This window comes from Streptopelia decaocto, assembly GCF_964273445.1.
Source record: "Streptopelia decaocto genome assembly, chromosome: 7".
Classification (NCBI taxonomy): Eukaryota; Metazoa; Chordata; class Aves; order Columbiformes; family Columbidae; genus Streptopelia; species Streptopelia decaocto.
Genome location: NC_138661.1, coordinates 62,448,381 through 62,736,738, shown reverse-complemented (window position 1 = coordinate 62,736,738; position 288,358 = coordinate 62,448,381). Strand labels below are relative to the sequence as shown.

The following is a 288,358-nucleotide window of genomic DNA, read 5'->3' as shown; positions in this document are numbered from 1 at the left end:
TTATCCTACCCTCCAGTAGGTCAACAATTCCACCCAACTTGGTGTTGTCTGCAAACTTACTGAGGGTGCACTTGATCCCCTCATCCAGATCACAGATAAAGAGATTAAACAGAACTGGCCCCAATACCGAGTCCTGGGGAACACCACTTGTGACTGGCTGCAAACTGGATTAATTCCATTCACCACAACTCTTTGGGCACAGCCATCCAGCCATTTTTTTTACCCAGTGAAGAGTGTGTCCATCCAAGCCATGAGCAGCCAGTCTATCCAGAATGCTGTGGGAAACAGTGCCAAAGGCTTTACTCAAGTCGAGGTAGACAACAGCCAGAGTCTTTCCCTCATCCACTAAGTGGGTCATCTTGTCATAGAGGGGGATCGGGTTAGTTAAATGCTCTGGGAGCCTGCCTGTGCACCTCCTATCTGGTGCCTGCTCTGCATCCATGGCCAGGTACCCCTCTGAGCCCTACTTTGCCTCAGAGCTAGAGGAACTGGGTAGCAAGAGGAGTACATGGGTCATCCCGAGCCCCACCATGCCAGGGTGTGCTGAACCAGGGCGGCTGGAAGGACGCGTGCCTTGGCAGGCAATGGGCCAAACCTGCGCACCCCACAATGCTGGGGGCCCTCCGTGCCATGGCAGCCATCCCGTGCCGCCAGCCTTCCCTCCTTAATCAGGCTTTTAATCAATCAGCACTTGTGACAAAATGCAGGCCTGCCAATATTTTCTGATCTTTTACTGGTGACTCATTTTTTTGTGCAGCCTATTTTCCATGAGGAGGAGAAGGCACCCCAGATACTACCAGGGAAGGAAGGTGTGAAGATTCAGATAACCACAATAAAGATAATTCCAACTTATTTGTCAGGAAAACTCAAGATGACTATCATTATTAATAATTTCAGTCTCTGAGGTCTGTGCAGTTACATGAGACTGAAATGAAATTTGGCCTAAGGTTTCCCTGCCTTTCAGTGGCTTTAATTGTTGGCTTAAAGATGCAGTTGCTTTGAAGATGCTGTTTCTCATAATCTCACATTTATCTTATTCTCAAGCTTCTCACAAATCTTTAGACATTCCTTGCCTAGGAGTAATCCCCACTAAATATAAAGTACATGTCAGTACTCTGAAGGAAAAATCTGGGAGTAAAATCTAGAAGGAAAACCATAGGCTGAAAAAAAAAAAAAAAAGATAATTGCATGGAAGTAGGTAAGAAGTCATAGAATACCAGTACTTCTCAATTATTTAAACTTAATCAGCAGCATATAAATCACTGTATCTTAACATGACACCTTCCTGTACCACTAAGCCTCTCTCAAAAAATGTATTTTGGATATTAGCCTGAAGAGTGTTCTCAGAGAGCAGAGCAACACAAGCAAAAATGATGGTAAGATGAAATGACTGAAATAAAAGTTGTATAGTTGACTAACAATATAAAGCTACCTAAAAATCCTTGAATGTGATTCTAAAAAGTGCAGGCTGGATTCTTAACTTCTTAAATTGACACAGCTCCATGGTTTTGTGGAGCTGAGCCACCTTGCGACAGACCAGGATTTGTCTCCCGTGCCTTAGGGCTCTTACAGAAACAGTAAGGAAGAAAACCAACCAAAAACTGTACAAATCACTCTAATGATTGCTTGTCTATATTGATAACTAAATAAAGCTAGTTTAATTTTTTTCCCACCTAATTATTTATTATGATAAAGGTTTTTGTTGTGCAAACTCATTAGTAGAGCGTATTCCCCATCATTTACATTTGCTGATACAAATAGCCAAAAAGTGCTGATGAATAACCCACTGGCTCTGAAATCCAGCAGTGCAGAGAGGTCTGCGCTTGTATCGTGTGCAGCAAATAACTATGATATTCTAACCTCCATCGCTAACACTCACCATCGTTACGTGCGCTATTTTGTATGTGATGTCTTCAGTGATTCTTCCCATTGCAGCTACGTAGGCACCATCAAAAGCAAGAGGCACCTGAAATAATTGTGCCCTGATGTCAGGGTGCACGCTGAGCTCTGGGAGGTGGTGCTGTGTTTTACCAAGGGTGGAAGGAAACCTGCTGTTCTTGGGGAGCTAGAGGAGCTGGCAGGAGCACGTGGGCTCTCTGTAGCAGCTTCTCCAGGGAAACAGAGTAGGGTTGAGGCTCATGGAGCCACAAGAGTTTAGATGCAGGCAACACTGGCTCTGTGAGTTTCTAGCTGGAAGGCAGGAATTGCTAACAGGTCTGGAGGTGTTTGGTGGGCTTCAGGAGCAGAGAGGGCAGTGATGGGGTGAAACGATAGTGATAAGGCCCCATTGAGGAGGCTGTAGCAGTTCAGTGCAGCAGCACCTGGGGAGATGCTAGTGCCACAAAGGCACCACAGCTCAGGTATCTCAGGAACATCTGGATCGCAGGCAGGAGGAGTCATCTCCAGGTGTTGCCTCCAGTGCAGACTGAAATTCTTAGGAAGAGATTAAAATCAGGGCCTCTTGTTTGGATCTGAGCCCTTGCAGCTTGCTTCTCCTCCCAGAGCAGTCAAGGTTGGGCTTCAGACAAGACTTTCCAAGTTTACCTTACCGAGACATGGCTGGTGGTCACACACCGTGCTCTGGCGAGTCCTACAGCCTGCTTGTGGCAGGGGAGACAGGCAGGGCATGGTCAGCCTTCACCACCATGCATTCCCATCAATGCTGGGGATGGCAGGCAGAGGTGAGGATGGGCTAATATCTGCAGAGATGTCAAAGAGTTCTAGCAAGTAAATAGGCTTTTATTGATCTGAGGACTGCAGCTACATAAAGCAAGGCTGTCACGTCGCAGAGTGAAAGGTTGGGCATCATACCGGTCTACTGCTTCCCAACCTTTCCATACACATATGTATATAGGAGTAACACATATTTACATGCACCTGTACGCATTTACATTCACAGAGAGACTGAGTATAAACCAGTATGGAAATATGGTGATTTATAGAATAAAAAACTGGAGATCAGAGAATGACTGAGAGCAACAGCACAAGAAATGATCTTCCTCAGCTCCTGTGGCCCTTTAAGTTGGAAGGATCTGTCTGAAGCTTTTTCCGTGGAGGTACACTGGAGAAGGGGTGCCAGAAGGAATGCTGCCATGAGACTATTGCTAGGAAGATTATTTGTATGAGATAAGGTGAAAAAAGTCAGGAGGACTTCACGTCTGTGCCATGTTCCTCTGTGGATGTGACCCTTTAGCATGCATGGCTCTCCTTGGTTTACAGGAGTAAGGGAAACTGTGAAAGCAGACTCTGAAATGCATGGGCAGTATTTTTCCTCAGTCTTATTAAAAGCAAAGCAACATGCACTATTTACGGTTAGATGGGAAAAAGCGTTCTTACTTGGCCACTCTCACAGGCAACATGCAGTTCAATGACCAAGCACAAAGAAGTTACAAGGCTTCTCTCAAGAAACTTAGAGCGATGGAGGGTGTAAAAGCCATCGTAGCTGTGAAAATCTCAGACTCTCTCACCTTTACCTCCTACACACGCACAGTCTTTGGAGAACACAGGTATTGGTGAGATAGGTGGGAGCATGAACTGCAAACCCGGACACCCTGGGAAAACTCTTATCTAAACCAAACCTATTTCACAGTTCCCCATGCCCTCCCAGCCAAGCCACCCACCACCCAGTCCTACCTCTGAGAATACATGAAGAGCCTCATGAGCTCCTTACCTCCTGGAGATGTTGGGAAGATGCTGTCCTCTGTCCACAGGGCATGCGGGTCCTGCTGCCCTGGGGATTCACCAGGCAGAGTCACCAGAGCAAACACTGGTGTGAGTGAACCAACCAACAAATTTGTACATATGTAAGGTAGTGGTTGTGTAATAGCCCCAAATGTGATTTACATTTGCTATCTGCAGATAGGGATGAAACGCGGGTTGCCTGCAGTGTGCTTGCACGCTCGTACACGCACAGCCCGGAGGGAGAGTAAAGCGGAGCCCTTGGATCTCAGTCAAGGCGGTGATTCAGAGGCAGAGCAGCACGCGCGGGATGGGTAGCTGCTAGCCAGCTACTTGTTGGGTGGGCCTGGGCTAATTAAGCTGTCTGATTGGAGAAAGGAATCAAAGATTGAGAGAAGAGGACAAAAGTGCAAGTTGAACTTCACTGTCCGTTAGCTTGACATGTAATTTCATGACAGTTTACAGACCTGTGCAAGAGAACAAAGCAGAAAACATCTATTTTTATGTTGTGGAGGGATGCTGAGCTGAAGACAAGATTTAGTTTGTGAAACCCAGTTTGGGCTTCTTTTTAGTCTTAATCCACCTCCTGCTACACGCTCCTCTGTTCAAAACAGCACACATCTTCATAACATCACTTGCATGCGAGGTAGCCTTGTTTTGTTACAGGACCAGGTTCAGGGAGGAAATTGGTTTCTGATGCTCTGAATGGCTTTGTAAATGAATGATGAATGAAGACGCAGGCAAACCAGGAGATACAGGGAAGAAATTGATAAATAGAAGAGAACGCTGTGGAAAAAAACCAAGGGGATCTAAATTACTTACACAAAATTCAGTAGTAATTTGCGTACTTGGTATTAGGTATTAATGGCATCTCTTTCCCTGCTGTACCAAAACATATTTTATATGCATAAATAAAGGAGACTGCCAACCACCCTAGTGTTTGTGTTAGTTTTAGAGAACCTCCACATTTAATTTCCAAGCTTAAAAGGAAATAAGAAACCTGGAGCTCTGGAGATCATTGCTGTTTCCTTCCAGAGCAATTGTGCATGTTTGACATCTTATCTATTGTTTATGTCAGGCAAACAGTGCCTGGACAACACACAGAGTGGGCTGCAGCAGTAACGCGCCAAGCGAATACCTATGAGTCTCGGTGATTCATCTCCCCAAGGAGCTCTTGCTTTAATCATGGAGGACTGGAATATGAGGAAGACCACGAGGATTTATGACTTTGGGGCAGAGTGACAGCTGTCCCAGGTATTCCAACCCGAATCTACAAATCAATGCTTTTATTAGAAAGTGACAGCACTGACGGTGAAGGGTCAAGCAACCAACTGGCCCCCACAACAAAACTGCCACGTGAGAGAGCAACCCTGCTTCACCCAGCAAAAAATCAATTGGAAATGAAGGCTTTCTGATGGCCAAGCAATCCATTTGTAAGATCATCTCTAGCTAAGGTAATCTCACCTTTTGGAGTGTGGGCCTGCCTGTTTTATCACAGACATGAAGAAGTGGAGAGTTTAGTGCCAGTACCTTGAAAGCAGCGATGAACTGTGGAGCATCCCCCAGCCCTGCCGGCATCCCGGCGTGGCTGCTGCCTTTCACTGCTCTGCCTTCACAGAAGCCTCTTTACACCCACTCTGCTCTTTTAGACAAACAGCCCGGTGTCCACATTGTGTTTTGCGCAACAGAGCGATGTTCCCTCCACAGCTGCACTTTTCCCCTACCCCAGACAGCTGGGTCCTGTCTGAAAGCAGCAATCCCTACAGGCCATGGAAAAAAATGAAAGCTTCCCTTCAGAACTCATGGCTGCAGCAGATAACTAGAAATTAAGAGTCCAGGGCTCTATTTTCCCTTACAAAGCTCAGAGATGCAGGTGAATAGTCTCCTTATCTGTGTTACTCAGTTTCTCCATCTCTGAGATGGAAAAGCTGCCTCTCTGGAGTGCTTATTCACAAAAAAGGATTTGAGGCTTTCAGCTGGGTGGAGGCATAAAAGTGCAAAGCACTAGTATGGGCAGCAGCTGTGGCCTGCTTACACCCACAAATAAAGAGAAAAAACTAAAAGAGGGACATACCACATGCTTTTATGTCACCTACCACACAACCTTCTGTAAAAGCCAAGAAATGCACTTTATTTTAGAGAAGGAACCTGCCCTGCAGCTGCTGCTGCCTGGTGGGGAGGTACAAGGAGCTCACTCTTGGACAGAACCACTCCAACAAAGGCGATCCCTGCCTTCTAATCTCAAAGAGATTGCCACAGAAACCATGCCCCTTTTCCAGCCTTATTTGAATCACTTAAAGCTGCAAACCTTTCCAGCTCACAGGCACTCGATTAATCAAGCTGTGTCAGCCTGTACCTGCTGTGAGGACTGAGCCACATGGCTGCCAAGGTGGCCATTGCAGTGTCCCATGCTGTAGTTTAGTGATGGTTCATTTGTCTGTTTGATTTCAGTTTTCAGTAGCTGTAAAAACAGCACAAATAATCAAAGAAAAAAAAAAAAAAAAGAGAGCTCAAATACTTGCTTTCTGACTTCACGTCCTGCAGTTCTTTGCAGAAAGCAAAGTCAAAAGGAAGGCTGCGTTCACAATCCAATGCCCGTTTTGTCATCGCAAACCATATGGACAACACATTTAATTTGGAGAAACTATTTGTGGAGCTGAGTGCTGATGCAGAATAAGGTCCACCTAATGCTGCAAAAGCAACGTCAAGAAGTTTTTCTTCATGAGGAGAGAACACAAAATCCTACAGGAAGCCCATTATGCTACTGCAGTTGCTGTCTCTGAGGAGCACTTGGGATGAGGAGGGTCACCGCTCCCCCAGCTGCTGGAGGCTGCCACTTCTCACTCACTGATAATTGACAGGGCTATTGTTACTTGGCAGGAGATCAAGCGACAACAAGCCCGTCTCCTTCTGAGAAAGGGCAACCAGTTCAGAGCTTTAGGGTCATTTCTACTAACACCCTCCCACTAGTCTCCATTTGCTTTTAAGGGTGATCAGAAGTGCAGCATCTTGAGGGGCAGACGGGGAAGAGAGATTTTCAAGGAGTTGATCAGCCACTTGAGATTTTGTTGAACCTTATGACATACTTTTAATATTTCATTAGGAAATATTGCTATTTTTTTTTGTTGATGTCTAATCTTTTGTGAGGTGGTGTCAGTAGCCAGAACCACTATAGAAATTTCCGTATGGGAACATCCTCACAAAGCCCCAGACATGAACATTACTGAAACTTAAGGTATGGGCATAACATTTTCCTACTTCTACTTTTGCAGTAGGTCACTTCTACCCACCACATAAGCAGTGTCGAGTGTTATTTCTGAGGATGTTACCCAAGGGATGTGATTTCTTTTTCCCTCATCATTTCTTTTTCACTCATCACAAGACACAAGAACTGTCTTCCAAGTCATTACTGTGGCTCTAGTCAGTTACAAGAGAAAAACATAAAAAAAAAAAAATATATATATATATAGTTTGACACTTACATAAAGTGGAACAGTATCAGACAAATGCTTAGAAATTAGGAGAAAGTAAAAATAACAAGCCAAAAGTATCTTTGAAGTTCCTGCAGTAATGTGAAACATTTTATGTTTTTATTTGGAAAAGGATTTCCTGTGGTGTTGTCTCTATATGTGCAAGATGACTGTTTACGCAGCTAGTTCTTAAGCTTTTTACATTTCCAGCTGAAAGATCAGAAAAAATGGACAAGTTAGACATTGTCATCTCAGCTGGGATTTTTGATCACAGGAGACTCTTAGTAATGACAATGGTTCCTGGGATAAGATGACTGTTTGAAAGAGGGAAGAAAAGTGATGTTGTCGAGCTATTGCCTGGTGACATTGTGGCTTGAGGAGAGTTTGCAAAGATCCAAGGAAGCTGATGGTACTGTGGGCTGTGATGCTCCAAACCATCTACTGGATTAGCCCTTCCCTTCTGGAGTAACTCTGAATTTCACTTAATTCCCAGCTCTCCAGAAGAGGAAGAATAAGCAGCTTTGGAAAACAACAGATTCCAAGATCTGCCGTAAGACTCTTTCTAACATTTTAATGCCCTGGAAGCCAGACATTTTTTTGATTTTAGTCATATTACAGTCACATGCCTCGGATGTTTTGCTTCACTTCTTAACCTCAGAGGCGGTGCAGCATAGCCAGACGCTTGCAATATTCAGCATCATGGACAGGCACCAGAAGAGTGCTGCATATACAATGGAAAAAATGTAGTAGTGACACATATGCATCTATAGCCTTATATATACACATATTGATGTTTGGGTAAGCACACACAGCCTGGATTTTCCAGACTGACACGTTATTTACTCCCCTCTGAGGCTTCGAAGATTTCCCCTGGAGCTCACAACCTGCCCTGCCCGGGCTTGGTCTCGGAACTCACCCACGGAGAGTCTAATCCGACAGCCGCCAGATCACCTCCCTTCCCAGCTGATGTTAAGTAAACATCAGCTTTTAACCCCTAGGATATTACACTTGACCTTTGCACCCGCTGCAAATATCATCATAAATAAATAAATGCTCAAGTAACAAGGAAGGCGGAGATGGAAGGATTCAGGTGAAAAATAGCACATGCAAAACTTGATTAGAGCTGCCTGGTCTCTACATCCTGATACAAAGGTGACTGGGGAGGTTTTGTGATGGATGAAATGTCATTCACAAGAGCTCTGTCTGTAGTTGCCAGCACAGAAACAGGTCCTTAAAATTCCAACAGCTGAAGCCCTGCCATCCGTCAGGCAGAGGAACACAGCCATCCACCCACCCGCTTGGCCAGCGCGGAAGCCCAAATGATGAGCATAAGTCACAATCATTTTGTTTGTGCAAAACTCTTGGCCACGAAGAAGCAGCCGCCGCCTGTCTAACTGTGTGTGGCTCTCCTATTTGTACATACAAATACCTCTGTATACAGAGGCTCCCAAACTCCTCTGTGCAGGGCTTTTCCTACCTGGCAGCAAACTGGGGGGAGGTGCGGCTTCTCATGGCAGGATTATTTGGTCATGGGAGTACAGCACATTTCTACCTGCAAGAATTATTTATTTCATAAAACAGCTTGGAAATGAGGTCAGTGTTGTTTAGGCTTCCATTTGTAGGCATTCAAATACTATTGTAATCCACTTAATATTTTTTTTTTTCCCCTTTTGACTGTCACCCATCACATAGGTTGCAAAGTGGAAATCATTCTCATCTGCCTTTGTTTGAATCTTGGCAGCATTCATTTTTAATTGAAAGCCACGCTCTTGCACCAAGAAGCCGGATGGTTTTGATTCAAACTTCACTCAAGCATCCTTTGACTGAGCTTCAAGTACTTTATATTAGTCTGGACTACAATTAAAAAGCAATCTATGCAATGCACTCCCCCAACCAGAATGCCTGGGGAACTTTGCCGATAAGACCCACCTTTTTCCCCTGCAGCTCTTGGCTACTTGGTCTGGTTCCCATACTGCTAGTGCTGGCTAAACACAGACCAATTCCTAGCAGAATATATAGCTTTTCTTAGTCAGTACAAAAGCGTGTGGCTTCTTTGCCCAAATTATAAATTCTCCACAAGTTACACCTGTGGCCAGTAGGGCCTGAGGGATAAAGCAATATGAAAACAGGTCATTATTTGAGTAAACGTGAGATGATGCCGTGAGGAAGTATTTAGCTCACCAGGCAGCAGAGAGAAACAGCAGTGTGATTCTGTTTTTCTCTGTTTTTTTGTCAAGGCGGGCACCACCAGCCATTTTTCACATCACACAGCTGTCCTCCCCCATCCCCTATGGGTGAAGTGATGGTTTAGGGAATGACGTAACCAGAGCAGGAATTTGGGCTCGGCAGCTTTTTCCCCCGCTGGTTTGAGGCACCAGCTGGGGAACACCTGCAATTAACGGAACCAGCATTTTGGCATAGGGAATACGGGGCAGTTTGCAGAGGACGGTGAATCTCATCATCCTTGATTTACACAGGGGAAACTGAGGTATCGGTTTGCAAGTCAAGGCACACGTATTGCCACAGCTCAGAGTTACTATTGGAATCATAGAATCATTTTAGCAGGAAGAGACCCTTAAGATCATCAAGTCCATTGTTTAATCTTGAATTTCTGGGCTGGAGGGGATCTCCCCACCAAAGGCAGAGGCCATGGGGGCTGATCCCCAGTTCTCCTCTGGCAGCCAGGGTGGTAGGATCCGCTCACTGACCTTTCCAGGAACGGGGCTGCGTGTCTGAGCGAAGACTCACTCAGGATCAACCCCCGTGACTCGGGGATAAATGAAACACTTCGCCGTCTGGCATATCACTCCGTTTCCCACGAACGGCACAAATAGTCACCGCGGCATGTACAAACACAAGGAATCTATTATTGGCACCTCTCCTTGGCTCGCCGTTGTGACGTCCAACCTGGAGGCAAGTGTTAATGCCCTTATAAGGCTCCTCGCACACATTTAAATGTGTTATCCTTTGGCCGATGATACAAACTGCTATCTCAGTAGCATACGGCATGGGGAGGTGGGAGATTTTCTTGGCTCTGTGGTGAGAGAGAGAAATTAAAAAGGAGCCTACAATGCTGAGTCACTGTGACAAATAACTTACTATGGAATACATTCAGGCTTTAGCAAGGAGGCAGCTGATAGTGAGTCAGTGACTGACTAGTGCCTCCTAGATTTTCCTCCTTGGGAAAGATTCAGTTTAATGGCATGAAGTGCCAGCAAAAAGTCATTCTTGGTGTTACCGAGTCAATATCTCTAATTATACACATAGTTAAAACTGTCAAGTTACATTATACATCGCATAATATGCACATTTTTTTTGGCATATAGCATACCCCTGTTATGAAGCGATTCAGTACGTCCCATTAAAAACACTGGTTTTCAGATGCTGGAAATTTTGCCAAACTTCAACTGTTTGGCCGTGTTAATTCAAGCATCTCCCCTCTTTTGGTTGCTCAGCTTTGCAGGCTTATGAATGTCCTATTTAGCATTCTGGCTTAGCACTCCATAGCACAGTTTAAACCAAAATAGATAATTTTCTGTTTAAAAAAACCCCAGACCTTCCAAGTGCAAAATGGGTACTGTTTTGAGGCAGAAGGTACAAGAAAGTCACAATTCAACCAAACATTTAGTACCAGTGAAGTCAAATTTGCATGTGCTCACTCATGGCCTTTTTATTTGGAAGGGGGCAGGGAATGGTGTCTTACTTTCTCTCTCTAGTCTGACAGACCCATACTCAGGCAGGGAAACAAGATCTCACCTCAAGAAATAGCCTGCTCAGAACCATGGATGCAGAGGAGGGCATCAGAAAGCAAGCCTGAGCTACTTTGCTCTGGTCCTCAGGTTGCATACCTGCCATTGAAACAGCAGAAACACCAAGACACAAAATCCTTCAATGGCTGAAAAGCTGCATCTTAACCCATTTTCGATTCCCACAACCCCCTTTCTGTTTACACTGCCCGGCACAGCTGCCAATTAAATTCTCAAATATTGATGCTATCTCCTACCACCACATGACTGACACTGCTTCCTTTAGGAGACAATTTGCTGTCTTGCTGAACATAAATAATATGGAAAAGTTAAAAGGCAATTCTGTTACCTTTTCAGCCAGCCCATCCTTGGCCATGGCAGCAGGGGATCAAGGGGCCTGAGCAACATGATACGTCCTGTGTTCCCAGCAGGCTGCTCACCCAGCTGATGTCCCTTTCATCTCTTGCCTCCAGAGACACCCAACAGCATCAACCCTGAAATTCCTAAGATACCATGCTAACTAATACATTATGGGGAAGATTATAACTGTTCCTGAGCAGACCACAACCAGGTGGAAGCTATTTCCTATCGTCCTCTTCCACCTGCACTCTGGGAGGAGACATGAGGTTCAGCTTGTCAAGAGGAACATTTCCCCCTCAAGTAATTCCAGCTGGGGCACTGCAGTCAGGCTGCCTTTTCTAAGCACAAGTATCATAGAGGCATAGAACAATACATTATTCACTTGAACCATTAATTAAAGAATTATACTAATGCTGTTCCTGTCTAAAGACAGGCTGCTAAGGAAATATAATAAGTTATTCACATCTGCTGTCCAACTTATATGAACTACAGTGATCCAGTTGCTAGTGAATGAGGTCCATAAAACTGATCAAATATTTTTACACGGTGCTTTTGTTTGTTTCTTGAACAAGTGTCTTTTTTTCCCCCTAAACCAAAGGTTTTTCTTGAGAAGTAGTGATATAATAAAAAATTGCACTGTCTTTTTTTAGCATCCCTCTCCAAGCCTGTGAGACAAAGGGCTTCCTTATTTCCACCATGGCACTAATACATCACATTACAAACCCCACTATTAAAGCAATTGGTGTACTCAGTAGGGGCAACTGAGGGCTTTTCCAGGCCATGGAAAAGGCAAATCCACAGAGCCGCGGGGAACTACATGTTCCACCGATGCCAGTGTTAGCTTGTCTGTGGTTGCTGAAGGACTTTTGAGCCAGGCTCTCATTGGCCCTGAGGCAATGAAGTGGTCTTAAAGTGAATGTAAGCATGTATTTATGATTAAAAGAGTCTTCCTTTAAGGACAAATTGTCTTCTATCTCTAAAAAAAATAATTTACCCCCCCCCCGCCCAGATACTTCTTTTAAGAGCAGCAAATTAACATATTTTTAAAGAATAAAAATACTTGTCTTTTTCTTTGCGCACTTGTGAAGAGAGGCTCTCAGATATGACCTTTCCAAAATGCCTGTCAATGATCAGCTATAAAACAAGAAATCTCAGTAATATTTTTCTAATGCAGAGTGAAGAGCAGCCAACTTCCCATAGAAAAGGAGGAGGATTTTCTCAAACTAATTTTATTTCCTTATCTTTAGTCATCTGCTGAAAAGAAAACACTAAATATATTCCTCAGTCTACTCCTTCCAGTGATAGCTCGAAGGAGTAAAGAACCATATGCTCTTTCAGCTGATCTATACTGTCTCCATGACAATGCACATTTACAAAGTTTGCTTCCAACGACTTTGTAGTATGAGCTCCAAATGCTTGTAATTAAGGGTACGAGGAGGGAAGGGCTGCTCATTGCTGCAGCTACATCAGTCAGGCTCCCCTTCCCAATTCTGCTGGAGAGGGCTGCCCTCTGCACAGGGCTCTAGGTGAGACCATTACACTCATGCACAGAAACTGCCTGGACCTCCAGCTGGTAAAAATCAGTTTGTCATCAGCCGTATCAGTACAGCTCAGCCATCTAGCACTAGCCAAGAAGCTAATACACTTAGTCCTTTCACATTCCGTGTAAGTTTTAACACACAAGACTCTTTAAAAGGGTTTTCATCAATCAGAAAAATCTTAGATTTACACAGAGTCTCCTCCTTGTTAAAGGGTGTTGTGTTCACACAATGTTTTAATTCAGTGAAAACAGATTCCAAAAGGTTCCTCTCTCTGGAGCAGAGCAGGGTCTCAAAGCTGTGACCTCTTTGAGCAGGACAGACATTGACAACCAATGGTAGGACAAGGGGTAATGGGTTCAAACTGGAATACAAGAGGTTCCACTTAAATTTGAGAAGAAACTTCTTCTCAGTGAGGGTGGCAGAGCCTGAAACAGGCTGCCCAGGGGGGTTGTGGAGTCTCCTACTCTGGACACATTCAAATCCACCTCAACACCTTCCTGTGTAGCCTCATCAGGGGGATTGGACTAGATGATATTTGAGGTCCCTTTGAATCCCTGACATTCTGTGATTCTGTGACAGAAGGGCAGAGGAGCAGCAGCTGGGCATGGGCCCCTGTGCAAGGGCACCCACCACAGCTGGAACACAGGCATGGGCAGAGGGGCTAGCTGGCTGGCAGGGAAAAAATATGCCAGCAAATGAAGAGGCATAATTGACAAACAAAGAGGCTTAAGTGTCCGCAGTAAAAGCAAAAAGTACTAACTCTAAGATCATAGAATCATTTTCATTGGAAGAGACCCTCAGGATCATTTAGTCCAATCTTAATGTAGCCTGACTCTAGCAGTAAACCATGTCCTCAGAACTTTGTCTAAATGCCTTGTAAACCCCTCCAGGAATGGTGACTCCACCACTGCCCTGGGCAGCCTGTTCCAATGCCTGACAACCCTTTCTGTGAATAATTTTTTCCTAATATCCAACCTAAACCTCCCCTGGTGCATCTTGAGCAGCTGCACTTCTAAATTGAATGCCCATCCTAGATCCAAAATGAAAATAATTGCTCCATTTGCAATATAATAAAGCCTTACACCAGTCCTATGTAAGAGTGCGATGTTAGCTATCATTGCGGACTTGGTCTTCTGCTGGCTTGTGAAGAAAGGTACCAAGGCCACCGAGCAAGTGTCAATCTAAGTCATACCCCAACATTTCTTAGAAAGTCCAGTACTACAAAGCCTAACACTAAAAATAGCCACAAAAAGCTGTCTGAAAATGTTATGAATGACCGAATCTTAAAAGTTGGAGAACTCAGGACAGTGTCAGTGCGATAAATGTGTAGCCAAAGCAAGTGCCTTAAAAACAAGAAGAAGCTAAACATGGAAGACTGTGCCAATGAAAACACTGCAACCATATTTCAAGTGTTTTCATGACTGAAGGTGAAAGGTCCTTTCCTGTCTCTGAGCAGTATCTGGGTGGGCCCCAGAGTCTGAGTCCGTTCCAGAGGCTGGTTTTGAGGGCTCTAGAGCACATTCTAGGCTGTGTTCCAGGTCACATGAACCGTCTAGATCACATTCTAGGTGATGCAAAAAGTTCTAGAGCATGTTCTAGGTTGCTTGCCCGGTCCAGATCAGGTTTTAACTCACTTGACAGTCCACTAGACAGTTACTTGATGGTGTATGTTTGGCCTACTCCATGGTTCTACAGTATGTTTTAGGTCACTCGATGGGTCCCAGTTGGGTTCTAGATAAAGTGAAGGTACTAGAGTGTGTTCTAGATGGGGTTATAGCTCTCCTGAAAGTTCCAGAGTGTGGTCTAGAATTTGGGTTCTAGCTCACTTGAAGGTTCTAGATTGGGTTCCAGAGTAGACATCCCTAGAGAGGAATTGTGTTCTCAGAGGGGGTGGTCCTAGAATCTAGTAATGGGCAAAATTCAAGCTCCATTGATATCAATTGTCAGTCAAGAATTGTGTCTTGATTACTTGTTATTTATTATTTCTTCCCAGTGTACTTAGAATTGCATTCAAAACGAATAATAAGAGAATCATCCTGCAAAATACCTTTTGGGCTCTGCCAGGCTCTTTTGGACCCTGTTGGGCTCTGTCTGTCTCTGTCAAGCTCTATAGAGCTCTGTTGGTTCCAGTTGGGCTCTGTCAGGCTTTGTTGGGGTCTGTCGTGCTCTATCAGACCCTGTCGAGTTTCTTTATATGAAAACTATAATTTATGAAATATATAATTTTATTTAAAAAATATAATTTTAAAGAATAAAAATATTTGTCTTTTTCTTTGTGTTAATAAAAAACTTCAGCTGGCCAAGGTGCGATTGTCTTTAGGATTCTAAAAGAACAAAGATACATTTATTTTAAAATAAACCTGACACATCTATTTTCGATTGTCAGAAATCAACATGTAGAGATTTGTTTCATTCTCTAGTTCACAACCAGTAAACTGATCTAGGCAGGAAAATCCCTATGAATTTATCAGGTATTTTGATTTTTGCTAGACTGGCACTTTTCACTAAGAAACGTCTATCATTAAAATTTTAACCCGTCTGTAATCCTCACTGTTTGTGTATCCTGAGAGGGATCATTTAAACCAAATGGGACTCCCAAGAGCTGGCAGAGTCCTGTTGAGCAGCTTTCCGTGGCTCTGCTCCTCCCGTTGCTTGCCCTCCCAGTAGCCAGGCCCAGGACACTGCTCACAAGCTGTCTCCACTTCCATTTGATGCCTACAAATATACGCCAAGTTCTAATTATGCTTGACAGTCCTCTAGAAATTCAGATTTCTTTCCCTCTCCCCGCCTTGAAAATGCCAGATTCCTCCTAAAGTCTATTTAGAGGGAACGAAGCTAAGGCTTATCTAATTAGAGCTGAGTTTCCAGTTATCCCTTCACTCCATATACCATGAACTAAAGCAAATTCTGCCAGAGAGGAGTCACATCTAGACTAGTCTACCAGGATTATGCAATGCAAGGAGGTGTGCTGTGCATGAAGGAGTTTCTGCTGGGAAGAGAGACAGCTCAGAGTCACAGCTTCCTCTTCGAGCCCCTGAAACTCAAGGATTCTGAAAGGTTTGTTTTTTCCCCAGTGCAAAACACCCTTCCTTTGGGGAGTAAGAGCCAGCCCTGCTCGGGCTTTGCTAATCTCTCCCTTTAGCGAGGAGGCACACGAGCCCTGGCATGCCAGGAGCTTAGGAGGCACCGCTCATAGTCATTTGGTGTCTCTGAGAGCTCCCTGGTGAATGGCAATGTAAAGGATTCAATGTGTGTGCCCAAGTGTCGAGCAAACACTGCCTGTTGAAGAGTTTAAGAGGAGGAAATGCTTTCCAGACACACAAGCCTTTTCTAAAGGAATTGCTGCTCCGTAGGATGTCAGATGCATAATGCCAATGCCATAAATGTCACCATACAGCAGTTTTCATTCACAAAATTATGATTGATGTCAAGAAAACCCAAAGAAATATATATCCCTTTTAATTCATCTTATCCCTGCTCCTTTCTTTGGGGCTCTGGGAAACAGGCTTCATGAGAAGCTTTGAACAGTCATGCAAAATCAATCACGTTCAGCTTTCAGAGGGTGGGGAAAAAAGCTAAAAAATAAAAAAAAAAAATTGCCACATCTTTTGGGAGGTCGAGAAAGGCATGCAGCCCTGGCAGATAACTCCTGCACAAGTCCAGCGCCTTCACAGCCTGACTCCCCAACCCACTGCACCCCATGGTGCTGCCAGCACAGCCCACCCTTGGGGACCAGTGGCTGGTGTGTCCCAGGGACCATTTTTGCTAGGAAGGATGCCGGGCCAGAAGCTGGGTGGAAAACAAACACCAGTGCAGGTAGAAGAGATCATAGAATCATTTTTGTTGGAAGAGAGCCTCAAGATCATCAAGTCCAACCATAACCTAAATCTAGCACTAAACCATGTCCCTAAGTACCTCACCTACACATCTTTTAAACTCCTCCAGGGATGGTGACTCCACCACTTTCCTGGGCAGCCTGTTCCAGTGCCTGACAGCCCCTTCTGTGAAGAATTTTTTCCTAATATCCAATCTAAACCTCACCTGGCACAACTTGAGGCCATTTCCTCTCATTCTGTCACGTGCTACTTGGAAGAGACCAACACCCTCCATGCTACAAACTCCTTTCAGGTAGTCGTAAACAGCAATAAGAGCAGCCTCCTTTTCTCCAGGCTAAACAGCCCCAGATCCCTCAGCCACTCCTCATAAGTTGCTTGCTTTCTCCAAAATTATTGTACCCTGATTAAAAAGTACTTTTTTTTTTTTTTTTTTCTAACTTGTTTGGGGCACGCACACACAACGAAGAGCAGATGGAGCCAGAGTCACCTTACAAGAGTGTGGTCAAACGAACCCAGGTGAACAGGTACATGTGCATGGCAGCAAGCCCTGAGCTCATGTGGTCAGCAGCGTCTCTTTGCTCCCATAACACCAAGCTCAGGCTGGGACTGGGCTGTGTCTCCTCACCTACTCTGGCTCCAGGAACCCTGGAAGGGGTCTTCTCCATGCCTAGGGAAACTAACCTGTTTTTTTCTTATGCCTTTTGTCCTGTTTATTTTATTTTACATTTCCCTAAGCCCAAAGCTCTGCTATATTTATGAATTTTGACCCTAGAGGAGTTTGGAGGCTCAGGCTAAGTGGCTGTAGTCATGCTACCATGGCACTGAGACCCATTGGCTTTCTGGGGGCTGCATTGTGTTAGATCCCCACAAGCACATAGTGAGGGACAACAACCACCCAAAGAACTCATAGCCTGGGGAGACAAGCCAGGAAAAATAAATACTAGTGTACTAATTATGTAGAGAGATTAAGAACCTGGTTAATTTTATTTAATTGCCTCCAGCTTCTTTTGGTCAATAGGGAAAAACAGACACTTGCAGGGGTGATCCATACCAAATGGACTAAGTGCCCTGAAGATAAGCCTATGTAACTCCTTATAGCAATGGGCCTCCTGGTTTAGATGTATTAGGTAGCTGGGGTTGATCCAGGCTTGAGTTACTGGCTTAGGACTGCATCCAGGCTTGGGTTCAAGTTGGAAGCCTGCAGCTGGGAGAGGATTTTTGCCCATGTCCTTGGAAACCCAGACTGGGACTGGACAGCCACTCAGTCCCCCCATTTTTGGCTGTATTACTGTTGTGTTTGATGGTCACCAAAGCATTTTTCTTCCCTTCCCCCCCTTGATATGTGACTCCCCAGAGTGGGCTGTTTGTCCCCCCAGCAGAAAATAAAGAGTCACACCAGCAGCAGAGGGTGTGGAGGCAGACGCTTTTTGGGCATCAGAACTGGCAGTTTTTAGAGCCTCCGAATGAGTAGGCGACTGTGCTGAGGCTCTTTCTCCCACCACAAATCACGAAGCCAAATATCTCAGCTGCACTGCGTGTCTGCAGGAGCTCCTCCTCTGGTGTTGGCTGGTGTGGGAAGGGCTCTGCTGGCACGCAGCTCACCCAGGAGCTTGTGTGCCTGTGGTCAAAATTAAGCAAGCCCCTGTACATGAGTTTGAGATGCACATGTGGGCAAAGACCTTCTTGCCCCATACAACCTGCTTGACTTCACAAGAGCAACCTGGAGCACACCAAACATCAGGACTATGTACAACCAGCCAAACCCTCTGGGGATGTTGGCACTTGGATGGATCTGTGCAGAAAGATATGGGCATAAGGGCACCAGAGAGCAGAGGTCTTCTCTGCTTCTTCTTAGAGGAGGGATGAGAACAAATGAGCTAAAGGCAGTGGAAACAGATGTACTCATGTATCTTGTACCCTATAACAGAAAGGCCCTTCCAGTGAAACAGATGGGCTTAAGTGCCATTTAAAGCAACTCCTGCTTTACCCAAGAAAGCCTCACACAATCTTTGCGTTTGGATTACGCAAGCAGTTTATACAAGAAAGAATCTGGCCACACATCCTTAACATCATGGGAAACCTTCTTAATCAAAGCTGAACCAGAGGAGCCAAGAAAAACAGCTCCTACGCCCTTGAACCTCAAGCAACACTATTGACTTAAACTACCTGTGGCTGGGTACTGAGCTTTATTTCTGTAACTGCTGCTTCTCTTTCCCTTTTCTGCATGCATCCTTTGATAGTCCTGTCTCAGGGAGACTTTTTTTAGCGATAAGTAACAGCATGGCTTCATGGCATCTTGCGAGTTGTAAAGACCATCACAAAAGTGCATAGGCAAAAAGCAAATAGACTTCACAAAAGCAATCACACCAACAGAAGTTCTCATTATAGGCATCATGACTCTAAACTCTTCAGAGCTAAGCCATCGATTTAGCACACACTGTCTCAGCCACTTTGCACCTCCTCATACATTAATTTTCTTCAGGGACCATAACAATGAGAGCTAAGCATTGCACCCCAGAGATTTCCTTCTTCTGTCTCCTCTCTTTTGTAATCCTATACTGCAGACATATTGGTCATAACCAATATGTACTTTAGACCTATGAATGGAGAAGAATGTGGAAGACAGGTAACTCCTTAATTTCTCATTGTGTTCAATGAAAAGGCACTAAACACAGAAAAAGGTGGAGTTGTTTGTTCCCTTCCAGTGAAAACACTACTTAAGAACTAAAACCTCAAAAAACAAAGGAGCAAAACCAATAGGACAGTCAGACTTTGTCAGAATAATCAGTATGGGTAAAGGAAAGATTAGCTTGAATGAAATTTAGAGCAAAAAATATCTTCTTGTGCTTCCTCCATACAGGCTAGTCCAACCACCCAGCTCATGCTGCTGCTGCCATTTCAGAAGTGACAGTTTTCAAAAGAGCCAGGACTGGTTTGCAATGCTAAGCTGAGGGAAGCACACGCAAGCAACAGTGAACATGGAAACACAGAGTTTCTAAAGTGGTTTTAAAAGAAAAAACCCAAATCCTAAGGATATAATATGGAGTCATGACAAAAGGCTCCCAGCAGTGAAAGTTGCAGTTTTGGCTCATTGCTTAAACTAATGCTTAAGTAACAAAGTCAAGCACTGGCAAAGATGAGGAGGTAAGGAAGTACTCAGCATACCTGCTGGTGGCTATGCAAAAAGCCTGAAGGTTCTTCTCCTGCAGAAAAGAGCATTCCTGGTAGGCTATTGCTCCATCTGCTTATACTGACGATTGCTCCCACCACCAGCACTCACTTACTCTTGTCAACGGGGAACACTTGAGCCTTTTCCCTGTGAGCAATTACACCTGTTTCCTGTAAAGCTGGTGGTTGTGCTCATGCACTTCTCCTGTTGTCAAGTAGGTTAGAGATCAGCTGGTCCTATATGAGCCGTATGGAGGAATAGTCCTTGTGTCCTCAGTGCCTCACCTGTTATGCTTCAGACATCACTCTGACATCACTCTGAGCCAGTGATCATCTAACAGTGTGGGAAGGAGATGAGTAGCACGTTAACACTGTCACCTCACTCTTATTTCCACCTCTTCAGGGTCAGCTGCCCACTCCAGGCTACAGCCCCTTAGTTGCTAACAGGGCTGGAGTCACACAACCCATTCTATTCATTGTAAAAATAAATAAATAAAGCAATGCAATGTGTTTTGCTGAGAGGGGAGAGAAGAAAATTGATTGTAACTATGAGTCCAAATAAACCCATCTGCTCTTTGCTAGATACTACAGGAGATGCAGTGGCAGATGAGCACAAAGCTCGGGAATAAGCATGGACAAGTTGACAAAAATAACGAAGCAAGATTTTCTCATACATTTGAAAGCAAAGTGGCTAAAATGTAGCTACTGTGATGGTAGGATGGGACAACACTTTAAGGTACTTTTACAGAGAACAAATTTGTCCCCATTTTCAGTCTTCATATTATCGCGTATGTTTCTCAGGCCAGATTTTGCTGGCTTTTTCTTGAATAGAGCACTTCTAGAGCTGCTCTTGGCCTATGTAGTGAGTCGTTCTGTGTGGTGGGTTGACCCAGGCTGGATGCCAGGTGCCCACCAATCTTCTCTGTCGCTCCCCTCCTCAGCTGGACAGGGAAGAGAAAATATAACAAAAGGCTCATGGGTTGAGATAAGGTCAGGGGGAGATCACTCATCAATTACTGTCATGGGCAAAACAGACTCAACTTGGTGAAATTAATTTATTGCCAATCAAATCAGAGTAGGGTAATGAAAATAAAAATGAAATCTTAAAACACCTTCCCCCTACACCTCTCTTCTTCCTGTGCTTATCTTTACTCCTGAATTTTCTACCTCCTGCCCACCAGCAGCACAGGAGGACAGGGAATGGGGGTTGTGGTCAGTCCATGACACGTTGTCTGGGCCGTTCCTTCCTCCTCAGGGGAGGTCTCCTCATCCTCTTCCTCTGCTCCAGTGTGGGGTACTTCCCATGGGAGACGGTCTTCCATGAACTTCTCCAACGTGGTTGATGTTGTTCTGTTTCTGGAGGCATTCCTCATAAGACGTAGAGGGATGGAACCGGCAGCCTTTGACAAGGAAGACAAACAGAACTGAATCTATAACAAGAGGAGGAAACCCTTGTAGTTTTGTTTTGGTTTTGTTTTTTTTTGTTTTATTTCAGATGTTCATTCAAACATTTGAGTTAGCATTAAAAAAAAAGCAGAGCTTAAAACAGTCTAACCAAAATCACTCTTAATCAGGTTTTGTTTCCATGGCACCTTTGATGTCATAAGCTTAATAGCTCTCTAGTGATCCATAGAGTCTTGCAGGAAAAAAAAAAAGGCTAGACAACCCGAATGCCAAATGTTGAATACACCCTTAAAAATATCTTTTCTGAAAAGTTTTCAGGCCTCCTTCTCTTTTAAGAATCAAGGGAAACCTGAAATCAAACCAGGAATTTCCCCCTCCCACTCATCCCCACCCCGCGTATCACCGGAAATCTTGCACAGCAGTTGGAATATATGGAGATCTACAAATATATTATTAAACTGCAAAGGAAATGCATTAAAAAAAATGTTATAAAAATAGCTGTAAAACACTTTTTTTTTCATTCTCCAGATGCAAACTCTCAAGAAACATCTTTCTGTCAAAACTGAAACAGATTGTCGTGCTCAGCAGCACATTTCTTCACTAGGGAAACATTCTTGGTACAGTATTTTTGCTCTTCGTCTGATGTTTTTTCCAAGGATTTTCTAATTAATCATGGTGCTGGTGGATGACAGCAGCCATGCTATGGCTGCTACTAACACACACAAGTCTCACCAGAGGTGAAGTGATGGTATGATTTGCTTTTAGTTAAAAGCTTTTGCTCAGTAATATTTTGATGGCCTGATCTGGCACTTGTGGTCAAGCAATGTTCCCAGTCCCAATCAGCCTTCAGGACCCTTATCTGATTTTATGTGAAGAAAAAGGGGCAGATCTTTGGTTTGCTGATTTTTCTGGTTATCACTGGCTGCTGTCAGTGTTTGAGGAGAGGTGCATCACTGCCTGAGGGGTTTAGTATCTGTAGGAGAGGGACTGAAGCTTCAGATGACATGACTTACAGAAAATCACTATTGGAGAAATTAAATGTCATGAACTGTATTTAAAAAAGCAAACTCCTAATCCTGATCAGGATTTCTTTGAAAATAGAGTGTAAAGATTTTGCTCTGGGTATAGTAAAATGCATAGCAATGGTCTTCTAACTTTGATGGAAGGAATTCAACGTCTTTTAAAATAAAAGTTGATAAAACTCTGTTTAAAAGATGCAAAACACGCATATCAAACAAGATACATATAAAACATGGTAAGAACAAAATGAAATAGTTCTTAAAAATAAAGGTCATTAATCAAATTACTTTAGTCTTTATTGTTGCTAGAATAGAAACATGAATCAATGTTGTGTGCTTCACACGTCCAGGCTTGAACTCTCCAATACATATAGAGTGAATCTGGATGTGGTCAAACAAGCCAATGTACGAGCTAGCCATAATTTATAACCTTTTTAGCAAAATAGATAAGCTTACCATATTGAAATAATTATCATATTTTTAAAGGGTAATATCTAATAGAATTCTAAGCATAACTTAAAAAGGGGATGTTGCCTCTATATGTGAAAGAGTTTGAACAAAAATGTCTATACTGGTGAATTACTCCAGGCATTTGCTGATCTAACAGAGAGTGTAATAGAGTTTATTGTGCCTTAAATCACCTGTGTACGTGTCAGAATTTGGTCGTCACACTTTCTCTGATATGAGATATAGTGGCTGGTCTATTTTGATCTAGAATGGGAAGACAATAAAAAACCCCACAGATTTAGCAAACAAACAAGCCCATATACATCCAGATACAATAAATACATATTTGTTTTCTTGTTTGAGCTACTGGCTTGTTTGTCTGTCTAACCTTGTGTCATTATGGAAAGGATAAAGTATGTTAATATAGTGTATTAAAAAACAGAAAACATACTTCTCATGTTTTGATAATATTTTTTTCCTAGTTATGTGGTTTGTATTTTGTGCAACAGGACAGATTTATTTAGATATACATTTATATATTCATATATTTATACGCTATTGTTCCAAATTGTGTTCCATAACAAACATCAGCAATTTTATCACTGGGAATTTTTATGGGTAAAGTTTTCAATTAACCACCCAGCCATTCCTATATAGTCCCATGTTCAGGTTTTAATGTGTTTCTATTTATTCTGCTTAAAAACAAGCATCTCCAGACAGAAGAGACTGACAGGCACATGAAAGACCACTTTAATCTCCTCCCCCAATCAGTACAGATATATGAAGTGTGGTATAAACTGAAGCACGCTTAACTCACATTGTGGGAAACCTTTGAAAGATTCTTTCCAGAATAGTGCTATGTATGCAAACATTCCTTATAAATGACTTTAGAAGAGAAGGATGATGAATATTAATCTCTGTAGCTGGTATTGGGAACTATAGGATAGTTGAGCTTGGTGGGAGCTGTTTGCTGGTATGACTACAAGCAATGTTAGGTATAGCACTTACAAGGCAAAACCAAGCAAAACACACCTGCCTATTAAATTACTATGAAATGCATATACTATAAATCTCGTGAAGTTATACATATCTGTCTTCTGTTTGGAAAGTGAGTTACTGATTAAAGAGAAGGGCCAGGACCTGTAGGGATCCAGATCCAGGACTGGAGCAGGTGGAAACCACAAATAATTCAGAATTTTTAAGAGCATGATGTTATCATCACTATACACACCCACATATGCACACAATGACTTATACTACCTTTTTTTTTTTTTTTTTCTATTTTGGTAATTGGAAATCAAACAGAATCTTTTAAAAGAAAATAAATCTCTTACTGAAAGCTGTTAACTTTTCCATCTTGAAAATATTCTCCTCCTTTTTTCTTCTTAGTCATAATTTCTCCTTCCTCAGACTTGTCTTAGCCACTCTCTCCCTCCCGCTTTCTTTCTCTCTTGGTGACTAACAGGTTTCAGGAATGAACTTCAGAGGAGTCTGAAAGCAAAATAAAATCTCTTCCAGATTGGCTACTTTTTGATTAACCCCTACAAATACATATTGCAGGCAGTTCAGAAGACCGGCCGTAAAATACACACTCTTTCATCTCCGTGTTGCCCTTTCAGCTGCAGTTCCAGGTAGTAATTGGCAGAAGCTGTCAGTGAACTTTAGTCAGCAACATTTTCTTGAGGATCCATACTCAGGACTGATTTTTGCACACAAGTTCTCCCATGTCGAAAGGAGATGTTCTTAACAAACATGCCACTTTATTCCATTCTTCCATATTTTTTTTCTTCTTCAAAAGCACATTGGTTTCCTTGTTGATTCAAATCCTCTCTTGAACTGTCCCAAGCCACCCAGCCTTGTAGTCAGTGGTGGGATTCCAGCATCTTTTCTCCATGCGACATCCATGTAACAGCTCTTTTTTTCTCCCATAGCATGTTCCTTTTGAGGAGCCCAACTCGGTCTGCAGCAATAGGTTACCTTAGAAAATGCCTCTTTTTCTCCTTTTGTCCATTCTCCACCCCTTCCTCTTCTCCATCCAATCAGCAGAGTAATTCCAGTATTAAAGATAAGCATTTTTTTCAAACTCACTCAGCATTTCTGTCCCAGTCATATAAAGAATCTAGGTTTCCTATTCCTATTTTAAAGCTTTAACTTTAAACTGTTATTTCAGCACATTTTTACTTTACCTCTTCCGGGGACCTGATTTCTCTCATGTTTAACATTCTGTCTTAAAGTTTAGTAAGAGATCAAAATACTCAAAGGTACCAAGTAATTTCTATTTATTCCAGATTTACATCACAGTGTTAGAGAAAAATCTGGACTTGAAGCCCCAGAGTGATGTCTGTGCAACTGATTTTATTGTTATTTGCATGTACTATAGTGTCTCCGACAAAAACCACATGTTTCTGATTTACACAATGGCCTCTAACCTCAGAGTTAGCTTTTTCTTCCACAGACCCGTAAAATGCACATAAGGAGAAAATAAGGAGCACGGCTAACATAAAAGTGAGCTGAACTGCAGCAGCTTTAGACCCAGCAGTTTCTGATTGTTCCACTTTTGCAAATCAGTGGCCAAGTGAGAGGCAGGAGCCTCCCATGGCACCGCAGCCCAGCCAGGGGCTCAGGAGTCACGGAGCATCACACGCTTGAGGGAACTCAAAGCACATCCACAGGTTTAGTGTTCGGGTTTTTAATTATTATTTTGAAATTAAACCCAACAGAGCAGAAAATACTCAGCTTGACACACCTCAGATCAAATACTTCTTTATCATCCTGCATATATACCGTGTAAAGGACTGATCCCACCGCAACTCTTCACCTTCAGAAGAACTTGTTTAATGATTACAGCAGGGAATGAGGAGCTGTGATCCCTGGTTTATGGTCCTAGTTCTGTTTGAAATGCCTCCACAAAAAAAATTTAAACAGAAAATCAGAAGTTTGGAGAAGTTGCCAGCAGGGCACTCCACCGCCTCCCAGGCCCCGGTGTGATTTACACCAGCTAGCGCTCTGGCCAAGGCTCCACTTCTCCTGTTTCACAAGCCCTGTTTGATTTACTTTCTTAGTAAGAAGAATCTCTGTCCTTCTTTTAAACTTGCTCGTTTGAGCAAAACGACCAGCCGGCCACTGTCCTGGGGGAGCAAGACCACAAACTTCTGGGGGTGCGAGGGGCTAGCCCAAGTTTCTGGTTCACAGCATTTAGCAAGATGGAGAACTGGATGCTACATCCCGCAGGGAGATTCCTTTAATTGTGCAGCCTGAGCCCGGTGACAGAAATGCTCTTGAGTGAGAGACCTTTACACAGGTATTCAAAACTAATCATAAATAATGAACTCAATTCAATTGAAACATGGGCTGTTTTACTGCTACTAGTTTCACACTCCAAGCAATTTAGAAAAGCTGGAATTTAAATAAATACTCTTTATCTGACTCACGATGGCTTCAGATCAATCACAACAATGTAAGAGCCATTGTAATATTTGAATGTGCTGTAATTTCATTAATGTGTTTCTTTTCAGAGATGTTTAATATGAAGGATTTTTTGCTGTGTTCTGATGACAATAGAGTAAATTGTGCAGGATTGTACTGGCTTCTTGGTGATGACCATCCAGCAGGAAAGGAAAGGAAAGGAAAGGAAAGGAAAGGAAAGGAAAGGAAAGGAAAGGAAAGGAAAGGAAAGGAAAGGGAAAGAAAGAGAGAAAGAAAGAGAAAGAAGGAACGAACACAAGGTAATACGCTGTGGTTGATGCTTTTAAAAGTTTTTCTATATGCAGGATTTCAGCCACATAACTTCTACCCATTTTAATGGCCTTACATAACCAAAAACCCTTTTCACATGTTTGGGCTAGTACTTAAAGCACTGTCATGTATTTGTGGCCTTATTTGTCCATGCAACAAATCTTCCCTAAAATACGCTTAGGGGTCTGAATGGCAGTGAATGATTTATCTTGTGATGCCTTTTGTGGCTGCTGCCTCCAGTTGTCCTTCAAGTACCTCTCTGCAGAAATGCCTCAGCTATTCACAACCTAACTGCTGAGTTGCCAGTTTGCAATTCAGTGTATGTAAGAAAACTACACTTGATCCTGGTTTACCTCAACATAAATTCCAGACTGTCCATAGCTGCCACATGGAGAGAAGAAACATCGCCTTGGGTGGGAAGAAGGGCAGCATGGACCTGAGAAGTCACCATTTATTGTAGATTAAGTTATCCCTGCTTATCAGTCAAAACTCTTGGGGTCTTTGGTGTCATTTAAACTAACAGCCTTTTACACAACCCCAGCCATATCTTGAGGTCTTCAAGTAGATATAAATAGAAATTATGGCTATTGTAAAGTCCTTTTAATTTCTAAAAGAGGTGAAATGAGGTTTACTGTGAGTAAACAATCAGGTGAAAGCTTTCCAAAAGGCACAGTCTTTGGGATTTTTGACAACAGATACCATTTAAAAGTAGTTTGGTTTTGTGATTGTGGGTGGGGTTTGTTTGGTTTGTTCGTTTTAAATCTCATTGTTTTCTTCTTTGTGTAAGTGGCATGCTAAACATGCGTAGGTCAGTGAATAATGGTAGCTTGGGTGGTATTTGCTTCTTTGGATTGATGCCTAAGTAGTCTAAATCACGTATATGCATGCTGGCATCACTGGATGTGAGATTACAGAAATGGAGAATTACATATGCCTTTTTAGTAATTAAAATTTCTATTGTATTTGATGTCTTTATCAGGAGTCCCTGAGCCCTCTTAATTCCCAGTGTTAGAATCCCTGTTGCCTATTTTTAATATTCTTGCAACGTAAATACATTTTTCACGTAGCTTTAAGGACCTTGTGTGAATAACACCCAAATAAACACAAAACAATGAATCATATAATTTCTGGATACTTCACATGCAAGTAGTATGAATTCAGGTCATGAAGCGCAGTGAATTTATGAGGATGCTATACTGGCTTGTAAGACCAATTAAACACAAAAGATTGCTTTAGCTGTTTTGCAAAAGAACTTTGAGTTTGAATATTTAATTTGCATTTTGTTTACCAAAAGCTCCCAGCGAGTTTCAGTCAGATGCGTGTTCTCATGAGCTCGTCCCCCATTTGCATTTTAGCACTGCCATATTGCATGGCTCTGAAAAGCAAAAGGAAGAGGATATTCATTTTAAAAGGGCAAAATTTGGTATTGCCAAAGAGATGGCAGCAGGTTGACCCTGTCACCTGCTCTGCTGTGATGTGGTACCCTCAAGCGGCGACTAACACAACCTCTGAAAGCTGGATAAGGTCATAAGGGAAATGAGTAATTGAAGAGGTGAATAATGCAAATACCAGTGTATTTGGTATACGGTTCTTACACCCTCTTACCTTGCTAAACTGTCTATGAACCAAAGTGTCCATGCAATCTGAGAGTGAGGCTGTGGTGCAGTTTTACTCCTAATTCTCTTGTGATCAAACGACACTCTGGGTAAGAGCCCAGATGTTCATGGCTTAGTGGTAACTACACTGGATGGTATATTTAATATAACTTCCTGATTTCAAACCAACATAGCAACAAAATCTCATAAGGTTACTGAAAGTAGGATATCTGAATAGGCAAGACAGGAGGAGGAGCGAAAACTTGGTATATACTGGTGTTACATACCCAGCTATACTTAACACTGAGTTGGTCTCTTCTCCCAAGTAGCAAGTGATAAGACAAGAGGAAATGGCCTCAAGTTGCACCAGGGGAGGTTTAGATTGGATATTAGGAAACATTTCTTCCCAGAAAGGGTTGTCAGGCATTGGAACAGGCTGCCCAGGGCAGTGGTGGAGTCACCATCCCTGGAGGGGTTTCAAAGGTATTTAGACAATGTTCTTAGGGACACGGTTTAGTGCCAGAGTTAGGTTATGGTTGGACTAAATGATCCTGAGGGCCTCTTCCAACCAAAACGATCCAATGATTCTAAATTAGACATCATTGTTCATTAGCACAAGTGGAAGAGTTTTACTGATTTTTAGTGTTTAACTTCCATTCCCCTCACATTTTGCTTGGCAGGTGCCTGAAATGTCTATCAGACTAACTTCTGTGTTTTGCTCTGGATCCCTCATACATTACTGTGTTTTCACCGAAAAAGGACCAGTAGTTGCCATAAAAAATCAATGTGAATCTACCTCCGGAAAAGGTCAGTCCCAGTCATCAATCATTGACCTGTTTATATTTTACCATCCAAAACTGAGAAGTGTCATGTGAGGTGAGGTGGGCCCTGAAACCTTTTGCCTTGTGGTTTTAGGAGTGGATGCTCTGCTACATCTTTCTCTGCAATTTCCCATAAGATGGGGCAGACTCAAAACTTTTTCTCAGCCTCAACAGATTGCAAAAATTTTGTCACAATGAGTAGGACCTATCTGCAAACAAAGATGTAACAGCCTCATAGTTTCTACTTTCAGAAAGTTTCAATTCTCTATGTTCAACAATAATTCCTGTGAAAAAAAACCAGTCTTCCCTGGTTTATAGACTCTCCAAATGTGCTGGATATCTGCCTCAACAATGGGTATAAAACTTCCATTATCTGGAGAATGGATCAGAAAACTGGATGAAAACAGAGACACTGAGATATGCTGAAGAAATGATCCTGTGATATTTTCTTGGTTTGATCAAAATCAAAGTATTTTGATGAACAGTGTTTTAAATAACATGGGGATTTTAGTAAGTAACTTTGCCCCCAACATGCAAAACCTTTTTCTACCCCAAACAGTTGCATTTCTTTTGGCTCTGGCTTATGTTCCCAAAGAGCTGGAAGTGATACCAAATTGCATGAGTGCGTGTTGAACACATTTTTCTCGGTGCCTACAGGCACAGCATCATCTTTAGAGGAGTTTTGCTGGGGTGTTTTCAACACTGTGTGTTTCTGCAACATTTTCAATGACAGCATCTGGATATGGACCACATGGCCACCTACCACACCCTCCTGAGAAAGGCTGGGTGACATTTCTGGTTAAAACTTCCATCAGTGAAAACTGCAGAGCTGTGCTCCCAAAATGCTCACAGATGACTCTCACTTTTGCCAGATTTTTCATCCAAGTTCAAAAGAAAATATTTCAGGGTCAGAGAATTTTATTTGTAGAGGCTTTAAAAAGCTCAACATCAAAATGAATTTTCTTGTTAAGAGAAATATTTTTGTCCAGTATGAAACATATTAACTTTGCAGTCCTTCAATTTTTAATATATGTATATATTTTTAGGGAGCCAGCAACTCCAGAATCAACGTCCTCAAGGTAAAACTTTTCCAAGAGGGCAAACAAGGCAGAGAAGATGTGAAGCAAGAGTTACTAGATTTTTTTAAGTGACCTGAAAGCAATATATTTTTCCTTACCTCAGGCAAAAATACACACCAGAACACCTGCATATGTGCCTTTGCATACCATGCAAATGCTTTGGGGTCAGGTGAGGGAAGGGAAGAAAGAGAGGAGAGGGAGAGGGAGAAGGAAGGAGAAGGCGGAGAAGGAGGAGAAGGAGGAGGAGAAGGAGAAGGAGGAGAAGCCACGCTGTCCCGTGTCATTAGATTACCAGGTCATTAAGATGAACATAAATAATCCTATTTCTTACACAAATTGCTTCGCCACCTTCTTACCGAGGTTCAGCAGTAGCTTCCCATGTTGTAACCAAACGGGAAGTGTCAGAGCTCAAAGGAGCATCTCTCAAACCATGGTGAAGGAGAAAAAACATCCTTCTCTCCACTGCAGTTTCAAAGCAACAACACATTTGCCTCCCTCCGTCTACTTTTCTCTCTTCAGCTTCTGTATTAATTTTCTTGCAAATGTTGTGGAAGTGAGGCTGTGCATTAAGCAAATATTAAGCAAATACATTTCTCCTTGGATGCTGGGTCCACTGGACTTCCACTTCTTCAGAATTTACACTGAAGTATTTCCATTATTTTCGGATTTTTATCCCTTACCTATCACCATGGCATCTGATGAGATACTCTATTGGACAAACCTGAGCAAAGCACAGGTTTCTCCCTTCCCCCAACATGAGGGCACAAGCACATATAACTGCATTCCAGCTAATTTAACAACATAAAAGTGAAATATTTTACATGTAGGATCCGGAGCCATCATTTTCTAATGTCAAAGGTCACATGAAATACCTCTTATGTTGTCTCAGCCTATTTCCTGGCATAGAGTTGTAATCTCCGAGAACACATAAATGTTTCAGTATTAGTACTAAGAAGCCACATGAGGGAGCATTTGGAGAATTGAAATGCTTTCCTTGTATCATTGTAAATAAGGGAGAAAATAAAACTTGATCCCTCTAGGATATATAGAATTCAGACAAATCTAGATGTTATTATCCATTTCTCCACTCATACAGGGGTGCAGAATTTGTGATTCCCACCGAAGACAGAGTTTCTAAAAAATATCCCATTAGTGCTCTGAAACAGACAATTTCTTACTCTTGCCAAGGTATACTGTGACTGGTATACCTGAAAGGGAGTGCAGATAAATGGTTTTATATTTCAGCTAAATGAAAATATAAGACAATCTAAGAGGTTATTCCAGACTAAGCGTGGCAGCAGTGCCAGCTTTCCCAGATTATCGGCACCCTCGGATGCCAGTGGCAGGGACTGGTCCTGCAATCTTCTGACTAGGCAAAGAGCTCAGCCTACATGCTTCCAAATAACTTTTACATCTTATGCTTTTATATCTAAAGAAAATAAACCCCACAGATACATAAAGTGAAACCAATCTCAATAGTTTTATAAGCTGACTCACAGTTTTTTGAATATTTGAGGTTGGCAATACTGAAGCTAACTAAAATGGGGAATATAAAAAATGTCAGCATAAACTGTAATGGGAAATGGGTATACATTTCTGCTATCTCAGCAAAAAAAAACCCAGCTGCATCTTGGGCCATCCCCATTGACAGAGTCATCTCAGTCAAAGAACAACATCAAATGACTGTACTGAAAACATTTTTGCTATTACTGTTAAACAGGTGAATAAAAAAAATAGTATTCTACCTCCAAAAGTCAACATCCATAGTAATTGTTGTCAATCCAAGAAGCTCATATTAAAGGTCATTTTGAAATAAGTAGACAAGTACTCCACCAAGATCCCACTTTTTCCTCATCGTTTACAACTAAAATTGACTAAAGAGCAAGTAACTGATAAACTGCATGAAAATCAAGTTGCAGCTATGATGTTATGAGCGCAGACTGCTGCGAATGTTTGACTAAGAAATTTGCAACCATTTTTAATGAGCAGAAGTTACAGAAGCCCCTTCTTTCCTTCTGCCTTATCCACCTCACCAATTCCAGCCATGGCAGAAAGGTGGAAGGGAAAGACAGAAAAGAAAGATAAACCCAAGCTTATAAATGGAGTATGTTTGCTCGGACTCCGCAGAGGAGGTCTGGGATGCTCCCCATGGCAGTACTCGTGGTAGGAGCAGTGAAGACCTGTTGAACCCCACCAGGTCCAGGGTGCCTGGTGGCCACCTCCATCTGCAGCAGGAATTGGCCGGCTGCTTGCGGAGCAGCCCTGCAAATCACAGCATGCAACTTATCTGCCTTTCAAATAATCCCTGTTTTCCTAAGGATTAAATTTAACCCAGATCACTCCAGCGAGCGGTTTATGGCTCAGTCCCCCATGCCATTGTGTCACTATGGCAAAGCGGGGAGCAAACTGGTACAGGAGCACGTGTCTGATGGTGGGACTTCCGTGACCTCCTCTGCAACTGAAAACAACAACCTGGACATGCACAGCCTCATGGCGAAGGAGAGGCTGGCACTAGCCATCCCTAATTTTTACCGTTCTCACATCTTACTAGCTTTCTTTGCATGAAGTTGTCTGACTGTTTTTATGAAACCAAAGAAGGTCTGAAAGTCTGGTGTTTGCCGTTATCCTCATCTCCAGAGAACAACTCTTTGCAGCTCCCGTAAATAGGACTTAAAAGGTAAATGGTATTATAGTGTTAATTTCAGAGTGAATTATTCAAAAAGTGCTCCATATGTCAGCAAGCATCATTTTGTGGAACTATATTAATGTCTTCCTTAAATACAGTTCTCCCTTTCTAAAAGCTGTTTTATAGATCCAGGAAATATGTCTGGTAAGAAGAAGCGCTTATTGTAAAGGATGTTTTAGCAGTTGTGTTCAATTAATGAGGAAGGCAGGATGTAGCCCTATATAAGAAATAGCATAATAGCAATAATTCCTTGGGGCTTGGGAATCTTCACACTTTCAGGTACTGCGCAGTTATCCATTCGTTCAAGATACCAGGTCAGTTTTCTTTCATGTTCTGTATTTTACATTAAAAAAAACAGTAATACTTCCTTGTGACAGGACTCTCTGTAAAGAATTGAAAAGCTAAAAATAAAAAGAAACTGTTGCTTTTCAGCAGAGATGCCTGAAAGTAAATCACTCAGAAAGGACCCCAAATCTTCCAGGATCAGCTGAAACAAATAGAAAACTCCTCATGCTGACAGCAGCAACCATTTGATAAGGAAAGAACCAGACCACAAAATTCTGGTTTATCCCCGACTCAACCATCAGCTCCCTTTCTGCCATTTCTCAAAAGCAAAGGATGGCAAGAAGATATGTGAGCAGCAGAAGACCTCCCTAGATTTCTCCATATTGACATGTTATTGGACACTGCTCAGCAAACAAATGATAGCCTTGATTTAAGAGAGAACGTATGTGCTTCGAAATTGTAAAGGAATAGGGTAGAGCTGAGGAATACGAGTGGTAAACCTGGTTTTCTGGATTTCTCCCATTCATTTGAAAGGACTGAAACTCCCCATCTTTTATGTTCCACATCCGTTTCATGAACTCTATTACGCTGAGGATTAAAAACAAATAAATGCAAATATTAAGAGGATTTAGAATGTCTGTGAGGTGGCTGTGTCCCTGTCATCTTTAGTAAATAATGGCTGTATCTATGTTTATTTGTGTTACCAAATTGCTTAGAAGCTCAGCCCAGCTTGGGATCCTACGGCGAGGGCTGGTACAGATAGAGACAGGGAGGTGACAGCAGGCAAGGATTGTCCTCATCCCTATTGTACCAGGGATAATTGCAGCCTGGGGAGATTACACCCAACCGAGCACCAGTCGCAGTCGGTACCGGTGAAAATACTAGTGCGAGGGACGTGACAGAAAGCTGTCACCTCTGCGTCTAAGTGGCATCATAATTAGAACTGTAAAAATCAATGACTGCCCCTCAAAAAACAGTGTGCTTGGTTTAACTCATGATTACGCTCCCTGAGCCTATTCAGTGCACTTGATTGTAGCCACAAAAATGATACTTACTGGTAACTGGGATGTCAGTGGTTTAACTCAGGCTTACTTGGGAGGCTGGATCTAAGCTTAGTCCAGAGCTTGGTCTTTGCTCTCCGTCTCTTACTATGCAGGCAAAAAATCTAGCCAGACTTTATTTATATTTTATATATGACTATATTACTGTCAAATACTTTGTGTATTATTGCATCATATTACAGAATTAATGCTATTATTCTGGTCTGTTTCTGGTACTCCCTTTCAAATTTTCCTTTCCTGAAGCTGTGTGCTGATCTACACTGTTCATACGTAAAATATAGAGAACATTTGTGGTGACACTTTTCAGGTCAATTAGAGGCCCTGTAATACTCATCTATTTTGCAAACAGCGCAGCCTGCACATCCCTGTAACCGCAAACTCCTGCAAATTGCACTAGCGGTTAGTGATGGAAAACAAAAGAATAAGATCTCTTTTATTCAGTGATTTTCAGACTTTTCTATAGTGAGTGTGAATTTTTATGCATTTGAAGTGATCACAGTGTTGACTTTCAGGTTGACAGTTAATACAAATAAGATGTTAGTGCAATATTTAGTTATTGGTGATGACTTTTGACTTTAATTCCTCAGGTCTTAAAAAATAAACCTAAATAAAAAATTACAGTATAAGCAATAAATCTTAAACTGCTCTTCTCTGTGAAAAAATCCATTGCCATAGTCAACTACCTTACAAAAATCACCTGCGTGGTAAGCAGCCAGAAATAAAGAAAAGTTTAGGACATTTTCTTATCAACAGTTAGAGGATGAGAGCTCAAAATCCAAAACTCATCTCATTCTACCTGTAGCAAGTCAAACTGGCTCAGACAAGGACTTGTAGCACACATTCACCACAGACTTATGATAGCTGTGGTCTCCTGATGATGTTCTAACAGTCATACTGTCAAAGCCTAGCTCAAAAGTAATAACAATAACAAGAATAATAATAACAACCATTATTATTAATAATATTAATATTATTATTATATAGCAACCCACAACCTTTCATCAGGCTCAGACGTGGCTGTGGGAAGTGCAGTACAGGATGCATAAAAGGTGACCATGACTCCCTCATTCTGAACCTACAAGAGGAGAAGCACCTGGAGGAGAACCTGCTAGTGGTATATTGCCCAGCAGTCAGAAGGGACAACTAGAGAAGCCACCCAACCCCTCCTGCCTGGCACTGACAGGTGCTGGGGAGAATTTGCCGCTGCTTGTATACACTGCTGAGTGCAAGCAAACAGATGATTTTTTTCTGTGATTTCCAAGTTGGCCAAGTTTCAGCAGATTTTCATGAGGATGGCTAAAAGCACACAGCTAACGTCAGGCCGATAGACCTGCTTACTTCACCCAAATAACGCTTAGCCAGTTTTTGAATTCCTGTTCTCAAGCATGAAGACACTATAAATGAAACAAGTTTCCCTAGAACAAAAATAAAGTACTAAAATAATGTATTTCCCGCTAGCTTTACTCCCCAGGTTACCCTGTGTTTCTTTCACACATGTACACAAATAAGCTTGATGTCATCTTCAGCAGGGACAGTGTCATTCCCAGTAATGAAACTCTACCAAAGTTCTCTACTGGGCCATGCCAGGCAGCTTTCATGGTGGTGCTCCAAGCTGACGCCAAAATATTTGTACATTTAAACAGTGTAAGAGAGAAAACTAGCAGGAGACAAATCTGAATAAGAAAGGATTGCATAGAGCTTTGGCTACGACAAGTAAGTGTGGGATGAATGATGCTTGGTACAATCATACCTTTTTTTTAAAAAAAAAGAAATAAAATAATAATCCACATATGCTTCTTCTTATGAGTTAACTTCCCTGGAGTGAACACAGTTTAAAGTGTCACTCTCAGAGTCTTTTGTGATAGAGGTGTTTGCAAATGGTCACCTACTGTGCCCGTGCTGCCCATGTCATTTAACTGATAACAGGTGGCTGCTTTGTGCACAAACTATCTATGTAGCTAACCAAGATCCACTGAAGTGCCATACACAGTAATTTCAGCTGATTTGTACAAAGTCAGTAACAAAGCCAAGGTCTGGTGGATTATTACATAAGAAAAATACAATTTCAAAAGTCCAGTCTAAGTGCTATGAATGCTTGGTTCAGGAGCAGCAGAAACCCATGGACTCTGATGACAGATTCAGCATCAGTGCCCACACCACAGCAAAGCACAATGGTAAGGAACTGGCCCATAAAAACAAATTTCATTGAAAAAAACAAACCATGTGACATTCTCTTGCAGTTAAACCACAAAGGCACATCTTTCCTCCGGCTGCACAGGCTGAACATGACAAGATGTTTACCCTCATCGCAATCTCACACTTGAAGTCAGCAGTGATGTGCTCCCTGATCGGTCACTGGAGCAGCACCTACGTTCAACAATAAAAGAGGCCATTTAGGGATGCTGAGAGAAAATGGCAGGGTATAGTTTGCACCCATATGCTAAGCTGCCAAGGTACACCCCAGAAATGAGGACCTGACCATACCAGCAGTCAGAGGTGGCCTCTGGCTCTCATTGTTCCTCCAACTGTGGCACATTTGGGAAGGGCACCATAGGGATGCTAGAAAATGGGATTAGGAGCACTAGTGTCTATCCCTGTGCCTACCTCCATCTGGTTTGATGGTGTAGTGGTGGTCCACAGCCCATGATGACGTGCAAAATGCAGGAGAATGAGCTTGTGTGGGACTTGGCCACAGGCTTTCACAAGTGCATCCAGTTCACTCAAGAGTGAGCAATTAGTCACTCTCTGTGCAACCCAATTGCATAGACTGGCTTTGAAATTCAATAAAGAGTCTATTTGTTTTTCTTCTCTCTCCATGCCTCCTTTCATGGGAGGATTAGAGAGTCTATGAAGAGAGATTTACTCAATCCTTTTCTTCAGCTTCCTTGGCCCCTCCTGAAATCAGAGATGTTTGGAGTCTGCTTTATATCTGCTGAGCACCATCTCTGAGGGTGTTTGCTCCCACACATGCTTTTATTCTCCCAGCTCTCCACCCATAGCCCGTGGCCAGGAGTGACTGGCACAGCAGCCAGCCTGGGCTTTTTGGCAGCTCCTCCCCAGGCAGCTCTTGGCTGGTGAGTTATAGCAGCAACCTGGCCCCATCACACTGCCTATGAAGGGTCCAACCCAATAACCTCACTCCCCATTAAATGCATCAGTTCCCATTAAACTTGTTCTATAAGGAAAACATTTTTTTTTCCCCTCAGTATTATTTGCATTCTCTCCATCAAAATGGTGGTACATAAGTTTAGTGTCATCCCCTCCATCATCCCTGAATAAAAGCTGTACTGGCTCTGTTAATCTGTGTCAGAAACTATATCAATTACTCTCATGACAAACTCCTTTGCATTACAGAAGAGAACGGATAAAAGCAAAGCGAAGGAAAACATGTGCTGCAGTCTTTAGCTTCCATGATCTCTCTCCTCCTCCCTAGCGAAATAAATGAGTTGCTGTGTGGTCTGTTTGGCAGGTGGGTCAGAATAGGCACTTTCTGCCATGGACATTCTGCATAAAATGGGGCATGAGTTTACATTTACCGCACATGGATGTGAATCTACATTTTTAAGTAAATTCACAAAGTAATGCACTTACAGTACTAAAACTAGCAGCAGTAGGTAAAGTTCTGTCACAGTGAACTGAATACCAGTGTCAAAGCCATCACTACGCTTATATTTTCAGTTGCCAGTAGCCAGCAGATTGAGAGTTTTGTAGATCCTGCAAGTGTCATTCACATACAAAGCCAAGATCAGGTCTTCAATGATTTTCGAAGTATCACAGGTAGCTTGCTCGCAGGCTGCCGTGTTTAACTGGAATTTGTCTATAGCTGCCTAAAGGATGTAACAAAGTGGCCAAAGAGCGCAATGGCAGCTGATCGAAAAACTGCCAGCTGATGACATTGTTCTGCACTTTATTACAAATATATAAACCTGGATGGGCTGACTAGGATTACAATCTAAAAACCCATACACTACTTTTCACAGATAGTGCAGATGGAATGTATTTTGTTTGTCTGTGTTCTGCTTATCTGTCAATGTGTATGCTCTGGAAGGGCATCTTTCCCTCACTTCATTTTTTCCTCCAGTTTTTTCTGCTTCTAATTCATGGAAAGCTGGTAAGAAATTTGTTACACCCTTATTTGTTAGTTACCTCCTCTTCCAGCTTCAGAATTGCATACCACCAAGATAGCCCAGTGCTGCATCAATTGCCTTTCTAAATGCATTATAAAGTATTCAAAATTGTTTTTCTGTCAGTTCTAGATGAATTTGTTTCTTTGTAGAAGTCCATCATTTTCCTCCTTCATCCCTAAATCACTTCTACCTCAGCTGTCTCCTTTCATGTTTGGTGACAAGGAATAAAAATGGCACTTTCAATAAAAGGGAATGACTAATTTCTGAAATAGAATCATATATTTGTATTTTTCCTTCACATGATTTATATCCCCTATTTTTCTCATCCCTTTTGGTTGCTATTCAATACCAAACAGAATTTCACTGAACTGAGACTATGTTGATCTGTGAATTGATACTACACTGATGCTCAAGTCTTCCTTTGGAGTCCTCATTTATTAAAAAGCCACCTCCTGTGCACAGTGATGTGCATTTACCAACGACACCTTCCCAGCACTATTTTTGACCCATTCTTTTGTCTTGTGGAGTTTCTGCACTTTTCCTCTACCTTCTCTAGCCTGCTAGGGAGCCAGGTGTCTGACACAGAGTTTCCATAGATCTTTATGAGCAAGCTGATTGCCCCTGGTTTTCTACAATCCTATAAGAAAACTAAGAAAATGCTTCATGAAGAAGCATGGCAGCCACCTGGGAAAGGAGCACCTGAGTTAACACAGAGGAAATCTAAGCACCAAACACCAGCTCCTGGCACCTACAGGTAACTATAGGCCTGAATCTGAGATCAGTGCCGTAAAACTGACTGCAGCTTAGCAAAAGAGAAAGTGTAGGAGTCTTGCTAACACCAGAAACTGAAGCTCATTGGGCACTTACACTGGAATTTGTTGCTTCTGTGCAAAGTCTGGCTTGGCCACATGAACCATAGGCCCTTGCATGATATGGAAAACAAGCCTTTCCATGGAAATAAAGTCCTCCTTGTGAGTGCAGCTAGCTGGAAGGGTCAATGGGGAAGGTAGTCCAGGAGTTGAAGACACCACACAGCCTGTCCTGCCAGGGAAGTGCAGGGGGCCCGTGCTGGCTCTCTGGCTTGCTCAGAAAGGCTGGACACAGCCAGGAGCTCCCACACATCTCCCCGTCAATCACTTCAAGGCTCATTCCACTGCTGCTGCCTTGCCATGTTTAGATTTAAAGCGGCTCCTATTTTCTGGCCACTAACCTCTTTAAACCCAATAGCATTTTACCTTTCATTTCATGTTTTCTACTTCCTTGACAGTCATTTGTGGATACAAAACCATCAAGAGATTAAAGAAGTACATCTTTCCTACAGAGAAGCTGGTTTTCTCCTTTCGGTTCATGTCCATTGCCAAGAGTTTTGGACATTCACTTATAATGATAGTTTTTACAGGTTTTCCTAGAATTAGTCAACACTAACTTGTAATTCATCAGGGTCATGATTCCTTTTAGAGGATACTGAAAACCATGACTTTAATTTCCATTAGAAATATATTTACTATGGGCACTGTGTCTAGTACGTATTGGCTACTTACATGGGAATGTTTTAAAGCTTTATACCTAAGCTCCTCTAGAGTTGAAACCCAAGCTGTCAGCTTTTTCATCGTCTAGCTTTGGTGTCCTGTAATCCCTCAGCTTTCTTGTGAAATGTATTAAAGCAGCTCCTCAGCCCCAGACCATGTCATCTTTGTTGCCTGAGGAAAATCGGTGACTCCCAGCAGCCTCTCCAGAGAAGACTGACAGAAATACGTCTTCCAGCTCCTCAGCAGCGTTCCTTAATTATAATACCTCTTGCCCTTATTTTCTGGTAACTCACTTGTCACAATATAACCTTTACTTTTCTCCTTCTAGATGCTTAGGTAGTTCCTTGTTTGTTTTCAGACCTTGGCCTCCTACTTTCCACAAATACGTTTGAGGGTCAACTAGTGGGCAAACCTTTGTGTTGGTCACTCTGCTTTAGTCTCCCACCTTTTCTGGGTATTCTTCATCTTTGCCATTTTTCATGTCTCTATTTCTGACCTCTTCAACTTATTCCTGGACCAGAATTCTTGGGTTATACACCAAAATAGAAAATCTGACCTGTTTTTACCTGCGCCAATACTCTGTTTCTTCTTACACTGATAGTCCAAACCCTTCCCCATCTCTGTCTCAGAGAGTCGAGTTTCACATTCAGAGATAAAAATCTTCAAAGCGGGATTAACCCCAAATTACAAACTCTCAGGAACTGACCAGTCTCAGTGTTTCATCCCTCCACCCTCCATAGTAATGAAATCTTTAAAGTGCTGCTAACCTTACACATTAGGAGCTAAAAATGAGGTAAAGATAATGTTGTGCATGGCTTAGTTGAGTATATTTTTGAACAAAGAGTAGACATATGGGGTATATTACAGCAAAATCAAAATCACTAAGGTTTGCCCATTCATCTTCGCAAAAAACATATGCAAAAACTAAGCTCTTCCAGGGTTCCCTCAAGGTGAAACAAAAGTTTCTCTGCTTCTGAACACAAAGAGCTAATCAAGATTTATATGATTTCCAAAGAATTAGGAAGTTCTCAGAATATATTCCAGGCATAATGGATATCAAATTTTATTCTATCTACATCATAAACAAAAGAAATGAGTGTCTCAAGTTATGGACAGACAGGAATGCTGTTGGTTTCCTAAATGTTTTTACCACACAAGATTTAAAGAAAGTGTCCATATTAGACCCAGTAAGAGAGGCCCCAGAATTTAAGATGTATTGCTAGGGTGAAAGACAGTCCAAAACCTGAAAGTTTGTTTTGTCATCAGGCCAACCAAAAAACGGTGGAATAGTTCTAATGCTTTGATGGTTTCCCCTGACATAATTTGATCCATAGGAACCTTCACAGAGTAAATTGCATGGGAAGAAGAGTAAATGATCATGCTAATTAAGAGAGACAGGGACATGAATTGCTTTGGCTGTTGTGTATATCATCGTGCCGTGTACAGCACCTAAAGCACCTACAGCTTCCAATAGGTGGCAGAATATTAAAAAAGAACAAAAAATTGAACCCACCTTTTAGCAGAGATTCAAACTTGAGCATCTTTGCTGCATCTCTCCCACATCTGCATGAAATTAGATGCAAAGAGAAAAATATTTGTGAAGGTGACGGATTACTTGCAAGGATTTCCCATGTTTTTTAATAATTTCAGCAATTTCCCTAGAGCGTGTGAAAGCCCACAGTGCAAATTATTTGATCCTTGTCACTGTTTATATAATAAGCCATAAATGCCTCTGACCTATTGGAGGATTTGGTTTACTCCAGGCTTTGAGGACCCTGTTCTTTTAATGTGTGCTCCCAAAAAACACCCTTTCATACTTCCAGAAGTGAGCAGGGTCTGTGGGCTGCTAACTAACCAGAATTCCTGTGAAACAGGATGATCAGCAGATCAGTTGAGTTCTTGAGGAAATAGATTCTTAATGTTTCTGAAGAAAGAAAACTTAAAGAATTTTAAATTTAGCAGGCTTTAACTTTATGCCTAAAGTAAAACATTGGAAGCACTAACAAAAATAAAAGGATTATTTTTTTCTTGTCATGGTAGCCTACTATGAACTTTAAAATGCTGATTATACCGTAGATTAGTACAACTTAAGAGGGGATACCTGTTTTAGACAGCATGTCAGTACAGCGGCTGTACAGACTCCTACTTCCTTAGGTTAGCCAAGAGATCAATAATTTTTTTTAAAGGAAGTGTGTTAATAAAATGTAGATCAACCTGTATTTACTATTTATTTGTTTCTAAAAAAGTAATTACAATCGCCACATTCTTCATTTCATTAGCAGTATGTCAAAGAAACCTACTGAAGCTCATATGTCGCTGTTAGATTTGCACAAAAGAAGCAGAGGCAGATGTGCTGGTGAGACAGGTCTGGGATATCTGGTTGCAGGCAAAATGGCTAATGCAACATTTTTAGCTGTAAAATGGATTTATGAAAGTTCTTTGCATATCTATCTGTTCCCATCTCAGTCAAATGGGCAAACTTTAGAAAACAAAGAGATGGGCTAATAGAGTTAAGCATTCAAATTGTCAGTAAGATTAGCATCACTTAAGTGAAAATATTTACACTCACAAATGTAGGCTATGCTTTTTTTCAAAGTAAACAAGTCTATTCTGAAATTTCCAGTACCTTTCATTTCTGGGCAGAAATCAACTATGTATCTGTGTCAGCCAATGGAAATCAGAATATAGATTTATAAACTAACACTGGAATGAGAATTGGTCTGGCCAAAGTACTTAATACCTTATGCACTTAGTGTCCAGGATATGAGCGAGACTTTATATGCACTTGGGGCTAATTTGGGGACCTTCTACACTAAGGGCCAACTGGAAGTTCCCCAGGAGAGCCCAGACTCAAGTATTTCAAGCCTTTGTAATGTGCATATCCAGTAATATCCATGGAAAACTTACCATTGAAACAGCTCAAAACCCACTGTCTTCGTTACAGACCCCCTGTAACATAGCAGGTCCAGGAATAACTGTGTGTTGCATCATTGTAGTAAATTCTTATAATCCTTGTGGATTAGCTGCAAATAGAAAAACATGACACACCCAGCCAGCTGAGAGGAAGTAAAAGAAAAACTAACGTTACAGAATTTAAAATATTATTTATTTTCATTCTCAAAATGGTGAAAGACCCTTGTGGTTTTTCTAGGTATTTCCATTCCTGAGGAGCTGGCTATTTCTACTTGGTTAGCAGCTGACGTAGGAGACATGACAGGTGGTAAATGAAGAACATTTTCAACCCTGCTCCTAAAATTGTTGAGCTTCTTCAGTGGTGGTTCATTTTGTTTTGTTTTATTTTAAAATTTATTTAACACGAAGAGAGTTTTCCTCCCAGGACTGTTTTTCTAAACTCTTGCTGCTCTATTACTCACATGAAAAAGAAAATAAATAGGATAATCTATAACATCACCACGTCTATGATGAAATCATGCCAGAGGATTTTTCCCTGCCTGGCTTCATGTTCATTCAAAGACCCAAAGCCAAGTAAATGTCAGGCAGTTAGGACTAAATAACCCCTTAGGAGCAGAGGGGATGAAAGATATGCAAACACCATCCAAAAGCCTTCAGTAAGTACGGAAAGAAGGAAGCTAAGAAGGAGAGAACTTTTCAGTTCCAAATATCTTCTTGTAAGCCACAGCACGGAGGAGCTTAGTGATTTTGAAGCAGAGCATAATCATCCCCAACACATAGGTACATACATTCAGCCACTGGCCACCTCTTCTCCTTCCTTGTCTCACCAAAGCCATGGGCTGCCACAGGAGACACCCAAGCCCACGACAGTATGTTGGGGCTCAGACTTGCATTTGTGAGGCTTGGGTACAAACCTGAGCCAAAAATTGATGGCGATCCTCTGTCAGTGCCCTGTTCCCAGGTCCTTTTTTCCTCTGAGCTGGTTCTATCTATTCAGAACACCAAGCAAGCTTTTAGAAACAGTGTGGGGTGGGGATAAACATCTTGGGAACAGCTGGAGGTGACCGATGTCAGCACAGACAACACTCACTAAAAGGCAGAGGTGGATGAAGCTCCATTAGTCAGATTCCAACATGTTTCTTAAAATACCTCTTAAGGTCAGCAGGTTAAGGTAATATTCATTTATGCATTAATATATAAAGGTTTTACCCTAGGACCTATACTTTTCCCACTCCACAGTTTCACAAGCCATTCAGTGTTATTGGGCTACATTTAATTTCTTTGGATATGCTCAGTTGTTTAATCTAATGTACCAGATTGGGGCATTAGGCATTTATTCTTCATTATTGTCTGGTTAGAGCGGTCTGGAGGATGCTCCCGACTGGGGGGCGAAACAGCAGCTGCAGTCTGCTGCTCTAGTAATAATAATATTCCCAGGCAGACACCAAGGGAAAGTGCAGATGGAAAACAGTTCTGACGGGAATGAGAGATGAAGGATGCCACGAGTCAGCCACTAATGGCTCTCCACACGCTTACAATATTAAATTTCAAGAACCAAATACTATCTTTTTGAGACATTGTTTTAACTGACAAATCTTTAAACGTAACCAAATTGGATAGAAACAACACAGTGTAGGTTTTTAGCCTCATCAATAGGCAGTTTGATTTTAGTGCATGATCATTTTAGAGAATAAGGTTAAAGCTCCCAAAGATGACAACAAGAGGCTGGAAACAGCTAATAGGTGTGCTTGATAAAACAACAGTGTACCTTGAGGAAGGGACATTAATATACTGCTAGTAACTTTTATTCCAAGTGTCTAAAGTTCTCCTCCCAGCTCCTGATGTTCTCATCTAATTTCCACGTTCTGCTCCTGAGGCCTTGACACCCTTTTGCAAATGACAATGTGAGATCTGTCTGCAGAGGAGAAAGGCACTGGAACTCCTTTTACTCATACATGCATATAGTTTCCTACATCTGCTTGGGAATTTGAAGATAATGTGTTGCATTTGGATGGTATCATTACAGTATAGACTTATTATAGGAAATGTTAATTTATGGTATCTATAGCACCAAATCTCCAAGTATACATGCAGCTTATAGTGCCAAAGGGAGGCTTTGCATTTTCTCAGTATAGCTTATACAAATGCCAAGGCATAGTAAGGTATGAAGGCAGGAGTTCTCAAAACAGGATTTTTTTATAGTATTCGTTATAATCACCATTATTATGTGGGTTTGTCATATGAAGCTGCTTGTCTATACAAAAAAGTTCCAAGATTCTTACCCCTTAAATTACTGTGCCAAGAGAAGTTTCTATCTCACATGTAGCTACTAAGACACTTGTGGCATGTAGCTAGTTACTGCAGAAATACAACGTGCATCCTACCTCTTTATCTAATCACATTAAACATCCAAGTCTGCTCAGAGAATACTTTTCCCTATATTAATCAAAAGCAACAAACAGTAATGAGCATTTTCTTTACAAGGCATAGGCAGCTCTTAGAGTCAGACTCTGTATCCGTTTCTGCACACTTACACAACAGTGTCCCAGCTAGATAATAAAAATAAACATTTTAGGAATACATTTCTGCAGGCTAATTAATTTCCTTATAAACTAAAGAAAGTATACCCAAACATTACCTCACTTTATAACCTACCACAAGACGATGCTCCCCGCAATGCCTCCTTCAGTTTTGGCTACTTGAATTCCAAATGATGATTTTACTGTCTTGAAATGTGGGGCTCTTCTCTTGTCGTCCTTCACCTCCATCTGACTTAGCACCGAGTATTTAAATCTTAAGGGAAAAAATGTTAAGCGATCTAGAATTGAACATGCTGGACTTGTGCCTTTGAATATAGCTTGTCTGGACTGGAGAAAGAAAGAAATAGCCAAACCCCACATGTTGGGGTTTCTGTTCCATTGATGGGTCAGAAGGTTGAGAGATAAGAATAAACCATTTCACCGCCTCCTTTGGCCAGGTTATCATGTTTTCTACAGACTATTTATTTTATCTGCATCTTCTTGGAAAGATGAATAGCGACACATCTACAGGAGCAAGGCGCAAACCCAAACAAATGCCATAGCAACATTTTCAGGAAAAAACAATTTGGAATGTTAAAGTCCTTTTTTTTTTTTCTCTCTGATCAGTTAAATTTATAACATCCAAAACAAAACAGTTTTTGCTTAGCTCTTGTAAGGTCCTTGAGCAATCAAGAAAATTAGTCATGTTGTGTGCTAAACTGTCAATTTAATCTGCAAGCAGGCTAAACAAAATGAACAGGAAAGTAATTAAATAATATTTTTTTCATACTGTATAAATCTCCTTTCCACATGATCACAACCCCCTATACAAAGTTGTTTAGCAGGTATCATTTATTATTTGTATTATGTTACCAGCTCATTGGCTCACTTCAACCAAGCCCAACCTTTACTGTGCAGGGCACTGCACAAATATATATAAATGACATTTCCTGGAGCTACATGTGGCAGAGACCATCAGTCACAGTGTACACATGGATGTGAAATTACAGCCCCACTGAAAGCACAGGGGCTTCGCCATTGATTTCAATAGAGGTGGAATTTTACTCATATAAATTAAGGTAAAAAAATCAGTTGACTTGTTTCTTGAGGTCAGATAGGAAGAGTCTTTCAATGTGCAGTGCGGATCATTTAATTTTCATTCCTTAAGTGGAATTCAATGAACCATGGATCAGACTAAGCATTTAGTTCTATATATTTCCATTTTGTTGTTCAAAGCTTACGATTTTTACACAGGATAATTTTCCACTCAGAAATACAGGACTCCCTTACGTCAACCCAGGCAATTGGAAACATTTTGTTTGTTCACCTTTATTCCACACATATAAACAAATATATACAAAATGTAGTTTATAAATGAAAAAAAATGGTGATGAGTATATTTATTATGTATTTGATGGCTGCTAATGAATATATTCATGTTGCCCCTTTGGGATAGCTTTGAAACTTCAACCATTTGTTAACTGCATGAAATGTGTGTCACATGTTATACATTGCATAGCAGTCCAACAAGCCACATAGTCCAATACTACAGGAGACTAATAAATAACTTTTGAACATTCAGAATTTAATGCAACTCTTTTTGCTAATGGGTCTGTTTTTCAACCCTCCAGCTTTATTTCAGTATCTCTCAATTGGAGAAAATTAGATTAAGGCAAATCTTACAAAATTGTAGACTTACCTTCTGCTCTGCTGGGCTGTAGCACCTAGAATACTTGCTGTGTGGGATGTCCATGCACCCTTCATATTGATTATATGAGCTTAATAAGACGATTAATGCATGTGACAGAGAAATTCATGCTTAAAAAAAAACCCAAAACACACAAACCCAAACAAAAACAAAAAAAACACACACCAAAACTATAACTGAAAATGTTCTATAAGCTTTTCATTGTGCCATAATGGTGTGAAGAGGTGAGATCCATTTTTTATTGTTTTGTGCTGGCATTGGTTCAAAAGAAAAGTTGTTTTTCTCTCCAAGTTGCCTTTACAAAGCAAAGCGAAAACGAACAAACAAATCGAAAAATAAATGAACAAAAAGCCACTTAGACCTTCTAGTCATCTACCTTTGCAGAGATTGTCTTTTAAATCAGGTCTCACAGAGCGACTATAAATATAGAGCAAGAACAGTGCTTTGCACATCGTTCTGGGAGATGATCAGAGAAGCTCAGCCCCAACCCTCAGTGGTGCGAAGGCACGAATGGGCTAAAAAGCTGAGACTGGGATCTCTTCCAGGGGATGTTCCTAGACAATTAAGCCTGTAGCAGAAGGATCTTAGCATGTCGATCCAAGTCATGAAATAAAGAAAGTGAACATGTAAGAGTTTGTCCTCACGCAGCTGGTTGAGCACATTTTGCATCCCGTGCGGCGAGGTGGATACGCCTGACAGGAGGGATATCGCCAAGGTCCCATTTCCAGAGATCACAAAAGTTCATTCCAGGATTCACCTGTGATTGTCACAGGGCAAGGAAAGTGGTATGCTATGAATATTTCATTAGGAAAGTGAGAAAACGCTCTCCCCTCCAGCAGATTTTGTTAGTTAGCACTTTTCATCTCCAGCTTTCGCAGCAAAATCCCAGGTTGAATTTCGTGCTCCCTGAAATATGTTCAAGGAATTCCCCTCTGATCACCACAAAGGCACTTTCTGTGGCATAGCATGGAAGGAAAGACGGGAAAAGAAAAATCAAAGATAATTAGGAGGAGAAAAATGAATAAAATATCACTATGAAAAGTCCTGCTGTGGTGCGACAGGGAAATCAAGGAGAATATCAGTACCTCAAAGACCTCTTTTTCAGCCTAGATTTTTCCTTATGCAGCAAATATGTATCCAGTAATCCATTGATTAGAAGTAAATTACTTTTAGTATAAAATGTAAATATAAAAATAATATTTATTTATCCCAAGATTAATATCTGGAGACTTCAAAACACTTTCTTACATTTTTTTCTCTCTTCCACCTTCATGAATGCAATATGTAATATTAACAATGTTCTTGCACCATTGCCAGCAGATTGACTGAAGAGAATATTTGGACAGTTGTACATTTGCCTGCCTATTTTAACACAGAATTATCTGACCTGTACGAGCATTACTAGAGCATATATGTCCCAGAACATTTTATAATGTTCAGTGTGCAGAATTTTAAAAGGAATTTCTTGAATGGACCAGACTTAAATTTTCTGTATAGTTTACTTGTTGAAACAGTCTTAGATACAGTAGATTTTCTCTGATAGCTAAAGGGTACAACAATTTGTTCATCTGAGATACATAAAACATTAATTTCTCATATAATTTCTTTTTTTTTCTCCACTGAAGAGAGGCTTTTTCAATAATCATAAGCTAATAATTTTTTGATTTCTCATTTGGTTTCTTATAAGCAGACCTAAGAAATTTCTTATATGAGTTTGAAACTTAAAGTTACTGTATCAGATGTGGAGGGAACAATCCTGAAAGGATCATCCAATGAAAGGAAGTTCAAGGATCTTTTATCTAGAAGACACATACACTCTGAGTTAAATCTAACAGTGTATAGATAACGTAATCATCTATTGTTTGCATTTCATAGTTCAGTGCCCACCATTTGGATCCTTTTTTTAAGTCTTTAGACTTTAAGTCTTTTTAAGTCTTGTAAGTCTTAAAATTAAACATTAACAATCAATAAAGTCAAACTGAACAGATAAGGTACATTTGAAAAGAATAAAAATGAAGACAGCTATTACCATGGACAAAATTTCAAGGAAAAAAACATCCAGAAAGAAGGTGTGGCCTCCTCTGGAAATGTCCCTATTTAGCTTTTTGTGTGCACGGGAGAAATGGGAACTCAGAGCTCTTCCTCTTCTAATTTGCAGGTGATTACAAGGCTACAGGGAGCTGTCAATTGTTGGAACATCCCTAGTATAATTACATTAACCTCATCTGGTGAAATCTGAGTGTAAATTACTTCTTCACTTAATAAGAAGATTTAATTGAAGTTGTTCTCAGTCGTTGTGTGACAGATTTCTTAGGGAAGGGTTTATATTATATATATATATTAATGGTGCTTGGGTTTAAAAAGAAATCTATTGAAAAGGAATTTTACAACTCACTGATTTTTAAGAATGGACTTCAAAGAAAGCAGAAAAAATAAGTATTCTTGTCCTCACTGCCGGCTATAAATGGCTAGGAACTTTAGCCATGGTAAATGAGAACAGGCGCATGGATTTATGAATTAAGGTATCAGCCAGCCAATTAGCTGTAGAAATAACATCCTTCCCCTCAGGATGGAGTCATCTCTTCCCAGTTATAGCAGCTCAAATGTCAAATATGTAGTAAATGTTGTGAATGAGAAAGAATCAACACCTCTTTGCCTTATTTTAAACAAAAACAGTTCGTATTTTTTTTAGAGTAATTATGTTACTTGATCACCCGGTACAATTTCCTGCCTCTTCCAGCATTGACAGAGGTGGCAACAGGGGACAGGGGTAAAGTACTTGGCTAGAGAACGCTATAATGGTTGACTACTATTTTTTTCCCCATCTTTGAATTTTCATATGACTTTACATAATACTTTATTGCTGAATGCATTTAGTGGTATTTATTTCTTTTAATAAACATCAAGGTGATGAAAGGCAAGGGAGACAACTATAAAAGAAGCTTCTCTATCTCAACACTTTTAGCCTGACAGAAAATATATTGCCTTTTTGATTTATTTTTGAGTGGAACAACACTGTTCGTAATTTTTGTGCAGATTAGTTTTCTTCAAAAAACTTTCTTTTTGCTCGAAGACACTCAAATGTTCTTTATATAACATTTATGCCCCTGTTTTGTGAAATATGGCAAATATGAGAGACTTATAAGGAGAAGTAATATCTCTCATTAAACTGACTGATAGACAAGTTGTTGGCCACAAACACCTCTTGGCATTTCAGGGAATGCTTATGCATCCAGTTTTTGTTTGTTTGTTTGTTTTTCCCTCCCAGTCTTTATCATTTAGTCTAATAGAACTTATACCCTGCAAACCTTGTCTTCCTTATAGCTTTGAAACATCAAAGCTAAAGCATTACCACTATTTTAAAAAGTATTATAATGTAAACATGCTTTAACAACTCCAAATGCTTCCTTACTGTAAAAAATAACATGCTGAATGGGCAAAAATGTTCTGATGAAAAGGTTGGTGATGTAATCATTAAAATCTTATGGAAAAAATGAAAGCTTGTTTAATTTCGAAACCTCTAAAGTAAAAGCAGCTTTTTGAAAAAGCAACACAAGGATAATAAGCTATAACTGGAATCTGACGCTAGACACTTCTCAGCTAGAAATAAGATGCAAATGTTTAACAGTAAGAGTAATTAACCATTGGAGTAAGTGACATTAAGATGAAGACAGGATGTTTCCTAATAGGTATCTTTTAGTTCAGCCATATTTATGGAACTGGAAGCAGGAATTAATTCAGGGAAGTGCATCCATTAGATGCCATGGATGAGTCAGCAGCAGCTCCGAGACAGCAGCATCAATCTTCCCATGAAACTATCATGTAGCACTTTGTCTATTACAAGGAAATCATTGACCACAGGCATTAATATCTACCTTGTTCTGTATTGTAAAATGTCTGAAACTAAGCTGATAATGACCTAAGAAATTCAGCGAGGTCTGAATCATGACACCTTTGCCATCATTTTTCCTAGCTGGGAACACTTATGAAAAACAGGTTCCTTTCAGGCTTGTTAGCATCAGATGATGGCTGGATTAACAAATCTCTCTTATTTAAGGGTAGTTGGCTGCTCCTCCTCCCAGGGTGAGGCATGAGTAATACTGTAGGAAAAAACAAACAAAACAAAACAAAAGCAAAAGGAAGAAAACAAAACCCAAACAAAAAAAAAAGAGGAAAAAGGGAAAAAAGCAATCCTCCCCATCCTATATTATGCTGTCACAAGTGCCGGCCAAAAGTTTGTGCCTGTACTGTGTAACACTAAAATTTTGGGAACCATTAATGTGAGTTTTATTTACCCTTTGTGTACCAGAGCAGAGGCAGTTACATCTTGAGTGCAGCAACACGGAGTTTTCCAGGTGGTCAGCAGTGGGACGTGCCCTTATTCCCCCTCCTGAGCTCCCTCTTGGCTGAGGTCAACTTACCAGCTCTTTGTGGCCAACTCAAAATACTGTGAATAAAACAAAAACTGATCCACAGTGGCAGCCAACCGATATTTAAAAGCAACAAATACATACAGTATCACAGATGCAAGTGATACGAGTTGAACTCAGGGACCCATCTGGCTTGTCCTCACTGTCGCTGCTGGAGGCTTCCCATGACATACTGCATTGCCACGCTTACTGTAAAGAAATCACAAACATCTTCAAACTAGGGACATTCAGTGCATGACATAATAAATTAGTCTGCTAGTCTCAATCTACTCAGATTCCTTTAAAATAATGCTTTAGTTCAGATTAAGACCCTCCTAGCTCAATCACAGAAACCTTGATCTGTGGAAGAGCTTAAATAAATCATTCTTCCATAAATCAGGACTGGGATGTTTTGTTAAAATGTAGCTTAAGCCACTAGTAAGCAAAATCTTGCAAAGCAAAACTTATTATTAATTACTTTAAATTTTTACCCCCCAACATAAACTTCTACATTTTGATGCAGAAACACAGGATGAAACACAAAGGCCAGAGTTTGCCCCCTTTTCCACACATCTCTGTTCAAGACCAGCAGCTCCCCTCGAAAGTTAGAGGTTAACGTGCTGACGAAAACATGACGCAGGTTTGTATTCTCAACCCTGCACCAGAGAGTTCAGCTGAGTCAGGAGCCGCCTGTTCATTTACGGTGAGTGGGAGTCACTGGGCAGCACATGCAACTGCTTCTACTGGCCACTGGCAGGGAAGTCTGAAAAGCAACGCTCCCTTTTTCAGACCCAAATGAGAAACAGTGAAACCATCAGTCTCATAAGAGTTGTTTGTTTTTGTTTGTTTTTGTTTTTTTAAATTACGTTTAAGCAATGTAAAAGTGATTCGGGAACAAAAAGTCTGAGGCATCACCTTCAAATTCCTTCTGTTCATTGCAGAGGAATTATTTTGGTAAAGGAAATGTACATTCAACATATGCAGGTATATCAGCAACGCTGTTAATTTGGGAATAAAGTGACTTTCAGACTTCAGTAGAAATATTGATGCTTCCTTTTCTTTCTTGTAATCAGACAACTGAGTTCCGACTGCAGCAATATGTGCAAGTAAATAAGATTATGTTTGTCATTTCTGATATTATTGATGAGTGTCTGAGTTCCCTTTAGAATGATACTTATAATTTTTATTCATATCATTTCATTACCTGTAATGGAGGACAATCAGAAACAGGATCGAATACTAGATTTTTTTTTATTATTATTATTTTTAAGACTTTATCATGACAGTCGCTTTATTTTAACATCGTCTTTTGACATGAGATCATTGTGCTGAACGTTACTGAGAAGTGCCTTGTGAAGGAGCAATTACCCAGACTAAATGGATTTCTAAGCAGATTCAAAGGGAAAGATAACAACAAGCAGCGAAATGTACATTAGTGAAATAAAGCTAAATCAAATAAGGATTAGAAGAAGCTGAATGATCCTCAAATAATGCAGTATTCTAACTGCTTAATTAAAAAATGGTTCTCATGCCCAAGAGATTGCGTTGCGTTGCAGCTCAGCCACAGGAAGCGCAAGGTTGGCTAATGGGGCCCCTCTATGCCTGATTCCTCTAGGTGCTACTGTAACACAAATAATCAAAGGAGAGGGTTGTTGTAACAGCAAAAGAAATTGAGTTATGCCCCATGTGCCATCACCCTGATGATGGAAAGAGAAGACGAGACCCTCTTCTCACAGCAGCGCCTGGAGGGACGTGCCCGATGGCAGCAGGTTGGGTGTTTGCAGCATCAGGATGGAGCACCAGGGACCAAACCTTGGTGCACACCACCATGGGAGGTCTGTGCCATTATAGAAAATCTACTGAGTTGGATGCATAGGTTTTTCTCCTGATGAAATGAAATGCCCAACGTTATTAACTTCAAGGTACTGCAAAAGTTTCAAAGCCTTGAAACTTGATTGCATGACCTATAGTGTTTAACAAATATTTATTTGTTAATTTGAAAAGGCTGGAAAGTTTCTTTCTGGCAGTCTAGGATCCAAGCCATTTCACTTGTTTCCCTAGAAATTTGTCCTATTACTGATGGACAAAACCTTACTTTTGACACTATCCCACTTATCAGTATATGTATTATCAAAATATTCATTTCTTTCAAGTGGTAAATGAAAAAAGTGCTTAGTATATAGTAGGAGCTTCTATATCTTTTTTATGAGTTTTCATCAAACTAGTCCAAGGTACATAATCCATTTATAATGATCATAAATTCAACTTCCAAATCCCACTTCCCTGTATCATCTGAGAAGCCCCACTGTCTGAAACGAGGGGAACTTGGGCACTACACACACCAACTTAACTTGATGAGGGAAAGATGCTTTTGCAGGTTAGTGGCTGAAATGCAGAGAAGATAAAATACTGATATAAAAGCTCATTAAATGAGTCTTTTCCCTCTCTGCTTCCCTCATGTCTGCCCTTCCCCAAGGCAGAAAGGGAGAGACATTGCTTCCGTTTGCTCTTTCACAAAAGGGAGGGGTGAGTGCCTGGCCTGAGAAAGATTTGCATAGAAAACGGGTCTTATAGCATATAGTACATCAATACTTTACAGAGCAAAGGAAGCAGAGTTTGGGACAACAGCCTGCTCTTCCTCAGTTTTATAATTTCTTTGACTGTGAGACTTTTGACTGTGTAGCACATACGGGGTTCGGTCACATTAGCCTTGTACCTAGAGAAGCTAAGCCCCCTGAAGCAAAACATCTGGGTGATGAGCAGGCAGTTGTGAATTTAAGCTCCAAGACCAGGTAATGAATAATGCTACAACTTCTCTGATCTTGTTTTGACTCACCAGCTACTGTAAAAGAGGAAGGCTACCGGCTCCACAGCCAACTCTGTCATGAGCCTTTTTGAGAAGATTTTTCTTGAAAGACTGCTGGGTGTCGTGGACGTTGCAAGAAATTGGCAGATCACGTAACGTCTGTGTGACCTCGGCCCAAGTTTAGTGAAGAAGAAAATGTCAAGAGGCCCCGCGTAGCCACCGACCTCACTGCAAGTTTAACACCTAATTTGTTATTGGAATCGATGGGAAAGAAAGTCATGCTGCATCCTGAAGGAGAGGCAAGAAATTCCCAAACCAAAGAAACTCAAGAGATTTCTGCAGCTGACTTAAACCAGGGCTAGGCTTTTACACTTACTGTGAATTTACACAAAACAGCTGTTCTATAGTCATAATCAGGAAGTGTTAGAACGTATTTGTAAAATTAGGCTTTGGAATACACTGCAAAACCTCAGACGTGAACACTCAAAACACTAATTATTCAATCACTATGAAATCATGTTCACTTCCAACAGAGAACATTTTGTTTGACATGCCAGCTCAAGGCTTCTGTGTACTTGGCTACGTTGATCCTTGTGAAATTACATACATTGGAGGTTTGAAAAACATACCACAGATTAGCTAGGAATTGGAAAGCATTGTTTGACAATGAATTTCTGACTACAAAAGGCTGAGCTGCGTTGGCAGCCATCCTTGAATTTGACAACTGATGCACAGCGGGCAGACACAAAAAACTGCCTCTGTTTTTTACATAGGGGAAATTCTCTAAGGGAGTTCTCTAAGTGTTACGAAAAGTACAATAGCGACAAAGTAGTAACTACATCTCCTTATCAGTGTGAACACAAGAAAAGAATTAATTAGAGTCTGTTCTCATTGCTGTTTATGCTACAGGGGCTTGTAGACTCCCTTATCAATGCACACACAGTGCAGATACAACATTTTGTGTGGCTGCGGGGAGGAAAAGAAGAAGAGAGTTTTTTTCTCAGAACTTCCTCAGTAGCACTCAGGTTCTTGCAAGATCGACTCAAGTTATTTACCTGAAAATTCCATACTTAAAATAGTGTGATGCTGTTTGCTTATCTAAACATTAATACCAAAATCAGGTTGTAAAATATTTTCATTTCACTAATCAAAGTGAATTTTGCATATTGAAGTCACATTTCTACAGGAGTCATGTGCTAAAGGGGGTGGGTGGGAAGGAGGAAAGGATCATAGGGAAAAAGGATCATTTTTGTTTACTGTTTTCCAGGGTTGTCACAAAATTCTCTGCAAACCTTATTCCTTCACTGAACCCTCCCCATTTTATCAGTCTAAGCAACCATTCCCCTGAGACAGGAGGATGACTCATTTCCTTCTGTAACTTATTTTAAGGAAAATCTTTGAAACCTACAGAACCTTTTAATGTCCAAAATTCCATGAAAGACCACTGATCTCCTGAAAGATATTTTCCTCCCTTACCGGCCTTCTCAGGTTTTAGTGGAATCATAGAATGAATACTAGTTTAAACTCTACTTTACATTTAGCAAATTGTTGAGTCTACAAAGGTAATGTTCTAAATGTTTAGCTACTTAAACTCCATATCTAAAATTGTTTTTTTCCCCACCCAGTTCCAGGGGACCTTCCTAAATTAACCCCTACGTATTGCTTGACATCTCTCCATTCAACTTCTCTGGTGAAGTGTCACCTCCTCATCATGTGGCACTCACATGCATGGGCAGTAAATCATCTTCTTCACACTTCATTCCACTACAAAAGTTATCCAACCACTATATAATAATTCTTAAACAGATTAATTCAATACATTACTTCTAATAAGCCATATGAAAAGATATTAATTCATTGGAGCAAAAATCTTATCTGAAGATGAGAGGATGAAATAAATTAATATTTTATCATTAATAAGAAGGCTTTGTTAGATGTTTGCTATTTTGAAATATTTTACTTATGTATGTAGATTAGAAGAGCTGGTAATCTACTCTCTTTAATGAACTTTGGTACCCCAGAAAAAATAGTTGCTTAGGATAACACATTTCTGTATGCATAACCCATACACAAAAAGTTCAGTAATAAAGGCAAGGGGTGAAAATTAAAACAAAAAAGATCTTGACTTGGACATCTTAGTCCTATTGTTGCACTTGCTAAATCTAAGATGTCAATTCTCAAAAGTCTCACTTTACCCTGTCAATCCTTGCCCATTGAGCTTTTATCCTTTCAACTCACTTGTGACCCACAGCTTCACTTCTGCCCTTCCCCAGACCCTCTTCTGTCTGGAGCTGAGGAGATGGGTAGAGGACCTGCCATCCTTTCCTATGAATCCCAGTGTCCAGAGAAGTCATTGAATGGAGTGGAACGTGTGTAGAAGATTTCAACTTATGAATTCCATCCTGTAGGCACCGTGCATTAGCCTACAGCCTCCTCCTGAAGGAGACATCCACCCTCCAGCCCTTTTACTGAATGGTGAAGATTACCTGGGAAACAAGGGATGCAGGAACAACATGGAACAAAAGCCTACCTTGTATCATAAGTCCAGCCACGTCAGATGGAGAAGTTCATGGCTTTCTTTCCAAACATGTTTTTTTCCAGTCAAGGGTTGTCTCCTGTGAAACAGAGGTGGGCTGCTGGGACCCTCAGGTACACCCTGGGCTCCCTGTGCCCAGACACACACCCACAGTGCTGAACTCCACACGTCATTTTTCTCAAAGCTCAAATTCTCGAGGACACCACAATAGATCTGATGTGGGCATTTTTCATAATGCAAATCATCAACCGCAGTATTTCTTTTCAAGTATCCAGTCGTTGTCATTCTTTTGGAAGTGGTGACTAATAGGCAGTAGCCATCAACACGAATTAACTTGATATTAAAGCAGCATTCAAGTGGGATTCCAGAAGCATTTGTTACAGACACAGCAATATCAAGACATTAAGGCAAGTCATCTACTGTTTTAAAGCAATATGACATCCTACTCAGTCTACTTATTACTTCACCTTGTGTTGATTCAACATATAACTCTAAATAAAGCTTAAAAGAAAAAGGAAAAAATGTTATTTTTTACTGTAATTTCTCTGTGCTTCAGAATTTATCTTGGAGACCTTTCTCACATAATGAGAAATTAGATTCACTGCATCAAGATCAGTTGTGCAGCCAGACAGAAAACTTGGGACAAGATCTTTTTCTCTTACTAAACACCATTGTGGCAACTTGGATTGTAGGTATTACATCTCCAAGGTTCTCTGTATGTTCTCCTATTACACTTTGTCACTTTTTACAGGGATACTGGGATGGGTCTTATAACCTTTTTTGGTGAAATATAATTTGTTTAAGTCTTTCCAAAACATAAATAGAACTGCTTCAGAGAACTTTACATTCACATGGTATATCACAACTAAGGAATAAGGTCTTGTGATACTATGATATTTTATATCATACACAAACAGGGTTATATTGCTAAGAGCCAGCATCTACAGTTGGGGTTGAATTCTCAAAATAATTAAGTTCTCCCTTTGGATACACAGATTACTCTTTCTGTTTTATCCCCCCCTCCTTTTTCAGACAGGTTTTTAAATCCTGGCCCTTGGTCCCCGGGTTTTGGTATGTATTTGTGATTCTGAATGCTCAAGAACATAATGCCCAGTGACAAATACTTTTGGACCTGAGTATTGTGAAAAAAGATAATGTTAGGGCATCAGCAGAGTTTAATAAAACTGTGTTTAGCTAATTATTTACAAGTAGGAAATAATACACATTTTAAGACTAAGGTTGAAGATGTAAAAATGAAGCAAGAGACAAAATGAAGTCTGAGACCTACAAGCACAGGGATTTTTATGGCATAGAAAATATAAAATTATAGCTTTTTAGAGAATTGAAAAACATAAGAGATAATACAGAATGAGTCAAGATATACAAAGATAATTATTTTTCTAGAAAAAATGACATTTCAAAATCAGATATGTGCCTAAATGACATCATCTATTTCATATGAAGTGACCAAAGGATATAAATGAGAGCGGTCAGAAAAACTTCTCTGTAATTATCTTGGAAAGATATAGCCTGTATATTTGCATTAAAAGGCAAAAAAAAATTGCATAGCTGATAAATTAGCTTCATGGTCAAATGCAGCTTTGAGGGGCTTCCTTTTTTTCCCCTTTATATTTTAGATTACTATAGGTTGCATTTCAGTGTTCAATGGATCTCTTTGCACCTACTTTTTGACTTGGAAAATGACCATTTGAAATCAGAGGAGCTGGAAAAAGATTGACATCCATTCACAGGCAGGTTCAATCTTCTAGAAATACAAAAGTTTAGAAATCAGATCAAAACACAAAATGTCAATGTTTCCCATGTGATGAGTTTCAAACATAAAATACTTTTAAATTATCCTAAAAATACAAAGATATCCAAACTAAACGATTAGAGATACACAAAAATGTGATATTAAAATTATTTTAAAAATCATGCTTGTCATGCTGGAATTAATAAACAAGATTACCTTAAAGTCTGTTATCAGTTTTATAAACTCTTTATTTTTCTACTCTAGTTCTATGACATAATTATGAAAAATAAGTTTTGTTTTGTTTTCTCAATGAAAAGGACGCACTGTGAGTCAGAAGATCTGGCTCAAGCCCCAGATACATCCTGTGATTAATTGTCCTGGATGTATTCTCCGTGCATCCAGGTTCTTTTTCTCTAAAACAGGAATATTTACCTAACTGAAGAGTTTAGACTTTAGACAGCAGTTCAGGTTCTTACTGTATAGCAGCTGAGACAATACCTGTACACATTCACTGAGCATTGCTTGGGGTGCACAGCGATAAATCTAAATTAATGCATTTTTAAATAGCGCGAGATGATTGTTTTTAAAGCAGTTGTCTCATTCAGATTTACTCTTTGGGCATTTTAGTATACATTAGGAGAGGGAGGAGGGAGAAAAAAAGGAGTTTCAGTTTCCTGCAAACAGAGATGTTAATTTAATTTCCTGAACATGCCTGGCAAGCACATCTATTTTACATTCAGGTCACGGTTTGGAGCACACCTTTCTGAAAGCTTTTCCTTAATAGCTTTTCATCTGGCTCAAGCTGTCACTGCCTGACAGCCACTCCTGGACCTTCACCCTCGCACATGTACCCTCGGGTGAAGGGTTCTAGTCCCATGGAGGGCTGCAAACTATAACCCCAACCGAATACACAATGCTGCCCCAAAATGTGGAGCCATAGCAAATGCCACCAGTGAAACCTCCAACTGCTAGAACTTATGAAGTAAAGCAATCTTAAATGCCAAAGTAAAACCCTATGCAGCCTCAGGGGGGCTGTATGCAAGGAGAAGGACCCTGTGGAAGAGCAAAAGGGAAATCACAACTCTTTCTGAGCTTTTCCTGAAGAACAAAAAAAGAGAAGTGCTGCATCTGCATGCTGTCCCATCAGCTTTATGGGAGTGCTGCACACGATGGATGCTTTTCACACATCCACATTAGTGTTGCAGCCATGGCGTTAGTGTCACAGGGCATGGGGACATACACATTTTAATCACATCTTAAACACTGAGACATAAACTGATGACTTCTGGAGTGGTGTATTTCTGCTCATGTCCAACGTTAGCTCACTGGCAGTAAAGAATACAAGAACTGATATTAGCTATTATTTGAAGACAAGATTCTTTTTTGGTGGGTGTTGAATTAAGTTTCAACAGGAAATCAGAGCTTTTTGTAACTAGGAGAGAGTTTGATTTAAAGTACAGGATATGTATAAAGGTCATAAGAGAAAAATGAGGCAACTGTAGATTATGTATGATTTATAGATATGGAAAGGAATAAATATTCATAATCCAAGGAAAACAGATAACATGGGGCTAAGTTATTGAGTGTTGTCTACTAAAAAAAAAAAAAAAAAAAAAAAAGTCCTTTTAAATGAAGAGAGATTATTCCTTCCCGTATGTGTAAAGACAAGTTAGAAAAGTGTGATTTGTTTGACTGTGACTCATCCCTTCAACATTTGACGGATATGAATCAGATGACCTTCCCCTGGGAGCATATGCTGAAAACAAACTGAAGTTTCTGATTGTTTAGAAGTCTTCAAAGATAGTTCTTGCAGTCAACAGGATCATCTTCATTTAGTGCTCATTTTTTGTTGCTTTTTCCTTTCCCTATCAACCATGGTCAAAAAATATTATTCCCCAATAATGACTTATCTCTGAAGTCTGGAGCGAGCAAGATACTTAACAGATAAAGTACTGGACCAGAGGATGGAAAGCCAAGGAAGGAGAAGAACTCCAGCTGAGTGTGTTGATGGTTGACTTGACACCACTGTGCTGGAAGAACAACATCTGAGGGCACCAAGACTGTGTGAGAACACTTGAGCAAAACAGTAAATTGCCCTATGAAAAGGTCTTATCATCAGTTCATACACGAGTCAGTTACTGAGAAGGTCTCCCTGGAAACCTTTTATTTTATTTTGATGAAATGTTCTCCATCCACCTAATGGACGATTACAAAGCTGATTTGTAATCACTCCAGTTCCTCTGAGGCATTTAATTGACCTTGGGATGAGGTCAAAAAGTCAGAGCAAACTTCCTTGCCAGTAATGTTGGCAGCCAGGAAGTTTCCAGTAATGACAAAAAATGTTCTTTTTTTTTATTCCCACAGTTGCTGTTTTGTCTTTTACACTCTCTGAAAGTCAGTCTACCCTGGTCAATAAATCTGATTGCAAGTCAGCCACAGAAAATTTGGGACCTAGCTTGGGATCTCCCACAGCAGTGAAGAATGCAGCTGTGGGCCTGAAGAATGCAGCTGTGGGCCTGAAGAATGCAGCTGTGGGCCTGAAGAAGACCATGAGAAGAACAATTTCCATTTAATAGGTAGCCACTCCTCAACACTTCCATATGACTTCTCACATCTATGTGGCTCTAAATATGCATCTTGTACAGGAGGAACTAAATCCCAACTGTACTAAGAACTGCAAAAGCCTTTCCTGCTGTATCAATGACATTTTATATCCTCTTGGTCATAAAAGACAAAATGTTTTTCTGTCTTAGCTATCTCAGTTCAAAAATGAAGATATCCAGAAACTAAAGGAGAACCTAAGTAGATTTAATGACTATGAATGGGTCCAAAACAGTGAAGTGCTGACATTTTTCTCAGTATGATGGGGGAAAACTAGAAAACAGTAACACTGAAACAAACCTAAGAGAAACATGGAGAGCTAATGAAATGGGAGTTTATGATGATACGAGAATGGAGAAGCCATGCCTGTACTCACCGCTGCCGAGCCATACTGCAGGAGACCATGGGCTCCACACAGCATTTGGGGACACCACAGTTCCCATGAAGGTTTGCTCAGCCTGTGCTCGCTGATGATGATGCTGGACAACCTCATCTTGGCCACAGTTTGGCAAAACTACAGGTGCAAAATAACGGCCTCTAGGTGCCTGAAAGGAGAAATACAGTGCAGAGGGAAGAATTAAGATGTACACAAACCTAGCAGCAGTAAGATGCAAAGAAGAGAAGACTATTTGGGCTAATTTCACAGGGAAAAAAATACCTGACAGTGAAATGTCCTGGACTGTATCCTCATCTCTAAAGGATACAGAAGTATCTTACTTGAGATATTTTAAATTGAATGGAACAAAATACCAGCAAAGGTGCTCTGGGAAATAACGTTCTTTGAGCAGGAAGATATACAAATGCTAGGGTTCTTCCCTAAGATTGATGAAAACAAGAAAGATAGATAAGATTTAACAATGAAGGGTAAAAATGCTGGTTAATGAATTATTCTAACGAAATTACTAGGGATTTCCCACAGCTTTTAAGAAATGGGAAAACACACCATTAGTTATTCATCTTTGACAATTCATGCTAGTACAAATCCCAGAGCATCACTTTGTTAGCCACATCTCCCCTCCTTTTTGACGGATTACAGCAGTGCCTCAGCATGTTGCTAGAGCTGATGAGGTCTCGCAGGAAGCCCAGAAACAGAGTACCATAAAAGATGGGGAAACACATAAATAATTTACAGCCAAAATAATATGAAGAGACTCCTTAAATTAAGATTCAGGAAACTCAGAAGCAACAAACCAAAACATAAAGATAATATATTAAATTGCTGGTTTCCTTTGACTTTGAGATCCTTGTGTCCACTTTTGACATGGTTCACATTGTGCTCCTTCCCACTGCATGGCTGAACCACAGAGCAAGACCAAAATTTTTCATAATAACAAAATATCTTGTAGAAACCTCCCAGGAAGAGCCCTTGATTTTATAGATAGCAAGATCTTTGTCAGAGAGAATGTATGTTTATATTGGAAGGTTACATTTGTTTTAATGCAAAACCAACCCAAATATTAAATATTGCTTTGCAGTGTTATGTGTGGTAGGGCAGTTGTACAAACAATTACGTTTCTGAACCTGAAAAAACTCTACAAGATACGTTCAGCTTCTTCCATCTTTGTTTACCATTTCTAACACAACTATTTTGGATACAGTAGCACTTATAGAAGTGATGCTTCCCCTCCCTGACGGGGTATGAATCTCATCAAAGGCTCCTGTTACCCCATGAAACAGGGACTTCTACTAGTAGCTGTTCATGTAACTGAAGCTTGGGAGCTCATTCTCCTCATTTCACCAACAGGTTACTGCTCAATGACACTCAACACAAAGGGATTAAAAAAAGACATCTACGTCTATGCAAACAGCTTTCTTTTACTGCCTACATGCTCAAAAGAAAACAGCAGGTTTTTATGACCACAGGCTGATCCTCTCTCTCTCTTGTGGAGAAAAGTGTAACCGTTACTGACCCACAAGGATAAGACAGGTGAACAAGCTCCAAATTTTGTCATTTTTCTCCTTCAATTCCTCTTCTCTTGCTCACCTACACTCAGTCCAGCTCCTTCATCATGTAAGCACCCAGTAAAGTTTGAATCTGTATAAGAGCTCCTGGATCAAACCAACAAACTAGGTTACAAACGCACATGCTCACCTCCAGCACCCACAAAGAGGGACAGTCTTCATAAGAATCACTTCCCAGACACATCAGCACAGATTGCTGGACTTCATCCTCTTGCAAAGTCCTGCCTAGGTGGCTTGGGAGTAACGAGAAATATCAGTCTCCCATTATTGGCAAGCACTGGTAGCCTAGTCAGAACATTCAGAAGGACTGTGCTGGAGCACCTTCCAAAAAAAGTGTAGTGAAAGAATTACTGGTTCAGTTTCTCCTTGGTGACAGACATTATTTCTTGCCCAGGCTGGATTTGCCCCACTCCCAGTGTTAGCAGGGCACTGAAGTTCATTTCTAGTCCTCAGGCATCAGAGTTCAGCCCATTACGGACCTGTGTGTCACCTCTTAACCGGCTCACTCTGTCAGCCACCTGAAGCAGGATGAGGGAATCAGGCTTATTTCTGCTTTATTAATAAGAAACTTAGCAACCTCTCATTTTAATTGTTGTAAAACTTGGCATCTCTACTGCTGAGTGGTGCTAGACAAGCAGAGCAGCTTCATGGGTTACATGTTAAACAAGGCGCAGCACACAGGCATTCGCTGTTGGTGTTAGTGCCAAATGCTAAATTTGGTTCCATTAGTTCAAGAGATAAATCATCATTGTTTACATGCAACAACTCTCTGAACTAAACTAACCACTCTTCCATAGTCTGTCTCTTATACATCTGGGGTGTCAAACTCATTTTCACCCGGAGCTGCATCAGCCTTGAGGTTGCCTTCAAAGGGCCAAATGTAATTTCAGGACTGTATAAATGTAACTACTCCTACATCCCCCTCATACATAGTAAATTTTCTTACTTGGTGTCGGATTATAGGAGCACAAATAATTAAATAAGAGCACGGCTGATGAAAACTGGAGGAAGCCCAATGAAAAAGAGGAGGAAACCTACCTTGTTCCTATTCAGTCCTGTCGGAAAGTCATAGGATTCCTGTAGCTCTGCTACCCTTTTGTTTGCTAACCAAGCCAAGTGAAATGGTCTCTACAGAGTATTTCTCAAGGCGAAAGGTAGGTTTGCTGCAGAGTGGAAGTTCACATTCACACAGCTTTTGACAGATTGCACAGACAGTGCAGCAGGAGGACCCGTATGATTACTGGCACTTTGGAACTTCAGACACCATGACTGTAGTGGTGAAGTTGTTCAATAACGCAATTTAAAACCTATACCAAGAGGCTGCAATTTGGGCCCACGTCATGAGAGGTTAAGGAAGCAAATGCTGAAGGCAGAGTCTGATAGAAATGGTACTGGATTAAGATTGTATTAAATTTGTTTAGGAGGAGGTTAGAGCAAGAGATGTGAAGTGTATAAAAGTGGTTAATGTTTAATAAAGTAAACCTGTAACATTTGAAGACATGAAACAATCACAAGCAGCTTCCAGAGGTCACGAAGTTAGCTTACAGAGCTCAGGCTATGTCTGCACTGTCCAACAAAGGTGAATTCTTAACTGGAATTAGTTGAGTAAATATCCTTGCAAAGACAAGGCAGTCCATAGTTTCCCTGTGAATCATCAGGCTGAAGTGAAGTTTCCTGTGCTTTGAGGTTTTGACTTGACCTGTTAAATCCCACAAAAAATTACATCATGCTTCATTGTCAGTACATTGTCTACCTGAAGCTAAAAGCCACAGCTTTTCTCAAAGTGAAGGCAATACTCCACGTGGAAGACAAGGAAGTAGCTTCTGCAGAGATATGGATGAGTATTAATTGTCCTCATTTTTAAATTCTGGAGGCTGAATCAGAAATTCTTAACAAGTTGCAAGTGCCCACGCAAGGACATGGGTTTTGTATGAGGCTAGCTCTGGAAAAACCTAGGCTTTATTTTCGGTTTTGTTGTCAGTTCAGTGTGAGAACTTCAAGTCATTTACAGCTTGACTTTTCATCAGAGAATTAGGTGCCTAAACTTCTGTTAAAGACATTCTTCAAATGTAAAGTAGCAAAAATGCTATTTATTAGGAAACAGCCTACATTTTGTAAATATAGAGATAAAACATGTTCCTACTACTACTTGTAGCCTTCTAGCACAGCCATGAACATGGCAAAAATTATTTTTGGAATTTGTATCTGCAGCAAGTTGTATAAAGTAATGATGAAATGATTGGCTAGAAAGCACTGATACTGGTGTGTGGAGCTATGTAAAACTAAAACCTGGCATTGTGACAAGGTATGTTATCAACAGAAACGCAACTATCAGGGCTATATAAACAAAAATGTGCAATGTGATACAATGCTAGTCACAAGTATTCAGAATTCTCTAATCAGACAGCAAAATAAATGACAGAAGTCACTTAAACATTCAAGAGTTTTATCAAATAATAAATACCCAATTCCATCTAAATAACTTTTAATTTGCTGCAAATTTTAGTAACCTTTTTCAACTCTTACTGAAGTCCTGAAGTTTCTTTAAGTTATAACTGGTATTCTTATGGTGTTCCTTGTTTCTGGCATCTCCTTTGAAACTTTAGACAAAAGTCTTCTGAGCTTTCCCATAAAGCTGAATCTTGTCAACCCAACTGGCATGTGTTAACACTGGAGTCTTACTTTTCCCGTCTGAGGCTGGAAAGCCAAAAACCTAACTTAGAAAAAGAAAAAAGTTTAATAGTTCTCCCCTGACAAGGAAAAGGCAGCCTCATTCTAACTTCTGATGTCCAGATTATGTTCTAATATCTCTTATTTCTTTTTGTGCAAGATCCCTGAAATCAGAGCTTTATTCAGACAGCCAGATCTTTTATCCAAACTCCTACCGTCTTAAATATTGTGACATCCTACCCTGACAAATGCAGCTTTGCCCAGTGGTCTCTACCCTGAATACTCGACCAAGACAATTTTTCTGACCTGTCTGCCTGTATCACTTCACCCTTGCATTGGTTGTGCTGGCTGCTCCTCTTACCTCCAGCAGTTGCATCAAACCTAAACTACTCGCTTCCACTTCTAAGGACCCTATCAGCTTCTATTCACTGAAGATAGACGTACTGCCATTTAGCACTAGGTATATTCCTTTTCACGATGCCTACAAAACCAGAAGGTAGGCTGTGGATGCACTTAACCCCTGCTTGCTGTGCTGGCCGGTACTCTCTTCTGTCTTGGTATAGGTGTCACCTTGCAAATATTTTGAGGCAGGGGCTTTCTCTCCATTTTGTATTTATACTGGTTTTGGGTCTTGTTCCATGTTTAATGCTCCTAGGCACTGCAATCATAGAAAATATATGTAATAACAATAAATAATTTAAGGGAACCTACCGTTAAGTAACTGGAGACTTCCAGAATACAAACGGATGCAGTAATGTGATGATAGGTAACGCTCTATCGTTTACTGGAGACCAGCGCGGAATGCAACTCTGATACCATCACTCCAACCCAGGGTGAATATAAGCAGCTTTATGCAGTAACGCTTGTAAGTCTTTTAAAATCCTTGTAGAGGGTTCTGTAAGAGCACAAAGTGCTTGGTGCTTATTAAGAACAGATAGCAGTTGGAAATTATTAGTTTTCTTGCCTTTTGTTTTGTGTCTAGAAATACTTACCCATTCAGAATGCCAGGCCAGGATATATTGAACTGCCTTCTCCTTGAGAAATGCACACATCTGAAACACAGACAAACTCTGCACAGCTGTAGCTTCCATCCACTGCATGCTAATTTGCTGAAATGCACGAACATAGTACTTTAAAAATCATAATGGTGTGCACAAATCCAAAATGATGTATTGATATTAAATGCCTCTCTAAATTTGTCTTTAGTGCTTATCCTCTAATGCTTAAAGTATGCCTGTTGTGTCTGAGACCTTTTCACCACAGAATTTTTTCTATACCTTACAAGGGAAAAAGAAATTTAAAAAGAAAAAGGAAAAAAAAAAAAAGTCTTTTATGTTGGTAGAGAAATGCAAGTTTTTGTGACTAGAACAAAACTAACAGGCACTAAAGATTTAAAGGTTTTAATTGCAGAAAAATACTTGGGTCACAAGTTTACTTTTCCTTCTGGGGGATGAAAATAATCTTATGTTGCTTTAACACTTTATCCTTTTTTGATACTCTGTTGCTTGTCAAATTGATTCTGTTACTTCAAGTGTTAATTTGAAAAAAAAAAAAAAAAAGAAAATGAAAGAAAAGACACACCACAAAGCTACAAAAAGCAGAGGCTGAAGAAGCTTCTTCACCCACATTTAGATTTCAAACATTGACCATATTTCTGAGATATTTGAACTCTGGGATTAGAGCATGAGTTAAGATCCTACAGGATCTAAGGCTGAGAGTGATTTCCCTTTGAAAAGCTTTTATGATGGAGTGTAATTTCTCCTAGGCTGGAACTTTTTGTTGAGCTGCCTTCTTCAGCTTTGCCAAATTGGAACTTGAGCAATGCTGTGATGATGATATTGAGATGATGCTTTACTTAAATCCAGTTAGGGTAAATTAAACTTGAAAGGAGAGAGCCGTAGGATGCCGAGCCAAGTAATTTGCTCAAGGCACTGAGCAGCTAAGTGAAGCACCTGTTAAAAATGGGTGCGTGCTAATCTTCGTTTGGTCTTCATGGATGTGCCATTGTGTCCTCCACGTGCTCAGGTAAAGCGGCATGCTGTGATGGGGGGAGGCAGGAAAACTGTTATAAGCCTTTACTCATTTCACAGAGCAGAATTGTCACTGCACTCACTTGTCTGTATTAAACCACTTCTTCCTTCTCGCTAGTGCCCATGTCAAGGCAGATTTTGGGAATCTTTTTGTGGCTATAAAATGAGAGTGCTTGGAGCCTGGACATGCTGTGTAAGGTGACAGAAACCTGACGTATGTGGGCTTGTGGAAATCGTGGCCTCTTGAGGTGTAGAGGATACAGACACTGAAAGCTCCTTGAGTGGGGACACCCTGCGGATGAGTTACGGAGCGTGCCAACGCCTGCCAGCTCTGAAATAGATAAAACACAACCCCGACTGGAGCTCCAAGCTCCGTTAGGCATGTGTTATCCAGAAAGCCAGAGCAAGACCACAGCTCTTGATAAACGAGAGTCAATCATGTTTCACACAAAGGCAGCCAACGTGTGGCCACAGTTCCCTACAGCTGAGGAACAAAAATTAATCCCATGCCGGGAAATAAGCTACAGAAGTTTCTCACTAAGAGAACAAAGTTATAAATCATAGAATATGAGAAACACAGCAGTGCATATCCAGAACTCCTGTGTCTATAATTGTCGTTAACTACAAGTGTTTCTTAAAAGGAATATTCCATGTAAAACATAGCATTAAGTAACTTTTCAGAAATGGAAATAAAAACCAGCCATCATTTTAGTTTCTCATGTCTTTTTATTTACATTCCTCTCTTTCCTTATGTGCAGACATATGTGCACATATGCAGATATTCAGCCCCTACATCTACATGCAATTATGTTCCCACTCCCACCTAGTCTATAGCATTGCACCTTTCAAAGGCAACAGTAAGCTATTTCTGGATTTCCAGAGAGATTTTATTGGCACTATTTAAGGCATTTGACCACAAGTGTTTTGTTTTTCTTTTGTCATATGCTCTTTCCTCCCAATAGTCTTGGTTCTGCTTGCACACAGACCTTTTTCTCCTCACACACAAGACTTTCAGAGGCACTTTGTACTTTGCTAGAATAAATGTAGTGCAGTCATATTCCCTCATTTCACATATTATGGGTTTAGGGATTTGTCAGAGGATGAAATATTAATACTTTGCAAACAAGTTATTCAGTGCCTCAAGGCAATGGGCACATTTCACATTACAGCCCAGACCATCAAAATAGCCTCTTATGGCACTTTTGACAGCACAAACCTACTTTTAAACACTTTTGTGTATCTACAGTTTGGCTTAGATGACCACCTAGTAATTGAGCAGTACAAGAGATCTTTTGTCTTGTACTGCTTCTTTCATGTTAAATTACCTAACTTATTAAATTAGTAGTTTACCAGATTGTGTTTCTCTCATTTTCATTATTTACAAAGGTTCAACCTGCAGGGAAGAAAAAAAACAAAAACAAACAACCCCCCAACAACACCACCACCACAAAAAAACCAACATAAAATTTGTTTGACGAATCCAAGGCCTGAACCTGAACAAGGACATCAGCAGCACCTAATCTGAGGCCCACCTCATCTTAGTGCCCCTTCAGACTCATCACAAAGTAAGTACACTAGGAAACAGCCAGAAAACAGATATTTAGTTATCCCTTTGATGTTTTGTAATTAAATAAGCCATGGCAAATGATCCAAGAGCAGAATTGCAGCCCATCATGCTCTAGGTAGGACGTTTCTGGGTAGCATAGAAGAGCGTAACATATAGCTACATTAACACAGGGGTATGCATTATGGTATCAGTCCAGTGAGGATGGCAGCAGGTGTGGTATAAACACATACCTCCTGTCTGACAGATTTATTGTCTCAGGATATGATGCAAAGAAAAAGGGATCATGGGAGCACGTGGATCACTCCTGTCACCGAGCTGGACTGTGCCTGAGAGCAGCAAAAAAGCATTTGCTGTTTTGAAACAGGACACCGAGAAGCAGGCATGCCTGTCATTGTGCGGATAACCAGAGCCTCTTCCCAATAATGGACATATTGGCTCACTTTCCACACGCTGGACAAGGGTGACATCTGAAAGCTGGTAAGCAAAGCTATTGCACAACCAAACATATGCAGCTTCCACCCACTGCCAAGGTCAACACAGCCTGGAAACACTTGTGTCCTGGTGACTCCAGGCTCCGATTACAGACATGTCTGAGCTCAGAAACAGGAGGGTAAAGGGGGGAGGAAGGAGATTTTCAGTGTGTGAAGCAGACAGGTTATAGGTCACCTGAAAGTATTTCATGAACTGAACATCTCATATAAACAAGAGTCTAATGTTGAGAAATATTTCTGTCCTCAGCTTTTGTAAAGAATTGCTCTACCATCAGACTCCTACACAGTGATGCTCTGCTATTATGGATCAGTGCTGAAAGCAAAATCCTCACCATAAAGTCAAATATGTCATCATGAAAACATGACAAACGTTTTAAAGCACATCCTTGTACAGGAATTATTTAGTGTCAATAGTTGAAATACCCTGATATTTCTCTTGTGTTTGTGGAGTCTCTGCCAGTCCTCAGGGGCAGTTCCTATTCTATGCTTCCAATCTTCACGGAAGCCTACATTTCCCCTCACCCCACACACCTCAAACAAGGGCTACCTAAGTACTGCTCTTCAAGGTTTTCCTTTGTAAGAATACTGAAAATTTGGACAGAAGCACTTCATGAAAATTAGGAATAGAGCCCTTCCCTTAGGCCACCCAGAAGATCATTTCCCTGCAGCCAACCAAGCATGTAGTAGGTACATCAGACACTGGTCCAACATCAGCCAGGGATCCAGTCTTTTGGCACTGCAAAACTGGTCTTCACCGACTCGGGTGTCTACATCAGGGAAGAGAAATCACCCAGTGTTTGAGGGATTCAGTGCACAAAACCTTCACATTAACATCACTCAAGTATTATTTTGCCCATCACCTTCTAAAGATTCAATCCTGGCTCTAGTATCTTATTAAACGTGGCTAGTTAGCACACCTTCACCTTGTTTGCATTAAAATAGCAAGTAAATTTGCTGTTGAATACTAATCCTAAAAGAAATAAGATAGCACCTCTTTAGCCACCTTGAGAGTATCAGATGCTAAGGTGTTGTAACTAGCAACCAATACCTGTCATTTGATGAGAGTGAAACTAAATCCACTAACCTGAATCTGATCAATTATTTTTCAGTATGAATTAACAAAAAGCAAACTGTAAAAGGTCTGAACAGCAGCTAGACATCAATAATTGCTCTCAGAATAATGATTTTGTAAAATGTATTTGCAAAGTAAGACTAAAGTCTGGGTGATTTCTGAGAGAGATAAACTCCTATAGATATGTATACACACCCTAGAACATACCAGCCCCAGAAACAGACAGACAATGCTCTCCTCTTCCTTCCAAAAACAACAGAAAAACCACCCTAACCCATAGGCAGAGAATCACTAGGAAGGAAGTGATGTTATTTGTCCTAAAATCACAGAGTCAAATAAAAGAGCCAGGAAGGGAAATCCCATCAGGCAAGTTCACATCTGCTAAAACATCCACCAACCAAAGAGACTGAATCATTCCATCATCTAAAAATTTGAGATTTGTTTCCTAGTAAGATCCAAAACAGAAACATTTGCACAACCACTTTAGTTTGCACATTAGAGCTGTCTGTGATACACTAATTTCCACAAAATGAAATCACTGTGAAAGAAGCACATGTGCTGTATCCCTCAGACGAGAAGTTCCCCTACATGCAACTGCATCAACTGCCCGTCTCCCATCCATAAACAGCAGTGACTATAAAATCCCTTTTTACTCTTAAATTGAACCTGGAATCCCACCCCCGAGTTTAAAATAACTAGGGCTGACCCAATACAGTGTTAAAAGTTAGTGTTTATCTGTAAGAATATTTATTAGAGTACAGGTACAGGGAGGTGTCAATTTTATTGACACACTATCAAGTATTTATTGATGATTATCAAATACTCCAATTAGAGTAGGCAAGGAATGCTGTTAAGACCAGATGGAAGCAGCATACTTAAACAGGATCAATCACTTACATGCATACCAACATGCTGTAAGGTTCCCAGACTAGTACCAAAAAGTCAAGATATTAGCCCTTTTTTATTTCCTAAGAGGAAACAAAAAATCCAATATACCTAGATGTTAAAATTCCTGATAAACTGTGTTGGTATATAGACTGAAGATTAGAAAAATGCGGCACCCTCTGAAATACCTCCCAGTACCCGACAAGAAGACAAAGCAGAGTTTAAGAAGTCCTCATTGAAAAATTTAACTTCAAAAATTAAAAACTTGGCTGTTTTTAAAAGTATTTTTTCATTATGGTCAAATAAAGTGATTGTAGTACTAATGAAAAATTAGATTGACATTTAAGAAGATTTTGAAGGAGATACCCATTCTTATTCTCTATTTTACAATGGCTTTGCTTAATGACAATGAGAAATACTTCCTCTGAAAGAAATGCAGGAAGCGAGCAAAACCAAGAGAAGACCATTCACATTGTGAAGTCCTGAAAGTTTTTCCACGTTCCCTTTAGCTCTGCTCACTGCAGCTGTTCCACACAATTGAAATAACTGCCTCCGTTGAGACTGGATGTTATTTGTCTAGTTAAAACAACTCGACAAATAAGACCATAGAAGTTTCTGTAGAGCAGGATGAACCATTGAGTCATAATTAAATTAATGTTATTAACTATGTTGAATTTACAAGAAGATAAGCCTGTGCACCCTATTGTAGATGTACAAATATTGTTAACACAGAGACAACCACTTTTACCATTATAGCAGCTGGGAGCATCAGTCCAGCTAGAGCTGAGTTTACGTCGGTTCATTTTGCCTCAGTTTCCACCTGTACCACTGCACATCAGTTCACTTTTGTTCTTCTTCTCTAGGTTATGCTTCCTGCTTTGCTTACCCTTGTTCCTCCGTTGTGCACAGCAAAGCACGGTTCTGAATTAAAAATAATCAGAAGCTTTAACTTACAGACTTCTTTCAAGGTTCTTCTGTTCTCCACAAAATGAACTAAATGCATTTCCACTTTTAATAAGTGTTAATGAATTAACATTCTGCCAAGAATGTTAGTATTTAATTTTTACAGGTGTGTGGGATCTTCAGACTAATTAGGCATCATTAAAACCTAAATATATATAATTCAGTTTTTTATATAAATATACTGTAACAATATATATAGAATTTCAGAAAAAAAACATATCATAAAGGCCAAAAATAGTTATTCTACAGGCATACTAAAGAGCAGGACAATTAAGAGTGAAGGATTAAACCACCATTAATACAAATACCGAAGTTTCACTGCTACATTCTTTCCTAAAGCTGAATGTGTGCTATTCATGCCTACCTGTCCAAAATGAAATATTTTCTTGCCTCTAAAAGTAACTCAAAATGTAAATATTATTTCGTATGTTTTTAGCGATATATCTTAGCAGAAAATTCATGTCACTGGATGCCCTATTAATCATAGGGGATATTTCAGGCAGTGTAAACAGTTGAATTGACTGAAAGGCTATTAGTAAAGCTGAAGATTTCAAAAAGGTTCCTGTCTTTACGCACATGCTTATGGTAAATGCTCGGGGCAATGCTCAACGCATATTCATTCATATGCATACGTTATGGACTAATAAAATAAAAAAGTAATTTCTGAAAAATTATTTCAATTCAAAGCATCTGAAATGTTTGCATTCTATTCTGTTGTTTCCTTAATTTTGCATTTTTTTAAGCTTTACCTATATTTGTGAATATTATAAAATATTTTTTTTAACTTTGACATATTGAAAATGTAGTTTTTGGCAAATTAATTTTAAAAATCGTCATCTGAAATAATATTTTAAATATTGTCAAATTCTAATTTTGCCTACATAACAAAAGAAGGAAAAGGTGGCCATTAATCTGTACCCCCTCCTTTTGTTGTACTTTTTTGAATGGGTCCATATATTATTTAATGGGTTTTGTAGAGATACATTTACATGAGTTATAGATCACATTACAACTGATGAATGCCCAACACACAGGTATGTTATGAAAGGTCATCAGTTACAAGGGAAAATGCATAATGTATGCTTGCTGAATACATTTGCAAGTTTTCTGCACTCATACGGAGTAGCTTCTTGGGCAACATCGAGCAGTGAAACTTTGAACATGGGTGACCTACAAATATTACTTAACTTTGCGTAGTTACTTGGAGGTCTGTTGGCTTGGAGGCCACGTTCAGCCCAGGCAGGGTTAGGCACAGCTCGCATCTGGGCCCTGCTCAAGAAGATGCAATGAAAATAAACCCAGAGTACCCTGATGCTACATCCTAAAAGGCCAATAGGTAAATGCCCAGATTTTTTATTTTTTTAATAAAATTCTATTTTAAAAATATCTCAACTCCTAAACCTTTCAGGTTTTCTTAAAATAAAGAATAGCCATTTTACGTACAAACAAGAATAAGGGTGAAAGCCCATGACTTCTGCCATCTGCAATTCTGTTCTGCAGTGATTTTGCAATACTCTGACTACCAGAACCTCAAATATAGCGGACATCTAGTAGCTTGTTTCTGTCATGACGTACTCTCTTTAGCTGTCCAACTTCATTAAGAACAAAAAGCAATTGCCTACGCCCACACTTTCCCCCCTGCTTCTTGCCACTGCTAGCAATCACACGAGCATCTTCCAGTCTGATTTGCTATTTCAAGAAATTATTGAAATAGCCTTTGGGAGCTACAGTTACTCTTATTTTAGTTGAGAAGGATTTCCACATGCCAAGGAGAATAAAAATATGCAAGTAAAAAAATGTTCCATCGTTCATTAGAAGATCATGGCTGTGCATAATACTTGAAGACTGAAATTTTATTCTGAAAAATACGCTATATTTTAGAGAATTTTGGATGAGATCAAGTATTGTATAAGCTTCTCTTGACTGTCTTGGTCAATGTGCTTGCACAGCCCTCCGAAAGGTGAGTCTTGGGAGTACAAGTCAGGTCAAGCAGGGCTGACCGTGTGCGGAGAATCTGAGGTTATAAAGCAAAACCAGCCCGTGCTCATCTTACCTGCGACATCCAGCAGCCCCAGAGGGTGCAACGCAAGTTGCTCTTTTTCCAGCCTCTGCAGGCTTCAATCCCATTAGGGCTGTGAAAGTCTGCTTCATTATCCAGACATCTATTTCATTATGAATATCTGTCTAGACGTGGGAGAGATCGGAATACAGCGATGCTCGTGGTCCAACACACGCCGCGACGGCAGTGAGCAAAAAGCCGTGGGGTGGCCTCAACTGACCTTTGTCAGCTCACGCCTACGGAGACAAGCGAGGAGCATCAGAGGACTCCTAATTGCTTGCATGAAGAAGTGTTGGTCTCCTCCTAGAGACCAACATGACGATTTGACAGCATGCCTTTGGTTTATTAAGCAAGAATAGGAATTTGAGATGTTTTCTCGCAGTCACAACACGTTTTCAAACGACGACGACAAAAAAATTAAAGTCTAATTAAAGAAGAAAGCAGATTCTGCTGCCATAATATGGCAGAGTTTCCTGTGAGTTTTTAAAGGATAAAAAGGAAGCAGCACGGGTTAATAGTGTAGCATATGCCTGGAAGCATTAACACCTTCTCGGAGTAGTATCTGTCAACAGCGGTAACATTGTTAGTGTCAGTGTACACTGTGCGGCTGTAGGAACAGTTGTGCAGTTTATCACCTCCATTCTTCCCAGAAGCCTCATCCAACTGTTTGCTTTATTTCTTTGTTTTACCACCCATGCTTTGTAAAAATTATGTGTTATAAAAAAATTCAGTGATAGTCTGGCAGTCTTTTTTAATCTCTTGCTTCATTACCTTATGGATATAATTGAATCAAGTAATGATATATTTGCTTCCCCTCCACGCTAAGAATTTCAGAGGCAGATTGTCATTGTTCCAAGCCTACTCTATACCTAAACATTTCCAGCAGTGCCTGGCTATGGATAGCCACTAATTTACTGCACATAGTTTTAAACAATACTATTTCATTCTCCGATTCTTATCTTTTACTATCAATTCATTAACTTTTTCAGCGAATTTATTGGGTGTTATATTTCGGTTCTTATTTCTTACTTATTGTGACTTTATGTGAATTACATGAAGGCTGTCTTAAAAATAGTCTCTGGATAACTAAGAAATTGTCTTGTGTGGAAAAAACAAACACTAAAACACTTTTAGAAATAATGATGATGAGAGCAAAAAGACTACTTGTGTGTGAGTCTGTAGGGGCAGAATCTTACACGATCTAATTCTCTTTGTAAATGTGAACAGCATCAGAAAGCACATTCCCTTTTCTGCTCCAGGTTCCCCTTAGTAACTAAAAAAGTTAAAAGCTCTTTTTTTGGCTAGGCTTTTTGTAAGATAGTTCAGTAAAAATTAAATAAAAACTTAATTTAAATTCCTCATTGGGGGCTTAACAACACACTTTGACACTCCGTTTTAATCATTCAGTCCTATACTCAGCAGTGATTTTTGGTGGAGATACATTATATAGCTATTATCCTTGTGGACTGTGCAATTTAAAAGAACACATGCTTTGTCTTCACAAGAAAGAAATGGAATCTATGAAAAATCAGTATTGCAACAACAAAAAACTTCCCTTGGTTCCAAGTTTCTCCGCACCTGCCTTACAGATGAAAAATCAATTTGTTCTGCCCCCAGCATAGTATTGTCCACCCAAGATCATCTCTTCTTTCTTCTGATGGCATCCAGTGAACTGATTATCCATCCATGTACTGTCTTATTCTGTCTTTACCTACCTATACTCCAGGTGTCCTGAAGTGCCAGTTATTGTGCTGTGTGTTTCACTATTTGACTTTCCACTAGTACAGATATTTTCTTAACAACTCTCAACTTTCTGTGCAGTTGGCAGGATTGGTGTGATGTGCTGTGTTTCCCCAGCAGGTTGTGTTCACCCACCTCTTATTCTGCCTCCACTTTGTGCCAGATGAAGCTCCTCTAGCGTCATCTCTGCAGCTCCGCTCCCTCAACCAGGGAACATACTGGCCACATGGATAACACCCACCATTTTCCATTCATTTTTGTCACCTTCCATTCTTCACTGCTTAAGTTCACACCTTTAGAGGAGATGTTGAATAAGGTTACAGGAACTGTGTAGTTTTCTTTCATTCACCTATAGACTTCTATTAGCTTTCTGATTTCACCTTCCATTATAAGAACTTTCTGATTTCAGTACAGCTGTTAGCTGGAGTTCCTGCTTAAACGTTTACAGCTCTTGAAACTTTGAATAATTCTGAGAAGCTTTTTTTTTTCCCTCCGTGAAACAAATAAGTTTGTCTTTTCCAAATCACTAGATCCCTGGATTATCTGATTTAGTAGGATCCTCAGGTTCATTATAGCAATTATAATGCATTTACTATGTTGTTTTCTGACTTCCTTTTACCTCACAACTGCTGTGCGCTGTGTAAACTCTCTACCAGATACTTGAAATGCAATGTGTTAGGTTCAAAAAGTGCAGGGCTGCTCTTAAGACCACGTCAACAGGATTCTCCTGGTGGTTGATTTAACAGTTACGTCTTCTATTTCAGTTGCTTGACAACATGCATTGACAGCATTAAGTAAATTTTATGCTAAGATAATGTTTGAACATCAACTCAAAATTACATTTTTAAGGCTGCCTGTGCAACAAGAATTTGTCTCTGAATACCCATTCCCTACAGTACAGGTGCCGTTACCCCACAGCTTTGACACCATGTTCTGCACAACTCCTGGCCCACCAAGTGCCTTGGGTGGACAGCATTCAGTGAAGGGAAGATTACTGAATAATAATAATAATAATAATAATAATAATAATAATAATAATAATAATAATAATAATAATAATAATAATAATAATAATAATGTCTTACAGTACCCTTCTCATGCCATACATATTCTTACATCTTACTGACTTCCCATCACCCAAAGCCTACAATGAATACAGAATTATTAATTTCCTTATGGGATTTTGTATGGTGCTTTCACTACGGCATCTGAATTCTTTGAAAACAGTAATGAACTCATCTTCTCAACATCCTTTTGAAGTAAGAGGATATTTTTATCACTATTTTACACAAGGGGAATGGAATATTTAAGATAAAAGCCAAAATGTTCAGAAGTGTCAGCTAATTTTGTTTGCCAATTTTGAAAGTTTAAGGACCGGAGTTTTCCAAAAGCTAAGGTTTTAAAAATCCCTTTTATATGTCCAGAGCAAAGAGTCTGATTACATCAGTTGCTGCTGTGAATGCAAAATGTTGCACATGTTCAACATTTTTTGAGATCAAGCCTCAGTTGTCTCAAACTGAGCACTCAAAAAATGACACCTGCCCATTGCCTTAAAGGCACCATGAGGCTTAGATATAACTCACTCAGGAAAAAAGAAAAAAATTAAAAAAAAAAAAAAATCAAAAAAGTATTCTCACAGAATCACAGAATGTCAGGGATTGGAAGGGACCTCAAAAAATCATCCAGTCCAATCCCCCTGCCGGAGCAGGAACACCCAGATGAGGTTACACAGGAAGGTGTCCAGGCGGGTTGGAATGTCTGCAGAGTAGGAGACTCCACAACCCCCCTGGGCAGCCTGTTCCAGTGTCTGTCACCCTCACTGAGAAGAAGTTTCTTCTCAAATTTAAATGGAACCTTTTGTGTTCCAGTTTGAACTCATTACCCCTGGTCCTATCATTGGTTGTCACTGAGAAGAGCCTGGCTCCATCCTCCTGACACTCACCCTTTATATATCTGTAAACATTAATGAGGTCACCCCTCAGTCTCCTCTTCTCCGAGATAAAGAGCCCCAGCTCCCTCAGCCTTTCTGCATAAGGGAGATGCTCCACTCTTTCTGTTTTTTTCTGTTTTTTTTTTATTGCTATTCACAAGATCACTTCCACGTTACACAAGAAATGAGATTTCCTGTAGAGCTCTTTTCACCAAATGACTCCAGGCCATGACTAAAGCAGCTCCAGCCGGTGCACAACAAGGGCTGGATATTGAAGAAAAAAATATACATACAATATATACGTGTCATTTGTTTAAACTAAGGACTATGTAAGATAGCTGCGTGCAAAGGGTAAGAGTCACAGTGACACAAATTATTATGTGTGAGTGATCTGGTCATCACTGAAAAGTCTTAGACCAGGGACTGAGGAAAAGATACAGTCAGGTGAGTGTCAGATAGATGCTGTCAGACAGAATTAGATTTAATTGCAAACAACTGCTTTTTTAAAGATTTTTTTACTGATTACCAGTTTCTCTTCCCCCTCCCCAAATTCTTTCATTATAACCAAGTTTGGAAAGCTATTTCGCAGCAAAAGCCTTCCCCAATGCCAAAATTTCAAGCTCCAAGTTCCATTGTTCGCTGGCAAGGTCTAATGCACAGGAGATCTTACAAAGCACCTGTGGCCACTGAGACATGCAAGTGCTGTTACCTACATGAATACACCTATATAGATGCATTAAAATAAACACCAACATTTTCGGGATTGTCTTTTTAGTTACAGTATAAGAACCATATGACAGAAATCTCATACATCCTGATATGTAGATGGAAGGAATCAAGGGGAACCTCAGAAAATCAGGCTCCACTTTCAGACAGTCCATTGCAATTCAATTGCTAAACGACATGTATTTAAACTTTTTTAAAGCGAAGATCATTTATCTTTCTACAAGTTAACTTCTTAGGTCTGGTTTCAGCTGTCATTTCAGTGTTTTGTCACCAATGGCTTTGGAGACCTCACTGGATGACAGGAGGCTACAATGTCCAGAGGGAAATTAAAATATGACACCACGCTCATGGGGCTCATGGCACACGCATAGACAACATACAAACAGAGCAAAACATCTCTCTCTATCTCTGTTGGCTACACAGGGTGTCAGGAAGACTGGCCTCTTAGCATTAAACACATAAGACATTAAGGAAAAACTCAGAATAGCCATACTAGAATTAAGAGTCCAGTGAGCCCAGTGTTCTCTTTCTAGGAGCACAGCTCAGCAGATACTAATGCGAGTATCAGAACCAAACTAACGACACTGAACTTATCCTCCTCCTTCCCCACCTGCTCATTGCTGGGACCACCCACTGAACCAGTCTCTGTGTTCTATAGCTCCCCATAACCATTTCTTCCACAGGTCAGCCTAATCACTTTTTGAACTCAAAGCTCTTGGCACCCGTCACATTTTAAATTAGAGCTCGCTGTCATAAAATACGCTACGCCGGGAAGAACTTTCATGTGTTTTGAAGCTGCCCTTTAGTTCTCATACAGTAAGAAACAGTGAATAATTGTTGCCTGGTCCCTTTTTCCATGACTCATTATTTCATACGCCTTTATCATAACTCCTCAATCACCTACTTTCCAGGCTGAAGTGTCCCAATCTATTTAATCATTCTTGTATTCAGGCTGTTCAGTACTTTAATCACTCCTCTCATCCTTCTTTATACCTTTTGTAGTTCTACTATATTTATTTGAAATGTGTAGGACAACACTAAGACGCAGGCATGCCAAGGCTTTACAGTTATTTGTTCTCTATTCATTTTCTTGCTATTTTGACCACAGAGCTGATGTTTTCATGATATTTTTATAATAACTCCAAGGTCTCTTTCCTGACTCATATCTATTTGAGAACCCATCATCATGTATGTACAGTTTGGGTTGTTTTCCTTCTTGTGCATTATTTTGCATTCATTGACATTCAGTTTCATCTGTTATTTTACTACCCAGTCACTCAGTAGCTGAGATGCTCCTACAACTCTTCATAGCTGGCTTTTGTTTCAACTACCTGAATAATTCAGTATCAATAATTCTGTCAGTTCATTTCAGAACCCCTCCTTGAAATAATTTGTGAATATATTAAGCCCTACGGATCTATCATACTTATCATGAACTGCATCAGGAATCTTTCCTCTATTCTGAAAACTGACCATTTATTCCCACTCTTTGATTTTGACCTTTAAAGTAGTTATTAACTCCTACACAGTTCCCCTCTTCAACCCCAAATTTGCCCAAAGGCAACTTTATTTCTTTAATAGGTACCATGAGGTATCTTCTGACAACTTTTTGAAAGTGGAGTACACTAAGTATTCCTGTCTTAATTATAAGCTCAGAGTCTGTAAAGTAACCAAATAGATTTGTAAGACATGATTTGCCTCTACAGAGAGATTGTATCTGCCCATAGGGTTATTTACCCCACATCTTGACCATATTTCCTAACAGACTGCTTATTACATTTTTTAAATTCTGTGTAGAACCCTAGAGCTTCTTAAAAACAAAAGAACCCCACAAAAACCAAAACCCTAAACAAACAAACCCCAACAAAAACAAACCACCAATTTTGCCTCTTTACAAGTAATTGATACTAAGGAATAACTAAAGCAACAGATATTCAGCTGTTCTATATTTGACCTTTAGTGTTTTTGGCTAGAGAGATCTATTAGTACTCCTTTAAATACTCACTTATAAAATACCTTTTCTTGGTTCTTCAGTTTGAGGCAGTTAGTCCCATCCCTTTGAATCGTAAGATGACTGAGGTTGGAGGAGACCTTGGAAGGTCATCTAGTCCAGCCTCCTGCTCAAAGCAGGTTCAAGACTGATTTCAGAACAAATCACTCAGGGCTTTGTCCAGTTCTTCACTGAAACCTCCAAGGACAGGGATTCCACAGCCACACAGGCAACTTGTTCCAGCACTTAGTTATCCTCACCATGAGAAACACCTCCAGTTCAATTTAGGACTGGTTATTGTTCTTCCATCATCTTCCTCAGCAAACAGTCTTGCCCCACCTTCTCAGCCTCCTCTGATGTGTGCAAGGTTGCTGTTAGGCCTTTGACAAGCTAAAAGCAAATCCTACTCCCTCTGCCTTGGTCTTGTACTCCTATCCCACACCACATTGGTTGCAAAAGTTCCTGTTGGTCTTTTCCTTTAGCTCCCAACAGCACCCCCAGAGCGTGGTGGCCTGTGTAGCCTCCATAAGGGTGCTTTTCATGTCTTCAGCTTCAAATTACAATTCATCTATTTCTTGTGAAGAAAAGCTTTGACAAGCAAGTCTCATTTAACAGATCTCGGGATTTCCTTTAAGATTTCTACCTCCTTTAAGATCTCCACCATGGCCTTTCCTCTTTGACCACTTTTTTACTGAACCACTGAGTCAGCCCCTACACAGGTGGAAAAGTATTTAACTATTAACTTTCACTTTTAGCAAATGATTTTTAAACTTTTGCATTTATAATTATATTTTTGTTTTACTCATATAAACCTAGCATCTACATTTTTACTTCTAGTACTGAAAGGTACACATTTTGAGTTCTAATGGTCTCCTTCGTTTGGCATTAGGTATTTGTTCCCCGCCCTCACCTTCCCCACAAAGGCCAATTGGATGGATACCTCAGGTGAACAGATTCAGCCTTTATCTGCCCCTTCTAGTTTATTTTTATACATTTATTTCAGTTTGTTTGCCCATCCCCAGTTAAATACGCCAGTGACTCTTCGGGCTTTTTTTCCTCTTACAAAGGCTGTTGAATGTGAATATATTAGAATGATGGATAAACTTCGAGGCATCTCCTACATGCTGCTCAGGCCTTGGTAGGTCGAGCATTTTTTTGGTATCTAGAAGCATAATCTGCATCATAGTCCCTCCTGCCATTATTTTACCTACACACCGTTAAGTCTCTAATTACCACCATGTTTTCTGCTTTTTAAACACTGTGTTCCCTTCTGTCATTGTCCTGATGCAGGATGGGATGAGCAATAGGAACTTAAATATTGAATTTCAATGTGAATCCGCTTCATGTTAATCATATGGTTAACTCATTAACTGGTTTTCCAGTCTGCTTTAGAATACAGAACCACTGTAATACCTAAAGTTAGTTTACTTGAATATATTTTATTTTGAAGACATCCTTAAGTAAACTAACCGACTGTTTCAATGAAATGCAGAGTGTGTTTGCCAGCTAGTCGTGAAAATGGTGTTTTCATCACCTTACTGTAATACTTTGTGAAATATAACTACAGGTATTCAGTTAAATACAATGCCAGCAATGAAGATGGCTACAAATTCAAAGCACAAACTGAAAATTGTTTTAGTTAACTACTTTTAAAGCTTGATTTACTCTACTGTAGCTTCTAATAAATGTTGGATTCAATCACTCCCTTGTAGAACTTAGATGTACAATAGTCACGCTACATAAAACCTTAAGACCTAATATGTATAGCACAATTAAACTTAAAGCAACAGGGAAATCAGGAATAATTTTCCCAAGAGCACTACATAGCAGAGAAATAAAACGAGCCATTTACCATTACACATCTACTCTATTAAGGCAGCTCTTGGAATTTCCTGCAGGGAAGATGACATATTTTACACTTGTAGTGGATGAATTTTCTAAGAACATTTAGTGTTCTGGTTGTTAAAACTAATTTACTCATGCCTGTTTGTAGGCGCACACACACAAAAAAACCCAAACCAAACCAAACAACCCAACAGAAAACCAAAGTGAAATATAACTACTGAGGAGTCCAAATGATTTTCAAGGTGGACCACTTTCCAGCTTAAATCTTTACTTCTGCATTGTGTTGTCAGGCTCCCAAACAGTACCTGCTACCTTCTGCAGCCAAAGTACCAAAACTTGCAGGTAGTAGAGAGACAGCTGCCTCAGTGGAGTATACTCCAAAATATTTGGCTGGATGAGTAAATGCTTCATCACCTCTAGGCTTCTATGGAAACTTCCCCCACTACCACAAATGACTTTTCCTAATAACCCAATCAAGTTCTTGTGCTTTGTCACTTTGACAGGAGAGCAGATACCATTTTTAGGCACGTAATCTTGATTGTACCCTGTAGAAATCTACAGTTGTCTCTGGATATAAGTTCGTGCAAGTCTTTGTTTACTATCACAGTAACAAAGCTGGTCACAATTCTGCAAAAATCAATGGACTTGCTTTGCTTTCACATACGCTGAGACAAATATGCTGAAGCTTGGCTGTGCAGGCTCATATGCAAGGTTAAAGGTGTTTACTTAAAAGGAACGACTGAAATACTTGCTACTTCTGTGGAATTAGTCACGAAAATCATGTTTTGCAAAATGGGTATGAAGATGTAATGAGTCCTTTATAAATGGCTCGGTCTCTATAGCCTCACTGACAACAATATAGTTCTCGTTGTTCTGTATATTCTTTCTACTGCATCCAGCTCCATCCCCAGTAACAAATATTCATAGCCTCCCAAGCCTATGCTTCAGAGCGCTCCTATAAATTCACTTTCCTGCAATGACAATAAGCAAATAAATGAGTCACAGCACAAACTATACCCTACAGCCTTTGTACATTTCCCAAGAATTTCCCAGTGGGACCAGATCTTTAACATCCTTTTTACACTTGCAACAAATTGCTTTTCAGAGAAATCTCAGCTCATTTGGTCATGGGAAATGTCGACCTATTGGTAAGTCTGCAATGAGCTTTTATGAAAGGCTGATAATAGCAATCTGCCCTGAAAGCCTGGCTGGGGACTAGGAAGAGGTTACCAGGGCTCCCAGCTTGTACTAACAGGGGTTCAACCAAACAAACACAGCAGCTGGACCTAAAACATTGGGGTCCCTGTTGATTGCGATAACTTCCAGAAAAAGAAATACAATATATTGGAGTATGACATAGTCCTGAGGTAGCCCATAGATAGATTAAACTTTTTGGCTAAGAAAGCCTGGACAACACACCTCTGGGTGTGTACCAATATTTTTACACATTGAGGGTTTCATGACTGCTTTAGTTTGATGGACAGAACAATGATGATTTCAATAGTGAATATTTTACAGTCATTGTTCTGATATTCCCCTTTGAGCTAGGCAAGACCATTTTAACAGTAACACAAAGACTATCATATTAGCACCAATACAATTCACATCCACTTACACACACTGAGGATATCATGGCAACAGCATATGTACCTCCTCTTATTTTAAACAGAGGCTTAAGATTTGTATTGCAAAATATACTCAAGACATATTCTAAAGAGAAAAACTTTTACAAAGAATTAGTTACAAAATATTTTTCTGCTCACCTTCCTCCAAAATACACTACATACCACAGCATTGAGAAAATCTGTAGAAAGATAAATTGCAGAGTTTTATACTTCAATAATTTAGCATATGAACTTTTTGAGACACTAAAATAAGACCTTTGTGTATGAAGGGCTGCTTTCCACAATGCTGATAAGCAGCACTGAACTCATGAATGTTCTAGTTATTAGACAGGGCCATAAGTATTAGACCTAAATTTTCAACTCGTGCTAATATTTGTTTTAAAGAAACTAGGTATCTGAATTAATAAGAAAGCAATATGAGCCAACATCAGTGCTCCTATTGCCCTGTATATGCTCAAACATACAAAAGTTGTCATGCGTCTCACACAGCAAGTATGATTCACTCATTACCTACGAAGTATTAGGTATCTAAGACGTCAGACTCTAGAATAGTTAAGGAGCACAACATTTTCTTCAAGTGAATTTATTTTAAAACTACTGCTATTTTTTTTTTTTAAACACTAAAAATTAAATTGACCTGAATCATTTGAATTCTTGATTCAGCCTGAGTCATGTTATGTTGTGCAATATTCCTTTGCATCCCATCTGGCATGATTTAACACTGCATGGTGCAGCACAGTGAAATCAATTAAATGTATACTCCAGATAAATGCTATTACTTAATTTAGTTTGTAAAGGCCAGCCAACAGGTAACAAGCAATGGAGATTGGCAAGAAAATGAGATGAGTTACTTCCTACGTCTTCTGCTTCCCAAATACTCTTTGCATTCTACCTAAGAACAAACTGGCAATCTGACAAAAAACTTATTGGGCACTGAAAAGTTCTGTACCAGCGCTGAGTGGGAATGTGCTCTGAAGCACCTTCTGCTTACGAAGTCTCTATGTGTTCACAGAACCTAACAACTTAAATGTACGATTAATAGAGCAGAACATTAATCAATAGCAAGCTGAAGTACAAAAGTGCTGCTTCAATCTGTTACAAATTCTGTAAACATCACATTTATGCTAGTTATAAATGGTAAATACATACCTAGCTAACAAACTTGTAATCAACATATCTGGTTAGCAGATAGGAACAGGAGCCACTTCTCATCTCAGTCTACTAATTTTCTCAACATAAGGGGTTTTTAAGTCCCTGGAAGTATTGCAAGTCAACCAAATCAATAGCACTCAGGGATAAGAAAAACATGTTGAGAAAAGAGAAGATCATCAGTTCTATTTTTTGAGTATTAGTGTACAAACCCACCTAAGAACCTTTCAGAGTTGCCAGGAACATTTATGTGTAAGTCTTCCATGCCATGAGAACAATGCACATTACCACCGTATTTCTAAGCAAAGCTCAACATGCCTCTTGCAGCTGCGAAGCTGTATGAACAAAGGAAGCTCCCTGTGCATGTTTAATATTAAACACTGCCAATTTGAAAGAAATCCCAATAAATCAATGACACATGGTCTTTACAACTTTAGCTGTAAAAGGTGCCAAAAATCATAGGTTTAAATTAATTCCAAAGTCTTGTTCTTCACCACTATAGAGAAATATTAAACTTATTCCCCACCCCTCAGTTTGCTGATATCAATTATATCACCTGGATGAGATGTGGTCGAGTCCCCAGTTCCACTTTTTAGGCTTTTCTGATGTTTGAAACTGAGTTCATAAAAGCCTTTTCCACAGCCAATATTTTCTCAGTCCTCATTATGCCATCAGCCTGACCTCATGCTCACCACCACTATATCACCTACACTCCCTTCAGAATGCAAATAGAAGTATTTGGGTTCTCTCATCTCATTATTTTTAACTGGTAATGCCTATTTCCTGAGGAATCATTACTCCCTCTGAATTTCCCTGCTGAAGTTCAGCCTCTGCAATGTCTGCTCCTCCCACAAGTGGTCCTGAAAGCTTAGACAGGCTGTTACCATTTCCTTCTTCAGGGACCTTCTGAAAAACACCCCAATGTGTCAAGAACACATCTAGTTTGATAGCCAGGGGGAGATTTAACTGGGAGGAAGGTTTATCTTAGTTTGTCTAAATATCAAAGACTATAGAGAACAAAAATAAATGTATAAACCTGTACACATTTGGAATATTGAAACAATTTTAAGGAACAAATTTGATAAATAGTATTAGACCATGGAGTCCAGTTTTCTGCTATCACAGTAAAGCCTGTGATAGAATAATAGTAATAATAACAATCTGTGAAGCTCTTTTGACCTCAGAACATTCTTCTTACTTAATCAGTTACTTAACTTGTTCCTTAACAAGTTCCTTGCTTCAGACAGTTGCTTGACACCACTTGAACTAGTTACTGGACTTGCCCTCTAGTTCTCCCTAGTTTGGGGAAATTAATGTATGGACTTAGATTTGCACAGACCAAACACACTAGAACAATGTCCCAAAGGGTGGGCAGGCTGTCAGGGCTATGATACAATTATATAGCTACTTCATCCCTGAATATTTATCGTTTATCAGAAGATAAAATATGAACTACATGTACTTACAACAATACTCAAAATTAATTCAGACATGTCATAATAGAAGAGGCAAAAAAGTAAAACGTTTTCTAGAAGTTCAATTCACATTATATTGCTCTTATTAGAGCTAAACATTTATTCAAAGTAGTTAACAATTTACAGTTGAATTAAAAAATGAAAAACATGAAAAGAACATTTACAACAAAGTAACACACTGAAAACATAGAGGCTAAAAAATTTAGATATAATACTTCATTAAAAACACTTATTGTAAATATTTTTCTGTCTCCTGGTACTAGACTGGTAACGTATCTAAGAATAATCTGCTATCCTACTGCTAAGCCTGAGCACATTTTAGTATTAACATCTGTTTGACTTGCTTTCAAATTTAAAACAATTCTCACATTAGGAAGTTTCAGTGAAAATAATTAAGCAGGTCAAAACAATTTTTCTAACTTTTGCATCACCCAGTTCTCATTAGAAAATTAAGACTGACTGTAGGTAAGAAACTTAAAGTAGCCTCTACAAATTAGAGCACCACTGATCTCCTTAAACACTTGCATTGTGTGAAGCCTGTTAGTAAAACACTGGGAAATGCTCATGAAGACTATGACAAAAGGTATATTATGCAGTTCTCTATTCCCAAGTCCAAATAAAATTTCTTATTCATTTGTTAATATACAGAAGACATTTCTAAGTTTAAACTGGAGACAAAAAACAAGCTTATTTTAGAATCCTCGTATTTCCAAACAGTGGTTCTTTCTGAAATAGTGCATTACTGAGAGAGGCATCTGAAACACAAACCAATTCACAAGAGGAAAATGAAAGTCACCCTGTACTCATTTGCTGTCCATCAATCCTGCCTGAAATATGAATGAACTCTGAACTAAATCCTATTTTTTTTCTTACAAGCATGGAATAAAATATTTTTTGATGTCTTGGATTTAACACCCAATGCTATGTTTCCTTCGGAAAAGCTTCTATGTAGGTTTCTTGGCACATCCTGTTCTTGCTTCAAGCTCCTCAGTTTAGTTCCTATTGAAGAAATAAATGTTATTACAAATAGGAGACGCTCATTCAGTAAACATAAGCAGAATTTGGCCTGCCTGGATCTTCTTTTCAGAGCATGTCTAAGAATCTTTACACATATTTCTTGTCCTTATTAAGAGCCTAGTTTTGACATACAAAAATATAATTACTCTCAGCTCAGTAATCCAGTGTGCTAATTGCCTAGAAAGCACAATGATTAGACCCTCAATTGACACAAGATACTATTAAAAAGGCACAGTGGTCTATATAAAAAAATGTAGAAATAGGTGATAGTTTTATTAAACCTTATTACTACAGAACAGTACTGAAAAATGAATGCTATGTCATTAGAGAAAGTTTTGTCTAGTTAATCCAAAAGCAGGTCTTCATCTTGGGGATTTGGTCATATTTCATTCTTCTCCTGTAATGCATGCTTTTGAAAATAAAATGTATTTTACATTCAGTTACACTTTGCTGAATTAAAAAATCTACTCTCTATTTGAAATGAAGCACCACATTTTGATAGTTTCTTAATAATACCAGAGCAGTGATTGATTTTGGTAACTGCATAACCCATCTTTAGGAGCAAAAATTGATACTGATATAACTGTGCCAAATAAGTCACTATTGTTAGACAATGTTTAGTCTCAGATTTACACTTTTAACAAAGTTTATTGTAGTAGAACCTCAACATTGCTCATGAATGGAGATTAATACATATGAGTATGTACTTTCTCCCTTACGTAAGTTTTTTATATAAAAGCACATATGTGCTGTAAAACTAGCATATTGCCTATGCCACTGGAAAAAGCTACACAAAAAAAAAAAGAGCTAAACAAACTGGACTCCTTCATAAGGACAGCAGACAAAAAAAAAATCAGGCAATCCTTGATCTCCCCTAAGCTGCCCAACACATCTCCCTAAGAAAGACCATTAAGTGTATTTCTGAAGACAGGAAGAGGAGACAAGTGGGTAGAGACAGAAGGAAAAATCTAAGGATTTAATGTGTTAACATCTACTGCAGCTGCCAAGCAACTTGGTGCCATGCACTAGGAAAGGCAGAGGTTTTTGGAAAGTTGTGAACAAGAGACCTTTGTGCATGTCTACTAAAAACAGTATTTGTAACCAATTTTGTTACAGTAAAGATTTATATACCTCTGAGAGTAGCCATGTAACTGTAGCAGACTTTCACAGAATACCACCTGATAGTATTATTATCAGCAATCTGTTAGAAACAAAATTAATCCTAAATATTGCTTTGAATTTGTCCTCAGCTATTGTGTTGGCTCAAAATATCCCCAAAGTTTAAGTAATAAATCTCACAAAAAAGCCATATCTGTAAAAACAAACCAGTGCAGTGTTATAAAACAAAGCAAACAGCTAAAAGCAGGTGTGGAAATGATTAGAGGATTTTATTTCTTGATAAACCACAATTGGCAAAGAGTCATAAAGTTCACCCAATTTCAACAAGCACACAAACAATTTTTGGTGGCAGACAACTCTTGGGAAAAACTTTTCCCAACAAGCTCGTAGTAATATTGAGTTTTGATTAGACACCATCTAGATAACTGGTTAGGCATTCAGGTTTTATTTTAATGAATGGATATACTATTCAAACTGATGGCTTAATGTACTGATCACAGCAACACATGCTGTTAAAATGACAAATGATGTTAATTTTGGTCATCCTGTACAAACAGTTATCAATGCAGTGTCACATACGCAAGTTTTGACACTTACCTGCCACTTTGGGTACTCGCAAAGCTTTATGGCTTAACAAGCCCTCCTGTCGAATACGTTTTGCAGAAATAGGCTCTTGCAGGCTGCTTAACCCAGTGTTTGATGCAGAACTGGAAAAATAGCCAGAAAAGTTTGTTTTCAGTGAAGTGATTAAGCTACTTTACAGTAGTTCAGGCCTTGCAATGTAGAAGTACATTAAATGATATTATCCAGTATTGGCAGTGCAAAACAATGGAGAAAATAAACTAATTTATTTATGACATATGTACGGGCATTATTCCTCTTTTTCCTTTTTACAACTTTACAAGAATGTTTCAACAGTGAAAATAGGAACTTATGGCACATTAAAATGCAAACCAATATAACATTTTTCTCAGAAACCACAGAAGCCAGTTTGATGGTCATTGCACACAAATTATACTAAGAAATAATCTTAATACATGTACAAAATTCTTGAAATGGCCAAGCTGTGTTTATTGAACAAATTGCATTTTTTATTGCCACAATTCTTCTACCGCCTCCAACACAGTTGGAGGGGGCGGCTTCGTGGCAGACAATACTTTTTACCTAAGCTGAGAGAAAGATGTTACAGCTCCAAATTCATTAAGACAAAGCCTCTATATTTTATAGACTTTTATGCGATGGACTTAAGACCGACAGTGAAAATTATGAACCTGTCTGATCTCACCCTGTTACACTTGCCTCCCTAACTTCCCCCATTCCTCTCTGTAAGACAATCCCATAAACAAGCTAATTCTATTTATGTCCCAAGTTTCTGTGCTTTTCCCATTCCTCTAACGATACTGTATTATTTCCACCAGTTTTCTTAGTAATAATTTTCTGCCTAAATTAAAATATATAGCAAGCAGTAAAGACTAAGACCTGCCTTGTGCCAGCCGTAAGATCTATTCATGCATGCTCCGTGGTAGGGAATTTCTGCCAATAAGAATGTAATGCTATTTAGTAAAAGCAGCCTCTGTATTATGATTGACTTGTCTCCTATCCCTTGTCCCAGCAATATGACTTTTTCAAATTATATTTCTAATGTAGAGAATATTTTATATTTTTGTTCTAATGTTAGTAGGATAGGAATGACTGGAGTGAACTACTTCAAACAGGGAAAGCATGAGAGAAGCAAAAGGGAGGAAAAATAAGAGAGAAGACACAGGCACTATTTAAAAAGTCAGAGCATATTCCTTTCCTCCTTTATAAACAAGAAGCTTTCATTCTCTCTCTTCATCACCAACTACTAGACAAAGCCATAAAGAATTTTGCTCACAGACAGTTTACAGTCTGAGACAGAAGAAATAATCCTCAGAAAAGGAATAAAAGTTGCAGGATTTTCCTGTAGTGTTTTTCTAACTTGGAAACTGGGAAATACATGTTTGAGATACAGAAGGAAGGAATGAGATAAAAGAGCAGAAAGATAAAGAGCTGCTCTTTTGGGAAGAGATAGGCCTATGTAAGTTTGGAAATCGTTACACAGTCATTACAAAAGAGTCCATTTTAGGACCATTTACCTTAAGATAAATCCAAGTTCCTATACCTCTTCCTAAAAAGAGTTTAGAAAACTAGCTCAGCTTCAGAGAGCAGGTGATTCACTTTGCTACATTCATAATCAACTACTTGAAAAACTGAAAATGCAAGATGTGCCTCTTCTCATCCTTAAGCAAAACCGTTTACAACAATAATTAATACCAATTTCATGTCCAAATTGTTAAGTGTGATCTTCTAGGAAGATTTTTCTATTTGGAAGATGCTAACATGCCAAAAGAGTGCCTGAAGTTTCTTCCAGTCTATAGAATTTGTTCTAACAGTCCTGAAACATTATTTAGAAGACGTATGAGGTGGCAGCTCCACTCACTGTGTAGCAGCAGGTGACTCATAATCTGGTTTAAAAAAAGGTTGTATCAAATTTTGAATTTGGAGAAAGAAAAAGGAGAAAAAAAAGAGAACTGTTTCATCAGTACTGATCTGATAGCGAGTTCTTAAATATATTAATAAAACCAAATAAACAAAAAGTACAACGGTACTTGGTGTCTGCTCAGTTTTAGCTTTTCTGCTGCTACTGATGAGCCTCTTTCAGTATCATAAACCAGAAGTGACGAAACGGGAGTTGTTCCCAGAGCAGACCACAAGAATGAAGTCAGAATAACTGAGACTGGAAATGAATTATCAGAAAAACAAAGGCACCGGCCACAGAACTATTGTTAAGCATTTTCTCCGCTTTCTATTTTGGTAGTTTCTAATGTGTTCCAGCAAAGGCATAACATTTTCAAACAAATTAGATTTTTAATTGATGATGGAATCTCTTTTTTCAGAATTATGTGTCATCTTTCTATTTTGAGTTGACAGCAGATACGGAAGACACAATATTAGTTTGTACTTGTTCTATTAAAACAGAAGTTCCTCAAACAAAAAAGAATTACTCTACTCAAATTAACAGAGGAAAAAAAATAATTAAACTACCAAATGTATTTGATTCAGAACATCTCATATGTAGGTCCAGATGATGTGTAAAAGAATTTTTCAGGTTGGAAATATAATAACGAAACTGAAGTGAGAACATAAGAAATAACTATAAACTCATTTGTATGGAATCAGAAGACTTAGTTTAATCTTACCTTAATACCTTTCTTTTCCTCTCAGCAGCAGAAGTCATTGCCATATACGAGGGCTTCTCAAGCACTGAAGTAGGATTTTTGTTTTTTAAGGATGAGATACCAAGCCTGAAAATAAAAAAAAATATATACATATATTTTTGTAAAATCCATTCTGGGTAGAAATCAAATGAAATTGTTCTTAACTGTAAATAAGTATACGGTAAGTTGAAAAACAATACTAGAAATTCGTTTCAATAATATTACTCAAGGCAGCTACACGGCACTTCACACATACTCGGCAGCTTTACCAGTATCATCTCTCTATGTCAAAGAGATTAAGGTCTCCTTTTTGCAGACAGAAAAAGTAAGGTTTAGAGAAAGTAACTCGCCTAAGGCATTGCAAACAATCTCAACAGTACTGTACTTCTTTTAGGTACGTATCTGGTAAAACAGGATAAAATTTCAACTTAATCTGTTATCACTAATATAGCATTGATTTCAAATAATGACAGAATTTAATCTGATGCTGATTAAAACTGAGGGTTTGATTTTGAAAATGTTCAGTTTACAAATAAAATTGACACTAATGGAAAAACCCAGCTCCGAAGATAAACAGGATTAAAATGTTCAGGTAATATTTCTTGCCCGTATAAGTGGAAAATACCTTTGCAGAATGCTACTGCTACATGGCTGTGACTCCTTCATGGATGAGTCAGTAGACGTTTCAGTTGTTTCATCTGTCCCTTCATAGATAATTACTGTTGAGTTCATATCAGCTTCATCACACTCAGGGATAACGTCATATGTACAGTCCGTAATACTCTCTTTTTTTACTGGTATGTCTATATTATCTGCATTGGGTACCCGAAGGCCTGCAAGGTGCAAAGCTTTCTTCACCACAGTCTGCGTACAGCTGCTTTGCGCCGGCTTTCTGCAAAGTTCTGGTGTGTACACGATGGGGCGAAGCTCCTTGGTGAGTGAATCCTCCAGGTGACAGAGACCAGAGTGCCCAGGGGCAGCAAGACCTTGAGCTGCCACTGGAGAGTCCATCAGCTTCCGCCTCGTTCTTTTCTGTGCTGGTACCGAGCGTTCTATTTCTTGGGTATTTTTATTAATTTCTTGTGACGGTGCAGCAGAAGTTGTAGCTGTGAAACATAAGCAGCAATGGTTAGCACATTTACCTAGGTTTTACTACTTAAATCTTGCCTTTTCCCTCTTCTTCCCTGCTAAAAAACATTTATTAGCAGACATTATTACAAATACTGTTTATTTCATTTACATACTAATTTGATCATATAACTGAAATGATTTCTATTGCAGCATTGTCCAGATGGTAGCATTTGTTCTGTGGCACTCAAAGTATTATAAATATGCATAGGCTGATAAAGTTAATCCCAGAGCTATTACAAGTAATCACAGGTAAAATATGACACATAACAACAGAGAAGAGCATTGAAAATTGCATTATCATGACACTACTTGTAATTTAATTTAATATGGTACTATCACAGTAATCTATGGCTGCCTCCTGATCACGGCCATTTTTTCCCCAGCAAGTACCATGCAGTAGAATGAGACTATTGTAAAAGGAAGGACATAGAATCACATAGAAGAACAAAATTCTTTGACTTTGCAAATGGAAAAGTAGTGTTTTGGAAAGAGGAAGGAACGAACTTGGATCCCACCATCTCAGTATATCAAATCTGGAAAAAAGCTCTTTACTAGCAATGCAGCAGTAACTGGCCATTCCCATTCACCCCGATTTATACTATTTTTCTTGAAGTGTCATAATATTTTTATTTTCAAGCAGGTGGTTATTAAGGCAATCTCCAAAGTATGAGAGAAAAAGCCTTCCCTTTATTCAAGTTTTCAGTGAAGAAGAATCATTTTAAGACACAGACCACTGTTCAAATGGCTAGGCCAGTACTACTAAAATAGTACTTAGATAGTAGTTAACTACTAAGTAGTTAATAACAGAAAAATTAAGGGTTTTTTAAAAAACAACCAACAAAAAACAAATCGAGACTAGGAAAAGGCTGTCAAAACCCCAAGTGCTTCTATATTTGACTTTCAGTGCGAATCTAAGAAATGAAGACTGCTATCCCTAAATATCTATGAATTGGCCCCACAGCATCTTCCCCTTTTTACATCGCCTACTCCATTTCTACAAGCAACCAAGCTGTAAAAAGAGCTTCTGTTTTTTAAATTGCTGCAAGTTACTCAGGTATTAACTAAGGTATTCATATAACCATGTTGATAAATATTTATTTCTTCTAAAATTCCATTATCTTTTTGCCTCAGAGTAAGATAGTTTGGACTCCTCAGCCCAAATGCCTCTTTGGTTCTCTCTCACGTTAACACTTGTGGCATTTTCCCTGTTGCACTAAAGTTCTTTGAAGAGGAGGCAAATAGGTTATAAACACAGATAACATTATTCCAGCCCCCCACCAAGTTTGATTTCTTATTAAAAAAAAAGTTTAAATTATTATAGTTCTTTCTCTGTTTACCGCTTATCAGCTCCTGTTTCATTTTGACCTTCCTGCCCACATCCAACCCAGTTTGCCATGGGTAAGAAGCTTTAAGAACACTAAGTACCCTCAGAAATCAGATCGCTTGGGGAAAAGGCCCAAACAGGAGCCTCATTGAAGGAAAGCTGTCAAAGGATGACAGACAACCTCAGCAGCAGTTTTTATCCACACTTTGGAACTAGACATACCAGAAGACAGATCCCTCATGCCCAGCTACATGAGATGATGCCCAATTAGAAGACAAATTAGAGCTGTGAAGAGACAGGAGAGAATTTAAAGGTCTACCATGAGACCTAGAGCTGTTCTGGGAGGAACGGGTAGTATCAAAGCGTGTGCAAGTAGCAGGTAAAATAGATGCTAATAGATAGGCCGCAAATCTATGTTGCCAGAACTTAATTCAATAAAAAAGCAATTGAAAAAACAACCCAAACATTTATTCCTTGCTCAAGGGCTCAGTTTCAGAAAGAGAAATGCTTAAACGACTATGGTTCAACAAATATGCAACATCTGATTCAACAATGCATAAACAACAAAAGCAGGTTAATTTAAGCTAAACTGCTTATGGGAAGAGACGCCTGAACAATTATATGAACAATTACAATTCTATTATGCTGTTTTCAGCTCCGAAGAAACACAAACACTGAAAACTCAGGCCTGAGAGAACTAATGGATATGAAATAACTGAATTGTGAATTTGTGCATATGTATGTGCCTGTGTACAGTTCACTTGACTAAATATATAAGGAATTTTTTCGTTGTTGTTTAAAATAGAAAATCCCTTTTCTCATACCTAATCTTAGTCTAATTCATGGTCAGCACTGACCAGGTGAAGTGCAGCAGGTTGTTGAGACACAGTAGTTTGATTGTAATCTAAACATTAAGTTAATTCAGAATATTCTCCAATAGCAGTGAAATAGAAAGGGTAGTAAAGCAGGCCTGTATATTCCCCCCAAAATTTTTACATTTACTAGAAATAATATAAGCCTCCTTTAATGAAGACATTTTTCTCCAAGGCTTGGTAGGACCTTGTTGGTAATAAGCAACATGAACCATTTTCAATCTGTACTCTGTGACACTGTCAACAACGCTGCACTTCATTATGCTTGTTCTTTCATTTTGGTTTTATGGGTACAATATCATTCTTCTATGTAAAAGGCTAACATTTCTTTCTTTCAAAAAATATTTTCTAGTCTTCACAACCAAAAATCAAGGCCAAAACTTTCTTGAATTTTTGACAGCTTATATTCTTAAATGGAATCCTTAGATGAAGTTTATTCTTCTAATCAAGTGTTTGAAACACCTATCCATTAAATATTTCAGGAGGCATTTAAAAATATTGATTTATTAGGTATTCCTCCTGCTTGTACACATCTGAAAGTGTGCGTTTTGGGAAAAATAATGGTTAGAATTCTCTTGTTACATTAGGACAGGGAGGTTCCAGTTTCAGAAAGTTTACTGTAAGACACTGAGGTTTTGCTAATGTCCTAAAGTTACTAGGAAGGAAGTCTGATGGAAAAACATGCTGGTGAGTGCCAAGTTTTAGAAGCTTCTCCAGGTCTAAATACTGGAAGCATTTTTAAATTAACTGTAAATGCAAGCATTGAAACCATGAACTAAATAGGTAAGGAATACAAAAGTATCACCAACATTAATAATTTGTTGAATTTCATCATAATGAACAATATTTCATACTGTAATACAAGTACATTAATAAAAAGACAGTTACAGCAATTCTATATACAGCACATATAAGCTGTTAGTAAAAACCCAGACCTATTTTTAAAATCTATTTATTTCTGGAATGAAACTCATTGTAAAATGAAGTTAAAACAAAACGAGCTTTTCTTGCCAGTTAGGTATTGGAAAGCATATAAAATATTCAAGAAGCATTCCTTCCCAAAGCTTTTTGGGAAAGCATTAAGTTGCTCCTAACACAGCCAACAAGAAAGTAAACAAAAATATCAGTGACATCACATTTAACTTGCTTTCACAAAATAACGTAAACCAAATATGATGTAACAAAAAGAAAACCAACCCAAACACTGCAATTCCATGTTAGTTTGCTGTATACAGCTCCAAACAGTTACAATCTAGAGTAAAATACAGCAAGAAAAACGTTGGCATTCATTTATTTTGTGCATTTTAAAGTTTTTATTTCTGTCTTAATAAGGAAGCGAGATACTGAAGCCAGTTGCTAATTTTTTGCAGGTGTTTTTAAGAGCTGCCATTGAGAAGTTTAAATAAAATGGGCTCAGACAACTGCTACAAAACTACTACCTCTCTAGATTTCAGCTGACTTTAAATAGTCATGATATCAAAAGTGTTTCTCCTTCAAAAAAGAAAATATTTAATTTTATTTTCAAATATTTAAAAGGTTACTCAATATTATGAAAAAACATTGATATTTAAAGGCATGCTTTAAGATTTATATATATATATAGTTGTTGAAATACAAAATTTTGTACCACAAACTGCCAAAAGTAATATGCCTCAAACCGAAACACCATACCTTGTTTTTCCCAAATACAAAATTAATACAATTTTATCATCATTTTGTCTAAACAAATACTTAACATTTCAGCAGTTTTACAAAATGTGGCTTATATTGCAATGGGACAGCTAGAACTAGTTCACCTAAATCCCATTCTAGAAGGGAAAAAGTTCCAGACTAAAGCACCTTAACCATTTTAAGTGGCAAATACAAACTTTCAGTATTAAAGCAACACAAGAGACTTTCATTTGATAGCAGGTCATGCCTACTAAACCCAAAGTATTTGTATGACAATTTTAGGCAATGCTTTCTCCCAGTATATTCAATTTTAACATTATATTGTTTAGTGCTTATAGGTGGGATGTATGTATATATGTTTTAGCACATGCTTTATCTTCTTGCCTAAATACTCAAATGAGTATACACAGAATATCAAGACAACAGTACATTCCTGGTTAGGAACAACTATGGTAGTATATAATATGTTGTTAAAACATCACAGAGTAGGTTAATAAGGAATTATTTTATTTCTTGCAGTAATGAACAGTAGGCACCTCATTCATACCACATTCTAATTGTAAAACTAAGAGCAAGAGTGATGTCTCACGGAACAATTACACTGTTGAAGTCACTGCAGCATGCTGGGGCAAAGCGCATAAGTATAAATGGGTTACAAAATAAAGATTTGACAAACTTAGAAAAAATATACCTACCAGTAATTATTATGGGATTGTTTCAATGGGATTTCCATTGCACTACAAGTGGAAACCACAAGTCAACTGACTCTAGATTTGTCCTGTTATTGCCGTCTGTCTTAAGAGTGTGTTACTGGCAACTATGAAATACGAGATACTGAAGACAATATAGTGGTGGATCAAGTACAGCCACTCACACTTTCTTAAAGAACAAATCTAAATAGTTCCTGAATGAATGTCTAATGCTAATAATCAAGTGTCATCATTACTTTTCTACTGAAAGACAAACAACATGTTGCAACTCCAGAGAAAAGTCTCCAAACTTATTCCATAATGTAATTTGTATTTGTTCACATTTTATGGCCAGTTCAATCTTTTGCATCGGAATGATCGTTGTGATTCAGTGATATTTACTTTTCATTTCAAATGAATCACTATATACTTTACAGAAACATCCGCAGTTAACCTGATGGAGTGGCTTAAAAGAAAAATTTAGAAGTTGTATTTCCTTAGCTAGTGCTTTCAGCTACAACGCTTCTCTTTAAAAATAAGCATTATTCCAAATATATTTTAGAGAATACACATATTTGCTATCTTTAATTTCAGGCTGATGATTATAAAATATAATTGTCAGAGTTCTTTTAGATACTATTTTTCTTAAGTGATTCACTTGGAAATTAAAAATAAAAGTCATCCTCAACTGACCAATCACCCCCCATCAAATGGTATAAGGTGGTTTTGGTCATTAGTTTGTTGTATTATCTGTCCCAAAAGACTACTCGGCAGAACAGATTTATCAGGAGAGAAACACAGCAATATTAGATATTTACAGCCCTGTGAGTTAATAGGAAAAGCAGAATGCAGTATTTGTGAAACATGAGTCATAGCAAAAGTGAGTAGAATTCATGACAAGACAGCTCTGGTGAATTGGGTTATTTCTAATTGATGCTGGAGACAAAATAATGGCCAAGACTTCTCTTCTTCTGGAATTCATGTTAATACATGCATAAGGGGATTATTTCTGGAAATGGTGCTAAATTAAGTCTTCCAGGTTGTTCTGCTAAAGTGAAATCAAATATTAATGTATTCATTTCAATAAACGTTTCTGGGCTACCAATGATTGATCCAATTACAATTCTAATCATACATTTTGATTCTTCTAACAACTGACTCATGGAATTCCAAACCTGCAAATGAGGTCTGGTGAATGCATTTCAATTATTTGATATTCATGTAATCTGAAGGTGATGTTTTTGATGGCCTGTTTCACAATGGTTTTGCAAACAACACTTGTAAACTGAAAAAGGCTAAAATCAGACAGCATCCTCATGGGTTCTCAGAGATCAGGCATATTATGGTGTTTTACACAGCATAGGAAAAAAAATCTTATAGTATAGCATGAAAAAGCTGCTCAATATAGGACAAATCTTCCCTATATACAAGACAGATAATGTTCCTACTTTTATTCAAGTCTAACTACATACAACTACACTCCAATTTTTCCTGCCATGCAAAATAATAATAAATAGACTTTACCTTCGGATGTTTGTGACAAGTGGAGGTAATGGATGCCCTTTGCTGTTTTTTTTTTCCTGTAAATCAATTCCATTCTCTCAATGGTAATGTACAGTAAGGCTTCCGGAAATGGGATCCCTGAACCAATGCCAAGAACTTTCCCATTCACAGAAATACTTGCAAATACCAGTCATAGCTCTCCACCCCTCAGTCCATACTTTATGAATACTGCATGGCTCTCCAGCCACCAACACCCAAGAATGGGGGCCCAAATGCATTTTTCAATAAGCCTATGTTGTTTTCATAGCTTGCGCTTCAGTTGATACAAATGAGCTGCTCATGAGGTTGCACATTTATGGTTTCAGGAAGCATATACAAGTTTAATCTAATTTTTTAACGTTTGTAAAAAAAAAAAATGATAGTGGAACACCAGCATTTTCCTCTGCAACACAACAATTCACATTTATATTAAGGTCAGAATAAATAGTGCGGGTGGATGCTTAAAATTAGGAGCAGACATTGATGAAACAATTGTTTATTTGTTTATAAAATACCTTCCCTATTAATATAGGTTAGAAAGTATGGTTAAGAAATGCGACAAACCTCATAATGAAACTAAGAGCAGAGGTTCTGAAAAGAATGCGTTTTCAGTCATATTTTAAGAAACAAAAATTAAATTACCAGGGACAAAACATTTTTTAAAGTATATTGTGAATATGCTTAGTAGGGTAAATTAATGTTGTGTAAATATTTTAAAATTAGATTTATTTGAAATTAAATAATAATTCAAATGTTTCATTTTACATTAAATTTGAAGGTAATCTTATTTTAAAAATCTGAAGTGGTGGAGGAAGAAAAACATCAAATAAGTGCAATCAGAAATCTAAGATTCAGATCCAATCCTCTCTTCACTTCCTTACAAAATGCTCCTTGAATCACCCCACGTACAGTGTGTTGGAACGCACTGCAAAACAATTGTTAGATCGAATGACTTGTCCTGCATAGCTGCGTTAACATGGCACTGTCTAAACAAACCAGAAGAGCAAGGAACACAATTAGCTTCAGAAAAATTGTGGATTTTCGGAGAGCTATTTCTGGTACCCATGGCAGTGCTACTGTAGACCGACGACCAAGCGATATTATACTACTATAACTTGACCACAGAAACAGATGTAGAACAAATAGCTAGAGAGTCTTGATCTTTTCTCGCCCACTATGACTTACCGTAATATAATACATTGAAGTCCCTTTCCAAGGAATAAAGCTTCCTTAGAAACAGACAGTGGAAATCAGCCAAAATTCTTAGATATTTTGAAACTCCAGATAGAAAGAAGGATCTTAAGAAAAGGTAATATTAAAACCACTTTGTGCAATCAACTAAGCACATTTGGAATGTTTTTCAAGACTTATTTCTGTAAGTGACTTTCAACAAAACCTCAACTAAAAATTCCTACCCTTTCACCTTCGCTGTCATTCCCTTCACTCTTTTTGGATGTTTTTTCCATATCAATTACTAGTTTAACTTCCTTCTTCAGGATCAGATAGTCAAAAGAGACATTAAGACCTAGCTTTCATAGCTTTTCCTATTCTACCAAAATGATTCAGCTGCTTCAGGCTTTTTGGGAAAGTGCCTGTCATCAGAAACATTTATATCACAGAATGTCAGGGATTGGAAGGGACCTCGAAAGATCATCCAGTCCAATCCCCCCGCCGGAGCAGGAACACCCAGATGAGGTTACACAGGAAGGTGTCCAGGTGGGTTTTGAATGTCTGCAGAGTAGGAGACTCCACAACCCCCCTGGGCAGCCTGTTCCAGTGTCTGTTACTCTCACTGAGAAGAAGTTTCTTCCCAAATTTAAGCAGAACCTTTTGTGTTCCAGTTTGAACCCATTAGCCCTTGTCCTATCATTGGTTGTCACTGAGAAGAGCCTGGCTCCATACTCCTGACACTCACCCTTTATATATCTGTAAACATTAATGAGGTCACCCCTCAGTCTCCTCTTCTCCAAGATAAAGAGCCCCAGCTCCCTCAGCCTTTCCTCATAAGGGAGATGCTCCACTCCCTTCAGCATCTTTGTTGCCCTATATGACTTAAAGTATTTTAATTTTTATGTGAAAACCCTCATTAACAACTCATTTGTATTGGAATGATGTCATGGCTCCCTCTACAAGGGCTGCCAGCCAAAGGTTGGAATGTCATTCAAGAAATTTCTGCAATTAGTGCCTCATGTTTTATGACAAGCTGAAACTGGTGGTTTCCTTTAAGCCCAGGTGTTTTTCTGCATCACTACTGTTTTAAATGGATAGTGACTAAAAAGTAACTTGTTTTTTTAATGAATTTGAAATTTCCAAATCCGGATAACGCACGGATGCTGCATCCATCCTTAGCTGTTTTTGACTTCAACAAGAGATACATAACTTCATAGGCTTACAATAAACAGGAATTTATATTTTCCTCATAAATCTTCCTGTTTCCAACATGAGTAGCCTCTCAATTTTATCTCAAAAAATAAAAATTCTTTGAAATATGCGTTAAGATAAGTTCAAAAGCAATACATCACATTTGTTCCCAGCAGACCTGGTATACTCTTCTTCCTCTGAGATGCTCTAGACTTGTGTTTCATATGAAAGAAACAGCACATTGCCACCGATTAGCTTGCCTGCTCTCTCTCCAGGATTACTTAGAAAACATTGATACATGGTGACATATATTTACATTAAATGGGAGACTTCAAAAAAATTACTGGTTCTTATTTTTCATGTTGTAAGAGCAAATCAAGAAATGAACTGCATTGTTCTTTCCTGCTGACAAGCCAAAGTCCATGCAAATGTTATACGTAAAATATGGATTTCTAAATAAGGAATAATGACCACTGCATAGCACGTGGCTCTTTTTTTCATCTTGGTGCAAAACACTATTTCCCTCCACACATCTTGAACAAATTATAAATAATAAAATATGACTGCACCAAAGGTGTGAGGGGATCCATATAGATCTTCATTTTTATTTGTTCACTAAGTTCTTAGGTCAGCTCTTGCTAACATTTGCCAAGCACGCTTCTGAGATGACTTTAGGGAGAAGGAATTGCATTATTGAATAATTTATTTCATCTTTGAAGGAAAAAAGAAACTACATCCTTCCTATATCTGACTGGGATGTTGCACATTTTCCTGTGCTCATGCATTTTTTCTCTTCTTTTCCCCCTTTTAATAGTTTGTTATATAAATTCTTCACAAGAGACATGGATTTCCATAACATAATATCAGCTAATGGTTCAAAATATTTAAAACATGAATTCAAACAAACAACTGAAGAAGAGCTATTTCATTGCATTTATTTTGTGTTTAACACAAAAGCTTCTCAAGTGCTGGTAAGTGGGTTATTTTTTTCCACACCTCCCAAGACGTATGGAAATGATTGTGTCAACACCAGTAGCATTTTAGGTAAGGACACATTAATATTAAAATGATACTGTAAAAATATTGCATGAAGAGAGTTTATTTTTTCTGAGCAGAGCTCCTACTGTTCACGTTTACTTTGTTATCTCAATGTTTTAAACTTAAATGATTGAATGTCCAATTAATATTTGTTAGAACTTTGACTTCTTCCAGTATGCAAATCAAATTCTTAATTCAATTCCAATTCAATTTCAAATTCAAATGCCTAATGTCAACTTCTCGGTACCTTAGTAGCTTGTAGCAATGTCTTATTCTATACAATGACTTAAATTTAGAAAGTTTTATACAACACTGGATGCCTACTCAACAGTAAGTCTTGTAATAACAAGCAATATTGAGGGAAACAAAAAGCTGTCGAAGAAACTTTATATTAGCTCACCAACTTAAGCTGCCAATGAGAACAAGAGGTAGATCCTTTGTGAAGATTAGAAATCTTCAGTAATTTGGAAAAAAAGCCCAGCAAGATCCACTAAAATGATCAACACCCTTATACGACGAGTCAAAAGCAAACAAAGAGCACACAATCAGATGAAGAGCATAAAAAAACCCCTGAAAAGTGTCTTGTTAGAAATTGTCATAACCTTTCCTGTAGAGTTTATAACATGATAAAAACTGTCCTCCAAATTTTTTCTCCTGCATCTAATTAGAGGAGGAAAGGAGTGAAAGTAAGGTCTCCCATTTCCCTTTCCAAGGAACAGCAAGTAAATGAATTTTCTATGGAAAGATTTCTGCGCTCCCAACCTTACTAAACCCCAGTCTAGCACAGGCAGAATATGAAGTATAAGCATGCAAGTCTGCAAGCTTGCTTTCCTTCTCTCTGAAAACACAAGAACAAACCTGTACCAGAAAAACCCTTAAACCCCATCCTCAACCCAATCTGACCTTTCCATTGTTGACAGTACAATACTGGGCATCAACTATCTGGTGTGATCAACTCGATACAAACATATGCCAAAAATCACATACGCACTTAAGAACAGAGGTAATAAATAGTTTTGGCAGAATAACTCTGAATGAATATAATATTATTATATAATAATATGTATAATAATATGTATAATAATATGTATAATAATATGTATAATAATATGTATAATAATAATAATAATAATAATAATAATAATAATAATAATAATAATTATTATTATTATTATTATTATTATTATACAGAGTGAACCGTATAGAGAAAGCTAAAGGAATCAGGGAACTAATTTCACAGAGCTCCAGGATCAATGGTCTCCCACAACTACCAGCTTTTGAGAAGCTAAATATTATTTATCTGCTTTTTCCTTCTTACATATGGATGCCTTTCAATGGTATGGATTACTAGCTGTAATCAGAAAGCCTCAGTATGTCAAGTGCTGCCTATCCAGAGCATAAAAAAAAAAAAGCATTGGCCCACAGCAGCTGCACTATTGGGCCAAGATTTTGCTTGTCATCCCTCAGAAAGGTGTGTTCTGTAAGGATTCTTCATCCCTTTTTACCCAGGGTACACTCCAGGGCAACTCACTTTACTGCTAAAGAAGGAAAGGCAGCTCCATAGAGGTGTGGGGAAAAAAATGAGGCCGTCAGGATACAGCATAGCAGGCAATTCTATGATAGAAATGGTGAATCCTTTGATTCTTGGAAAAATAAATGCATAAAATATTGTACTAAATTGATTCCAGGTCAACCTGCAATTAATGGGAAATCTCATCCTCCTCAAGGCTATTAATTCAAACTGTGCAAAACTGCAGTAGCTGCTTAACATTTCAAATCACTGTAGCAGAATTACAATACTTATTGACACTATGATTCCTTTTCCATCGGTGTCACGTGAGAGATTCAAACGGAATTATAACAACACTCACAGGATCTAGGAACATAGTCACACAGGCTATGTTATAACAGGACAAGAAGGGAGTTACCTGTTGGCAGAGTGTGTCTAGCCATTAAAAAAGTAAACTTATTTCCCTATTAAGAATTGCATACACATTATAGGAAGTGGGTCTGAGGCTTGGCTTTACATTTGGCTTCAACATTTGAAGAAGGGTGCATCCACTGTGTTTACGTATGACATATAGCTTTTGCAGGAGACATTTAGAAGTATTTCCAACAGAGAACAAATGAATTGTATACTTACAGCATGGGGTGCTTAGTCTTCTCACAAGTTGAGGGAATGCAAAGATAGCTGACAACTCCAGTTCATGGTTTTGACTTTGTTCCTTCTCTTCAGTCTGGTCAGCCCAAACTACTGATTTTTGTCTTTGAATCAACTGTTCAACCTCCCCAAATTCAGTCTCACTTAAACTAGTTGTCAATCCAGCTTCTTTCAAAGTCAGGTATTGCTTGCGAAGAACTGGAAGTAAAGTATAAAGTGCTCTGTAAAACAATAAGAGACAAGACAAATATGAATAAATCACAACTAATCTGGATCCTTACTAACAGCGCTACTATTAGGAATTAGGGGTTTTTTTCACTTCTCATCCCATCTCCCCCACGTTCTGCTGTGAAATTCATTTTAATGTATTTTGAGGGAGAACCATGACCCTGAGAGGAAATATTCATGACTAAGTACAGTGATTTTTCTTTTTTGTAAAATACTGTATTTCACTCTAAGTATTTACTAAGTATATTTTTCCTCAGTGTCAAAGATCTTCAAAGATCCAAGATGCTCACAGACCACAGAAATACAGTCAGTATATCTTGACTGAGTTCTGACTTTCTAAAATTAATAGATAAATGAAGAGTATAAACCAAATAATGTGCTTTAAACCAAGCATATATTAATTAGATGTGTATAGAAGCTTATTAGAAGCCTAGTCCAAATAAATTTAGATACGAGGATCTTTAATTAAAGCACGGAATACGTTAAGATCTACACACAACTGCAATCAAAGTGACAAAAGTTTAGGATTTCTACCTGAACACACATATTCATTAACTCTGGAGTCAGTTGCAAGACTAAACAGTAGGTTCAAGCAAGGAGGAAAGGGACAGGTATATAAAACCACAAAGAAGCAAAGTTTTAGTTACTAACAATGTATCTTTAAAAAATATTGCTTTCTGTTTCCCAGGTTTATATAGTAGTTTTTGTAATTTTTATGTAACAGCCTTTTCTCTAAAGGAGGAAGAAAGGCTGAGTATTTCATTTTGGAACGATTATTATTAATTTAACATACTTATTTACTGAACAGATTGGCAATTACTTCCCATTCCTTACATCACACTCTGAAAGCTGGTTTCCAACATTTTCAAGAGACTGATACTAGAATAAGAGCTGACACTTAGTTGCAAAGTTAGCTTTCTTCAGTCTGAATGGCTATATAAGACTTTAATAGTAGCGATTTTTAAAACAGGTGAATTCATGTCTACAGTACAAGAAATTAAAAGAATGCAAATGCTTATAAAAATGTCAATACTACTGTTTAACACAGCAGAAAAATAAGACATCCTGTTCTATTGAACAATTTGTAAAAACTCGGCAAAGAAGAAAATTAAATAGAAATAAGCAGCACTAGAATATACCTGCAGTTTCTGTTAAACAATGGTGGATACAGACCAAGATTTATGAAGTACTATTTTACATATGTTTTTGCTTAAGAAAATACAATTCTAACCTAGAAAAAAAAAAAAAGCTTGAGAAAAATCTTGCTTCTGTTTCAACTAAAATTCTACAGATAGGTCTTCTGAAGTTACACGTGTCAGAACAGAAGTCTTATCACGCCTGCTATGAAACCATGCTTACTTTTCTGTCTCCTTATAGCGCTGATCTTGAAGGGACACCAGAGATAACATGTGCTCCATCTGGGCTTTCAGGTCCTTAACTTCCAGGTTTAAATGGCAACACTGCAGTTCTTTACAGAGTTCCTTGGGGGTGCAGCAAGAAAAAAAAACACAGATAACTGCACAGCAAACCAATAACGAGAAACTAAAACTTAATATAAGTAAAGATGGAGTGGGTTTATATTATTATTTTAAAGGGTAGAAAATTATGAATTGTTTGATTTTTATTTACATGCATAAATATTGCTCTGTAGATTCCTTCGATCAACAATGAGTGCGCTGTAATTAGCACTGAGAATCCGACAGGCACATGTGTGCTTATCTATATATGCCCAAAAATACTTTTGCCTCTTCTCCTGTGTACTTGTTCCATATCTGAATTTCAGTGACATTGTCTGGGACAAGTCTTCACTGTATTCAGTGATCTTCCCAAGATGCCATTATCTTGTTTGAAATATCTTAATTTCTTATAAGGTATCAACACATCTTAGTCATCAAACAGAAACACAAGTATTGAAATATATGCCACTATATGAGTCACACAAGTGCTTATCACACTATCATTTACACCACTCCAGTTGCTGGCTGAAACTAGAAGGCAGGGAGGAAGAACCTCCCACCTCTCTTTTACTTTTCTCCTTGTTCCTGCACAGACCTTCAGCCCTTCCCTTCTGCCAGCTCTGGCACTTGCCCAAGGCTGCATTGAACTGACTTGACTTGCTAAAATCTGGCAGAGAAATTAACACAACTTCCCACTTCTCTGCCCCTTCCAACTCCTCCCCTTTCACCCTCCAAAAAAAGGAATTTTTATTTTGTTCAGGCTAAGAATTCGGTCATCACATTCGGTTAGAAGAGCACCAGGAGCTACTGTAAAGGCAAGACAAGAAGCGTACGGCCAGGAGCGGGATCTATACTCCATGCTCAGTCATAGCACACTTATTCCCCTTTAGCATGCATTTTTAGATGTAATTATACACTTTCACGAACAAGAAGTACTTGCACAAACAATACAGTACTTTTAGGGCACAAGAACATAAATACCTAATGCTAGAATTTGAAAGCACCCAGAAAGAATGGCAGAAGAAAAAAACCCCATAGGCAGTTGTTTTCTACAATGCATGAAATCTGTCCTCAAAGGGAAAGGCATTTTACCTTTGGAATACACCCATCTTGACCCAGTAGGCGCATTTCATTTTCGACACGATGCAGCAAATTTGTGTTTTCCTCAAAATGTTCTGCCACCTCTTCTTTCTTCTTCTGCATCTGAACACGGTGGGTTCGAAGCATCGCAAGCCTTTGGTCCCGCTTGCAAGTGGCCTGAAAAAAACCAAAAAAATCAGCATTTAAGGGGAAACTTTCAAATTATGTTCACAAACGTCTCTATATAAAAAAAAGTTTTTTTTCCTATACTTTATAAATATATATATACTTTATACATATATATAAATGTATATACTTTATATACAACTGTGCATAAGAAACATTTTGCATCTTTGACCAATTTAACTTTTATTAGCACATTCTCCTTACAGGCATTATGGAATTATATTTAAACATTTTCAAATTTCTTTTTCCTGGAAGCCTTTCTAATAGAGACTGTAGTCATTTGATTATTCCTTTAAAGAATAAATACATTGGATTTGATCAATTTCTGTTCTAGGTCACAATCATCTTAAGTTGGAAAGACTGAAAAAACTACATGTGCACATACAAACACACTTCTAGACACCTAACCTAATAATTTCTAGCAACTCAAGCATGAATACAAAGAAGGAATTTTATCTGCTTTGTTTTCCTAATGGAATATATCCTAGAAAAATCCTGCTAAATGATAAAGTATTTGGCAAAAGGAAACCCCTGTATCTTCAAGCATCAAAAGTCTTCTGATGCTTCTCTGAAATCTGACAACAAAAAAAGCACAAAACCAGCAACAAGCTGTATATGAATGAGGTAATGCCCTAACAAGGCAAAGGCGACTCTTCCCATTCAGAAGACAACTGTAGCTTGCAGTACGCTCTAAAAAGTATTCACTAACTCAAGTAGTCATAGAGAACATTAACTTTAGACAAGAGTTTACAGAGTTCAGCTTGCACTAAACTTTAGTTAAACGAACAAAACAAAAAACCACAAACATATAGTATGTTGCTACAGTCAACAAAAACAGAGAACACAGTTAGTTTTTAAAAATTATATAACCTAAATGTCTACTTTCATATGTTCCAAAATTAACAATTTAAATGAAAACTTCATCAATCAGAATAAATCTACATATTTAGCCAGGCCAAATATGTCATAAGAATGACACTAGTCCTTCCCTAATGTCACACAAACCAGAACTTAAACTACCAGGTGCCCTTCTGAATGTTCTGGAGAAAACAGAAGCAGTACATGGGGAGATGCAGATCACATTCCTGAAGCTGAATTTGCAAAATGTGACTTCAACTCCTGGCATACAGAACACAGAACCATGGTGGGAAAGACACCTGAACCACTTGCGTGCGTGCTCCAGGCAAGGTTCCAGGTCAAAGACTATAGCTTGGCCAGAATTTCACTTTGCTTTCTCTTTAGACTGTCTCATGACATGGCAGAGGATCCAGAGAACACAAAACCATTTGGTAAAGAACTGGCTCCTTAGGAAAAGCACCAGGAGGATGTCAGACTGAAGCCCACAATGACCACTGGTTCCCTCTGAGCAGTGAGACCAGCACAGAGCTTGGAGGATTGTTGAAGGAGAGAAATTCAAACGCACTTGTGAATACTTGAGCTCCTACACAGTGCAGGAGATGTATTAGGATTGAAGTTGGTATTGACAATATCCCACCATTTGATGAACCCATCCCGCAGGTTGCCAGGAAGACATTACATTGATGTACTCCAACAGAAAAAAAACCCTCTGGAACACATGTAGTCCTCGGCAAGATACTTGGTTGCTACTCTGTTTTGTAATTGGAAAAGTATTACAAGAGATATAGAAGAAAGCATCCCTCCCAGACTGAAGAACTTCGACATATTCAACAAGCATTTTTGGATCCAGTATGGGCCATTGCAGTAAGCAGAAAAATTGAAACCAAGATAGACTGACTGCTTTCCAGGAACATGCTCCTTTTCTGGACAGTACAAATAATGTTAAAGTGGCAATCAGAAATGAAGAAATGATTTTACATCATATATATAAAGCCTACCAGAGTACCATCAGTTTTTTGCCATGTCTTTAAAAATAAGAAAAATTGTAAACCCAATTCCATGACTGATGCAGAAACCTTCAAAGTAAAACAGGTCAAAACTGAGCAGACTTCAAACTCGGGAAGATAGTTTAAAGTAACTGTAACACAGGGGCACACACTAACTTTCTGTGTTTTCAGACAAAGAGAGATGTTCTATGCATGGTGTTCTGCTCACACTGTTGTAGCTGACACCTGCGGTGCAACAGGAAAACACCACAGAAATACAGGTAACAGAACAGAGGAACCAGCATTAGGAAGGACATAAACAGGCTCTAAAATCATTATTGTATTTAGTTACTGAGCATGAACAATTAAGTATAAAAAGTGTACAATGAGAAAATATTTGTAAGTAAAACTTTTCCCTTAAAAATGAATATTTTGGAAATACCACTGTGGTCTAACAGTGTATTTTACAGAGCGAAATCCCAGAGGCATTTGGGAAAATAGCCAATTTATAAAAATACAAGGAAATCCAGAAGCCTTATAGCGTACAAGAAAAACATGAGCAGTCACTGTGGCAATCAAATGACTTGATTCCAAATTAAAATCCAATTTATTCCAAATAGTTGTAAAAGGACATTTAATTTTACCATTACAGTGACTTATTCTTATTAATAAATAAGACATTGCACTTTCAGGACAGTGGCTCTTGACCCTTAGTAAATCACATCTATAAGTCAAGCAATGGCAAAACCAACATTTGAGTGTAGCACCGCTAACGTTAAAAATAAAAGTTAAATCAATTCATGAGAAATATTCATATGAAATAGAGTGCATGGAGGTATAAGTCCTCATTATGAGTAGAGATACAGATAGGCTCCATTGTAAGCAGTATTTAAAAGCGTGGCACATAGAAAATATTACTTTGGAGTTTCTATGACATACAGAGAATTATACACATTAGTCACTTGAAATATCTTCATTAATGACAAGCAAAAATGTGTGATGTATTTTCACTTTGACATTTATTTAAGGACTGAATTTCATGTGAATCACTGGGAAAAAATAGTCATATGGTAAACTACCATTTTTGGCTGAATACAGATTTTGTTACTGTGACTCAGCAAAATCAGCCTCATTCTCAACTTCATTTCTACATAAAACATATTCCGTTAAGCTGACTTTTATCAGAAAAATTAAGATACTATCTAACCATGTTTACTTATTTATACTTTGATTCTTCTAGAAAGACATGAGCATTTAACACTTCACAACAGCAATTGTTCTTAGCCTCCAAATTCTTCTCTTAAAATTCAAGGCAACTCAATTGAATTATTTCAGCTCACATGACTCTGCCCTCAAGCAGTTTATCCAAACATCTTCCTGGTGACAATTGGAAACATCAATGATAATAATCCAACTTGTTTAGCACAAGGTCGCCACTTCTCCTTATGAAACAAAGATTTTTCAGCTTGATAATAGCTTCCATAGCTGTACCATACATACATTCATGCGCTTTCATTTTGGAGAAGAGCACCATGAGTGTCTTAAGTCTGGTCAGGTCTTAAGTAACGATGACAATCAAGCCTACGCAAGGACAAGTTTAAAAGTTTTCACCATTGGCAGCAATAAGCACAACAACCATTTTCTGTGCAGTGTGGAAAAATAGCACAACTGGCATTGCTACTACATATTCTGTATTAAAGTAAAAAAAACCCAAATGTTCTGAGTGATAATCAGTGTGACCTATTTTAATTGTTTAAATATTTAAGCATTGACTAATTATATAATTGCTTAAGCATCTGTTAGTACAGCAAAATGAAGAGAGATTGTATCTTGTATTATACTATAGAAAACTCACCTTCTCTACTCTTTCTGCAGAGCACATCAGTTGGATTTGTTCATGACACTGTTTCTGGTAATGTGCCTTCAGTGCATTTTCTTTCAGTTGCATTTCCAACTTCAGGTACTCTTTCCTGATTTCCTCACGGTTTGCAAACACATTTCTAAGGATTTCTTTGTATCTATTAGAGCCAAAGGGTAAGAATAAATAGATTACCTACTGAAGGTTATTTTAATAACCATCTCCTTTACAAAGGAAACTTTCAATTCCAAGTTACTAAAATAAATATTAAAACATTAAAAGGAATAAGGTAAAGCCTGTTATAGATGAGCATTAAATAAAATGTCAGTATGCCAGTACAGATTTTATGTACTTGAACTGGAAACGAGGCTTGAAATTTTGAAGGGGTCATTCAAACCTTTTTGGATATGAAGAATTTGTATATGAAGAACATTTTGCCTAATTTTTTTTATTGATGGTAGAATTTCATCTGTACATTAGTACAGAATAACATTGGTAGCCTAGGGATAAAAATCCTTAACTTTCCTATGAAATATCTGTGTTACAGTAATCATAAAATCATTTAGGTTGGAAGAGACCTTTAAGATCACCAAGTCCAATAACAAAGCTATTGATAAGCTTTACAAAAAAGCCAGCACATAAGTTTTTAAAATCCCCATGTGCACTGCTGAAGCTCATAATTTTGAGTAAGACTCAGGTCTCTATCATAAGTTTATCCTCTCAATATCAGCAGTTCTAATGAAAATTTGATGGGAATAAATACAATCCACAGGATGCTGACATAGCTGCACTTCTGTCTATTTAGTCAATACTTCATAAGAAGTTACTATAGATGCAAGATCTTTACCACTGATGCAAATTGTGAGTTACAACAGCTTTCTGAGGATCAGAGTACATGGTTACCTTGCAGTGTTTTACTGACTAATTTGCCTCAAAGGTTAATATCAAGATACTTTCTCAAGTACACAATATTTGTTTCATTTTAAATCCATTGCCAAGTTGTTCTGAAAATAAGGGATAAGTTATGCAAAGCCACAACTAGTTTAAGTAAAGCAACATTAAAAATGAGAAGACCAGCATTGAAAAGAGCAAGTTTGTTTTACAAATGCTTTTATAAGTCACGCAAACTCCAGTTTTGAAGCCAGTTCATAGTTCTTACCTTTCTATTTCCACTTGCTGGTTGTTTGCAAGTACTGCTGCATTACTATTTTCAGGAACGCTTGCTTGCTTTTCTTCATATTCTCTCAGTTTCTCTTTCAACATTAGAATCTAAACCAAAAAAAGGTATATTTTAAGGTATATTTTAGTTGGAAGATAGGGGCTTTTTTTAAACATACCATTCCGTGCTTATGCCTTGAACACTTTTACAAATGGTAATAGGTGTATTCCTCTTATAATACAAAAATCTTTCTTACTTCAAAAGACTATATGGGAGAATTAGGACAATATTGCCTTATAGGTTCAATCCCATGAGCATTTTCTTTTTGTATTCAAAGTTATAATAATTAATCTTTCAAACTTTAATCAATAGATTGATTTATTTATTTTTACATACCTCTTTCTTTTGTTCATTGCAAATTTTAACATACTGGCTTATATGACTGTCCACACTAACAACATTGCTCTTCAGCTGTTAAAAAAAAGAAACAAGTTACAATTTCAGCAGGCTCCTTCATGCTTTCCTGCATAATAAATACACTGTGTCTAAATGATACATAATTACACTTGAACTATATTATGAGGAAAGGGATGAAAAAACCCTGACTTGCACAAAAAAGAGATGACTCTTAGCTTTTGCAGTCATCTGTTGCATACCATGGCTATGTCATTTCCCTCACAACAGAACAAGAAAAAATAATGACATTTACATGTGCAAGCACATTTTGCATCTATTCAGACTAGTTTTACTGTTTAATGCACACCTCATGCATTTTATCTTTAAGTATGCAACAAATGGAAACCACAGCCAAGCCCATATTACATAAAAAAAAATTAGGAGTTACGATACAAAGGAGTATGAAAAAACAAACAAGAATAATAGAGAGTAGAAGACAGGATATCCTGATACCTTTTTGCTTATCAATATAATCTCATCGCGCAACTTGGTTCCAGCTGAATTCTACCTGTAACAAGCCTCGACTGGCACTTGTACAACTGCTCAGACATTTCTTTAACATGCTTTACAGTTCTCTGAGAACGTAATAGTAAGATGCTGAAACTGGGTGTGAATTCTACCAGCTGATTATTTCTAAATTTGATACTCACAAAACAAACCCTTTGAAACCAGAAGCACAATCCCACTAATGAAGCTACGCTGCTAAAAGCAACGTAAGTACTATCTACTCTGTATCTACTGCATCATTCAGACGATGGAGAGTTGACTCTAAGAAAGAAGAGGTAACTGAACAAAATTTTGAGACAAAAGTGAAGGAAATTACAACCTCCTGAAAGAAATAACTCTCCTCTCAATACTATGTTATTATATTTTGACAAAAGATCAATAAATGCCACCATACTCACAGAAGATTTGATATCCTTTGCCCGGTTTGCATACTTCAGAGTATTGTATGTATCATCGTAGAACAGAAAAGATGGACTAACAGCAGCTATCATTATTGTTCGGCAATTTCCTCCAAGAGAATCTTTCAGTAAGCGAGTAAGTTTGCTGTTTCGATAAGGAATGTGCTGTTTCTTGCTCTAGAAAAAGAATTATATGCGTTTTTATGGATTAGTCACTGTACCTTAAATATTCACCTGCCTAGAAAGCTGCTTAGAATTTCAACACCACCACAAACCACAACAAACAGCCTTGGAACTTTTCTTTGGCATGAGTAATCTTTCTCAAAATTACATATGCATCACAAAAGGCTTTAAATCTCTTAGAACTGTTTAATACCTTTATAACACATGTACTACCCAGATTACTTTCCAACATCCATATACACAACAACTATTTTTGTGATACGGGCAATTAACAGAAAACGTAGACTACATTAAACTGCTTTTGGTTCATGGAATAATTGAGGTTGGGAAGGACCTCTCAAGATCCCTCTAGTCCAATCCCTCTGCTCAAAGCAGAGTCAACCAAGGCAAGTGGCTGAGGACTATACCCAGTTGGGTTTTGAATATCTCAAAGAATACAGCCTTTTCAGGCAGCCCAAACTCTATTTTCTGAAACATTTTTTCAAATCACATCTACAGAATCCAGATCTCCCAGTATGAAGTCAGGTCACTAGGGCGCAAATCCCACAAGTCAACATGAAGAATCCTACTTATGTCAATGGTACAGGTTTTAAATTTTGCCTCCCACTCCAACAAGATGGTGATGAGAATGTGCAGCCCCAGGAAGGCAAATCAAAGCTCTGATTATTTCCTCTGGCATATTTGAAGGGGAAAATTGTTAGCAGACCAGAAGGACCAACAGGGTATAGCCGTAGGCAATGGACTTGACTTTGGTAAAAAGTTCAGGTTTGGGCATTCACCATCACAGCTGTCCTCTCCCTTTCCGTTGAACTGGTGAGCCCAATCAGGAGACTAATTCATTACCATGAGCATGGGTTGGAGGGTGGCAGTTGGGGAGTTGCATGTGGATGTACATAAGAGTACAAACGAACAACTTTGGATAGGTGTTTTTCTCTCCCACAAAAGCCTCCTCCCTCAAGATTAAAGGGCATAAACCTCTGGAAAACAAAATCTTTGTCCTCATAAGGCTATCTATTTACTCATGCAAGCTTCTTTACGGATTGAGGTGGATAAGAAGAGCAGGTACGTTTATCTTTTACACTATCCTTAGGAAGCTGCAAATTATTTTTGAGACCTCTTTCCCATTGGGGCCATCTTTCAGCTATCACAGAGATGATGGTAGAAACCCACAGAAAACCTTAAAGGAAAATTATGACATGAGAAGCATCAATGCAATCCCCATTACTCAATGAGAGCTTTCCATTCATAAACATGTTTTCAGAACACTAGGAAGTGAAGACTGCATGGGAAAGCAGCACATACCTTTGGATCTGCCAAGGCATTAATGACATTTCCGAGAGCTAGCAAGGAGCGGTTAATATTTGTTCCTTCTCTAAAACGAGCCCCCTTGGCATTTGTAGCACTGGCACGTTCAGATCCCGCCAGGTCAATAAGAGACATTTTGGCGATGCGAACATTTTGATTAATACTAGCTGTTTTATCTTGCTGCCTTAGGTAAATCTACAATAAAACAAAATAAACACAACAATTAAAAGTAACCACTAATCACTCTGCTGTTACTCTAAGCAGTACATTTATTTTACAATGTAACAAATATTTTCAGAATTTCTTATTGGAATCCTTCTAGGAATCCAAGTTTAACATTTCAGTACATAACTAACATAGGCAGGTAGTTTGGCCTAATGGAAAATAATGAATCCATTTTGACACCTAAAACTTACCTGCTTCAGGTATTAGTAGGAAAAAAGAAGCAGAGTGTGGCTGCACTGGATTTGGCTGGGATGGAGTTAATTTTCTGCATAGCAGTCAATGTAGCGCTTTCAGATTTGTGAGCCCAACAGTGCTGATAACATTTCAGCTTCTGCTGAACAGTGGTTGTACAGTGCCAAAACGGTGGGCAAGATGTTGGAAGGGGACACAACTGGGACACTTGACCACACTGACCAAAAGTTTATCCAAAAAGAACCATAAGGTATTTCCCTCTCCCTTTTGATTCATTCCCCTATCCTACTGCAGAGGATTAAGCAAGCAACTGGACCAGGACTTACTCTGACAAATGAATTTCATAGCTGCAATAATTTTTGATTCTACCATGGTCAAGATGTACACACTACTGCACTTCAAACTGAAAAAGATGTACATTTTTTAAAGCCACCTTTAAGAGTATGCTGTAAAGATATATATGGGGATAAACCAGGAGAAAGGCTGGACTTCAGTGATTGAGACTTAACTGTCATTACAATTAATAGGGGAACAATACTCACTGCTGTGAAAACACATAGTACTCCAGGGTCTTTTGGAAAGCTGTGATCCCTGAGGCCACTTGTTCCTGCTCATCTCTTCTTTCCTGAAATCTCCTTTATACAGGAGATACAGAAGGAACTAAATGGTTTTGCTTCCTTCTACTAGTGAAGTTATTCTTTCCTCAGGTTTATGAGGAAGTAGGTAGAGCATGATTATACAGTCAATAAGAAGAATTACAGTTGTCCTTAGGCAGCTCTTACTTTTTTGGGATTCTCTATAAATTTAACTTTCTTTTGGGTTGCGTGCCTTGCCATTTGTAAGGCTAGTGGCTACCGAACCTTTCATGAACGCACTTTTAGACAGTGAATTGGGAAAGAGTTGCCATATGTATAAGGTAATTGACTAATAAAGACACTATCTCACCAGTACTGTAGGCTTAAGCTTTGCGGATGGATGAAGTCTTCACAGCAATTTTTGACAGAAAAAAAATTGACAAGTATTGGGAGTGAATACAACTCTTATGACTTGCCACAAAAGGTATGTCTATATCAAATAGACAAGGTTCTATATCAAACAATGCAAGTTCTGTTGTACTATTTCTAGGACTATATATATATATATATACACACATATATATATATTAAAAAAAAGCCACTTCCCTGTACTTACCTTGATAAAGTAGCTATGTCAGGCTTGTAAGACTCTACCAGAACCCAGTAACTGTCGTTAGTGAAGAAGGGAAAGGTAGAGGGACAGACAAGCTTTGTTGCATGACTCAAGCTTTTAGAAAAATTCAAAAGAGACAGGAAATGCCCCAAAGCAGAATCTTTTCTATTTCTTTGTCCGTCAGCAGAACACTTTCAATAGAACAGTGTTGCAATTGGGATTTTACTTTCAGATGCAGTAATTGCCTGACCTAGATAGAGATTTCAAACCCAAGACAGATGGTACAGTAAGGCACAACTTGCATCTCTAAAATCAGAAAGTCTTGGGCCAAGACTTTTACTACTTTGAGTCAGTTCCAGAAAACATCCTTCTCCAATAAAGTTAACAACAAAAACCAAAGTCAGCATAAGAGATAACTGACCTCTACAAACAAGAGCAGCTCTTAAAATAACAGAAAATTTAAAAAATGAAGAGGAATCAAGACAGCATTAAGGATTTCTCATCATGTATATCTGCAGAACCAAAGATGCAATAGAGGATAAGTAGATAAGAGATGTTTTGTAGAATGTGACAAATTTGTGGAAATATCTGAGAAACTGACATAAATGATTATTTGTAGCACTAATTGCCTAGTTTGTAATTATTTCTTACAGATGCCAACACTGCTAATAAGTGCAACAAGTAGATAGGTTACCTAAGAATCCACTTAAAAAAAAAAAAGCATGTGGTTGTGAATTTGCTAAGCTTAAACTAGTTTACATTAACTCAAATCTGTTAAACTTTCAGTTACATTGATTGGATCAATCCAGTTAGCAACAGTAATACTCCTCTAAAGCGCAACATGCAGATGCAGCATTTCTGTTAAGCCTTTATTTACACACACAGTTTTCTAAATCCTCCTCTCCTCTCAAGCATAAAGTCACTTCTGCGAAAAAGGCTTAAAACCCATTCATTAACAAATGTGCTATTATTCAAAGGGTGCGCTAGTTTATCTTTGAGAACACATGATATTAGTAGATATTTATGTAAATCATACATTCAGGATACAATCAAAACAAACCATGACTTTTACCAATAATTTGTGCACTTAGCAGAAAATAACACTTAAGCAAAAGCAATTTAATACCTTGATTGACAGCTAGGCCATCTCAAAAGATAAACTGCAACAAACATTCAGGATTATCTCATTACAAGAGTTAACTGGATTAGGAATACTGAAAGGAACACCAGATAAAGTTTTCAATACCTACAGTATCCTTGAACAGAATCAGTCTGAGAGTTTTTATGAATGAACTGTGCACTGGAACTGAATGCTGAGTGGACAGCAGAACATGCTTCCAGACATGGCAATGTCCAAGCTTTACATGGAAAGGTCTTTTCCTTCATGGAAAAGTTCTAACACGCAGACATTTGTCCATGAATATCAAGTATGTAAAGTTTCACAGTAACTATATTTGAAAAAAAGAATTCAGTGAAAAGCTCTCTTGTTCCAAGCTTCAGCTAACAGTCGTTAGAAGAAATATCTTTTCTGTAAAACAGTAATTTTGAGCTTTGAATATACTTCCATATCATTCTTTGTAAATATGTAAAGGTTACAAGCAGTCAATAAGAGTAAACTAGAAAACTTTAATCTCCTCTTAGGCAAGCTAATATTCAACAGAGTTTAAAAAAAGAAAGATTGCATTGCATAAAACTACAACTCACACTAATGACAACTGTACATCTGCTTTATCATTTTACCTGAAAGACAGCATGGGACCGGGAGGAGGAGGCATTTACATCAGTGGGATGCTGCGTTCTATTTTTATTTCCATAATCCAACATTTGAAGGATTTCCTCTGCTGATTTAGGCTTTTAGGGTAGAGCATAAGATAAAACCATGTTATTTTTTTCCCTTTTAATCAACTATAGGAGATTCTATACTGATCCTAAAACACACTAACATTCACCTTCAAAAAAAATAAACGAACTTAAAATTTCTTGTTTTGGAATTGAAGCATTTCAGACAAACATTTGCAGTTAAAAAGCAGCAAGGTACAAAAAGCAAGCACTTAATAAATGCAGAAATTTAAATTGGCGACTTTTTTTAGCAAAGAGTTTAAACAAATCTGCAAAGGTTCTCCATAGTTAGAAGAAGTCTCATTTAAGAATGATTGACTTAATTTTTCTTGTACTAATGCATTAAACAGTGATATCCTAACTTTTTTCCCCCACAAGACCCAAGCTTTAGAAAGATGGTGTTCACAGAGTGAGCTAAACTAATAACACTGTTTCCTGTTGCATTGTTAATCCATGCACAGAGGAGCTGGAAGTTACATAGTGTTTCAAATACACTAAAAGGCTGCAAGAAAATAGGGCCGGGAGAGTTGATTTTTGGATCAGAAAACCAAGTTCTCTCACAATGTTTGCCAACTAATCGCTGTGCTGGCCTGGGAAAGTAATTTATCACGGAACTTTTCAAACTTAGTTATTTAAAAACAAAAGCAACTGTGAGACATTTCAGAGTTGTAGAACACTCCAAGATGGCACTAAAGGCAATTAATTTCTTTAACAATTGCAAAGATGTTTTAGGCAAAAAACGAATCTTTCAAAACCTGAATTACCAAAATAATTGTACCCTTTTGATAATAAGGATTGAATGCTTTTACCCATTTCCACTAAAGAATATTAGCATTTTTTCTACAACATACTTTTAAATAATTAATTAGGTTTGCAAGTTACTAAGGTACCGGTGATTACGGACAGAAAAAAAGCCCACTAAGAAATTCCCAAATTGCTACAGCTTTCACAGATCAATGGGAAGTTCACCATTTTCTCAAACGTATTGGGAGGTTTCCTGAATTTCAGTATCTATTTCCATACCTGATGTAACGTAAGCCCTTGAACTACCACCCCTTTCTGGGTATCTTCACGAACAGCCAGAGGTCCCGAGTTTACCAGCAGATCACGGATCTGTTCATTGTAGACCTTTGAATGGGAATTCAAAATATTTTAATAAAACTATCCTATCATACTTGACAGAATTAAACTTAACTAGCCAGAAATCATCACAGTCTTTTCTAGTACTTCTTTTAGATAAAGCAACAAATTCATTCTGTAGAATTTTTGCCAAACAGCTTTCCTATACCAAGGTGGAAATATTCAGTTAATTCAATTTGCATGAATTTTTTAGCCATTGAAGTGGGAGTCACTCTTTCCTAGTAAATGTTCTTAATAAAAAAAAGTCAAAGTTTACCTATTTTTACTATAACACTTTTGCAGCAATCATGAATTCAAAGCATTTATTGTCCTCCATTACCCTTCATAATTCATAGTGTAGTGAGATTTTGTAATCCAAATATATTTCTGTTAAAATTCTTAAATACTGTATTTTGTGGTCTGTGGAAGCACTTGAAACAGCATGTGGCAAAGTAAACTTTTTGCTTCTCCTTCTCCCCCCAACATACTAACTAGTCTTCCATTAAAACTTTGAGTGGGGATAAAAGGTAATAATTTTACTATTACTTCTTGGCAATAGTGCTAAAACAAGTACTTGTAAAAACAGAACTGTGATGAAAAAAAAAAAGGGGAGGAAAATGTGACAAAGAACGAACAGAATATTTGTAGAGGTAACCATTCATGGAACAGCTTTAATTCGAGTAATTGTGCTATGTCTTCAATAAAATAAACATAAAATTTTAAAAAACAACATCAAAAAGGCATTAGATAACATTTTTTTGTGATTTCACTGTGCTTATAGGATTTTATTGTGAAATCCTGAAATATAACCCTGAAAAGATATTTTCTTGTACACATCAACAGACATTCAAGAGGGATGCAACTGATCAGCAAGACAGAAATCATTAGAATGTTTAGTAAATGTATTAGAATAGATTGTCCTTTTTGGACAGTCTTCTGTTAAATAATAACAGGTGCCTATAAATAACAGTAAATTTGTGGAGCACAGTTCAGTTCTATTACTATCAGGGACAACAAATTTTGTAAAGTTCCAGGAAGGGCCAGGGGAATGCAAAACCAGCTTATTTTTATTAAAATACGCCTTACTAAAAACAACATACTAAATGTAGGAACTCGCTTACCTCTAAATAAGAGACAGCAAGATTGCATATTTTATCTTCTTTCATTTGATCCATGCAATTATAAAGTGCCATCATGGTTAAATACATCACACCAGGATCTTCAGGGGAACCCAACATTGTATGAGTCTTTCCAGCTCCTGTTGCACCATATGCAAGCACTGAATTTTCGCAAAAACAAACAAACAAAGCAAAATATTTACTTTATACCAGTAAGCTAATTGGAAACGCAAAACCAAATGGACATTCACACACCTCTGTCATTCTGCACAGCTGTTTTCATAACCGATCAAGTTTCTTACTTAGGCTTTACCTCTTACATCTATAATGAGAAAGCTATTTCAAAATCATATTAGTTTTTGAATTTTCAGTGCAAAATTCATTCATTGGCAATTTACATGGAAATATTATTAGCATGTTCTCATAACACTAAACCATCAACTTATTGCAGGTAGATATTTCATTTCCTCACCACATTCCATTTGCCAATTAAAAAAACAAGCTACTGATGAGAGTTCATAAAGCAGGCTACCACACACTCAGTGACACAACAACTTCTGATTGAACAACTCTTTCCAAAGGGCTTTCTTCAGAAACATGTATTTATCAGATAAAATTCTTGCTTACTATAACACTAACATGAACTCATTTCCGAAATAGAGTAGAGCTATCTTAAGTTCCGTAGACTAAACCTTCAGTCTCTCATTATCTATAAATTAAAACAAATGCTTTATTTCTCTCCCAGCCTTTTTTTAAGGCCTCTACAGCAGTCAGGTACAATGGTAGAAACTTTGAGGAATTTAGTGAAGTTTTTGAATTGAAGAAGATAAATAACAAAGTTACCTGTGCAGTTATATCCATTTAAGAAGCCATCGATTACATTTTTGGTTGTGTGTTCAAAAACTTCCAACTGGGATGAACTTTCATCAAAAACAGCATCAAATACAAATTTCAGATCTTTATTTTTTCTCTTACTAATATCCCTATGGGTAAGTTTCTTCCCGTGAAAGAAGCTGACTTCTTCTTCTTTTGGATCAAAGACCAATATATGCTGGTCCACAACGTGAACGACCTTGCTAAAGTTGCCATCTTTTTCCTTTTGAGACTCTGGGCGGACACGGACCACCACTTTCACATGATTACAGACATCTTCCTCCTTAGCAGCAGACATAGCAACATCCCTTTTGTCCCCCTTCTTTGCTTCAAAGGCTCTTGCAGGCCAAGCAGCTGGATCTTTCCTGCAATTGACAAAATAAGAGTGAAAGGTCTAACACTTCAAATATAAACTTTTGAATAGTTCACACCTTCAATCAGGGCTAACATCTTGTACCTGTGCTGGACCTGCCCATCCCCCTGGGCTGCTGCAGTGACAGCACAACTTTGGAAAGCACAGTAATTGCCCTGAAAAGGTGACCTAATTCAGCACAGCTTTAAGGAAACTAAGTAGCATTTCCCTAGGAAATCAGGAAGCTTAATTTAACAAACTCAGCTACTAATTAATCTACTGGCTTTCCTTTAGTTCAGAGCAAAGTTCCAGATGAGCTACCAGGTTTCTACACAGAATCACAGAGTGATTGAGCTTGGAAGAGACCTCTGGAGATCGTCCAGTCCAACCCACCTGCTAAGGCAGGTTCACCAGAGCAGATTGCACAGAATGTGTCCAGGAGGGTTTGAATATCTCCAGAGAAGACTCCACAGCCTCTCTGGGCAGCCTGTTCCAGGGCTCTGGCACCCTCAGAGTAAAGAAGTTTCTCCTCATATTCAGATGGAACCTCCTGTGCTCCAGCCTGTGCCCATTGCCCCTCACGGCCTGTGGTTTTCTTGCCCTTCAGCAGAACGCGGAGCTTTCTCTGCGATGCTGATTTAGTTGCATTGCACGTAGGTTTAGAGAGACAGCGAAAGTTGGATTTACTTCAACGTTATTTGGATGGGACACAGAAACACGTTCCACAGATGCCAAAGCAGAAAGTCCCTTTAACGGGCCCTCCCCGCTGGTCACCGGGGCCGCTCGCTCTTCAGAGCGAACAGCGACCTTCACGGGAAAGGCTCTCGGTGACACCTTTCCAGCCTAGGGACACGCTTGCCCTTTCTCTTTCTCAGCCGAGCCGCCCCACGGCCACAGAACCAGGCGGGAACGCGGGGGAACAGCCGGAGCGGAACAGCAGGGGAGCCGCGGCCCAGCCCCACCCCGTCCTCCTCACCCAGCCATGGGCAGCGCTCCCTCGGGCTGTGCCGCCAGCCCCACAGCACGGCCGGGGCCGCAGCAGAAGGACCAGACAGGACCCGAGGGGACAGGACCGGAACGGGCCGGGATCACCACTCACCTCCGCACGGCCGAGCAACCGTCGCCCGCCGCGGCCGCCGAATTCAAACACAAGCGGCCCTGCCCTCCCCGCCTCCTCATTGGCCACCGCCCCCATGACGCCACCAGCGCGACGGCGCCGAAGGGTGAGCGTGAGGGGACGCGCGGCTGCGCTGGGCGCCAGCTGGGGCCCGGTTGTCTCAGCTGGTGCGGGCGGCTCCGCGGTGCGCAGTGGGGTGGGGGCGCCTGGGGGGCTTAGCACTACCCTGCCTTATGGGGGTTGCCAGCGCCTGTTGCTGGGGGTGGGGGGAGTGTTGAGATGGCGGCTCCGGTGGTGTGAAGCTGAGGGGGTTTCCTACCTTCCTGAGCCTCTCAGGAGGACTGGGAGGCCTAGGCGGGGTTGGCTCTGAGGGGCAGCGGCGGAGCCCGCGGCCAGCGGGGCTTCCCCAGCCTGGTGGGGAGGACAGGCAGGCTGGCGCTACCAGGGCCCCTCGTGTCCCCCGGCCCGGGCGGGGATGGGGCTGTGGGGTGTGGGTGTCTCTGGGGAAAAGCCTTACGGGGTCGAATCTCTGCTCTCTCTCTGCTTTTACCATCCACTTGAGTGCAAATCCTGCTCTGCAGCCTCAAGGCGCTTGAATGCTGCTTAGTATGCATGATGTATATAACGTGTACGCTGTAGGAAAGGATGCTTCTGCTTGCTTCTAAAAAGACCACACAGGTGTGTAGGATGAAGTTGGTTTTGTGTAAAGTGTGTCCCTGGTGTTAACGACACCTCCTGGGCCCGTACAGGTGTTGGGCAGGGAGAGCTGGGTGGTGATTGTTGGTCTTTGCCCTCTTCATATAGTATTTTCTGTAGGGGCTTTGTGGTTTGTTGCAAAACTGCAAGGTGATGGTATTTCTGTGAGAGGTTGTAGAGGGATGCACACTTCCAAATTTAAGACTTCCAGGTTTAAGGTGAGGGGAAATATTGCCTGACTGAGGCTTAAATTACCAGGAGAATAACTTGCCGGAGGTGATAACTCAGCATGTTCTTATCTATGCAGGCAAAAGGTGTGAAGCCTCTGGCTGGGTAAATGCAAGCAAAGCATGTAGTAAAAATCTGACAGGTAAAATAAGGTTGCCCTTCTGTTAATGGGGTAAATGTAGGATGGTACTTTTTCAGATAGTTTTATGTCAAAGTTTGTAACTTTCTTGCCTGGAAGGAGCAATTAGGAAATACATTGTTACAGGAGGTCTCAGCTCCATAAAGAAATGCAAATACCTTATCACTAAAGCCTTATTGTTATCTAAGTTATTTATTTATTTATTTATTTATTTTTGATGGAAGGTAAAAATTGTTTAAGTCATGCAGCTGTCTACTAGTAGGTTACTAATTTAGGGTGTTTTGGCTAGAGGGGAAATTCATCAGTTCTCCGTGTGGTTACAGACAAAGTACACAGCAAACCACTCTGATGTTCTGGGTGTTATTTCAGTTAGTTATACTCTGCAGAATTCTTACATTTGACTGTGTTCAAAATATTTGGTATTACAAGAGGTAATGCGTAATGAAAACCATAGAATTATTATGTGTGTAACACAAACTTATAGTACTGTTTTAAATATGGTTGCAGTGTTTGCTTTGTCCATTACTGGTTTAACTAGAAATATAGAAAACTTGGCAACCAGAGTGCTGTGTTCAGAGCAATCATCTCATTGCACTTGGCAAAACAAAGGGGAGCAATTTGAAAGGAAAGTCACTGTTCTGGTTGTGCTCAGATTTGGTTAGCCATTGAATGTTAGTGTCTCTGGGACATTGTAATGCTGTTGGAGTCCTGGCAATGAAAAGGAAAAGGAGATGTTGCTGTTGAAAAGGAAACCATTGTTGTTTGAATATGATTGCCTGGTAGATAAGATTGAAAATTCTGAAAACAAGTCAGAGTTTCTCACTTTTTGCTGACACGATGTATCTGTAAAACTGCCCATCTTGGACTGCGTACTGCTTTACTTACAGCATTTCCACTTTTTAAAAACAAATCTAGTATTTTAAATATTTTTGTTAAGTAATTCCCTACATCTACTGTTTTTCTAGGTTGTTCAGCTCCAAAATGTTATCTCGGTGTCTGTGCCAAGTTCACAAATGTGTCTTTCTGAGCAACTTCAAACTGAATTCAATAAATGTGGCTACTTTGGCCAGAAGGATCCATTCTTCAGCAAAAAAGCTTTCTGACAGTGAGTTAAAGGAACAAACTGTCCCAAAATGTGAAACTGAAGAGTTGCCTCCAAGGACAGAAGACAATAATTTTGGAAGATTGCACACACCAGTGATGCTGGAGGAGGTTGTTAATTGTTTATCCCCCCAGCCAGGCCAGGTGAGTCAAAAGTTGTGGTCAAATCTTGTTGCATGGCCTTGTGAAAACTTCTTTTGTTTGGAACACAGTGTTTTAAGTGTTCTGGAAACCACGGAGAATCTAAATAATGTAATTTTTGCAATGTGCATTGCCCTTGCGTGTGTCCTTCTGTTGAAGATGCCTAAACTAGTGAAATACATAAGGAACTTTGAGTTCAGATTTCATTCACCTGTCAGAACTATGATGAAATTTTCACACATTAAATGAACAAAGAAATTGTGACATTATATAAAGTATTTTTCAAGTTGCGTAAGTGTTTACTTGAATAAGAATTAAGAGGAGGCTGATGGGAAACTGTTCATTAAATTGTGTGTGTTGATATAAATAAGCATATTTGGCAATAAAACTTGCAAAAGAAACTATTCCTGGTTATAAACTGTGGAGAGTAACTATTGTTGTCCCTGAAGACTTTCTGAGATTTTAAATATTTATTAATGTAAAATAGCTTATTATTGGGGTGAGGTTTTTTTCAGGTGTGTGTATATGTGGTTTTGCAGATTTCTAAGAAAGTGGTGAACTGCTGGTGACAGACATAAGAGAGCACAAGTGTGTTATAACTTGAAAAGAAGGATTTACACTAAACAGAAGCCTGTTTAGCATAACCGAAAATGAAAGCAGCACTTCCATTTTTCTTTTGTAAAGGCAGCGTAAATCAGACATTTGCAGCACTTTCTGAAGCCCAAAGTTTTGAAAATAAGTAGTGTGCAAAAGCATGAAATGTGTCAACTGAGTTTTGCTGCAGTTAACATCAGTGAAATTTTAAACCAAGGCTGAGACTGTTTCTCACTCACACGAATGGTGGTACAGTTTCTGTTAACACGGATCTAGAACTGGGACTGTGGTATCAATTTATATTTTTAAGGTGATAGTCATGACTAAGAACTTCACAAACACTGTATTTTATGGGCAGGGAAGTTAACGTTCTGATCTTGGATTTTGTTTTTCTGCTTTCCTTTCTCCTGTGCACATAAAGATTTCCTTTACTGGGTTTTAACACAGTTACATTATTTGTTACAAAAAAACTGATTTGGACCTTTATTTCTTGTTGTGTCCTGAGACAAGGAGTTCCAAAATATAAGGAAAATCAAATTAGAAAGAAAACGTTCTCCCTATAGTTTTGGTCATTGAATGGGGTTTTCGTTTTACTTATAGGTGTTCCTAAGAAAATAAGTGTTACTTAAGAGTGAGTCACAGCTGAGATAAAGACATTAGTACCCTCCTACTGAATATTCTTGTTGACTGTCTTGTTTGTGGAATCTATTTGTCATGGGTTTAAGCAACTGTTTTCCCACTTATCTTTGAATCTTCCTTTATTGCTTTAGAGCTTGTTTCTACAAAGTCCCTGTAGTAGTCCTGTCTTCAAAGCATATTGTACAAATTAGTTTTTACCGATTTACCGTTCTTCTCCTCAATGAATAGTCTGTTGCAGTAAATCTACACGCAAGTAATTTCCTATTTAAGTTCACTGTATTGACTAAACTACATTTTAGTCTTCAGTCCACTAGTCTTCTTTACACAAACTCTGTTTCTGCATTTGTCTGGGCAGCTTGAGTTTTCTCTGTTCTCTTAAACTTCAGTGGTTGTGAAGAACCAAGCTTCCTTTTCAGAACGAATGTCTTTGGACATCCAGAAGCATGTTTTCCTGATTTTTCTCCTTACTTTTTCCTATTGTGTCCTTTTCAATAGTCACTAGAGATGTGGATCTCTTCCTCATCATATGGCCATAGTGATACGAAATTAATTTCATTAGCAGTAAGTTCTACTATGAATGCCTGAGGATGAAACTTTGAAATTTTAATGATTCTTATGGGGGTCTTATAACAAAGGTTCTTAAAGGTTGCAGAGCTCTAGGAAACTACTTGATGGTGTTCCAGCACAAACAGCACACTTTTATGTATAATAACTAGAACAAAAACAAGCATTATTATTATTATAACCTACTCCGATGTAATGGGGAAGCTTGTAAACTGGTCTTGTATGGTTTTACATTAAATGTGATCTAGACTAGAGTGGAGATACAGTGAGCTCTAGGAGCATTACTTGGTTTATGAGGGTTCTGGAAGCTTTTCTTTAATATCTGTAAATTAAATGGTAGGAGATCAAACTTGAGGTGAGAAAGAACGAATAAGACCATTCCATTTTCTCCAGTGTTTGAGTGGTTCATCAGAAACAAAGTTAATATCAAATGAGCTTTTGATCTCGTTCTGTTCATTGTGTCTGAAAAAAATAAGGCAGTTGACTTTCCCCAAACAGATATTGTCTGACATCTTCTTGAGTTAGTTGGGACTTCTTGCAGAGGTATCCTCTTTGATTTTTCATAAAATTATCCGGATTATTTTTTCTACCAATCTTTCATTAAAGAGGGTATCCTCTTTGTCTTGGAAATAATGTGTAAGTGATACTTAGCTTCTAGAAAGAGATGGTTATTTCTTAAAACCATCCAGGATTGCCATGAGCTTTCCTTTCAGTCTTTCAGGTATACATTGCATCGTTCTCAGGATAGCTACTATTTTCATGCATCCAAATGTCAAATGATTCTTTTTCAACTGAGAGAGTATGAGTATGGCCTTCCAAAATAACAAGCAGCAGCATAAGACATTGCTGACAGTCAAACATGGGGCTTTTGTCACTGAAATGCTGCTTGAGCTTTGCAGTTAGTTTGAAGACAGCGGCCTTTCAGCTCCGAAGTTCTCTTGCCACTGTTGGATGTTGATCTGGAGCGGAGTCATTTCCTTCCTGTTCCTCAGAGCTATAATAGTCAAGTAATAAATGACACTCAAAAGAAGCTGAGGTAGATTGCTGGTGTGCAAAAGCTGAGTCTTGTTCTGAAATTGTTCTCTTAGTTTCGTTATATCCTTGGCCATATATCAGTATTCCTTTTCCACCTTATACTGAGTGTAAGCTCCTAAGGACAAAAATAACCTTTCTCTCTACAGCACCCTGCAGAGTGGACTTCTGTTTGTGAGAAGAGTTTCCAGGAATCATGGTGTATAAATAGTTATGTGGCTGTGCTGGTGGCCAGTGTACTTAACATAGTACTTCCAAAGCAATCTGCAAATAATTTGTAATTGGAACAACCCATTTACACTAAAGGCTCTCAAAAATGAAATTTTCCATGGGCTGTCCCAGCTAAACAGGAATTTAAAAGGGACCTTGAAAAATTAAATCTGACTTTTTAAGTTGTATGAGATATTTTGTAGGATAAAACCAAAATACTGAGTTTGGCATGGAATATTAATACATCCTGAGATAATTGCTGCAATACTTGTTTTGGATGAGCACTACACTCACATGGACATAGGAACTGTTTTTATCATTTTAGCCTGTTTTCCCCTGGACTTGTAAATTGCAAGTAGTCCAGTGACAAAGTGATTCGTATAGTCTTTTTTGTTGTAGAAACAGCTGTATGGTTTTTTAGTGGGAAGCATACTGAAAATACCTTTCCACATGCAAAGTGTATGATTAATTCTTCTATGGCAGCAGCACATGATAACTGTAAACTGTCATTGTAAAACAAGCAAAAGACACTGGAACTTGGAAAAGGCAAATTAATAAAGCAAAATTCTGTAAATAGACTGGGCATTACAGAAAACTTTTTTGCTGTGATACTTCAGTGTCACTGGGGGTATTGAGAGTTATTTCGGCTGATCCTGTGCACCCTGTCAGTCACTCTTGTCTTGCCTGATTTCTTGGTTGTGTATAATGTAATTTTACAGAAGAGAATAGCCCGTTTTCAGATCACAGCTGTGTAGAGAGATGTGTAATGTAGAGTGCATAACTAAGTGTATTCATGTTTTGTGGCGTGTAATAGGAAACTTGTTAAACAGAATCTCATCAGCTAGAGAGCATTGCTTAAAATATTTGGCTAAAATCAGACTTTAAAGGGGGATTTCTTTTTTTTTTTGGGTGAAATTAGCATTTGAAAGTAGTGCATGAAAATGGAAAACATTTTAAAACTATTTTCCAAAATGTTTTAAGACATGCACAAGATAGTCCTTTAAATACTGTTTTAAGGAACAATATTATCTGTTTTTATGGTGACAGTGTTTACATGGGAAGTTGAAAGACCAGGCTGCATTTGCCTCAGTTCCTTAACTTATAACTGATTGCTCTCTGCTGTGACAAGCAGTCTAAATAAAAAAGTTAACAAGGTAGAAGGAGGAGTATTTAACAAAGTGATGCTGGCAAGTGTCATACAAGTTCTACATTACCTGCGTCTGGGTGAATTCTGTCATGAGATGAGAGAGGAAAGAAGGGAGGACAGGGAAGAAAACAAGACAGGAGATGGTGTTCATGATCGGCTTGTTGATCGAGGGAGCGCAGGAAGTCCAGTCGTGCTCTTCAGTTGTCTGAAGTTTCTTGCTTTGCTGTTTTCTGTAGTGGGTCCTGAAAGAATACACAAATCTCCTAATGACAGATGAATTAAAACACATAGGACTTATTTGAGAGCACTGCACATCTGTTTTGAAGCTGGTACTGCTGTGTTATTAGACTGTGGTACCAGGAAACAAAAAATAATGTATTGGATCTGAATGATGGCAAGATATGAATGAGGCATGGTGAAGAAACTTTTTTTATACTTTGAGATTTTGCTCTTTAACTTAAAAACTTGGGAGGGAGGGAAGAATAAGTTGGCTACAGCTGCACAGGGAGGAATCTTTCGGTTGTGGTTCTTGGACACCTGCCCGACCACCTCTTCTCCCCACCTGCGGCCCGGCTCTCAGCAGGCGCTTCTGAATGGGATCATCAGCAACAAGACAGCTCTCACCAACTTTCTTCTGCGTCTTTCCTATTGCGGTAGAGGAAGGGAAGCCTGGAGCTGCCATCTCCAAAGAGACCAGCAAGGGAACTTGGGCTGCCTACAGAGAACAACTCTGCAGATGCGCCAGATTTCATTTTATTGTAATCCTGGGTTAGCTCGCTGTTACCACTCTATCACATAACAAATGATAGTGCTTCAGGAGACTATTTAAGACGCTGTGTTATAATAAAGCAAGATTCAATGCTTTTGGGTGACTCAGCTTGTAATGACGCTGTATATGCTCTCCTTTTCTGTTGTGACAGCATTACTCTTTGCACCTCTTGGGGAAAACTAATAAAATTCACCAGAAAGTAATCTAAGCCCTTTAAATTTTAACTTGAGTGAGCCTGTGATCCCAGAAAGGATGATAATTAATATATGTAGCTACTCATTTCCTCCCCTTCTAGTACTTTGTGTCTTATTTAGTCAGCCTTTTGGCTAAGCTTTCTTATGAAATATTTGAATTTGAGTTTGTAAACAGGAATAAAGACTTTCTACCACACAAAATATTACTAGGGGTTTAAGATCGTGCTTGGAGTACAGGAAATAACTGCATATTTTTCCCTTTCTTGTCTTTCTGTTTAAGGTAATCCTGTTTTGAGTAGCATAACACAGGTGTGTTCTGCATGAAAAGGTTAAACTACCAAATCTGAAGTTTAAAATTAATTTGTATCTGAAGTCACTGAAATTTATGGTCTGATTTTATTTTTTATATATATATTTTTTTCTAATTCTCAGAGTTACTGAGCACATTGTCTTCATTCCGGTGCTGTTTGCTGGTGCTCAGCAGCTTGGGAAAATACTTTTATTAATAATTGTATTTCAGACACTGAATCAACTAATATTGTTTCAGGCTCCCTCTCTATAAAAAGTTGTATTATCTGATGTCAAATTGCTGCAGGCATTTGGCAGCCAAGACATAGCAAAAACATGTACGTGGCTTTTTTGGGTTGACTAACCATAAATATTAAAGAATGGATTAGATTTTCAGTTGAGCCTTTGTAAAATTTTCATTGCATCTTAAATGTCTTCTCAGTTATAACAGAGGAAAGATGTTTCTTGTGAGGTAGCTGAGGAAATCAGCTCTGTCTTGCTAAGTGAAGTGATTAGCTGAAGTCATTCAGACATTGAAATTTTAATTTCCTATGGAAATGTTAATAAGGGTGTGCTTGAGTCATAATGTCATTAAATCTAATTCCAGACAACATTACTCTTAGGAAAATGAGTGAAGTAAATAACGCATATTGAGGCGAAGTTTTTGCTTTTTCTACCTCTGGTCTAAGAGGGAATTGGGAAAGGGCTCCTCTGTGGTCTGTTGCCTTGACAAAATTTGATCCCAGGAAACTTTCTGGATATTTGAAATTAATTTTTAGGCTATTGAGTGATTATGATTGATAGCTGCTCCAAAATACCATTCATAAGTCTCTTTTCTGTGCAGAATGATGTAGAGGTGGTTGATAGAGAATGCAAGTTACTGAAGTGCTTGAATATGTAGACCTGGCATGTGATCTTACGGGTGTTTCTGCTGTTTACTGGGATAATTTAGTAGCACCCTCTGGTGTGTGGATGAGCTAAATGTGAAAAATGGGTGGTAATGGTTGCATTAGGTTGAGTTGTTGGATAGGCTGGCACTGGAAAATCATTTTGTATCGTACTTAATACATTATGTGAGAAGGTTGTTTTCTTACGAAATGCCAACTGTTTATTTAGATTTCTAGATGTTGATTGTTAGACCTGTAGTGCAAACAACTTTTTAATAATTTCATATTCTCAAAAAGATGCTTTTGGAAAAACTTCAGTTACATTCCATCTAGAAGTCCTTATTTTATTTTTTTTTTAATTACATGTGGTAACTTTTTACATAGATGAAAGACATGTACTGTATAGAACTGATTGGAGATACTTTCTTGCAACTAAAATCCTTTTCCGCTGTGTAATTCATTTACTTCTTCCTCATCTCTCTAGTAGATACTACAGAAAATGGTTTGTATGGTGCAGTGTATTACCATTAGCAAAAATTTAAACTGTTGTTTTATTTTCCTTTGGTCATTTTACTTTCTGGCAGGTGATATTATAAGACCTTTTAATCCCTTTATAATATTTTCACTGACAAGTTCAGCTCTTTTATACTTGAGGAAGGTTTGGATGGGAGTTGTGACCATATAGATCTGTGGCTTTATCTGTACAGTGTAGCCGCTCATACATTTCATAACACTCTGATCAACATCACCTTTTTGGTAGTAGATCCAGAGTTTTGGAAAGGTTGTTTGCTTTTCAAAATGTTGTAAACATATGTAATTTGCTGCTGAGAAACTTGAAATGACTATATTTGCTCTACATGGTATCCTTGACCGCTTTTTGGCACAGATGTTTTTATTTTCCAGCAGTTCCTTTTAAAATTAATTTTTCATTGTTAAATAATTTTATATTAGAACATGGCAGTATTTTGTTACTGGTTGAAGCTGAGATGGCATTAGAAAATAAATAGCAAGTCATCTTTCATTTTTGGGGTTCCTGATAGAAGTAGCAAATGCGGATGCAAATTGCAGCTTTTTCAGAATGGGAGGTAGGGACCTGACAGTGTCTGGTTATGTGGTTCTCTAGATTGTGATATTTTCCATTCTGTGTGGCAATAGTTTGGAAATACTTATTAAGAGTCAAAATAGGTACTCTCTAGTTTAAAAACAGATATGTCTGATTTACTGTATGAAACTAAACATATTTGCAAAATATTTTAAATTCTCCTGAGAGGGAGGAAATGTTATTAGTATGTTAAAGACTAAATAACGCTTCTTACTAAATAGCAATGGTTTAAAAATATCCTGATAAAAATGCAAGAGTATCTTTGATTATCTTTGACCTCTCATTTTCTTAGTTCTAGCATTTTTTATTTGCAAGTGAATAACAGCAAAGTGTATGTTTTAATAATTTTTTCATCTGTGCATGTGTGTACAATTTTGTAATTTATTTAGAGAGATATTAAAACATTCCAGCATTTCTCAAAGAGTAGATTTCTCTACTAACAAATCTTTATTGTAATCCCATGAGTAACCAACTTTTATAGCATGTCTCACTGTGCTGACACTTTGTAACAATCCATTTTATTTAAAATAATTTCAAAAGCCTTGTGTTTTGGCAGGCATATAAAACAAGTATGCCCTTTTAATTTTTGTATATTTAATCAAAATCAAAGTCTTAGCTATACCAAGATAAAATGATAATCCTTTCTCTACATGGTTGATCTATGCATGCATTAGGATATAGTGGTAGGTGCAATAAACAGATTTGGGATAAATTGGGAGAATGCAGGAGACTTATCCATTGTAAGCCACATCCTCAGTCAACTGAAGAAGCAGTGCTTAGAACCAAGAAATATAACTATTAAAATTTATAGATATATGGTTTGGAATTAATCTGGGGTAGGTTTTGCTTTACAACCTTAGTGTAAAGTCCTTGTTCAATGGCTTTGAGAAGCTGACATGAGGTGTGTCCTTTCAACAGGTGTCACTTCTAGCAGAGCAGTAAGTGAACACCTTGAAAGAGGAGCAGATGAGAAAGATTCATAGAATTCTGTTTTCTCATAGATAATTCTGTTACCTGCTAGTATTTTGGTGACTGAAGTGCTAACATCATGGAGAAGGAATGACCTCAAATGGATTAAATCTCTGAGTCGGTATTTTTGTTCTAGTGAAAATAGTTCTAGATTTCTGGTAGTTCTAGAAATATGATTTGATTAAATATTTTGCAAATTTTGACAGATGCCATTCTCTAAACTCAGCAAGATTACTATTGTGAAGTCTGAAGCGAGTGTTAGTGGCGTATATTTTGTTTGAATAAAGAGGATTTATCTTTTTTAATGAAGGATTTTGTGGCTGGGTAATTGTTGAGCAGGGCTGAATACAGACCTCTCTGCTGACCTTGAATTGATAAGCAAACCGTTACCTAGGGAAAGTATCAAAATGACAAAATGACCTCTTTTTATAAGTGGGAAATGGTATCCTGTTGAAAAGCCCTTCTCAGTAGAACATAAACCACTTATTTCTGAAGTAGTAAACTCTTGCTTGGCCACAAGTAGCACTTAATTAGCTGTTTGGGGTTTTTTTTCTCAATATTGTAGTACTTTTATCTTTAGAGGACTTTCTAATATACAAAGACTTTATAACACTAATAGGATTTGCCTGTATTGCATAGATCATTTGGGAAGATGCCCAAGTTGTGATTCATTGTAATGTTTTAAGGGATTCATCTGGATTATTTTATCATGGTGACATGATCTGGATGGGTTTCCTTGTTTGAAGAATTTTGCAGACACCATCAGGTTTTTAAGATCTGCTGTATTTCTTGAATGACTTCTTGGTGAGACATTAAAAAGTCTACCTTAGTTTTGGTAGATTGGGTTAATGAATTTCCTTCATATGTTTTGAGCATGACTTAGAATAGGTTAAGTGTTTATTCACTGTAGACACTTTTGATCTGGTATAATAAAATCACGAAAAAACACTAAGTACACTAGATTTCTATAGCAAAAATATTCAAAAGCTTTCTTGTCCTATAGAAAGAAAACCAGTGCTTAAGATGACTTTCTGCAGAATTTTTGGATTTCTGTTTTGGTTATACTGGAAGCATTAATAAAAATGAGCTTTTTTACAGCAAATGTATAAAAAATACTTCTTTTTTTCTTTTAAACTCAAGGCTATTTGTACAGCTACCTGTCTAACCACTCGTTTATGGTTGAACAGGTATTTGTACAGAATCAGACATTAAAAAGTTGCTTTACTTGGTGGCCTGTATTTTACAGCCAATCTTTATCAAAAGAAGTTGACTGGAGGATCATATGAGTATTACAAAAGACTAGACTAAATATGTGAAAAGTGCATCTTGGCATGACAGGCAGCATTGGTGTCCTCTGTTTTCCAATTTGTACAGTTTTAATAATGCAGTAGAGGATAAATGAATTGTTCAGTTGTCACAACTGTGGCACTGGACGGTTTTTCAGATTGCATCAAATGTTTGTGTTTTTTGAGCTTCCTTTGGAAAATGGAAAATGCTTTCAGATTACATTTGAAAATATTTTTTAATGTAGTTACATTTAAAAATTACATTTAGATAAACCTCATGTTCTTTTTAGCACAAATTAGAGTTCGTCTGCATTAGCATTTAAGTTCTTTCAGTAAAGAATCTTCTTTTGAGAGGGTGTATTGATTGTCCCAGCTTGAAGCAGATGGTTCTTGTTGCAGTGCACAAACTGGGTTTCTTCAGACAGCGCCAGGAGATGGATTCTGACAGTGCTCCTTGTGTTCCAGCTGTTAATAAACGTTCAGCCTCTGTGAATCCCATGGGCACACGTGTCAGGTCTCAGACAAAATGCTTGTTGTGCCCTTTGAGAACCTTCTTCCACTGGCCTGCTATGATGGGCATAGCCAGAGGGTGCTGGGCAGATAAGCTGGTTGTTTTGCTTTGTTCTTGTACATGGACACATCTTACGCTGTTCCCTATTCAAACTCTGCTTTAAATTCACATTTTTTTCTCATTATTTGTATCCCTACAGCACGTGAGTTCTCCACATGTGATCTTCATAGATAAATTCATTCATTCCAATTAATTACACAGGATTTATCTTTACAGCTGTCCTATAAGGTAGCACAGTAATATTACTGCTACTTAGCGGGGCTTAAAGGCATCAATAGCAAAATTATCTCTTGGATGCTCAAGTAGAAATGCTCCTTTTCCTGCTTTTTGGAAGAGGTTAATATTTTGAGTTAAGTGTTTGGTTTAGAGCTTTGAAACATGTTGGAGTGACATCCACTTGCAGTTGTTGAGGCCACAGCATGTCTGGGAAGCACATCTAGAGTTCCTGACTTTTACAGCCAGAAAAATGAGAACAAATAATGTGCCCAACCTGCTTGTAGTGACCTCCTGAGAATGGCACAAGAGCTGCATGGCAGAGGTTCCCCTGTTCATCTGTCAGCTAAGTGCTTTTCTTAATTACTGTGTTAGATATCGCAATTTCCAGTGGTGCTTTGCTTTCGAAAAGACTCAAAGCAATTGATTCATTCCTGCAAGGTTTGCTGGAAGAGTCAAGCTGGATAGATAAGACTGTGAAATGTCTTTTTGCCACTGAAGTGGCAAGTCCAGCTTCCCTGCTCCCTATACATCTCCATATGCTCCTGTCCCTCCCTGACTGTTCTGTAAATCAGTTAAACACACTAAGCTGGCAGAAAAAAGCACAGCTGCTTCTTCTGTATTTGTTTCCTGTGCCATACTGGTAAGTTAAATTGGCTTATGGAAGCACCTGGTAGGCACCTGTGCTGGGAGGAATGGACTAGAAGAAGGAAGACTTGCACAGGAGAAAACAGTGAAAAATTGCCTTTCCCCGCCTCCTAATATTTAACATCTTGTGAAACCATGCCCTAAGTACTAGGCTTTAGTAGGCTGTTATTCTCTGGTTTTGCTGTGAGGAGGAGATGAAGTATTCCTGTTCCCAGTGAAGATACAGCTTCTTCAGTTGGTAAAAATTAAATACTGAGATTTGTGGGAGCTAGTGTGACTTCTGGGGAAAACATTTAAGATTCTTAATTGCAACATTCATGCTCATTTTAACCCTCAGGAGCCTTACCTGTTCCACCCTTTGCTCCAGGCTTAACATATAACTCTAAGTTATTTTTCACGTTTGTCTGGTCCTGTGTCTGGTTGCCTCTTGTCCCCTCTTCTCTTTGATTGCTCCCTCTGTATCAGCAGGATCAGGGCAGAATCTGAGAGAGCAAGAGACAGTTTTCCTTTCCTGAGATTCCATGCTTAGCGGTTTAGCCATCATAGCCTGAGCATTCACAAAGAACAACTGGGAGAGAAGTCTGGCTTTTAAATCTAACATGTTTGGAAGTCCATAAGAAGAATCACCCAGGATTATCCTCCCATTATTTTTATTTCAGAACTTGAAAATATCATTCCTGCCTAGTACAATGGTGGAATTGTTATAATTTTAACATCTTAAGCAAACATGTTTTTTTCCTGAACAGGGAAATGGTTGAGGACTTCTGATGACTCTTTCCCACCCCCAGCCCATCAGCTAAAGACCTTCTGGCACAGAATACTTTCAACCTTCGGTTCTTAAAATCAGTCAGGACTCTAAGTGACAGAAAACAGGATCTTTAAATGAAAAATATTAGATATTTTATTAATAATAAATAGTACTACTTGAGCAGGTTATGAAAAAGCAGATTTAAAATCTGCTGCTTCAGCTCTAAACCGTACAAAGCATTACTTGTATATTGTTTTTTTGAGATGTTTATCTGCAATGGAGTTAAAACAATACTCTTGAAATTCTCTCCTTCATAAACCTATTTGAGCAGGTTGTTCCAGCGTATACTTTTGGTCATCTAAATTTAAAACAAGGCTTTTGCTAAGAAGGTCAATGAAACTATTTTCCTTTTGATCTTGCATCCTTGTGGGTGCCTGGATAGTTCTTCTGTAAGAAAAGTTTTGGTGGATGAGTCAGTGCACTGAGTCATAGGCAGCATGAAGCCTGTAGTGCTCTAGACTAACTAATTGGTAACAGTCTCAAATTTAATTAAAGCACAGTTGTCAGCTCTGTGTTACTGATTGACATCCCACTGAAGTATTTTGTTTTTAGCAACTTACATTAATTGTTTTTTTGCTGTTAGAATTTGTGTGGTTTAAGATCTTGCTTCTGTTGGAAGAGACCTGTCATTGCCATTATCTTTTACTATCTTCTTAATGATTTTTATAGTACTCGCTTTCAGGTTTTTTTTCCTTGTTAGGTCACATATTCAGTAATTTACTATGCCTGTGGTTTTACAGATATTTAGAGTCCTTTGAGGATTTCTTAAAGTTTTCCTCATTAAGAACTGTCCTATTAACACTGATGAATATCTTTTCACTTTTCCAGATCTTTTGTAAGCGTCATGCAAATTTTCTTAAAAATTAAACTTGCAAAATTAATATATGTTTTGTGTCGGCTTGCAGATTACATTTTTGGGGATTTTTGTTGTTGTTGTTGTCATTTCTAATGTTCATCTTGTGTTGGTACCCTATTTCAGAATAAGGAATGGCTTGTCTCTGTCTCAGTGGCTGCCCAGCATCCCCAGCTGATGGCAGTGGTTTCCAGTATTGTTGGAGCTTTTCTCCCTCCAGTTCTTCAGTTCCTTTGTGTTGCTTTCCATGATGCAGCTTGAGGAGGCAAAGAACTCTATGGGAGGAAGGGGAGAACAGGGTATATCTTGAAGCTGTCTTTTATTAAGGAATTAAAACAACCTCAGGGTTTGGGGAGAAAAGCAAGGTTTAATTTTTTACAAAAATAATTTGCATGATTTAAAAAAACCTTGCTGGCTTTGTGTAGGACTCCTGCTTGCTCCAGCTGAGAACTGAGGAGTGGATGATGGCTCTCCTTGCCACTGAATGCCTTATTTTTAAAACCTTTGAGACGATATCTTTGAACTTTCAGAAATGGTCTGTGCTGCTTCCATGTGTGATAAATACTGAAGCTGGGATAATGAAATCTCTCGAGACTCGAGGAGGCAAAAGGTGCTTTGATTACATATTCTGGTTCTCTTGAACAGTTTTTCCTCTCTCCTGAGCTCGTTAGATCTAAAGATCTTGCTAAATCCCAAGCCCCTCAGTGATACAGAGTGGGATCACAGCAGAATTATACCTGGCCAGGTGTCCAGTCTGTGGCAGAGCCCAACAGGTGCTAATGGAAACCTGGCAGAATGGGGGATTAAAGAATGATTGTTTTTCTACTTTTTGTTACCTTTAATGCTCTGACAATAGTTTAAGGACATCCTTGAGTGGGGAAAGGAAAAAAAGTAGAGGCTTGTGTTCGTGTAATATCACTGGCATGGTCTTTATTTCAAGTTTGATTGATCTCTCTAAAAAAATGTGTGAAGTATTAGACCTCTCCCCACAACATAATATCCATAGTTTCAATATTTGCATGAAAGGCACTTTTTTTATTTGTTCTAACTTGATGCCTGATAATATCATTGGGTTCCCTGAGCTCTTGTATTTTGAGATAAGTGAATCATACCATCTGCTACAGCTGTATAAAAGCAATGTTAATAGTCCTCAGCAGAAAATTGCTGGAGCCTTCGGATGTTGTATTGGACCAGAGAGATGTGTCCTGAGGGACTCCTTTTCCACATTTCTTATTGTCTTGTCCTCATCTAAGCCCAGTTTCATATAAAGCAGCAATGATGGAAGATGTTCTGTTCTCTCCTGAAATGATCATTCAGTTAGTTCTGAAATGTGTTCTTTGAATGTGATTTTCTTGTTTTTCTGGATTGTAGATTTGCCTCACATCGACTTTCTCCTAGGAATGCAAGACTTACTGATTCAGTTCATTCTCAGCCCCCTTCCTTTCCATAGGTTTTCTTGCTTCATACATTTTTCCTTTGTCATCTTTATCTGGATTTTTTTATCCAGTTCCTCTCCTTTTCTAGCAGTTCTTCCTGTTTCCCCAACTGTACTTATTGTCCATCAAAGTATCTATTCATTTGGTTTTGCAAATAATTCCAACTGTTTTAAAAACCTACATTTTTAAATAGGTTTATGGCTGTTTTTCATGTAGGTATTTGTTCTCTCTCATCAGTTTGTGGAGATGCTTAGATATTTTGAATGTGGTTGCCAAAAATATTTACCTTAGAAACTAACAATATACTAAAACCTTTAAGAGAAAGATGCAGCATATTTCAAAGCATCTTTTTTTCAATTTGAAAGAAGCAGCAAAGACTTAAAGCAAAACCTCCACCTGTCTTATGGTCACTGAGGAGAACAAACCTGGATTTGGAGGGATCCAATTTCTAGACAGCATAAAGTCATATAAAAATCTTTGAGCTAAACTATTCTTGCTTGTGCAGGAGATTTAGGAAAATATTTCTGTCGTGGAGACTTGTGGCTTTGATTTTGAACATAGTGATTTGGGAATTATATTCTAGTTCGTACAGTGACAGTAGTGGCAGTATCTGCAGTGATGAAGTTGTGTGATGTGCTTCTTTTGTAGAGTATTAACAGCTCTTCCTTGGAGAGGTGCATTGTTGCTCATGTAATCTTGCTTATAGTATGAAGTGGTGATAGTTTCCTATTTGTCCGCATCCCGTTTCCCACATTTGTACGTGCAAATGTACATATACGTTTTGGTTTTTAGCACGTCAGACTTTGTGTTGCGTTATTGCTGGACAGAATCTGTACTAAGTTGAAGTACTGAAGATGAAGAAATGAGATTCCTGGCCTGTTAATGAGATTTCTACATCTCAGTACAGAAGTCTGGAACATGCTACCAGTAGTGGGATTTTCATTTACTTAAGTAGGGGAAATATTCAGGAATGTTTACATATACTAATTAATAAAGGCATGCCTTTTTAATTGTGTGGGACAATGGTTTCTTTATCACACAAGCAAATAACAAATAGTGGTAATATATATATATATTTTTTCCTCTATAACTTAATAGAATATTTAAGCAAAATACTTAGAGGTTGTATTCTGTGTAGATTGACATATTGCATGGTACAGCCAATGGTGTTGCCTTGCTGTGGTGGATGGATTACTTTTTAAAATGTTGCATAACATTTCTATCAGGTGAGTTCATTCTTCTGGGTAAGGGGAAAAAACAAGCAAACCAACTAAACCCCCAATATAAATCATTAAATGGTATCAGAAATGCCACTCTTAGAAGTATTTGTTAGTGTCTTAGCCACTGGTAGAGAGAACAATCAGAGAATTAAGACTTCGTTTCAGCAAACGTTATGCGAAAATTCTGTCTTGTTGACCTGACTCATGTGTGCAAGAGTAAGTGCTCAGAACCTGATGTCGTTGACATTTAGAAAACCCAGGAGATAAATTTCAACACCTACTGAGGCATGAAACAATTAAGCTACCAATTTTAGAATAATTTCAGAGGCCATAATAGTTAAAATAATATTTTTAGCCCAGTGTTTTTTATGTTTTTGTAAATAATTTTCCAAAGTGTTTTAGGAATGTCTGTTTTTTTTCTCAGCAAGTCTGATTGCTCAGATTAGGATTATTCTGTTTGAGTAGTATATTAAATTATGTAAATATTAAAAGCAGAAGAGTGGAATACAAGGAGCAAGCTATCAAAATGAACCATGCAATTATTTTAAGCAAGTATTAAAAGTTCTGTAAAACAGAAAAAATCACAAGAAATATATATCCATACTGTTATTTTAGGAGATAGAGCTCACAGTTACTAGTTACCATATCAAACTAAGTTTGAAAATATTATACTGATAGGAAAAGCAGACATACACATTTTAAATGGAAAATAGATTTAATGTATAAATTGATAGTCATGACTCTGTAGTGTAGTGACAAACGTCTGTCTTTTGCATTGCTTTTAGAACAACTCATCCAGCTGAGCTGTTCGAGTTTGATGGGCTTTAGTCAATGAACCTTTATTAAAGTTCTAATTTTCCTTTACACTTATTCAATGGGATTTTTTTTGTTCTCCATCTCCGCTCCTTCTATTTTACCAATAGCACTTGACTTTACTTTTTTTTTTTTTTTTTGCATGAACTTTGGTCCCAATTTCTGAGATGTTGGTAGTTCCGAGTCCTGCTGTCGCCCTCCCCTGGAACTCTGGTGTGTTGTTGTCTTACTACTTTGTTGAATAACACATACCAGGTAGTGAATGATTCATCGCGGACTTGGACAGAGAGGAAATAATGGGGCTGCAGTTTGCATTAAGCTATTTAACTCTTCCATGTAGCGATTTTTAGGGTGATGGCACACCTGTGGTATTTGGAGTAGGTATTACTATTCAGTAATTCCACTCTTTGGAAGAAAATGGAAGACAAATTGAGATTGGCGAGCAACACCTCTTATGTGCTCTCACTTGCATCTTGCTTGCATAGGCAGAGTAACTGGGTGCGTCAGCCCAAATGAGGATGGTTTGTGACTAAATATAGTGCATATTTAAAAGAGAAGAATCCTCCCAGCTTAAAATAAGCTTAATAGCATAAAGAGTTATGTAAGATTTCATTAAGTGAACAAATTTTTACTTCTGTATTCTGTTTGAGCAGTTGAATGTCTGATATGGATTAGACCACACTGAGCGAATCACTGCCGAGTGTCGTGAAAAAAATTGGGGTATTGGTATACAATGGAGAAAATAACCGGTTATCAAATCATCCAGTTGTTACAGTAACTGTCATTATATCTTTGCTGTTGTTTGCTGTATTCATGGCCTGGATGCTGAGCTGTGCATTTGATTGCTGTTGGAAAAACCTTTCTCACTTAACAGTTGGGATTTCTAGAGGTTTCTGCTTCTGTCCAGTCCTGATCTGTGTGGTCTGTGGTGTTGGAACAGATTCCATCTTTCCAGGATGTTGTGTTCAGATCAGAAATGTACCCAAGTGCGGCACTTTTCTAGGTAAAGAACAAATAAGTGAAGCTAAGTGGGATATTCGCGTTTAAAGAATGAGTCCCTACCTTTGGCATTTTCTCCTTGTGTTTATTTAGGCTTCTCCAAAGCAATATTACCTCGCTGTGCGCTATGAAGATGGAATAAGAGTAATTGTTGCTAAGATGGAGTTTTGGGAAATGTACGTCCTTATTCTCTGATGATACATGAGCCGTATTGTGGCTGCTACAGGATGGGGCTATGACCGCGCTTTTCTTTAAGCAGTAGAGGGATTTGACCCTTCTGTTCCCTCTGAACATATGTAGCTGGTTAACGGGTAATTAACATGTACTTGGTGATGATTTTATTTATTTAGTCTTATGAGTCTATACTTTAGGATGTGACAAGTGGAACAAAGGAAATTGATTACTTTCAAATCGTTCCAGTCTTCAACTGTTAGTTGTAAACTAGTTTTATCATGATAAAGCTGATACAATAAATATAAAATGTCAAACCATTTTTTCTCAGAAGAGTGGAAGGAAGAAGGGTGTGATGAAATACCTGCAGATGGATACAGCTTAGGGAAACACTCTTCAGATAGTTTTACATCCCAGCATGTGCCTGGGGTGTCACAGTACCAGCGAAGTGACGATCAAGTTGCATACAGGACCGTGCAAACTTGGAGGTGCAACAGCAGGCAGGAGGAAAGGGGAGTTTTCTGTTTGTGTCTGGAGGAGCTCAGCAGCGCTGTGTTGAGAGCTAGATCCAAAAAGATGTTTTGGTGGCTCAGATTCTGCTTGTGGAAGATTCAAAATTATAATTGCTTTTTAATTGTTCTTCTTGTGCAATTACCTTTGGGATGGAAATGCAAGCTAAAGCTAACAACCATGAATCTGACAGACCCGTCTAGTTGTGCATGTTGATTCCCAGGCAGCTAAACACTCTAGGCATGTTCAGAACATTAAATCTACGAATAGTCTTTTGGAGGTAAATGAAACTACATCTGAAGATAAACACGTGTTTAATTGCTTTGCTCCGAGGGAGATGACTACTAATCTGTGTAATTACATGGAATTGTTACTGTTATCTGTATGGTCTTTCCTACTCTGTCACACTCATTTGTTTTGTTTTATCTTAAGATAGATAATAAGTTCCTTTGAAAAGAGCTGTGTTATGTGTGTTTACAGTTCATAAAGCAAATGAGTTTTGCTAATGGTAATTCCTTTGGCCTCTAATCATGGCATCCAAGCATTATTATAGCTGAGTAAAACAATTTGTTTGCAGGCAATAAGTCATAAACAAAGGGTGGCAAGAAGGTATTCTGCATTTACACTTTCTTCTTGTGATTAAAAACTGTCTTATTTCCTGTGTCTTTGTAGGGTTTTTTTAAAAACAGGTGGTTTTTTTTAACCCAGACATGTTAAGTAGCATTGCTCCTGTTTGTTGTGTTTTAAACTAATGCTCTGTTAGAACTGGTTGATTTAACTACTGTGTGTATCTAATCTGTGTAATTAAGTTAGACATAGCCTCTCTGCTGCTCATCTCAGCCAGTAAGAACTAACAGAGATGAGCCAAATCAGCTCCTCGTTTTGTAACATGCTGCCACAGGTAGGACTTACTCCATAAACAGAATATTGTCAGAATTCAGTGAAAAGTTTGGGCTGCTGCTTTCCAGCTTTTGACTTGGGATGGTTTCTACACTGTCATGTTGAAATGCAAGCGATTAGTTTAATAGCTTCAATGTAATATATAGTGCATTATGTTTTTAAAGTGCTTCTTTATTATTTTTGTAATAGCTGAGCGCCTTTTTTAAAAAAATAATACCCACCTCAAAATAATTACTTAACTTAGTCATGCCATTGTATTCCGTGCTTTCCAGCCTTGCATGTTATATTGAAATACACAGGTAATACAATGGAAAATGGTTTTGCCTTAAAAAGGATGTAAAGGAGCACTTGTTCAGACTACAGATTGTGGATATATGTTCTTTTCAGTGACTTATGTCAACACTGCAGACACTTCAAATGTGTTTTATTACTATAATTACATGTTGCTGATTGAGACTTGTTGCAGCCCTGTTGAATGAGCTGCAGTCTTTCCACAAGAGGTTGGAAGTTCCTGGTGTTTGATTATATGCTCTGAAGGGCAGTGTAGGTGCCTTCTGTAATCAATGAATTATGTGACAAGCTGTATAGTTCTGCAAGGTTTTTATGGTCATTATTTTTGCCAGTGGTGAATGACAGGATGATTCTCAGGGTCTGTATTATGTTTTGATTGCTGTATTAAAGTAATAAAGAGTATTAAAGTAAATGATAAGTCATGCTGTTCTCACTAGGAGTTTGAACTCATATTTGTGGTAGGAAATTAATCTGGTTTTAATTGCCCGCGAGTCTGAAGTATGTTCCTTTTTGTAAAGCTGATCTCACATAAATATAAATCAGTAACTGCCTGTTCTTTAATTATGTATTAGTGTATTGTACCTGCATGCTAGATGAGAATATGAGCATCTCCAATTACGGTGTATTGGAGGTCATTAAATCTTCCCTGCTCTATGAAGTTTAGTAGCGCTGCATTTCTAATTACTGAGAAACGTATTATGTGTTTGTTGCTTGTTTTAGAGTGACTGTGTTTAGCTACACTAAGACAGTCACTCGCTTTACAAGTAACTCCATAAGGATTTTTGACAATACGGAAAACAGTTGCTGTAAAACATGCTATAAAATTACAAAAGTATTTTTAAAAAAAAATCGGTCATTGTTAATAATTTTGAGATATTTTAATGTAAAACAAAAAAATTGTGTTAATTATTTGAGAATAATATTTAGTATTTCAAAAATGCATGACTGATTTCTACTATGGTCCAAAAAGATTGTATTTATTTCATGAAAAGATGACTAATGTAACCTGCATTCTCAATAGCAGTGGATCTTCTCTTACCACGTCACACTTGATCTTTTTTTGTCTTCAGGCGGAGATTATTTCTGCTAAAAGTAATGTAAAATTTCTAGAAAGGATGCTGAAATATGTTGGAACCAAGTGATTTGTGGAAAATATTTTTATTGATTTAACATTATCAGCTGTAAGACTTGGGTGTACCAAAACTTGCCGCTGTTTAGCAGTAACTGCATTCATGGATTGTAAGGATAACTTTTACTAATACTGTTGTGGCCACACTGCAAATATTGCTGTGATATAAAGCAGGAATTGGAGCCAGCACAGTTGCCTATCTTTCTAAAAAGCATTATAAACAAGGCTGATGGTCTGATCTCAGAACACCGTTTTAAAGTATGTTAACTTATCTCTCTAGTCGCATTCATTTATGTGGATACATTCATTTGTTTGCATATTAGTAAATCTTCAAATGACTGGAACAAGGTCTGGTTGACCAACATGATACAAAAATATGACATAGGCAAAAATAACATAATATCGTGGCATGCCCAATCTTTTAATAAGTCACAATATTAGCAGATATAATTAGCAGCTAGTGCAAGATATGGGACATCAACCAAGGTCTGGAGATAGCAGAATTAATTGGCTTTTAGGGTGTGCTGGTCTACAGCACAATGTTCTGTTGCTCCAGACAATGCCTTGACAGCACATTCTCTGCGTGCTTTGTGCTTCTGAGTAGAGCATCCCTTTTAATAACACCTCGTCTACCTTCTTGCAGCATCTAAAGGAGGCATGATCAGCGTGGCGTTTGACAGATTGGTGTTAGGGAAACAAATGCTCTTTGATAGATTAACATGAAGTGGTGTTGTAAGGGTGTAATTCTGTTGCACAGTTGCTCAAACTCTTCTAATGATCTGTTCTACTCATCAACCCGACCATCTGCAAACAGAAAAGCTTCCAAATTACAGGCTGCGTTTGGTAACTGCACCATGTCCTGTTCCAGCCTTGCACTGAGCTGTTCATATCCTGAGCAGGAAGCAAATAGTCGGCAGGTCTGACCTTTTCAAAGAAACGCTGGTCCTAGAGCTGAAGCCAAGTAGCCTGGGTTCACCGGTGTCAAAAAGAAAACTGGTAGGATGTCATGTTTTACTGAACAGCTCTTTAAGCAGGTAACACAGTGGAGCTGGAGAACAATGTTGTGTATTAAACCTGTTGAGTAAGAAATATGAATAGCCTCATCTTGGGGGTCCTGGGCTTGTTTAGTCTGGAGAAGAGGAGGCTTAGGGGTGAGCTCATCGCTCTCTATAACTACCTGAAGGGCAGTTATAGTCAGGTGGGGATTGGTCTCTTCTCCCAGGCAGTCAGCAATAGGACAAGGGGGCACGGGCTTCAACTCTGCCAGGGGAAATTTAGGCTGGATATTAGAAAGCAATTCTGTGCAGAGAGAGTGGTCAGGCATTGGAATGGCTGCCCAGGGAGGTGCTGGACTCACTGGCCCTGGAGGTTTTTAAACTGAGATTGAACATGGCACTTAATGCCATGATCTAGTCAATGGACTGGAGTTGGACCAAGGGTTGGACTTGATGATCTCTGAGGTCTTTTCCAACCCAGTCGATTCTGTGATTCTGTGATCTTGCCTTACAAACATTTTTATTTTTTTAAGAAGTGAAAAGCTATGGAGTACATAATATGTTTCGTTTGCAAGTCAGCTGAGCTTCGGTATCCTAAAGAACAGAATTAATTCTGTTAATCATATTGATTTCCTTCTGCCCAACTCAATGGAGAATGAATGTTTGTGCTAAAAATAAAAACCACCCTAAAGCACTTGAATTTTGCACAATGGAAATAATTGGAAATGAAAAATGAAAAGACCAAGGTGGCAGGACAAATGTTTTGGTGTTTTCTGATTATGTGCTATGACAAAGACTTCAATTACACGATCACATTGTTCAGAGTCAGTTTTATCCAACACTGTAGTGTTGTAGATTTGTCCAGGGAGGGAGTATATGGAAGATTATGGTTGAGTTTGTTGGGTTTTTTTCCTTAAAACTTACTTTTGAAATGGGCCTTCTGTTATATATTTCATAGAAAACATAATGTCATGATGTTTGTGGGTTAACCTTTGCTAAGAGATCACAAATGCCATGCTACTTTGGGTTCCTGCATATCTAATGAAATCTTTCACCTTTGGATGCTGTTTCAGAAGCCTATTTTAATATGTTCCGATATGAGTTACAAAGAATGAAATCAAGGAGTAGCTCAGATGGCGATAAAGAGAGCTTGCAGAGCTGGTTATTGGAAAAAATGTTAATAAGCTTATTGCATGAATAAAGTTAAAAACAAATGGGAGATTATTCTCAGATCATTGCATTTTGACTTCTTCTTATAAAAGAATAATAGATTTGAAATTTATTTGAAAATGTGTACCTTTTCTTGAAATATCCATTTCCTAATCAGTGGGGAATGTTCTATGAAATAATACTACCAAGAGAAAACTATTTAAAGAGTTCGTATGAGTAGATTTTTTGATGTTGGAGGTAAGTTACTCTTTGTAACAAATTTCATGCATAATGTTGTTGAATTGGTAGCTGTGTACAATTAATGATTTTGTATTTACACTTCAGCCAGAGGTGAGCAATATTTTTCATGTTGTTTTGTCTACTAGAGAATGCCATGGGTTTTGGGTTGGTTTTTTTGTGTGTGCGCTTCTTGATTTGGTTGTGGGGTTTGTTTCTTTTTTTATTACTGTAGTATGCTCAAAACCAAATTGAGCATATATTTAAGTTATTTTATATCATGGTACAATTAGCAGAAGGACTGTTATCAGAAAGTATTATTTGTAATGCTACAAAGTTAGTTAATTATTATCTAATGATAGAAGAACATTAATGAAATTTCTACACGTTGTAGGTTTTCAAGCATGTTATTCCGATCAGAGTTGTAAATTGAGTCCAGCCCTGAACTTCAGTTGACAGGAAAAAGACTCCATATGTCTTTCAGACGAAAAGTGATCCTACTTCCATTAGTGTCTCTTAAATAGATTGTTTGTTACCATAATAAGATGTTTCAAAGTCAACACCGACATTTTGGATTGTTCTGTGTAACTGAGCTTCTTTAGGTGACTTTACCCATGTGTGACTTTGCAATTGCACTGCAATTAATAGGTTTGGTTTTTCTCTTTGTAAATGTCGATTGAAGTAAGTTTTTAAAGAAACACTTTTCATTTTTAATCTTACATAAATATGTTCACAGTGACTTAAGGGAAATAGTTCAAAGTTCCTTTTGTTTGCTGCACATGACGATCATCGTAATTTGTTCAGAAGTAATTGTAAGAATAACATAAAATACCAAATAATACCCGAAATAAACTCTATGCAAAGAGATTTGAAATTACTTTTTGTCTCTGATGAAGTTATACCTTAATAGTGCCTTTTATCACAAAATTAAAGATCAGCTTCCTGCTGCTTATTATCACTTTCTGGCCTGTGTTGTTCAGAATGTGTGTTAAGAAAACACCGTCCAAAATGTCATTTTCCATTTCCTTTAGTCTTGGTCACAAATGTGATCTATCTGAACCGCTCCAATATGTGGCTTCAACAGTGATGAGCTGCAGAATAAAGTCTTTCTGCATGTACATCAAATAACATCTTGGAGGTTCAAGTTAGATGTTTTGCTGTACTTTGCAAAAACTAATCTTAAAATTTCCTTGAGAAAGGTCACAGTCCATGTGGGAAAGATTAAGTGGATTAAAGGCAGGTGGTGTAAGAAGTCCGAATGTTAAATACATGGTAAATGTTTAGGAGAAATGAGTTGTGGTGGTAGTTTTTTAATGTAAAAAAAAATAAATTATGGAAGAATAGAAAAATATGGTTAGCTTGCTTTTTCAGTTACTATGTTCAGCATATCAAAACAACATTTTTTAATGTGATCATCTCTGGAGAGCTGTGTGGGGTAATCTGCATTGCTAAAATTTGATTGAAAATCACCAGTTTGTGGAAATCTTTATGGTAAGCTTGAGTTGTGCATGCTTAGGAGAAAGAAGGCAGGAGAAATGTTCTGTTTATGCCCTTCTGTTGGTGGACAATTTCAGTAGTGAATATATTTTTCCTCCCTGTTAGCGTCACTTTTTAGATTTGTACTTCAGATTAGTTTTCTGTCTGTGTTTATTGAAACTGTAGGTTCGGTGAGGTTGGTATTAACAAAGGCCAGCACTGAGCATGGATTTTCAATTTGAGCTGGTGGATTTTGAGTTTTGCAAAAGGGAAGGAAAAGACTAAGGAACTGAGAAGAGACTTTGTCTTTTCCCACTGTGGACCTTAACATATGTGCCCAAACAATAGTCTATGTGCTTTATTCAAGAAGCATTTGCTCCAGTAAGTACTTTTGAAAGGTCTATAGTAGTTCATACCTTTACAGTTCTTAGTTGTGAAAAATGCAGTAATAAAAGCATAGAGCAGATCAGCTATTCCTTGAAAAAAATCACTGCTAGAAGAAGATTCCTATAGAATTCCTTGCCACTACTCCTCACCTTAACTCAGTTATTCTCCTTACGTGTATATGAAATAGTTCAGTGTATTAAAATGGTAAGCTATGGCAAATTCAAGATGTTTGAACAAGAGGACAGATATATTCATACTTTAATAGGGTGAGAGTTGGTATTTGAAAAATAAAGCAGTGGAAAACAAGTTGTGTTGTGACAATGAACAATTCCTGTTGTGAATAACAAGGAAACTCAGACAAGAAGTTTAGAGAACATGACTCATCATAGAAACACCAGGAGAATGGAGAGGCAAAAACCGTCTTGCAATGTGTTGATTATTTTGTTTATGATATTACTTTTCTGTCGCTGGGATTTTTTGTTTCCACAAAGTGATTGAATAGATACAAATAAAATAAGAGTAAGTACTTAGATACCTACCAGCAGTGCCTGGTAATACAGTTATAAATATTTATTGTTAGCCTTAACAAGTGTCTCAGTTCAAAATACAAGCACACAAAATACCATACAAGTAGTTTGACCTTCTTTGCATTTACAAGAAAACACAAGCACTCAGTTTCAAATATGGAAGTTGTATTATTGTGGCAAATGTTGGCTTATCATCCCACTAAGAAAGATGAGTGAAAGCAAAGAGAAGCGCTGTGACCTGGTTGTGATTGGCTTGGAATACACTAGTGGATGGCGGCTTTAGTATCTGACAAATATGTCATTAGTCTCATCACATAAACATTTATTTTTGTGAACTTATTTTTCTTAGAATATTCAGTATAAAATAGGTCAAGAAAAATCATTGTTATGTTGATGTTTGTCTCAATTGCATGCAAGAGTCTTTTTCCATTTTATTTTTCTTCTTCTTTCTTCAAGCAGGAGATATCAGGCATTTTCTTCTAATGAGCATGGCTTGGATGCTGGGTAGTTGTTTTTCCCTTTTTCTTTGTGAAGTTTGTTTCAAATACATCAGTTTTCTGGTATTCAAGCCTGTAAATATTTAATAGAGTGCCATTTACTTTTAAAAACCAATAAGCAAGCACTAAAAAGGTACTAATTTCATAATTACTGTTTCCAACTCCTGATTTTTATTCTGGAAGATGGAACATGGAAGGCGCGGGGCTGTTGGGACTGGGGCTGTGTTCCCAGCTGTGGCAGCAGGGACTGTGGATGTATTTCCTTTCTCTACCTTCCACAAGGAAGTTCCATGATTCTAGTTTTTGGTTTGTGAATCCCAGCTTTAGGTGGAAAGACTTCCAGCAGGCATGTATCACTGGTAAAATATTATATAAATATATAATATTTATATGGTACTGGCAAAGGGTCTATGAGCCAGCAGTGTGCCCAGGTGGCCAAAAAGGTCACCAGCATCCTGGCTTGTATCAGGAATAGCGTGGCCAGCAGGACTAGAGAAGTGATTGTGCCACTGTGCTCGGCACTGGTGAGGACCCACCTTGAATCCTGTGTTCAGTTTTTGGCCCCTCATCATAAGAAGGACACTGAGGTGCTGGAGAGAGTGCAGAGGAAGCAATGAAGCTGGTGAGGGTCTGGAGCACAAGTGTGATGGGGAGCGGCTGAGGGAACTGGGGCTGTTCAGCCTGGAGAACAGGAGGCTGAGGGGAGACCTTATCGCTGTCTGCAACTACCTGAAAGGAGGTTGGAGCATGGAGGGGGTTGGTCTCTTCTGACAGGACAAGAGGAAGTGGCCTCAAGTTGCACCAGGGGAGGTTTAAATTGGACATTAGGGAAAATATTGTTCATGGAAAGGGTTGTCAGGCATTGGAACAGGCTGCCCAGGGCAGTGGTGGAGTCACCATCCCTGGAGGGGTTTAAAAGATGTTTAGATGAGGTTCTAAGGGACGTGGTTTATTGCCAGAGTTTGGTTATGGTTGGACTAGATCCTGAGAGTGTCTTCCAACCAAAATGATTCTATGATTTTTTCCAAGTTAATATTTCTTCTACTCATATTTAAGCTTTGCATTCATATTGTTTTCTGAAAACAACACTACTCTTGGCTTTTTTACACATCAAGAAGTATGTCCCTCCTATTAGCTAAAAGAGGTGACATTTTTCTATTAGAACTAAAACCAAACCATCTGTGATATGTGTTTTGCAAATGGCAAAGTTAGTTCTGTATTGTATAGAGGTCCTGCATTGCAATATATGTAACATCGGTCTGTATTTCCATGACTGAGCTGCCATTCTGTTTGACTGACACCATGGCAGTTGTCTTTATCTTCTGAGTGATTCGCTCCTGCTGTGTCTGATGGGCCTTATGGGCATTTAATTTGTGAGGAGGATTCTCCAGCAAATGTATTCCTAAGAGTACTGCAAAATGTGCTGCTCAGTACATTATCCTGCTACACTTGACTGACTGCCACTTAAAGCAAAATTTCTTCAGACAAGAAGGGAAAAATGCCAACAATATAATACAAGAGCATCAGAGGGGGAATAATTGTGCAGTTGTTTCTTGAGAGGAATTGTGAAACGGGGCTGGAGAAAGGAACTGTTATTTTCCTAGGAAGGTTGATTTGAGATTTATATTTTTTTCTATTTTATTTTTTTATCAGTGAATTTGGCATTAAGATGGTTCAGGTGATAGCACTTCCTGAAGCCAGAGAAGATGGTAATTATCAATGGAGGATACATTATCTTTTTTCATACAAAAAAGCAGCTAAACAGGGTGAGGAGTGAAAGAGGAAATTCATGTTATATGTTGGAAAGAGCAGTGGAGAATGCCTTATCTGTACTAGTTAATTGTAGGATAATAATGATCTTTTGGTACCATGTATGTGTGAACAAGGTGAGACCCAGTTGGTCATGTGCTCAGTGGTGGAAAAGAGAGATTGCTCATGAAGAACTGATACCTGGGATAGAAGACTGCTTGCCATAGGACTTAATGTGCTTTGTTCCAACTCAGTATGTTGCTTTTTGAGACTATGTCCATGAAGTGCTTGAAAGAATTAAGGTTAGAAGCAGAAAACAAAGTTGTGCATCTAAAGGAGCGAATGACTTTCAGAACATGACAAAGTTCTTTCCTCAAAGAAAGCAGAGACTAGAAGTTACTGGAACTAGTGAGAAAACTTGTATTTTACATGCTTTTAAAATAAGTCTCGTGTAGCTTCAATTTCTGTTTGTCATGTTTGAGTTTCCATTTTACAGCAGTTCTGCAATCTCACTTTGTTACACAGCAAAGGAAAAACATTTGCAAAGGCTATCAGGTATTGTGGAGTGAACTTTATTAGATGCAGAATATAATCATAGGCGGAATTACAGATTACTTCAGTCAAAGTAAAATGAAGTGCTTAACAGGTATTTATTAGGAGATAGCTTGTCAGTGAAAAGTCTTGTATACAAAAATGAGGATGATGAGCTCCTTGTATCTATGCAACTATCTTAGAGCCAGTTGTAAAAGGAAGACTATAAAGTTTTTTGTTTGTTACTATCTGTATGTCATGAAAGAGCGAAATGGTTTCTAAAACGTACGGTCACAAACCGATTATAAAATTCCTGAGGGGAACTCTGATAGGGCTATCATAACTTACCAATGGAATGGTGAGTCACTGGAGGAGGAATTCATGTAATAATCTTTTCTGGTATTTATAGGACCAGGAGGATAAAATGTCATTTAATTTTATTTGATTAAAAACTACTAGGCAAGAGAGAAAGAGGAAGGAAAAATGAAGCATCTTTGTGTTATTTCAGGAGTGAAAGATGAATGGATTATATAAAAAGCGTATTATGAAGCAGTATAGTGGTTAATTTCAAATCTGATCAAAATAGCTGTTTCAAATAAAATAGTTGTATTTGATAATTTAAGATTACTTTAAGTTCTACACACAAAATGCTGCTTTTTAGTAGAGTTGGTAGATTGAGGCATCTGCATGAGCTCTTATTTGCTAGTTTAGGCATGTGTAGCGATGTAGTTCAAAGATTATCCGTGGAAGGTCTTTATTCACCTTAAAAAGTTATGCGTAAATGTCCTTAACGTAGCCTTCAGTAGGTTTACTAGGATGCCTAAAATGCTGTAGCCTGTTCTATTAATGTTGATGATACAGTATTTTATCCAGCACTGTGTGTTCAGTCCTGCAGTCACTTCTGCTTGAATCAAAGCTGTATCCTGTTTTCTGTATTGCTCCCAACGTATAGATCATGGTGCAGTTCTCTACTGTTGTTTGGTTGGGTTGGGTTTGTTTGTGTGGTGGTGCTTTTGGTTTTCAGAAAGAGCAAAATAATTTGGTGAGCATGTGTTTATTCCCAGGGAATGCTTGCATGGATTCTGAACTAATGCAAAGGAATTAAATCATGACAACCATAAGATCATGTAGGATCATAGTTTTCACTAACTTCTAGCCACAGTAGAACTGGATTATTAGTTTCATAAATAGTCAGTTTTATGATTAGAGGATTTCCATTAAAAGTCTTTGTTTTCTATAAAATGTATCTAGAAAAATGTTTGGGTCTTTTTTCAATCCATTCTTCATTGCTTTTGAATTTCCATTTTTATCCTAAGGGACTTTGTGGTTGATTCTTAATTCTTTCCATGGATAAGTTACAAAATTTCCCTTAGAAGGTGCTTGGCTTTGGAGTGTATAATTTCTGTAAGTAAGTTCATTTCACATAAATTTGTATTGAATGTGATTATGCCAATGAGTGTTTTCAAAAACTGTTTCATATCCAAAAAGTGTTTGATAAGTGAGGAAAAAATAAAGGAAATACATGTTGTGTAGCAAAAGATGTAACTTAAGCCCTTAGAGTATATCACATCAGCAACTGAAATGGGATTGCTATTAAGGTGGCTGTTCCTATGCTACTCTGCATCTAATTAACCCATGGAATTATGATAGAGAAGATACAGCAGGAGTCGGCTTCAGTGTATCTTAGTAACCTAAATACATAGTTTTGTCCTTGCACAGCAAACCCAAAATCTATGGTAATGTCTCTTGAAAACGTAAACTTATTCTTGTTAGGTTAGTCCTAGTCAGGATATGTATGTGCCTGTGCTGCTGTCACACTTTGATCTCTGCCTTCCTTTTAGATGCATTCTTACATAGTAGGTGATGCCGCTTGCTTCCTGTGCCCCTGTGTCCTGTATATCTTTTTGTTCCTCAAGTTGAGCAAGTCCAAACAAAGCAGCCAAACAAGAGGCTTTCCCCTAAACTCAGAATGTAAAGAAGTGGGAAGAGTATGAATGTGATGAAGCTGCAGTTGGTTGTACCAAATGATTCTCCTTTTGTTCTGGAAGGATTGGTGGTGGGAGCTCACGACCCATCAAAAGGTTACTCTGACATGATTGCAATTCTCCTCAAAATAGGCAAATATTCCCAAAAAGCCGTTGTGACTGTATTGAATGGTATATTTTTCTCCAGGTGGGGGTTGGACTAGATGACATTTGAAGGTCCCTTCCAACCCAAACTATTTTATGATTAGCAAAAGAAGCTTTAAATCAACAATTGGTTTATCACTTCTCTATTCTAAGGTAATAGTGTTGGCTTTTTTGACTCAACAGTGTTTCCTGGATATGACATTTGGAGCCGGAGGCCACACGACAGCTCTGCTGGAGAAAACCAGAGACATCACAGTATATGCACTGGACAGGGACCCCACAGCTTATAAAATAGCCCAGCAGCTTTCAGAATCATACCCGTAAGTTGTCGTCTTTTTGTCTTAGATATGGTTGAGATATTAGATATGATACTGTGGTGTTATATACACAATATATTACATATTGATAGTTTTAATATATAGTTTTTAATGTCTTATTGTAGAATAGTATTACATTCTGTAGTTAACCTGTTAAATAGGAGATCAAATTCAAGTTATTTCTGAGTATTTGCATGCAAGTTCTTCTGAGGTTTTTAGAGTCAAGGGCATATTCTGTATTCTGTTAATTTTGAGTGTGTGTCAGGTAGCCAATTTTATTTTTAAAAATTGACTTAAAAAAGATGACTGTTCTCAGCTTACCTTGAACTGATTCAGATGGCAGAGCTGTACAAAAACATATACTTTGTGGTAAATGGTTCACAAAAAGGATGGAAAAGTATCCTTTTAAATTAAATAATAATTTAAATATGGCTTATGAATAATTAAAAAAACCCCAACAACAAAAAAAAACAACTAAAACTAATTGTAATTCAGCATTAGGTTTGCTAAATATTTGACACAGGCTTCAGAAACAATTTAATAAGCTACTGTTTCTGTGTAAAGCTCATGCTTCAGTTTTCTTTTTAAACAGAGTACTGAATTTGCGTAATGAACAATTGCTAAATGCAAGTTTTTAGGTTTGTTACACAAAGTTCTTGTTCCTTTATTCAATAAACAGTCCAGTTAGAGTTAGGGCAACGAAGATGATGAAGGGAGTGGAGCATCTCCCTTATGCGGAAAGGCTGAGGGAGCAGGGGCTCTGGAGCTTGGAGAAGAGAAGACTGAGGGGTGACCTTATTAATGTTTACAGATATATAAAGGGTGAGTGTCAGGAGGATGGAGCCAGGCTCTTCTCGGTGACAACCAGTGCTAGGACAAGGGGTAATGGGTTCAAACTGGAACACAAAAGGTTCCACTTAAATTGGAAACTTCTTCTCAGTGAGGGTGACAGACACTGGACCAGGCTGCCCAGGGAGGTTGTGGAGTCTCCTACTCTGCAGACATTCAAACCCACCTGGACACCTTCCTGTGTAACCTCATCTGGGTGTTCCTGCTCCGGCAGGGGGATTGGACTGGATGAGCTTTCAAGGTCCCTTCCAATCCCTGACATTCTGTGATTCTGTGAGTGTGGGTACATTCGTGCAGAAGTGTGCAATATGTAGAGTTGAACATGAGCTTTTCAGAAAGTGCTATGGTTTAAATTTAACCAATAATTAAAAATATGTAGATACGAAATTAAATAAGATGAAATAATCATTGGGGAATTTAGGAGAAGTAGGAAGGAGGGGTCACTTACTGTCAGGTTGAAAACGTTAGAGTATTTATTCCCAAAGACATTTTACATGAGAAAAAGCAGATCTTTCCAATTCCAAGAAAACTGGAGGAGATGGATGAAGAAAAACCGGGTTGTTCAGTCATGTTTCCCCACATAAAAGTGAGTGTTAAGACAGCAGTGCTGTTCAAGCGCTGCAGAAGGTATTCCTCATCTTTTCTAAACGAAAAGGCTAAACTGTGCATTCCTTTCTTCAAGTGCCATTGTCAGAGGCCCAGCGGGGAGAAATGCAGGTGTGCGACCAGACAGCATAGCTGAGCTTCCAGTCATCCTGCTCTCTGAGACCACTTAGATATATTTCTCTAAATTTTTAGTTCTTTTTGGGCCGAAGTGACATGCAATCTATACTTCTAAATGTGTGGAATTCCGCTCTCAACTGTTATTTCTCCAGGGAATGCTCTTTTTGACAGAATTGCGTGGAGAATATTGGCAAGGAAATTCCAGCTACTTTCAATCGAAGCCTGCAGACACGTTCCAACAGTTATCATGGGACTTGTAGAGTCTTCTGTTCTTTATGTCATAGAAAAAAAATATATATAAAGTCCAAATTAAAGCTAATCTTATATGTAATAATTTTCAGAAACATTCACACAAGTTAAGATAACAAACGGTTCTCTGACTCAATATATGTTTATCTGTGAAGTATCCTATGCAGAACTGGGTGTGAATGGAGTTTATTTTCCAGATAGATGAAGAGATTTCACAAGTGCTGGATGTTGTTCTGCCAGTGATTGACATTGTTGATTCTCTGCTTGCTTATGTCTGTGAAAAGATGAGCTTTATAATCAATATAGCATTACAGCTGATGTAATGCACTATGGCTTTAAAAACAAAGGTCTTTCAGTTCCCATTTTAGTTCATAAAATCATATAAACTTGAGCTCCAGACATAGTGTTGTCCACCTTTATAGATGCAAGTTATGAGTAGGATGAAGGCGATTCTTAAATAACATAGTGTTAAATTGTTAGAGAAAAGTCTTAATCACTGGAAGATAACTGCATGCCACTTGAATATATTGTGTAAGATACAGAGCAATATTTACATTTCTTTTAATGTCTTCCCTCATCTGCCCTCTTTCCTATTGGAAAGGACATGTGAGTCCCTTTTCAGAATGTGAAGATATATGTTTTTTTCCTATTAGTTTATAATTAAGGTAAAAGAATGTTCATATGTGGTATATGTGCTCATTATTAATCTGTTTTCCCTGTGAAGTCAGTTGCATAAAGCATTGTTAAATTAAAATGGGGAAGGAGGAGGTATATAATTTATAAATAACAAGTAAAGCTAGGGTTTACTTACAAATCAGTTGTAAGCACATATGATTTACTTATGAGATATGCATCTTTCATAAATGGATTTTTTTAATTCAGTATTCATTGAAAGATGTTTGATGTTACGGGGTTTTATTGTCAATTTTCTGCACTGCGTTAGAAATAAATCTTTTCTCAGAATTTTATCAGTTTGATGCCAACACAGATTTGAATTAAAAGCTCAGGGCATTCATCCAGTTGACATCTTTATCTGGTCAGGTCTACTGTCAGGTCGAATAGTTCCCTCATCTGATTCACCAGGAAGCCACAGAAAGAGTTCGCTTCGCTTCCTTTGGAGGTGACAGCACAGGGTGGTGAAAAGGCTGTTTTGCAATTGTAGCCAGGAAAATCTGATTTCTGCTATGTCTGAAATCGTCAATGCAATGGGCAAAGTGAAAAATCATATGTCAACTGAATTTTCTGTTGCCATTTTGTTTCCACTAAAATCAGAATATTTTACCTGTTTAATTGGGGATGTTGATAAATTCCAGCGTATCAACTACATAACATATCTTGAGTCTTGCATTAGTATTTACAGTAGTCTACCCTACTATAAAAAACTTCAATTAGAAATATTCAGTGTTAATTCCTATTGCTTATTCTGATTAGGTAACATTACTAATCTTAGTAATATCATCTATTTCCAACTGTTACTCAGTGTAGGGCTTCATTTTTTAAACATACTATATTTTTTTTGTCACTGAGTTACAAGATTATTAAAGCTTAAGTTGCAGAAATATGCCCAAAGATTTGGTTGGAAGAGGAGATAAGTATGGCTAAATTAGAAGAATTTTCTATATTCAGAACTAATAAATGAAGTCCTCCTTCTACTTAGGCGAAAGACAGCTGGAGTAAAAACTCACTGAATGAGATCACTCAGGAAAAATCTATTTGTTTGTATTATAATGTGCCTCCTTGCTTCTTGGTAGTAATTTTTGGCAGAACTGAAATCCAAAGAGGGTAGACTTCCAACTGCAGTTCTTGCATTCATTTAGCTTCTCTGTTATTATTTTTATTTTTTAAAATATGTAGTGCTGCTTTAATAAGGAGAAAGTGGGTCAGGGCCTGTTAGATATTCAGTGTGTGGGTGGGAATCCTTTGACGTGCTTTCTGGGGAAGCCTCTAACTTGGGAATTGCTGCCGAGAATCCAGGAGAACAAGATAAAATTCAGTCAGTAGCAATAAATAACAAGTAAACCCTTTCCCACCCACTGAAAGGGAGAGGTTAGAGAGGTTGCTGAAATCTGGCAATTAACCACTATCGTCGCAAGCTTTTAAGTATGAGAACCCTACGCAAAGCCTACGCAGAGGGGGCAGTATGTTCTTTGTAATTCTCTGAACAGAATAAGAAATTGTGCCCCAAAAGTAAGGATAAATAGTATAAAATTCCTCATAATTTTTTCAACTACCATTTTGTTGTAGTTCCATAGCAACTTTTAGGTGTGATGGTTCTTGTGGTTTTGCTTTCAGGGTTACATTAAGTTTACAGAAGTGGGATAGAACCATCAGCTGTGTGTTCTATGTTTTGGGAAAAATATAATTTGTTTTGTTCAGTTCTAGGGAAAATAAACTTTTTTCAGTTGCAAAAAGGTATTTTTTTTTAAGTGCTTGTGAATTGTAGCTGAATGTATTATATATTGATGCTTCATTTATATAGGCTAATATTTAAGTTTTGACTACAGTACACAAGGAATACAATTAAGAGTGTGCAATCAAGGCATATTCATTATAATGATGCCTTGACTATACATAAGTTAATTAGTTACCTGTAGTGTTATTTCTTTCTAAGGAATTTGCCATGTATGTCAATGTCTGGCTGCTTCTCAAATGCAGGCAACATAGATAAATGAGTTGTCTTAAATATGAGATGGAAAAATGCAATTGAGAGCACTAAAAAGACCTTTAAATGTCATTATATTCAAATAGTAATTTATTTTCTTCCTGAAAAGATGTATTTGGGTAATAAACCCAAATAATTTTCCTTATGAAAACATAAGGAATAAAGATTCTTTCCCTTGTTGAAGTTCCAGTTTCTCGGGTTTCAGAATGACTGGAAACCTTTGATTTCATACACACAGTCTGATCTTTCAACAAATCAAGTTTCTGGTTCCAGTTTGGGCCCAATTCAACGTTACGCTGACATACAAAACACATGCAATGCTTTACTTTTAACTATTTTTTTTTCCTTTATTTTTTACTTTTTACATTCTTTTCTAACTTGGCCCTTTAGGTACTTTCTTGAAACCTTTTTGGCCTCAGAGGGAAAGGCTGTGAGTGTTGTCTACCTGGACTTGCGTAAAGCCTTTGCTGCTGTTTCCCATGACATTCTCCTGGAGAAATTGACTGCTTGTTGCCTGGATGGGTGGGCTCTTTGTTGGGTAAAAACCTGGCTGGCTGGCCGGGCCCAAAGGGTTGTGGTGAATGGAATTAAATCCAGTTGGTCTCCGGTCATGAGTGGTGTTCCCCAGGGCTCAGTATTGGGGCCAGTTCTGTTTAATCTCTTTATCTGTGATCTGGATGAGGGGGTTGAGTGCAGATCTGCTCTACCATGGACCTGCAGGGGCACAGCTGGCCTCACCATGGCCTGCACTGACACCTGAATCATTTTGGTTGGAAGAGACCCTCAGGATTATTGAGTCCAACTACAACCTAACTCCAGCACTAAACCATGTCCCTAAGAACCTCGTCTAAACCCCTCCAGGTATGGTGACGCCACCACTGCCCTGGGCAGCCTGTTCAATGCCTGATAACCCTTTCTGGGAAGAATTTTTCCCTAATATCCAATGTAAAACTCCCCTGGCACAACTTGAGGCTGTTTCCTCTTAAAATAACATCTCCTGGCCTCCTCCTTCACTGACCTTGGTGCCTGGAGTTGTTTCTCTGACATTCTCACTCCTCTCTCCAGCTGCTGTCGTGCAGCGGTTTTTACCTCTTCTTAAATATGTTGTCCTGGGGGCCCTCCCACCGTTGCTGATGGGTTCAGCCTTGGCCGGGTCCAACTTTGAGCCACCTGGCTCTGTGGGACCACAGGGGAAGCTTCTGCTTCTGGCATCTTTTCACAGAAGACACCCCTGTAGCCCCCTCGGTACCAAAACCTGGCCACACAAACCCAACACAGCTCAGCATCAAGTTCTTATATAACGGACGGTGTAACTAGGTGAACTAAATGTTACTGGATTGTTTTCCTGATTTACTTAACGTTCCTGTGGTAATGACCTGAATTGTTATTGCAGTCGCATGCTCATGGTTACCAATCATACATCTCTGCCAAGGAATTGTGAAAGACAAGTTTATTGTTTTCATTAGGGATTATAAATCAGGGAGCTGAAATGGAGTGACTAACGTGCTAAGACCTGTTCGTTAATATTTTGTTGGCTATTTCCTGGCTAAATCAAGAGATAATGGGAATAAATGATGATGCCTCTTCATCAAGACTGAATTTTTAATTAGTCTCTTAGCAGAATAATTTATTTGCTCTGAATATAAATAGTTTGTAAAAATTCTAATAATTTATATCTGTATTTGTATACTAGAAATAATTTCTGTTCAAGTACATACACACTGAGGAACTGCAGGAGCCTTCATGCCCCACACCACTATCGCCAGAGTTACCATCAACTGTTAATGACAGCAAAAAAATGGGAAAACCAAATTATAATGTAAAAATTCTTAGTAGAAACCAAGCACTTTACAATATAAACATATGGTGTAAAAATTGGTTAGATGTGATCTTGTAGAGAGCAAGTGCAATACAGAATATGTATGGACTTTGATTACACTGTGCAGCACAGACAGTTGAGTGAAGAGGCAGGTTGGGTTAATCCTCAGCCATGCTCATCCATTTACATGTTGTTGACTGGCTCTGAAAGAAGCTCATTCAAAAACCGCCTATAACTAAGATAGAAACAAGAATTATTTTTATATTTAGTAAGGTCTTCTTACAATTAACCTCAGAGATCAGTAACAAGTAATGGTTTAAAACAGGAAGATGCAATGTAATTCCTGGTGTCCTGAGCAGTGCAATATTTCCTGTGTAGTACAGTCAGTATTTTTATCTTTCTCTTTTGTGTTTTATTGGTGTTTTTCTATATATGATATTTGAAAAACAGAAGTATTAATGAAATTGTCACCCATGGAAAATAACACAGGACACAATCTAGAGAATACCTTTAATCTGTATGTCTATTAATATAAGCAGAATGTATTTGTTTGGCCTAAACAGAGCATATTTCTTGTGGAAATAATCATAGGTATATGAACACCACCTAATACCAAAGCAACTTCAAATGTAATTTAAGACCAGGTAGGCAAAAACTGAACCTCCTTAGAAAAGGAGATGGAAGAGAAATGATGCACAAATGCAAGTGTTTCTTTAAAATAATATGTATTAGAAGTAAGTTTGGGAAAATGTAGAAAGAGAAAGCCATGAAGATGGTAGCATTAAAAGATGGCACATCTGAGTATACTGGTTGAGCAGACAAGCAGTCCTCAGGTGTCCACTTGAAGCTTGAATGAGAAGATCGAATGAGTTGGATCTGACAGCTTGTTTGAATGTCTTAACATCTTCCCCTTGCAATTTCAGTCTTGTCTTTGTGCTGCTCATTTGAAAGTGTATTTATCCATAGTCTTTAAAATATAAAGGTCCTATTTTACTTTTTTATGGGGGAGAGGGAGAAGCCTAAGGGAAAGCAAGTTTGTGAGCTATCTGAAGTACGGGAAAATTGTTTCTAGAATAAGCAAGTTATCCAGCAGGCCGGACTAAGCGTGTCTTTGAAGCAGTGATGTCTTACTGGGGCTCTTTGGTCACATTCAGCTTTCAGCATGTTTACAAATATATAAAGGGTGAGTGTCAGGAGGATGGAGCCAGGCTCTTCTCGGTGACAACCAACAGTAGGACAAGGGGTAATGGGTTCAAACTGGAACACAAGAAGTTCCACTTAAATTGGAGAAGAAACTTTTTCTCAGTGAGGGTGACAGACACTGGACCAGGCTGCCCAGGGGGCCTGTGGAGTCTCCTTCTCTGCAGACATTCAAGACCCGCCTGGACACCTTCCTGTGTAACCTCATCTGGGTGTTCCTGCTCCAGCGGGGGGATTGGACTGGATGAGCTTTCGAGGTCCCTTCCAATCCCTGGCATTCTGTGATTCTGTGATGTTTATTCTGTGATGTGAAAAAGTTCGTACATGGCACCTTACAAGAGTGGGCATGTGTGCGGAAGTGGGAGTTCCCACCATGTCCTTATATATGGGAAAGGCTGAATGGGGTCCTCAAGTGAGAATTTTTCTCAGGGCCAACATTGCCCATGCATTGAGTCTTAAGACTGGTATTCAGTTCTAGTGGTGGAAGGTGTTAACTATTATATGTATGGGGAGCCAGAAAACAGTTCTTACCTGCATTACATAGTCTGTGAGGGCAGGAAAGATTGCACTTTATAGTGACTGAAGCAGGTTAATATGTGTGTTTGGAAGGCTGGAGAAGAGCTAATTATGCTCAAGGTAGAGGATGTTAAAAATTGATTAGTGTAATATCAACATCTCTCTACATCACAGAATTCTTTTAGCACTGTATCATACCAGAATTGTAATACTGAATGACAAGGAAAAGCTCTCTATCTGATGAATTTAAACACTACAAATTTACAAAAATCACTTCAGAGCTCTACCTTTTTTCTGCTTTAGTTGCAAGCAAATACTGTCCTGACCTGACTCTTGCTTGTGAGATCTGTCTGGCTGTGTGTTGAGGTGGGGATGGCTGCAGGCCATTGCCAGCATCAGTAGCTGAGTTTAAATTTCATATACCGGTTACATAAAAGAGAAGTCCTTATTTGCACCGTTCACATCTGAAAGGACTAAGGTGTCTTTTGAGAACATAGCTATGCCCAAACACTGCCACTAGAAATACAATGACACTAGTTTCAAGGCACAACATTATGTTAACGTTCCCACTGAAGCTTTTATTTAGCAATAGAAACATTTGGAGAATGATTAAATACTTATCAATCTAAGACTCATTCTATTTGCAATATTCTGTTCATCTTTTGAATGCTATATTTATTTTGGCAAAATTATCTGATAGTTGAATTAGTTATTAAAATTATTTTCAGTGTCATGTCATAAATTTGGGGGTTTGTCTTTCTTTTCATGCATAACATCTCATGTGCCAGTGCTAGGTTTAATGTAACTTCCAGTCAAATGAGTCAGGACAGTATGTTGCTGATATGGGAAAACAAATTGCTACCATTTCGATATGAGTATTCTTAAGAGAAACTGCATTGACATGTTATTTTTGTAGGAAAATCTTGGATATTGGGCAATTTGAAGCTCTGAAGGAAGGTTTGCAAGCATTAGGTTTAAAACAATGAACTGTTTTATTTCCGTTCTTTTTTTTTTTCTGTTACAGTTATTGAGTCATTTGCCATTTCAATATTAAGTGAAAATTAGAGGTTTGTGAATAATTTATATTTATCAGTTTGGATGGTATTTTTGGTTTAGGCAATTTCTCCCACAACAGCAAAATCATTTCCTTTGGAAGGGATCTTAGGATGTCATCTAGTCCAAGCTCATGGTTCAGGCAAGTTCAATAGGAACCGTCTTAGACTGTAGATTGTAACCTGATGCGCGTGGGTAGCCTTGAATTTTTCAAAGGCACGATGGGGCTCTAAAATTCATTCACTTTCTGATCTTCTTTTTGTGCTGTAGTGCTGTGGCATTAAATGGCAAACTTGTGCAGCACCATTCTCTAGCAGGCAGCAGTGAGTATCCTAAGGTGGCCCCTGGAGTCACATCCCATGGAGTCGTGTTTTAGATTGGTTTATATCATTTGCGAAATTTAAATTAAAATTGAGAGAGATGCATCATATTGCCATGTCCTTCAAAGCTCCTGCTGAGCGGATCCTCATCCAAAGCGCACAGAAAGCGGTTCTGCTTCTGTGAGTTATTCCTGCTTCCCTCTATTCTTTTCCATACTCTATTCTAGATATGGGGAGGTCATGGCAGCCAATGTGAACAGCTACATGTGCATCTGAATCATCTTGGGCATCTTTAAACAACAGAAGTTTAGGCCAAGCAGCTTAATGACTTTCCAGCCTGAGAAACAACGGCCTTTAGACCACACAGAGTCAGCAGGAAACATTCTGTTGAATGTCAGTTTTCTTCCATCACAGTTTCTCATCAATGTTTCTAGGAATTATATAAAATGCTAACTGTTCTTATAGAATGAGAAGACTTTTATTTCTTAAGTTAATAAAGAGGGATAAGGTCCAGAAATAATTTCAAAGAAACAAACAAAAAAGCCCTCTAGGTATTTGGTAAGGATATGGAGCTGAATGTGGGTGATTTGAATTTCTTTTCAATACAAATGTCCAGATCGGTAACTTATATTTAAGGACATCACATATCCCTGCTAGCTCAGCTTCATATGGAATGGAGTGCCAAGTGTGACTTGAACCAGCAGGAGCTTCAGACATGCCCATTACGTGCCATCTATATCAGTGTGCTATGAAAGTGCTCAGAACATCTTTAAAGTTTAATGTTATAGCTCATACACGTGAAATGTTTCTAAGTACAGTTCTGTGAAGCTTAATTTGGGTCGTAGGTTTTGTTTCCTAAAAGGAACAAATTTCTTTATTTTTTTTCAAGTCAATAATTATGATGCTGAAATAATCCTTGAACTTATGTGTTACATAAAGGAGACATCGACTTTTCCTTTGGGCTAGTTTTCCATCTTCTTGGTTTTGATGAGAAAGTTTCTTTATAGGTATTTAGATTATTAGGAACTTATGTTACTTTTGTAACCATTTCATTACTAAAGTACATGTAAAACATTTTCTGTTTGAACTTAATTTTAATTTAAAATATTTTTAATTGATGTGTCAAAAAAAATCTTTACAAATATGTTTGAGAAATATTTAAAGTATCTCTAACTGAACTGTTGAGTTCTGGGTATATTTCCATTACAGTAACAAACCAGTTTGGTGTTTATAAAATAATTACTATTTCCTAAAGGAAACTGATAGAATACTACTTTCAATACTTTTAAAAATCTTTTCATAGCAGCAAACATCAAGATTCTGTTTGTTTGCTTGGTGGTTGTTTCTCCCCCCCCCAATAAAAAGAAGAGAAGAGAACATTAGTTCTAAAGTTTTTTTTTGTACCTGGTAGCTAGTTTTCTATAGATCTTTGTGTCCTGTTGAGATGATGTTATCTTCATATTTCTTAGCAACAGTTATATTTTAGCTTGCTGTTTGTCAAGAGCTGTATATTTAGCTTATTTTGATCACATTTACAATAGGAGGCATTGAGGCACTCTGCACAAACAAGAGGACGTAACCTGTGTTGAAATACTCCTCCTTGTATCAGACAATAAAGGCAAAAGGATATTTTATCAGTACATAGATGATAATTTTTGAGAGTAGAAGATTCTAGCATTTTCATACGAAGGTGGAGATGATATAAATGCGCGGACAAAAAGGTACTTGTCGCTTGTTAAGAGAAGGTCAAGACTTGTTGGTATTTAAGCTAAACATATTACTAAGTAACTAAATCAAATCTGATAGCCTCTGATTCAGAATTTTATTTCTTCAAATTTGATACAAAGGCAAATGGGTAGGTAAATAAAAATATTTGTCAACACATTTTTGTATCAGTATTTAGCTTCCAACTTAACTAAGTACTAAATACGGAAATGTACGGAGAAGTTCTTTGACGTTCAAATTATTTTTCTGATTGAGTCCTACTTCAAATACTGTTGTTCTTCTCTTAGAAACATTAGAATTATGCATATAAGTGACATAGACCATAAAAATGAATTACTTTGAGTTTGACTATGTCATTCTATTTTTTCTTGTGATAATAAACATCATTTACATTTTAATTTGATTTTGGCCTTTGTGACTCAGATGTGCAAAGTGTTGTGCAGAATATTCAAAGGGCTGAAAGTAAAATCAGGCAGTTAATTGCTGGCTTTGTGTTTGGGTGCCTGAAAAATACAGCAACTTAGGTTGATCAAGCAGCAAAGTTTTGGATAAAGAGAATTTGTGTAAAACCTCGGTGAAGGAAACATGAACTTGGAATGGAAGTTTCCTGTGGCCTTGTCACTACTTAAAGGTGCGAGTGTTTGAGACCGGTATTGACTAGTAAGTTGTCTTGACTCTTGACACACATCGTTTTATAAGAAATAATACAGATGTCATGTCTCAACAGCAGAAACAATCTGTAAAATTGTCTACTATACAGTCTTACACTGATCATGAGAAGTTAGAGGCTGCTGAAACTTAGATTCTTAAATATGGCGTTGGGAGAAGAGGATGAAATTCTTTCTCATCGTGATGTCCAGATTGGCCATTCATCCTCAAGGGGATCTCTGCCACCTGCCAGGCTGGGAAGGGAACACTCCCTTCCCCTGAGCCATTGCGTGTTACCTCTGGGAAAACATCATTTATTATTATTATTATTATTATTATTATTATTATTATTATTATTATTATACCTGAAAACCTGCTTCTTTGCCCCTTGAAAGAAACCAGGAACCAATTTCTGTGAAATTAGGAGAGCAGCTGTCAAAAAGCCGACTGTCCTGTTACCAAAAAAGGTTTAATCCACTTTTGCACTGTCTCTTCCCCCCCTTTCTGAAGACACATGCTACATGTTACTGTATTTTCCATCAGTTTAAGGTGGTTGTTCATCCTTTCTCATCTCAATCATGATTGCAAGCTGTTCCTAATGAACAGAGGGATTTGCTGCAAGAAGACAAGGCAAAAATCTCATTTCAGTTGATTGAGCATCAGAATGAGGTTTGATTCCTTGAAATATGGTCTCTATTAAGGTGGAGCAACGTGACCGTCCAAGAGCACACATACCCGAATTCAACCCTTCCCATGGTCTGCCTGTGGCAAAAGAAGTGGATGTTGGTACTTGGTGAGCCCAATATTAAGACCTGACATTCTTAGTAATACTTAAACCAAGAACTAATAATACAGGAAATTATGCCAGTCCCATTCCATTTTCTTTAGGAAAAAAATTCTGTGTCACAAAAGAATGGAATGTGCAGTTTGTTGCTTTTCTAGCCAGCAGGACCACAACTGCATCCCCATTGTGAATGATCAGTGCGGTCACTTGGTGAAACTTTATGCTGCAGTTTTACTTAAAGGGAATTTGGGGACTGTTGTGAATACGGGCTCCAAGAGCATAAAGGGCAACTTATTAGTTCAAGCTACCAAAAATGTGTGTCTATAACATGAGATTTTCTTCTTAGGCAGAGAATTATTGTTTCCAAGGTGAATCTATTATGTGTGTCAAAACCCACAGTGAAGTGAAGACTAAGTAGAAGGTGGTATTATTTACCATGGTAAAGACAGGAACCCCACAAACAGGATTATTTTGATAGAATGCTTAAGGTAGGATTTTTGTGTTGTAGTTCATGACTTGTGTGGTATAAATGATCTTATTTATGCATGTTTGGAAAGCATGCTGTGCCATGGAAAAAGAAAACAATTAAAGTATTTCTCTCTTTTGCCTTCAAAAACCTTTTCATTAGCATTCAAATAGATTAAAACAGTATTAACTAAAATGGCTGGTAATAATGAGAAATTATATGACCAATCATGAAACCGTTAACCAGTCTTTGAGCTTTTTTTAAGATATTTGCTGTAAAGTACAAACTGGATGAGAACTCTCACGTCATTCTTGCGATCGGGAATTGCCATGTTGCTGTTCCCAGATATTTAGAATACTACAGGTTTGTGGGCAATTTAGCAGAATAAGCAGCAGGTATGGAAGACACTGGTATTCTTGGTCTTACCTGTTGCTGTGTTTTGCATGGTCCCATACCTGATGGACAGGGTGTCAAAGGTATGTCTGAAAAAACCTTGAATTCTCTTTCTTTAGTTAGCTTGTGGATAACAAATGGACTAAAAAAGAAGCTGCATAGGCTTTATATTTGTTTTATATCCTTTTTCATAGCTGTTGCTTGAGACACTACGGTATTATAAACTCAGATTGCAGCAGGAAATATGAATAAAACTTCTGTACTACTTCTGTGCAATGATTTCATGGCTCAAAGACCTTTATCTCACTAAGGCTAGAAATGAGAACTGAATCTCATTGTATAATCAGGGGAATTTCTTATTTTCAAAGGGATGTGTTTCCATTTTTAATTCTCATAGTTAGTAAGATATTGAACATTGAGAAACAGAAATGTGCAGAACTGTCCTCTCCTCTCTCTAGCCATAATTACAGAAATAAAAGTCAATATTTGGATTCCAGTCTGGAAGCGTCTCAATGAGTCAGTGTTGCAGGTTTATTAGAAATAGATTAATATGTAATAAAATTACCGTAGACAGAAATGCATTTATCCTTTCATTCTGCAGCCACATATGTAGTGTACACACTTTAATTACTCAACATTGCTTCAGTTTTCAATTCAAAATTACATTCCATTGTACTGACAGCCTTTGAATCCAGCTTTTTGCCCATACATTGTTTGTGCCTTTCATGTTGGCTGCCAAGATAAACGTGGGGATGCAGATTGTGTGTTAATAAATACATGGAAGACTGTTTCTGATAAATTTCATGGAGAGCTTAAATTAATTTTTCATTTATAAAGTGAATGTAGTTTCTAATACTCTTTATACTGAAAAGTTTAAATTACCTTTGACAAATTAGTTTTAAGTAATATTTTTGTCTTAAAAAGCTGTTGCAGAGGAGAAACACTATAACCTGCATAACACATCAATTACTAAAATGATTCCTTAAAATCAATTTGAGTCAACTGTGTCGTTGACAACTTTGCTTAAACTCAGCAGAGAACGTTATACTTGTTAAAGGTGAAGCTGGACTCAGCTCAATTCTTCTATTTCTTTAAAAATATCCACCATATCATGATCTTAAATGCTGGTAAATCCTTAAATCATTAAGACCAACTTGAAGCTGTTTTGAATATGTCCGTGTTTAAAACAAACAAAAAACCCCAAAAAACCAAACCAAACAAACAAAACCCCAAACCCAATCTATGCTGTAAATATTAAGCAAATTTCTGAGAAGTTTAAAATTATTTTTTCAAACAGCAATATCTGAGAGGTCTTTTCTTTGAGGTTTTTTGGGTGGGATTATTTTAAGTTTCCTGGCTAAAAGTAAAATTGCAAGTGAATGACGGTTTGGTACTTTGTTTCTTTACCACCTACGATAAAATTTGGAGTAAAAGAATTGTGGTTCGTTTCGGTGCTTAGTAAGCATTGCTGCATTGGGAAGCGAAGCCCTCTTGGAAGTAATATGGGGTCTTGGAAGGTTTTCTGTGCAGGTAAGAGGGGACTGGATATTTACAATGGACTTTATTTTAGAATTACATGATTTAAAGAAAAATGCAAAGTAGACCTTTATTGATCTGGAATTTTGTGTCCAGTTCTGGGCCCCTCAGTTCCAGAAGGACAGGGAACTGCTGGAGAGAGTCCAGCGCAGGGCAACAAAGATGATGAAGGGAGTGGAGCATCTCCCTTATGCGGAAAGGCTGTGGGAGCTGGGGCTCTTGAGCTTGGAGGAGACTGAGGGGTGACCTTATTAATGTTTACAGATATATAAAGGGTGAGTGTCAGGAGGATGGAGCCAGGCTCTTCTCAGTGACAACCAATGATAGGACAAGGGATAATGGGTACAAACTGGAACACAGGAGGTTCCACTTAAATTTGAGAAGAAACTTCTTCTCAGTGAGGGTGACAGACACTGGAACAGGCTGCCCAGGGAGGTTGTGGAGTCTCCTACTCTGGACACATTCAAGACCTGCCTGGACATGATCCTGTGTAACCTCATCTGGGTGTTCCTGCTCCGGTGGGGGGACTGGACTGGATGAGCTTTTGAGGTCCCTTCCATTCCCTGACATTCTGCGATTCTGTGATTTAGGTCATACCGTAAGTCAACAACATTCAGGATGAGGAAGCCAGTTTTCTTCATTTTTGGATTAAAAAGAAATCTTTTATAAGATATTTTGTATGTTCTTTTATGCTAAAATGCTAAATCCAGTCACAACGTGTTACAGGTTTAACACATCTCTGAAGCGCTTAAGTCAAAACTCTTTGAATATTTTAAGCTTGAATGACAATTTCAATAGAGCTTTATATGAAAAAATGTGCACCCTTTAACTAGAACCAGAATGTTCTCAGTGTTCGGCTTTCTGACGTCTTTCTGTCCCATAATCAACTTTAAGAGGGACTGCAGGTGGCTTGGAGGTAGAGAGAGTTAACGATTAATAAGGATTTACGCAGCTTTTTGCGTCACATTTTATTTCCAAATCATTTGCTAACAAGTCACCTAAGGGCTTAAAATCGACCAGGACAATAAACAGCAGGAGCCCATGGTGCAATTGATGCTGATGAACAAAGCAAATAAATTATAGAAGTCAAAATAAGTATTATTTCATTGGTTGTGCTTGATACTATAAAAATCGTGTTTATTGTAAGGAATACAAAGAACCAATTCAAATAATGATTTTTCTGTTGTAATTTAATGTGGAACCTAAACTTTCCTCTTCGTATTTAATACAGTGATTGTTCAGTTTATCAAATGTTGTTGTATGACTTAAGAACATTCACTCAAGTGGACATCAGGCTTAATAGTTTTTTCAGTTTTTTCCTTTTTTTGATATAAGTCTCTTTGGAACTTGTCAGTACAGCAGGAAGTTCTTGGATCTTCAAATATTGCAGAACCAGAAGAGCAACAAAACCAACCATTTCCATAACCATGTTGAAAGTTTCTAAGGAGTATAGTTTCTTGTGTTGTTCTTATGTTCCTTTTAAACCTCTGGACCCTTTCAAATAAGGTTAAGCCTTTTATAAACATTTAACTGAAGATGACTAGTGCCTTTCAAAGAGACAAAACTTTGTTGAATGTGAAATGATGGGATATATTATTTTCAATTTTTTTAACCGCACTCTCAGGCTACTTGATTGCATTCACTTATATATAAATAATTCCTGTTTTTCTGAACAAAACTTTTATTTCTCACTCCATAATTTTCCTCGCAGATTTCACATGGTAGTACTTACATAATTTGATCCATTTTTGCAATCGTTGTTTACTGCTCTGCTTCTCCAGCCTCTTCTAATGCTTAAGGCTTTTCTGCTGAAAGTTTACCCTTAGCGTAGGTAACTAGTAAGTCTCTCACCAGCCTTTCCTATGGATGAGTTTTCATGTGTGTGAGTTTTGATCCACAGTGCTGGAAGCTATTTGATTTTCCTTTGCTTTGGGAGGTACATGTAATGGTATGAATGTCCTAACATTCCTGAACTGAGCATTGGAAAGCAAATGGGTCAAAATGACAACTGTCATTATTCTTAATCTAGACTGGAGCTAATGTGATTTATTCTTTTTACATTTATTTTGAGTGCACATATGCAGTCTACTTCGGATTAATTTTAAGGGTCTTTGCGGGCTATGCAAGACTGTACAATTTAAATGCTAAGCCAGTAGGTATTTTGGTTTTATTTTTAGTTAAGAGAAGGAAAGAAGCTGAAACTATAGTATTTAGATGTCCTCTGATTGCCATCATTATTTTTCTAAAATTGCTCTTGTGGCTCAAACAGAAGGTACATAAATAGTTAATGTGATGCATGTTGTGCAGTATACTAAATAAATTGAAAATGTATTTTAAAAGTTTGCATGCTACAATTAGTATTTAAGAGTTTGGATCTTCAGTTTATATGATCATATCACACCATCTTCTGAATGTATCATGATGAGACATGATGTGATTTTTCTGGTGAAAATATACTATTTGAAATGTCTTTTTATTATGTGGAATAATTTGTATTAAGAGCGTGTGTAGCAAAGCAAAACCACAGTATTCCAGTGTTATGTAAAAATACTGGATATTGTTAGGAGTAAAAGGAGTTTCTCTCAGCTGGATTGGCTCACGCTGTTTCTGTTTGAGAGAAGTCAACAGGAACTTTGGTCGTGAGGTTTGTTCTTTTCTTTCCTCATGCTATGGCTCATAATTATAAACCGAATGCTTGCCAGCAGGTTGCTGTAGGAGATTTCATTGTTTTGTTGTGCTTTTCCCTCATAGATAAACTTGTGTGGTAGAGTGCTCCGCACTTTCTGTTTATTGAAGGTTGGGAAAGGAGCATTAAACATGGACTTATTACTGTATATTTATGTGATTTCGGTGGCCCTAGATGAACTGATACCAGAATCAGGCACAGATCTTCAGGGTAAACAGAAACATGCTGTTGTCAATCATGGTTTTTGTACAAGGGGTCTTTTAGGTTCAACAAACCAAGAGCATCCTCTCTATTTTCCTCTTGCTTATTAAGAACGTGTTCTATCCAGAAACCCAGTGCCCACATTACCAGACTCAAATCATACTTTCAGACCTCGAGGGCCTGAACGTTTATGGGGAGTACGTTGCTTTGACAATAATTGGAAGGCACTTGAGGTTGCCACTGAGAAATGGAACAGCCAGACTTCTTCACCTGTCTCAGAAAAGTACGTCTTCAAAAATTAGGGTGTAACAGAGATTTCCAACAACACAAGCAATTACAGAAGAAAAGCAGGTTGCAGAAAATTGAATTTTATGTTAAACTTATTAATCAAGATCTTCCTTCCTTGCCTGAGTACATTTATCTTTTGAATCTGGCCACTTGATGTCTTCATCTGAATCTGAACTTAACCTTTCTCAGTTTTCTTAAAAGTTCGTATTTCAATTTGTTGCTCCGAGTCTTTTGTCATATCTGTACAAGCCATGAAAACAGTGCAGAGAGAGAAGATGCTACTGAGTCTCCATTTCTTCACCAAGTTCTGATCTCCCTTCTTGTTTACACTTTAAGAAATTGCTTGTTACTCTTTGTGTCTAAGTACTGGCATTTGGGAGTGGTAAAGCAGAAAAAAGGACCTTTCTTTGTTTTTCCTAATGTTTCTTGATTTTAAAACCACTTTGCATGCTGCAGGTACGGTCTTTATTTTTTTTCCTCTTTTGTGAAGATGCAGTGCTAAAACTAGAAATTCTACACTTGGAAATAATAATTACCTTATAACCATTTAATTAAGATTGTAATTTTATTTTTGCTCAGAGCATCACATAAAGAACAACCGGAATAAAAATGGAAACATTGAGACATGGAATAGGTTGCCTGGACAAACATGGATTTAAATTAATTGTTAATTTAGAAGCAATCCTTTAAAACTTTTCAGATGATCTTTTTATGTTTGCTGTCTCCTTAAATCTGTTTTCTCCCCATTGAGAAAACAAGATCAGTGAAATTTCTCTTTATATTTGATACTGTCTCACCTGTGTTGTACTTGTAATTGGATCTGACATCTTCCTCCTTTTCTTTGTATAGCATTAGAAGTTGTTATATAAAATATGTGAAGAATTTTGTGGATTAATATCTTGAAAAAAACCTATGCCCAGTGCTGGAACTGAGCATATGAACTTCCACGGGGTAATGATGATTATCATCTATCCTCAAGTATTAAATATGGGCTATACTTCGTATCTTTATATATTGTCAGAGCTCTGATATTTGAGAGTTGCAATAGTGGGTTTTTTTCCTATTTCATCCTAAAAATCAATATACAAAGTCAAATATACAAAGGTTTGTATGTCTCCACTCTGTTTGACTTTTAAGATTAGTATACATTTATAATGAAATGTCTACATTGACAGAGAGAATGTGCTGATGTATGAAAAATTTGGTCAACGTTTTCTTTAAAGGGCGTTTTCTTTTACTTGAAAAGTTATTAGAAACATCGGGTAGTTCTTAATGCAGGTTGTACTTACAAAATATAAAGACTTTTGTCTTAAAACTAATGGGATAAAATAGTAGAGTGAAATGTTGGTGCCTTATTAACAAAATTTAAAGTTTTTTTTTTCTCTCTTTAGGGAAAACTCAGATTTAAAATTGAAAAAATCAAATTAAATTTATTCTGAAGTTTTGTAGGTATTAAAAAAATAAAGCTTTGAAAGCACAGTGAAGATCTCAAAACTGATGGCATTTTTTTCCTTTTGAAAATTATGTGATTGGCACCTGTGATTTTCATTTACATTTTAAGAGAAAGGACATGGTAGGATGAATGTAAAAACAATACTATAGTTGCTAATTATAGTTAAAAGTAGTTACACATCTGGGATGAGCCACTGTCCTAAGTGAAAGAAAGGTTACATTTGTGGTAGAAGACTAAGCATTTATTGCGTGGAAAAGTTGGCAAAGTCTGCAAGTTGGATGCAGAATTTTGTAACCTCCTGGAGACTCTACGGGGAAGGTTTTCTTCTTTAAGCCATTCAAAATAAACCTGCATTATTTTGAAGAAGTTTCTGTATTGACCAGAAGATGGACAAGTTGTAGAAGGTGTTTGCTTGAACTTGGACTGAAGTGGAGCAGCCTGGAGAGGGATCGTTTCTTGCTTTGGAGTGTTGATGTTCTGCCAACTTTTATACTGCTTATTTCATTTTATAGTCAGGTTTATGGAGTCACCTACGGGTTTGAGATGATGAGTGTTTGCCTTGAATTAATGAATCAAAGATTCTCCCAGGTTGTTACTCACTTTCTTCAACTTTTTTTTTTGGGAAGTACTGGAAGAGAGTTGAAAGAATTGATTGAAATTGCCGAACTCTGACTCTCGAGTCACCTGTTGTTTGCTTTTGTCATGTAAGACAGGGTGTCAAACTCATTTTCACTGAGGGAGTAGTTACATTCATACAGTCCTAAAATTACACTTGGCCCTTTGAAGGCAGCTGCGAGGCTGATGTGGCCCCCAGTGAAAATGAGATTGATACCCCTTGTGTAAGAGTTTAAACTTGTATTTCCCCAGTGGGAAGACAAAAGATAGAAACCTCAATGCAGCACAAGATTAGAGATGCTGATAAAAACGGGGGCATAGGCAAGGCAGCAAATGTGTGTTTGCTTCACCGTTGTCCCCAGCCAGCTCAGTCTTAGGTGGTCCTGTCACCACCCCGACTGTTTGTTCTTCAGAAAAGCCTGTGGCTGAAACACTTGTTCCCTCTTGAGACGAATCTCCTTTTGCCAGCCTAGACAAGTGCACTGGCTGATATTAGGAGGGAAAAAAACCTCCGAAGCAAACCAAGCAAAACTATGCATGTTTTTGACCAGTGACGTGTTGAAAATGTGATGGTCGTTCTGCACCGTCAGAAATAAAACATCAGAAAGTTACGCGCTGCAATTTAAATGAATACGGCAAGTAAAACAGTCATCTGTATCGAGAGGATTAAGCTGCCCTATCTTTTAAAAGAAATTCATGGTTCATAGGCAATTGTACTTTGAAAGGGCAGTTGTTGCTTGTTGCTTTTCATTCTTTTTAGCATTTGCTGCTACTCACTGGAGGGAAAAGCTACTGGAAAATTAGGGCTGTTCTGCAGCTGAAAAAAGCACGCTTGCAATACATAATAGGGTATAATTTAATATTAGGGTATAATTTACTATTTAAAAGGCACTTGCAGATGATTTTTGCTTCCAGTACCTGTCTTCCACTCAGGTTCAAGTACTGAAAATGGAGTAAACAACTCAGCAATGAAAACATTGTATTTTATGTGCTAAGCTATTCTTTGCCACACCTTAGGTACTTATGAGAATCAATATGTAAGAATTTCTTCTGGCAAGTTTTTAGCCTTGTTACTTTTTTTCTTTCCTTCAGATTGGTGCCAACCATCCTAATGCTTTTTCTTTTCAAAAGGAATAGGTGTTAAATGCTAATGTTGTTATCCTTTTAAATTATTATTTAGTCTAATCCGAATCAATGTTTAAGCTCATCCTAAAAGTCAGTTTCTTGAATTTCATAACAAAAGTTTGGCAAACTCTATAGGGGCTACAGGCAAACTGGATTTATTTTGTCTGTTTTCTTGGAACAACATCTTGAGCATTTTTTTGGTCGCCCAAATTTTGTGTGTCTTTGCAGACCTGCAGAGCATCGCACAAATATTTAAATTATGTATCTCACATTCTAATGTCTGAAATTGAAATAATGCCTGTTCTCTCAGGAATACTTAAAAAGATGCTCAAGACAGAAACAATTTGAGATGAACAAGACTTGCTATTCACACAAGAGAGATTTATTAGTGATGACATGAGCGGTCTCTGCCCAAGCTGCCCGCTGGAGGGAAGAGGGAGAGCAAATCCTCATCATCTCACCCTGTCGTCACTCTTCAAGTTCCAGCTCTAAAACTGTGAGGATGTGCTCAGTTTAATGATCATAAAATTTTGGCAAAACAGTGTATTTCTTCTCACCTCATATTTGGACATGACGTGACCTCTGTTGTGTAAGTCCTCAGCATTTCAGCTGTCCTGAAATGGAAAATATTATCGCTTATGGTTATATTTTGGCAAGGTGGTACGATCAAGACATAGGTTTAGAAAGGAAATGGTCAGTAATGTTTAATGCTAGCGTTTGATCAGGTTGGTGTAGTCTTATCTGCGCGGGACCCCAGATGACAGTTTGGAAAACCTGCTCTCAGATCAGTCTGTCCCTCTCTGGCCTGTGTGTCACCTGAAGAGCATCACCCGTCCCCTTCCCCGGGGATGCAGCTGTAGTTGTCACAGCTAAACCTCCTTTTGTACGGAGCCATAGCTGGAAGGATTCAAGTGTTGGGCTCCACACATGCACCTGGGTTTGGTCCATCCTCTGGGTGGCTGCAGCACTGACCCTGTAGACCATTAGCTATACAAGCATGGCCCGTGATTTGCATCTTTTACAAAATTAAATATAAAGAGAGTATTTTAAATAGTTGCCCTGTAGAAGAAATTGAAAGGCAAGAGAAAGGAACTTGCTACTTAATGTGTTTATTAAAGAGGGAATCAAATATCCATCATAATGCAGATTTTACCACTTGAATTTTACTAGCCTGTCTTTTGGGTAAAAGTGCTATAAATGTTTAAAATATGTCACTTTCACTCAAAATTACTTACTCTGGTTTTGGCCATACATTCTGCAAAACAAAAGAGAAATAATATCTGCCTTGTTTTGCCCTCTCAGATCCAAGTAAGAGGATATTATGAGGTAGAAAATACTATTTTTATACTATCACCTTTGTTAACGTTTTATTAGACATAAATCATGTAGTTTTGGGTTGCATAGTGACAATATGGTTCACCGTGTATTCTATTTTTATAACTTTATTTAAAACTGACATGTAACTTGCTGTACCTGAAACCCCAAGTGAGCCAGTTATTGGAGTGTAACAAAGTTTTGACGTCAGAACTGCTATTTATTCCACTGGCAACCATTAGCGATGCATTACCCTTTGGCACTTGTGTTTTCAGAAACATGGTTAAATTTTTATGACTGGTTCTGGCCAATTAGGATTCTTTCTCAATATAGAAATAAGGGAAGAGATATTTTTTATAACTTACTAAATGTAGCTTTCCAGAAACAGCATAAAAATATGAATTATTACACTCAGAGTTCACAAAACATACTATTGAGCCATACTTCAGATTGACTGCTTGCTGCACATGTGTAATTGAGAGGCAGGGGTTAAGCTGGGCTGCCTTGTCAAATGTATGAGCCTTTATTGGAATTTAATGTAATTACAGCTGAGTCATGCTCCCAAGTCTGGTGGCTTTGGTAGGATGTGAAAGGGGCTGAAGATGTAAGGTAGAGAGAATTGGGGAGAAATATGGGGTGTGGAGGAAAATTGGGTGAAGGGGTGGGCTTGTGAAAACCAGATGTCTTATAGAGAAATTTCAGTAGAGGCTTTTGTTGTTGGCTTTTTCCCCAAAAATTTAACCTTGGGCAACACTAGGCTGAGTTTGCATGTTGTATGCACTACACACAGAGTGAGATGAAACAGCTGCCTAAGAGTGCTATAGGATATGATTCCGGGTGGTTGTTTAGGATCACTGTCTGTTCTGGCAAGAAGAAATGTGATTGTGTACAAACAGAACCTACAACAGACACATTTTCCTTCTGTGTCATATTGGGTGATTGTCTCCTGGGGGCTTGGTAAGGTGCATTGTGTATTTGGGCATGAAGTTGGAGTCGCCTGTCTGCAGAAGTTACAAAACACTTCTTTGTACATGTTGCTTTACTACTGTACTGTCGATTTGTTTTGAAGAGAATGTTCTTTTATATAAGGCGACTCTTCCTTTCCTGAACTTTATGGATGTTCTTGTGTTCTTTAGATCAGTAGTTAAAATATTGTCAACTTTACTCATAGGTTGTCTCCTGCAAAAACGCTTCTCTTGAAGTCTGGGATCTTTATTATAACAGGCCAGCTTTAATATATTGCATAAATGGTTGTGGTTGCAAACTAAAGTTCCTCAGCTTTGACAGCCACATCCTAATTTTTGAAGTAAATAGAAGCTGCTTGATCTTAAAGTATCGGACATCTGCATTTATGTCTCATATAGTTATATTATGGTCTTCAGGTAATTTCAGGTGAGCAACCAATCTCTCAAGCATCCATGAGGGGGAAGAATTTTGTATATTCTGCTTCTAGTCCTTGTGTTTGCCACATGTGGAGCCTTTGACAGCCCTCACTGCTGTGTCCTGTGGTTTGGATGTTTGTTCTGGGCGCTGCGGAATCTGAGAGCAGACGCAGCACATAAGGGGCTCTACTCTCTTTTACCAACCTCTGTTTTAGTGACCTTACAAAGTTAAGGGAGACAAACATTTTCTTCTTGCAGGGTGGTGACTGAGAAAATTGTTGAAACATACGGGGTAGAAAGAAGTAGTTGTGAGGACTGACAAAGAAGGGGTTTGTTCGCCCAAGGAAACAAATGGAAAGCCTGCTGAAGAGTTGATGGGGTTTGGAGACCATTAAAACAAAAAGGAGAAAATCTTCTGGATTCTGGAAGAGAAGGCAAACTGCATGAGAAGATTCCAGTCTCTTTGGGAAAGGCAAGTAGGTAATTAGAAGGGGAGAAAGGATATAATTGCCTAAGCAATAATGTGAAGGAGACATCAGGTCTTCCAGAAGCCGAGAGTGGCCTTGCTGGTTACTCCCAAGTGCACATTTTGTTTGCATCTGGATGCTCACTCAGAATTATGTACGTACTGACCTGACATAACAGAACCTACGTTTTGAAGTTCGAAACATCCAAAAATATGGTTGTTTTCCCGTACGATTGTTTTAATATTATTTTAAAAGAAATTTTACAGTGGACAGATCACTTCTTCACACTTTTGTGCTTCGTGAGGGAGATCGTTAACAGTCCTCTGTTCATTGAAATATACGTACATTTTGAAGATATGTTAGCTAGTTGTTTCTGTAGAGTTGCCTACTCTGAATGAATATTGGTATGAGGTTAACTACTTTTTGAAAGAAGGAAAACTACTTTAAATCTCAAATTTAAGAATTACACTCTAATGTTAATCCAGCTTTAAAATTACTATGCAATATTTTTCCTGCCCTTTCCCGAGTGCTAATAATTTACAGATATTTAGGCAATACTTGGAACAGTTGTTTTTGGAAATCTGAATAGTCATCGTATACTCTCTCTTCATACTGCACATGTAAGAATCAGGGAAAAGCTCATCTGTTGGAGAACTTCCTGTCAAAAAGAAAATTTGATTAACCTCTTGAAAAGTTCTGAGCTACCTGTTGAAAATGAACTCACATTTAGGCTGTTACAACCCGCAAAATCTAGATACCTGCAATGTTGGCTATCCCTGATAGCAGGTTTTTGTTGATCATGAGATATAAGGTTCCTGAATGAAGAAACTTACATCAGCCTTCAGAACTGAATAGCTGTAATTCAGACAGTATATTCCTCTCATTGTCACAGGAATGAACAAAGCGTGTAACAGAAGAACGGTGATGGTCCACAAATTAATTTTAGGCGGTTTTTATTTTCTTAACATTTGCCATTTCGTTGGCAACCAGATTAAACTAGAGATGCAAGGTACACGAGTGATTATTTATTTAAAGTTCAATTGGTGAGGGATTGTAATGGAAAAGCTTTTTGTGAAGAACTGAGTCGTATCTACAGCTTGGTGTTTCAGCCCTCTAACTTCAATTGCAGTTTGGGATAACTGTGATTTAAGTGGAATTAGCTTCAGAAGTTGGTCTTCATTTGTGCAGAAATGTGAAATTTCAGTGATTTTGTATCACTTAGATGGGATTTGTAATGAACATGAGTATGTTTAGTCTGATCTCTATATGTATTAATGTAGTGGAAAAGAAGTATGCCTCATAACTCTTTGGGTTATATATTGGTAAATGAGAAATAATAGCAAGAAATAAGCATCCTAAGAAAAGGCAAGACTTCTTTGCCCTAGAAAATAGTCTTTTGAAGTGATATTTTCTGTGCTGAATACACATTCATTGTTTAGATAGAGTGTGGAAATTATAATGTCTCCAAAATACCTATAGGTATACATTAATAGGTATACCTATAGGTATACATTAATACCGACATGAATACCTACATGGAGCACTGGGGAAGAATGTGGAAGAGAGCAGGAAATTCAGGAACATGAGGACAATTGAAAAACCATAGCAATGGAAGGATAAAAAGCAAGTCTAGAAGACAAGAACTATATGCAAGTTTTGCTGAATAAAATGGAGCATCAGAAAAATATCAAAAGGCCAAGTGACTTATAATTCATGTTTGAAGGGGACAGGACATTTTTAAGAGGGAGGATATGAGTCAGAGGTGAAATGAATGGAGAAGATGGAAACGTGGAATGTGACAGGCAAAATGGCAAAGAATGGAAGTTAAATATTGGTTGACCATTCAACACCAGCAATGAAAATTTGTGGGGAAGTTGGGGATAGCCAAGAAGCAGCATAAGAGGAGTCCTCAGGTTGTCTTTGGGATTTTTAGTTCCAAGTATTGAGTGAAAGACAGAATTTGGTTTGTTTGTTTAGAGAGGAAAAGAAAAACACAAACCACAAAACCACCACCAAAACTGTGCATGGTTGTGCATTTGTCTCGCTTCATTTTTTGCTCTACAGCAAATATATATATATATATGTCATCTCTTACAGTTGCCATGGGAAGCGCTGTGGCTTTACACCTCTCTGTCCACTTCAGCATGAAATCGATCTGTGAAAATGCTTCTGAGTGTGACGCTGGTCCCTTCAGACTTGGCTCTTCTGCACAGTCTGGAACCTCCTGGAAATTACCCACCTTCTCCTATTTTTTTGGTAACATTGTGTTCAGCTTTGAGCAAAACCTCTGACATTCTCATTTGAAATGGGCAATAGTTGCCAATGTTTGATTAAATTAGACATTTCCTTACCATTATTTTAATTTACAGGAACTTCTGTAACATTTCCTGCTACATTTGGCCAGCCAAGATTTTCTGAAAAAAAAAAATATTACACACTTTTTCTGCATACAGGAAAGGCAACAAGGATGATTTAACTCCTATGGGTAGAGACTTGGTTCTCAGGAAGCAGTCTTGCAATATGTATAGTGCACAAAAAAGGAAATGTGGGTTCTATATGTTACATTCTTTTTTAAAAAAGCTCACATAGTAATAATCTACATACCTGTAATTTTTCTGATGATGTTTTTATATGTTTTATATAAACTGCAGTTTACTAGAGGGACAGAGTATACTTTGGCATTGGTGATACTGAAGGAAATAGAGTCAAAGATGACTTTGCAGACTCAAGGAGAAAGTTTTCTGCATATCCAAAATCTGCTTGATCAGTGCAGAAAACCACCTTACTAATAAATAGGCAGAAAATAGTAGGCACTATGGTCTCTGCTTTTCAGAAATTGTACTTGGGAGACTGTTGACTGCAGGAATAGGAGATGATAAGGGTGTGATGGGGGCTGTTCTGCCTGTATTTCTAGCACAAAGAAAGAAATCTGTGTTAAAAGAATCTTCTCATGCAGCCTTAGAAGTATCAGGAAAAAAGACAAAAGAGCGAATGGGATGATATAGACAAAAGTTTGATCAGTCACTCTTTCTAAGACATGAAAGCAGATGTTAACCAACTTTAAATTTAACTGCAAATTTCCTGATCATAGGAATGAAACAGCTTCAACCCTGAATGATTTCCAAAAAGAAATTAAAAGAAGTTAAATTGTGGGTGTTAGAGACGTGGGTTTTAAACAACGTCAAGAAACTACCTGGTGGTTGATTTTTCTTGATCTAAACCAAAATCAAATATCCTAATTCCTAATGGAATTCCTAAATTGTATTTTTCTTTCCTGTTTTTAGAAACCTTCTTAAGTAACAGGAATTGCATCCATAATCTGTCTCGGTGATTTTGTGTGGTTTATACATAAAGAATTTTTCCTAATGTTTAGTTCAGAGCTGCTTCGCTCCCACTTTTGCCAAGTATTCCTTGACTTGCTCTCGCTTGGCACGCAGAATGACTGAATACTGACGTCTTTTTAACAACATCTTATAGAGATAAGCATCCTGATCCTCTCCAGCCTTCTTTTATCCAGAAAGAAAAACAAAACCAAGCACAACATTCAGTGTTTCCATATGAGTCATGTTTTCTAACCACCTTTTTTATTGGTCCCTGGATCTCTTTCAGTTTGTTGACTGCTTTGTTAAAGCACTGTCTGGAAAACTTGGCCCAGCACTTCTGGTGATACCTGATCAGTTCTGTGTCACATGGAATACTTGATTCTTCATTTTGTTTATCAGACTTTTCCTAATTTTACTGTGAAAATATTTGCCTTTTTTCCCCTAATACGCTGCATTAGAAGGTGATGCTATTTTGTTGAATGATGTAATTCAGTTTTGGTGTGGGTGTTTTTTGGTTTTCTCCCGAATTCTGCTCATTTTGGCAGCTGTGGTTTTTCAGCTCAGAGCCGTCTCAAACTTTAATAAAAGTATTACTGTTCTGTCAGTATGGAAACGATGACTTGTACCAGGCCCAGGATCAGTGCCTGTAAAATTCCTGTGGGGTTACCAGCCAGTTTGGCTACAGACTGTTTATAATAACTGATTTGATGTTTTTTAAACTACAGAAATTTCCACCATAACTTCCTAGTTTGCTTAATGTTCTGTAGAACAGGCAAGATCCAGCACTAGCTGTGCTCTGTACTCACTACCCACAATCCATTGTTCTTGCAAGGGGAGTTGGAAGAATGAAATTATTTCTCTTAACCAAAATAATTGGCTTCACGTGACTTGATTGCAAAATTCTTATGTAGCTTTTTTTTTTGTCCTTATATATTGGTGCTTCAGTAACCTTGAAACAGAGGTGGTTGATGCCCCAAACCTGTCAGTGTTTGAGGCATTTGGACAATGCCCTTAGTAACAGGCTTTAACTTTTGATCAGCCCTGAGGCAGTCAGGCAGTTGGACTTACATGATCATCGTAGGTCCTTTCCAATTGAAAACTTGTCTATTCTGTTTTTCCAGCCTTCTGTTTTCAAGGTGTTTTGTAAAGTGAGCCAGGTACTGATGGAAACCCCAGTGCAGTAAGTGAGGGCGAGCAGAAGACTCATTCCTGTCTAAAACACTGTTATGTGAGTGCCGTACACATGTTCTTCTGACATGGGGTCGTCTTGTATCAGCTTCAGAACTATGAGAGAAATCTGGTTCAGGTCCTCCGGATCATCAGCAAAAATCTTCTCACTTCAGTTAATATAGTGTGAAGAAAACAGATATATACAAAAGATGTGCCAGACCCTTGCCATGCAAAGGGTCATTCTACTCTTCACTTTAGACAAGACCTTAGTGTTTTTCAGAGCGATCCATGAAGAGGTAGATTCAGATATAGATCAATAGAGATAAATGGTGAGGAACATATTTTGAGAAAACCCCAAATATTTTTTCGACATAGTTTAAGCTTTTGCCTGAATTGATTTGCTCCGCCCCTTGTTTGTAAGAAGAATGATGCATAATAGTTGTTATTAAATGAGCATGTCTGTAATCCCCCTCTATAATATAACCAGAAGTCTCTGATCATCTTTTCAGCAGACAGCATCTTCCATTAAGTTTTATTCATGTGTTTTTGTATCGGATAACTCACTGGTTTTCTGGACAAAAGCGGTATGATGTCAGAACTGCTCACCGTGGAGAAGTCAGTCCAAATGCGTTAATGTTGAGCAATCAGACTCACAGAGGAAGTTCTTCCGGCAATAATATCTGGGTTCTTTTGTAAGACAGAACAATAGCTCTGGGATCGCTTGAGGATTACTTTTCTAAATCAAATCGAGCTATACACTTTGAAACAAATCTAATAACCATAGTGTGAATATAACACAAAAGTCATTGGTATTGCAGGAGGTATGTGGTGGGGATGGAATTTACCAGGCAGAGTTTTGCAGAGTAAAACCAGAGGTGTGCTTGTCCCAGCGCTGACAACTTCTGCTGGATGGTTTGATTGAATTCCGTTTGATTTTATTTGATATTTCATTATTATGTCTTTTAAAGTTTCTTTTATAGAAGTTTTTCAAGGATGCCACCTTAAGGAAGAGTATTCTCTAGATAATACATCACACTGCTGGAATGAAATACTAAGGGATTTCTTCAGTGTTTCCCATGGGAGATTTGAAACCTTACCAGAGCACGTTGTAGGAACACCAGTGGAGCCATCTAGTGTCTTTTGAAGAATTTAACAGATCACCCATGTTTTTGCCATGGCAAAGAGAAATTTATTTGAAATAAGAGAGTAATTTTTCCCCTCGAAGTGCTGGTGCTTGTATTTATATTGATGTCAGTAATGTAGCTTGTGAACAGGAACACAAATATATCTGTATAGTAACAAAAATCAAACTTTCTTCCAGTGAGGGTTGTTCTACTCAGTAATGAATTGTTTCTGCTATTATACCAAATAGAGAGCAATGAAACTCCATTTACTGACACTTTCAAAGAGAAATGATATCATAACTGAAAAATCACTGATTTTGAGAATGTGCAAAAATACTGAGCTGTAAAGCAGCTTGTGTTTACAGTTCAGTTCTTAAATTTTTCATGTCATCAGGTAATGATGAGAGGTTATTTTATATTGCCCAGAATCCAATAGCAAAAAATTTGAGTGTTGTATTAGTGACCTGATATGGAAAATGAACCCGCTTGAAGAAAATATGTAAATGATTCAGGACTAATTTTTTAGCTTTTTGTCTGACAAAACACAACCAAGAATTAATGTTCCAGAGCTGTGTCAAACTACACTTGTTTTATAATTGGACTAAATACATGGTTGCTTTATCTTAATTTCAAGCTTATAATTTTGGAAAAAAAAAAAAGGGATCAGTGTTCTATAGTGTTGTTGAAGACTTAAATAATTTAAAACCCTTTACCAACTTCATGAACAATTTGCACTAAAGCTTTTCAGCTGCCCGAAGGGCTGCCATGTAGCTGGAGTCCCAAGTTTCTGGACCACAAGTTAAAAGGCAGAAAATTCCAATTAAAGATTAGGGGGGAAAAAGCCATAAGGGTGGTAGCACTGCAACAGGTTGCCCAGAGAGCTTGTGGAATCTTTGGAGGTGTTCAAGGCTTAACTAGACCTGGCCTTGAGCAACCCTGTCTAATTAGACCTGCATTGAGCAGGGGTTGGACTAGAAGACCTCCGGAGGTCTCTCTTGACAAGTTATTCTCTGGTTTTGTGATTCCCAGGTAAAAAAAAGATGATACATGAGAAAATAATGTTCTCCATAACAGTCTGAAAATTTGTGGATCAAATGGATTTTTTTGTGTAATTCCAGTTTTGGAAAACTTCAGTTTAAATAAATGCCTAAGTAGACTGTACCTGTCTTCTGAAGCCTGTTGAGATCATGGTACTGTGTGTTTTCAAAGGGCATTCAGCTTCACATGGAAATTACCTGTAATTATTTGAGGTATAAGCTCTTAGCCTCTACTAAAGCTAGTAATACAACAGAAAGTACTAGTCTGATTGAGGAATCAGCTACTTACTCTGTGAAATACATGGAAGACTGCACATAAACGTAGAGAAATGCAGCCTATGAAGTTCCAAGCCATGGAGCAGAATGTTAATGTTCTTTTCAGATAAACTAGTTCTCTTTTATTCTGGGTGGAAAGATATATAGTTAGAATACCACTAGAGTAAGTTGATTTGGGATTTGGGTTTTTTTAGGGTATTGCAGAACTCTCCTTTTATATCACATTAAGTTAATGCCTTTAGACGATTTTATCGCTGTCTATGGAAAAATAGATACTGAACTTTTCCTTCAGTAATGATCAAAAGGTGTTGACCTTGGGATCCTAATTATCCTTTTGTGGCAGCAAAGGGCCTTGGGAGTTGCTTTCTCCTGAATTTAAAAAAGCTGAAAATGATTTTATCTGAGAGCAGTGTCTCTTTTGAGTTTGTTATCAGAAAGCAGCAATTTCCAGTCAACACCAGTGTTGTATTTGCTTCAAGAATCCCCGGTAATCACTTTGATTGGGAAAAATGAGGAGAAAGAAGCCTTTTCAGTGCTAATGTTGTATTTATGCATCCAGTTTAAGTTTTTCTAAAAGTAAAATGAATTGTTTATACCTGAGGGGTATGTTATTCTTAGGTTGGAGTATGTTTATACCCATATAAAAAGTGTAATGTGTATATGTCTTGTAAGTTTAAGTAAACATTTTTTGGATGCACTTTACAATGGAGAATAACAATAGCTGTTCAAATACAAACATGCTGTAAAAGGCATTTAGATCATTGAATCCAATTGCCTGGTATTACATGCTTTGCATAATTTAATCTCCTTCACTATGCTCTATCTTAAAAGTAATTAGGAGTTCTATATGTAGTGCTCCAGCTATTCCAGACTCTAATTTTTCATTATATGAAACTTTATTTAAATTTCCGGTTAAAGCAGTTACTTAATTTAATTTTAGATGAATAAAATTAACTGATAGTTGATTAATATCTATTAGCTCTTTTCTCTCCCTGGCATTTAAAATACTTGGTGGAGAATATTAACATCTATTCTTGGCCTTCTTTTTTGTATGCAAAACAAGTCTGGGGTTTTTTTATACTTTCATGTGATAATAATAGCTCTCATTTCTTCTAGTCATTCCATTAGGGCTTCTCTGTGCCAGTTCCACTTTGAGCTGCTCTCTTTGGTAAAGCTCCCGGAATGGCAAACAGTACTCCGGATGAAGTCCTACCATTCTAATTTTATTTTCCTAATGAAAAGACTTCTGACTTGTACATCCTAGGATTTTGTTTCTCTTTTTTTTTTTTATGACTGTGTTCATGCTGCTGTTTACTGTTCATTTTACAGTCAAATAAAACTTCATATTCCTTTTCCTTGTGGTTATGCCCAGGTGATGAGATTTTTCTGGCACCACAATCCATGATTTCACATTTGATGCTGTTCAACTCATCGTATTTATCTTTGGTCATTTCTTTATGAACTCTGTCATCCTTTACTGGGGTACTTGCCACAAATCTAAGTTGGCATTGTCTCTTCTAGGTTAATAGAAACTCAACTACAAATACTTTTTTGATTATGGGTTTTTCAGGATCACGTTTTGTGATCTTGGAAATGGATTTATGCTGCAGCCTCTGTTCTGGTAGCCTGACCATCCCATTTCTGTACATCCACATTGTTTCTTCTTCATGGTATCGTTTTAACTTAAGTTGTTCATTTCGGCTGCTTGAAAAAAATCACACTGCATTGATTCCATGACTCTTTTTACCTTTTACACCTGGTCGAGTCGACTCTCCGTTTTGTTTTAACTCTGGATGTTTTCTTCTTTTACAAGTGGGTTTGTTTGGTTTTTTTTTAAATGAATCTCAGTTGGATATATTTTCCCAATACAAAGAAACAGAGCAGTAATTTAAAATTCTGTGTGCTTTCAGGATCAAAATTATTCAATTAAATATTCTCTTATTTCTCCAAACACAGCTTCATCCTTTATTTTGTCATCTGCAGTGGCAATTAACCACACCGTGCATGTAGTCTGTGAACAGAAAATAACATAGGTGGTTCAAATGAGGGTATTTCACCAAAACCAGTAATTATTCTTATTTCCCATATTTAGCTCAAAGATAATTAGCACAGTTTCTGGATGTTATTATGGAGGGAAGTCCATTTCAATGCAGCATCTCATGACTTCTATGAATTAAAGATGTCAATACATGAAACACTGATTGTCAGGAAAGATCATCACTGGTGAAATGCAGCTAAATTTGCCAGGTTTTAATAGAAGATATTGCATCAGTGAGATAACAGAATGAAAATTTAATATAGAATTGCCTGTAACATTCTATGTGGATGCCAAGCAGGTGGTGTCTACAGAGCAGCAAGATCTTAATGGTTCCTAAACAAACTAGTTTTGTTTTTATGATTATGTTCTGAAATTGAAATTTCTAAATTAGAAAAAAGGTCAATGCCGCTGGGCAAGTGAATTGCTGCCAAATTGTGTTTTGAGTCAGCGTTTTAAAACAGAAGCATTCTTACAGTTAGGATTCCATTCTTTTGTGTAACCTTAGTAGTTTTTTAGAATGTAATGCTTATCACTGTAACTAAAAATCTGTTATCTTAGGGAATGTACCCAACTTTTCAGATACAGTGCTTAAAACTCTTGGCCTTCTGAAGGTTTTGGTTTGATGAACTAGTAAAATACCTCTTTAAAATATGCATATAAACCTTATAATCTTTAGTAGGATTAAGTATGTGATTTTTTTTTTCCATTTCAATTTATGGATTGGATTGTGGATTTCAATGTTCTGAGAAGCAAATATAGATTTAATTATGATTTTAAGCGCTTTGTAAATTCAGACGTAACAAGTACAATTTAACAAAGTAGAGTAACCATTTTATGTAATGAATGGGTAGTAGAAGCAAACAAGTCTTCTGGTCTATGTTTTTCTGCCTTGATATAAGGGTCACACTCATTTCAAAGCAAAGAGCTCACCAGTGAAGTACCATGTGGACATGTGGGTAGGATATGCAACCTATTTATTCATAAATTATCTAAATAAGGCTACAAATTGGTCGCCGAATTGCTGATGATTGTTGATTAGGCTATATAACCGAATATGGCAAAAATTAAGACTTATTCTGAAGAAATGACAAACCTTACAAGGCAGGCAGGTGAAAAGACTTTTAGTTAAGTATTAATATAATGTGATGTGGCAAAAAGCATGTTAAGATGACTTATGTAGTGATGTGCTATGAGGTGAGCAGTCAGTAATGAAATACTGGGCTTTAATATGAAAACTTAACACTTGGTGTTCACTGGTGGTTAGGAGATGGTGCTAACAACTGCTAGGGGAGGAAAAGAGACCACAGTAGTGACTGTTAGCCTGTCATCTGAACCCATGGTATTGTATTGTTAATTTTATGCACAGTTCTTGTTCTCGTGTGTCATAAAGGGTCAGCCCTGGTACTGGCAAAGGTACAGAAGAGCAAAGCTTGGTGGCTTCTGCAATTTCCAGCTGAGTGACACCCTCACTTCACTTCTGCCCTTATTTGCATTCCTGTTGTGTTCTGCTTCTTGTATTTCTCCTTCTCATGATTAGGAGCTTGTAGCTGGGAGATGTGATGCTGTCCAAGTGTAAATGTTAAGGTGGGAGTCAATTAGGGGTGTAGACGTGCTCTTATATGAGAAAGCTTAGGTAAGAGTGACAGGAGGGAGGAAAAAAGTTGCTTGTTTCATTTGTAGTAAATTCTTGATGCCAGGTGTATTCATCCTTAGTGTTCTAAGGTTTAACTGCCTTGTCAAATGAAGAAATAGTTTGTCAAAGGAAATAAAAATCCTGTAGGGATTTATCAGGCCCCTCTAATACTGTCAGCTGCTAAAAAATTAAGAAAAAAAAGCTTTTGTGGCTCCGATTTGTTTTTCCATTTACTGTGTCATAGTATTGCCGCTGAGTCGCGAGGCCTAGACTCATATTTTGATAACAAAGCAAAGGTTATGCAAATGTATTCCAAGTATCAGTAGCAGCAGGTCTGTCAAAGCAATAATTATGCGCAATCGTGAGCAAACTCTCTCCTTGAATAGAGCACTTCAGGCTGCCAGGATTTGTGAGGTATTGTGTAAATTTGCTCTGTTAGCTAAAGAAAATGTAACAATGGTTTCATTTATTATTCGGTTCTGCAGAGAGGAAGAAGAGACGCTTTTTACATGCTGTATGTTTAGGTTTTTGTAGCAGTCTTACAAAACGTAAATCTAATTGTAATAGGAGTCATTTTAAAACAATTGAACATGTGGGTTGGAGGTAGGAGTTGCCTTTTGATAGTTCATTGCATGTTGCTTATTAAATCGTCAGTGCACATTCTGTTAACTTCAAGTTTGTGTTTTATATGCAGATAAATATGTCAATAAACTAAACCTTTTATTCAGCTAATGAGTGAATACTCTTGGAAGCTGGATAGCTATTTTCTAATCTTGGAAACCAACTACAAGATTATTTTGTGCTTTCTTCATAATCCTTTGTTTATGAACAGATTACTATGTATTTCTGAAGTTATTGGTTTACGCGAGAAAGCACTAGGCACTGTAATAATTTAACTTGCTTTGCTAGAAAAATAATTTACTTGATCTGAGATTCTATTATGTGTAAAAATTCCTTCATTAATATCCATATTATGCAGAGAATAGTTAATTGCTGATTTGGGTAAGGTAGAAACAGATTTAGACAGCACAAACCAAATTGTTGCATGGAGGGAAAGCAGTTAGTAGGGAAAGTACACTTTTTCCTTCATTTATCATACAGGAGAGACAATTTTGTGTCTTTTGAAACAGTAACGTTTCATATCTGGTGTTTTGGTCATTAAGCATCATTGATCATAAGTGCTCAGTAATTGATCAGTAAAGCTGATTGAATGATAAATCTGTGTGCCTTGTCCCCGGTTCGAAACCCTGAATATTTCAGAATCCTCTGAGACTGGGTATTAACACTGTGGAAAAAGATGCCGTGTTCTGCTCATTCCCTACATGTTTGTAATTTTGTAGCACAAAACTCAGCCTGGACAGAACTGTTAGTTCTCAAAGAGATAGATGGGCTTTTTCCAGAGCTGTAATTAAGCTTTTATAAAGCTAGGAATATAATGACAAGATTAGTTTATAAGTTTATAGATGTTATAGGTGGTTTTTTTTTTCTTGCGAACATGAAAACCACACCAATTTCCCATTTGTCAAAGGTCATTTAAAATTTTGTATGGAATATTCAGATACGTTTTTTGAGAGGGGTGTTGCACTGAGGCGGGGTGATGCTCACAACAGTTTCCATGTAGGATGCTGAGACTTCTCCAGATTTCCGCCTGGACATCTTGGTTTGGTTCCAGGTGTGCCCGGCGCGGTGCAGTAGAAGTCACAGCTACCGAGTGACCTCGGTCAATGAGTCAGTGACACCAAACCCCATCTGTATCCATATCCCCATTACCCCTGGTGCTAATTGGCACCCTTGTTGGCAGTCTCAGTGGAGTTACTGAATCCAACAAAGCATCAGATGAGTGTCCCTGTTTGATGTGTTCCAGTCCTCTCAAGTAAACTGCCTATTCTGGTCGAGTAGAAGGTAGTTTTCACTGTTGACAAGGGATCATCACTTCCTGACTTGCTGTGTGCTCATACGTAGAATTTATAGGGGGAGCAATGGTGAAAGATCAAGAGCAGGTATTGTTATATGCTCATAAAAAATGCTGGAGCACCATGAAAGCACAATCACGCATTTCTGTGAAATTACTGGAATGATTGATGTCACAGCAACCTCAGTGACAACAGAGAGGAACTAGATAAGGGAAAATATTTTCTCTTATTTGTAGAGACCATATTCATGCTTAACTTTTTTCCCTTTCACCTGAATAAAATAAAAAAGAAATCTTTTCATAAAGTGTTGAGGAATACCAGAGGTTTAACTGAAAGCAGCAGAGCCTGAAATACATGAGGAGACTTTGAACTCTTTCTCATTCTGCTCTTTCCTATAATTGAGGTGTGGATCCAATGCCGTCTATCAGAATTACTATGCTATGTGTCATAGTATAATATAATAAAATACTGTTATGACCTGAACAAAGGGTCCTGAACCCACGGTTCTGTGCTATTTTCCAACCGTAGCAAACAATACAAGAATTCTGCAAACTCTTGAGGTTGTTGCGCAATAAAATCTATTAAGGCCCCGACAACATATATAGCAGCTGAAATAACAATTATTTTTAAAATTGGCTGCATTGTCCGTGTTCCCAGTGTTCTTTTAAAATCTTGACTACATTTTTCTTGGAAAATGTCAAAATTTGTAAAGAGGGAGTGAGCATGTTGAATATTTCGAGAAGTCAGAGATTGCTTGACTGTAGCAGTTGGGAATTTATCAAAATTACTGTGCTATTACCGCACACACACACACAAGCCAAATGGGAGCTAAACATACCACAGGTCTTGTCTGGTTTTTTACCTCCTCAGACAGTAATCTCTAAAATTATCATAGCTTTTCTACATAGGTATCTTCAAGTCGTTCAGTATTAAACCCTGCAAATCTTACTTCTCTATTTATAAGGGAGGGGCTAAAAGTCCTTCACAGTTGTTTTATGTTTCTAAAATATTCTGAATAGGTAAAGTGCTGTTCAAGTATTAAGTTTAAATATTTTCTCTTAAGCGAGACAATTGGATTTGGGCAGATTGTAACCTTCAAAGATCACCTATAATGATGAATATGCTGTGTGACCCTTTGTACTTCTTACAGCTTTTGAGGGTATCCCCAAGACCCCCCATAAAGCCTCCATGTAATCTCCATCTGTAATGTTTTGATATGCTCTGTCTTCTTAGGCTTTTTTGAACTGTAAGCTTGGCTGGTTGATTTGGTATTTAGGGATGTTTTCTGGTTTACCTTTCCTGCTTTTTCCACTAAGCATTGTTTTGTCAATATATACCCTTTATATTCTTGCAATATGTAACGGGTAATAGACAGACTTCCACACTAGGTAAGTATGGTCATAGAACGTAAATCATCTAATGCCCAAAGAAATCATTGGAGCATGAAAAAGAAAGTAAAAGGAATTTCTACATACCTGGGGGAAGCAGGAGGCATGTCCCTGTACGAAATAAACAGTTTTACTGTACACAGTTTTTCATTATTTATTTGAGGTTATTCTGGAAAACGGATTTACGGAAAGCAGAAGGAACTGAGGCTAAATTAAGCATTTTTAAATAAAATCTTGTAGGTAACAACAGTTATTTGAACGTAGGTGTAAAGAATAGTAGACAAGGGAAGAGTTTATGTTCTAATAAATGCTTTTGAATGCTTGGTAAATGTGTCATGCTCATAGTCTAATAGATTAGTCCTTGTCATCACTATGATCATTGTTACTGTCCTATCGAAAAAAGGGTTGATGTTTGTATTTCCTTTCATAAGGTAATAAATCTTTCAGAGCTGTGTACTTGGTTTGATTAATTGAAATGGATGAGGGTCCCAAGCTGCTTAAAATTGTTTCTTCTAGTCCACAAAGAAACAGGAATTCAGAGAACTGGCCTGAACATTGTAATATAGTCACTATAATGTCATGAAAAGCATCTGGTTTTAGTAAAGATTTATATTCACCAAGACACCAATATCCACTATTGACACACAAAATGCAGTGTATAACACGGTATAGACAGAAGCCATAATTTCACACAGCTGAAAGGCTGACATCAAAATGTCAATCTAATTCTTTTTCAATCTTTTTTTCTTTCCAAACTCCAAAACATTTTTCAGCTCTCTACCAAAGAGTAAATTTCTGCTTACTTCAAATATACATCTTTTTTATTTACCTTTTCCTAATCACAAAAGACTGGCAGACCACAAATCAAAGACCACTGTCCCAAACATCTTAGCTGTCCAAATACGTATGACTTGTTTAAAGAAACGTCGCCAAATTTCTAGCAAGTTATAAACGTAGTTTAGCATAATTTTTCATATTGGCTGGGAGCACAGAACAGCACGTGCCCATAGTCGCTGACATGGGTTACTGTCTGCTGGGGAACTAGACAATGACCATTTATAATATTTTCCAGATCTCGTTTATTTTTGTCTCCCACACACAGAATTTTAAAGTTCATTCCTTTGCACAACTTGTAAAGTGAGAAACACTGCCCAGTTGGACCAAACGGTACAGATTTTAAAGAAAATTCCTCTCATTATATTCAGAGGAAATACAAGCTCCAAGCTATTCCTAGATAGCTTCAATTGGTTTAAATACGTTAAGTGGATCGTGGTGCTTTTCAGGAACTGTCAGTGCTTATTAAGGTGAATAGTTCTATTTAATTACATGCTGGACACTAATCAATTAAAAAATGTGCATGTGAGATTGTGATATCCCTCATGAAATCTGCTCATTCAAGGTATTTCCTGGTTTTTGTACTATGTTAAATAGGTTGATTCATTCTGCTTTAATGAGGATACCATTGTGTAGCTAAATGTTCTTCCATATGGTTGCGTTCATAACCACTTTTTTAACAGAGCTTTTTCTCTTCTCTTTTTTTTTTGGTTAATCTTGGTAGCATTTTCTCCCACTAGTTGGATGGGTTCGAAAAAGGTTCCAATTCCCTGTTTGTACACTGTTTTAAAACTGTAGCCACTGGACTTGACTGAACTGTGTCATAGAGCCAATTTGCCTCGATGTTAAACTGACCTGAAAGAAGGATTAGACTTGAGATGATATTTTGAATGATACTATGATACTGAAGTGTCAAAAGAAATACGGGCAGCTGTTCTTTTGTAGCTAAAACAGGAGTTGCTCTCTCTGTCCACTCACTCCTGCCTGTGTAACTGAGACAAAATTGCACGTTAACCTTGCAGACCTTGTAATAATTCGAATACTGACCAGTGGGCCTGAAGAGCAATTATCCAAACTGTAATCAAAGCTTAGATGTGGAAACAGTGGCTGCTTGTTAGGGGCAGAAGTATATTGTATTTTGCAGGTACTGCTTAAAAATGCAGCAATGTGTTGGTTATTCTTTTTAAATCTGCGAAATTCACAGAATTCCAGAATGTCAGGGATTGGAAGGGACCTCAAAAGCTCGTCCAGTCCAATCCCCCTGCCGGAGCAGGAACACCCAGATGAGGTTACACAGGAAGGTGTCCAGGCGGGTTTTGAATGTGTCCAGAGTAGGAGACTCCACAACCTCCCTGGGCAGCCTGTTCCAGTGTCTGTCACCCTCACTGAGAAGAAGTTTCTTCTCAAATTTAAGTGGAACCTTTTGTGTTCCACCCATTACCCCTTGTCCTATCATTCATTGAGATTTTGAGAGATAAAATAAATTATTAAATTTTAAGTCACCTTGTGTATAAGCAAGAATTAAAAGTCCAAGTTTAGACACCCAAGAAAGTATTGGGTATCTCAGATCTTCTCCCTTGCCATGCCACTATTTCCCTTCCCAGAATGGAAGTATTAAGCAAGAACCACCTTACATCTAAGAAAGAAGAACGCTAAGCACAAAAAAGCATGTGAAACTCTCCTCTCCCTAGTGATTAGGTGCATGAATTGAAACTACACTGAAATATTTATCTGCTTATGATCCAGCGTGCCTTGTTTGCCCAATTATTTTTCAAACAGCAAACACCACTAAAAGGAAAGGTGTTTGTCCCGTGGCAGGAATCCAGGATTGTTTTCCTTGCAGGTAAGTTTTAACCACAAGGCTGTGCCATCGTGTTCCATCTCTTCTGCTTCTCCTCCAGGTCCAGGGTTTGTTCTTTTCTGCCCTTTGGCTTTGCTTGACCAAGGGCCCTGCTCAGCACAGCGGGTACCTCGGTGCTCAGGGCATTCCTGCATATCAAAAAAATGACATTTTAGTCAGGTTTCCGTTTCTTTGAGCCTGAGCGAGAAGGTAGTAAAGAGTTAAAGGTGGGTGGGTTGGACCAGTTTTCAGCGTTGACCTGTGAAAAGTACTGAAACTATTACTTCAGGAATAGCCTTGTTGCTTCTGAGAGGAGTGCTACTATCTATGTCCTGCTATGCATGGGGAAGACACTGCACTGTTATAATTAAAATTAAGGCTATTTATTTGTTCTTTCTTACAGGAAACAGATTCGAGCTCTTCTAGGACAGTTTAGCCAGTCAGAGGCTTTGTTAATCTCCTCTGGAGTTGAGCCGGGGACTCTGGATGGAGTTCTCTTGGATGCGGGCTGTTCTTCTATGCAGTTTGATACACCTGAAAGAGGTTTTTCCCTGCAGAAGGATGGACCTTTGGACATGAGGATGGATGGTGACAGGTACCTCTTAATAAAATATTTCTCCTTGAAGCTCAAGAACTGTATGCTCAGCAACCCCTGTGTGTTTTGTTTCCCCTCAACTTGAAGAATTCTCATCATCAAACCACATCTAATTTTGGAGCGTACCGTCTTTCTTCTGCCACAAAGCTTTTTTCCATCTGCATACTTAGAACCCTGGTGATTGTCTTTTCCTTCTTTGAAATAAGAGGAAAGTTCCAGTGATGAGTAATTAAACCAGTAGCATTTTGGGGAACTATAGTATGAAAATTATACATTTTTGGAGTGTATGATGTGCAGTCACAGGGGCATCTCACTTTTAGAGACCTGTCTTCCCTCTATTTTTTCCGGAGTTTCCCAGACTGTTCTTGATCCGCATCTCCCAAGCCCTTCCTGCAGTCCCTTTCCGCCACACTTACTATTTGTGGAACCTTCACTTGAGCACATTTGGTTGCTCCCTCAGGAAAGGAGCAACCTCCCTCTTCCCTGCAATGGCCATCTGACCCAGTTACTTCTCTCTAAAATGAAAGTAATATAAAATAACTAAATAAAATCCCATCCATTTTATCTGTCAATTGAAATCAGATAGCGACATTGCTTTTAACGCATTAGTATAATGCTGTCTTCCATGCCCATAGATTTATTGTGAGATTTCCTGAGCAATATTTTAAGTTTCCTTTCACATTGTGTAGGAGGCACATCAGGATTACTTAATTGTCAAATTAACAATTACTATATAAATCACCTCTATTTAAATCATTAGAATTGGGGTTTAGTATGTTAACAAGCATGAACATCAATGGTGGAATGATAATTTCTACTTATGTAGCAGTTTTCATCTTCAAACAACCTAATATATTTCTGTAGCATTGTGCTTTTTACACGAACAGCCAAAGATCTCTGCTGTATCGCTGAAGGCAGTAATTGCATAATGCATTACTGGCAGAATGAAGATTTTTGCCGTGTATTTTGATGAACCTGTAGGCCTAAGAAACGTCGTTTAATCTTTCATTGCTCACACAGAGCCGATGGGAAGCCTCAGTTTTTATGGAATTACCCTAACACATTAATGCGAAGTCTTAACACAGCAAATTTCATGATATTCGCTTCTCCCAGTTTTGTGTAAAAGGCTCACACGATCCTCTTGGGATTCAGCCCTCAGATTTCAAGAATCTGAACTCCAGGCTTGTATTTGCATCAGGAGAATACACACATGGAACAGGGGCAGCAGAACAAAGGGTACCTGTGGCATAACAAAAGCCTTACGCTACGGTTGTTGCTATGATACTACTTGCCTCTGATTTCTAAGTTTTGTTATCTTTTGTAAGATACTGCAGGAGAGTAATAAATGCCTGAAAAATATTCTGCACGTTCATGTCTTTGTAGAAGAGAATTTATGGAGTAGGTTGTGTATTTTCTCCGATTAGTAAACCCATATATGACATTCATAGAATAACTTGGACTATTTCAGTAATGAAGTCACAGATTTTAAAAAACCCCAAATATATAGCATGTACTGTTTATATTGTAATAATTCCTGTCATTTGTAATATTAGGTCATTTCTACTCTCTCAAAACAGTATTTGAATATAGGTTCTTAGACCTTTTAGTGAAAAATAAAATTACAATAAATTATTTTCATAAGCAATTGTCATAGCAGAGGGTGTGAAAGAAGAGATCCTTGAGATCAGTTCTGACTAGAAAACAACATATAATGCAAGGTGACTAAAATGAACCCACGAGGGACAAGTTTATATTCTAAACCTGTCTAAATGAAAAGTCACACAGCATTTCCATTTTAACATGATACTGAAATATATTTATTCTTGTCAACTCATTAGGTATAGTTCATGATAATACTTGGAAGTTTCAGCGGTTCTAATTGATGTTAAGGAGCAAACTCAATTTAAAGTAGCAAGAAAAAGGCTTTAAAAGGTGCAAGCTATATCTGTTTTCTGCCTCTTATTTTAAAACCTCAAAGGCACTTGTATGCGGCGTGTGTGTTTGACTTTATGTCTCAATGCTATGAAGCTTCACCTCTTGTCAATGAAAACTGACGTCAGTGAACTAATTGGCTCTTGTTGTGCGTAGGTACCCTGACATGCCCACCGCTGCTGATGTTGTGAATGCTTTAGATCAACAGGCACTTGCGTCCATCCTGAGAACATACGGGGAGGAGAGGCACGCCAAGAAAATCGCTTCAGCCATCGTTCAGGCACGCAGCATATACCCCATCACCAGAACTCAGCAGCTTGCAAGCATTGTTGCAGGTACCCTCATTAATTCTTCGCAGTGGCTGAGGAGAAAAAATATTAATCCCCAAAGTCCCAGAGGGATCTATTTGTACTTGAAATCATGCAGGATCTAATCCTGCCTGTTCTGCTCTGATGTCAGCTCTCTCTCTTTTTTTATTCTTTTTATTTTTAAGCTCCCACTTTTTATATTGTAGTTTGACGATTAGTTCAATAATAGATTTTACATGGAGAGATTTATCATTCTGCCAACCAAATTGAAACACAGAATGACAGCAGCCTAGGGAATTCTTTATCCCAGCCATTGATAAGCCTCCAAATATCAGATATTTCACATTTAAATTTCTACATTTTAGTATTTTGAGAGGAAGTACTATGGCAGAACAAAATTGCATCATTTCTGTCTGCTTAAAGACCCCAGAAGGAAAAAGGAAAGCAACACATAGCTTGCTTCACCTAGTGAATGCCAACTAGATCAGCCTGAAGCGACTATTGAAACACTTCATCTTACTTGCTCTTCACTGTAAACAACTTGAACAAAATGTAGTTAGGCAGGAACTGTGCTCACATTGAGAACCTTCATGTTCGTACTCTCAAGTGGAAATTTTCAAGTAAAAATGTAAGACACAAATCCTCTTCATTAACATTATAATATGTACTCTTGGGATATTTTTTTTTTACCCCAAAAAATGAAATTGCTGGGTCTCAGAATCTCAGAATGTCAGGGATTGGAAGGGACCTCAAAAGCTCATCCAGTGCAATCCCCCCGCCGGAGCAGGAACACCCAGATGAGGTTACACAGGAAGGTGTCCAGGTGGGTTTTGAATGTGTCCAGAGTAGGAGACTCCACAACCTCCCTGGGCAGCCTGTTCCAGTGTCTGTCACCCTCACTGAGAAGAAGTTTCTTCTCAAATTTAAATGGAACCTTTTGTGTTCCAGTTTGAACCCATTACCCCTTGTCCTACTGTTGGTTGTCACTGAGAAGAGCCTGGCTTCGTCCTTGTGACACTCACCCTTTATATATTTGTAAACATTAATAAGGTCACCCCTCAGTCTCCTCCAAGCTCAAGAGCCCCAGCTCCCTCAGCCTTTCCTCATAAGGGAGATGCTCCACTCCCTTCATCATTGTTGTTGCCCTGTGCTGGACTCTCTCCAGCAGTTCCCTGTCCTTCTGGAACTGAGGGGCCCAGAACTGGACACAATATTCCAGGTGTGGTCTCACCAGGGCAGAGTAGAGGGGAAGGAGAACCTCTCTAGACCTACTGACCACCCCCCTTCTAATCCACCCCAGGATGCCATTGGCCCCAAGTTTAGCTGATATGATTATCAAGGACCTGAAGACGCTGCTTGCTCTTGCAAGTCCCTGCCATAAATATGCTGAATGAGAGGAACAAGCAATCTTAAAAAAACAAAGAGATAAAACTCCATGGGTCTTTTATAAAACTTGAAATGTTACATTTTTAATACAGTCATTAGCATCAACATAATGAATTTATTTTTTTTGTCGCATGTATGTTGCGCATTTTGAAGAACTATTGAATAAACAGTGTATCATTATTGAGATTGAAGCAACTGAATTGCCATGATAAAGGTGTAATGTGTCATAGGCTGTAAACAAGCAACTCAGTAACTTCTGAAATAATTCTGTGCACTAGCTGGGCTTAAGAAAATAATACTAGTACATAAAGACAGTGATCGAAGATCCCTTTGTGTTTAATGTGTTGCATGTGAGTCATCACTTAATGGTCACTTACTGTGGCAACAAGAGGGATATTTTCTTCTCACTTTAAACTCTCTGCTACATTTGAAAATCAGCTTGATAGGTGAATCGGGTGTGCATCAGATAGTATACATGCCAGACGATGAATCCAGCACATATCTGCCAAGGCAGTAAATACGTATGGTTTATGTTGTGGAGTTTTTTTAATGAAGCTTGCAAGTAGTTAAAACAATTCTAGCGCTGTAACACTGATCCCTGTTTGGGTGGAACTTCTTCCAATTTTGATTTGATTCCTCTAGTAAAGGAGCACAATAGTAAATCCTATTAGCTTTTGAACTGATGATACTTTAAGAAAATTTATGGTAACTATAATAGATTTTGTTTAATTTATCATATATCATCAATATATATTCTTACAGAACACGATATCCCTGAAGTTACTGAGGTAGGCCAGAGACCACAGGATCCTCTTGGTAGCACAACACAAAAAAAAAAAACCCTGACTAATTTGAGACTTTACCAGAGTAAAATCTATGACCTATTAGTCAAATGTCAAGAGCTTTAAAAATAAAATATTAATTAGAATAATAAAATCTTGCATTTTAGATTTTACAGGCTCAATACAAGCATGATTATCTCTCCAGAACAGGATCACTTTTTTTTTTTTGCCTACTAAAGGAGCCAGAAAACAAGGAAAAAATTCTAGCCAATGAGGTGGTGTTGGTATCTGAGAATTCATGGATAGTCCACAATTCTTTCACATGTTATAGATTATGATGGCTTAACATTTTCTAGAACTCAAAAGCTTTGTGTTAAGGTCCAGCTGATAACCAGAACCCCAGTGAATCTAGACTTGGACCAGTCTGAAATTAGAAAATTTCATTTCTATGTTGAGAGATAGGCTTTAGGTATTTCCTACAACCTTCCCGAAAGGTAAGACTCTGTGTATTGCTGTTGCTAATTGATAGGGAGATAAGTGTGAAGGATTTAATTAAAAAACAAACAAAAAACTAGCTCTGCAACAGTTACAGAGCAGACAGACATTTCTAAAGTTTGTAATAGCAAGAGTTAAAATTTTAAGTTATAGCTAGAAAAAAGAAAGAGAGTGGTATGTCAGGATTGCCTACAACAGCTTGGTGCTAACTCAGGTGTCCAAGTGATTTCTTGCTCTCCTTTGTTCCAATTCTAGAAAATATTATAATTCCTTTTGTTTCTTGAGATAGAGCTTGAAAGCCAATAAATATGCTCCTAGAAAACCCCCTAGAAAAGTTTGGCCTTTTTTTTGTTTTTCTGAACGTTGTCCAAAAGGCCTCTGATCATATAAATAAGGAGCTTCCTGTGAGCTATAGAGTCTGTAGTTTACTTGGTTTAACAGTAGGTTTAACTTGTTGTGCAAGAAAACTGGTTAAAAATAGTGACTTTTTAGAATGTAACTTTAATATGCTTTTTCTATACAACTGTTGATCTATTTTTATTTATTTTCTGTGGGTAACATACCTTGTTACATAGGAGTTTTGGTTGAAAATTTAATTTTCTTGGTCTTATGTATGTCTATTAACAGATCATTTTGAGGTCACATAATCACTTGGACTTAACTTGAAAGGAATTGATGTTGAGATATTAAAGAAATTTGAAGAGTTTAAAAAGAACTTCAACGGGTAAAGCCAATCTCATCCAGATTGGTTCACATTTATAGACTTTAATTATCAGCTTGGAATTTGTAATATTGTCTGAATTTCAGATGGGTGAAAATTAACTCTCTGCTGAGGGAGCCTAGACAAAAGGACATTAGTTGCGTCACAGAAACTTATTAAATGCAATGCTAATTCAACAGACGGATTCCTGCAAACAGGTGCACGATCTGAATTAATTTTTAAACTCTCCCACTCTTGTACACTCCGGGGACTTAAATAGTTCATATTGACAGGCACAGCACGTTGTTAATTTCATTCACATGCTTTAAAACTTCAATACATTGCAACATGTGAATCTATTAGATTTTTTGAAAGTGTAAGTAACATCAGGGCATCCCAACACTAAAAATGATAATTTCTCTCACTGGGATTTCAAACCAGTCATCTAGCCAGAAGCGTGGTGGTTTTATGAATGAAATTCATTTTACAAGTTTCCCATACAGATTTTTGTGTTTTTATATATCGTACAGCCTGTTACCAGGAAGGATTTTCTGTTAGTGTCATGGTAATTGAAGGGGTCTGGGTGAGAGATTTTGTGCCTTAGCAGAAAGCACAAATAGGGTTTTATTTAACTAAACCAGAGGACTAAGAGTAGCGTAGGAAAAATTTTCACCTCTGGAACACAGCTCAAAATCTACTACCTTCACTAAAAAGATGAAGGCTGGTGTGACAGAAATCACTACCACAGATTATATTTATTATCATAGAATTATAGAATTGTTTCGGTTGGAAGAGGCCCTCCGGATCATCAAGTCCAACCATAACCTAATTGTGGCACTCACCCGTGTCCCTGAGAACCCCATCTAAACACCTTCTAAACCCCTCCAGGGATGGTGACTCCACCACTGCCCTGGGCAGCCTGTTCCAATGCCTGGCAACCCTTTCCATGAAGAATTTTTTCCTAATATCCAATCTAAACCTCCCCTGGTGCAACTTGAGGCCTTCTCTTCCTATCACTTGCTACCTGGGAGAAGAGACCGACACCCTCCATACTACAACCTCCTTTCAGGCAGTTGTAGACAGGGATAAGGTCTCCTCTCAGCTTCCTGTTCTCCAGGCTGAACAGCCCCAGTTCCCTCAGCTGTTCCTCATTAGACTTGTGCTCCAGCCCCTCACCAGCTTCGTCGCCTCCTCTGCACTCTCTCTACTACCTCAATGCTGTTGACCTTTTTGGCCACTTGGGCACACACTGGCTCATGTTCAACCACTGTCAATCAACACTCCCAGGTCCTTTTCCACCAGCCACTCTTCCCCAGCCTGTAGTGCTGTCTGGAGTTGTTGTGACCCAAGTGCAGGACCTGGCACTTGGCCTCGTTGAACCTCATACAACTGGCCTGAGCCCAACAATCCAGCTGGTCCAGATCCCTCTGTGTGGCCATCCCACACTCCAGCAGATCAACACTCCCACCCAACTTGATGTCATCTGCAAACTTAGCAAGGGTGCACTCAATCCCCTCATCCAGATCACTGATAAAAAGATTAAGCAGAAGTAACCCCAAGACTGGGGAACACCACTGGTGACCACCCGCCAACTGGATTTGGCTCCGTTCACCACAAATCTCTAGTCAGATTTACTGTGGAAATTTAAACAAAGAATCTCATTCTAGGATTCTGTTTTTATGGTTTGGTCCCAAACAAGAAACACAGTCAGATTTGAACCTAAATTACATGCTGTACTCTTATGTGTTGGCTTCATTTTTATCTGTGACACTTTTGGAAGCTGGAATACTCTTAGAATATCAGAAATGGATCATGCTCAGAAAACCAGGAGTATTTTTAGAAAATATTTAAGCTGCTAGAGTACTTGAGGCTGCAATATTTAGGCTGCTAAAATATGATAGTTAAAAATTCTGAATCTGCTTTGTGAGTTGAACACCAGCTCTGGGTAGTAAGAGCCCCAAACCAAAAGTATAAAACTGATGTTCTTCAAGTCAGAGCTGTAAATTTTCCAGCAAGTGGCAGGAGGAAAGTACTGCAGGAAGCCCGTAATAAAACAATACAGGTAGAATTGAAAAAATGCACTAGGTTTTCTAACCCAGGTTGTTAGTAGCTAATATTTTGTAAGGGAACAGTGGTTTTTCATTCCAGTTACAACTGTTTCCAGTAAGGTGAATATGTGAGCAGTGGGCTTGGTTTTGGAAGGGAGAAGGGAAGAGTCAGGTATGTTTCCAATGGTTTTAAATGTAGACTCCGAAGAAGAGATAGATGTGTTGTAGAAGATCTTCTACAAAAACAGCATTTTCCAGTTCAAAAGAACGTGGCTTTTGTAATTTAATTAGAAAGATACCCAGGTATTGATGTGTCAACTTCAAATTCAATTGAAGAAAAATGGCAGTATGACTGAAACCTGAGACAGGTCTTACAGAGCTGAAGCTACGTTTAGTCATAGTGCGTACTATGGAAACATGCATGTCCTCTGGTATTTCTGGATACATTGCATGCTGACTTTAAACCCTGCTGTTTCATTTAATAACTATACAAGAGTTCTGAGCATACTACTAGTGTTTGTAGCTGTTAGTTGACCATTTAGAGAAAATTGTTTATTTTGCTGAACACAGCCTTCCTTTCTGTTGCACATTGAGACAGTTTTCTTCACACACAAATGGCAGTTTTAAGGATTGCAAAGAATCTATTTTTAGGTATGTAAAGAAATATGCAAATAGATATTGTGCCAGGTGTCAGTGTCAGTTGTTTCTTGGGACATTTGAGATTTTGTGCTGTCCTTTTAGTTGAGCTTTTCCATCACAACAGGATTTGTGACTCCTACAATGGGGGCATATAGTCTTTCTATGATTTATAGGAAGAACATGGTGTTCTCAAAGACAGAAATCAAACTAGCTAGAATTTGTAAGTGATGGAGGAGCCCAGTTCCTGTAGGTTAAATCTCTTTCCTCTGTTTTGTGAAACAGAGTTTAAAGCCACAAATCCATGTGCAGCAGTTTGTGTTGGGAGAAGTTGATCCTGTTGCCGCTTTTGGTCTTGAAGGATTCAGATTGTAGGAATAGGAAACAGCCACAGCTACGATGGGTCTCTTCAGTTAATTCGGGCACTGTTGGCATCGAGTCAGAGGCGGTGGGAAGTGTAGTTGGGAAAACTAAGATACATGACGTACATGATAGTAATTTTGTTAACAGTGATAGGATTTTTAAGTCTCATTGTTGGCCTCTCCCTTTGCTGAACGCTGATGACCACTGTGCATTTGTGATGTCGAACCTTTACGTTATTTGACATAGGTAAAGTCTTACCTTTAAAAGGCTCAAGAATTCCACTACTAAACTATTTTGTGCCAATGTACCGGATTACTTTTCTTCAAACACCTGTTTAAATATTAATTTAGTCAACTTGTTTCTGAGGTACTGTGTTCCCTTCTTTTACTCTGCTACACAGAATATCAACTACTTGATTATGAACTGCATTTACCCTAAAATGCATTGCTCTACTATGGAGTAGTTTAGCACTGGCATGGAATTAAAGCATTTTAGTACATACATACCAGATATATTGGCTTATGTCTAATGACCCCTTGTGTTTGCAAGAATAATTCTTTCCAGTTATGCACTAGCATTATTCATTCAATTTATCTTCACTAGACTCCTGTGCTCACTTACATAATAGATTAGAAGTTTCCTGAGGTTTCACGGATCTTGTTGAACTCTCACACTTTAGTCCCTTTGATCCATCAAATCTGTCTTATCTAGCTTTTTGCTCTCTACTCAGATAATGAAGATTCAAGCTTAAAATACATTAAATAATGATATATTAAAGTTTCTAACAAAATTTCAGTCTCTACAGAGATTTGTGTATCTCAAGAATTTTGGAGAAGAAGGACTTCTGTGCACCTAGTCAAAATAATTTAATTGGTGCTTTTTTTCGTCCAACAGACTCATAACTTGACACGTTCTGCTGTGTAGACACATGAAAAAGCGAGTCTGCTGCACTTTCTAAATTTCTCAAGGTATTTTTGGAGCATTTGAAGCAGCACAGTATGGTCACCAACAATTTTTATCCCCAAAGAAAGATGCCTCTTTTAAGCTCTAAGTAATTCTTTGAAAGATAGTTATCTCCAAGTAGACATTGTCTTTGTCTTATCTCTCCTTTCAATAAATGCATAATTATTTAGAAGCAGTGAAAATTGTGTATCCATCATATATTAAATAGTTTCTTTTTCCTTAAAAGCATAAACAAACCATCACAAATAGTGACCCTGACATTGATTACATTGAGCTGTAAGGTGTAGGACTTATCTAGCCTGTCTTCCTTTTTCCCCTAATTTGGTTTCAGCCATCATTCTGCATTTTAAGTTTGTGAAGCATTTGAGGAAGGAATTTCTAGGAAAGATTCTAGGAAAAAACAAAACCAACCAACCAAACAAAAAACAACAAAACACAATAAACAACACCCAAGCAGAAGCCAGATCAATTTCAGAGGGTTTACTTTTAGCAATGCAAATTCAAAGCAGAAAATAAAGATGTATAATGAGGAAGGAAGGTCAGCACTCCAGGTTCAGTTGTAAATATTCTTTCCTTTAAAGTCATCATGCATGAGCAGATTAATATCAGGGGGGCAATGTAGAAATAATAAGATATTAACATACACCTTTTAAAATGTCTCATAGGTGCTTTTCCAGCATCAGCACTGTATGCACGGAAGGACTTGCTTCAGAGACCGGCGCATGTTGCGACCAAAACTTTTCAAGGGTTGCGAATATTTGTAAATGATGAGCTCCATGAACTCTTTATAGGGCTGAAGACAGCGGAGAAGTTTCTAAAACCTGGAGGTCGCCTTGTAGCCCTCTCCTTTCATTCACTAGAAGATCGTATTGTCAAACGTTTTCTTCATGGAATAGACATGACAGAAAAGTACAATCTTGGCTCAAGGCAGAAGATAAGACAGGCTCTGAAAAATTGCTCCAAAGAGGAAGATACACAAGAATTTCCCCATGGAAAATCCAACTCAAGGTGGATTTTTATACAGAAAAAAGCTCTCACACCCCAGTCCAAGGATATTCAAACAAACCCAAGAGGAAGGTCGGCCAAGCTAAGAGCTGCTATTAAAATCTAGAACAAAATATATGATTATGTAATTGTATAATTTCATTAAATTTTGTTTTGTAGAAGGCTGACTGGACAGATAATATAAACCAGGAAATTAAATGAAGGCTGTGAGAAAACATTTGTTTCTTACCTTTGTGCTTCTTTTTCATTAGGATGTAGTGGAGAGCATAAAAAGGTAGAATAAGTGTAGATAGTGGGTGTCACTAAGTATACAAAGAAGACATCAAAACCAAAGTTTATAAAAATTACAGGTTTGATGTATTAACATTATTTCCTTTAGATTAAATTAAAAACGCTGATGTTAACAGTCTAAATTCAGTAGCTGATTGAGAAAGACACATTTATGGGACTGGATTCCACACACCTAAGTCAGATGGCTGGTTTAGTCTAGAGTCAGTTTAAACTGACCTAAGAACTGATGGTATACAAGTCTCTGTATCTCAATTTACTTGTTACATGAATGTCAGTGGGACAAGAGCTAGTTCTTAAATAAATTTATATCAGAATCTAATGATCTACCCAGGAATTTTTAGATTAACTATTATCTTTAAAAAAAAAAAAAGGTAAATATTTACTTCTGAGTGATCACCTGGTTATTTAATGTCTATGGATTCTAAATAATAAATGTAACTTGGGGAAAAAGGTACTTAAAAGGCCAGTGTTTGCACTTGGATGCTAAAAGCACGCAGCCAGATTTGTACTTGATCACTGGGATTTGTTCCTGTGACCGTAACTTCTGTGCATTGATCCCGTACAATTTCATGTGTTGATGAAGTTATAACCAACCCGTCAAAAAAGGAGTATTGTGGATTTTACAAAGCGTTCTCCTTTGCTGGTGATCATTTATTAAGAGGTGCTACTTAGGTAAGTATTGAATAATTTTATAAAAGGCCCGCTGTAACACTGGTTCTCTTTTTTCACTGCTATAGTAGGTAGTAAAACATGTAACAATTTATTTTTTAGTAAGTTAATATGAATTGGATTTAACTTTGGCTTTATATTTTATCTTAAAAGACTGTTGATTTGCTGTCTTTGTATGCTAAAAATTATAAGAAACTAGTGTAAGTTTCAACTTCTTTGACATCTGACTCATCTCTTCAAGAAAGAGATATTTAGGTAATGAAATTGGTAGTAGGATTTCATTTTTTATGAACCTGAAGCTTGGCTGGTAGAGTAAAAAATGCAATTTCTGACTGAACTAAATGATTACTACACGAACTTCTGAAAGAGAACCGGCTGCATCATTCCTGACTTGATTTTCATCAAGCATCCTCTTTGTGTTCATGTAAATGATTACTTCACGGGAGCTTTTTGGGTCATATTGACACAAACAAGTTGAAAACTAGGTTCACTGTCTATAGTATACAATATATTGAAATATCGGAATACTGTTTAATTCCTTGGTAAAGCTACATCAGGTAATGTATTTTTACATATAGACATGACAACATCCATGACTAATCTGAAATAACAGCCAAATGATGAATGGCATTTCATATTTTTCTGAAATGTCAATATTTTTTCCACTAGTTTCATTACACATACTATTAAATATTAAATACAACATTCCACTTCAAATAATATTACTTACTGTTGACATCTTAGAGAAAAGAGACTGTACCTTAAATAGACATTTTTTTCATCCAAACATTAAATATAAATAGCTAATGTTATTTTTAGCAAGGATTCCATAGTGAAATGTACTCCAGTTGAACACTGGAATAATTGTACCTCCAACATAGGCTTAGAAGCATTGTAGTGCAGAAATTACATGAAAGCATTAAAATTCCTTATGCTTAAAATGATGTTTACAATCCACACTTCTTGCATATAATTTTAAAGGCAGAGTTTCTGACGATCGTTGAACTGCTGTATATCAGTTTTTGTAAATACAATCCCTCAATTAGGGAAAGTAAGAGACCTGGAGTTTTAACCTCTGCTTGCCTGACAAAACAATTCTCTGGATTTGCCAGAAAAAAACACTCGTTATATTTAGTCAAAGTATTCTTGTATCTTTAAGCATCTCATTTTCCTCTAATAGCTGGAGTTATATTGTGTGAAGGGTATTAGGTCTTTATGTTCTTTCCAGGACATGTGTCTACGTAGCTTATCTTAAATTTTCGTAACATCATTCTACATGACACGTTAGTAAAGCTAAACATTTTTTTACCATAATAAAAAATGGTATTTATGAAGGAGATGGTATCTGGTGGAAAAATTCTGTCAAGATAGAAATTTTATATAATTTCTGTAAACTTACCATTCAACCTGAGCAATGTTCATTTTAATACAGCCTAATGCACAATTATCTATCAACAAAGAAAACAGACCGCAGACCGTGTTTACAAAGAACATGACAATATCGTGGTGTTGTACACGCCGGGAAGAATAGAAATATCCAACATGTGGAATATTTATAGAGAATATCAAAACGTAGTTGTGGAGAGATGACAGTGTTGCCAGACACTACGTGCATGCAGAGCGTATTGCTAAAGTGTGTATCATTTCATGTGAGTGCTTAGAAGGGTGTGGAAAACTGTTATAAAGGATACAAAACAGTGTGAGACTTCGTATGCATTGTAAACGTATTTTTTATTGAAATTATTAGAAAATATGATTTAGTTAATCCAAGTGAGCGTAAAGGGTTGATATGCTGTCAAAAGTACCTACTTGGTGAAGGGATTTGCATAGAATAATTATTTGCATAAAATAATTATTTGCAAGCTAAACACAGTTATCCTGTAAATAAGGTTTATAGTAAAAATACAGTACTTGTAAAAAATATTATTATAAAGTCTAAACACAAGGCCCCATGAGGGCCTGCCAACAATTGTTACCTCCCTATTGCTTCCTAAAGAAAAAGAATCAATTTCATTGTTTCAAAATGCAAATTTTAACCGTACCACTTTCAAATAATGCAAGGAATTAATATATCTTTCTTCACTTTGGGGATTTTTTAAAAACTATTACAGTAGAGCAATTTCTCAGTAGATTTGTATAGTCAGAGCTGCTGAGATTGCCAGCTGACTTGGAAAAATGCCAGTCTAAAATGTCAGCTTTTGTACAGATGTATTGAGGTATTTGATGGATGGAAGGAGAGGGTCCCTAATGTTGTATGAATGGGGAGAATACCAACTTTAGTAAACGCTATTAGCAAGCAGCTCTCTTCTAGTAGCAAGTATCGTAGACTTTTTGCATGCTGCTTTCTAGAGCAGCATTTCTATGGTTATTAATGATTCACGTAATTGCTCTAATATTACTCTTTGTATTGGTGGAGACGTGATAGTAAGTGGGGAGTTTATCCCCTGGGTGATGGGACAGGACAGTGCGAGGGGCTGCGCCCTGAGCAGAGGGGACGTGCAGGGGGAGTGCAACAAACAGTATTAGATGCAGACTGGTAGTGATTTCATTCGATTAATGTAAATTTTAAAAGAAGTCTTGACTCATTGTTTGGAGTATTACTGGAGGAAAGCACTGGTGAAAAATGAGAGGAATTTGAATAAACTGAGAAATTATGAACTCGTAAACCAATTTGTTGCCCTTCTTACTTAACATCGTTACCTCTAGCAAGAGTAATAAAGGGGTCAGATCTGCTTTTCTTGTGCCCCAAAATCTCTCCAGGAAGGGTCCTTCAGTAGGACTGGGACCAAGATTACAAACACTGTTCAGTTGAGTATGGGACTCTGTTGTTATATCCATACATTTATTTTTCATATAGCAGTTGCTTAAATTAATCTCTAACTTAGAACAATACGCAACCATATTCACAATCTTTCAGGAGTATAATCAACTGTGGAGGGCTTTTTACACTTGAGGTATACTGGAATTAAAGCAGGATTTTGTGGATTAATTAAGACTACAGTGCTACAGTGAATCTTGCAAGTAATTAAGATGAATGTAGAACAACTTCTGCCCTTCCCCTTCTCCCAGCCCCTGTAGGAGATAGAGTAGAAAAATATGTTTAATTAAAAAGTAAGAAACAAGCAGCAAAGGTGAACCTCTTAGAAAAAATGTAATTTACGAGGTTGACAGCCAATTTTAGCCAAATTTCATATATGCGGTATTTTGTTACTTTTTCCATTCATTGACTAATTTTCCCAGTTCTGGGATAAGCAGAAACGGTGGGAGAGCTCAGGCTCTACATGGATGCAGAGCGTGGTTTCTAGTGCATAATCCAAGGTAACAGTGGGAACGTGTATGTGCTTCTAAATCCAGCTCTGCATATTTTTCCCCTCTGTCTCCTTTACTGTTAGAATTGTGTTCACCTTTCTGAATCCCCTGTAAGCTTGTCCCAGGGTGAATGAGAGCAAAGGGCTTTTCTTTTTCAGAATACTGGCATGCCTGTCCATCCAACTGTATGAAAATTAATGCTATTTAATACTTTTTGACACATTTTACTGATGACGTGCCATGTTTTTCAGTATTGCTATTACATCACTAGGGCTGGAAAAGGGGCCAATACTTGTTCATGGGAAATCTAAGCTAAAACAAGAGAGCGAGTGATCAGTTGCCTGAATGTCTTAACGGACTGACATAGCTATGTTTATAAAAAATAAAACTTTTTCACTATACCTCGATCTTTAGGCAAATTGTGTTTTTCCTGATGCTTTCAAAGCCTAATTTGGTTGTAATAGTCAAAAACAAGCTGGAGGTTTTTTTTAATTTACTGGTATGTTTGCAAGTTTGAACTTGACACCTTGTTTATAGCTGTCTCTTTAAAGAGTAAAACTGGAGATACAGCTCCCTCTATCTGTCCTGGGAATCCCCATGCTTTGTTCTTTTTGGAATGTACCCGCAAATGGTCGTGGTAACAGCATGTTTAGTGTCAACACGAAGATACAAGATAAAAACATGTGGACAACTTCTTTTACAGGTCAGTAGTTGCTTTAAATTATGCTCACTGGAATTTTAAAAGAACAATTGACGAGTTGTTTTCTTATCTGAAAATACTTCGATCAAGATACCTAATTCAAAAGACAGAGAAAGAAACTTTCACAGTATCGTTCTTAGGTATATAATCTATTATTAGTATGAAATATATATGTATAAAAAACCTAGCTATTTGTTAGTGCCCATACAATTTTTACAGACATAACCATGGCAAATGTACTTCATGTTTTTGTTGTCATTCATTAAAGAAAACATCTTCTGTGCGGCTGGAAAAATCTACATAAACAGTAAAACATTAGGGGATACCACAGATACTAGAATGAGAATAAATGATGCTTTATGAATCACATCTTAGAATTCATTCATGCTAGAACAACTGAGTAAAAACTTATGTTTCAGTGTCCTCCATTGTCATTTGTTCACATACCACGTTAGTTTGAGTCTGTGGGTGTGATTCTGACAAAGAAAACGTTTTCTGCTTTTCAGTTTTAGGTTGTCTGTGGCTTATATTTGCACTGAATGCGTACTAGAACTCACAGTAAGTCTCTATGAGGCTTATGATGTTATTAGCACTTTATATTAGCTGTAATTATACTAATAACATTAACATATCAAGACAACAAGGTTATATCACAAGTTAGTAACTATAAAAAAAGTCTTGAAACATCGTGATATAACTTGTACGCTAAAATGTGTGGAAGCTTAGTAATAACTTAGTCACCAACAATTCAGGCTAGAAAAGCTTCTTTTTTATTTCAAACTGTATTTTAAGCTCATTTCTACACACCTTTCCTGTAAATTGTATACTTCTCTCTTTTTAATCAGAACTAATTTCATGCTTAAGAACATCTCTCACAGGCTTTGCAAAGAACTGGAATAAGACGTATTGACAGTCCTGTCTGATAAGCATCTGAAAATGAAGATACAATGCAAACTGTTTTGTAATATAGTGCAAAACTTACATTCTCAAGAGTAGTGACGCCTGCGTGCCTGTTGATACACGCACAATCTGAGAGCCTAATCTTGCAGCCTTTACTTACGTAGGTATGGTTTTGTTATATTCATATTTTATTTCTAAAATGTCCCGTTTCTCCAGGTCTTGGTGGGTCTCTGTGGAAGCAGAAAGGATTTGACCCTCTGCAAAACGGGGTCCGCGGAGCATGGGGTGGTGCAGCTTCACTGCCCGGGCTCGCACGGTGCTAACCAAGTACGGTAATGCTGAATTAATAAAGCTATTGATGTGGAGGCAAGTCCACTGCTCCATATTACACTGCATTGCACAATGGCTTAACAACAGTGGCAGTGAGTTTCAAGAGACTAAAGTTAGGAAAATAATCATTAAAAAAAAATCCTTGGAATTGGAGCTGGCACATAATTTTTTAAAGTTTCTCTTGGGGAGGGCAGGAGGGTGATGGAAAAATTATCTGGGAGAAAAGGATGTTTAGTTTCTAATGTTCCTGCTCCTACTAAAGGTAATAAAGATCTTCCATTGCTTTAAAAAACATGGCATGAATACCTAAACTGCTCACACGCTGTAGCTATCGCTATTAATCACTCTGTTAACTAGCAGGTCATGAGAAATTATAAACCAGCCGATTAATTAAATGAGCTTGGCAAATACCCTGCTGTGTAGTTGTACTGCACTTAATAGTACTCTAAAATTAAAGCAATTAAGGGATAATCAGGGGTGTGTCACAATAGCCTTCACGCCAGGATGCTGCCAGTTTTTCTACTGTGTGTTTTAAGTAAACACAGGAGCGCTGGGATGCACCTGGGCGGGAGCTCTGCTGCGGCTCAGCCTGCGATGACTGACGTGCCGATTAAAATCTGAGCCTCCCCTGAAAATACGACTTTTTAAATACTTCATTAATAGAGCTCTAGTTATTTGCAAAACAACGTATTACAAGCTGAGCGTAGGGGGTGTTTTCTGGTTGCTGCTTGAATTTTGTAACTTTTCTTTTTCTCCGGGCAAGATCGCTGTTGTTCTTTTAAAATTAAGTGAGACTGCAACCAGCAGCAGTCAACGTTTTTCTCGGAGTCAAAAATAGTGAATGAAATTAATTGCGGTCACCGTTAGATCCAATGATGTCCCAAATAAGAGTACAGTCCTCCATCAATACCACATTTCCCCATAGTTCACTAGTTCAGCAGCATATTGAAAATATAGTGGAAGGTGTCCCTGCCCATGGCAGGAGAGCTGGAATGAGATGATCTTTAAGGTCCCTTCCAATCCAATCCAATCCATTCTATGATAATGATAAAGACTGAGGGTTATTATTGTAGAAGGAGAATCTTTTTATTGATATCATTCTCAAAAAGGATACTGCACGTGACTTTTCTTGGGCGGGTTAAATTGGTATATTTTCTGTGGTGGGGAGAAGTGTTTAATTTGAGAGATAGTTCTTTGGAAATACCATTTTTGGTGTTTAAAGTTGAGATATAATTCAAATTGCCTGAGTCATACTCCCATTTTTTCCCCAAATTATGCCACACTGGTGGGCTGTTAGCAACTATATGGGGTCTGACCCAGCGTCAAATCCAGCAGCTTGAAATGCTCTAAGGCTTTGAAGTGCCATCGTGAGAAAACTTGAGCAACATTTTTAATGTGTGACTAGTACCCAGTCGCTGCTTCTGGTAATTATTATTAGCTCTATTTGCATTCACCACAGCCACTGCTTCCCATCCAAAGCCGGGAGAAGGGAGCTGTAGCTGACTGCTGGCCTTGGCAGTGGTGCCAGAACGGCCTTTTCTGGCGAGAAGTGGCATCAGCATAAACCCGTCAATTCTCTTGTCTCAGCAAAATGCTTAGGTAAGGTGTACATGGGCATGAAGGGTTGCTAGATGCCTGAAAAGCATGTGATTTGCTTCAAAAGGGAATCGTGGCCTTGCTGTGATTCCACTTAAACAATTAGCTTAAACAGACGCTATCTGCAGTTACTGGTTATGAATTTGTTTTGATAACTGGTTTAGTTAAACGTGTGCGGTTGACACGTTAGTCCTGGAAATGAAAGCAGTTTAGTTAAACCAGAGCTATTAATTCTTACTGAGCAAAATGTATTAGCTTGACAGAGTGTTAAAATGAGTATGTTGCATTTGGGACAGAGCAACTGTGTCTATTGCACTATCCTTTTCTTGAACATACTAGCGTGAATCCATAGCAGCTTGGGATTTTATCTGTGATACTCAACTTAATAGCATGTCAGCTGACTTAAAAGCATGTTAAACTGTCATTAAATGTCAATTCATGTCCTATATTTAACATTTTTGTTTGCAATGTTTGCAATTATCTTTTTATGTTTTTACACTCTCCTTCTCCCTAGCATTGTGAAGAGCAGCAGTGGAGCGCACCAGTGAAGCAATAGTAAGCGAATTCAGGACAAGGTTGACAAGTCCAGTTTTGGCAAATAGTATAGCTTGGTGGTTTTTTGGGTCCAACGAGGTTAAACACTGTTAGAAGCCTGTACTCTTTCATGGGAAATGACAACATAGCCAATTTCCAGCAGCATGCCAACAACTATTTGTCATTTCTTCTGAGTTTAATCTACTGGAGGATTCATCGTCTGTGGCAGATGTCTGTAAATACACAAATCTATTGATCTAGGGCTCATTTTCTGCAGAAATGTAGCTGGCAAAAATGTTTATTTCTCCTCCATGCTGAATGTAAAGCGTGTTGCCTTACTATCTAGAGAGAGAAAAAATGAAAGTTAAGGGGCTTTTGGTGCATTATTGAATAGCAGAGGTTAATGGCCTGGGAACGTATGCTTTCCTTGTTACCCTGGCTTCTTTCCTATCATCTACACTCATCAATAAATAAATAAGTTAATTAAAAAGCTGTTTCTAAGGGACAGAGTACAGATCCTGAAGATCTATCAAAATCTCAGCAAAGGGTTTAGCCTCTGGCTTAAAAAAATGCATAGGGTTATGGATGGATGAAAGCCCTCAGCTTTGATGGTTTTTATCGTTATAATGAGCTGCACAAGTTGCAATAAAAATGAACGATATGGCTCCCTGTCAAAAATTCTTAGGCCAGTGGACCATGACAAGGCCCACGATGCGGAAAAGGTAAGATGAAAATTGTGTTTACAAAGATGTCCAAAATTACATATACGTGTTTACTCATAATCCTATTATTTTGGAAATGTTCCAAATGTATATGAAAAAATATTCAGAATCTAATTAAATGCACATAGGAAATTCTTTCTGATGTTCAGCCAGGAGTTTGTGAAGTGTGAATAAGTGTGTGTCTGCATGCAGAAATGAGCATATTATTTAATATTTTAATAAATTATTCATTGCATTTTACCATGTACAGTTTTATTTTGTGACCTTTCTTTCCGGCATTGCAGGCTGCCTGTGACTGCACTGCTCACCCAGATGTCCTCTTGATCTTCTCATCTCTCACCACCGTTGTCCTTCGCTGACTTAACTGTGGGGGGAGCTGCTCTTCTGAGCTTTCTGCGACAGTTCCAGTGTCTGTGAAAACAGCTTTATTGGTGCTAAATGCTCTTTTCATGGAGTTGATGTGGATTGTCTTCTGTGTTTGGAGGGTAAGTGGTCAGAGAGTTGGTGGCAGCAGATGACTCTGCAAGGGGAACCCAACGTGAGGCACCAGCACCTGCCGTGGCCTCCCCTGAAGGAGAAGGTGGAGAACTTTGCTCCGTGAAGGGACGGCTTTGTGTTCCTTGAGAACAAACCAGTATTCTTCTAGAAATAACTAATTCTGCCATTTTGCTTGCAAAACTCAAGTCAGACTCCGGTGGCTATTTTGTTGAGGTTGTTCCTTATTTGTATTATCTGCAGGGAAACACTGAGATACTAGAGAGATGCAGAGGAAGCAATGAAGCTGGTGAGGGGCTGGAGCACAAGTCTGATGAGGAGCGGCTGAGGGAACTGGGGCTGTTCAGCCTGGAGAACAGGAGGCTGAGGGGAGACCTTATCGCTGTCTACAACTGCCTGAAAGAAGGTTGGAGCATGGAGGGTATTGGTCTCTTCTCCCAGGTAGCAAGTGATAGGACAAGAGGAAATGGCCTCAGGTTGCACCAGGGGAGCTTTAGATTGGATATTAGGAAAAAATTCTTCATGGAAAGGGCATTGGAACAGGCTGCCCAGGGCAGTGGTGGAGTCACCATTCCTGGAGGGGTTTAGAAGGTGTTTAGATGAGGTTCTTAGGGACATGGTTTAGTGCCAGAGTAAGGTTGTGGTTGGACTCGATGATCCTGAGGGTCTCTTCTAACTGAAATTATTCTATGAAACAAACAGAAAACTGTCACAGCCAGCAAAGGTCTTTGAAAGGGACTTGTGAAAAACTCCTCATGTTTTTCTTTCTCTGCAAAAATGAAGAAGTGAAGTTAAACACTGATATCTCTAGGTGTCTTTTTTATCATATGCAGTGCTGTTTACAGCCAGAGGTGTAGATAAGTAGGTGCTCATACTCAGGTACAGCCCAACACTGCAGGTGGCTTTAATGAAATAAACTTTGCTGTCCGTATGTAGCTGGCTATGCCGATCCTCACAAACCACAAAAATGCATTTTGTAGACAATAAATTAGAATGCTTATTTCTTACCAATATTGACTCACCTAAGAATTAAAAATACTCGAAAGCTTAAACGTTTAAAAAATATTTTCAGATTAAATGTTTTTACTGAACATTCAGTTGGTTATTCAGGATGTTTGAGCCTATGCAATAAATTAAAGATAGCTAATATGAACAGCTGTGGGGAAGTTGTCAATATTCTCTTCACAAGAGTCAACACATACTCATTAATAGAAAAATATATTTTATTTTTAGTTTCTTAAGAAAAAGAAGCAGTAGCAGCCAAGATGACAAAGAGTGGGTGATTGGTTCCTATTATTTTTCTTTTTAATCTAAACACCAGCCCTACAGCTTTGTGATTCAGTTTCATCACTTCCTTCCATTTAATCTAAGTGGCTGTTTTGGGAAAGATTCCTTTCTTGAAGATTAGCTTATGAGTGGGTTTGATGTGTTCTTGCAAAAATATGTTATTATTTTCTTTATAATCTTGGCAGAGAGGAAAACACAATGTTTCATTAATTATATCTTATTTTCTTTATTTAAGTTTTTCCAGGATTTAAAAATAACAGTGTTATCACCTGATTCAGCAGTCTACTTACTGTGAAGTTCCAGGTATCCTTATTTAAATGAACTAAGTCCGTATTTAAAAATAGAGTTGTGGTTCCCCTGACTACATAAACATATCCTTGTCCTCCCATTAATACCAATCTGTCTGCTGTAGATATTTCCAGTACACTGTAATGAGGCTCTTCCTCTTATCAAAAGGGAATTCCATCCTCAAATTGAGGAGAAACCTGTAGAAAGGCAAGCTGTTGCTAGAAGTGGGACAGTTTATTCCATAGAGCTGAAGTTAGCCAGGAACTGATGGAATTTGCAGTGCTATCCGGTTTGCTGGTTGCTTGACATTACAGAAGACCTAAACTAGGAATACAGTATTCTAGACTTCAAAGAAATTGTTGGTAAACTGTGTATTGATTAATATGGAAACCTGTGTCATGGTGACCAGATCGCAGTGGTCAGAGGGCAGGTCGGTGACAGGTGGCTCTGGGTCCCATTCCCAGCTCAGTGCCTGTCCCCCTGTTTGGCCAACAGCATGTCAATGGGACCGGGATTTTCTGGTATGAATGCTGCAAGTAAGATGCCTAAATCTGTATATTGTAAATTGCTTGGTTTTGCAGAAATGCTGCTCGCAAAACCTTCAACTAATCTGAAACAGCAAATACATTATTTTTAAATTCATTCGCGTTCCAGTGTTAGGGGAAGAGGGGGCTTCTGTTTCACTTCATCATCTTCATTAAATGATAATCACAGTTTTCAGTCACTTCTGACCAGGAAAAAGTGGTTTAGTATAGGTTTACATATTTATGTAGCTATATGTAAATCTGTAACTACTTAACATTATCTGAATGGCATGCATATAGAGAACTGACTGACAATAAAGGTTTTATTAGTATAATTACAATATAGTTCCTACTGCAAAATTGGCATTGCACCAACATAGTCTCAAAATGGAATAATAGTTCTAGTTTGGTCTTTATTGGCATGCTACTTTGTCTATAAAATAAAACATTCATCACATTTCTAATAAAACCCTTGTTTATGTGAGTATTAAATACCTTCTGTTGAGTGAAGTATCAATTAAGCAATGAATTGCGAACTCAGATAATTTGTCTGAAATGGTGCTAATTACCACTGTAAGGTCTTTATTGACGCTGAAGTCTTTAGATGTGGGCTGAAGGGATAAACACCTCACGTTACTCAGATCAGCTTTCACAGGGTAGGATCTATCAGTTGCTGCTCACCAAGAGCCAAAGTGTTTCTTCTCAAATTCCACCTTTCCCCCATGTAAATCCAACCCCACTCTTCATGTTACTGAAATAAGGTACAGCTTCCTGGAAACTGCCTTTGCCTCTTCAAAGTAATGACCACTGGAAAATGTAAAGCGTTTTCATTCAAAATGCTAAACAAATTAGAATAGTTTGTGTATCTGAAAAAAGCATATTTTTTTTCAGATTTTAAGTAGAAGCAAATAAAGTTAGATTTTTCATTCTTTACCCCAAACTGAAGATGTAGAAAAAAGTGAATGAGCTTTTGGCTGTTTTTCCATCTCAGTTTTATTTTTCTTTAAAATTTGGAGCAACTCTGCTGGAATTTAGATCAACATTCCATTTTACAGAGGTATTAATAACAGTCTAAAGAGCACTACAATGGCAACTGACTCCTGAAGCCTATGAATTTGTTTCCATTGAAGGTCTTAGACTGCAGGATTTGGGATGAGTTCTGCACTTACTTCCCTCAGCACAGAGTTTATATAGGTGCACTCTTTTAACCCAGTTAATTTTGTGTATGCAGGTATATGTCAAGGTATGCATACATACTTATACACATGAAGCAATCATGCTTCAATAATTAGCATGACCATCTTTAGAGTATTGGAGAAAATAAGGGGTGTTACTTCAAGAGGAAGAAGGCAGCCTAATGAAGTTCATACATAGATTAGTTAAGTAGCTGGTGAACAGATCATATATTTCCTAAGCATGCCATTTAAAGTAACAGAAATACGATGCAGTCCTATCCCTACCATTGATCGCATATTTTACAATTATGTTCTCTTATTCTGTACCTCACCAAAATCCCATTTTCATGTCCTACTTCCTTAGGCTACCAAATTACACAAAATTCTCAGTTGAAAGCATAACCCAAAGGAAAGTCAAAAAACACACCTGAAGAAGCTGGTACAAAGGTGAAATATATTGTTTTAAGAGCAGCTTCTGTAGGTTCTTTTGCCAGATATCAAATTGTAAATGCTTAAACGTGAACAGCGATAATGGGCTGCACTTGCTAATCCGTTTATTGCAATACTGGCTTGCATCTGTACATATCGGATGAATGAATGTTTGGCTCACAAGGGACAATTGTAAAGAACTGTGATATTTGAATATAAATACTTGGAACATGGAAAGAGCAAGAGGGAGGAGAACTTGGGGTGGTTTGAAAGGAAAAAAATAGAAGAAATGGATTTTTAAACAAGGGTGAATTTAATGGGAAATTTATGTTAACACACAGATTTTTCCAAAGAACATGTGGAGATGGCTTTGCCAATCAGACTTGATGAAGAAATGCCAACTATAATGTAAGGAATTATTCTGTACTGGCAGGGGAATTAGCTGAAAGAAGTCCATTCCTCATTTTAGGGCACTAGTTTATGTGGTTGCTACTTAATTGAGCTCTTGTACTTATGTTGGATATATGAATAGTTGGAAAATGTTGGTAGAGTCACCGACTTTTCTCCTGTTCTGTTTTTCCCTGTCAATGATGATAATCACCATACCCATTTTCTTCCCCAAAAGCCCAGGAGTACTTCCCATCTATGTTAATGCTTAATTAAAACCAACATTAGTTAATGTCAGTATTTCTGTTGCTACGTGAATTGACTATTGTTTGAAAGAGTCATGTCTGAACAGGAGTGTAGAGAAACAGATGGACTTCTCAACTAAACTGACAATTGAGATGGCAAATGACATTACTGAACTCTAGTTTCTTTTATCTCTGTGAGGGCGTTTTGATTTATATAATGCTGGTTTTCTGGTATATTCCCCATCCCTAGAAGTGCTCAAGGCCAGGCTGGATGCGTCGTTGAGCAACCTGGTCTAATGGAAGATGCCCCTGCCCATGGCAGGAGGTTGGAACTAGATGATCTCTGAGGTCATTCCAACCCAAACCATTCTGTGATATCTGGCATAGTAGAAGTAACAAGGAGGCCCTAGCTGGTTTTGAATTCACGCCTATAATGCATAAGTTATACTTACATGTGAGTGATGCTGCAGGGGGATATTCTGGGCTGTACCAAACTACCAAAGTTCCGCCGTCTCCTCTTGAAAGACCCCTCTTCTTTTGGATCTGCAGAAAGCTATTTGTCTGTAACGCTGCCGCTGAAGAGCTCATTGAGTCACTCATCGCAAACACAGGCTTTGTCCTCTCTTGGCGGACGAGGCTCGTATCAATTATTCTCTCCTCCTGTGTTAATGATACACCAACTCTTTCCACAAAGGGTGGATGACTCAAGGCTTCACTGTGCTCTTACCCCTGAACTATTCTTCACTTTCTGAATCACAGCTTGGAAGAAATTTATTAGGGGAGATGTTTGGGAAGACCAGATTGCACAGTACTTGTGATATTAGGTTCAATTCTTAAATGACAGCTTTGTTTAAACAGCTTTGTTATTAATACATTGAAAGTTTAATCTGGAAAGTTTTAGGCACTCAGCTTAAAAAATACACCGAAGTTCTAAGTTTCTGTTAAGCCTTTTGGAACCCCAAAATAAGTTTGAAAATTATATGGGACCTTTTCCTCTTTAGTTAATTTGGATGAGTCCAGAAACAGTATGTATTAAGACTTCCATTCATGATTTTTCAGCATTTCTAATTAGAACCAATAAGTTGCAGAGAAATAAAAGAATTTGAAGTGTTTTTTATTTATTAGCAGAAGTTGAAAAAAATAGTGGGAATTAAACACACTGAAGTCCCCATATGCTTTTATCTTCATTTCTAGGTGCTTGTATAGCAGACTCTTCTCTGGAGTTTTGTTAGCTTTTTTTTTTAGTTATATCAGCAAATAGATTTAGCAAGTAATGTAATGTGAATCACTAAGACCTTTAAAAAAGTGATATGAAACTTGTATCAGCCTACATTGCTCATGTGTTACAAACTATTTTCCTGCATCTTCTTGTCTTGTCCTAGAAAGATAGTTTTAATTGCTTAAAATAAGGGAGAGGAAATAAAGAAAAATATGAATTTAAAAAAAACAGCAGTATTGAGGGTTATTGTCACTTTAAATGCTGAACTCTTTAACAAAAGGGTTTACAAAGAAGGACACTGATCAGGCTTTTTTATTTCATCCAGTGTGACTATTGCTGTTAGGTGACTCAAAGCTTCAGGGTCTAAAACCAACATTACTCTTGCAACTGTATTGATAAAATGCACACAGCCTCATTCTTCTATGTTTTGGGGTTTTTTTTCAATTTTTCCCAATGATAAAACACACTTGTAATAAGGATTTGTTATGATCATTCAGATCAAAATATTTGCATCTTTGCAAGCAACTGAAAGACCTAACACTATATTGTATTTAAAGCAGACTTTAAAAGTGAAATTTTCCAGGTTTTGCCACCTGACTTACTCTCAAGACCATCTGTGTAGCAAGTCAGCTTTGATGTTTCAGGGTCAAACACACGAGTAGATTATATTTTGGAAGTGAGAGTATGTCTGTGATGAGGCTGTACATCATCTAACTGCTGCTGTGTGACCTGCCTGTGCTTGTCTCCACAGACGAGATGGCCCAGGGTCCTTCTGAGACCCTCCAGGCCGTTTGGAGTTGCAGTTGTCACCAAGGAGACATCAACCATCTTGGGTGTCCTCCAGACTACTTAGAAAAGTAGTCAGCTGTAGTCTGGTGGTGATAAATGTATATAAATAGAGCATCTACCTGAGGCGCAATGATGTGTGTGAAGCCCCTGGAGATGATCCTCTGTTGGAAGTATTGAGAGGAATTGTGTTTTCGCTGTGTTTTCTGTGGCTGTGCTTCAGGGGGACTCCCTGGGTGTCTGGTGAAATCATTTCACAGGTCAACGCAGCTGAAGTTGGCATCAACCTGGAAAATAATCTAATATTGCCTGTCAGAGAAATGTATCTGGAGTTGCTAGGGATCTCAGGCTAATCTGTTGGAGGCAAGGCTGAAGTAGCCAAGTATGTAGCGACTAAAAGCCTCTAGATGATGGAGGAAACAAAGTCTGATCATGACATGGATATTGAGAATAGGAGGAGAAAGGTACGAAAAGGCCAGCAATAATCTCCATTTTTGGTACTTAACTCTTGTGCGAACAATTACTTCATGCATTGCTTTGGCTGTAATTCCATAGGATATCCATCCCTCCTGGGATGGGAAAGTATCAAGCCAGAAGTAGCTTTAAATCTGGATGTACCCAGAATGCTTGGTTGGTTTGTGTTGCTCATATTCAGTAGAGTAAATTTTTGCTTTATGATGATATTTTGAAATTTGGATCTTGTCACATTTTTGGGACTTTGAATTGCCTTAAATAACTGGGACATAGGCATTCCTAAGACTCTAGAGATGAGCCAGCCAAGGAGTAAAAATTAGTTCAGATACCCAGCTAAGCTTCATGTAATTTTAATCTAAGCTTCTATGGAATTATTTAGTTATTTTTGGAATGTAAGACTTTTGTGTTAAAAAAAAAAGAGTTGGACAAAATTTCATTTGGCAATTTTGAGGGGTAAAAATAAAATGCCTGGATTCCTTTGTCAATTATATTTCTAGTGTTTTTGTGAAATTTTCTATTACTTTAAAAATTTTACTCTCCGCAACACTTAAGTTAAGGAAAAGAGGGCAAAAATCTCACTGTGGTTTCTGGCAGATTCTGTCAATCATTGTAATATGCCCGGAGTAGAGCAGCTCTTTCACAGGAGAGCTTATTCACACATGGAGGGATGACTAAGTGTACAGCAAGACGCATAGACGTGTAATATTACACTGAGAGAATATTCCACTTTTAATTCACCCCTTCAGTCAGATCTAGAGGTGCGCAGTCACTCAAACGGCTGTTGAAGTGCATAAGAAAATCGTACCAACTATTCAGGAACTCTCCAGCTGTAGGCAAGACTGAATCCACGTAATGTCTTCACACACACATGCCTCATATGCCCAGAGAAGCTGGTTTTTAAGAGGCTGGAGTTACCTGTTTGTGGATACGCAGATGAGGAGCAGTGTCAACATGGACAGAGGGCTGCTCAGCATTATGGTCTTGCTGGATGTGCTAGAAGCTGGTAAGGAAAACTCTGAAGATAAGAAGGATTTTCACAGGCTCCTGTGATGCTTTTAGAGAAGGCTTTAACTCATATGACACAAGGACTCAGCCCCCCATGTTTGTGCAACCCTGCACCAACGCATCGCTCAATTTTATCTTGTGCCGTGTCTCTGCTCAGGAGCAGCTCCTGTAGCAGAGCAGGAGCCCTGCTCATCACAGTACTCCTGCATGTGTTTTGTAGTTTGCTCTTCACATACTTCAGTGTTTGTGCTTTGTGATGTGATGTTGTTCTGTAGAGAACAGGGATGTGCTGTCCTCTGAGTGGTTGATATCTGTGTCTGTCTGCTCTGGAGAGCCTGGTTTTGTCCCCAAGCATCCCTGGAGCTTCCTCTGAGCACTTTGTGGTTCTCTCCAGGTGCTCTGGGGGCTCAACTGAACAGGTGCTTTTATTATCATAACTCGTTTTTTTATTTTTATTTTTATTTTTTAACTTAGATGTCTGTAAGTGTTTCCTGGTTCCTTCCCTATTATGTCACATTAACCACATTTCATAGAAATGAAATAATATTAAACTAATTAATATGTCGCAAAGTTGTTAACCTCTTTACAGGATTTGGAGCTCCTCAGGGAAAAAGTGTTATGTAAAGGCAAAGGTCTCTCCATGCTAACGCTTTCATATGGCAGAATTTCTTTCTACATTTCAACATTAATCTTCACTGTGTCTTCCTTAAGTCAAATCTTTTTTCTAACCTATTCAGGGGTTTTCTACTAGTTTTTTATTTCCTTTTCAAATTGCAATGGGTTTCCTATTGTTATGCACCATTCTGCTGGACACATCCGTGTGTGTGTCTGATAGCATTGCAAAATATTGTACTCAGTGTTTTGTAACTCTCTGTACATTTTCAGAAACTTTTGCTGCAATTTACCCCATCCATTGGTATTAAGCTAAGAGATTGTATTTTCATAATTAAATTATGTTTTCTTTTTCTATTATTTTCCATCTTGCCACAGCTCAATATTTCATGATTGATTTATGGCACCAACAAGTGCTGCGTTTTCAGTAATACTGGTTTTAAGGAATTTTTTTAAAACCAGCAAGTCAATTTCTACTACCTGTGAAAAATTATTAAAAGTGAAATGATTTTAATAATTAAATTCACGCCATAATTCAGCCTGAATATTTGCTTTTGTATTTTCTTCAAAAATTCAGGAATAAGGTTCCCATGTGGTGAAGGATTTGGAGCATCGCTCTGGAGAACTGAACTCCTTTTCAAGGCGCATTTTTCAATATAGTGTGGGGAAATGGTTTAACCTCCCTCCCGCTCATTTTGCAGCCTGTGGAGCGGAACCTGTAAGAGTTTTACGTCTGTCTGTAAAATCAGTAACGGTTTGTTGAATAAGGAAGAGAGCGATGAATTACTCGGGGAATATTAAACAGTGGGCTGGAAGAAAAGTAAAGGAACAGCCCTTTTACACATAATTATCTCTGTGCCAATGAACACCCTAATGTAAGCAGGACCCTTCCATTCCTCACAACCATGTTGGCTTTGGCAAATTGCCGTCATTTGTAATGCGAGACGCACGTGGCATGGGAAGGCCTAAATGCCAGTAAATATGGAATTTCATGTCACATCAGTATTTTTTTCATTAATTTTATTTTAGCCACAAATAGAGAGAATGTCTCAAAATGTGCTGACATATGTATTCTGCTGTTTGATGTGGGCAGGTATCTCACGAGTGGCTGCTGAATTAAGCACTTTTCCTTTATGCAAGCCTGAAAGCGAAAAATATTAGATTCTCCCAAGAAGAGATGTAAGCTGTATGAAAACCTTGTCCTAAGTGTAAACATACTGAAGATTAAGTTCTTTCCAGGAATTTCCAGGTGTGCAAAAGGTACCTTCTCACAGGGAATCTGTAAAAATGTGCACACTTTACCATTGGGCTTCTTTCCCTGTTTGCTTTTGGTTATTAGTCTTAGAACAATCTGTGCTTAGGTGTTTGGTCTCCTTGCAAAAATTTACCTTATCCGAAGTGGCATTTCATTTCTATGGGTATTGGCAAGCAAACATGTACCATTCTGAAAGAATTCATTAAAGAGGGACATGTTAGTTTACAGGTTTAATCCATATGATATTTATTGGCTGTCATACAGGCAGTGACAGGCAGCCAACACACTATTCAGTGGACTTTTCCACCCATCTGTTTATCCATCTGTTACTTGAAAAATAGATTGCTTTTTTTCCAAAAAAAGCATTGTTCTAGCAGGCCAGTGAGATAAAGATACATTGATGCATAGAACTCGTAACAGGACCATCTGAAACATCCAGCAGTAGTACATCTTGATATGAAATAATATTAGTAACTGGTGTGCCTCTCATCTCCACACCAATATATTTGTTACTGTATCACTAAGATAAATTCATAACGGGCAATTTGAATTTAATGTTTTATGTGGGAGAGAAAGAAGGTGGTGGCTCTTTGACATCTTCTCAAGTGCTTAGCACAAGCTGGCTTGCTAAGATTGGAATGCTCTGAAAAAAATAATATTTCTGATTTTTAATCAGAATTATATTGATTTGTGTACCATGTTGACATAGTAAGAACACCTCCAAAAGAGAATCAAGTTATTAAAGTTCGGTCAGGTGCTTAAAAACTTCATTACTGTTATGTAAGTTGGTTTTATACTACAGGTTTCTGAAGCGTACAGTTTTAAATGTTGTTGTCTCATTGTTTAAAAATGTGTTATTAAAATTGGGAATATGCTTTTGAGAGAAAAAGCAAAAAATTCTCAACTTGATAACTTTTCAGCCCATGGACTGATGTGTTTCACAGCATTCACACTGAAAATGCCTTGATAACAGAACCAATATGACTTATTTTGACAATGCGGTGTTCTACACAATATGGAATCAAATACAGTGTCTGGCAAAAATTTCTATGGGGAGATCTGGTTTTATCTTGGTAACATTTTTAGCCTAAGAAATCTATAAATTGAGAAATTTATTGATAAATAATTCCGAAACTATTAAGTGCTAAGGCCTTTTGCTTAAAAATACAAAGCCCAAGAAACTCCTCCAGGCAGTTCAGCTGATTCAAGGTCACAAATGAGCTGTGTGAGGATGCTGGGATGGGTGAGACGGTCCCTTCCTCAGCACAGTTATTGTGCTATCCCTCTGTAGACGCAGGGAAAGGATCCCCTTGTTCCTTCAGCTTAAGGAAGTTTATCCAGTAGATGCAGCGGTGGAGAACAACAAGGCAAAGCCGAGAAGAATCAAAGAACTACAGTGCAGGCTAATTCTTTTTCTTCTGATTTTTCAGCGTGTCTATTTAGAGTGGAGACGTTTCAGCAACTGGAAATTGAAGATGACGACAAAGTAAGGCTGATGTTGTTAATATCACTTGCCCATCAGGCAAGTAACATACAAGCATGACTGTTTCATTTAATTTACTTGAAAGCATTAATAGTAATTTACCAAAGTGGATCAATTTTTAATATTTCCTAAGGGAGTTTATTTCAGATTTCACAATTATAAATAATCTAGTTAGGAGACAAAGGTACTGTAGGATTATTCCAGCCCCCCACTTTCTCTACTGGAAAAGCAGTATGATTGTGTGTAGCTTATTGCGCAGTGGGACATTCTATGAAGAGAGAACTTGAAAAACAGTTTTTAATCTGGTAATGCATCCTATTTTCTGCAGCGCAGAAGAAATGCTATGAAGGAAAAACAGGAAGCAAAGAGAGAAAGAACTAGACAGCTTTTGTGTGACAGTATTTGTCTGAAGTAGGTACGTTACTGAAAAAAAACCCATGGAACATCCTTTACTAAAGGACTGTGATGAAGATAGTGCTAATTTTCCTAGAAAGTAGCCAGTAAATAAAAAATGTTAAGATGTTGCAACCCTAGTCTTTCCAAATGTGCTCCATGGGCATTCAAAACAACATCGTGGTATGAATATAATGAAGCATACAAATCTGGAAATTTTTGCCAAATTATAAGAAAGGCTTGCCCAGCTTATGTTTAAGTTTGTAAGTTTAAGTGATGTAAAGGAATAATTTGTATGTTTTATCGCTGAGAAAGAGAACTGCAAGGAATAAGAACATGTATGTATAAGGAACTTGAAGCGTAACAGCTGACTGGAATTTTTTCTGCTAGGTCCCCATGCTGATGTGCTTGATGTGCAACACATGCAAGGTAACTTAACCCACCTGACACAGGCAATTTCTGGCTTAATTGGGTAATAAGGCCTCAAAGTTTCAAAAAACTCGTGCTAATGCTGAGCCAGCAGTGTCTAAAGAATAACTCATATAACCACAGTCTGTAAGTTGGTATACTGATTTCAGTTGGTATACTGAACCCCAGATGTGTTTGCATTCACTACGGGCTCCTTTAGAAATATAGAAGGAACTCCTACCACCCTTCTTTGCCTGCAGTTGCAATTTGACCTTAAAGAATATGTACGTATTCGTACCACTTTGTGCAGGAACAGCCTTTCTAAACAGCTTGTTACGAGGCTTAGTAAACTCCAGTAACTATTCCTTAATGGGTCTTCTCTTGGCCAGCTTGCCTTTTAATTGCCTTTAGGGTATGTTATGTAATTGCACTTCCTTGGATGTCCTCTACAGGAACTTCCAGGGGTAACTCAAAAAGCAGAGTCAAAGTTTAATGTTCATTCTTCTATGAATATAGCAATTTGATCATTATTAGCACAGAGAGCTCGATAGTAAGAAGGTGACTACTGTAAGCAGAAAGGGAGAGCTAGAATTTTAAAGAGGAAGGAAATAAACATAAAAGCCCAAATAAATATAAAGGGGCAAGAAAGATAAGAGCTTTCAAATATTTTGTGTGGGAACTGGAGTCTGTTACCTATTATGTTACCCAAGTAATTTACCCAGGTATCAACACAGAGCAACAGTGAGCACTTCCAAAAATTTTACCCTGTTTTCTGTGTGCATCCCCAGCATTGATTATACTCTGGAAGAGATTAAAAATCCAGCAGTTAGGTGAAAAACAGTGCAGATACTTAAAGGAAATCTTGTTACGAGTCTTCTGACTCATAGAATATAGTAGATTCTCATGAGTTTCCTCCTCTCTCAGGTACAGTGGAAATAATGGAAAACTTAAGACTCATATTTGTGGGGTAGGTACTACACATGAAAAGGCAGGTCTATATTACTTGTTTATATACATCTACTCATGAACTCATATTCCATCTTAGAAGCTTTTCTTTGATTTTAATTTGACATGATACTTTCAGCTTCATTGTCAACCTCTTTTTTTTTCTTGACACGGTCTGTCAAATACCACTATTTGGTTCATATTTAACAGTTTCTCGGGGTCCTGACTTTCTTAGCTCTTTTTTATCCTTTCATTTTGTAGGATACTTTGAATTTAAGTCTCTCTGTAGCTGAATTCTCTCCCACATTCATCACTATAGCCGTGACCACGAAACTGAATTACTGTATCAGTGTGTATTAGTATCAACATTTTAATATATCTCTCCTGGAAATATATATATCTACGTACACTGTTATAGAAAATGTTCCTTCATGTCTAAAAGCACCGTACTGCCTTTAGTGTATCTGGATCTGCTGCTACTCACCCAGAAGGAAGAGCTTCCAATGTTTTCCTGCAAAAATATACAGAAATGTTAATTCTAGTAAGTACACAGATCCAATTTAACTTGTACCTCAAACATTCTGAGCACCACCAACTAGTTGAGAACTGTGTTTCTAGAAGAGAAAGCAATTTTCTTAGTCATATTTTTAAAAAATCAGCAAGACAGAGATTTAGATATTCACTTGGGAGGTAAATAATAAAATGTTAAAATTAAGCTTTGCCCAGGTATCATTCAGAATCCTGGAGAAATATGGCTGTCTCTGCAAAAAAACCACTCTGATCATCATCCTGATACAAAGTTCAGACACTTTCACCGAGCTGTTCGTGCTCTGGGCAGGGAAGGTGGCAGAGCAGAGGATGGGCTGTTCCCAGCAAAGAGTGAGCGAGAGCTCAGCAAAGCCACCGTCGGAGGGATTCGCTCTTCCAGGTGTCCTGAGCGACCTGCTGCTTTGCCTGGGTTGGCTGCTTAGTGACAGGCATCACGGTTGGTCTTTGTTGTCTCCTTGTTGGTATTTTGCATCCGTACCCATTGATTTTATTGGTGGATATATTGCGATAATTTTAAACAGCACTTTTGAAAGTGCAGTAATCTTGACAATGTAATTCCTCATTGTGTGCCGGGTCAGAGAGGTCACACAGCATTGAGTAGCAGCCGGGACATTGCTTCTTGCAGGGATGTACTTCCATTGTGCTACCTGATATTGACATCCACATTCACTTGTGGGACGCTACCACATCAGATCCATGAAGTTCCATGGTTTGAAATTTGGGTGAATTGAGAGATAGATCTCACAGTCAGTAAGGTACATTAACTTAACCCTGGGATCATACTGTTAACTTCCATTGAAAAAGTAAGAAAAACCAAAATGTAATGAGATCCAAAAGCAAATGTCAGAGAAGTTCAAGCTTGAAGGTTTTTAAAAGTCCAGGGAACAATCCTTCAGTGTGCCTTATGGTTGCTTTTCATCAGCCAACACCTGGGTCTCCCTTAGACCTAAACCTCTATGATATTAATAGTTGGCCTTTGCTCTCTAGTTGTTCATTTATTCCACCTGCTGTCTAAGAAAAATGCATACAAACCTTTATCTTATGTATTAGTCTTAAGGGAATGCCAGAAGGGTGTTGGTAAAATTCAAGGAATCCACAAGAGTTGTGTTAGGAAACCATTATATTGTCACTGAGAGGTGAGTAGTTTTTCAATTGCCAAATGAATTACTGTGGAGGATTAAACATGACTGTTTCTGTTTCCCCTCAGTGATGGTAGTTTTTAGTAAAATAGGATGAGAGATATGAAACTAGTTCTTTACTGCACAGACCTGCTTTATCTTAGAGAGAGATTTACAAAGCTATTTGTCTCCTAGTAGTGACATATCAGGAGAAAACTTTGCATGTAGAATGCCACTGTGTGAAATCTTGTGAGACAGATCTGATCTGTGAGGTAACATGGATGCTAATTAATCATACAAATTGCTTCAGTCACTGCATGTATCTCTGATTTCTCACACATTCCAGGACAGTGGACCAGCACTAAAAGTAGGTCTACAGCCTGCTCTGGGACTAGGTGCTTTTAAATTCCATTTCAGAAAAGAAATTAGCTTGGCTCTGGCTACTGCCATGAGATTTGACAATCACGTGTTTAATTTCCCTAATTTAAAAAACTTGAAAATTATATTTCTCTTCTGGAATTATCCTTCAAATGAATATGGTACCTGGAATTATTTCTTGATTTGACTCTGGTCGTACTACTGATAGCTGAAGTAAGAGGGAAGAAGAAAAAGCAACTGTATTCATTTTTGTCAGTTGGCTTATTGTTACGTGAAGAGAGGAAAGAAAGGTGCTATAGAACAAGAGATTTCAACTTTATTGTGGCAGAACTGCATTCACTTAAAGTCATGATGATTCATTGTTTGTAAAAGATCTATTTTTAGTTGGCCTGAATTATATGGAGATTAAAGAGAATTGTTAGCATAAAATTCCCCTTGAAGCTTCTGCAGTTGGTATAATACGAAAGACTTTGATTTCTTCAGCCTAGATAACTTTGGAGAATCCCTACGTGTGCACAAAAGGCAGGTTGGTAACCGTGCAAAAGCTTTTGTGGGTCAGGGATCTGTTCCTCTGAGCAGAATGCAGCTTGTCATGCAGCCTGCCCTCCAAAACAACGCTTTTTAGAAAAAGCGTCAGAAGAAAGAAACAGAGAGATGAGGAGGAGGAGGGGTACACTGATAGGTGTAGGGGGAGCACGTCTCTTCAGGAACAGCATTAGTGTTTTGCTGGGGTTTTGCTGTTTGCTCTGCTCTCTCCATGCAGAATGAATGTGTCTTTCACTTCATCGCATCGATCCAGGCTGTTGTTTCTCGTCATGTAAATCCCACGTGGTTCGTGGGATTGTGTGGTGGATGGAGGTTGCAGTGATGAAGGTGACCAGCTACATTTGGTCACAGCCTGTGTGAGCATCTCTTTAGTTATCAGCGCGCTGTAGCACCAAAACTCTGAAGACATATGTGACAGTACTTCAGTTGTTGCATCCAGAATGAAATATTATGAACATGGGAGAATATATAATTGCTACAAAGCACTTTTAACAAGAACAACTCGCACATCATTATATATTGCACTTGTGTAAGGATCAATATTTACTGCCTGGGGCAAAAATGTCTTTGGTGGGGAAATCCAAAAGGTGCCAACATTTGAAAAAGAAAAGCTTAACAGCAAACTTTAGAAATCACGTATAAAACTAAATAAATTTTCTCTACACTTAGCTGGACAACAAACCTGCAAACCTGTATTACATACGTTCCATTAATACAGTGAAATCTAATGTCTCAAAATATGTCATCACATCCCAGCTTGGCTTGCCAGCACACCATTTAAGTGTTACCATGATTTAACTTTCGTTTAACAACAGTTACTCCACAAAAATAATCTCTGAAATGCCTTTATTGTTTTGTCCTGAAATGATGCTTCCTTAGGTTCTTAAATAAAATACATTTGCTGTTAGAGGACAGGAATAAAAATAAAAGTGAAATCAAACACCAATCAGGAGGAATATGAGGGCATAAGTCTGATTTTTTTATTACAAAAGAGCTGAGATTCATCAGGAATTTATGTGTGTGGAAGAAATACTTAGGCAAATAATAAATCCACTGCGGTAATTCTCACTGTTACTGGAGAAACTGTTAATCTGTCATTTCACATTATGCAAAACCAGCTAACAAAAATAAGGGTCGCAGCTTTAAGAAGAGTTGTTTGTAGTATCTGTTAGACTGAGCAAAATGCCACAATATGTAGCCTTCTGGAAGAAGCAAACAGACCATTAAATCTTGGATTGATAAATCATGTTTTCAGACTGCTACAGATTTTTGTCTTTTTGGAATCATTTCAGCTGTGCTTGTGAAGTCAATCGGACAGTAAGTTTTACTGGGACCAAAATTTGCCCCATGGTGCCAGAATAAAGGTCTGGTTTGAAAACTGCTTTATGCAAAGAAAGAGACCCACCAGCTACAAAACAGGTGGTAACCCACCAGGGGCAGGCAGGGATGAAATCATGGATCTCTATTTGGATTACAGTGAAAGGAAAAATGAAAGGATAAAATGTAGAACAGCTGACTCGGAGGAGCAGCCTCCTGACTTTTTATTAGGGCTTTCATAAATGAAATTGTGCTTCGGTTATATGCTGGAATAACAGAGATGCCAAATGTTGAATGTGTCACGTGGGTCTCATAACCAGGTGCATGCCTGCTCAATGTATTAAAAATACGTTATTGGTGCTAAGATATGGCTTGGCATTATGTACATATCTTTTACGTATGTGCATACATATGTATCTTTTATTTCTTTAGTGGAAGGAACTTACACTGTTACAAGTGTAAGTGTAAAAAACTGGTAGAGTTGCCATTCAGTCCCCAGCATCTCCATCGTGAAACTCAACGTTGTCAGTCTTTGTGGAGAACTTGGAACTGAAGAATGACCTGAAGCAACTTGCCAGGCTGTGTCATCTCAGAGAATAACGTAAGGTTGCCAACAGCACAACTGAAGTTATTTCAGGGTTTTCATGAGTTCTAGAGTCAAGAGAAAAGTCAATTTTAAAGAAGGCAATAATATTTTTCCTGCATATTTATTTATTGCCCTGTTAATTAAAGGAGAGAGAGTTACCTGTAGCCTTTTTACAGGAGCTTTTATCTGGGCCTCAAATATTTAGCGTATAGCTAGCATTGCACAAAGTAAGGTTTTGTGGTTTATAGGCAGTGCCAAGATGCAATTCGTGTCCAGCAGTAACAGGGAATATTTCCCAGCACTGAAACTGGATTGCCCATGTTGTTTGCTGTTGGAATACGCTTTGCCTCTTTTGTTTGGCCTGGTCAGACAGTGTTTTCCCTGGAAGTTTCTTGGACATGAAGTAGCTGGCATGGACCAGGGATTGCACCTAACTGATGGGTGGAGGCCATCCAGTTTGTAGAAAAAGATAATTTAATCCTATAAAAGCAGAAAGACTTTTCAGTGGCCAAAGCTGAGGTTCCAGCACGTGACATTAGCTTAAGCATCATGGGAGCCTCTGAAAAAAAAACAGAGGGAAAAGGATTGAAAATTCTTTGGTCCGATGTAAAGCAGATTGCCTGGTGATTCTTTAGAGGTGGGCTTTTTAAGGGCAAAAGATGTGAGATATTAAAAAATGATTTATGTGAGGTTATATCTGCATGGTGCAAGAAAGCGAGAACTGTACTGCGTGGATGGTTTTCACAGGGGCATCACTGACATGGGCTGCCTATGAAAATGTAAAAGTGAACTCAGTCCTTAAAGTAGTTGGTTAAATAAGTATGAGATGATATATGTGATTAGTTTCCAAGAGTCTCCCAGGATAGTTCAAGTGAGCTGTAAATATGTAGTGTACATTAGTGATCTCTCAAGTGAACATCAAGCTGTCATTGTTGAGCAAAAGAAGATCTTCACTGTGCTGAGATGGGTTTTACTACAAACGTGGTAGAATAGTTCTTGCAAGTAATAGTGGGTACTCCTTCTGAAGTTGTTTGGACAGGCGTTTTAGAATGTCATTAATAACATTGCTAATATATATGTCATCATATTTCTTTTATTCTCACGACTTTTGCAGAATTTTCAGGATTGCTGATCTCTCCAGTGTTCTGTACTTTCAATGTGATATATTAACTGCTTCTTTGCAACATCATGTGGACTATCTTCCTAGTTTGAGTTGCTTTAAAACTCTTCAAAAATCCTCAGATTTCTTTTGTTATGACTTAAAACACTTTCCATATCTATGTTTTTAAAATGAAAGTAACATCTGGCTGGTGTGTTTAAAATCTGTCTGTAGCAGATAATGTAAAAATGACCTTGACCCTGAATTTGAAAGGGGGGGCAGGAAGCTGGCTGAACAGTGTGCGAAGAAGAACACAGCTCATGCTCTGCGTAAAGGGGGAAAAAAACAACTTCTCGGCGAACAACTTTGAGGATAGAATTATTTGAATAATTTTTCTGAATGACGCAAGACAGCACATGAGAGTGACATCAAATAGAGCTGAAGAGCAGAAGCAAGAGTCCAGCTGGGAATCCTGTTGTTTGCTGACTCACAATAAAGACGGTGATAAAATATGAACCTTCTGAAGTCCAGGTACTCCAGGGAAGGTAAAAGCAATTTAAAATGAGACAATGAATAAAAGAAATATTTCCAACTATTAAAGCCTGTTGCTGGTAACAAAAAAAGTTTGGTGATAGAATTTATTTTAAGTTTATATTTCATTGCTTTCATCATACATTTGAACTGGGAAGCTACTTATTTCTTGCATCTCACTGTCACTGTGATTCATTTTGTTATATTGTACTGTTTTATTAAAAATTAACAAACAGTCACCAGCTGGGAACAAAGTCACAAAGTTGCAAAGAACCTATCGATGCCAACCGAAATCCAAGAACAAGTTGTTGCTGAATTCTGTAGACACTGAATCTTAAGACGATAAGGGGGACACTGACAGTTTGTATTAAAAGTCATTCTTCCTTAGTGCTCCAGGTCTAAATTACTACCACAGTATTCTACTGATATTTTGGAATCTGTATTTATCAATTCAGGTTGCTCCTGTTTGCACGTGGCTGAGGTGAAACATTTTTTTCAATCTGATTTTAAAACTTGGAGAGAATAGTTGGTAAATTCAGACTATTGGAACTACAGCAGTTATTCATTTGTCAGTTGATTCACTAGGGCTTTGCAGCAACATAGAATTTTGCACACAAGTTTAGTTCTAAGGTATAACATAAGAAGGTCTTTTAATAATCCTCTATAAGGATATAGCTGCCCTCTTTCACGATGTTCAAAAGAAACCTTGTAAAACAGTTTTAACTACACAAATGGTAGATGCAATAGTGCACTTGTCTAATGCACTGAACAACGCATATGAACACAGGTGGACGCAAAAGCCGTAGAACTAGGACGTTCCATATGCAGAAAGAAAAGGCTGTGCAGGACGTTAAGCCAGAGACATATTTAAAATTAGAAGAAATTTTTACATCCTGGTGTTCTTGATGAAAACAAGCAGCAATAAATCTTTTTTGATGCATAATTGTAACACCTTTCCATCCCCTGCACCAGTGTTGCAGTTTGAGAAGTGTCCTGAACGGTGGTACTTAAGGTGCAGGGTTAACAGAGGCAGCTGAAGGAAAGTGAAGACTATGAGTGGTACTGCTCTAATGTTACAGAATTGTAGAATTGTTTGGGTTGAAAGGGACCTTCAAAGCTCATCTAGTCCAACCCCCCTGCCATGAGCAGGGACATCTTCAAATACATCAGTTGCCCAGAGCCCTGAACAGCCTGGCCTTGGGTGTCTCCAGGGATGGGGCATCCACCACCTCTCTGGGCAGCCGGGGCCAGTGCTTCACCATCCTCATTGTAAAAAATTTCTTCCTCATATCTAATGTGTGTTCAAGGCAAGATTTGGAGAGCAGAGACTTGCCTTTCCTTTAGCCTTCTCTCTTCACAAGGGACTACAGAGCAACCCTGTGCTACATGGTCTCCTCAGAGGCCACCATGACCACCCCGCGGTTCCAGTGAGTGAGACTGTAATTCTCTTTTCTTCTTCCCAGGTGTTTCCGAGAGTGTTCTCTCTTCCTTGGTGTTACCTTGGTGTGACAAAGACATATTGCCTGTGTACATTACTCTGACTTTTTGGAGAAATTAATGACAGAAGTACATCTGTACGTACGGGCACTGCATGGGCAAACGCCAATCCTTTATGTTTAAATTAATTGTCACAGAATAAGACAGGTATGATGTCGATTTGAAGGGATTTTATGGGTGAGATGGTGCTGCCTCTGGGTCCTCTAGATGCACACGTATGGAGCATACAGGTACATTTCACTCTATCTTTTTTTCCTTTCCAGTGAAACTAGGAAATACTTTGTTATTTCAACTCTTAACTCTATAGCTAATATCTAAGTGTAAACAATGCTAACGGTGTTTAGTTAAAGGCCGAATTTTATATAAGGCTGATAGGAAAGAGCCAAAGTCGTGTATCAAGCGCTCATTGTGTCCATAGAGAACGTATTTTGTGTTGAATTACCAGAAGGCCTTCAAGCACTCTACAAAATTTTACTTTTCCTTCAAACTGAGGTAGTTGCAAAGGTCATTTAGGAAATCCCTTCCTAATGAAGCAACCAGCAGTGCTCTTATCCAGAGAGCAACGCTGCTGTGAGTCAGTTCTGGATGTTCAATGCTGAGGGGGAGAGAAGTGAGCAAGCTGCGTTTGCTGCACTGAAACATGCTCAGAAACGGCAGATCTTACCAAGGTGGGCCAGTGTCTTAAATCTATAGATCTTAAATCTAAAGTGGTTGCAATTTTTTTGGGTTATATAATAAAATCCAAGCGGTAGCTCCCAGAGGACAGTGTTCACTGCTGCCAAGCAGAGGCTTAGGGGGAAGAGTAGCAGTCTTGGTTTTCCATCTAGTGTTTTCCATCAGCTTGGCTTTTATTTTATTGTTTGGGTTTTTTTGTTGGTTTTGGTTTTGTTTGTTGTGTTTTTTTTTTTCCAATCCAAGAATTGGTTTATCTAGTAACAACTGACATAAGTAAAGCTTATTTACACAAAGATATGGCACAAAGACATGGATACAAGCCTCATGTATGATATGTTGTTTGTGTGCGGCATATATAGTTGATAAGATCAATAAGGTAATTTTATTAAGGTAAATCTCAGAAGGAAACCTCTAGCTTTTAATGCTAGAGCAAAAATTCTACAATTATGTGAATTAAGGTCAGATTATAATGAAGGTAGCTAAGACTGCAGAAATGTCTAGTGTAACACTACATACTGAAGAGAAGTTCCTTTCAGAGCAGTTTTATTTTACTAGCTGATGTTGCTTATGAGTATCATAGAATTTTTTGTGCATTTTTCAGTTATCGACTTTTGGGAATGGGTGTGTGTGTTTTCATTCACTTACATATAATTTGTGGCCTTTTGTGTTTATTTATAGAGGTTCTTTCACAAGTACTATCATAATATTGTGAGATCTATACTGTTGTCTATATAAATTTGAGGAATAGGAATATACTTTGATGTAGTTGACTCACTTTTTTGCTCATTTGATACAGGTCTACCCTTTGTCTAAAATAGTGAATTAGTATTTCTAATGCACTTACTGTTTGCAAAACTTTTGTTTTGAAGGCAAAGGCAAATGGCAAGCTCAGAAAGTTGTATTGAAATGCTTTAGTTTGTGTGTTATTCTTAGAAAAGCTGTATAAGTAAAGCAAATTTATAGACCATATTGCTGCTTGTGAAAGATTTGTGGCATGTATCTCCATCAAATCCTAAACCCTTCAAATCCTATTTTATGACAGTAATAAATAAAATCATGTGATGAGTAACAGAACATTGCTTCCTGGTTGCAGAGAAGTGGCAGCCTATTGAAAAGCTCTCAAATGGTGGCCAGAAGTTCATTCCTTTCCCTTGGCCTGCAGAGCTTTTCTGCGTGGTTTCTATGTGTGCCTGCATTACTCTAATGAAGCTGGACGGAGACACTATATCATGATTTTTCTGCACTTCAGATACTGTGAAACGTTAGGAAATTTTAACACAGCTCCTTGCTCACTACTGACTCTAGAATAGCTGGATGTATGTGTTGTTTTACTGGAAAGAAACAAACTTTGCATTCTGCAGTGAAATAACGACTGGTTCCTTTAGGGGCTGGTCACTTCAATCCTTCATCAAGGAGGTGGTTATTTGACAGTTTCTATACTTCAGTAGTTAGGCCAGTTTTTCTGGCCCTTGGATTTATTATTTCTTCAACCACTGCTCTTTCCTTTTCCTTCAGGGAGTAGGGAATGCCTTTTTTTACCTTCACTGTAGTATATTACTTGGATACTTGTTGAAATAATTTCTTCCTTGAATTCTCGGTGTGCAAACCAGTAAAGGCAGTAATGGCCACGGTCTTTTATCGGTGCATATAGCAAGTCCTGCTGTGCTGTGGTTACAGTATTTAATTTGGTTATACAGCTTGAAGTCTATTAGGGATAGAAATGGTACCATCAAGTAACTAATATATTCATTTCAAACTGTGTAATTAATTGCACTTTAATTCTGTCTGATTATTGGCCAGCACTGTGTGTCTGAAAGCCATTAAACTCTTTATATGACAACATATACAAGTTTCTTTTTTAATGTTTCGAGGACAGATCTATTAACTTTTGCTGCCTACTCACATTCTGGCTCTGCAAATTTCTGGTTTTGAAGCCAGAAAAAAACCTACAGCTTGTATATAATAAGCTTTTGCAGATATAAATGCTCCATTTTTAATGGGCCCAAAAGTGCACACATACTTTTTTGGCCATTGCTTTTTTTGTTCACGGTTAAGCAAAACAATGTCATCTTTACCAGGTTTGCATTCCATTTTGGTACTTTCTTTCTCACAACAAATCTCGTCCTACTCAAGTTTAGTTCTATGTACACCTGTTACTACTAGTCCTTTTGCAGTCCAACAATTGCAGCCAAGAATACAAATGAAGATGAAATCCCATCGACTGTATTTTACAGAAGTGTATAGTAAAACGATAGTGTGTGTTTGAAGTCCAAAATCTCAGAAGAATCACTTGAGAACACAGGGAAGACAGATCACTGAAGCATGATGGTATTAAAAAAAAAGAATAACAGAAAAGCACCCCCACACCCAAATGTGTGAGCAAGAGAATAATAGTTTCTCTGGAACTCGGGGAAGAATAAAGTAGGTCAGGATTTTTATTCCAGTTTCATTTATTTCCTCCTTCATATATGCAAGGCAAGGGGTTGGGGGCTATAAGTGAAGATAAGAAAATTGAAATGGTTATTTCCTTCCAGGATGGAGAGAACCGCAGTCAACCAACCAGCAAAAGCCTCTGCAGTTTGCCCACCTGCCCAGTTGTCATCGGCTGACAGTACTGGTATCAAAGTGGGACTTAATGGTGAAGTGGGACTGGAAAGAGGCTTAGGAGGTGTTTTTTTGGGGGAAGGGAGGGTGTTCATACTGCGAAGTAAGGAAGAAAGCACACAGGTGCATGTGGGAAAGCAGACAAGCAGTTAACACAAGCTGGTATCACTGGGAAAACAGAGGTGAGCTGCCTTGGGAACACCAGAGAAGAGCTGATTCTCTGAGCGAAGGGCTGGTGACAAAGCTATTGTTTCCTGTGGCTTTGCAAAAAATCTTACAGGCTGGATCATTAATTATTGCTCTACCTTTCCTGGTCTGGCTGAATCTACAAACATAACTAAATAATCTGTGTAACTAACTAACTGTGTCCTCTCCACATCTAAGAATAATTTTTGAAAGGTAGTGCAAAGATGGGAATTAGATTTGATATTCAGAGATGTAACTATTGTTCAGAGATGTAACCATTGTTTATTAGTACAACTTATAGCTGCACATATTATATATGGCTGTGGTTAGGCTTAGAGAAGACTTGGTTGTTCTCTTCCCTGTCTTCTGTCCCTATGACTTGGTTCTGGTTGTTCAATACAGTTCCCATTCCTCTCTACACTTCCATCATTGATGGAACAACCACCACTTCGTCTTTCTCTGCCCTATCTCTTCAGTTTCGCTGGATGCTGAAATAGCCCGTCTACGCCCAGTTATTCTCTTTTGTTTATTTTCCTTCACTAGACTTCTAGATTCCTCAAAATAGATGGTTTTCACTCTCTAAAAGTGGTCTTTAGAAACATTAAAATGGTCAGAGATGGGGAGAGCCAAACATGTAACGTGCTTTACTTAAGAGCAAGTATGGGCATGATTTTCATTTGTCAGGCTGGTCCTCTTTCTTGTGCTGTATTAAATGACTGTAGGCGATCTCTGACACTAGATTCTTAATTAAGGACTTCTCTGTGCCTAGAGCTAAGACTTCGGAGCACTATGATGTGTACAGCAGAGAGGAATACTTGAGATGAAGGCCTTATTTAAGCTGATTTTTTTTTTCTGATCTGACATTTAGCCTTTTTTTCCCACATGCCAGATAAAAACTTGCAGATGAATTGCAGCAGCAGCAAAACTTTAGAGACTTAAACATATTCAGTGTAGAAAGAATGCTGAAATTGCTTAGAAGCAAGTATTTTGTGTGTCCAAGTGAGCATGTGTGGGAGGTAAATGAAGAAAGTAGGAGACAGATCCCAGCCCCTCAAGCGTCAGTTTCAAAGCATAACGACTCCTCAAAACACATGTAAATTTTCACCCTAGATTTACAGTGTGCACATGTTATTTTGCTTTCTTTGTGATCTGATTCCTGGAAATTAGTCACTTTTACTTTCTGTTTGTTTGTGGGCTAATTGTCCGAAAAAGCACATACTGAAGAACTTGAGAGTCCAGGCTGAAGTTCAGTTGTATTTGAAAGAATGATTATAGTGAAAAAAAGCTTAGTACCAGCTGTGGTTAAATCTGTATTCTACTGATATTCTTAAGGACTCATATCACCATCCATACCTGCTCACCTCTTTAAACTTGCAGATGTTTGGATAAGAGGAGATATCTGCAAGTTTAAGTCAGTCTTTATAGTGTTGGCAAGCATAGTTGTAAAAACAATTCTATTTTCACATCTGGATCTCTAATGCTCAAACTACAAAAGCTACAGAGAATTTCTCAGTTCCAAAGTTTAGTGTCTATTCAGCATGAAATACTGCAATTTTTTTTCTTCCAAGAAAAATTTGCTGGCTAATGTGTTACCCTGATGGCTCCTAAATGTCTAGGATGCTCTAAAAGGGAAATGCTAAGATAAAAACCATTAAAAATGTAACTTTTAACCATGTTAACATTAGGTTTTTGCCCTGTAAACAGCTCCATGCAGTCACAGCATTAGTTCCAGAAGTTAAACACTCTGACAATGGCTATAAGAAAGACGGTCAGATTAATTTCTTATCAAACTGAGTTGATTCAGCGTAAGAAATGGAAACCATCTGATGTATTTTACAGATCAAAGCTAATTCTCCATTGACACACATGCACTTGAGTAGGTGCATCTGTGTGACAGCTAAATTATAGGAGTGCTTTACACACACATTATCTTGTCACAACATAAGAACATCCTACGGTGCTAAAATACCGCTTCCAGAAGAAACATGTAATTTCCCCATATTGTTGGCGAGGATGTTAAACAGCTTCTTTCTTTTTACGTATCTTTTATTTTCACCTTCTACAGGCATGAGATGAGCAGTTTTGTTTTTTTGTCTTTTTTTTAAATAAACCTGAAAACTATTAATTTAATTTTATCTGTTTCTTTATCCTCTTCACTTTCTGTCTAATGGTATTGGTAACTGTGCCTATGGCTGGTTGGAAAATGCTGAAGGAAAACAGTGATTTCATTTTAGAGTTTAGTTGCTTAATTAAAGGGAATGATCATAAGGATTTTTTTTTCCACTTTTATTTATCAAGGAAAGTGAATGCTTTTGTTTTGTGCCACTGGAATGAAAATTGTGTTTGTATGTTTGGGAAAACATCATGAATGTTTGGCAACACATCATGAATGTTTGGCAACAGCTTTGTGGCACAACTTTCACACTCCCTAACAGTTGATACTGTCTAGTTTGAGACTAAGGTTAGGTCAGGCCAGGTTTTGAAAACTTAATCTTTATTACATGAAGCTGCCAGGTTTTGAAAACTTAATCTTTATTAAATGAAGCTCAACTTCTCTCAGCTTCTTGTAAGACAGTTCAATATATGGGGCATAGACTTGTAACAGGCCTCTATTAGCTACTGAACTGAGGTTGGGGCAGTTTGTGTCCGGGCTCTTTTGGTTTTCAGCCCAGTGCAAAGAAAAAGGACAATTGCAAAAATATAATAATTCAGTTCACCATTTTGGTCTTGAAACCATTTCCCTGTTTTGTGGTTCTTATCCCAGTCTTCTGGTTCTGGAGACAAAAAAAATGGTTAAAATAATATTTGTCTTCAACAGCTGCATGCTCCTACAGGTAAATAACGTTCTTCACTGATAATAATATTTTTAAAATAATAATTTTTCTCACTTTTTAATGCATATATTCCTTTTAAACATCATCCTTTTATTCCCCCACCTCCTTCCGATGTGAACAAATTATTTGTTTTGCATTATTTGCTTACTTATGCTCATTTTCTGTAATTCTGAGGAATACTCCATCCCAAACACCGTGGTTGTAGAACATGCAACACGGGCCGACTGTGAGCGGCTGCCCTGGGTGTCAGCCTTTGTGCTCCAGATCTGCCTCAGAGTCAGGCCTAGTTGGGCGGGGGATCAGAAGAGGTAACACGTCACCCCAAACGGCAGCGGGCAGCCCGGGAGCTGAGAACTGGTGAGGAGGGTTCATCCTGAGGAACCCTTACGGCACTTTGGTGATAACATTGTAAGAATAATTCAAGGGAGGGAGCTGGGGCTGTTCAGCCTGGAGAAAAGGAGGCTGAGGGGAGAACTTATTGCTGTCTACAACTGCCTGAAAAGGGGTTGGAGCATGGAGGGTGTTGGTCTCTTCTCCCAAGTAGCAAGTGGAAATGGCCTCCAGTTGTGCCAGGGGAGGTTTAGATTGAATATTAGGAAAAATTCTTCACAGAAAGGGTTGTCAGGCACTGGAACAGGCTGCCCAGGGCAGTGGTGGAGTCACCATCCCTGGAGGGGTTTAAAAGGTGTGTAGATGAGGTGCTTAGGGACATGGTTTAGTGACAGAGTTAGGTTATGGTTGGACTCAATGATTCTGAGGGCCTCTTCCAACATAAAATATTCTGCAATTCTGCTGTTAATTGTTATTTTTACGATCATTTTTTTTTTTTTCCCTTGGAAACACCACTGTGTGGAGCAGCAATTGTGCGCCATGACAGGTGCCTTAAGAGCAACCGAATTTCTCTAGTTATTTAACATTTTAGCATCCACCTTTCTATTTATCAACTAATTTCAACACTTTATACGTCTTTCTCATTAATGATACTGATTTAGAAGGTTTTCTCCAGGTTTATTTCAGTTTGTGGCATTGCTGCTCTTTCCACAAGAGCTCCCTTACACTAGAGTTACCACTGGTGCTACCCAGGGTTTGCCCTTGGTTTCTAGTTTTTCCACACCCAGGCAGGCTCCAGGTGAATAAAAGTGACCAAAGGAGAAGCATGGGTGTCAGAAGTAGCTGGAATACCACAATTTTCCCTGTTTTTGCTGTGCACAAGGCAGGGCCCTGTGCGCTGCTGTGCTTGCTGAACCTGCCTTCATCTGGAATGTTCTGTGGCCTCCATGCGAGTAAAACAGGTTTACAGGCAATCTGATTTTAATGCTGACTAAAATTACACCACATTTAATGCTGACTAAAATTACACGTACGTGAGATGTCAATTTTCTTTATATTTTTAATATAAACTACGCAATGTTTTCCGTTTTCATGTATTAAGCGTTGACTTATGAGAATAATGAATGTGAGGGAAGTTCCTTCTTTGTTCTCAGTTTACCAAAGCAATTTTTTTTATAGAATTACATGGCAATTTTTGGTTGGAGGACTAGACAGATCTATACAATCATCTCCTTCTGGACACCACTAACATTTTCTATGCCTATTCACCTGTCATTAACCTCACACATCCTGAATCTCTTATATGAAGGTTGGTTGCCATGGAAAGAATTGTGATCCCATAAGTTAATATATTCTGTGTAAGAAAAACTCAAACACAGACCCGATATTTTTTGAATAATGTGGAGAAAAACATGGGAAGGAATGGAAGTGAATAATGTAAAAATGAACATGTATTCCCTATTCAATATTTACATATATTCAATATGTTTGTATTGTAATATTACAACATGTCTTGTGCATACTCTGAAATATTGATTATGTAGTCTGAAACAGTAAAACATAACACTACACTTTTGCTAAGAATTTTTAATTACTAGTTCATTAAATAGAGCTAGGGTACCAAATGCTCAACAAATGAAGCTTTTTGTTGTTGTTGTTGTTGTTAATCTATTGTGGTCTTGTGTATATACAATACAAAAATAATTACATGTGCTTCTTTCCAACAGAGTGTCTTTTAGTATGAATTAATCATTGGCATTCCATTGTGCTATAAAGGAACATATTTTCTTTTTCATAAAGCTGGACACAGTGATACTATTAAAGGAAACTGTTCTATAACAGAATAGTACACGAATGTGCTGCATAAGGTATTTGAAAAACGTGACACAATTTTGAATTTTTTATGGCCTGATGTTTTTACTGTTTTCTCATGAGAAAGGTAATTAACTTGTTATTAAATATCAAATTTGTAATTAAATGAGAAAAAGTAATTTGCTTTACCTGTCATATTAGTGATATAAGAGAACTGATTCACATGAAGGCTGATGTTCGGCAAATATTTTTTTTTCCCATAAGCAGACTATCCAAGTTCAACTGAATATGTTTAATAATGTGCTCCGAATCCCTATTTGTGCCCTATATAAATATGTGTTTATACTTTACCATATGACATGTGCTTAATGGTTATGCACCTGGAATCCTGCTGTGAGATGACAATTCACAGACAAGCACCGTGCAATGGCAGGCTTGACTTCAAAGGACAGCTGTTTTTGCAATTTGCACACCAAGCTAGTGGGGACACAAGAACCAGAGTTAAGACAAAGTTTTTGCTTTTCTTCTTTTCTTTTTTTTCTTGCTTTCCTTCTCAATATGTTATTTTCTTTGGATCAGCTCTTTTGGCGTTGTTGTTTACAACCACAGGATCACTGCGTTTCATAGGAAACTGGTGGACAAGATGGACATTCATGTGGCCTTTTCCTTGGAGTCTAAAGTTCTGCCTTTCTGTCTGGAATTTTAGAGATCTGGTAGAGATGAACAATGAGAGTAAGGGAGAAAGAATGTGTTTATGGTAGAGTACTGTAGGTGACTTTGTTTCAGTACTGGTGTAAAACCTTAAATGAATCAAAATAAACCTGTGGTGCTATTATCTTGGCCATGATTTGACTATTGGATCAAGATTAAAGAACGCTCACACATTGCTGGACTGTTGAGTTCGGTATTGCTATTTAAGTAACTCTTCAGTTTATTCCCATGCACATTTATAGTCAAAGATCTGCAAAGTATTTGATGGTAGAATTGGGAAATCATGAATGTTCTCATCTGTTTGTGTCTTTGTAAAAAGAATACCAGGAAACAAACAAATATTGTGACTGTGAAGTCCTTAATTTTAAGCATTTCAAGTTTGACTCTTCTGGATATAAAGCAATCCTAATGTGCCAGTGTCGTTGCTGTATTTTATATATTGTTAAAGATGTATTCTGTCATTGGCTTTGAGAAGTAAGAACCATGCGTCAATAATTAAAGGCACCATCACAGCGGAAGCTCTACTTAGTTATCTTTATTTCAGTCTTGGCATCCCATGAGTCAAGAAGAGAAATGGCAACAGTAGGGAGATTATTTTTAGAAATGTCTCAAGTAGAATGCACAAATGTTAAAATATAGATTGAGTTTCTTTACTACTACAAAGTCTATTTCTGTCATCTCAGTATTTTCATTATTAGTCACTCTTATCCTGTGATGTAAGTGCCCTTGCTAGAATTCTGTGTTAGGGAGCCACTGAGTCTTGGGTTTGGTTGAGTTTGTTGAAGGCTCTTTTCATGTGGCCAGAATCAATGCTGCTTGCAAGTGTGGAGTAGTGAGTGTTAACCAAAAAACTTCTGCATTTGTAACCCAGTTTGGCAGTGGCACATTGAGTGACCTTACAAAGAAGATGATATTCCCTTTCGTCATCTTGGTTTTCCATCTGTGACATGAGAATAATAATTCTGACCTATTGAAGAAAAGCTCATTAAAGCTATATGTGCATTAGTGATTGAGGTTTGAACCTCGCTTTGGTGCTGTGTAATGCAATATATGCCTAGTAAACGCTGTTGACATACTTTCTTTAAGACTGTTAGTTCAGTATGAATACAGGGAAAAGAGAGCTTTGAATAGAAGACAGTTCCTTCTTTGAACTGAACTTGCACAGACTATGTGCTGAGATAGGGATGTATTGTTCTGTTTTACACATAAGTTACTCAAGCCCTGCATCTAGGGTTTCACAGGAGAGTAAGACAGAACCAAGGACCTAACTAAACATTCAATGGCTATGCTAATAAATGTTTTTACACAATACTTTGTTACTAGAAAACATCCTAAAGGACAATGTTGGAACCATCCATAATTGTGGTTCTAGAAACAGCAAACCAGAGAAAAAGTGAAGAAATCAAAGTGGGAGTACTTCAAGCTTATATATAAAGTAGTGAGCCAAAATGACATAAATGCTTTTATCTGAAGTCAGTGGAAATCATAAGCTCATTTAGGCTGGGAAAGACCTCGAAGATCATCAAGTCTAACCGCTAATGAAGTGACTGGCTTAGGAGTACTTACCAGTTTTGTGGCATATCTGGGAGATGACTGAAGGTCTCTGGAATCTTCATTGAGTAGCTTCACTTTGATGTAATATTTACTCTCCAGTGTATGCTTTCTTAAGCTTGTTAGTAAGAGGGCAGAGAAAGGGTATTGAGAGTTTTAAGCTTCTGTTTCTACATAATTACCTGGGATACAGGTTTTTTTAGTGAGTTCTGGGGAGTGGAAGAATTTACCATATGCCCATTCTTAGATTTATGGTACAGTCACAGAAGCTTAGTCTCAGTTTCTCAGTGCCTGGTCTTGGACTATGTGAAGAAACACAGTGGTTCCAAAATGGATAGAACCTTTCTTAATACACACTTCCAATGGCAATGATGGCTTCTTCCTAATCAATGCTGGATGAACCTGTTTTTATGAAGTGTCCTAATAGAAACTACATCCTTTTCTTGGTTTATCAAATGACCAAATAAAGTGTCTGCCCACTGCCTTTGTACAGAAGCTAGTTGCTCCTAAACATATACATTTCAATGATAATTCCTCTTCCTAAACTAATGATGATATAATGTCTCATTTAACCACTATCATTTGAAAAACAGATAAGAGCCACTGAAAACTGCATTAGGCCTTTCTACTTTGTATTTAGGTGGGTGATTTAGACATCAGATTTTAATGCCCTAAGGCTTCATTTTGCATTTGTTAATTGTTCATTTCTAATTTCTTTTTTTTTTTTTTTTTTTTTTTTGTCACTTAAAAATCTGTTCTGCCACTGGCTCGCTTCATTTTCATCTTACTTGGGCTTCCTGTTGGAGAACATTTGCATTTGAAAGTTTTTTCTGGGCCTTGCTCTGGAGATTATTGTGAGGAAGTGTGGGTGTGGGGGAGGTTTTACTAATTCTGAATTCCTCTTTCCTGTTGCAGCTCAGAATACTACAGAGCTTTTGCAGAGCACTGTGAAGTAATTTGATGAAAGTTCAGTGTGGTGAAGACCACTGGAACATCAAATTTCACAGTCTCCATCTGACACTAACATAATATTTAAACATTTTCCTTAAAATTGTGTCAGCTGTCATCAAACCTCATATATAATTACACAGTAAATACTGTATTTTATATAAATCTAGATCAAAATAAACATAAAAGTTGATTTAGTAAGAATTTTAGATTAGGTCCTTTTGTCAGTCATTCCCACACCACCTTAAAGTTCTATTTATATGGGTCTGTTGATCTCAGTGAATTTACTCTAGAGCTTAGTGCTCCATACTATGATCAATGTAGCAGAGACATGGAGCAGAGAAGACGAAGCATTCACGTTGCACAAATCCACAGGTATAATATCTAGAGTGAGCAAAATTTTGGAGATGTCCTTTGTATCTCACCAACACCAAAACTTTCCTATCAGGAAAAAGGATTTTTTTAGGGAAAAAGGAAGGACAAAAAAAGTCTCTGCAGAGTGGTTATTTTTTTGCTGTCTGTAGGATCTCAGCTCTTTTCTGGAATTGTACTTTTCTGTGCTAGAGAAACAGAATTTCTTAGTTCACTTGGGCATTACAAATCTGAAGAAATGAGGTAGTTAATAATTGTATTTCTCCCTTGAAGTCACAATCCTTTGAGACTGAGATTCTGTCGTGCTGTAGGCTGAATGTGGACTGGGAGTAGGTTGTGTTCCCTTATTGCTGCTCATACTGTACTAAACTTAGCCTAGAGAACATTCCAGCTGACTGCAGTGACCACCTTTAAGAGGTAGGGATAAAACCACAGGTCATGGGAAAAATAACCATGTTACACATCTTAATTCAAATTCTGAATATTGCATTTGTCCCCAGCATGTTGATTACAGTGAATTTTCTGGGTATAAAAAACCTGAACAGCTGTATGCCTGCGAACATGTGAATAAAGGTGGAAGAGCCCGGATCTATTAATAGTTGATGTGTAGTGGGATCTGCTTCATTGTATGTGTTTGAAGAAATTGAAGTAGGGAGAGGTAACTATTGGCAAAATGGTATAGTTGTTTTTTACTGTTGGTGTGATTATGTTTAATGTATGTTAAGAAAAAAATTATATGCCCACCTCACAAGATTAAAAACAAAATGTGAAATGAATGAGAGGCAGAAAATCAATGAGTGCTACTTTTATGAAGCTAGGTATTTTACCATTTTACCTAATTTAAGAAGCATGTTATCGCTATCAGAAGGGGATGAACTGAGGAGGCTTTACAAATAATCCTTCATGTGGTCATAGGAGGAGCATTCAATTAACTGAGCAGACATGTTTGCAACCAAGTTTGGTGTACTCCAGTGTACAGAAAGAAGTGAAAAGAGTTGGAAACTGAAGAGGTTTATGTGAACCTTTCTGCGTAATACAAATGCAGTAAGTAAAAATACAAGAAACCACCTGAGGACCAGGAAAAATCAATGTAATGTTTGTCAGTATGGACCTGAGATGAACTCAGGAATGACAGACTAGACAGACTGACATCAGCTGTGTGTAATACCTTAGAAGTTGTTGTAAGAGACAGACAAGACAACCTGTGATATGTGAAGTTCAGCTGAGGTTTGCTAAACTGAAAAAAGGCAGATCTCACAAATGTTCTTAAAAAATGGGCATTGTGTTTACTAATAGAGTAGATTTTAACATAAAGAAATCCAAATTGCTTCTAAGTTTGCTAATGGAATATGTGTGAGGGAAGGGCTATATTTTACTTAGTAGTAAGGATGAGTTTCCACTTTGTTCGGATGTATTTATGTTCATACTGTGTTCTCTACCAGCCTAAGCCAAAAAGTGCTATTATTCTACTCATTAATATAAACTGAATGTCTGACAATTTAGCCGACATAGTAGATATTGAAAAGACAAATTTCAGATTCGCTTTTTGCAAATGGTCCTTTGGTGAAGCAGCCCTCTCTGAGTGAATGCAACTGAACCAAATTCATGCAGCGAAACCTTTCCAAAAATGTCTTTATTCTTTGCTGAGATGACATTTTATCCTTAGTATATGAAGGGCCTCTGTACCTCTGGAAGCCACCCTGTCCCTAGATGCCCCTTGCAGGTTATGTCAGCAGAGAGGACTACAGCATGAACCAACGCAGAGACAGATCCTGTCCCATACTAAGAGCAAATAACTCCAGAGCACTTTGCTGGCTGTGTTGAGAAGCCAGTGCTGCGGTTTCTACAATACCAGCCTAGAAAGTCTACCTTTTTACATTGTTTGTTCACATGCCAGGAGTCACTGCAATTTTAATTTGTATTTTCATTTATTGGTTATAGTCTTGCTAATTACTTTTTAGCTGGTACAGGTATAGACTAAGTTATGGATAGCATAGTAACCGTACTATAAATGCAAATCTCCAGTGAAACAACTGCTAACATCTTAAAGAGTACATTTCAGTAGTCCACCAAGGTTAATATTTGTCAAGTACTCCCCTGAGACTTATTTGCTTTCTTACCTAACATGGCAATCTGCCCCTTATCTCACACTGCTATGGCATTTAAAAACTCAGAGATGTTGGTGGTAGTCTCGTTTTCAGTGCCTTTCTAAATTCCTTATTGATGAGCTTGCAGGTGCAACTATGTGCAATAGTTTATGTGAAAAATAGATGAGAATAATATAGGGAGAGCAATGAGTCAAGAGTGAGGATGGGGGTGAGTCTGGAAAATGCTGGTAGCTCAAATTCAATTCTTTCTTTGTCCTCCATGCCAAATATTAGAGCCTGGAGTGCCCTATGAGACCTTAGAGTTAGCTGAAGGAGGTGAGAATAGTTGACATGAAATGAAACATTTTTCTTTGACCCATCTGCTTTTGTGGAGTTTTGTTCTGGTTATTAATTGGCAGCAGCTTTTGCTTTAAAGAGGGCAATCTCCCCTAACCAGACAATTCAAAAAGCCTCAAACTTCTCCTAAGTGCAGACTAAAACTACAGAGCCAGAAATGAACTCTGGGTTTGTTTTCACACCACTTGTGCTTCAGCACTGGAACAGAACAAGGATATGTAGAGATGTACGCCACCGAGAGGAAAAAAGTTCATGTCCAGACAGTTTCACGTTGCAATCTATTTGAGGCTTGCAGAAAAGATGAACTGATTCGTATTTCCCTGGTAGGTAATAAGGGTTATTTGTGAGAACAGGACCTTTTTTCTTGAGAAAGAGAACTTGGAAAATACCTGTATTTGCTTAACTGGTAAAATAACTGTGGTTATTCTCTTCCTTTAGATGTGTGGCAGACTCATGTCTGGCTTCTTGGTGTGCTGCATTAAGTTTGCTCTCACTAACATGCTTTGATTCTACCCTCTGCCTAATTAAAAGTGTCTAAAAGACAAGTGAATGTTTCCACTTCTCCTTCAGAGGTGTTGGTTGCTTCTTTTATGGAGAGGAAGGAAAAAATAATCTTTGTCAAAATAATAACATTGAAACAAATCTCTTAAGTTTTCAATTTTCAACACTGGTCTAAAGATAGACTTGTTTTAATTTCATATCTGTATATTTAATGCAGTTGAACCTTTTATATTTCAACCTCTTTGATAAAAGTAAAATTCTCACAATAATCCTATAAGTTTGGCACTGTTATTTAAATACTAGCATTGGTAGTGGTGACTATCCTCCAAACAGAGCTAGTGATTGTGACTATATTCAGTTTAATAAATTGGAAAAAAAGTCTGTTTTTCAGAAAGTGGTGTTTTCCTACATCTTAATAGAAAAGGTTTTTGTTCAGGATGCCCCAAGTGGAATGCCCACCATCACAAATACTTTTTTTTGGTTTATGTCCATTTCTGCAGGTGGCAGAGGAGACCCAAGGGGAAGAGCCCAACTTTTCTCAGCTTTGCCAAAGAGATCTGGGATTAGAAGCTTGACATTACGCCTGGTACAGAATGACATCTCTAGAACAGCGAAGGTAAGGGCTTCACCTGTGGGGGTTTTTCCAATGAATTTATTATTTATATCGTAAATGTAATTGCCAATTCTTCAGCAATTTTGACCTTGGGAAACATCAGGTTGCATTTTGCTATGCAAAAAAAATGAAGAGCCCGTACTTCACAGTGCAGCTCTACACTGTAAGTTTGTATTACTGTTGGTCAAGCTTTGAGCACTGTGTTGGAAAACACTTTAGAATAAATATGGTCTTTTTAGAGACAGCAATGGTTGAGGTAATGAGGTAAAACGTTAAAGGAATGTTTTAAACCTTTTTACATGCTTCTTTTGGCTATGTGAAGGTTTTTGTATCATGTACCGTCAGTGTACATCTTTGTAACACTCATGACACAATTTCATAGTTCTAAGTCAGCAGTTACCTAAACTGGGCAAACATTTTTACTTGCACAAGATCACAGGCTCACTTTTAATGCTAGAAGTGCTGAGAATTAGGAAGTCATGAGGCTCCGCAAGTAGATTTTTATTTGGGACCTTTGAGAGAGCATAAAAGGCTGTAGTGGTGGTGGTTTTAAGCAGCTGTTTTCCAGCAAAAATGAGGAATATCCTGTGTAGATATAGAAAAATATCTGGTGAGCTAACACAAATGCATTCATTAAACAATTAGGATTTTTGCAAGATCATATCTTGTAATGAAGATCTCACACATACACAAGTTACAACGTTCAGGCTCCAATGTAGACTATAGTAGCATTGTTCCTCTCCTTGGAAGGCTGCTTCTTTTACCAGCTCATGTTGTGGTTTGCTGGTGTCATTAAATGCTCATTAATAGTGAAACCAAGCCTAGCAAATGTTTTCCACATTTGGACTGGGATTCATTCTCTGGACAGGACAAAGACAGAGAAGGTGTTTTCTCCCTAATGTCGCTGCAGTGGAAAACTTGGTGTCAGACATCGTGAAGTAGCTTAACTAAAATCTGGAGAAGTAAGCTCTGTATTCAAGTCATTTATTATTAATAAAATATTCCTTATCGAGAGTACTGGTCACCTGTTGCATTGGTTTCCCATGATAAAGTATCTTTCTCATTGGAAATAATGTCACAGATTGGCACAAATTAAATATTCTCAAAGTTTTATGTTCTTACTGCATGTAAACTGAACACAGATGTGAACTATAGGAAAGTGGCCAGTTTTTCTGTCATTTTGGCAGGCAGTTTATGGAAAACCTTATAGTAGCCGGCAATTTTGGGGGTCTGCAAGAAGGTCAGACATACTTTTATTACATAAATGTGTGTAGCATTACCCTTAATAAGATTTTTCTCTTTTCTCCTTCTCAACTGCTGTTTTAATTTGCAGTGAGGAGAGAGTGGAGACTTCTATGCTATTTTGTTCTTCTTCTTCTTTTTTTTTTTTTTAATATATGCATCACTTTTATTAAGTTACAAATGGTATTTTACATTGTAATAGAACTAAGGCGAATCTGATTTAATGCAGTTTACTGAGAAGACACATGAACAGAATTGAAATGTAAATCAGCATATGACTCTGAGAAATACACTAAGGAGTTTAATGGCACTTATATCACAATAAAACCAAGTAGTATGTATAGATTTGCAATGTAGCAAAACTTTCTGCACAAAGAAGATTCACTCAGTGCCGTCTGCATGGAGTTTTATATCTGCAAGCCTTTAGTAGTATTTTTAATTTGCCATGATAATATGAATTTGGAGGTGGTACACTTTTCTCTAGGGAAGTTATTGGGAGTGAAATGTGTTGTGGTTGAACGTGCCAAGTGCTGCATGCGGAAAGGAGTGGTCTTTTAAAATCAAAATACATCACTTAATTTAAACCACTAATGATCTACATATATGTTTTGGGAATTACAAGTTTGTTATGTTTTAGTGGGATATTGGAACAACTTGTGTCTAAGTCTGTCGGCACAGTAGACTGGTTTTCAAAGCAGAACATGCACCAGTATATAAATGTTTAAATAATATTGAAACAGATCTGCACAGAAAACAATTCCTCTCAGATTTTTGTTCTTCTTTATAAATAACCCCTGTTGAAAACTCTAATGATTGAAAGGACCATGAAAAGAAGAACTTGCAGGCAAATATCTAAAATACAATGATGTAGAGGATGCACATTTGCACTTTTGTTCTGGACATATATGCAGTCAGTTGGCTTGCATGGGGAAATCTTTCCAGTGAAGCATAAACAGTGCTTGAAATCCCAGATAAAATTTTGAAGTTTTCATCTCAAACCACCCATGAAATACTTTCTTTCAAAAAAAAGAAAATCTCAAACTCTCACTACTTAATTTTGTGTTTGCATCAGTTTCTTGATTCTTCACAGTTATATTAGCCATATATATAATTCTCAACTCCAGGGCCCTTCAAGTGCATGGATGTGTTTGTGTGTGGATATGTATGGGTAAATGAACAAGACCCAACTGTTTCAAAGAGGTGAGCAATAAGAAGGGAGTGGGATTTTTTGTCAAGATATGTAGGCCTATAAGTAATGACATGAAAACAGAAACAAACAAACAAAGAAACAAAAGACTATGGAGTTTGGAGGATGTGGGAACTGATAAAAGCCTCATAATTCATGACATTTAGAACTTAACAGACCTAAAGATTAGAAAATGGTCTTCAGAAAGCAGTGCAATGATGGAGGAGAACACATTATGGTGATGTAATTTACTTCTCTTGTGTTTCCAACATCTTTCACAGCTCTCTGGAACATTTTTCTTTGGGCTGCACTGGAGCTGGTCTTCACTGGCTGCAGACACAGCAACTGATACCTTCTGTCTTCAGACCAAACTCATTTTCTTTCTTCACATTGCTCATTCGGTAATTTTTCCATTTTGGTGGTAAGAGGCTCAAGAGTATTCTAAGCCTTCAAAGGACTCGGTTACTACTACCACAGATTATATATGATAGAGCTTGGTGGGAAATCTGAGGTTTGTTTTAGGAGCATTAGCATTCGCATATTGTTATTACATATAGAGCTAGAATGAACTTTGGAGCCATCATTCACCACAGCAGAGATCTGCCTTCCCATGAATGGTCTCACTGAACGTAGGGAGTTACTCATTGAAGAGTAGCAGCCGTAAATCTGAAATCTTTTTCTATCAAAAACATAGTTAAAAATGTGGCATTTTATTTTGTTGAACAAAATCTGGAACAATTCTGGTTTCATTAAAAATGTCTTTAATTAAGATTGATTTGAATTCAAACTTGCATCTGTACTTTATTAAAATATATCTGATGACCTTTCTCATTTCTGTACCGAAGACGGATTTACAGCAAATTATCCCGTGCGCCTCCACACAGCGCTGTTGTACGTAACAGAACAATATGAGCTCCCTCTTGTGGTCGAAACACATTTCTCATGTCCCAAACTCAACCAATAGTAACTTTAACAAAGCAGCTGAAATATTTCAAAAGTTTCTTCTGTAATTCCTGGACTTCATTAAAGGATAACTCATTGATGTCCCTCTGTATTAGTGAGAGAAGAGATTCAAAAGTGTGGCACAAGAAAGGATAGGACTGGGGGTCATTCTAACCAGAAAGTAAAAACTTCTCTAAATACATTGTGGGTTTTAGCCATTAATATAAAGATAAGAAGCATGTTTTCATTAAGATGGAAAGAACAATTAAACAACTTCCAGGTTGTCAGGCACAGGAAAATAAGCTATGTAGGCACGTTAAAAACTGAGAATTCTTAGAAAACTGTAGAGAAAAATAGTCTTCCTTCACAAAAATAATAGGAAATGACAACTTCATCCATAGTACTAATTTACAGGTTTGCAGCCTGCAGTCTGCTTGTAATTGTTGCTTATTTACCAAGATTACTTTCACTCCTGTTAATGAATCAAATAGAAAACACTGAAAACACTGAAATTGCGGCTTATTTAGTCTGTACTTGATGCTCTTTCTTGAGGGAGTTAATATGTGGTTCTTGCCCGATGTTTACAAAACAGTAGGAAACTAGAAACTTAGACTTACTTGAATTAAAATAGCATACAAAGTCATAGATTCATATTCTGTGTCAAACAGATACTTTGTTCTCTAATCTGCGATTTTTGTTTTTAAATAGCTACATTGTTTATTTTTGGAAAAATGTTTGTCGTCTGGGGGACCAATGCTCAGTGAGACATTGTTCTGTTTTGACTGGTGCAAAGATTATGGTCACCTAATGGTTGTTGTTATATAATGACATTTTAAATGGTTTGTTTTGGATGGTCCTTCTAACTGTTTTAGGTCACAGTGAGAAACATTTAACAACCGCTTTTTCATCATATGATCAAGTTTTTGCAGAGGATCTCTCCTACTCTCCTCGAGGAATTAAGAGATAGCAATTCTGTTGTCGTCTGTGTGATAGCTTTAGTTTATCTGGGAAGTACTCCAGGAAAAACAGGGTCAGAAGGTATTTCCCTGAAAGGAGGTACATGTAGACAAGGTGACAATACGCCTCCTCAGAGCTGAATGAGAGATGGACTGGGGTTGTTCATCAATCTTTTACCAAATGTAATTTTTTTTGGCAGAAGACAAAAGTTGCACAAGAGAGAGACCTTAGAAAGAACTGAAGAATAATCTGAGTAGGGGAAGGGAATTCCAAGACTTTATTTAGAAAGGGTAACTTATGCCCTTTTATAACTGGATTGAAAGCATGGTGCTATGATACCTTTGTTCTCAGCTAGATTCCCTTGCATGTGAGCATGGATTTGGTTATATGCAGGAACAATTCAAGCCATACTTTTAAAAGTTATTTACTGGGGTTTTTTTGGTGGGAAGTCTTTTCATAGCACTGGCTACATGGAGATAAAATGAACAGTGGTGAATATTTCTATTAAAGAAAAAAGAAAACACGTGAGTGTCTAATAATAGAGGCAAACCTGTTATCATCTGAGCATCAACCTTACGAAAAGATGGAGACAAATGAACAGCTCTGCTTTATAGAGTGCAAATATCTTACCACACTCTCAAAGAGGACGTTTTTACCATTTATCTGATTATTCTATTCTATGAAATTGACTTTCTGTCAATCGCTTTTGAGCCCACTTGTTTGGTTTTCAAACATTCTCTAGCTGAACTGCAGAAGAGCTTTAACAAATGGTGATTTCCTTTAAAGCGTAGCTTACTTTAAGAAGCATTTGCCAATCCATGTGTGATTATAAACTTTAAAGTAAAATAAGATGGTGAAAGTTTAGCTCGAGAAATCCATTGGTAAACATGCTGATTTTTGTTACTTCTTAATTAGAAGATGACAATATTGCGACTTTCCTAGAACAGCAGTTTTGATATGCTACAATTACTTTACTAATTCACACTTATTATTCCTGCTTTTCCATTTGTTCTTTTGCTTGCTTTCTTACACTCTTCAGTTCATTTGGTTGTTTTTGTCTTTCTTTTCTTGCTCTTCCTTCCTTAACTACGACACCGTATGAAGCCAGAGAAAACCTCAGTAGCTCATAGCGTTGCTTAGCAATGTCATGCATCTCTTGTTGTCTGTTGTGAAGCCATGGTATCCTGGTCTTTCAACAAAGATTGCTACATCACTGCTTTGCTATAGGTCCCTTTTTTTTTCCCTGAGATTTCTGATAAGAGATGATGTGTCTAGACAGCATACATAAGAGATTACCTTCTGTCCATTATCATATAATTAGACCAAGCCATACCAAAGCTCACCAAGATTTTATGTTTAAAAGGTCAACAGCTTTTATTCTGTATTTCAAAGATAAGCACCTTACATTGGGCTTAATATGTAGAGTGCTGTGCCTGAAAGAAAAGGAACTTCAAAAGATTTCTCCTCTATTATATCATTTAAAATAGACATTTGATACTGTAATACGTCCATTTTAACTTCTGTGATTCATGGAGTAGAGATAAAAATAGGTCAGCTCTGCCCCTACTGGTACAGGATTATTCCATGAAATATATTTTCTATTTCTAAGTCCAGAGTAGATTTAACTATCTCAAGTGAGGATTTACATTTATTAAACTGGAGGGCTGTTCTTTGGTGGTCTTAAAACATTATCATTTATTATTTGTATTATGGCAGCAATTGGAGAGCTCAACTGAAATTAGGATCCCACTGTGCAAGACACTCTACTAACACATAGCATGAAGTAATTTTTCCCATGAAGGGTTTACAGCTTAGATAGATAAAAACTGAGAAAGTGGCAGTACCGATGTCTCCATTTTAGTGAAACACAACTGAAGCAAAATAAAGATGAGCTGCTCTGGGCTTGCTGATAATATGTATGACAGACCTGATAAGTGAGCCCAGAGCCACTGTACTCTTGTCTTGTGCATGACCTGGAAACAGGTCTTTGTGATTGAAGTCAGCTGTCTTTGGAGAATTTGACTACTAAATATATTTTTCTTCTCTAATCTCCTGCCTCTTTTGGGATTTATGAAGTTCACCAGATTACTCTGAATTATGTGATTTCCAATGTTAAAAAGTCTTGCTCATTAACCATACCACTCAGACATCTGAGAAAAATTATCAGATAATCCTCTTTTTTAGAATTCCCTCCATTGTTCATCAAACAACTTGTTGAGTTTTTTCATTTTGTTTTTTTCCATTCTCTGCCAGCTCCTGTCTTACTTTTCTCTGACTTCTTTATACTTCATACATTATAGCTTTGTAATTCAAGTCCCAGAATTGAATGCAGTACAACTGAACAGTTTTGCCCAAGTTCTACAAAAGAGAGAAGTTGGTTTTAATTTCTTTCCAAGTAATCACTGCCTAGCCTATTCTAGAACTGAAATATTCCTCCTTACAGATATTTCTCTGCCTTGTAAAGATCAGTAAGGCAAATCCAAGCTAAAACAATACAGGATGGTTCTAAACAGCCTAGTGTTAAAAAGCTAGCATGTCAAGTTTGCAGACTTTTAAAAACAAACTTGTTGTGGTTTAGCCCCGGTCAGCAACAAAGTCCCACACAGCCGCTCATTCACTTCCCCTCACAGCGGGATGGGAGAGAGCATTGGAAGGGTAAAAGTGAGAAAACTCATGGACTGAGAGAAAGACAGTTTAATAGATAAAGCAAAAGACATGTGTGCAAGCAAAGCAAAAGAAGGAATTCATTCACTACTTGCCATGGGCAGGCAGGTGTTCAGCAGAGCTCCATCACGTGTAATAGTTACTTGGGAAGACAAACAGCATCACTCCGAAAGTCTGGTCTTCATTCTTCTTCCCCCGCTTCTGTTGCTGAATATGACCCCATATGGTATGGAATATCCCTTTGGTTAGCTGGGGTCAGCTGTCCCAGCTGTGTCCCTTCCCAAGTTCTTGTGCACCCTCAGCCCACTCGCTGGTGGGTGGTGTGAGAAGCAGAAAAGGCTTTGACTCTGGGTAAGCTCTGCCCAGCAAGAATGAAAACATCCCCATATTCTCAACACTGTTTTCAGCACAAATACAAAATATAGCTCCATACTAGCTACTAGGAAGAATATTAACTCTATCCCAGCCGAAACCAGCCCTCAAACTTATATCTTTTTGGCCAACATAGTTGAGAGCATCTCTTTGGTACTACAGACTAATCTTGTTTTGCTGATATATTTTGCTAAATAGGCTTTTCTAGCATGATGATGATGTATTCTGCCACATAACGATCTGTATCATTGCTTGTCTGACAGCGGATTTTGAGATACACCTAAAAAGTTCTTCCTTAAACACATTTAAGAATATCATTTTAATAAATAAAAGGCAATGTTACGCATGCTCTTTCTTTGGTAACCTTCCTTGTTCACTAGGATCCTCACCTAGCACAGGTAATACTTTGGGCAAATGTTTTAAGACAAGTCTCTTGGCTCTACTGGGCAGTATCTACAGTGTTAGGTTTTGTATGGAAATTATGTTACCATTTCACAGAGTTTCCACTTAGTTTAAATCAACTGTTGTTCTGTCCTTATTGTGAAATATCCAGCTTGATTCTTGTCTCTCTTATGGCTTTTGGAAATATTTTCCCTGAGCCATGATAAACTGATACATCTAATGTAGAAAATGCCGGTTTGTCTTTGATATAAGTAGTTTTATGTCTTCAACAGACTGAAATGGACTGATGGAGAGATAAGGGCTTACCAGCCTCATGTTCCTTATTCTATCCGCAAAAGCAGAATATTAATAAAAATTGAGTTGGGAATACATACTGACAGCCCAGTTTGTATGCTGAACGTTCTCAGACCTGAACTAGCAAACAGTTGAGGAATGTGCATTGAGATTTGGCTCTTTTACAATGATTTCCTGGTTGTTTCATGTTGTGACTGATCCCTTCAGTCAACCAGTGAGTGAAGTTGTTGAACGTGCTTTTCACCAAGGACATATAACTTGCCATTTACAGACCTGACGTGGTAGCATCCACACAGGACAGGGTGTTGCTGCCAGTAGGCAGGGGGCAGTGGTCACAGAATTAACCATTTCAGAATTCAGGTTGTGAGGACTAAACCAGATGTTTCATTGGCGCTTGTTCCTTTTAGTCAGAAAGATGTAATTAGTAAATGAAACAATTTTTCCTCCTCCTAAACAATAATACATGGATTTTTTTTTCAACATTACAGTAAAGAGGCTTCAATGTATACTACCCAGCTGTTTTTATCTTCAAGCCATCTATACTTCCTCTTACCTGCCTTTCAAAGCATTTTGCAAATCCTTTCTTCACAGATCCTAAGCCTTCAGAATGAAATCAAGGTCTTATCATTATTAGATCTGATACACAAATTACAATTGTCATATTTTGCTTTTCCACATTGACCAAGTCTCAATAATCAGAATCAATTTCTAGAAAATATAATTTTCTTAAGTATTTTCATAAATAAAAATGTGCAGATGAAATCAGAATTATTTGTAAAGAAAGTAAAAAAAAAATATTCCTTAGGATATTCCCAAGTGAAATCTTTGCCATATCAGAATTTTGGAATTCAGACTTTCAACTTCTCAGTAGCTTTAGCACTAACGAATGAAGTAACAAAACATGGAACAGACCTCCCTTCTGAGGTATTCTGAACTCTATTATATGTGCTTTCCACACACTATCCTTTTTTCCTCATCAGTTGCTGAAAATACTTCCAGCAACCTCTCCCCCAGTATAATATTCCTTGGAGGGTGGCAATGCTGTGAAAGGGAATCTATTTATGTCTCTATTAATTTATTTTCTTTTCTCAGTTTGGCCTAGTACATCTACCCTTTCTCACCCAACCAACAATGTATTTTCTGATTTAACATTGAGACCACAGGAGAGAAAATGGCAGCAGATTTCAATATGTTAGCAGCAGCAAGAATGCTAACAGCTCACTATTTTTGGGAAAAATAGAAGCCAGTGTCTTCAGGCTCAGACATCTGTTTCATACAATTTGCCAAGAAATGCCATAGCTGCGAGCTCTAGTATCATTAATTAACATAATATAGCTAGTATTAAGGTAATTGTTCTAAAAGATTAGAGAAAATTCATGTTGTATGTATATTTTGTGTTCTTTCTCATATGCTGCTAACTTTCCATTATTCTTCTTCTCAATTGCTACTATTAACTTATTTAATCATTTGTTTGTTTTGCTCAGAACTGATGATGCTATAATGATGCTATGCTGTGCATCCTCTTAATCTATAAGAAACTCCTGAAAGGCAATTAGTGCTGTCAGGCACACTTACCAGCCACTGATACAAACTTTTGTTCTACAGCATGCTTGTTTGTTGTTCACTCAGCTTTATCCAAGACCATGATGCCCTCCAGCCAGCAATGAATCAGTAACTAATGCAACACAACTGTTGTACCAACTGTGCAAGTTAAGCAAGGAAGTGATTACTTTTGACTGTATTTTAGTTCCTTATACTCTGTGCTCTGCCTATAGTAGAAGCTTTACAATTTAGGATGGTCCTAGAGCAGCTCGGCCACTGAACAGGAAAGTTGCAAAGTCAAAAATGAACATACAATATTTATTACGTGTATTGGTTGTCTTTTATTCTTAGAGTGCCTTGTTTTCGTGCTCTTCTCGTTCCTGGAGTAGTGTCGCAGAAGCAAAACAAGAAAGCTGCAGTTGAGATAAGGCAGCAGAGTCTGGTTTATCAAGTCTTACTCTTGCCACATTGCATCCCACGTCTTTCTCTTTCACCCCTCATGTGTGGGTGTATGTATAACCTGCTTTGTTCAGTCAGTCCATATATCTATCATATGTTGCCCTCCATAATCCTGCCTGTTCCATAGGTTACTCGGATCTTAAGGGTTAGTTGGAAATTCAATGTTAATTGACTTTGATTCTTTTTATTTTCCTAAGCGTGTTGCAGGTACATAAAGGCCATAATGCAGAAATCAAACTGAATCTGCACTGAGGCCTTGAAAAGCTGACTAGCATGTGTTATTAAAAAATGTAAAAATACTTTATTTCTTTTTCTTTTAATCTTGTATTTTGTAGCCCACTTTTCAACTCTAATATGAAAAACTTATCTAATCACAACAGTTATTTTCCGTAGGCAGCAGATACTTTAGTTGATAATCTTACTGAACAGTTTTTTCCTTGTAGTAATCTAGCATTGCTTGTTAGTGATTTCCTATTTTTCAAATATAGCCAGGTTCTTATATTACATATTTTACTTATTTCTTATTTATTTATTATTTAGTTACTTATTACTTATATTACTGTTTTATCTTACATAGGAAATAGGAAATTATAGATATTGTAACATAGGAGGTATTTTATTTTCAATGGGATTTCAAAATGTATATGATCTGTCATACCTAAGTCAGAAGTCACACCGTATAAAAATGTTAATTTAAAGTTCAGCATTGGAAAAGCACCCTGCTTACTTGAGGACATGTTTTTATTTTCCTACAATCTAGACAATGGATTTTAAGCTGATTTTGCAGGTTTGCCAGTCTAACTTCCTATGTAGACCTACCCAAGGTTGCAGCTTTGTATTACAGCTGAGTTAATATAAAATCAAGCTGGTATCCAAAAGGTGGTTGGGTTCAGCTAGCTACTACTTGATCAGGTGTAAGGAAAATAGACAGAAGTGTATAGGGTGAGCTAGACTGGAGCAGAACATCCTTCTTGACCATTGTGAGCTTTAGATTAGTTGAGATATAACTTTGAACTTTCTTATTCTGACATGGGGTTGCTTTTTTTCATTTAGCTTTTGTTATTCAAAAACTTCCTGTGTGGCAAAGCAAAAAACAAACAAACAAAAAAACAACAACAATGAAAATAATTATGGTTTATAGCTGATTTTCTGCCTCTGTTGGTAAGAACAATTTTTCCTCAGGTGGCTAAGTCCTACTATTAATTATAACTTTTTACTAACAGAACTAAAGAATTTGTACCAAGTACTGGCAGATGTGGTAAAAAGGATTCTTGTAACCACCAAAATAAGAGAAAAAGAAAAATCTGAAGACGATGAGGAGTTTGGAAGATCCTGACTCAGTGTTCACTACATAGCCCATATACAGATTTATGCAGCTATATAGGCCATGCTACAGATTTTCTGTGTTTTTCTCAACAAATATGCTGCGTTATTCTTTCTATGTTACCGATAGATTTGTAAAACATCATATAATGGCACCCTCGGCAGGTGAGGTGTCACAGAATCACAAAATGTCAGGGATTGGATGGGACCTTGAAAGCTCATCCAGTGCAATCCCCCTGCCGGGTGAGGAACACCCAGATGAGGTTACACAGGAAGGTGTCCAGGTGGGTTTGAATGTCTGCAGAGTAGGAGACTCCACAACCTCCTCGGGCAGCAAATGAAACAGAAGGTTGTCTAGATTGTTTTTCTGAATTGTTAGAAAGATAAACTAACCATTGTTTATTTAAATATGTGTCTATATAAGGCATGTGTGTATATCCTTATCCTTGAATACAAATAGTGATGATATGTGAAACGTATTGGAAAAACAAACCACGGCTATGTTAGCTGTATTAATAGATTTGAAAGAAACAAACAAAACAGGGGGACAGCTTTTTTTTTCCAATTGTTTTTTTTTTTCCCTCCCCAAAATGAATGGAAAGCTATAGTTCATTTTGGACATAAGAGTTCTGGTGGAAATATCAGGCAGGCTACTTTCTTGGTGTCTTAGTGGTTGAGCTATAAATCATTAGATGGAATTTTCCATTCTCACTAATATAATTAAGTTGCATTTGAACATCTTATTACATGAAGACATGCAACTGAGTGGGATTTGTCAAGAGTCTTTGCAGTTAGTTCACATAAAGAAGTTCATTCTCTTTTGGCCCATCATCAGGCCTGACTATAGTGTCAGACGTCTGATTAACACAGAAAATCATAGGCTTACTGAATCATTTGATATTTCTTGGAGAATAAAGGGGACTATAAAATAGAACATGAATAATTCATACACAGGACTATCCAAAGTCATTTTCTGATGATGTGCTTTCTCCCCCCTTTAAGAACTGAACTTCTCTTTTAAAAGCCAGTGTGATAAAATTGCATTTCTGCAGTGCAGAGACGTCTTCCTTTTCAAATGTTTATCTTATAAAGTAGAAGTGTCACAAATGTTGAAAATAGGAAGAAGAGAGACAAAAATAAATTGGAATTTCTTTACCACAGAGAACTGTAGGGTGTGAAAATAAACTGACTTGTTATTTCAGGAGATTTAGTCATGACAGCAGAAAACTATACTTTCAGTGGAGGGTACAACTAATTTTTAAGAGCATCACTCTGTCACAAAATGTAAACTGAGAACTTGGCATGGTATTTTCCTTCCGTGGAGTGCTTGGGAGGAGATGAAAAATAGAATCCTCCCCAGTCTGCTTCCTTGCCACAGCTCCTTTTAATGGGCTGTGCTATGGTGCTAAGAAATACAATCTGGAAACTTTTGCTCTAGTGGTTTAACATGTTAAAGTACCAAGTGTTTTTTCTGCTGACTATCTCATCTCTAGGTTACCGTCTCCATTTCAGTGTTAGCACACAAAAAGGCTTAATCAGATTAAGTCTATTGCTATCCTTACCCTTTCTCTTTTCCAGGCTCTCCCTGGTTTTTGAGTCTGAATAGCCCTCATTCCAACCGTTTTTACTGTGAAGTGCCTATGCACAATAGAGGCTTGAGCCTCCTGAAACAAAGGTTCCTGGCAAGCAACAGAAATTGTTATCTCTGGAGAATAACAATAATCTTGTTTTGTGGTATCAAGTGTGATGCAATAGGCTTTTGTGATGAATTAGCTGAGCAATCTGGGAATAGCAGAGGGTGATGAAGTGAATCTGCTGCTTTGCTTCTGCTTAAGAGGGCTGTAGGCGGAAAAAGGTGCCATCTTGACTGTTGGAATATTGCAACATCTGGTGAGGATTACGGATGAAAAACTGCTACCTGGAGAAAAACAATAGATGGAAAATAAGTAAGCAGGGGAGAAGGTGACATAGGGACAACTACACATTAAGTCATGAGGAAGGTGATGTGTAAAAGCCCTGTGAATGGGTTACACTCACGGACCTTCGATGTGTTTGCTTGTGTGTGCTGAAGACGGTGTTCATTGAATAAACAGGATTTGAGTTCTTCATTTTTGCCATCGTTTGTAAAATAATCTTCTCTTTTATTTTTTTTCTGCACTCAAATATTATACTACTTTGCTGTATAGATTCTAATTGTACTCATTACATTCTCATGGTATTGTTACTTTTATCCTAGTATGAATACACTTTTTGCAGTAAGATTATTTCCACAAGGAAAGGCAAAAAACCCCACTGTAGTTGGTCGAAGGTGCCATTAAAGCAATACCATAATATCTGCATTGGGGCTGTATTATTTTGTGCCTGTCTCGTTTGGGGATGTAATGCCTTAACCTAACAGTTACACTGGAAATGATGACTAACTCATAGAATCCAATTTAAAAAAATCAACAACAGTAGAGCACTTGAGTGAGTGATAACAGCGACTTGGAAGGGGCTCGAGTCAGTCATTGCACTGGCAATGCCTGCAGCCCTTCCTAGTAAAGTGATGGTATAAAAGGCATGTGAGAGAGCATCACAGCACACCCTAAAATGTAATTAGAAACAGGTGTATAAGTAAATGGTTAGGTTGACTTGTGGCTCCTTTGGTTCTAGTAGTAACAAAAGTTTTCTCTAGTAATTATCCTGAAGCTGCATTCTCATATGAAACTTGGGAGCTTTATATATATATATGCATATACTTCATCTTGTATTATTAGTCAGAAGCCTCCGGAAAGAGGCAGGAACCATAAAACAACTTCTGCTGTGATCAGAGGAATTTTTAACCCTTTGGGGATAACGGCTCAAACCAGATTTTTTGGGGGGGAGGTGGCAGGAGGTAGAAACAGGAGAGCAGAAGGTACTCAAGTTGTTTTTGTTTGTTTTGTTCATTTTTTTTCATTGGATCTGTTGATAAAAAGCTCAAAGGCTGCTTGGCAGTGACCTCAGTCCTGTTCATATGACCAGGGGAATGCAGGCGGGAAGCTAAAGCTTGCGTTTAGTCAGTGATCTGTGAATAACCCTCAGTCCCTTAATGACGTGAGAGGAGCCTCCGAAGGGAGACAGTGAGTCAGAGAGAAGGAGGCACAGAGATTGCTTGAACAACCATTAGCACGTCATTGGTAATCCCAGCGACACCTTTCACATCCCTGGCATTTGTCTCAATGCACTCTACTGAAGGCTGGTACTATGTTTTATTTAAGGCTTTCTCACTGCCTTCTGGAGATATGTGCGTTGCTGTAGCCTGACTGATTGGTTGTCTGCTATGTTTACTAACACTCTGAGATCCTGCAAGAGAGGGGAATCTGAGGAATTTCTACCATGGCTGAATACCCCTGGAATTAATCTGTGTTTTATATGAGACACAAGGAACTGAAAGGGTATTCAAACAAACACGCGAATTAAAACAAATCTTTTATAGAACGTGTAAGTTGCCACACTGCAGAACAACAAGTTACCTTGATGTAGTGCTACCCAGCTATGCTTCTGCCTGCTTGTTGTCATCTAGTAAGAATATTGTGATAAAATGTATGCATATGCTGGTAAGGAACGCTAATCTTGTGTGTTTTGCATCACTGCTGAGCGTTTGTGTTCCTCTAAATAGCTGCCTAGAAGCTGGACAAAGGAAAGATCAAGCCAAAAGCTTTTCAGAGGAGTAAAGGCAGAGACCCTTTTAGGATAATGCTTCTTCCTCATTCAGAAGAAATGCATTATTTGGGGCGAGGTGAGGAAGTGACAACACAGTGAGCAGAGTTAAGGTAACTCTTTCAAGAGGCAAAGTTTATGATGTGGTTCTATAGCTGTTAAGGTTGATGTTAATTGCGGCTCATACAGTCCTTTCCTGTCCCCAGCCTTCTGTTCCTCACCAATGCTTATGGCTGCTTGGTTCAGCTTTCCATTTAATCACCACTTCAGTGGTTGACCCTAGGCAAGTACTCTCCTGAATAACTTAGTTTCTTCTTTCATCAAATGCCATGCTAGTAATCACAGTAAGAACATGACTAGTATTCACCTGGATCTTATAATATTAACGCTGTTTTCACCTCTTAGCTTCTTACAGAAAGTTTCAGGCTTCCATCTGTGATTTTTATTTCTCTTCTGAAAAAAAAAATACCCACAGAATTTCAGCCAAATGCCTTCGTTGTGGCCATTTCTAATTTTTATGTGAGTCTTCTTCTGTAGTGACTCTAAGGAGATAAGTTTGTTGTCTTTAGCTAAATTTTTCTTGGACTGCAATTCCTATGTTCCACGGCAGGTGAGCGTTCTCCTCATACACTGGTCTTCCAATGTTTACAAGTGGCTGTGTTGCACAAGAGGAGATAACATCTGAGCTGGGAAGCAGAAGGCACTGTAGTAGCATTAGCAAATAAAATATTCAAATTTATGCAACAAAAATCTGAGATTTTAGTAGGAAAGATTCCATTTTCCAGTCACTCTACTTTCTCCAAAGAAGATAAATATAACTGTGACGCTTTCTCTAAGAGGAACAACTGAACATTTCCTCCCCAAAGGGAGTGAATACCAGAATTTCTCCTAATAAAAGCTGCAGAAGTTTGGATGAATTATGGAAGTCTTCATAAGGAATAACATAACAGGTCTGCTCTTTCCCTAAGGGACTATTCTGACAGTTGGATATCAACTCGTGTGTTTCCTTTCTACAGCTTCAGGACTCAGAATATTGGCTGAGGATGATGTAGGAACAACTGTAACAGCTGTACACTACCCAAGGATTCCTCTGTGCTGAACAACAGAAAGCTTTAGAAGTAACACTGGTAGTACGAAACTAGAAAAAGTACCTTGCTTGTTATATTAAGGAGGCACCTCATCCTATAAGTTTTTATCACTCCTGCATGACACATATTTTTCCTCCTATATTTTAAATAGATTCTAAATGTTTTTTTCTTTCCCTTTTTATCATGAGTCAAATTTGCTAATTTAATGTGTATGAAGAACTTGGATTATCCAGTGTGTGCTAAACATAGCTACTGAACATTTGCCACATGTCAGAACTTTGCAAATGTTGTTTGTGGAATTATTTATATTGACTACATTGGAAACATGGGTGATTAGTGATGATTACCACAGTAGTTTGCGAAGACTTACAGATGGAACTCCCACTATCCTTTATGGACAGAACTTCTTGATATGTATAAGCTTAAACTTGGCATTCAGTGCGCCTTTTAAAGGATAGCATTGAGAAATGCAAAATTGGGCACAACGTGGAGTTCAGAACAGCAGCTATAAAGAAGAAATGAGAATGACTGCAAATTTGTTGTCGGTTGGTACCCATAGGCTTCCGTTTATTTCCAATGACTGACTTCTGACTATGACACCTTTGTTTCTTGCAAAGTAAAGTGGTGATTATGGTTCTCTTCCTGAGCTAGGGGAATGAATTAGTGTTAACATTGGCTGTTGAAAAAACTCAAGGATTATTTATGTTCTTATAGCAGTCTGGTACACTGTATTCTACAATGTTCTGTAATAACTTTAGGGAAAGGGCCACTATGCAAAGCAATCAGCATTTCTTGTCATCTGCTATGGTTGTTTCTAAGCAGTGGAAATGTTCTGGGACATACAAGAACTTTGTGCTGCCAAGAGAAAGTGCAAAATGCTGTAAACAGAAAATTGCCTATTTTGCAATGTGGCAAAAGTAAGTCTCTCCATGAACAGAATGGCTTCCTTGGTTTTGTCTTCACTTAGAATATCTGAAACCAGCCTCTTCTGCCTTTGACAGTTATAGCCAGTAAAACAGGGGAAGTTATTTCATCTAGAATGAACACTTTGCCTAAGACCAAACAAACATTTTTTGTGTCAAAATTTAAAGAAGGGCCATTATTTACTGTCTACATTGCAATAATTCTTTTGTTTGGAGAAACTACTTCTTTTAATTTTTAAGATAGGTCTGAATCCTTTGATGCAGAAATACAGTTCAAACAAATGTCCATGTTAACTAAGTCCTGCTTCTACCCTATTGAGGATAATGCAACTGAATATCAATTGCACTTAATTAATTAGTTTAACTTTACAGCAGTTTACAAATAATCCCCATGAGTTCTGTTGCTGCCTACTTGCTTGTCTGTACTTATTATTATGCTCATTGAAAGCATAAACATAATTAAAATACTTTCCTAGACTTTTTCGCCTCCTACGTTGGAATGTGTACTTTGTTTTCATGCCACTTTGTAAGACAATCTGTATTAAGATTCAAGCTCAGATCTTCAGAAAATACATTGGTTTTATCAGATCTGGTATCCTGTAGGCCTGTACTTGGACCCCTACACATGGAGCTAATTAACTGAGCTCTAAGCAGAAACAGGGAAGAAGATGAAAATAAGGCCCTGAATGCTTATTTTTTCTTCTTTTACTGGAAATAGTTACAGTATTTTTAGAGTCACATTATATGGTTTTGTTGTTTATTTCATTGTTTTGGTTTTGTTGTTTGTTTGATTGTTTTGTTTTTGTTTGTTTTTCTTTCTTGGTAATTTCTGGTACCTAGAAGCTTGACACATAAAAGTCCCAATGAAACAAAAACTTTATTAGAGATGCTCTGGTTGGAAACAAGTTTTTGGTGAGTAATATGATAACAAAACTAATTGGTGTTCAGCTGACCACTGTTACTGACTCTTCAAGGATGGAGAGACACTGTTATAACCCTAATCGTGTTCTCAGAAAACATTTAGATATTTTAAAATTATTAGGTATAGAGTGTTAAAAATTTGTATATACTTTTCTTTTACTTGCCAGGAGAAGTTTTTCTTGTAAGGAGTCATTCCGGCCTAGAATATAGTGTGTTATATCATAAACTGTTAACAAGACTACTGCAGGGGAACAGTCACAGGAGGAAGAAGTTCTTTCCTGGCCCTGTCAAAGAAAACCCAACCCAACCCAAAACCAAAATGAAACAACAAAACCCACAGCAAAAACCAAACTCAGACATTTAGTAAATGTCAAATATCAAATTCTCTGCAAATTTCAGTCCAGAGCTTGAATTCTGACCCTCCAGAAATATTTTGGGTACTCCTCAGGTAATGCAGGGAGGTAAAAAAGACATTCTAGACTTGAGCGAGAATGAGACCATCTCTTGGTCATAGTGTTCATATGAAGTCTGTCAGGCAAGTACCAATTGCTTTCCATCAATTATAGGGAGTTTGTTAAATTCCTTATAAACAGTAGAATTTTCATCAAGTGAATTGATGTAATATAGAAATGTTGTAGCCCACATGCATTTGCAAACTTTTCAAAGAGGATCAAGTCTAACTTGCACTGAGAGTTTTATGAACTTTTTCATATTTGCAGCTATACTTTATTAACCAGGAGCATCTGTAAATCTGCAAGAATAAGAGTGCTTAGGTCTTTAAATTGAAGGAATACCTTAGACCTTGATGCATTAAGCCCTAATTCAACCCACTAGAGACAAGTTAGAGATTAGGGCAATTGACTGACCATGAAAAGAAATTGCTAAGTATAACTTGGCCAAATAAAAAGTATGGAGCAAAAAGGTTATGATATTTGTTAACATGCACTTGAAAAGGGCAAATACCAAGGTGGGGAATTTTTATTTTAGAATGGTTAGATGAAATTAAGCAACAAAAATCAGTTTGAAACATGAAATACTCTTTGCAGTGAGATCAAATACTACACAACTGAAGAGCCTCACAAGAAAAGCAAGAGAAAACGGAACATTTGCATCATGTGAAAATCATTCTGTGATAGATTCGGAAGGTATCTGCACTGTACTAGGAATAGCTTGATAGCAGAGTAACACTAGGAATTCCTAACTAGAGTTGTATTTAGCCACTGATACAGAATGTATAGAACACAAGTAATCAAAAGACTGTCTTTCCACAGTAGAATACAGTTGCTCTGAGAAATATACCTCTATATAACAAAACATAATTGTATTCACTTTTTTTTGCAAGATCTATTGATAATTCAGAGTTATCAAGATTTAATTATCATGCTAGAAAAAATACCTTTACCTACATAAACATGGCTGGTTGTGGCTTTTTTTTAATCTCAGTGAAATATTTTGAACTGGATGAATTGCAAAGACTTACATGTATATGTAAATGTAGCACATAATACAGCAAAAAAAAAACAGAGCATCACACAGTGACTCTAAAATCCATTGTAACTCTTGCAAAAAAGATGTTAGCTTTACTTTGCAGAAGGGTTTTATCGTGCTCATAAATATATATAGCTGTGAGTATGTCAAAAGCAGCTAGCGCAGGATCGCTTGGCTGAGTGGGAGGTGATGCAGGACTGTGCTATTAGTGAGCAGGAGGTGGGAGGTGACTGGGGCTGATGGGCAGGTGGGATACAGTATTTATATACATATGTTTACAGGTTTTTTTAGATGAAATATAAATATGCAAATGTTAATTCAACGAGATAGCTTGCCTCAAGGGTAGATAGAATGATGTAATAACTCAGAGTGAGGTAGTGTAGTAAAGTGAACTAAGCATGGCAACTGTGAGACAAGAATGTACATTTTTAAATCCTGATTTCTACACAGTCGCACTTATTCAGTATTTACTCCTCCCCGTGTATTTTATAATAGCTTTATCTGGACATACATACTCATATTAGGGGCATGTATATCATGATATCTGTAGTGGCTACTGATGTAGGGAGTTGTGTGGTAGCAGCGGAGGAAAAAACCTCCCTATAAGGATTTTATGCAATTTGCCTTATCTAAGCTTTTTTCCTGTTCTCTTGGTCAAGTTGATGTTCCACTTATTAATTTATGTTATTGGATACACTCATACTACCTTCAGAGACTCTTTTTCATTTTGTTTCTCATCACTGTTTGTTAATTACACTAAACCTATGAATCTTTTAATCATAAGATTTTTTTTTTTAATTTATTTTTAGGCTATGCACAGATTTTTCTCCAAGCTGACTGACCTAAGTATTGTTAATATCTCTCCAACTTATCTGACTGTATGTTATTAATAATTGCAGTAGAGTTTCAATAGCCCAGATGACAAGTTTCCTATTACTGACAATGAACAGTAATTTAAACAGCTAGTTTCCCATCCCTGTCTAGCCTCCCTAATACCTATTGTCCTCTTCTCTGCTTCTGTCCCTGTTGTTGGATTGTCTGATAATCCTCTGGTTATACTTTGATAGCCAAAGACCAGGATGAATGTATGAGTGTCTGCAGTTTTCCTGATATTAGTAACGGTAACTGAGAATTTGTCTGGAATTTTTGAGGCGACTCATCCTGCTCTGGGTTGGACTGGAAAAACTTAATGCTTAAAACCTACCAAATTGAGATAGATGGTGGATTCTGAGGATATGGTAAATTAAATGGAAAAATGTTCAGTTATTTAAGCTCAGTTTAGACAACTGAACTATGGTGGAAGTCCAGCTGACAGGTATCTATTGCTATCATATACATAGTATTTGGTAACTGTTGCCTTATCACAAGAACACCTTGGTGTCGCTCTTTGATTTTGTCTCTAAAAAGCTCCAGAGAAGGAGAAAAATACTGTCACTGTGCTCTTGTACATATAGCTTCAGGTAGTGCTCTGGACAGACTGAATTTCTTGCCAAGGCTGTATGGCAGTCCACAAATCTAGCTGAGCTTTCCCAGGTACTATCCACCATGTCCAGACGAACATTCGGTTTGATAGATTTTCAGTGGCCTACTTACCTTGTTTCTTACCAGTAATCAGGACAGCATACTTGGGGTCTGTACTGATGGCTAGATCAGAAAATAGAATATCTAGAACTTCTAGCAGTTCAACTTCAACACCCCGGAAGCCCATGAGTCTTCTCAAAAGTGTAACTTCTAAATGATCTCTATCAATGTGCCTCACTCTGAAGGTGCAAAGGCTACAAAAAATTTATATGAAACATGTATACTTCCCTTCTTCCTGATACTTGCATCATACTTACAAAGGACCCGTCTTACTGAAGACTTCTTAATCAAATAAATTAGCTTTCCAACATCAAGCTATGCCCCAAATGTTTCCCATCCCATGGTGAAACAGGTTTTATAGTCCCTGTATAATTCGTCATTCAGGCCTATGCCTAGATTCTGCACCTGTAGAACATGATGGAACCGAAGCGCACTGAAGATACTGAGTGCATCCAATGAAGGCCACTGCAGCTTTTGACTCCTAGTCAATATTCAGAATAAGAGTGTATATACCTAATCATTTTAGATTGTTTTTTGCCATGTATATATCGCAAAAACACTTCAGAATGTATTCAAAACCCCTTTCCATCTTCCCCTAGCCAATCGCTAATATATTAAAATCTAGATCCTTTGGCTTGAAATAATGATTGGCATTATGTTGTGTCTCATATGTCAACTTAGATGGAGATTCTTTTAAAAATAAATGTGGCAATTAAATCCCCAGGCTGCTTCCGTTTGTGCACAGCTTGTTTTTAAGTAACTGATAAAGAATATGTGAAGTTTTCAATGAAGCTGCCAGTCCTCCTTCAGTGTCCTCTGTGCAATCCATATCTTTCTTCCTTTACTTGCATTCTTTGTCACAGAGAGGTAGTCAACTTGTGCCAAAAGAATTGAATTGTTTTCATGTGATCTTTGACAATTAGCATTTTCATATAACTTGTTTGTATTTTTGCTTAGGAAATAAATGTTTTTCAGCTCATCTCTGAGTATAAGTGCAAAAGCTAAGACTTCATGTTTCTTTGGCACAATATGATCTATCATTCGTATGGCATGTCTTTACTAAACAACAAGAATTTGTGATGAGAAAGAGAGGTGGAACCAGCTTGAGCTGAAGTGGCAGCTGCAAACCAGCCCTGAGCAGCAGCAGGTGTTTTCAGCCACGTTTACTGAGAGATGTGGCTTTTTTTTGGTTTACTGAGTGCTATGCTAGGGAAGTTGTCCATGGAGATTCTTTGATTTTCCCAGGGCATGAGGCCTGCTGGAAAATAGTTAAAGCCCAAGTATTAATAAAAACAATGTTAACTTTACCTTAACTTGCATGTGGGTCACCTGTTCCCTCTGCTGCATGGTTCCAGAGGCCAGACAATACCTTCTTGCCACTATGTTCAATGTGGTGGATGTGTCTTACTCAAATTGCACATGTATTTGCGTACTAAATCCACAAGGCTGTTACCCTTACAGCTGTATTTCAGCCTTCCCTAATCCTCTGTTCCTGTGACCCGGTGTCCCCTTGTACTTTTGTGCCAGGAACTGTGGGAGGACTGAGGATACAAGTCTGGGCGGTCAGGTGTTATCAGCTGTTCTATATTGCTAGACTATCAGAACTGTGTCTGAAAAGTACCAGGCTGTAGTCCAGCAATGAGGCCTGTTTTAGCAAATGATTGGGCACAAGTGAAATAAATGTCCCCTTGCAAGTCAGTTTGTGAGGAAACAGGTGGTACACGGTCATGGCAATACACAGAGAACAACTCTTGGAATACAACTGGAAATAATTCAAAAGACAACAGTGAGTCCATTATTAATAAGAAAACAGGGTATGATGTAACTGGCTTGTGATAAGCAGGGGCAACCAGTGGGCAGCAAAGGACATAATGTTTTGTTCTTGTGTATAATCACTGAGCAATGATGAGGCAGCAAATGGCAGGAGCGCAGGTGAAAGATTCCATGTCACTACTGTGCTGCTCTCCAGCAAGCCTTCTGTCCCTGGCCTGTGAGGGGGAGCATCCGATTGTATTTGCTGGAAGAGATCAATGAGCCTCCTCATAAATATTAGGGAAGGTCGGTGACAGTCCTACTAACAGGACATGACAGATCTGAACACAACTGTTTTCCTGCCGTTAATAGATGACACCTCCTCCTTCTCAGCCATATGAAAAAACATGTGGGCATAAGCCTGGAATGACAGAAATAAGCATTGGTCTTCCTGATATTTTTAGATATTATCAGCTGACAGGGCAGATTGTGAAGGACTAAAAAATGACGAACATAACTCCATGACTCTCTTCCTCCTCGCCTCCCCCCCGCCCCCCCCAAAAAAAGAAAGTAGGGGGTAGAGGGAGAGAGAGAAGAAAGAAGTCTCGGTTGGCAGCCTCAGGATAGTTAGTTTTAAAAGCAGGTGTGGGGGAAAATATGAGAAACAATCTTGTGGGATTCAGTGAGGAAACACTTCAAAAATATAGTTTGATTAGGACACAGCCTGTATGATTCAACGAGGGGGAGGAGGTATTGCCTGGAATATGCATCTGACAAACTTTCACATCAAGAATTACTAAATTACTGTCATGCAGCCATGAGGTAGGGGCCAAAACAGCTTGTGGAATAGACAACTCTTTTTTTTTTTACAAACTCATGAACTGCAACTTTTTGAGTTGTTGGCATCTATGATGGGAACCAGCATCATGAGTTGCTTTTGCTTGTGGTTCCATTGATGTATTCCACTTTCTTATTTTTGTCACAGTATTGCTGCATACCCTTCCTAAGCTCTCTGTTGGACTGCAGAGCATGTAAGAAAAACAGATCTTTCACTACAATGGGCAAGAGAATGTCAGATTTAATATGAAGATGATTCAGGCTTTGTGTCTGATCAGGTAGGCTTTGGCATCATTACAGAACATCATTCATTCGCTGACAGCTGTTCATTATTTGTTATTTTATTATCTGTATTGTAGCAGTGCCTATAAATGTGTTGCTATGAACAGGTAGTATCACAATGGTCAATACCAGACCAATAGAAATTATGTAGGTGGAATCAGAAAAGATAAGTAGTAACATAAAGACAGAATTATTTACAGAAGAACAACTAAACCAGAGAAGTATTTAAGCAATTAAAGAGTAGAATTGTACAAACAGTAAAACACTAGCCTTTTTCTTTCAAAGAACTGAGCTCTTTTTGCAGCTTTTGCTTTTTTAAACTGATGATCCTCAATTCATAATTCTGTTGTTTGGTACACTCATCCAGGTAGAAAGTTGTCTGGGTATACTTTTTACTGGAGACCTAGATGTCCAGCTTCTGGAAAGCAGAGAACCAGAGAGCCAGAACTTGGCAGTTGTCTGTTGTCTGAACAATAGCACTCTTCCACATTGCACAAATGACCCATAATTGGACATCTGTTTTGTTGTGAGGGAAAACGAGAGAGAATACATATTCAAAACAGATCTGTTTGCTTAGTTCAGTGCTAAGAACTGTCACTCAGAGAGAAGAGCCTGGCTACCATAGCTGCTTTCAGGATGAATTCTCTACTGGTGTTACGTAGAGAATTTGTGTAAAATATAAGACCAGTCCTGGGAGCAATAAATTAAAAACGTGTGTATGCACACTGTATGTTATAATCATGGTATCTTAAACCATTATCTTTTCATTATTACTGGTTTGATTTTACACAAAGCAAAAGTCAAGAACTACCCCCAACTAGCATCCCCTGATTCTTCAGAGGCCTGGGTTATAGGAATGTCGGATCAGATTTTGGCAGGAGAAGCGCATATGACTCCTCAAAGTGGGTAGTTCAGGACTTGTTATATAATTATATGTATCTGCTAAGAAATAGTTTCATTCCCAGCAGTTTCTTCTATTTCCAGCCCTCTCCCAGTAAAATACAGAAGAATACTGAGTAACTGCAATTAACATAAGTAATTTTGTTTGGGGAAGAGCAGGTAGGTGTAGGAATGTGTCTGGGAAGGTTAAGAGAATACTTTCTTTTCAAAGCTGGCTGTCACCTGAAGAAAATTCCAGAGGGGACAATAAATAGTGTATTCTTCACAAGCATGTTGTTACTATAATATTCTCTAATTCAGAAATAGTCAAATGTCTTAACACTGATTTATCCTATTAAAAACAAAACAAACAAAAAACCCCATGTTATCTTTTAATATCCATTAGACAGATCGTGGGTTTTTGTCCTTAAGATATTTAGGGAACCTGGGGCTTGTTACAGAGCTAAATGAAGCATTGGAAAAGATGCTCATTTGCACCAGGTGAGTTTTAAGAGATTAGCTCTGAATGGAAAAGTGTATGAAAGCAGAAAATTTCCTTCGCAGGTGTGTACAACTTGTTTGGCATCAGTACAATATTCTGTTTTGAGATCTATTCTATATAACAAATTTAGAGGTTAAATATTTACCTAAAGTACACTAGTTTGAACATTTCCTTGCAAGTACCTTCCCAGAGAGAATTGGACAGAACTATTAATCTTTGATTTATGTTTGCATTTTAAGGCCCCAATTCAGCAATACATGCTTAAAGTTAATCATATTTCATTCCTTCACCGAAAGTCCATTGTAACATACTGAAACACATGGGACACTTTAACTACAGGTAGAGCTGAACTGAGCTAGAAAAAAATGACTAAAATACTAATAATATTTTGTCTTACACTAGATCTTGTCACATAATATCAACTGGATATATGATTGTTGGATATGCTCTTTTGCTTTAATGTTTATCTGATTTCCAATGAAAACCACAAAAGGATCAAAACCTACCCAGTTTCTTGCAAAAAGTTTCCCTAGTATTATACAAATAGTTTATTGTTAACCACACTTTTTCACCACACTTTGTTAGGTCAGAACTTTTCAGGAAAGGTATAATGATCCCTAGATTAAGAACATATAGATATAAAGTCTTTAGAGTTCGCGGAGTCTCAGGGCTAGAAATTTAAATCAATTTTGCCTTGAAAAAAAGGGTGGTATGAACTTGGTGGTTTTTGGTTCAATGCTAGCCCAAAATTTTGACTCTATAAATATGTTGTGAACTATTAACATAGGTTTCATTTAAAAAAATAACAACCCTGTGAATGTATGTCATATTTAAATAGTTCATTTAACTGGGGCTGGGCTTCTGAAACATGGTGTTTCACCTGCTGAGAGATTCACTTATATGCTTAGTGAAAATGAAGGCTACCCCCTGGTAATAGAATTATTAGGCTCAGAATCAAAAGGTGAGAATAACAAGTTTACAGGTATATTAAGAATTCTGATTTTGTTTTTGTTTATATTAATGTTGCCAAAATAACAAACTGATCATTTTGATGATTTGATGAAATTTGCTGATCGGTGTATTTTCCTTCATTTTTCAGTAATGAAAAAATAATGAGCATTCCAGAGAAACTGTGGATACTGTTGAAATTTCAGCTCCTTGAAAAAACAAAGCCCTATGAAAAACAATGATTCTTTATTAACAGAGATGTTAATGGATTACATGGGGAAAAAATACTATCGAGTTGTACTATGATACTACCTCTTTTACTGTATTCTATTTAGGAAAGTAACTAGCTATTTCTAATCTTTGTTTCACGATCTTTGTACCAAAATGTAGGAAAACTAGAATTGTTCAGTTGCAGACCAGAGTTTATGAGCTCTATCAAGGGAAGTAGAAACTCTACTAGGGTCAGAATGGTGCTTCTTACAAACAAGAAGTGATCCAATTCTCTCATTATCTAGATATCTTCTGTTTTCTGTGAGAAACGTCACATCTGTATATAAACACCTAGAAGCTGTATAATCTAAATAAGCTCTATAGAAAGTGATGAGGAAATGACGTTTCCAGAATGTGGCTCATCCAACAAATTTAAATCCCTATTGACAAGCTTCTGACAACTTTATGAAGTGAAAAGCTTCATATTTAATTTGTCCAGCCATTCCTCCTTCTCAGTTTTTCCCCTATAATTTTCAAATATAGTCTCAGGTTATTAGATGGTTGGCAGGACACAGGACTTGCAAAGGTACTATGGCAAACAGCATTTGTGGGTCAGAGAACTTTCTCACTTTTACAGGCACACTGCATCAGGAAACCAGTTGAGCTCATTTTCCTCAGCGCACAGTACAACTAAAGTGTTTGGAGAGCATTTTTCAGAGTGAAATGGGCATGATTCACAGTTGCATCCAAGCCTCTTCTCTACTGCCACATCCACTTGAGCATCAAAACAAGTTCTTAATGAGTTTAATCATATTTAAAATTTTAATCTTTTTCAACATTATTGCAGTTGCCTTTGGCAAAAATCAGTAGTACGCTGAGCTCCACATGACTCAGACTCAAACCAAGTTTTGTGTACTCGATTCTTTGTGAATCACCACTTCTTTAGACAAGCCTTTAATTTTTTGGTGGTTTTGCACCTTTAATTACATTATTGTGCATGTGATTAAAGAGAATGTCTAAGAAATGTTAGCAACTGTTACAGACGTATTCACCATCTCGTCAGGATGAAATGGAAACATCTCCTCTCTCTTCCCTTCTCTCTACAGGCTTACGGAAAAGATGAGTAAGTTTCAGAGATTCTTTCTTGAGGATATCTATCTATTCTTGCTGGGATGCATAAGCAGAAGTGGAGTTCGTGGCCTATTGTATCTCAAATAATAGCTTTTTTGATTCTCAGAGGTCTTCTCTTAGTTTAGCTTCATGCCTACAAATAACATGATACTTTTTGACTTTGGGATCATCACTGGTAGAACTGTGATACTGTATTTTATTCTCTGTTCCTTGCACATTCCTCACATATGCTTGTGTGAAATTTGAAAGAGATTCTGCAAACCTTAGTCATGGGGAACAATACTGTATTGTACAAGAATGCCTCTTTGAAATTCAAGTTCCTTATTCTGGAAGACAAGCCTAAAAAATAATCACTTTCCCTCTATCACCATGGTTCTAGAGTACCCTAAAGGTACACAGGGACTTAATATTTCATAGAAAACACCATTCTTCCCTTCCCACAATTTGCATCATCTGTTGGAAGTAGATCCGGAACTGGCATAAGTTGCTTCTCTGTTTCTAATCTAAAAATTATGAAGAAACCTTGACAAAGAGTATGTAAGACATGCTGAGATTATATTTTGTTTTATATTTCTGAGATCCCAGATTTCCCAGAAACAAAAAATCACCTTTAGAAATTTGAATAACTCCTGTCATTTCACTGGTCTTTAGTGTGAAGTGGAAGGATGGCAGCTTAAACAAAAATTAGTGACAATTAAAAACAATTTATTCTTTCATGTTTAAAACTGCCAACTAATATGCACATTCCCACACTGCCTCTCTTCCCTTTTGCATTCATTATTGTATTGCATTGCATATCATTATTGCATCACTTTCTCAGTGACTAGAAGCTCCAAATAATTCTCTGATACAATCTACAGAGTAGGTATATATACTGCACAACGTCCAACTTTTAAGACCTTTGCAAATTCTTTCAGTGAGCTGTTTCAGACTATTTTAGCTGAAAAAATATTCAGAATATAATGACAAATACTAAAATTTCAACAGAACTTGCTTTCAGGAGCATGCACATGCATAAAAATAGAACCAAACTGAGAGACGTGTCTTGGACTTCGAGCAGGATAGGCCACAAGAGCTGCTGAGGTCCCTTCTAACCTGAATTACTCTAAGATTCTGTTACTGTACATTTTTTCTATTGTTATCTTCAAGAATAGACTAAAATCTAGCAATGCGTTTAGTATCTAGATCCTGTGATAGTGGACTTGAAATTCCTCCTACTTCTTCTGTATCCTAAGGGAAATGACTCTCTCTAGGTCTTTTCCTCAAACAAACCTGTTTCCTTTTCATATTGTCAATGATATACAGAGAAGTGTAATATTCGTGCTAAATCTGCCGACCAGCTATGCTCCCAGTGTGATATTTACATTATAGAATTTCATTCTGAACAAGGGTCCCAAATCACTTTTGTCTGGGCCACTGCTAAATCAGGGGATACTTTCAGACTTCTCTCAGTCACTTCTTGCCAATTTACAGCTCTTTTGAGCTAAAAATCTCAGTATTCCATTATAACCCCCTTGAGCTACCATATGTATCTAAATAAACATTTGTGAGAGATTCATAAAGCAATATCAGAAGACAGTTACTGCTGTAATATGGAAACAAGACTCTTGGAGTGTAATCAGCTTAAAGTTGTATGCACACAAATAAACCGCGTAATTATTTTATTAGATGTGTAAATCATCTTTTTATTTCTAGAATGATTTCTTTTAGCAAGTCATGAAATATTTAACATGAAAAATAACAATCTTCCTTACACAGAAACTTTTGCAACCTTTCATAGAAGAGAAAGGCTGTCATTATGCTCTCGAGAAAAATGGATCCTAAACCAGTTGAGTCAGGCTTATTTGACATCGCTCACAGTGCAGACTGTTGTTGGTATTTGAAGACAATCCAGCTCTGAGCTGTAATTATGATGACAGATCTATTCATGTTTGTTGGTGCTGAGGATAGACAGCTGTTTTCACATGCTGGCTTACAATTTGACAACTGCAGTCCCAACAAACGCTTTTGATGTTCATACATGACAGAAATAAAAAGATCAAACATCACATATATAATGGCCTGTTCTCCTTTTCTTTATCTTACTGTTGAATCCCTAGAAATGTAGGTCTTGAAGGGACTTTGAGGGATTTACCAGGTCAGCTTTAGGGCAGAGTCCTGGCTACCCAGAGCACAACAATCTGTGTTGTTTTGTTTCTGCTTACAAAAGGAATGGTTTTCTGGACAAGGTCCAGATTGATTTTCCAAGATGTAGATTATTTTCCTGGTTTTTCTCCGGGATTTCATTTGCCTGTGTTAAATCAGTCACTGAATTCTTATACCTTTCCATTCACTACTAATTGTAGACTTCTCATGTGTTGTTATTATTCATTTCTAATGTAGCCTCCACGGTGGAAGTCTGATTTCAGTTGAAGACCTTTAGATGTTACTCTGCTCGGTCTTTCTCAATGCTTACCTCACTCTTCCAATACATCAGCTACTCTTTGCTCATATTTTACCTTCCCTAACATGCCATATGCCTAAAGCTAGAGCTGTTACTTTGTACAGAGCTATGTACTAAATGACTGTGGATAAAGACATGAGCTGTCACTTCTCGGCCATCTACAGAGCCACCCTGTGAATTTGTTTCATGAAGCATAAATAACAGCTCTATTATCCTTTCATGTGTACTCAGGTGATTAATTCATGCTCAGTTACTTCTCTATATATTTTGTAGGACAGATCAGCATGACATACATATGTATGTTTGTATGGTTGGGAGTGAAACCTAGTTTTTGTGAAAAATGTTTTCCAATCATTTAATAAGAAATGAAATTAAGAAATCAGTACATATGATTTTACTAGATACAACTCTGGCAAGTATTGGTTTTGCCTATGGCACTGCCACCAGGCTACTATTACCACACATATTCAAATGACATTTTATTTCCTACTCTGCGTTTCTGAACAGCAGGCTGGTTTAGCTACTGCAGACTCACATCCACAGAAAAGGGACAGATGTTCCACATTTTTCTGTATGAAACTGAAGAACTTTTTAAGTTCACTAGCTAAAATGCCACCAAAGAATCAGACAGAAACATTGTACAATAGATGACATTGTCCTAAAGAGATGAAGAAAATGTACTATTTAAATCACCAGTAGCACTCACAAGGCACACTTGATATAATTAGTAATTGTATATTCAACATGGTAAAAGATAGTCAGTTCCTTCCTACTACTCTAATAATGGGAGATTACATATAGATGTCTATTCAAAAGAGAGGATACAAGACTGTTGCCAACAGCTGTAAGAGAGAAAAAGAAAAAGAGAGGATGAGAAAGTTTAATTAACAAGTACTACCCAGAGAGATATTTTGAAGAAAGAATGACTCATAGGATAATAAAGCAACTTTGCCAGTGGCCAGGGTAGGGAGGAAGAATATAAAGGAACAGCTCACTTTTAATGAAGTAGATTTAGTTGCTGCATCTTTAGGAAGTTGAAAACATACCTTTGTTGCTTGCTTACTCATATCCCTGCTGCATGTTCCCAGTTTGTTCAGTTAAAAAAGAAGGAGGGGGCAGGGGGGGAAGGGCTGTTTACTACTGTCTGGTAAGGACAAAGGGCCTGAAATATATCTTCTGCAATAGAAAGAACTCTTTGTACCAAAAATAGCATCAGTAGAAGAAGAGAGTCAGAATAAAATGTAACATTTTGCCAAAGGTTGCCTCTCAATCCCAAGTTTTACATGCGCTTCTAAAGTTACAAGAGTTTTTTGAAAGTAACAGTTTTCAAAGATGCTTTTCTGATAGCACTGATACCACTGGAATGGACTGGTTCTCCTATGACTTTATCAGAATACTGTTCTGGTGGGGACTGTGATCATTCAGAATTAGTGCTCTTAATTAATTTTATCAATTCAGCAGAAGGAATTTAATTAAAATCTCAGAAGATTGCATGTATTCCCCTTCATTCTTATGTTATGCACTTCAGTGAGTCCAGGATGTTTCTTGGAGTATCCTGAGAAGCCACGTATCAGTTTCACGCCACTACTCACTGTATTGACTTGTAAATTCATCATAAAAGAGGAGTAATTTCTCAACGAGATTGTGCCAACCCATTTTTATTGTGGCATCTTCTGATGTATGCCAATTCCAGCTTCCTTTGGCAAAAGAAATTAGAGATGGAGTAACCTGGCAACAAATGAAGTTGTTCATTGTACTGCCTGAAGAAGAAACTGGGTTTTACCTAACGAGGCTGGATGTAGTGCTTCATTTGGCAGACTGTGATCATGTTAGGAGCAATGTTTGCTCAAGATTAACAAAATGGTTTGTAGCAAGTGTAAACAAATACTGTTATTCTGTTTCCACAGCACAATTCCCCATTTTTGGGAGCAGTTGTCTACCCCATCAACTTAGTAAATACTTATATAGCGAGATATTTCAGCCAGCGAATGGGTACTGAAAAGAAGGCAGATTTCAACAAGGGCAGCCTTGAAAAGGAAATCTATGGTGTATTGTTATTCAGAACAGAATAATTTTCAGCATAAACATGAATGAGTTCTCTGACTTTCGATACTGCAATGATTCAGCACTTCATTGGCATCTTCAGCTTCTGTAGCAACTTAGTGGTCAACTTATTCCCTGCTTGAAACTGCTTCATCTATGTGATACACATGAATGGGCACTGCTAACTGTAGTGTATCTTCTTCTTCACCACAGCAATGCTTTATCTTTTGCCAGCATCACTGGGAGGTCAAATAACTGTCTTACCTATTTTAAAAGAATGGGTTTTTTTGCTCTTACATCTGCGTTGTCCAACAATTATACCAGACAAGTGTTTTAACACAAAAAAATCACCATGTTTGTTGTTGTGGTGTCACTTTAGTAATGCATTGTGATATAAGTTGTCAAGCTCTCTTAATTGATCAATACAATATAGCTTCCATTATGTCATTCTGACGTGTGTCAAGTATGGCCTACTGTGGAAAGCAAGAGATTGTAAAGAGCCTGTTTCAAGTAGATCTCATGATTCTTGAGCACAAACCAAAGTTTTAGCCCTTGTAAGTAAGCAAAATGTGAAGCAAACTATCCTGATAGCTATGATGTGCATTTTAAAGTATTTTCTATGCCATATTATATATGGGATTTATATATTCATAATATTTTTTCTGTGCTACGTTCATTCTGTTTGTTTGTCTAACTATTGCTTTTTTGATTTTCAAAACAGTTTAATGTGCAGCATTAAGTTGTGTTAATATGCCATATTCAGATGCTCTGGGTTTTTTTTGTGCAGAAGGTTTATAAAATTTAAAATATGAAAAATAGAGTACTTTTTTATTTTCAGCTTAGGAAACTTGAAAAGAGCTAAAACTAATGCTATTCATTTCTTGGAGCAGACATGGCTTATTTGGCCCCAACAATGCCTATTAAGGCACATGTGCCTGAAAGACAGAACTAGGGTTGTGGGTCTGAGCTTTTATAAACCCAGTATCAATATCCTGAAAAGAAAGCTTTTGCTCGAAGCTGCTATAGGATGTATAGATTTACTGCTAAAAGTGAATCAACTTAAGCTAGACAAGTGATATATGATATTTTCATGTATGGAGTTTGATTTTGTTTTTTTAGAAACGCTATTATGATCAATATGCTTCAAGAACCAGAAAAGTGAATCCAAGTTCATAGTAATGGTCTCTATGCTGCACATCAAGCTATTATTTGGTGAGATGGGATTGTTGTTGAGAATTTCTGAGGGAAATCAGAAATTTTGGCTTGTTTAGATCTGGAGAAGTAGTATTAGTTAGTGTATTAAAAGAAAAGAGAAATTTTATAAGTGAGAATTACAGAAAGCAGATGAGCAAGTTGGAGAGTTTGGGATGGTTGTATATTGTCAACTTGTCTTGACTTTTCATATCAGTTTTAATTTTTTCATAAACACTTTGAAACGTATCTCAGGAGCAGCCCCAGGAGCTGCTAGATATTTCTACTTGCTCCTCATTCATCCTTTCTGTGTCATGAGACCACAGACGAAGCCCAGCACACAGCTGGAGCTATCAAGCTCTGTAGAGCAAAGAGAGGGAATAAAGATGAAGAACATAGAGCGGAGAGAGAATGAATGTATACTTTGCAGTTTTGTCTTTAGGTTTCCACACATAGTATCACAGAAGCAAGGTCTCAGTGTCTACTGCCAGTCCCACAGCTGTGGGCACCACTGATAATTCCATGTGAAGGCTGCCATTCCAGACCTCTGTAAAGTGGAATATGTTGAATGGTGTGTAGGGATACAGGTTTATTATTGAAGATATGGGAGGATATTTTCTGACTGAAATATTAACTCTTGTCTTCTTTACTACCTAAATGAACTTACAGCTACTTCCATTTTGAGTTGTTACAGTACCTTGAAGGGGTGGGTGATTTACTGAAAATTACTCCTTAATTTAAAAAAAAT

The 288,358-nt window shown here is 38.1% G+C and overlaps 2 protein-coding genes across 3 annotated transcripts; one reads left to right on the top strand and one right to left on the bottom strand.

The window, feature by feature from the left end:
• Window positions 1-87,076: 87,076 nt before the first annotated feature.
• Window positions 87,077-123,920, bottom strand: KIF18A (kinesin family member 18A). Of its 2 annotated transcripts, none has more exons than XM_082059542.1 (17): window positions 123,842-123,920; window positions 122,361-122,755; window positions 121,521-121,678; window positions 120,304-120,408; window positions 119,182-119,292; window positions 115,834-116,031; window positions 114,349-114,525; window positions 113,384-113,458; window positions 112,988-113,097; window positions 111,826-111,988; window positions 107,953-108,117; window positions 106,763-106,884; window positions 105,158-105,396; window positions 93,012-93,492; window positions 92,369-92,473; window positions 89,745-89,854; window positions 87,077-88,010 (listed from the first exon to the last, which is right to left on the bottom strand). In XM_082059542.1, the coding sequence occupies exons 2-17, from the start codon at window positions 122,686-122,688 to the stop codon at window positions 87,862-87,864; spliced, it is 2,796 nt and encodes a 931-aa protein (XP_081915668.1). In that variant the 5' UTR covers window positions 122,689-122,755; window positions 123,842-123,920; the 3' UTR covers window positions 87,077-87,861. The 2 variants fall into 2 exon arrangements, with proteins under 2 accessions (XP_081915668.1, XP_081915667.1); XM_082059541.1 differs by lacking the exon at window positions 123,842-123,920 and adding an exon at window positions 123,719-123,736.
• Window positions 123,921-123,966: 46 nt separating this feature from the next.
• METTL15 (methyltransferase 15, mitochondrial 12S rRNA N4-cytidine) lies at window positions 123,967-208,881 on the top strand. The gene is made up of 6 exons (XM_082058285.1): window positions 123,967-124,043; window positions 125,888-126,167; window positions 156,268-156,404; window positions 197,855-198,046; window positions 200,135-200,313; window positions 208,325-208,881. The coding sequence occupies exons 2-6, from the start codon at window positions 125,904-125,906 to the stop codon at window positions 208,768-208,770; spliced, it is 1,218 nt and encodes a 405-aa protein (XP_081914411.1). The 5' UTR covers window positions 123,967-124,043; window positions 125,888-125,903; the 3' UTR covers window positions 208,771-208,881.
• The last annotated feature ends 79,477 nt before the right edge of the window (window positions 208,882-288,358 follow it).

Coding starts and splice junctions, on each gene's coding strand:
- KIF18A (XM_082059541.1), bottom strand. Junction 111,989..112,987: donor CAGCAAGTGGAAATAGAAAG/GTAAGAACTATG, acceptor TGGCTCTAATAG/ATACAAAGAAATCCTTAGAA. Junction 88,011..89,744: donor GCGAGTACCCAAAGTGGCAG/GTAAGTGTCAAA, acceptor TTTCTTCAATAG/GAACTAAACTGAGGAGCTTG.
- METTL15 (XM_082058285.1), top strand. CDS start 125,904: ATGTTATCTCGGTGTCTGTGCCAAGTTCACAAATGTGTCTTTCTGAGC. Junction 126,168..156,267: donor TATCCCCCCAGCCAGGCCAG/GTGAGTCAAAAG, acceptor TTGACTCAACAG/TGTTTCCTGGATATGACATT. Junction 198,047..200,134: donor ATGAGGATGGATGGTGACAG/GTACCTCTTAAT, acceptor TGTTGTGCGTAG/GTACCCTGACATGCCCACCG.